The following is a 243,793-nucleotide window of genomic DNA, read 5'->3' on the forward strand; positions in this document are numbered from 1 at the left end:
AAAGGGTGAGTGGGTCTTACTGATGACTCCTTGGCTCCTCAGTTGGTGAATGAGCTCGTGAATGGGAATCATAAATTCTCGGTTGGTGTGATATTGCTCCCGGTGCACTGTTGTGGTGGCGATCGGCACCTGTTGTTCTTCGACCTTCAGCAACCCCACAACAGAAGGATCCTTCAGGAGAATGGGCAAGGTAGACAACTCTCTCATTTCCTCTGTCTCTAAAGCAGCTACACCAAAATCCCACTGGTACCCTTTTGGGTCCTTGAAATATTCTCTCCTGAGATAGTCTATCCCGAGGATGCACGGAGCCTCTGGGTCAGTCACAATGGGTGCTTTTGCCACTCATTCCCAGTTAGGCTCACTTGGGCCTCCAATACAGTTAGCTCTTGGGATCCCCCTGTCACTCCAGCAATACTGATGGGTTCTGCCCCTATATAGTTTGATGGCATTAAGGTGCACTGTGCGCCGGTGTTCACTAAAGCTTTATACTCCTGTGGGTCAGATGTGCCAGACCATCTAATCCACACAGTCCAGTTACCCGGCTGTCCCTTCCCTTCACCCATCTGGAGGAAGGGCCGCAATTGTAGTATTCGCAACTCACTTCCTGTGAATGTGAATCAAGAGTTTCTCTGTTAAGCTCAGAAATAAAACAGCACTTTTACTCCTCTGTCTGGGGACCTGCTCACTGGAAACTGGAGCAGCAGCTTTCCTGGAAGAACCTCCCTGAGTGATTGTTCTTCCTTGCAGCTCACTTACCCATGCCTCTAGGGTCGAGGTAGGCTTGCCATTCCGTCTCCTCATGTCCTCTCCGTGGTCATGCAGGTAGAACCATAGGGTGGCCAATGCGTTTGCGTACGAGGATGGTGCGCTCCGTATAAACTTCCGCCACATTGGTCATGTGCACTTGGCTTCATCTGGATCTTTGGATGACCTTTGATTGTCCAGGTCACTATAAATCACCTCAAGCACAGCTAATTCCCTTAGATACTGGATGCCTTTCTCCATAGTTGTCCATTTTCCTGGGCGATATGTAACATCTTCTTTAAAGGGATACCTTTTCTTCACTCTGGACAGGAGTTGCCTCCAGAGGCTGAGGGCTTGTGTTTTTTCCCCAATTGCTTTGTCAACGCCCCCTTCCCCAGAAAGGGATCCCCGTTGTTTAGCTTCTTTTCCCTCTAGTTCCAGGCTACTGTCCTCATTATCCCAGCTTCGGGGCAGCCAGGTGGCAATTTGCTCCCTTAGACAATGGCTGAAATCTTTTCACATATCTCGCAACTCACTCAGGGACTGGTATTGGGTGGTCTCCGTTTTGTTTTTAACTTCTTCCTCCTGTTCTCCTCATGATGACCCTGCTTCTTCATCATCCCTTTCTAAACGAGTTGACTTCCGCTTCCAAGTTTTCTTCTTGAGCATGGGGGCGACTGATACTGTCAGGGGTTGATGCTCTGATTGAGCCCCAGTGCCTGCCGTTGGCGTTGGAGTGGCCCCAGTGTCTGCCACTTTGCCTTTCAATCCAGAGACCTTCTCTTTCCCTGGGAAGCAGTGAACAATGTTGGACAGGGCTCAGTACGCATGGGCCAGGCCCCAGCATATTGCAGTGATCTCTGCGTCTCTGGAGTTCCCAGGGTAACAACATACTTTCTCCAAATATTCTACTAGTTTTTCAGGATTCTGCACTTGTTCAGGGGTGAAACTCCAAAACACTGGGGGTGCCCACTGCCCTAGGTATTTGCCCATGCTATCCCACTTGCCCTGCCACTCCGAAATATCAAGCCTTGGGGCAGATTTCTGGGTCACATTCTTAAGTTGCTTTCTAACCTTAGTCAAAACCAAAACAACATGCTGAAAAACTAACAGTAAGTACATCTTTCTTACCCAAGGATGTAAGAGATACAAGAAGGTTGTTGCAATAATGGCAGAGACATCATAGAAAAAAGTTGTAAAGATACCATTCTGTATTTCCTCCATATGTTGTTGCTGCAACAACAGCAGCAGCAGCAACAGCGGCAGCAGAAGCAACAGCGGCAGCAGCAGCAACAACAATGCAATGAAAAGGAAAACAATGATAGAGGTGCAAAACCCAAGGTGGGGGTAGGGGGAATGAACAACCAAAACAAACAGCACATGACACAGCCACTCACCACCCACTGACCCAACACCAGCAGTCCCCAAGCCACAGCTGCCCACCATATACCAACTGCCCCGGTTAATATACTGGTCATGGCGTCACATGGTATGAAATGAATATCTCATTGGCCAGTTTGGGTCAGCTGTCTTGGCTGTGGTCCTGCCCCTCCTGGCCTCTTGCCCACGTGGCAGAGCATGGGAAGCTGGAAAGGTCCCTGACTACTACAGGCACTACTGTGAAGACAATTAACCTTTTCTCAGCCAAAACCAGCACAGGCACTTTACCAGCTACAGTGAAGAGAATTAACTCTATCCCAGCCAACACCAGCACAACTAGCTACTACAAAGAAAATTAACTCTATCCTAACTGAAACCAGGACACCCACGATCAGAAATATATGGGATGATAACTAGTTGTAAGGGACCTTTAAGCAAGACTAAGGTAAGCATTGTTGGTGCTACAGGGAAAAGAACTTTGAGGCCATTTTTACAGCCTATGGAGCTCAGTACTGGGGATACTAAATTAACGCATGAATTCCTCTATATGCCAGAATGTCCTTTACCATTACTTGGATGATATTTACTCTGTAAATTAAATGCGCAATTAACTTTCTCAGAAGATTCTGTCCAGCTACATATTCCCCCAGAGAATGCATGGAGAGCCCAGGTATGTCTGCTAACTGAGAAGGATCCTGTGGAAGAAGGAAATATTGCAGACGAAGTAGTAGATGTGGTAATACCCATGGTGTGGTCATCAGGAACACTGGGATGAGCCAAGAATGTGACTCTGATAAAGATCGAACTAAAACCAGAAGCTCAGATGGTAGGAAAGAAACAATACTCTATTAAATTGGAAGCCCAGAAGGGATTAGAATCAGTAATAAATTCCTTTTTAGGGCATGGACAATTAAGGGAATGTCCGTTGGAATATAATACTCCTATTTTACCTGTGAAGAAGCCTCACTCTCAGGAATATAGGTTATTACAAGATTTACAAGAAATTAACATGAGAACTATAGGCGTACACCCTGTGGTCCCAAATCATATATTATCCTCGCCTCAATTCCTGACAGTAACACTTATTTTAAAGTGTTGGACTTGAAAGATGCTTTCTTTTGCATACCTATGGATGAATAGAGTCAAACCATTTTTGCCTTTGAATGGGAAAACCCAAATACAGGACAGAAGATGCAACTCTATTGGGCTGTTCTTCCCCAAGGGTTCAAAAATAGCTCCACATTGTTTGGTAATGCATTGGTGAGGGAATTAGAGCAATGGCACAATGAGTATAATGCCATAACACTGTTACAGCATGCAGATGACTTAATCCTTCCACCTTACTCCCAATCTCTGAATCTGATGAATTGCAACATGATTGTCTAACCACCATTGAACAAGTGTATTCCAGCAGACCAGATTTATGGGACAGCTTTTCCAGGCATGGAAGTGAAGCTTTTTACCAATGACAGCAGCTACCTGCTGGAAGGAAAACGCAGAACTGGATACGCAGTGGTAACAAATACCTTAACATTGGAAACCAGAGCACTGCCTAGTAATACATTTGCCTTTTGGCAATGTTGATAGCACTGACTTGAGCCTTAGAACTGAGTAATGGGAAAAGAGTTAACATATATACACTGATTCCAAATATACATTTGGAGTGGTACATGCACATGAGGCAATTTGGAAAGAAAGAGGACTATTAAACTCACAAGGGTCTCCAATAAAATATGGAACAGTGTCATGGTTTAGCCTCAGTTGGCAACTAAACACCACACAGCCGTTTGCTCATTCCCCCCTGGTGGGACGGGGGAGAGAATCGGAAGAGTAAAAGTAAAGAAACTCATGGTTTGAGATAAAGACAGTTTAATAGGTAAAGCAAAAGCTGCACATGCAAGCAAAGCAAAACAAGGAATTCATTCACTACTTCCCATGGGCAGGCAGGTGTTCAGCCATCTCCAGGAAAGCAGGGCTCCATCACGTGTAACAGTTACTTGGGAAGACAAACGCCATTACTCCAAACGTCCCCCCCTTCCTTCTTCTTCCCCCAACTTTATATACTGAGCATGACATCATATGGTATGGAATATCCCATTGGTCAGTTTGGGTCAGCTGTCCTGGCTGTGTCCCCTCCCAGTTTCTTGTGCACCCATGTGCTGGTTTTGGCTGAGAAGGGGTTAATTCTCCTCACCGTGGGGGGTTGGCTACCTTTCCAGCTTCCCACGCTCTGCTGCTTGGCGGTGGGCTGGGAGGGGCAGAGCCATGGTGGGGGTGGCTGACTCCGACTGGCCGATGGCATGTTCATTCCATACCATGTGATGCCATGACCAGTATATTAAGGGGGGGGCAGTTTGCAGCTCAGGAGCGGCGCGGCGTCGGGTCGGCGAGCGGCTGCGTCGCGTGTGGCTTGTTTCGGCGATTTGTTCCCCTCCCTTCTCCCCCCTCCCCTGGGGTTTTGCGCCTCTCGTTGTTCTCCTTTACATTGCATTTCTGTTGTTGTTTCTTTTAATTTTCATTATTAAACTGTTCTTAACCCAACCCACGAGCGTTACCCTTCTGATTCTCTTCCCCGTCTACCGGTGGGGGAGTGAGCAAGCGACTGTGTGGGGCTGAGCTGCCGGCTAAACCACAACAACCCGTCAGAGCATGGGGAGCTGCAAAAGTCCTTGACCAGTGTAAGTGCTACTTAGCAACAACTAAAACATCTCCACATTATCACTGCTGTTTCCAGCAAAAATCCAACACATAGCCCAATAGTAGCTACTGTGAAGAAATTTAACTCTATCCCAGCTGAAACCAAGACAAACAGAAATTATGAGACTTCTGCAAGCAGTTCTTCAACCAAAGGAGGTTGCAATAATACATTGTGAAGCTCACCAAAAGGGAAATAATGAAGTTGTGAAAGGCAATCAAAAAGTGGATTGGTTAGCTAAAGAGGTAGCCCTGAAGGAGCCAAAATTTGAAGGAGCCTTAATTCCAGGATCTCATTTAGAACTATCACCACCAAAATATGTTGAGAAAGAAAACCAGTTAGCAGAACAATTGGATTGCTTCAAAAATGATCAAGGTTGGTGGGTGATGTCACTGAAACAATTATTGGTTCCTGAGAAAATGATGGAAAATTTACTTAAAAGTCTACACCAAGAAATGCATACAGGAGCAGATACACTGGTATTAACTGCTAAGAGAAGCGTCTTTAGGCCCAAGATGCAGAATATAGCGAATATTGTCATGAAATATATACTGTCTGTTGCGCTAATAACCCAAAAATCAGGAAGAAGAATATGGGAGGACTTGTAAGACAAGGAATAACTCCCAGACAATACTGGCAGATAGACTTTTCAGAATTGCCTAGATGTAATCAGTACAAATATCTGTTGGTATTAGTAGATACCTTCTCTGGTTGGCCAGAGGATTTCCCTTGTTATACCAAGAAATCTAGAGAAGTGATTAGGATTTTATTGAAAGAAATTATACCTAGATTTGGTATTCCAGGAGTTATCTCCTCTGACAATGGGCCTCATTTTATTGCAGTACTAGTACAGGGAATTTTCAAGTTTTTACAGATTAAGTGGGAACTACAAACCCCCTGGAGGCCTCAATCTAGTGGGAAGGTAGAAAGGCTGAATCAGATCCTCAAGAGGCAAGTTTCTAAACTTTGCCAGGAAGACTCTTGATGAACTGTGCTTAGGAAACAGGACTTGCCTATGCAGAGATTAAGTGCTTATTTTCCCCACGAGGATATAGAACCCCCTTGGAAAGTGTTGTTAATCTAACTATGCCAAGATGAAAACTGTAAATATTATAGTTGCATATTCAGTATTTATTGTCCATAAAGGAAATTTAATCTTACAACTCATCCAATCATTCAGGAGAATCCATAATAGCAGCTGTTTGACTGCATGTCTTCCACTACCAAAATCTGCTGCAAACCCTCTAGATTGGGGAATCTTAGTTCTAGATTTAAATCGAACCTTTGAAAACTTAATAGCTAATAATTCAGCAACAGGAGGTAAAGTAATCGCGTTTGGGTGTTACTACATGGTCATGGGGTTTGTGGATATATACATTTAAATGCTAAGGATTGTTGTGTTTACATCCCAAACATTACTGAAAATCTAGATGATCAATTAGACTAAATAAAACAAGTGGCAAAGTCAAGCCACGACCTGAGGGCTTTAATGGAAATGGGATGGTTAAGCAAAATACTGCATAAACATGGATTCTCCCTTACTGGATGGTTGCAAAGCTTGTTGCAATGTTGTAATTATGATTGTGATTGCTTGTATATTATCTGGGTGTATTAAGAGTATGATAGCAAGACAAGTTACAGGAAATTATATACTGTTTATGAAAAGGAGTGAAACTTATGAGACTCAAAAAAGGTCTCATAGTCTCAAAGGGGGGAAAAATTATATCCCACAGAAAAGGGAATTGTCCACTAAATAATAACAACGAACCATGTGAGCCTTGCAAAACAGAAGTAAGATCCTTGAAGAACTGAGAGACTGATAAAAGGGAACATCCCGCCTCAGAAGATGCCAAAAGCTGGATGAAAGCGTGAAGTCAGTCAAAATTGCGGTAACTAGGGGAAAGTTAAAGGCAGCAGGGGGAGATCACAACCACCAATTCAATTGAAGACTGAGAAGACTTTCCCCCCAACTCCTGTAAGGAGCATGCATGCTAATTTACATAGCTACCAAGGCTAATTAAAATATAGCTAACCAATAGCAGATGAGATGGTAATTACTAACCAATGACTATGAATTTAGGTGAGTTTTCACTAATCGTGTAACAAGATAAATACATTGTGGTTTCTTTGTATGGTGTGCTAGCTTTGTGGAGTTACTACCTAGCACCCATCTTTGCACAAATATGAAATGAATAAAATACCTCTGCTCTGTGTGTATTTTGGTGTTTTGCACCAAAATCCTGCTTTTAGGAGAACACACTCACCAGTCCCCTGAATAAGCCAGTCTGCTCTCCTAAAATGCAACATCTGTGCTCTGCTACTTTCCTTCCTCAGTCCTCTCAGGATCTTGAGCTCCACTGTTTCTTGGTTGCTGTAGTCAAGGCTTTCATTGGTTGTCACATATCTGACTAGTTCATCCTTGTTTGAGTAGCAGATACAGGAGACTGTCACCCCTAGTTGGCCCATCTAGCATCTGTGTTAAGAAGTTATGTCATGGGATCCTTTATTGCCGACTGAGGAAAGATGTGGACACCCCTAAGTGTAGAATTACAAAGGCAAATTCTTTACTGTGATGTACATGCAGTGCCCCAAAGTAGTTCTGAGGGACCCTAATCGTAAGTAACACACAGGTTATATAGAATGTACAGGTAGGCTATTGCCCAATTACAGTTTTAGGCTTATCTATAGTTGGCCAATCAGTCCTTAATGTTCATGTTCACAGTGGGGTTTCCTTTGCGTGGCTGTGTGATCAACGACAGTTGTATGAGCTGGTTTTTGTCCTTTGTCTTCTGCATGCTCAGAACAGGTTTCCATAGGTTTCTTATCAGGCAAGGTCATCTAACTAGATGAGCTTTCACGCTTCAATGTCTTCCTTCCTTGAATTCATTGAAACTTCACTGAAACTAGGGAAAAGTTCATCCTATTGAGTGGCCTAAGTTTGTACTTTTCTTCACAGTCCACCCTTTTCTTTTGACCATAAGGGTCAGGTTTGATTAAGTCACTGTCGTGGTTTAGCTGGCAACTCAGCCCCACACAGTCGCTCGCTCACTCCCCCACTGGTAGATGGGGGAGAGAATCAGAAGGGTAACGCTCGTGGCTTGGGATAAGAACAGTTTAATAATTAAAATTTAAAAAACCAACAACAGAAATGCAATGTAAAGGAGAACAACGAGAGGCACAAAACCCGGGGGGGAGGGGGAAGGGAATGAACTGCCTAAACAAACTGTACATGATGCAGCCACTCACCACCCACTGACCCACCTCCCTGAGCCACAAACTGCCCCCCCCAATATACTGGTCATGGTGTCACATGGTATGGAATGAACATGCCATTGGCCAGTCGGGGTCAGCCACCCCGGCTGTGGCCCTACCCCTCCCAGCCTCCCGCCAACACGCAGAGCGCAGGAAGCTGGAAAGGTAGCCAACTCCCACAGTGAAGAGAATTAACCCCTTCTCAGCCAAAACCAGCACAGTCACTCAGTAGATGATCTTTGAGGACAATCTAGAACACAGAAGACGGCAGCAATGCAGAAGGACATAAATTACAGCAAAAGCAGGTAGAATTACAATTGATATAGGTAAGAGCTTTTGGACCCAGAGGGAAAGGTTGGGAAACTATGAGGTTACCCACTCAAACATACTGAGGGGTGCTTCTCTTCCAATATCATGTAATATTTTCATATGAGTGTTTATCTCTTCCACATCTGTTTCAATCCTTTCATCTTGTTTAACATAAAAAGAACAGCTAGCATTAACTAAAGCACAAACTCCTCCTTGTGTGGCTAACACATAATCTAAAGCAAATCAGTTTTTAATTACCATTTGTTATCTCTTCAGCAAACTTCACTCCCTTACAAGGAGTTGTTCTTTCTCTCGCATTTGTGCTTCCAACCAGTTTAACCTCTTCTGCAATTAAGCCTTCTTGCCCTCCATGCCAGCTCATTCCTTAGTCACAAACTACCACTGCTGAGCAATTACAATTAGAATTACTCCTTCGTTCCCCCCTTTCATAGTAGTATGCACACACATTCATCACTGCAAGTCTTTCAAATTCCTCCTTATGTTTCTTGTTATCTATTTCTGTTTCCAAAAACTTTTTTTGCCTTACTTCAGATTATTTCCTTTTCTCCCTTCTTCATTTGTTAACAGACCTTTTTCAGGTATCTTTAGTGCCTCCTTATCTGGACAGCACATTCTCTTACAAATAAGTAAATTGTGCTGACTGGCAAGGCCATTAGCTACAAATACTTTTTTTAAAAAAACAAACTACTGAGGCCTGCAAAGGCTTATGAGAGTTTTTGAGATGTATAGTCCCACACCATTTTTCTCTTAAAGATCTAGAGTATGGTAGGAGGGCCGCAGACACGCTGCTCACAACTCCTGGGAGCCCAAGATCAATCACCACATGGACCATGCTGTCCCATTGTTGTCCAAAAAACAGATTCATGCCCTGGGATGTCCTTGGCTAAAGGATATAGACTTCGTACTTTATCACCCAGATGAGGCAGGAGTTTTCCCTTTTATCAGTCTCTCAGACCTTCTCCAAGGATACTGAATGTCTGTTCTTCTAATTAAAGATTGTTTAGGGTCCTTTAGTTTTAACATATACAAAGAACATCTTGACCTAGTACAGTGTTAGCTAAGTTTCTTCAACAATTCCCCCCTTTGAGACTTATTCAAGGATAACGATGTATCCTTCAATGAGTCTCATACAATTTTCTCATACACTTGCTTTCCCATTGCAGTACATACATTGAATCATTACATAAATGCACACAAAAATCAATACTACTACAGCTATTGCGCAATTAGTTTCTTGATCCACAAATTCAGATCTGGGAACCAGGAAGTCAGCCATTTTCATGTTTCTTCAAATCCAAGAGAGGTATCATCCTTTTGGGTCTCATGTAATATTCTGGTTTGTTCCCAAATTTCATATTAACTATTTTTATAGATTTCTCAATCACTCCCAAGTGAGAATTGTAATCCCATGGATTATCACCTGCTTCCTATTTCCCTTGACTCATCTGAGTCTTGTAAGCAAGTAAAAACAACTGCCAAATTCCTCTCATTGTGAGATCTTAGAAAAGCAGTGTGCTTATACAAATACCAGAGAAATAATACTAATACTATTCCTACCAAACAATATAAAAAGCTTTCTCCTTGTCTACAATTTAAATGTAGAATTGATTCAACATTAGTCCAAGTACAGTTCATTTATCTCTGCAAATTTTTAGCTTCAAAGGTTGAACTTGTTAAACTTTCCATGTCACTGGAAGGGCCACCTTTACTTGGGTGTAGTGAATCCAGAAATCAATTCCCTGAAGTTTCACAGCAGTGTTTGTTTTCAGTAGTACAAGATAAGGTCCCTTCCATTTTTCCGTCAGTGGCTCCTCTTTCCAGGTTCCATAGATATGCCCAATCTTCTGGTTTAAATGAATGTACAGGTGAGTCCAAAGGCACAGGAACTCTCAGTTGGACATACCTATGGAGAGAAGTGAGAACTCTTGCCAAAGACAAGAGATGATCACTCAAAATCTGATTTCCCTTAAGATACATTTGGGTTTCTTTCCCTGTTAAATTTACAGTGTAGGGTTTCCCATGCAAAATTTAAAATGGACTAACTCCTTCCCTGACCCTAGGGGTTACTCTAATTCTTAATAATGCTAGAAGCAAAACCTCTATCCACTTCATTTGGGTTTCTTGACACAATTTTCCAATTTGCCTCTTAATTTTCTGATTCAGCCTTTCTTCTTTTCCACTAGGCTGCAACCTCCATGGAGTAGTTTTTCCTAACCATCCTTCCATGTCTGGGAGCCATTCCCAACAGTCAATAAGGGTGTTGTTTATTTTTTCCTCCAGGTATTGCATGCAATATCTGAAATTTACCTTGAATTTTATGTATGTCCATTTTTATTCTCTGATCTTGGTCTGCATATGTACAGCAAGTGGTGCTAACTAATATACACGTATCTTCTCTGAGCGGCAAGCACATAATCTAATGCCATTATGTTTTGCAGGATTACCTGAGATGCTTGTTTTACCTCTAATTGTAAAGCTGAAATAGTGTTAACCATCTCTTCTATTACAGCAGATATATTTGCAATAGCCCTTTCTATTTCTGATACTCCTAGCCAGGGGAGGAATGTTTGTCCAAACTGGTAGGATCCAGTTTATCAAATAACAACTGGATCTTGTGCAGAACATTTTGTACTTTGTTTGGTATATTGGGGTAAGTTGTGCCCATCTTCCCAGTCTGGAACTGAGATGCCAGGAAAAAACCCACCCTAATGTACAAGTGCCAGTCCAATTAACAGGCATTACATTTTGGGCCTTAGCACCACATACCCCTCATAATCCTTCATTCCCTAAGGTCTTATCATATAACAATTCTTATAGGTTACTATATGACCAGCAATAATATAAACCCAAATGCAAAATCCCAGAGCAAACAAAGCTACAATTTCTAAAAACAGTCAGCAGGTTCTGGTGCTATCAGTAGGGTCGTCAAAGACTATTTGCAGGGTTGTAGGTTGTTCTGTTGACATTTGATCAAAGGAAGCTCATCCAGATCATTCAGCTCTGCTATGACAGGTAATAAACTCTGCATTGCATCTGAAGGAGGTGTGACCCTTTCACACTGGGAAGCACAGATACAGTTGAGCAGGCCCTTACACTTTACTGCAGTATTAGTAATTACCAGTACCTGATAAGGTCCCATCCAGCACAGCTGAAGTGTATATTTTCATTGGTATACCTTAATGCAGACCCAGTCTCCTGGTTTCAAAGGGTGACAGACTGCAGTGGCAGATTCTGTCAAAGCTTCTTTCAGCTGTGTGTGTAGTCCTTAAATATTTCATTAACACATTTAAAGTTCTTGAATTTTGCTTTCTCAGTATTAGGTGTATCTTCAGATATACCAACATTTTTATGATGTAGTCATTAGCTCAGTTATTTCGCTAAAGCACTCCATTGCTCTCATCCCATTCCAAAATAATGTTGAAAATAGACAAATAACTGAAAGATACATGCATAAGAAAATTTTGGAGCAAACTAATCCTGCTGTATAGCTGGAATCATCCCTCTTTTGCTGGTGTGGGCTACTGAATGGGCCACATGAGCAAGGGCATATATATCTTTTAATCTTCCTGCTGTACAACTGTCGTGGTTTAGCCGGCAGCTCAGCCCCACACAGTCGCTCACTCACTCCCCCACCAGTGTGATGGGGGAGGGAATCAGAAGGGTAACGCTCATGGGTAGGGATAAGAACAGTTTAATAATTAAAAGAAACAACAGAAATGCAATGTAAAGGAGAACAATGAGAGGCACAAACCCCAGCAGAGAAAGGAACAAACAACACAGCCCCCCAACACCACACCTCCCCCAAGCCACAAACTGCCCCCCCCTTAATATACTGGTCATGGCATCACATGGTATGGAATGAACATGCCATCGGCCAGCCGGAGTCAGCCACCCCCACCATGGCCCTGCCCCTCCCAGCCCACCGCCAAGCAGCAGAGCGTGGGAAGCTGGAAAGGTAGCCAACCCCCCACGGTGAGGAGAATTAACCCCTTCTCAGCCAAAACCAGCACAACTCCAAAAGCCATTTTGCCTGCAATTGGCAGGGAGCTGAGTAAATAACTCTGGACATGTTCACTGCAGGGTATTTCCTACTTCTCGGGTAGTTGTACTATAATCAGTGTAAAGTGGTCAAGTGAACTATAGTCTGGAAAACTGGGGTGAGAGAGAAGATTTTTGAGCAATAGTGTTACTTGATGCTGGCTTCAAAAGAACATATGGCCTCCTCTAATTGGAGCAATATAGCTAAGTTTTGAAATACTTGGAATACTTTACAAATAAGATAGTCTTAGAACTTGCTATATGTAATTAGATAGAAGGGAGTCTGGAGACACTGTGTCCTTGAGTAGCATAAAAAAGGAAGATGTGCTAGAATAAGCTAGTTGAGTATCAGTAAGAATCATGTAACTAAGCCAAAAAATGAACTGAGCATGCCCAGAGACTGAGTTCAACCAGCAGACATGGTGAGGAAGACTATCGACGACCACCAGAGGACCCTGGAAGACCACCAATGAACATGAATGCACATGCGTTAAGGACATTCGCATATATTAATAAGTTCCAAGAATAGTATGAATATGGCAATTATTTCCTAGAAAATTAATGAATATGTATATTTTGATTGCATATAACCCCTGTAGTAGAGCAACTCGGTGCACACACTAGGTGGAGCGATCCCCTGTGCACCTGGCGCCACAATAAAGAATGCCTGCTTTCTAAAACTACAAATTGAGTTTTAGAGGGTTCTTATATTTGCCGACTTACAGTATCAATAGGAGAGTCTCCCTGTCTCTCCTTTACTATATTCTCAGCAATACCTCCTAGGGAAAAATCCCTGTGCACATCACAGGAATTTGAGCAACCCCACCTTCCCAGCAGCTGTATGGGGTTAGGGGGTGTCTCTGTTTCAACTGATTAACCCCACCTTCTTCATCCTTACATAGCTAATAAGTTATAAAATATCAAATACCTATGGTGGCTGAGTAATTAATTTAGAGCATATTTGGTATGAATTGAAATATTAAAAGCAAAGTTTCTGCTGCTTTGCTGAATGAGCTCTGGCTCCCTGGTGGAAGGATTTGAATGTTAATTCAGCCCCTTCCCCTGCACTGAATCCCCTTCATCACTGAGTGCAGCCACTGCAACTGCCTTTAGCGCTACATTCAAGGTATGTGGGTGTGGGTGTCCTGCAGGACAGCAATGAAACTATCACCTGTGCCTGAACTGTTGTCACTCTGTGGTGGGTTAACCTTGGCTGGCCACCAGGTACCCACCAAGCCACTATATCACTCACCTCCTCAGCAGGACAGGGGGAGAAAATCAGATTAAAACCTTGTGGATCAAGGTAAAGGCAGTTTAATAAAGAAAAGCAAAGGCCATGCATGGAAGCAAAGGAAACCAAAAAGATTTATTCTCTACTTCCCATCAGGAGGTGATGTCCAGCCACTTCCTGGGATGGGCAGTAGGGCCTCAGTACGCATAGCGGTTGCTTCAGAAGACAAGCGCCTTAATTACAAATGCTCCCCGCCCCTTTCTCTTAGCTTTTATTGCTGAGCATGCTATCATATGGTATGGAATATCTCTTTGGTCAGTTTGGGTCAGCTGTCCTGGCTATGTCTACTCCAAACGCCCAGCCTACTGGCCTTTGGGGGGTTGGAGAGACTGTCTCGATTCTGTGTGAGCATAGCTCAGCAGTAGCCAAAACATTGGTGTGTTATCGATACCTTTCTAGCTACAAATGCAAAGCACAGCACTATATGGGCTGCCACAGGGAAAGTTAACTCCATCCCAGCCAGACCCAATACATGCTCTTAAGGGTAAGAACTTTTAAGGACCCCTAGAAGGGTTCTAGCTCCTTAGGGGAAGAAAAAAATCATATATCCCCTTTGTGACTGTTACAAATCTGTAAGAGGAAAAACTAATCTACACAGAGTAGGAGAGCAGGCACTTCTTTATTTCAGTGCTGGGGACACAGGGGATAGCTCTGCCAAACATGTGTCCACCTTTGCATTAAAATTCACCAGTTTTTATACACTTTTTCTGTCAAGTCACTATTACATAAATTGTTTAACATAAAAATGCATACTATGTTCGCTATTAAATTTAACCTTTACATTGATTGGTTTCTTTGATTAGATCACTTCATTAATATTCATATCCAGAAATAATCATTGGTCACCTCTACTAACGTCCACTAATTCTTGATATTCAAATCAGGTTGGGAAGGGTAAGGGGATTTCCAAGCAGCATCACTGGTGCATAACAGGTTTCTATAGCAAGTTTCCTTGGTTTCACAAGACTTAACAAATGTAATAACTAACAAATATGGTTCCTAGAGTTACAGGATTCAAACAAAACTCCTCTATTCAATTCTTCATTGTTTCACCCAGTTTCTATTAGTTTCTTAATACAAAACAGTACCTACCTAGTGAGGCTTCTATGGTTATGAGTTTCAAAACACATACAATATTCTAATATTCTATTTCTACTATAATCAAATCTGGTGATTTTTGCAACATTTCCCCCCTTTGAAATGATAGAGTTTGAGCTGTTGTGACTAAAACTTGTTGCTTTGGGAGAGTCAGAAAGGCTTCAAGACAAGAAGCTCCTAAACAAATTTATGATGATGACATTTGACCTTAGAAAAGCAGATGTACAGAACCATAAAGATAAGGAACTGCAGAGCAAACACTAAACCAGAACAGACCATCCCTCAAGGATAGTACATACGTAATCGCAGAACTGAGTTTGCGCGAAAGCAAAGGTTAACTAGCGGACACAGTGAGGAAGAGCATATCCTTCATCCAGAGACCCCTGACGACCACCCGGAGACACCAACAGGCATACGCAAAGGACATTTGCATATGATAATGAGTTCTCAGAAAATTAATGAATATGTATATCTTTTCTCAGAAAACTAATGGATATGTATGTAAAGCTTGTATAAGTTATGCAACTAACCTTGTGCGGGCACGCACATTAGGAGGAGTGATCCCCTGTGTGTCCAGCGCTGCAATAAAGAATACCTGCTTAATAGTCATTCAGACTACTGAGTCCTGATTTTGGCTTTTCACGGCATCAGAAAGTTTTTATAGTTATTTCAGTACTTTCATTCCAACAAAATTTTGTGTGTCATCCATTATTTACTGGATGATGATGAGAGACTTGTGCTTGAATAGCTTGGATCTTGTTGTTTAGCTACTGCCTGAATAATCATTTGATTAAAAGCAGTTTTGTTGGTAATTTCTTTCTTTAAACAGTAATAAATGAGTAATATCATCAAAAATACTACTAATATGAGTAATTAATAACTTTATCCAGGAACTCAGATTCCATCCTAATCTGTTGAAAATTTTTTCAAGCCAGTTCTCTTGCATATCTCATTGAACCTCTTGGGTGTCCTTTTCTATTTGTCCTGATAAATCCAAATCGTGCTCGACATCCTGAGTCACATTTGGGATATGTATGCAGCAATCGTCTATCCTATCCTTCAGATATCCACAAACTCCATGTTCTTTCAACAAAAGCATATCTAAGGCCATCCTATTCTGCAGAGTCATTCTTGAGGTTCCTTGTAACTGCAAATTCAGTTCTTTGAATCCTTTCTTTGTTACATTAGCCAATCTTTCTACCTGATCCGTCAACCTATATATCCAGGCCCTATTCCTATACGTTGACAAGGGAGTCAATAAAGATTCCAAGGCCCATACAACTTTTACTCCTGTTGAAAGTTCATTCCATTCTACATTAGCATCAATTAGTGATCTTTTTATTTGTTCTAAATTCAATTTTTCCACTTTCCCTTTAAAAGGAGCCTCTTTCCAAATTGGCCATAATGTCGGAATTCCCAAAGTAATTTGTTTCACTTTCCCATCCATTGGTAAATGGGTGGTCCAAGTTCCATCATTCATTGCCCAAACTAGGTGTCCTGGGCTTCAAATTGCAGATTTCCTACAACTAAATATTGTCCCTCTCTTGGGCTTATATGTGTCAAACAATTGTAGGTCACTTCTAAGTCCTCTACACCAACATCCATATTTCAGTGCAGCTTCTAGAGAGGGAACATCCTGAACTGCTTTGCTACCTGTGTCACCGAAATCGGGAATAAACCTCGTAACACCAATGTAGTGTTAAAAGGCAGGCATTCTTTATTCACAGCGCCAGATGCACGGGGGATCGCTCCTCCTAATGTGCATACAGTCAGATCTAATTGTGCCGGTTAAGTACATGCTCTAGGTACATATTCATTAGTTTTCCGATAAAAGATATACATATTCAACATATGCAAATGTAATTTGCGCATGCCTGTTGGTGTCTCCGGGTGGTCGTCAGGGGTCTCTGGATGAAGGATATGCTCTTCCTCACTGTGTCCGCTAGTTAACCTTTGCTTTCGCGCAAACTCAGTTCTGAGATTACGTATGTACTATCCTTGAGGGATGGTCTGTTCTGGTTTAGTGTTTGCTCTGCAGTTCCTTATCTTTATGGTTCTGTACATCTGCTTTTCTTAAGGTCAAATGTCATCATAGCTTTGTTTAGGCACTTCTTATCTTGAGGCCTTTCTGACTCCCCCAAAGCAACAAGTTTTAGTCATCATGCAGGATGTTCCTGTTAAGGCTACCTCATTATCCTGACTAAGTTTTGGCTCCAGGCCCCAGCATTTGTTGAGCTACACTAGATTGCATTAGTAACACCCAACCATTTATTCCCTGAATCATTGCTACCTAAAAAATGAGTCTTTAATCCTTAAACCAGAGGTTTGGACCCTAAAAGTGAGGGTTTGGGACCTAAAAATTAGGCTTTGAGCCTTAAAAGAGGGGTTCTGACAGAAACACATTGTCTATTGTTTCATTTGCATTAATGATTAACTAATGACTAAAATACAGATCAAAGAATACACTGATTGTCCCCAGATGTAATGTTGGATAATTGGATAATTGTTGGATAAAGTTGGATAAAGTTGGATAATAATTGTTGGATAAAGTTGGATAGTACAGCAGCATCCATGGTTGGTTAACTTCATCACCCTGGTTACAGTGGAAGTGCCTGAGGCCACTTTAAATTTGTCTCCTGGCAGATTTTTCTAATTTGTCTTTTTAGTGTTTGATTCATCCTTTCTACTTTTCCACTAGATTGTGGCCTCCAAGGCGTATGTAAGTCCCAGGTGATTCCCAAAATTCTACTAATATTCTGCACTATTTCTGCAACAAAATGTGGGCCTCTATCAGAAGATATTCCAATAGGTACTCCAAATCTCAGGATTTTTTCCTGTAATAACTATTTAATGACTTCTTTTGCCTGATTGGTTTGACAAGAAAAGGCTTCAGGCCACTCTGTAAAGGTATCAACCCCAACCAGAATGTATCGATACCACTGTTCACTCAACTCCTGCTTAGTTTTTGGCTAACACAGCTCATGCTAAGGCCTGATGTATGCTGGGAGCAGCGCCATTAGGTCAAAGCCAGAGCACCACATAGGCAGGACAGGTGGCCAGAAAGAGCTAAAGGGCCATTATGCAGCCATTATCACCTGAAAACTGGTGTCTCCTGTAGCCATTATCTTCTGTCTGCCAGTTTCCTCAGAATCCACTAATTTATGAAAATGGTATAGACTAAACCTCCAAGCTGGAAGGTATAAAACATCAGTTCACCAAAAAAGCTTTTGAAGCAGATCCAACAGCAGCTGGACTGCTGAGGCTTTCATGCTTTCTGGTGTGATACAGGGGACATGTGCACCGTGATGGAGGAGGAAGGATGAGCACACTCATTGTTGGCTAGGTAACTTTTTTTTCCTCATAGGTGCACAATATTAAGAGTTATGGGTTATAAGTTATGAAACCTTAGTACTTGAATGTTGAATAAGTGAATTCACATGCTAGACTAGTCTGGGCAAAAGGGGATTAAGCCCTTGTTTGCCTTGGTTTTTTTGTCATATTTCTCAATGAGCTCATGAAACAAAGTTTAAATCACAGAGGACATTGTCCTGTAAATTTGAGACATCCAAATAGACTGTGACACCCCTTGGATCAGGGACTTATCTGAGCATCCTTGGAGACAAGGGCCTCTTGTGCCACTGGTAATCATGATACCCCAAAGAAAATGGAATCTTTGGAATTTTCCATTAAGGCATAACAATGAACTGTGTGGGCTTGGCAAAACAGAATTTGACTGCCAGAGACAGAAACTGAGAGATAGGGAAGCACTTGTTTTATGACTCTATCCTTGAGGAAAGCTGAGAGACTGATCAAAGCAAACATCCCGCCTCAGAAGACACTGAGAAGGGGGTGATAAAGTGTATAGTCAAGGAGAACAACTAATTGGGATGTAGATAAGAACTAAAACAAAATGCCCTTTAGCTGAACTATCCTCATTATAACACTAAAAATCATGCCCATAGGCCAGGAACCGCCCCCGCTCTAGTAAGTCCCTTAACCTATGAGCATGCCTGGTAAATTAAAAGTGAGCTGTACCTTTAAGTTGAAGGGAGAAAGAAATTAATCAATTATTAGCTGAGGTGTGTGAATATTAGCTGTGACTGACACATTTAACTCTATAAATACCTTGTAGTTTCTCAGTGTGGTGTGCTAGCTTTGTGGAGTTACCACCTAGCATCCATCTTTGCACAAAAATGAATTAAATCAAGTACCTCCGCTCTGTGTGTAGTTTGGCATTTTGCACACTGGGCAAAAGAACCTGCTTTTCAGGATAACAAATCCCAGTCACTAGGCCTGCAGTTTGAGCCATTTACACCTCCCATTGTCCTTCTAATGTTCTGTAAACATCTTTTCAATCCAGTTGTTCCATTTAACCCAAGGATTTAGTAGCACAGGTCCGGTTTGGGGGTCCGCATACAGCTCTAGAAGGTTGTTTACAAATTTATATTTTCTATTTGCACATTAGCAAAGGATCGGTTCCCCCCCTCACATAAGAATTATATATGTGTAATCTTGGGAGTACTCACAACTTGAGCAGATCCTGCTGGCTATGGAACTGAAGAGAAGGAATCAAGAAGAAGGAGCCAAAGTCTTATCAGTAGTTCCCAGTGATAGGACAAGATGCAATGGTCACAAACAAAAACAGATTAAAATTCATCTGAATGTAAGAAAACACTTTTACTGTGAGGGTGATCAAACACTGGCACAGGTTGCCCAGAGAGGTTGTGAAATCTTCATCTGTGGAGATTTTCAAAACCCAACTGGACGCAGTCCTAGGCAGCCTGTTCTAGCTGTTCTTGCTTGAGCAGGGGTGCTGGACTAGATGATCTCAAGACCAACCCCTTCCAACCTCTATGATTCTGCGTTAGTGGTTGGAATAACACCAAGTGGTTGCTCGTCCATGTGGGTATCAATGAAACTCCTAAGGAAGACCTTGAACATGCCAACTGTGACTACAGGGCTCAGGAAAAGTAGATGAAGGGCACTGGAGTTCAGGTGGTAGTCTCCTCAAATGTGCTGGCTCAGTGTTGTGGTTTAACCCCAGCTGGCAACTAAGCACCATGCAGCCTCTCACTCATTCCCCTCCACGGTGGGATGGGGGAGAGAACTGAAAGACTAAAAGTGAGAAAACTCCTGGATTGAGATAAAGGCAGTTTAATAAGTAAAGGAAAAGCTGCATACACAAGCAAAGCAAAACAAGGAGTTCATTCACTACTTGCCATCGGCATGCAGGTGTTCAGCCATCTCCAGGAAAGCAGGGCCCCATCACGCGTAAGGGTTACTTGGTGTTGTGGTTCAGCTTCAATAACCACTACTCGCCTTCCCATCCTTTAACAGAATACACAGATATCATTTATCATTCCCTTAGTCTATAGAAAACCCCCGTAAAATGTCTGTAAAATATCCACAAATGTCCATTTAGTCCATGACTTGGGCTCCATCTATTGTACGAGTCTTTCAGGGCCAGAGAGATGGTCTGTGCGGTGTTGGATTGTTGCATACTGAAGTCAGTCCTTGTTCCATCACCGCTGCACTGTTATTCCTTGTTCTATCACTGCTGCACTTACCTTGGTTCACTGAAAGTTCATTTTCTTAAGAATTTGAGAGATTCCAGCATGATACCATTCATATGACATATAGCAACCATAGTAGTGATGACATAAAACATTATATAGCAATTAACAACATACCATTCAGTTCGTTGCCTGTTTTCACCCAAAATCAAATCCCCTTGGGGTACAGATCGAACTCTTCCATCCTCCTGCACCACCCACCCAGGTCCTCGAGCAAACGCATTCCCATGAACCAGTTTGCCTTTGCCTGAGGCAGGAAGAACCCAGACTGTTTTTCCCCAGCATATTTTTTACATGCACTACAAAGTCTTTATCCCCTTCCACAGTACGTAAGGGTTCTGATTGGGCAGGGCCAGCTTGATTGGCAGATCCCCTTGTGTTGACTAACCAGGTGGCTTTTGCTAAATGTGTATCCCAGTGCTTGAATGTTCCACCCCACATTGCGCTCAGTGTAGTCTTTAACAGTCCATTGTACCGTTCATTTTTTACAGAGGCTGGTGCATGATATAGGATGTGATACACCAACTCAATGCTGCGCTCCTTGGCCCAGGCATGTATGAGGCTATTTCGGAAGTGAGTCCCATTCTCTGACTCAATTCTCTCTGGGGTGCCATGTTGCCACTGGAGTTGTTTTTCAAGACCCAGGATAGTGTTCCAGGCAGTGGCATGGGGCACGGCATATGTTTCCAGCCAGCTGGTCATTGTTTCTACCATTGTAAGCACATGGCGCTTGCCTTGATGGGTTTCTGGGAGTGTGATATAGTCAATTTGCCAGGCCTCCCCATATTTATACTTCAGCCATCGTCCCCTATACCACAGAGGCTTTACCCGCTTCACTTGCTTGATTGCAGCACGTTTCACATACCTGGACAACCTGTGCAATTACATCCATGGTCAAGTCCACCCCTCGATCACGACCCCACCTGCATGTTGCATCTCTCCCTTGATGGCCTGAGGTGTCATGGGCCCACCGAGCTAGAAATAGTTCACCCTTATGCTGCCAGTCCAGATCCACCTCAGCCACTTCAATCTTGACAGCCTGATCCACCTGCTGGTTGTTCCGATGTTCTTCACTGGCCCGACTCTTGGGGACATGAGCATCCACATGACCTACTTTCACAACCAGGTTCTCTACCCGGAGAGCAATATCTTGCCACAGTGTGGCAGCCCAGATGGCTTTGCCTCTACGCTGCCAGTTGCTTTGCTTCCACTGCTGCAGCCAGCCCCACACTGTATTTGCCACCATTCATGAGTCAATACAAAGATAGAGCACAGGCCACTTTTCCCGTTCAGCAATGTCTAAGGCCAGCTGGATGGCCTTTACCTCTGCAAACTGGCTCGATTCACATTCTCCTTCAGCAGTTTCTGCTACTTGTCGTGTAGGACTCCATACAGCAGCCTTCCATCTCCGATGCTTTCCCACAAGGCGACAGGATCCATCAGTGAACAGGGCATATTGCTTCTCATCTTCTGGCAGTTTGTTATACAGTGGGGCTTCTTCAGCACGTGTCACCTCCTCCTCTGGTGATAATCCAAAATCTTGGCCTTCTGGCCAGTCCATAATCACTTCCAAGATTCCTGGGCGACTGGGGTTTCCTACTCAAGCCCGCTGGGTGATCAGTGCAACCCATTTACTCCACGTAGCATCAATTGCATGGTGTGTAGAGGGGATGTTTCCTTTGAACATCCAGCCCAGCACTGGCAGTCAGGGTGCCAGGAGCAGCTGTGCTTCAGTACCAACCACTTCTGAAGCAGCTTGGACCCCTTCATATGCTGCCAATATCTCTTTTTCAGTTGGAGTAGAGCGGGCTTCAGACCCTCTGTATCCCCGACTCCAAAACCCTAGGGGTCGACCTCGGGTCTCCCCATGTGCTTTCTGCCAGAGGCTCCACGTAGGGTCATTCTCCCCGGCTGCAGTGTAGAGCACATTCTTTACATCTTGTCCTGCCCAGACTGGCCCAGGAGCTACTGCATGAACTATCTCCTGTTTAATCTGTTCAAAGGCTTAACGTTGCTCAGGGCCCCATTTGAACTCATTCTTTTCCCGGGTCACTTGATAGAGAGAGCTTACAATGAGACTATAATCTGGAATATGCATTTTCCAAAATCCCACAACGCCCAAAAAATTTGTTTCCTTCTGCTAGCTGGTGGAGAGATGGCTGTTATTTTGTTGATCACATCCATTGGGATCTGACGACGTCCATCTTGCCATTTGATTTCCAAGAACTCAATCTCTTTCGTGGGTCCCTTGACCTTACTTTGTTTTATGGCAAAACCAGTTTTCAGAAGGATTTGGACTATTTTCTTTCCTGTCTCAAAAACAACTTCTACTGTATTGCCCTACACGATGATGCCCATTAATGTATTGTAGGTGTTAGGGAGCTCTACCTTGTTCCAATGCATTATGGTAGGACTGTGTTTCCACCCCTGGGGCAGTTGATTCCAGGTGTACTGGACGCCCCTCCATGGGAAAGCAAACTGTGGCCTGCACTCTGCTGCCAGAGGGATGGAGAAAAAAGCATTAGCAATATCAGTTGTGGCACACCACTTGGCTGCCTTTGACTCCAGTTCATATTGAAGTTCTAGCATGCCTGGCACAGAAACACTCAGAGGTGGAGTGACTTCATTCAGGCCACGATACTCTACTGTTAGCCTCCACTCTCCATTAGACCTCCCCACAGGCCTCATGGGACTGTTAAAGGGTGAGCGGGTCTCACTGATGACTCCTTGGCTCTCCAGTCAACAAATGAGCTCATGGATGGAAATCAGGGAGTATCGGTTGGTGCGATATTGCCGCCGGTGCACTGTTGTCGTGGCGATCGGCACCTGTTGTTCTTTGACCTTCAGCAACCCCACAACAGAAGGATCCGTCAGGTGAATGGGCAAGGTAGACAACTCTCTCATTTCCTCCGTCTCCAAGGCAGCTACTCCAAAAGCCCACTTGTACCCTTTTGGGTCCTTGAAATACCCTCTCCTCAGGTAGTCTATGCCAAGGATGCACGGAGCCTCTGGTCCAGTCACAATGGGGTGCTTTTGCCACTCATTCCCGGTTAGGCTCACTTCGGCCTCCAATACAGTTAGCTCTTGCGACCCCCCTGTCACTCCAGAAATGCTGATGGGTTCTGCCCCTATATAGTGTGATGGCATTAGGGTGCGCTGTGCGCCAGTGTCCACTAAAGCTTTATACTCCTGTGGGTCTGATGTGCCAGCCCATCGGATCCAAATAGTCCAGTAAGCCCGGTTATCCCTTTCCTCCACCCGGCTGTAGGCAGGGCCCCTCTAGTCCTGATCATAGTGTTCATCATTCCCTTCCTGTAAATATGAATCACAAGTGTCTCTATTAAGATCAGACAGAAAATCATCGCTTTTGCTCCTCTGTCTGGGGAATTGCTTACTGGAAACTGGAGCAGCAGCTCTCCTGGAGAAACTCCCCTGAATGTTTGTTTTCCCTTGCAGCTCACATACCTGTGCCTCTAGGGTCAAGGTAGGTTTTCCATCCCACTTCCTTATGTCCTCTCCGTGGTCACGCAGGTAAAACCATAGGGTGCCCCATCATGTGTATCCCTTCTTTTGAGCAAAGGGACGCTTACTCCTAATGGCTGAGATACTTGTCCATACTGGTGGGGAGTAGGACATATCTTCTTTGAGTTGCTGGACCTCTCGGGACAGTTTCTCCACAGCAGAGACGAGCGAGGAAGAGAGATTTGCTTCATACTTCCGGAGTCTATCAATCACCTCCACCACCGTTGGTGTCTTGTCATCTTTCCAGGACATTACTGCCAATAAGTTTGCATGCGAAGATGGTGCGCTCCATACAAACTTCCGCCACATGGGTCATGTGCACTCAGCTTCATCTGGATCTTTGGATGACCGTTGATCGTCCAGGTCGCCATAAATCACCTCAAGCACGGCTAGTTCCCTCAGGTACTGGATACCTTTCTCCATGGTCATCCATTTTCCTAGGCGAAATACAGTATCTTCTTTGAAGGGGTACCTTTCTCTCACTCTGGAGAGAAGTCGCCTCCAGAGGCTGAGGACTTGTGTTCCTTTTCCAGTTGCTTTATCAATGCCCCCTTCCCCAGAGAGGGATCCCAGTTGTTTGGCTTCCTTCCCCTCTAATTCCAGACTACTGGCCCCATTATCCCAGCATCGGAGCAGGCAGGTGATAATGTGCTCACCTGAACGATGCCCGAAATCTTTCCGTATATCCCACAACTCACTCAAGCATAGGGATCGGGTAGTTTCTGTTTCCTGTACGAGTTCTTCCTCTTCCTTCTCCTCTCCTCGTGATGGCCCTGCTTTTTCATCAGCTCTTTCTAAACGAGTTGACTTTCTTTTCCAAGATTTCTTCTTGTGTATAGGGGCGACTGATACTGGCACGGGTTGGTCCTCTGATTCAGCTGCAATGTTTGTCACCAGGGTTTGAGCAGCTGCAGTGTCTGTCGTGGGGGTTTGAGTGGCCACAGTGCTTCTCACCTTCCTTGTCTTTGTCTTTTTAGATCCAGAGGCCTTCTCTTCCCCTTGGGGGTACTGAATAGTGTTAAACAGGGCTCGATAAGCATCGCCAGGCCCCAGCACATTGCAGTGATTTGTAACTCTCTGGGATTGCCAGGATGACAACATACTTTCTCCAAATATTCTACTAGCTTTTCAGGATTCTGCACTTGTTCAGGGGTGAAGTCCCACAACACTGGGGGTGCCCACTGTCTTAGGCATTTGCCCATACTATCCCACATACCCTGCCACGCATAGCTATCGAGCCTTGGGGCAGATCTCTGGATGAAATTCTTAAATTGCTTATTAACCTCAGACAGAAGTGACACTGTCTGCCACAGCAATACCAACAGATGTATCTTAACTACCCAAGTGTGTTCAGGATATTGAAAAGTTGTAATGAAGGAGGAGACATTATATAAGATGGTAGCTAAGGTGCCGTTCTGTATTTCCTCCATAAAATCCTCTCAGAGGAGGAGGTATAATTGTTAATTGTCTCCATGAGGTGGTACCCGACATACAGTAACGGCTTCAATATATACTTCAAATACCAAATAAAACTCAAGGCCAATGTTTTAAAAAGAACTCTGCCAGGCAAAACATCACCAATCACTGCAGAGCACAGCAGACCACAAAAACCAACACCAATCTTTAACAGACACAGCATATACAAGAGCATGGTGCAGGTCAGATAAACAGTCAATGAGAACAGAGTCTGTGCTGTGACCAGCAACTATTATTATCTCAACTCTTTGAGCCCCACGTTGGGTGTCAAAAAGGCATGGTGCAGCCTCAGTAGGCAACTAAACACCATGCAGCTGCTCGCTCACTCCCCCCATCAGCGGGATGGGGGAGAGAATCGGAAGAGCAAAAGCAAAAAAAACAAACTTGTGGGTTGAGATAAGAACAGTTTAATAATTAAAATAAAATAATAATAATAATGATAATATAATAAAAAGGAAAAGGCAAAAAGGGGAAAAAACAGAAAACACAAACAATACAACCACTTACCATCTGCCAACTGATGCTGCTGGTCCCCAAGCCACGGTTGTTGCCTGCCTCAACTGGCCAGCTCCTCCCAGTTAACATACTGGGCATGACATTACATGATATGGAATATCTCTTTGGCCAGTTTGAATCCACTCTCTTAGCTGTGCCCCCTCCCCTCCCGGCTTCTTGTGCACCTGGCAGAGCATGGGAAGCTAGAGAAGTCCTTGACTAGCATAAGTACTACCTAGCAACAACTAAAACATCAGTGTGTTATCAACATTATTTTCATACTAAGTCCAAAGCATGGCACTATGCCAGCTAGAGTGAAGAAAATTAATTCTATCCCAGCTAAAACCATGACACTTGGGCAGGTAGATGCCATTGCTCCAAATGTCCCTCCTTCCTTCTTCCCCCAGCTTTATATGCTAAGCATGATGTCATATGGTATGGAATATCCCTTTGGTCAGTTGGGGTCACTGTCCCAGTTTTGTCTTGTCATGGTTTTAGCTGCCATAGAGATCCCAGTGATCTAGGCTTAACACAGTAGACCTTACAAGCCATGTAGGCTGCTGCACATGAAGGCGGTGTTTGCAGTACAGGCACTTCTGGGTCTATTTCTGCAGGAAAGGTTTCGGTAGGGTGGAGTGTGGGGGATCATGGTACACAGGCAGCAGTGAAATCATTTAAGGTGATTTTTTAAATTTTAGTTTAGGTTCAGGACATACCTGCTAGCATTTAGTCCATCTACAGCAAGATGTCCTGCTTTCAGAGCTGTGCTGACACAGGTTCTAATCAAGTCAGTTTTGAACATCCATGAGGCTCTGTCATTACTAAAACTGGGCAGCCTAGCACCTTAGCTTGTACAAATATAAGTACTAGTGGCAATACTGTCCACTTTCCAGTTGATAGCTAATTTTTATTGTGTAAAGGGTAAACTAGTTATCAGTCAGGATTATAAAACCAAAAGATAGTTAAGTGGATCCTCCCATAAAGAGTAACTTTAGGAAAACTCCACTAGATCTTCAAATATTATGTACTTTGAGCACAAAAATAATTTCAGCAGCAGGAAATGGTCAGCTGCACTGTGTGGATTAAATCCTTTAAACAGATTACATCTGAAGACTCAGTTTACATCATCCCACCAGCAAAAAACCAACCAAACAAAACCCTACCCACAGAATGGACTCTCTCTATTTTACCACTGGTTTCTGTCTGTGACCCTGAACTAACCAAACTCTATACTTCAGATTTATCTCCTAATTCAGCGATATATTTTTACCTCACACAAGAGCACTGCAAGACATAATGCATCTTCACCTAACATACAATGCAAATTATATTTCCAAAACAACCCACCTTCCTTATCATTCATTTCAGTTAAATAACATTTGTAGAAAGCTGCACAAAGCTTTAAAAAATGTTATAATTCAAGAAATTAAATTGTAAAATAACTATTAAAGACATGACACTGCATTTTTTTAAATTGCATCTTCCTAGGATCTCTATAAATAAACTGGTTAATTAAAACAAATCTACTTGACAGAGTTAGCAAAGCAGGACCCCCCCAACCCAACTCTCATACTGGGGTGGAACTATAAGAAAAATCTTTAATGTTGGAAGGAATCTCTGGAGATCACCTAGTCCACTCCCCTGCTCAAAGCAGATCCACTAGATGAGGATGCTCAGGGCCTTGTTAAGTATGGACTCTCCATCTTTAGAAATACTCAAAACCCACTTTGTGCTCACGTTTCAATACTTGACCACACTCATGGAAAAAAAAATTCCTTGCATATAATCAGAATTTTCCAAATAGCAGCTTGGGCCCATTGCCTCTTGTCTTTTAACTGTGCCTTTCCCCATGTCAGCTCATCAGTCACCTGCACCAAGAAACTGTCATGAACATGCTCCAGAAATCTCCTGGATTGCTTGTGCCCAACCATATTACCCTTCCATCTAGACTTGCATAAAGCAGCACTGAAATATGGAGAGTACTCAAGGCAAGGACTGCATCCCTTTCTAGGAAGAAGGAACAGGCCAAAATTGTGCAAGTATACATCATATCTTTATTTTTATTATTGAACAACTCTGTCCAAAATTGGGCACAGAGTTTAAAAATAGAAATTAATTGCACTATTTCATAAAGCTTTAGTAATAACTCACTAAAAAGTATGTTTTGTTAAAAATTTCTCAAGCTTGCAAACTATTTCATTACAGATATTTATAATACATTTAAAATATGCTAATTGATACAATAAAGTGTGATTTTAAAGAAAACACTTGACAAAATATGATTCTAACAAAACCCATAAGCTTTGATAATCATTAACAAACCAAACAAATAGCAAAATGAGGTAACTATGTACTAAAGGAAAGGAAAAAAAACCCACAAAACCCACATAGATCATTTATAGGAGTCTAAATATAATTCAGTCAAAAATGTGTTTTCCAAAAGTAAAACAAAGGTTGGTAAATGCCATTCCAAATATTTCTCAGCTGTTAACACATCTTGTTATCATGTTCAAGAACATTTACAGAAGCCATACACAACAAAAAGGTTTACTTTGCACAGTAAGATTTCTGGAAATAAAATGATAAAATGAGACCTTGGAGATATCTGCAAACCTTTAAGCCTCTCTCTCTCTTAGGTCAAAGTTATATTGAAAGCTCTTGCTAAAAGAACCCCCCAACAAACTAAAAAGAAACAACCCAAAACCAACAAATGTGCCAATATGGTAAACCATAACAGTAACATGCCCCCACCCCCCACCCCCATTGGGTAAGTGTGGCAGAAGGCAATGAACATTTATTTAAGTGTCTTGCTGGATTCTGGTACCATCAGGCACCACAACAGGCTGTGACATTAGACACAAATGTGCACAGCACATGGCAGTTAATAGCTGAGCATAAATCCCCTTCCCCATCTCTTTTGACAGCCACAGTAGAAAAGACTTGGTTGTAGTTGGTCTGATCTGATTCGGAACACATGCATGTGCACTGTTTATATACACTAACCACAGGAAACAAGTCTGCACGCATCTGCAAGAGTCCCATGCAAACAGAAGTAACATTCAGGAACTGATCAGCCACAGGAGTGCAACAATTAAATTCAATATTTTACCAAATTAGATACTCCATCTCCTAAATGTTCAGCTGCCTCACACTGTTTTACTGGCAAAAAAGGGACATTACACACCAAGATTTCTCCAGTTAGAGAAAGAAGAGTACTTTCCCCTTGATATTCATGAAGTGTGCCTTGTTCATTATGCATTTTCATCTATCTTAAAACAAGTGCCTTCTTTCCATGCTTCAAACAAAGTGAATACTGAGTGTAGTAGTGTTTGTTATGGTTAAACCTGTACAGCTAAGGTTGGGGTTCTTTTAGATATATTAGAGACCTTAAGTATTATAAGACATATACAGCACACACTTTTTAAAATAACCACATGATTTCATTTGCTAAAAATTAAAGTTTACTATAGGTGATTTAACTTTTTTGATGTTATTGTGAAGAGTCCATTCTTTAGTGCCTGGGAGAGGGGAAACTAATATTTTGAAATTGATATAACTCTATTTTTATTTAGCATTCTTAATTATTGACAAATATGGACAGACTAAAGTTTTGAGTACTACTTGTGTAACTAAAAGACAAGAGCATCTGAAACAAGCAAAAACAGTAGCTGTAATTAATTGGTTTGTAGAACCTTCAAAGAAGGGCAAGAGCATAGAAAACAAAATTGTCTGAAAATATAACTGATATTCAAGCACAGCAGCATACAAAAGTATCAGAAATTACAAATAACAAACAAAGCTCAGACTGGCACCAAGTTATAGCAATATTGGTAGTTGTGTCACTTGTACTATTGTAACCAAGGTATTGACACTAAATTTAAGAACAAACATTTTGATGCCAAAAATCACATCCTTTGATTAACTATGGTATGTTTAGATCCAGTTATTTCACTGAAACATCTTCAAGTTCTTAACACTCTGAAGTGTTAAAGAAGTCAATAATTTCAACCACACAACGAAAAATATTTTTTGAAAGGCAGTCAAATGAAAGTTACCTCCCATTTCACAGCATTATTTTTTTGGATGGTGTACCAATTTACTCTTCTACAGTGGAACACTATGGAGACTTGATGGAAAAATAAATAAGGGAAATTTTTTCATGCCAAACATCAGAAAATACAGAAGGCTAAGAAGCAGCACCCTAAGACAACTGCATTCTAGCAGTGAATGACCACCACCAACCCTTTTTGAAGCACAAAAATCAAAAGTTCTACTTCTCTGAAAAAAAAAGTTAAAAATTTTTTGTTCATTAAGTCACAGGAATAAAATCATACCCTCTTACAAGTTTTTTTAATTGTATACAATGTCTCTTGTGAACAAAGAGCATAAGTGATTAAAGCCAATGTTTATATACTAAAGGAGTACATACTTAGCAAGTATAATGGTCAAAGTGAAGAAACTTTGCACACAACCCTCAGCATCTTTTCAGCTTCCTTTTGGAGGAGGAGCACAAAGTGCACTATCTTCAAAACTCAAGTCTAATCTGAAATCAACTGAACATAAATAAAACCCAGGTAGAATAACTGAAAAAGAGAACAGAAAAGCTTCAGCACTGAAGTAATCAATTGGAAGTGTTAATATTGTTAACTGAGTTATGCAATGTTGCAACTTTATATCGATAAAATAAGCAGTAAACCTGTCATACTGAAATTTGGATTTCCTATTGTGTGTAAAAACCCAAGGTTAGTCACTCATATACTGAGTAATGAACACACTCTTCAGAGGTACACTTAAAAGCCTCCAATAAAGGGGAAACATAACATCTGTTTGAATAGCAAGTAAAAAAGTCTTTTTATATGATTAAGTATATTGGGGAGCAAATATTAAATGTCTATAATTGCAGCATCCTCTGCATTCAGTGTGTGACTCCAAACATAAGGAAAGAAACCAGTGTACAGTACTAGTACTGTTTAAATAACATAAGATTATACATTGCAGCATAATTAATAATACATACATACATTCTTAGTGCATGTTGGTATATATGTTCTCAAACACATACACACACCCAGTCACAAGTGCTCTTCACGCATCCTCTCAACCCCTTCCCTCATTCATGCCTACTCACAGTATCTGAAGGTAGATTGCTATGTTGTTCGGAGCTACCACTTTTTATAAAAGCACATGCTAAAAGATCATGTCCACTGTAATCTCTCAGCAACACTTGGAATGATCACACAAAAACCAGGAAAAGTTAGTGCACACACAAAATTAAGCTAAAAAACATCTTTGGAGTTCCAATCACACAGTTAGTATAGGAATCTCACAATTGTGAAGACTAATTATAAGCTTTATAATCTATTAAGTTGCACAGTGCAAAGAAATGTCCATTGACCCTTTTGTGTAAAGGGAATGCTGGAAGCCACATGGGTAAGTTCAATGGATAGTTCATATATACACGTGACCAAGAACACCCAAACCAGATTTGTGCTCTTAGATTAGTCATTCTGAATCACGATGCACTTCTGAAGCATCAGCTCTGCAAATTGGGCAGGTACGATTTGCCTGTAAAACCAGAAATAAAAGAAAGTTTAATGCACTGACAAATACACTCATTAAGGTAACAGTGTCTGCAACCCAGAAACAAAATGAAACTGCCACTTGCAGCGATCAAGAGTACCCAAAAGGGACAAAAAAAAAAAAAAAGATAAACCCAGTGCGCACCCATTTTATGTTACTTCAGAGTATGTTAAAATTACCTAAAAGTTTTGTAAACTCTAAAGAAAAATACAGTGGGCAGAGAAACCCACCATCACTAGAGAAGCAAGACAGAGATCGAAAAAAGCTCCCTATATCAGGGCATCCTAGTCTTACTAGCTCTTTGTCATGAATCACAGCTTTTTAGGCTCTTGCTACCCCATTATCCCAGCAGAAGAGGAGTCGTCTATCATGTAGGCTTGGCCAAAGCTTGAAAGCTGAGCGGGGGTGGGGGGTGGGGAAGAGAAGGGATTTTTGTAACAGACACAACACACAATCTGACTAAACAGCTCCAAAGGTGAACATGCATAAAAGATTTAAGTTTAGCCCTTCACTGAAAAGCCTGTTGAGAACACACCGATTCCTAAAATAATTCATGTTGGAAAGATCCTCATGAGGTCTCTAGTCCAGCCTCCTGCTCAAAGCAGAGTCAGCTGTAAGGTCAGACCAGGTTACTCAGGGTCCTGAAAATATCCAGGACGGAGGCTGCACAGAATCACTGGACCCTTGTTCGACTACTTGTTCTTGTGTATTTCATTAAATTAATTCCCCTTCGTATCTTAACATAACTGGTGTAAAGATGAATTAGGTACACATGATGTATCATAGGCTGCAATGTGTATCCTCTCTTAACTTGCTATTCCTTCAGGCAAACTAACTTTCTGTAACATAAGAGCTGCACAATGAACTGAAATTATCATAAGAAACATTAAATAGAAATTTTCTAACTGAAGTGAACCACATTTAGAAGAAAAGGATTTATAACCTGAGCCTTTAGGGTGAACACAGGTCATGTTTTCAAGTTTTTCTTTGGAACTATGACTAAATCCTGCTTTTAAAAAAAAAAAATAATTTTTCATGTATTCCTTTGACTCAATGAGTTAGGATATAAATAAACAATCAGATATTGTGAAACATGATAAAACTGAGAGTTGAAAAGACTGACAAACAAAAAGGATAATCTCTCTGTTGTTAATCTTGTCCCATTCACTGTTTAACCTCTTTCATGAGTCTTCAGCCTTATTTAACATGGATTTTTTCTCTTGTTGTAGTCTAATATATAGACACATAATCCAGTATAAAATAGTTTTTCCCCTGGCTATCTCATATTCACAGAATCACAGAATCACAGGTTGGAAGGGACCTCAGGGATCATCTAGTCCAACCTTTCTAGGAAGAGCACAGTCTAAACAAGATAGTCCAGCACCCTGTTCAGACGACTCTTGAAGGTGTCCAATGTGGCTGAGTCAACCACTTCCCTGGGGAGATTATTCCAATGGTTGACTGCCTGAAAAAGCATTTCTATGTAGGGTTTTATAACTATAGGACAGACAAAAACCCAAATTTCATATGTAGACAAGTCAATGTTTGCTTTGATGCCTTCTATTGTTGCATCACCAGCTTGTAATGGAATAGTAATTTTAACTAAAATTTACCAATGATAATGTGTACCCTTGCACAGTTTATCAACATGGGATGTGAATATAAAGTGCAAAAGTTATTTTACCTCACTCCCTAAACACAGTTAAAAATTTTGTGTTGACATAGTATAACTGTACTCCCTTTAGGCTCAGATTACAGAAATCTTTCACTTAAAGAGAAACCTGCCTAGTTGACACCATTAGGCTGATGTGTTTTTTCTAAAGTCAGTCATCCTCTAGCCAACACTAGTATTAGACGTCAGCAATTTCTAAGCTTGATTAGAAGCATCAGCACAGAATTGCCTCACAAATACTATAGTTCACTTCAGATTACTAAAAAAAAAGAATGCCCCAAAACTGGGTTTTTTTCCCCATTTTACTGATCTCTAAGGGCTGTCTTCACTACCCTTTGACTGCCAATTGAAAGTGCTTAATGTAACATAAGAACTGCCATACTGAGTCAAACCAAAGCTTCATTTAGTCAAATATGCTGAACTGAACAGTGACCAACAGCAGGTGCATAAGAAAGAGCATGTGTGATATTTCCCTGATACATTCCCCTACCTGCCATCAGTCTGTGGGTCAAGTGCTTTTTGAGCCAGATGCAATGTCTTTGCATCAACAACCCTGGGAGTAATTATTTTTTCAAAAACTTATCAACCTTCACATAATTTCAACATCTCCCATGTCGTGGGGTGCATGACACCCAATGGTCCTAATTCTCATTTCAGAAGAGGGAGCAAGCTATTGTTGCTTGTTTACCTTCTCTCCATGACACACACAGAATGATAGAATCATAGAATATCTCAAGTTGGAAGGGACCCCATAAGGATCCTTGAGTCCAACTCCCTGCTCCTTGCAGGACTACCTAAAACTAAACCATATGACTAAGAGCATTGTCCAGATGCTCCTTGAACTCGGACAGGCTTGGTGCCATGACCACTTCCCTGGGGAGCCTGTTCCAGTGACCGACCAACCTCAGTGAAGAACCTTTTCCTAAGGTCCAATCTGAACTTCCCCTGACACAGCTTCATTCTATTTCCTCGTGTCTTATCACTGGTCACCAGAGAGAGGAGATCAGCACCTCCCCCTCTGCTGTCCCCCTCAAGAAAGCTTTAGACTGCAATGAGGTCAACCCTCGACCTTCTCTTCTCCAAGCTTGTTGCTGTACGCTTCTATGGGAGAACTTATCTTGGGCCGCATATCTCCGGGACACAGGGCTCTACCCACCCTGGGGACAGTGATGCACAGACATCAATATGATGGATACAAAATGTCCATTTATTTAGCTGCGTCACATGCTTATATAGCTCTTGCGCTTCCTGTTCCTGCCACTCCTATGGGGAGGAGTCTATCTTTCCGTCACATCCCGTGATCTTCCGGTCGCTGATCCCTGTCTATTCCCCTACACAAGCTGAACAAACCAAGTGACCTCAGCTGCTCCTGGTCTTTCTTTTGAGACATTTCACCATCTTGGTCGCCCTCCTCTGGACACACTCTAATAGTTTGATCTCATTCTTAAATTGAGGCACCCAAAAGTGCACACAGTACTCGAGGTGGGGCTGCGCCAGTGCAGTGCAGAGTGGGACAATCACCTCCCTCGACCGGCTAGCTATGCTGTGCTTGATGCACCCCAGGATGCAGTTGACCCTTGTGGCTTCCAGGGCACACTGTTGACTCATGTTCAAACTTGCCAGTCACCCAAACCCCCAGATCTCTTTCCGCAGGCTGCTCGCCATCATCTCATCCCCCAGTTTGTACATATAACCAGGATTACCGTGTCCCAGGTGCAGAATCTGGCACTTACTGCTCTTAACATGACTAAGCTTTATGCAATTATACGGTTTAACAATTCCAGTGTGGCAGCATGCTTCAGCCTTTCCCCAGACCACAGACATGAATAGCATGGGACTGGAAAATATTCTGTACTGACACTTGCATATATGTTAATTTAACCTAGTTGACAATCACTGTATAAAACAATCTAAATAAATATCTATGAACATTAACATGCTTTAAAAATATATTTCAAGCTGAAACAACTAGATATTTACAGTCATCTTGTTGATTCTCAGACATGTTCTACAGTATTCTGAACCCAAGCACATATTTCATTCAAATGAGTTCTACTGAAAAAAAAAAAAAAAAAGCAGTGTTGTGGAAGCATTTATACCAGTCCTAGATTCTGTAAAAGCTTTAGAATATATTGGGTACTCTAACCCAAAGATGTTTTCATATTTATTTTTTTAAAAAATCCTATCATTATTCATTAGCTAAACAACTACTGCCAATATCAAATCCAATATTTCACTTTATGCACAGCATATTCTACTGTATGCACGAGGCAGTAATTTTTTTGACTTTATAAAGCCTAGAAATTATAGGACTTTATTCAGGTCAAAAATGTATATTCTTGTGCTGGTTTTGGCTGGGATAGAGTTAATTTTCTTCACTGTAGCTGGTATAGTGTGTTTTGGATTTGGTATGAGAATAGTGCTGATGGCACATTGATGTTTAGTTGTTAAGTAGTGGCTAAGTGTCCCTAAGTAGTGCCTATACTAGTCAGGGACTTTTCCAGCTTCCCATGCTCTGCTAGGGGCACAAGAAGCCGGGAGGGGAGGGAGCACAACCAAGGCAGCTGACCCAAACTGACCAAAAGGATATTCCATACCATATGACGTCATGCTCAGGATATAAAGCTGGGAGAAGAAGAAGGAAGGGGGGGACATTCAGAGTTATGGCGTTTGTCTTCCCAAGTAACCGTTACACATGATGGAGCCCTGCCTTCCTGGATATGGCTGAACACCTGCCTGCTGATGGGAAGTAGTGAAAGAACTCCTTGTTTTGCTTTGCTTGCACACACAGCTTTTGCTTTTTCCTTTTCTTTTTTTTTTTTTGTTATTCTTACTATTACTGTTTTGCTTTACCTATTAAACTGTCTTTATCTCAACCCACGAGTTTTCTCGCTTTTACCCTTCTGATTCTCTCCCCCATCCCACTGGTGGGGGGGAAGTGAGCGAGCGGCTGTGTGGTGCTTAGTTGCCAACTGGGGCTAAACCACAACAATTCTTTATAGGAATACATTTGTCAGCAAAGCATGAGAACTTATTTATTTTTAAAATATATCTTAAAATGATGTAACATAAGATTACATTTATAGTTCTCTAGGGAATGTTTGACATGCTTCTTTCACATAGGACTGTGGCATATTTGATATTGCAACACAGGCTACAGACAGATTAAAGTAAATGAATAGAATTTTTTAAAAAGTGAGACAAGAAAGGAATGAACACCTTATTAGCAGTAGGTCTGGATAACACAGCTTGTACAGATGTCTCCCTATACGTCATCTTCTAAACTGTATTCCTATCCTCCTCACGTTCTGTACCACTGCTATTCTATCTGTCAACTTATTGTGCTGTCCTGCTTCTAGGTCTTCCCCCCAACTTGTTTTGAAAGAATATCTCATGGCATGCATAAAGCCATAATTTCATGTTGTCTATTTTTTTAAAAAATATCTCTCAGTCATGCCTTATACTTATAGATACTTTTTTATTTGCCCCAAGTACTCAAATTCATAGTGATAGCGGGGGTTCTTATAGGAGTGCTTTCTACCAGCGAAGATCATTCTCCTCATATTCCTTTTAAAATGACCCTATTCCAATTATTATTATAAAGAAATAGCTTTTGTTAATCACTAAAAAAGAATATTTCTATACCGTAAGGAGACAAAAAAAAAAAGACGACAAATTCAGCTTGTGCCCTTTTTTGTTACTTCAGAGCCCAAATATTAAATATGACAAACGAGATGAAATGCAGTAGGAAACTAAAGACAAAATGAAACCACAAACTAGGACATTATAAATTGCATCCAACACAGATTTTATTTACCTTAAGCCATTTATCAACACACTTGGCATGAAACTCGTGGTTACAGGGTAAGACTCTAAGTAGCTGCCTTGCCTCAAAGTCACACATACACACTACACACCTAAAAAAAAGACAGCAAATATCTATAAAATTTCCCATTTAATAATAATTTATATTCTATAGGCAAATTATAAGGTGTTTCTGCAAAAAAAATTTTTAAAACCACTGGAGTATCTACAGTGATCAAACTTTTGTGGGTATAGATCTTTAGTGGACCAGTGTAAAATGAGAATTGCTTTTGTTTTGTGCACCATAGTTTCAAATCCCAAAGCAGACAAGGGCTCAAACTCATACCCATGGGAGTTCACTGGCCCAAGCAGTAAATAGTAAATACTGGAGTTCATGCCTGCTGATATAAACAGGTAGTGCACATCCTATAGCATATTTCTTTCAGTTTTAACTTTAATTTTAGCTATATTAAAATAAAAAACAGAAAACTTGCTTTGAGTATTTCTCAAAGCCATAACTGATTAAAGATCACACACATTTTTAGTACGAAAAATTTCTCATTAAATTGCATCTATATTATGTTGTACATGTTTTATAAACACATTTCTTCCCCAGGGACATCATCAACTTAAGTTCTCTGGTATTTTTATTTTTCTTATTCCCTACTATGTTAAAAATAACATTGAAGATTGCTCTAAGTGTAAGATCAGAGAAAAAAGCCTCTTCTGTTCAGTTTCAAACATTTGACAGCACTGTATATCACTTTCACTGCCTTTCACTTATAGGTCATTTCTCTGTTATGTAGAACTTTCAAACAGAATTAGTCTTAAAAAATAAGAAAAATATGACTGTAAAACTCGAAGACTGTCAAAAGCTCTTCCAGGAGCACTTGAAATTTTAGTAATTGGAAAATATTTCAATATAGGCTGAATTCCAAGTTGATGATGACCATTTAATATCTAGTATGCCAAACAAAAATTTGGAAAACTTTTTTAAAATACTGAATTTGAACATCTAACTGAAGTGAGACCCTACAGAATTTTAAAGCCAAGATAAATGATATCTGATTCTAAAAATGGTTTAAGAAAATTTATCTTTTTTATTTGAGTGCTTTTAGAGCACTTGTGTTACAGTATTTGCCTAGTTGAGGCTGCAGCCTAAAGGAATGTAAATGCAGTATGTAAATTTGAGATAGATGTACTTACAATGTCTGTTCTGACTGATGATTGCTTGGGTTGAACCTGTAAGATGGAAGTTGTTCAATGTCTGCCTTTGTCAGTCCTCGAGGTTTGGCTTCTCCTAGACGTTCTGCCAAATTCAGCAGTGCCTACGAAACAAGGAATTTGGACTTTTTGATGTTCATTGCTCAAACAAACTCCAGCTGTACCAGAAGTGATTTCTTCTGCCATGTCACTATCCTACCAGGTAGCACAACCCACATGTCCAAGGCATGTTTAGTCTTGCTTCTCTCTCTCTACAACTGCAAGTGCTATGGAAAGATGTCTTTCAATGTTTGATCATTGATCTAACTGTTATTCACAGCTTGATATGTGTTTTGCTTTGTAAGTGAACCCCCTTCCCCCATTCCCCACACAGTAGTGTGAGTAACCAGAAGAAATTGTTGGCAAACTTGCTTTCTAGGAATAGGCAATGAGCCTAGCTCTATGTGGCCAAGAGTTTAAGGGGACAACTTTTGACTCCCATTCCACTTCTTGAGATAGCTGAATTGAGACATGGAGATTTTATGCTGAACCTTTGGAAACAGAGGCATGACATCAAACTGAATAGAGACACTTTCTGATTAAAATTTGTACTCGTTCATACAGGTAGAACACTGTACCTAAGTGCTCCTCATGTAAATAATTTCTGCTCCCTCATGAGGGGCTCCAGAAAAACATCAGTATCAACTTGATAGAGAACCAAAGCACAGAAGTTAAGAGATTTGATGAAAGATGCAAAGAGTACAGATATTCAAATAGCTCAAAATCTGGAGCCCAACATATCAGCTACAATATGATGCTTCTTTTAACTAGCACAAGAAGTGTTATAGAAGAGCTTGTCATTACACTGTAAATGCTGTGCAACTGCATAAATGCACAGCTCTGAACAGAAGCAAGGAGAAATAGATACATGAGGAGGGGTAGGAGGCAGCTGAGGTTTTCTGAACAGAATCTGATGGGAATCCAACAGCCTGAGAAGCAGCAAGGACAAGAGTTGGGATCGGCCCTCAATTATGTAAGACACCACTGACAATTTATTTCAAAATATGCGACTTGCTGTACTTTCTTTATTGGCAAGAGAAAAATATACATTAAGACATTCTTGCCAACATCACATTTTCCTGAATTCACCCTAAAATGCTAACACTAACCTGTAAAGTTAGCAAGGTACATAAAAAGCACTAAGTTGTAACATATTCAAAAGAAAAGGATATTTATGCTCGCTATTTAAAAATCAAGCAAAATGCAAAAAGAAGAGTCATATCTAGAATGGAAAGTTGAGGAATTTAACCATCGCTAATCTGAAAGGATAGATTCTGAGGAAAGGCAATAGATACAAAATAAGAGTGTTTCTAACATCCAGTTTTAGCAACTAGTATGAAAAAAATGTTTCTAGATTCTGTCTTCATAAACATTGCATTTATTTAATCCCATTTTTTGTCTTTGAAAAGCAAAAGACCATTTAAGTTCATGTATTGAGTTAACCTCTGCTCCACGTGAATTTGTACTTCATACACCAACCTCGTAGTTTTCCACCTCTCCATCTTCCACGTCCAACTCAAAACCGAAAGCTGGTCCAACCGCAGGTGGCACTGGAAGCACTGATCTGCCAGAAGAACAAACAATGATAAGACTCAAGATCTTCCTGAAGGAAAGCATGCAAACATATGGCAGAGGTAGAGTTATGTTACTGATCCTTCTTAAATCAAAAAAGGATTGACATAGATGAATCTATTCTTCTCAAAGAACCAGGGATATAGACAAGGCAGAGACATTTAATGTTTTCTTCACCTCAGTCTTCAACACTGATGGTGGTGCTGGTCTTTTCTCTCTGGTGACCAATGATAGGACCCAAGGGAATGGCAGGAAGATGTGCCAGGGGAGGTTTAGGTTGGATATTAGGAAAAGGTTCTTCACCTGCTGGAGCACTGGAACAAGCTCCCCAGGGAGGTAGTCATGGCACCAAGCCTGACACTATTATTCAAGAAGCACTTGGACAATGCCTTCAGAGCTATATTGTGAATTTTTGGGGTTGTCCTATGCAGGGACAGGAGTTGGACTCAATGATCCTTGTGGGTCCCTTCCAAGTCAGGACATTCTATGATTCTATGAAATTCTAATAATCAGTCAAAAGGTTACATTTGAAATTAAGAATTAAAATTCAAAGTAAAGGTGTCAAAGGAAAGCTAATTGCACCACTTTTTGATACTTGCTGTATTGCATTTTCAAATTGCATGTATATTGTTATAACAACTCATACTTACAGTAATGTTCAGTGCTATTACAGAAATTAATCTCTTGATAGCCTTCATCACAGAGTTAATATTAGTATTGAACAGGGTTTCTGGTTTTAAATTTGACTTATTTAAATAGATAGAATAACAGCTAAGATAAATAACCCAAGTTCACTTAGCTCCCCAATAAAAAAAGCATTCAAGCACTAGAATAGAATAGAATAGAATAGAATAGAATAGAATAGAATAGAATAGAATAGAATAGAATAGAATAGTTTGGTTGGAAGGGACCTACAACAGTCATCTAGTCCAACTGCCTGACCACTTCAGGGCTGACCAAAAGGTAAAGCATATTATTAAGGGCATTGTCCAAATGCCTCTTAAGCACTGACAGGCATGGGGCATTGACCACCTCTCTAGGAAGCCTGTTCCTGTGTTTGACTACCGTCTTTGTAAAGCAATGCTTCCTGATGTCTAGTCTGAACCTCCCCTGAGGCAGCTTTGAGCCATTCCCACATGTCCTGTCACTGGATACCAGGGAGAAGAGATCAGTGCCTCCCTCTCCACTTCCCCTCCTCAGGAAGCCGTAGAGAGCAATGAGGTCACCCCTCAGTCTCCTTTTCAATAATACACATAACAAAGACAATTACAATATAGTATTGGGCCAACTTTCACATTGACAGCAGACCCAACTATGCATTCCCATATAACATGGATTTGGCCAGAGAAGAACCTCTTCAGATATAAAGGCAAGAGTGTGCCATTTTTCTGTATTTTAAGTTAAATGATCCTCGTTCCAAGATAGTAATATGGGTCAAAGTTTAATGCACAGCCATAGAAATAAAAAATCCACAGCACTATAAATGTCACCTGATTAAATTCATCAGGAATGATTGTGACACACTGTCCCTGAGTAGACAGGCAAGCGACTATAACATCAGAGCAGACTTTGTCAGAATGCACAATGAAAAGTTTGACGCCTTCACTGAATCATATATCTTGGTGCTATTTTGATGCAAGTCAAACTGCGGAGTCAGAAACTACAAATGACAAAGTTGGATTATCTCCCTGTCAATGACACCTTTAAAATAAATCCTCATTTTCTAAGCATTTTGTATTCATTTCAAAAACAGAACCTACAAAGAACAATAAATTCTGTGTCACACATCTAAACTACAGCAGACAGGATCTACTTTAAAAGGTTACTGATAATCCCTTAATGTTACTTCTCTTCCAGAAGTGGTTAATCAGGTACAGAAGTTCAAAAGCTGTAACAGATTATCAGTTCAGAAGAAAGAAAACCACCCAAACCAAAAAACACACACACATATATTATGTTTCAGTAATTAAGAGTAAATTGATTTGCCTGGTTGGTTGTGGTTTGTTGTTTTGGTTTTTTTTTTGGTAAGGGCTGTTAGATCTTTATCCTACTTAAGTATACTTTAGGATGTAACCATGGGTATAACTCATAACTGTTATCCAAGAATCAAGTGTAACCATTCTACATCGAACATCTTTAAGGAGATTTCAACAGAAAGAAGAGGCATAGAAGATCCCAAAACTACATTATCATCAAACTGTTCACTTGTACTTGTTTTTTCCTTGCTCAGGTATATATGCTGTTCAAATAGACTGGAAACTTTAAATATAACTACAAGCTCCCTTATTCCTTGAGATTGTCTGAACTGTTTGTACCCTGTGGTAGAGCCCAAACATAAAAAAAAACATTGAGGGGATCAACTAGCTTACAGAGTTATTTAGTAGCCTATGAGTACAATGAGCTTTGGACTTACAGCACATATGGTAATAGGTTGGGATGGTACGAGTGTGGTGGTATTGGTTGCTGTGATCGGTATCTACTGCGCCCTGTGAGTCTTCGAGGCATAAAAGGTGGGTAAGGCTGTAAAAAGGAAGAAAAAATTTACTATTTTCTTGTCTTATTTAATAAAGAAATTAAATGAAAAGTGAATGTTGAAATACATTTTAAATAAGGCAGCATCCAAAAAAAAAATCCAGCCCTGTCCAAGCCAAAAAATACCAGCCTTTTCAAACAATTGTTTTGACCAACAAATCTCATCAGTAATATATAATTATACTATCCTGCAGGAAAAAAGTAACAATGCTAACCAGAAACCCTTGCAAGCTAGCTAATAAGCATTTTGTAAAGCTTAGCCTATATATGGGCTTGTTTGGACAGGCAGGACTTGAATTGGTGAACATGCTGCAAAACAAAAGCTGAGGGCTTTAGACCTGGAGCAATGTGCTGGCTTGCGTGGCTTGTTGGGTAGGAATAAGAGTTTTAAACAACATATATACAGGAATTCTTTCGCTGATATAAGCCAAATATCCATTAGGGAGCACTGCCAGGATGCTCCACAGCAAAACCACTTTAAATAAAGAGCAAGGTTTAAAATTAATAAATAAAGAAATCACATTCAGAGTCGGGCTCAATTACATTCACTTTTGGGAGGAGGGGCTGTAGCCTTTCAACTGCATACAGATATAGTGCCTAAAGAGACATTCAAGTTTACAGCTTCAACACATTATTTCCATAGGAGAAAAAGACTATTTTCCCATTTCAATTTGCATGCAAAGCTCTTTAGTTTACTTACATAAGTCCTCAGTATGACTGTTTAAAACATCTTGCACTGTCTACTAAAATGGGAGCAGGTAAAGAATTGTAACTGAGACATAAATTGTTTTTTCCTAAAAATACTTAATAGTGAAAAAAAATGTTAGCAGATTTTTAGAACCAAAATTCACACACCACTACTGAAATGATATTCAGAGGCCTTGAGACATTTGCTTTTATGAAAAAGATCGCTCAAAGACTTTGTTAGCATGTTTTCATTCTTCCAAGTTTGAGCCCTCAGACTATATGAAGTCAGTCTAACCGTAAAAACCAACCACCCTGACTTTCCACAGCTGCACCCACTAATGAAATTCAATTGCAAAAATGCCATTTTTCAATGAAATGGTTATAACTTAGAGCAAAGATCAAGAACTTGAACTCCTCATACATGAGGATGTAGTACAAAAAGCAATACTTACAACTCCAAATGAAACCTCTTGGTGTAAAGGATCATGGGTTAAGAACTGGATAGGAGCTGGGGAAGTCAGTGTTGGTGGATGAGTTGATGGAGGGTAGGTAAAGCTTCCTATAGGAAGATGTTCTCCAAGCAGTTCTACTTCATTCTCTATCCTTTGAAGTGGCTAAAAGAAATACAGGGTTTGTTGTATTAATAGAAAACCAGTTTTTAAAATTTATTTTTTAATACCAAAAATCCACAACTCCAATTATACATTCTGAGGAATTGTGGAAATTTTATGGAGTTGTATTGGGTATATGTGGCAAGGGTTGTTTGGTTGTTTGTTGTTTTTTTTGTTTGTTTGTTTTTGTTTTTTTTGGGGGGGGGCTGCAGGGGTGGCCTCTGTGGGAAGAGGTAAGGGGCTGCCTTGTGCCAGACACAGCTGGTTCCAGCTAGCTCAGCGATGGACCCACCGCAGGCCAAAGCTGAGACGATCAGCAGTGTTGGTGGTGCCTCTGTGAAAAACTATTTAAGAAAGGACAAAAAAAAACCTGGATGGAGAGTAGGAGGGAACAAAAAAGAGTGAGAAACAGCAGAGGGAATGCCAAGGTCAGAGAAGGAGAAGGATGAGGAGGAGGTGCTCCATGGCACCAGAGCAGATATTCCCTGCAGCCCATGGAGGACCCACTCTGGAACAGAATGATATTTTCCAAAGGAACTGTGGCCCATTGAGAACCCATGCCAGAGCTGATTTTCCTGACAGACTGCAGCCCATGAAGAACCCATGCCAGAGCAGAGGAAAGGTGTGAAAAGAAAGGTGCAGCAGAGAATGACTGCTATATACTGACCATAACCCCCCACCCCTCCTCCCTCTTGTGCCACTTGGGCACGGAGACGAATCTGGAGAAGAACTACTAGCAGTGGATGAGGATTGAGTCAGGGATTGATTACTTGAGAGAACTTGACCCATACAAGTCCATGGGACCAGAAGGACTACATCCAAGGGTACTGAGAGAACTGGCCGATGTCCTTGCAAGGCTGCTCTCTATCATCTTTAAAAGGTTGTGGAGATCGGGGGAGATCCCTGACAACTGGAGAAAGGCAAACATTGCATTCATCAACAAAAAAGGCCAAAAGGACAATCTGGGAAACTACAGGCCAGTCGACCTTACTTCAGTCCCTGGGAAAATCATGAAGCGAGTCCTCTTGGAACATATTTCTGGGCACATGGAAGAGGGAACAGTCAGCACGGCTATACCAAGGGAAAATCATGCTGGATCAAACAGATTGTCTAGTATGATAAGGTGACTAGATTTGTGGATGAGGGGAGAGCAGTGGATGTCATTTACCTCAACTTTAGCAAAGCTTTTGACACTATCTCCCACAATATTCTTGTAACCAAGTTCGGATGTTACGGTCTGGATGGGTGGACAAACAGATGGATAAAAAAATGTTTGGATGATCAGGCTTAGATCATAGTGGTTAATGGGTCATACTCTACCAAGATGCTGGTAACAAGTGGTATACCACAGGGACCCATCCTGTTTAACAACATTATCAATCACTTGGAAGAGACAGAGTACTTGCTCATGAAGTCTACAGCTGATATCAAATTGTGGAGGATGGTCCATACACTGGAAGGTAGGGCTGCCATACAGCAGGACGTGGACAGGCTGGAGAAATGGGCCAACAGGAACCTTATGATATTCAACAAGGACAAATGCCAAGTCCTGCACCTGGGAAGGAAGAACCCCTGGCAACAATACAGGCTGGGGAATGACTGGCTGTGAAGCAGCTCTGCTGAAAAGGCCCTGGTGCCCTCGGTAGACAGCAAGCTGAACATGAGCCAAAAGTGTGCCCTGGCAGCAAAGAAGGCTAGCAGTATCTTGGGCTGTATTAACAAGATAGCATAGCCAGTAGATTGAGCAAAGTGATTATCCACCTTCTACTCAACACTTTTTAGACCTCATGTGGAATACTACATCCAGTTTGGGGCACCCAAATACAAAAAAGAAAAAAAAAAAAAAAAAGACATTGATAAAGTAGAACAAGCTCAAAGGAGGGCCACCGAGATGGTCAGGGGACTGAAGCATTTGTCCTATTAGAAGAGCTTGAGGGAACCGGGCTTTTTCTGCCAGGAGAAGAAAAGGCTTGGGGGAGGGGGGAAGGACAACTAACAGCAGCCTTCCAATACCTGCAGAGATTTGATCAAGAAGATGGAGCCAAGCTCTTTACAGTGGTGCATGGTGGAAGGACAAGAGACAACGGGCGTAAGTCAAAATTCCAGCTAAATACAAAGAGAAGCTTTTTCACCATGAGGACATTCAAGCAGTGGAACAGGATCCTAGAGAGTTTGTGTAGTCTCCATCCTTGGAGCTTTTCAAGACCTAACTGGAAAAAGCCCTGAGCACCCTCACCTGACCTCATAGCTGATGCTGTTTTGAACAGAAGGTTAAGCTAGAGACCTCCTGAGGTGTCTTCCAACCTGAATTATCCTCTGATCCTGTGAGCCTATGATCCCTTTCATCAGACTGTATATATAAGGCAGCAACTGATTTCCTTAATAGAGATATGTTCTCAAACTGAAGAAAATACTTCTACTTCACTACCATAATGAATAATTGAAGTTACACTGATGTATGAAGAATTAAGAAGTTTCTTTACAAAAACAACTCAGCATTTCCCTGTGAAGCAAAAAACTTCATTATGAACACCATGATTTATACTTATAAATAGTCTATTGTGCCAATAGATTATTTACAGTGCCAACACCTGACATTTAACACAGCAGTATTTGTTACTGGTCAAAACAGTCTGAACAGTATTTGTTAGTAATACCGAAATTATTTTGTATTTCTGTATTAATGAAATATTGGTAGAGCTCCAAAGAAACAGGCAAAAGGTGCCTGGCAGAAGACTAGTAAGTGGAAATTACTAACCTCTGGCAGAAGATTAGTAAGTAGAAATTACAAAATGCAATTTTTTTCCCTCGCGTCCAAAATAGCATCTTCTCTCATGTTTGCATAAGCCCTATTATGAAGGCATTAACTTTTCAGCCAAGTTTGTTTAAGTGAAAAGAGTCAATGATTTCCATAAGCAGGGGAGAAAAGAGGTTCCAGTAGGCCATAGAAGGTTTAAGTAATACTTTTCACACTAGTGTTCAGGGGAGATACAGTGGTTCACTCTAAACAAATCGTGAATTAATGTGGTAGAAGCATGCAATAGGAATAATGCTTTGTGCTTTCTAGTCTCTCTACAAAGTTTTATCTCTGAGACCACTGCTGCACTACACTTGGGTCTCTATATTCTCTTTTACTTTCTGGAAGAACACCACCTGCAGAAGCAGTACATGAAGCAAATTTATGTCAGACTGACAGGAGCACAGGCCTCCAGGGAAAAAGAGTGGGCAACAGCTGAGGAAATCTTAAGAGAATCAAAATTAATTTCAAAACAATAATTTTTTTTTCTTCAGACTAAGTCTTGCTCAGATAGCACTACTACAAAACCCTATTACTTACTCTAAATCAGATCCATTTGTTCTCTCAACCAGAACGTTATTAGAAGGACAAGAGCATTATTTGCTGATCAACCTCCAAATATTTTAGGAGAGGGGATAAGAAGCATTACTTACTGAACGTGACTGCTGTGCTTGGAAGGGAACAAATTGCCCTGGAGGTGGCAGGTGAGGCGGGTGATGCGGAGAGAGGTGAGGAGGATGCAAAAGGAAAGGGTCGTTAGAAATCAGAGGTGGGAACGCTGCATATGGTACTGGTAGATGTTGGACTGAGCACGCCTGAAGCATCTGAAAGAAAATGAACATTTTTACATCTAGAGCGAAAGGAGATTATTAAAAGAAAGCAGTCCACTTACCCTTAGCTTAAAAACACAACCCACACAATAAGTCATTCAGAAACTCAGTGAACAGTGATTCTAGTACAGAACAGGGTCTAAAAGTGTGATGCTACCAGCTACACTTGCGAGGTGCAAAGGGCCTTTTACTTCAGATTAAGTCAACAGGAGTTGGGGGTGTTCACTCTGCATTATCAGGCACAGACTCCGAAGGGGGGAGCAGGCGTTCTTACCATAGTAGTTTCTATTCTCCCCATATATTGCATTTACAGGCACATGCCAAGAAAACAAGCGCTAGTTGGAACTGAAGGAGTCCTAAATGTCAGATTGTGCCCTAAACAACTCTGTTGCCTGAAGTTGGGCCCCTTCTCTTCCTTCCCCTCTTGCTGGTACCTGCTGTCCCTTTCTCCTCTGTCCTGGGACTTCGAGGTGATCTGCTGAAAGAAAATGGCATCCATCTGCCGCAACTGCAAGGCTGTGGCTGTAACCCAGACAGAAGCACTACAGCCTACCTGTGCTAACATCTCCCCCCAAACAGGCCTCCCAAAGATCGATATAGCTCTCCAGACCTCAGGCTGCATGGAGCTCCAGTATCTAGAAGTCCCCCTAGCACCTGAAGGCAGCGGTGGATGTCATAGCTGCACAAGTGTGCCCAGCTGGAAGAACTCTTCAGACAAGTAGCTATGTAACAAGAGCAGCTCAACAGGCAGCGCAGTATCTGGAATGCGAGCAGGAGGTTGATGCGTGGTATTGTGCGCTGTCCCAGGCTGAGCGACAGCCATGCCTTAAGGCTGTGCAAGGGGAAGGTAAGTGGAGTGACTGCATCAGTGGACAAGGGAAGAGCTATGGATGCCATCTTCCTGGACTTCTGTAAGGCCTTTGATATGGTCCCCCACAACATTCTGGACTATAAATTGGAGAGAGATGGGTTTGACGGATGGACTATTAGGTGGATAAGGAATTGGCTGGATGGCTGCGTCCAAAGACTTATAGTCAGTGGCTCAATGTCCAAGGGGAAACCAGTAACGAGTGGCGTCCCTCAAAGCTCCATACAGAGACCTTTATTATTTAATATCTTCATCAGTGACATCATAGACAGTGGGATAGAGTGCGCCCTCCGCAAGTTTGCAGATGACTCCAGGCTGAGTGGTGCGGTTGACACGCCTGAGGGATGGGATGCTGTTCAGAGAGACCTGGACAAGCTCGAGAAGCAGGCCCATGTGAACCTCAGGCCATGATAGTCTACCATTAGTCTCCACTCTCCATAAGACTTCCGCACTGGCCATATGGGACTTTTAAAGGGTGAGCGAGTCTTGCTGATCACTCCTTGGCTCTCCAGTCAGTGAATGAGCTCATGGATGGGAATTAGGGAGCCTCGGTGGGATATTGCCACTGATGCACCGCCGTGGTAGTGATCGGCACCTGTTTTTCTTTGACCTTCAGCAACCCCGCAACAGAAGGGTCCTCCGAGAGACCGGGCAAGGTAGACAGCTGTTTAATTCCCTCCGTCTCCAAGGCAGCTATACCAAAAGCCCACCTGTACCCTTTTGGGTCCTTGAAATACCCTCTCCTGAGGTAGTCTATGCCAAGGACGCACGGAGCCTCTGGGCCAGTCACGATGGGGTGCTTTTGCCACTCATTCCCGGTTAGGCTCACTTCGGCCTCCAATGCAGTTAGCTCTTGGGATCCCCCTGTCACTCCAGCAATACAGGTGGGTTCTGCCCCTATACACCTTGTGGCATTAGGGTACACTGTGCACCGGTGTCCACTAGAGCCTTATACTCCTGTGTGTCTGATGTGCCAGGCCATCGAATCCATACAGTCCAGTAAACCCGGTTGTCCCCTTCCTCCACCTGGCTGGAGGCATTGACCCCTCTAGTCCTTGACAGAGTATCCGTTACTCACTTCTTGTAAATGCAAATTGGAAGTCTCTTCATTACGATCAGGAGTAAGATCAGCCCTTCTGCTCTGTCTGGGGAACTGCCCACTGGAGACTGGAGCTGCAATGTTCCTGGAAGAATGTTCCTGAGTGCTTGTTTTTCCTTGCAACTCACATACCCGTGCCTCTAGGGTCGAGGTAGATTTCTCCATCCCACTTCCTCATGTCCTCTCCGTGGTCATGTAGTTAAAACCACAGGGCGGCCCGTGGTGTGTATCCCCTGTATCCTCCCTCTTGAGCAGAGGGACGCTTACTCCTAATGGCTGAATTACTGGTCCGTACAGGTGGGGAGTAGAGCATGTCCACTTTGAATTGCTGGAACTCCCAAGGCAGTTTTTTTGGAGAGTTTCTCCACAGCCGAGACACAGGTCCATAGGGAGGAAGAGAGACTTTCCTCGTATTGCCGGAGTTGACCAGCCAATTCATCCACCTTTGGTTCCTCTCCGTCTGTCCAGGTCAGTACTGCCAATGAGTTGGCATACGACGATGGTGTGCACCGTACCAACTTCTGCCACATGGGTCGCATGCCCTTGACTTCCTCTGCATCTTTGGATAACTGCTCATTGTCCAGGTCATCACGACTAATTCCTTCAGGTACTGGATACCTCTCTCCATGGTGGTCCACTTCAGAGTGCTTCGATTGCATAGAGCTTAGCGATTGTGATGATAAGGTCGAGTGACAAGGCAGATAGCCTGCTGAGGGTCTGTTATAGACCACCCAACCAGGATGAAGAGGTAGATGAGGCGTTCTACAAGCAGCTGGTGGAAGTATCACTATCGGTTGCCCTTGTTCTCGTGGGGGACTCCAATTTACCAGATGTCTGCTGGAAATGCAACACAGCAGAGAAGAAAGTCTAGAAGGTTCCTGGAGCGTGTGGAAGACGCAGCTGGTAAGTGAGCCTACCAGGGGAGGTGCCTCGCTTGACCTGCTGTTCACAGAGAAGGTCTGGTGGGAGATGTGGCGGTCAGAGGCTGTCTTGGACTTAGCGACCGTGATGTGATTGAGTTCTCGATTCTTGGCAAAGTAAGTAGGGGGGGTCAGCAGAACCACTACCATGGACTTAGAGAGGGCAGACTTTGGCCTGTTCAGGGCACTGGTTGGGAGAGTCCCTTGGGAGAAAGTCCCAAAGGGCAAAAGGAGTCCAGGAAGGCTGGGCACTCCTCAGGAAGGAAGTCTTGCAGGTGCAGGAGCAGACTGTCCCCAAGTGTCGCAAGACAAACCAGCAGGGAAGATGACTGGCCTGGCTGAACAGAGATCTTTTGCTGGCACTCAGGAAAAAAAAAGGAGAGTCTACCACTTTTGGAAGAAGGGGCAGGTGACTCAGGAAGAGTACAGAGACCTCGTTAGGTCTTGCAGAGAGAAAATTAGGCAAGCAAAAGCCCAGCTAGAACTCAACCTGGCCACTGCCGTAAGGCATAACAAAAAATGGTTTTTACAAATACATTAATTACAAAAAGAGAACAAAAGACAATCTCCATCCTCTATTGGACGCGGAGGGGAACATCGCCACCAAGGATGAGGAAAAGGCTGAGGTGCTAAATTCCTTCTTTGCCTCGGTCTTTAACTGTCAGACCAGTTATCCCCAGGGTATTCAGTCTCCTGAGCTGGAAGGCATGGACGGGGAGTGGAATAAACCCCCCATAATCCAGGAGGAAGCAGTTTATGACCTGCTGAGCCACCTGGACACTTACAAGTCGTATGGGGCCGGATGGGATCCACCCGAGAGTACTGAGCGAGCTGGCAGAGGAGCTCGCCAAGCCACTCTCCATCATTTATCAGCAGCCCTGGTTACACCGGGGAGGTCCCAGATGACTGGAGGCTTGCCAATGTGGCGCCCATCTACAAGAAGGGCTAGAAGGAAGATCCGGGGAAGTACAGGCCGATCAGTCTGACCTCAGTACCAGGGAAGACTATGGAGTGATACATCCTGAGTGAGCTCACCAGGCAAGTGCAAGACAACCAGGGGATCAGGCCCAGCCAGCAGGGGTTCATGAAAGGCAGGTCCTGCCTGACCAACCCGATCTCCTTCTATGACCAGGTGACTCACCTAGTGGATGAGGGAAAGGCTGTGGATATTACCTACCTGGACTTTAGCAAAGCCTTTGACACTGTCTCCCGCAGCATCCTCCTAGAGAAGCTGGCAGCTCATGGCTTGGATGGGTGTACTCTTCTCTGCGCTGGGTTAAAAACTGGCTGGATGGCCGAGCCCAGAGAGTTGTGGTGAATGGAGCTAAATCCAGTTGGCGGCCGTTCACGAGCAGGGTTCCCCAGGTCTTGGTTTTGGGGCCAGTCTTGTTTAATATCTTTATCAATGATCTGGATGAGGGGATCAAGTGCGCCCTCAGTAAGTTTGCAGACAACACCAAAGTTGGGCAGGAGTGTTGATCTGCTTGAGGGTAGAAAGGCTCTACAGAGGGACCTGGACAGGCTGGATCGATGGGCCAAGGCCGATTCTATGAGGTTCAACAAGGCCAAGTACCAGGTCCTGCACTTGGGTCACAACAACCCCATGCAACTCTACAGGCTTGGGGAAGAGTAGCTGGAAAGCTGCCCGGCAGAGAAGTGTGTTGGTTGACAGCCAGCTGAATATGAGCCAGCAGTACGCCCAGGTGGCCAAGAAGGCCAACAGCATCCTGGCTTGTATCAAGAATAGTGTGGCCAGCAGGAGCAGGGAAGTGATCGTGCCCCTGTACTCGGCACTGGTGAGGCCCCACCTTGAATATTGTGTTCAGTTTTGGGCCCCGCACTAACAAGAGGGACATTGGGTTGCTGGAGTGTGTCCAGAGAAGGGCAACGAAGCTGGTGAAGGGCCTAGAGAGCAGGTCTTATGAGGAGAAGTTGAGTGAGCGGGGGTTGTTTAGTCTGGAGAAGAGGAGGCTGAGGGGAGACCTTATCACTATCTAGTGATAGAACGAGAGGAACTGGCTTCAAGCTGTGTCAGGGGAGGTTTAGACTGGATAGTAGGAAAAAATTCTTCACTGATAGAGTGGTCAGTCATTGGAACAGGCTGCTCAGAGAGGTGGTGGAGTCACCATCCCTGGAGGTGTTCAAAAGACCCGTAGACGTGGCACTTCAGGGCATGGTTTAGGTGACATGGTAGTGTTGGGTTGACGGTTAGACTTGGTGATCCTAGAGGCCCTTCCAACCTTAATGATTCTATGATTCTATGATTCTATGATTCTATGATTCTATTCTATGACCGAGTGCACCTCCAGAAAGTTTGTTGACAACACCAACCACCAGCAGTTGACACGCTGGAGGGATGGGATGCCATCCAGAGGGACCTTGACAGTCTTGAGAGGTGAGCCCATGCGAACATCATGAAGTTCAACAAGGCCAAGTGCACATGGGTCCTGCACATGGGTCAGGGCAATCCCAAGCACAAATACAGGCTGGGCACAGAATGGATCGAGAGCGGCCCTGAAGAGAAGGACTTGGGGGTACTGGTGGATGAAAAGCTCAACATGACCTGGCAGTGTGTGCTTGCAGCCCAGAAGGCCAACTGTATCCTGGGCTGCATCAAAAGAAGCATGGCCAGCAGGTCGAGGGAGGTGATTCTGCCCCTCTACTCCGCTCTGGTGAGACCCCACCTGGAGTACTTGATTCAGCTCTAGGGCCCCCAACATACAAAGGACATGGAACTGTTGGAATGAGTCCGGAGGATGGCCATGAAAATGATCCGAGGGCTTGAGCACCTCTCCTATGAGGAGAATTGGGGTTGTTCAGCCTGGAGAAGAGAATGCTCCAGAAAGACCTTATTGCAGCCTTCCAGTACCTGAAGGGAGCCTACGAGAAAGCTGGAGAGGGACTTTTTACAAGGGCATGCAGTGATAGGACAAGGGGTAATGGCTTTAATTTCAAAGAGGGTAGATTTAGATTAGATATAAGGAAGAAATTCTTCACTGTGAGGGTGGTGAGGCACTGGAACAGGTTGCTCAGAGAAGTTGTGGATGCCCCATCCCTGGAAGTATTCAGAGACAGATTGGATGGGGCTTTAAGCAGCCTGGTCTAGTGGAAGGTGTCCCTGCCCATGGCAGGGGGGTTGGAACTAGATGATCTTTAAGGTCCCTTCCAACCCAAACCATTCTATGATTCTATATAACACCTTCCTTGAAGGGATACCTGTCCTTCATGCCTGACAGGAGTCGGCGCCAGAGGCTGAGGACTTGTGGCACTTTTCCTTGTGGCTTTGTCAATGACCCTTTCTCTAGAAAGGGAACCCAGCTGCTTGGCTTCCCTACCCTCTAATTCCAGGCTACTGGCCCTGTTATCCCAGCATCGGAGCAGCCAGATGACAATGTGCTTGCCTGGACAACAGCTGAAATCTTTTTGCATATCTCGCAGCTCACTCAGGGATATGGATCGGGTGGTTGCTGCCTCGTTTATGAGTTCAGACTCTTCCTCTTCCTCTTCTCGTGATGGTGTAAGGGACTAGAAACTTGTCTCAACATTGTCGGCAGAATGGCTTGACTGCCAAGGCTTTACTACAATGGCAACTGAGGAAGTTCTACCCAACAGGAACCTATATTTATCTTTATCTTGTTGTCTCGGAGCACATAGGCCCCGTCCTCTGCACATGTGCCTGGCCCCAGGGTCATCTTACAACATATGGGGGTGGGGCTTGGACCCTCTGGAGCCCTCTGAAACCGTCGAGCACCCTCTAGTGACGATACTGCGCATGCACCCCACTGCCAAGTGGGATGTGTGGCTATGAAAACCAGCTCATTGACTATGCAACGGGACAATGCTATAAAAGGCAGAACCTGCAGAGACCAGTTGGAACGTTCCCCCACCGGACTGAAGATACATCGGACTGATGGGACGCCACAGATCCATGGTGGTAGCTATTGTAACTCTCTCTCTTTTCTTTTTTTTTTTCTTTTTCTCTCCTTTTCTCTTGCATAATTATTGTTGGCCAAATAAAGTGACTTGGCACTTGACTCCGTTTTGAGTCTTAATTCTGTTCCTGAGAATATAACAAACCTGGTCATGATAAAACATCCAATTTAACATCACTCAGAAGTTAAGCCCAGCCGCCCCTAGCCACCCAGAATTATCTGAGGTTGGTTAGAAAGCAAGGGGGTTTAACTTCTGCCAAATTGTGCGACCCAACAGTGGATTGTGACATTTTTAAATTGGTGTCATGGACAGGATTCTTGGAGAACAGAAAGTGCACAATTAAGTTGTGGCCTCCTGAGGGTGAAAAGGGGAAAAGTGGATAGCAGCATTAAGGTGTGATCCTCTCAGGACGATACAGCCCCTTTGTGTTAGGTAAAATGGCCACTCAGGAGGCAGTTAACACCCACGATTATGTCTCTTCACTGGCCGAAGGGATGGATAAGCTACATGATCTTTTGGAGGCGCACCGATCTCACCCCTCACCTCAGAGACAAGATTGGGCGAAAAAAACATTGGTTTCAACCGCAGAGTGTAGTAGACAGGATAAGGGTACTGCAGAAGGAAGCTAGGGTTAGACTGGGGAAAGGAAAAGCTGTAATTTGCACAGTACTGGGAGCAAGTCTGGCAGCAGCGGTGGAAGACAGGAAACAGAGGCTTTGTCAAGCTGATGTCACAACAGACTCACTGCAGATGGTCATAAAGTCACTGCAGGAATGATTGGAGGAAAACAAACAATTATTGCAGGAGGAGAGAAATCAAAATGCCATACTGAAGGAAGAATTGAGGGATCAACTTTTGAGGGAAGCAGATACACTGGCGGAGGTAGAGGTGAAACTTTCAGAGAAAGGGATATGGCAAGTTTACCCTCAGGGAGACTTGCAGAAGGCAAGGGAAACTGTAGAAAGCCTCCCTCACATGTATCCACTGGTTAAAACAGAGTACTCATATGAGGATAACAACGATGACCATCCTCAAGTTCTCACCAAAGAAGTCCCATTTACAGCAACTGAACTAGCAAAGTTGAAGAAAGGCTTTGCAAGAACTCCAAAGGAATCGGAGACAGAATATGTGTGGAGAGTGTCCCTGTCAGGGGGGGATGGAATTTTGTTGTCGGAGAAAGAAGCAGAAGGATACTGGGGTCCGGGTGTGTTCTTAACTACAGGTAATCGCTGAGCCCCATGGTCATTAACCGAGGGCTGCGTATTGGGCCGGAGGGCTGAACCCTTTGGAGAGGGGAGATCCCCTTGCCATAACAGGTACGGTGGATCAATTAGTGGAAAGTGTGCAGAAAGCGGCCTGTCTCCAAATGATGTATGATTGGGAGCTCAAGCCAAACCAGAGTTCCCCGATGATGATGCCTGTAGACCCAGAGAGGACGACTCCCCTGATCCAGGGACTCCCTGAAACCCATTGGGATCCAATTACAGGGGAAAATTCAAAATACTTCCGAAGGAGAAAGAACTACGGCCACTCTGGAAGGGATAATAACCCCTGACCATTGGCGGTTGGGAAGGAAAGTGTGGACGTGGGGGGAGGTAGTGCAGGAATTAATTAATTTTGGGAGAAAATATGGCCCTGTTGGTGGATCATTCCAAAAAAACGAAACAAGGGTTGTACGGTCTGCAGAGCAAGTTAACAATCGGCAGCTGTCAATCGGGAAGGGTCAGGATTTGAGGCCACTCCACAACAATCATCCCGGGAGAGAGAGACCCCTAAGTCGACAGGGGTTATGGCATCTAGGGCTTCAGAAGGGCATTCCTTGAGACCTGATGGATGGAGTCCCAACCCAAAAATTGGAAAAACTTGTACAGAAATGGTCAGGGAAGACGGCCACTCTCAGATTAGATCCCAATGCTCCACCCCGATAGATCTTGAGGGGGAGCTGACTAGGGAAAAGGCAGAAAACTAGACCCTCTGTTCCCCGAAGGTGAGGAGGCGAGCAGAGGATGGATGTTTGTAAGACAACTCACCTTGAATGTAAGAAGGGATTTATTAATCACAGTAGCTGTAGGACCAAGGAAAAGACCGGTAATTTTTTCTAATTGATACTGGGGCACAAATCACCGTACTGATGCAGACCGAAGCAGAACGGTGCAGGATCTCTATCCCATCTAGAAATCTAATTATCTTAAATGCTCTGGGAAAAACACAGTCGATGCCTATGACTTCAGTGACGCTATGGTTCCCAGGAGGGGAAGCCCCCATCAATACCATGGTAGCCATAAGACCTTTTCAGACGAACCTTTTAGGCATAGATGTGTTGAAGGGAAGGCAGTGGCATGTCACCCAGGGGAACTCGTGGTCTTTTGGCATCCCCCGGATCAGGCAATTAACTGAAACATCTTGGGCGGAGGTGTGCCTATTGCAAATGGAACCTGCCCTTCCCCCCTCCAAGATTACCAATGTAAAACCCTATCCATTACCGCTAGGAGCCAGGGAAGGGATAGCCCCAGTAATTGAGGATCTCAAACAGCGGGGAATTTTAGTGTTTACCCACTCCCCGTACAATTCACCAGTGTGGCCAGTACGCAAACCTAATGGAAAATGGCGATTGGCCATTGGCTATCGGCGACTGAATGCAAACACTGGCCCCCTGACCGCGGCTGTACCCAACATAGCCGAATTAATTGCAACCATTCAAGAACAGGCCCACCCTATCTTAGCAACCATTGATGTGAAGGACATACTTTTTATGGCTCCACTCCAGGAGTGTGATTGAGATCAATTTGCTTTTATCTGGGAAGGACAACAGTATACTTTTACCCATTTGCCTCAGGGATATAAACACTCGCCTACCTTGGCCCACCATGCCCTAGCACAGGAATTGGCAATAATCCCATCAGAAAGAGAGGTCAAAGTCTATCAGTATATTGATGACACACTAATAGGGGGACATACCATAGCTTCGGTGCAGACTATGCAGGACAGAATTATTGATCATCTGGAAGGAATAGGCCTTCAAATACCCAAAGAAAAAAATACAAGCCCCTGCCAGTGAAGTTAAGTTTCTGGGCATCTGGTAAAAAGCAGGGTCAGTCTGTATTCCTCAGGACACCCTCTCAGCGTTAGATCAGGTAAAAATTCCGGAAAGTAAAAAGGAGCTGCAACACGCCTTGGGATAATTGGTCTTCTGGAGAAAGCATATCCCGAACTTTCCAATAATTGCATGTCCCTTATATGACCTGTTGCGAAAGAGGGTGATTTGGAAATGGACTCCAGCTCACGATGAGGCATTGCAGCTTTTGGTGTTTGAAGCAAGCACCCATCAAACTTTGGGCTCTATCCACCCCACTGACCCAGTTAAAATTGAATGGGGGTTCGCACACTCAGGATTGTCAATTCATTTTTGGCAGAAAGGACCAGAAGGTCCCATTCGACCGACTGGGTTTTATTCTAGGAGTTTTAAGGATGCTGAAAAGCAGTACTCCAGTTGGGAAAAGGGTTTGTTTGTAGTGAGCTTAGCTCCTAGATAAGCGGAGCATACCATATGCCAAAAACCTATAGTTTTAAGGGGACCCTTTAAGCCTGTGTTAGCAGGGACCCATCCCCCTGACAGGGTGGCCCAAAGGTATACTGTGAGGAAATGGTATGCTAAAATCGAACATTACTGTAGTGCTTTTACAGTCACTGAAGGTGCCCCAAAGGTGTTAAACATACAGGAAGAAGTGACAAATCTTCTGGAGGAGGATACCCCTCCTCCTTCTCTAGTTAAGATTGCCCCACCATTTTCAGAGGAGCTGCGAAACGTACGGTTCACAGACGCCTCCGCCAAACGAGAGGGCAAACAGTGGAAGTATCGGGCTGTAGCTATTAATGTGGATACTAAGAGGGAAACAATTACTGAAGGCGAGGGCAGTGCCCAAGTGGGAGAGTTAGTGGCAGTATGGAGTGTGATAAATAGCGAGGGAAAAGCAGGGACTCCAGTGTATATATACACTGACTCACTTGCAGTATTCAAAGGGTGCACAGAATGGCTCCCTTTTTAAGAACAGAGCAACTGGGAGGTAAATCAGGTTCCAGTGCGGCAAAAGGAGAGGTGGCAAGAAATCTTAAATGCTGTCAAACACGGGGATTTTGCAATAGGATGGGTGCCCTCCCACCAGGAAGGGGGTACTCCAGTAAGTGCACACGACCCATGTGGCGGAAGTTTGTACGGAGCGCACCATCTTCGCATGCAAACTCACTGGCAGAAATTTCCTGGAAAGATGACGAGACACCAATGGTGGCGGAGGTGATTGATAGACTCTGGGCTTATGAAACAAATATCTCTTCCTCGCTCATCTCTGTTGTGGAGAAACTACCCCGAGAGGTCCAGCAACTCAAAGAAGATATGTCCTGCTCCCCACCTCGACAGAGTAGTGTCTCAGCTGTTAGGAATAAGCGTCCTTTGGCTCAAAGGAGAGGATACACACCACGGGCCACCCTATGGTTCTACCTGCATGACCACGGAGAGGGCATGATGAGGTGGGATGGCAAGCCTACCTCGACCCTAGAGGCACGAGTATGTAAACTGCAAGGAAGAACCATCACTCAGGGAGGCTCTTCCAGAAAAGATACTGCTCCAATTTCCAGTGAGCAGGTCCCCAGACAGAGGAGTAGAAGTGCTGATTTTATTTCTAAGCGTAATAGAGGGACTCTCTTGATTCACATTTACAGGAAGTGAGTTGTGAATGCCATGATCAAGACTAGAGGGGCCCTGCCTCCAGCCGGGTGGAGGAAAGGGATAACCGGGCTTACTGGACTGTGTGGATCCGATGGCCTGGCACGTCCAACCCACAGGAGTATAAAGCTTTAGTGGACACTGGTGCACAGTGCACCTTAATGCCGTCAAACTATAAAAGGGCAGAACCCATCTGTATTGCTGGAGTGACAGGGGGATCCCAAGAGCTAACTGTATTGGAGGCCGAAGTGAGCCTAACTGGGAATGAGTGGCAAAAGCACCCCATTGTGACTGGCCCAGAGGCTCCGTGCATCCTTGGCATAGACTACCTCAGGAGAGGGTATTTCAAGGACCCAAAAGGTTACAAGGGGGCTTTTGGTGTAGCTGCCTTGGAGATGGAGGAAACTGAACAGCTGTCTACCTTGCCTGACCTCTCGAAGGACCCTTCTGTTGTGGGGTTGCTGAAGGTCAAAGGACAACAGTTGGCGATTGCCACCACAACAGAGCACCGGTGGCAATATCACACCAACCGATACTCCCTGATTCCCATCCATGAGCTCATTTGTCGACCGGAGAGCCAAGGAGTGATCAGGAAGACTTGCTCACTCTTTAACACTCCAATAAGGCCAGTGCAGATGTCTAATGGAGAGTGGAGGCTAACATTAGACTATCGTGGCCTGAATGAAGTCACTCCACCATTGAGTGCTGCTGTGCCAGACATGCTAGAACTTCAATACGAACTGGAGTCAAAGGCAGCCAAGTGGTATGCCACAATTGATATTGCTAATGCATTCTTCTCAATCCCTCTGGCAGCAGAGTGCAGGCCACAATTTGCTTTCCCATGGAGGGGCGTCCAGTACACCTGGAATCGACTGCCCTGGTGGGGAAACACAGTCCTACCGTTTGCCATGGACTGATTCAGACTGTACTGGAACAGGGAGAATCTCCAGAACACCTTCAATACATTGATGACATCATTGTGTGGGGCAACACAGCGGAAGAAGTTTTTAAGAAAGGAGAGAAAATAGTCCGAATCCTTCTGAAAGCTGGTTTTGCTATAAAACAAAGTAAGGTCAAGGGGTCCGCACAAGAGATCCAGTTCTTAGGAATCAAATGGCAAGATGGACGTCGTCAGATCCCAATGGATGTGATCAACAAAATAGCAGCCATGTCTCCACCAACTAGCAAAAAGGAAACACAAGCTTTCTTGGGCGTTGTGGGTTTTTGGAGAATGCATATTCCAAATTGCAATATGATCGTAAGCCCTCTCTATCAAGTGACTTGGAAAAAGAATTATTTGAAATGGGGCCCTGAGCAACGTTAAGCCTTTCAACAGATTAAATGAGAAATAGTTCATGCAGTAGCTCTTGGGCTGGTCCAGGCAGGACAAGATGTGAAGAATAGTCTCTACATTGCAGACGGGGAGACTGGCCCTACCTGGAGCCCCTGGCAGAAAGTGCCAGGGGAGACCCAAGGTCGACCCCTAGGGTTTTGGAGTGGTGGACACAGAGGGTCCAAAGCCTGCTATACTCCAATTGAAAAAGAGATATTGGCAGCATATGAAGGGGTTCGAGCTGCTTCAGAAGTGGTTGGTACTGAGGCACAGTTGCTCCTGGCACCTCAACTGCCAGTGCTGGGCTGGATGTTCAAAGGAAACGTCCCCTCTACACACCATGCAGCTGATGCTACGTGGAGTAAATGGGTTGCACTGATCACCCAGCGGGCTTGAGTAGGAAACCCCAGTCGCCCAGGAATCTTGGAAGTGATCATGGACTGGCCAGAAGGCCAAGATTTTGGATTATCACCAGAGGAGGAGGTGACATGTGCTGAAGAAGCCCCACTGTATAACAAACTGCCAGAAGATGAGAAGCAGTATGCCCTGTTCAATGATGGGTCCTGTTGCCTTGTGGGAAAGCATCGGAGATGGAAGGCTGCTGTATGGAGTCCTATACGACAAGTAGCAGAAACTGCTGACGGAGAATGTGAATTGAGCCAGTTTGCAGAGGTAAAGGCCATCCAGCTGGCCTTAGACATTGCTGAATGGGAAAAGTGGCCAGTGCTCTATCTCTGTACTGATTCATGAATGGTGGCAAATACAGTGTGAGGCTGGTTACAGCAATGGAAGCAGAGCAACTGGCAGCGCAGAGGCAAACCCATCTGGGCTGCCACATTGTGGCAAGATATTGCTGCCTGGGTAGAGAACCTGGTTGTAAAGGCACGTCATGTGGATTCTCACGTCCCCAAGAGTCGGGCCAGTGAAGAACATCGGAACAACCAGCAGGTGGATCAGGCTGCCAAGACTGAAATGGCTGAGGTGGATCTGGAGTGTCAGCCTAAGGCTGAATTATTTATAGCTTGGTGGGCCCATGACACTTCAGGCCATCAAGGGAGAGATGCAACATACAGATTGTCTTGCGATCAAGAGGTGGACTTGACCATGGACAGTATTGCACAGGTCATCCATGAATATGAAACATGTGCTGTAATCAAGCAAGCGAAGCAAGTAAAGCCTATGTGGTATGGAGGATGATGGATGAAATATAAATGTGAGCAGGCTTGGCAGATTGATTATATCACACTCCCACAAACCCGCCAAGGCAATCGCCATGTGGTTACAGTGGTAGAAGCATCTACCGGCTGGTTAGAAATATATGCCGTGCCCCATGCCACAGTCCGGAACACTATCCTGGGTCTTAAAAAACAAGTCCTGTGGTGACGTGGCACCCCAGAGAGAACTGAGTCAGATATTGGGACTCATTTGTGAAATATCCTTATAGACACCTGCGCCAAAGAGCATGGCATTGAGTGGGTGTATCACATTCCCTGTCATGCACCAGCCTCCGGGAAAATTGAAAGATACAATGGATTGTTAAAGACTACACTGAGAGCAATGGGTGGTGGGACATTCAAGCGCTGGGATACACATTTAGCAAAAGCTACCTAGTTAGTCAACACGAGGGGATCTGCCAACCGAGCTGGCCCTGCCCAGTCAGAACCCTTACATACTGTGGAAGGGGATAGAGTCCCTGTAGTGCATGCAAAAAATATGCTGAGGAAAACAGTCTGGGTTCTTCCTGCCTCAGGCAAAGGCAAACCCATTTGTGGGATTGCTTTTGCTGAAGGACCTGGGTGCACTTGGTGGGTGATGCGGGAGGATGGAGAAATCCGATGTGCGCCTCAAGGGGATTTGATTTTGGGTGAAAACAGTCAATGAACTGAATGGCACAATGCAAACTGCTATATAATATTGTGTGTCGTCTCTGTGTTGTATCAATGATATCATAGTACAAACCTCCCAACCCATGGAAGATAAACTGTGAAACAAGCAAAGTGCAGCAGGGGTGGTACGATAAATGACTTGGTATGCAGCAACCCAATACCACACACACCATGTCTCCCACCCTGACAGACTGATACGACAGATGGAGCCCAGAGTCATGGACTGGGTGAACTCAATGGACATTTTAATGGACATTTTACAGGGAAGGTCCATGAACTAAGGGAATGATGCCTGTGTATTATGTTAAAGGATGGGAAGGGGAGGGGTGGTGTTTGGTATGGTTGTATTGGATGATATGGGACCTGGGCATGGTGTAAATGGTATGGAATAAGGGGCGGAGAATGTGCTGGTTTTGGCTGAGAAGGGATTAATTCTCCTCACTTGGGGAGGAGGGGGTCAGCTACCTTTGCAGCTTCTCGCTCTCTGCTGTGTGGGCGGGTGGCTGGGAGGGGCATGGCCACGGCGCGGGCAGCTGACCCCGACTGGCCAATGGGATGTTCGTTCCATACCATGTGACACCATGACTAGTATATTAAGGGGGGGGCAGTTTTCAGCTCAGAGGAGGTGGGGTGTCGCGTCGGCGGCTGCGTCGTGGCTGCGTAGCAGCTGCGTGCGTGCAGTTTGTTTCGGCGGTAATTCCACTCCCCCCTCCCCCCCCCGGGGTTTTGCACCTCTCGTTCTCCTTCACATTGCATTTCTGTTGTTGTTTCTTTTAATTTTAATTATTAAACTGTTCTTATCCCAACCCACGAGCGTTACCCTTCTGATTCTCTCCCCCATCTACTGGTGGGGGAGTGAGCGAGCGACTGTGTGGGGCTGAGCTGCCGGCTAAACCACAACAATGAGCTTTTTAAAAATAAGCATCATTTCACTTATATTTACAAGGGTATTTATTAGATATGGTTTTGAAACATTAAACTTCACTGCTCCTCTTCCAAAGTGAATCATGTTTTTTCAAAAAAAGAATAGTAGAGGCCTCAGCTGTACTGTCTCTTACCCAAAGCTTACTGTTGTCATTAGAAAGCACAAAACAGATTATGGACAGTACGTATAATGACTGCAAAGATGGTAAGGAGATATAGTTTATGATCAGATTCCAATAGCAAAAGTACAGTCACAACCTCATTTACTGTGGCAATGACCCCAAATTGAGCCTTACACCAAGCTAACACAGTTCAAGTTTATCTGATCTGAATAATAATTTTCCTCAAATGATCCCCTGAAATAAATACTAAATGTGCAGGTACAACATAACAGAGTATTCTAAAACACATATAAGAAGTACTTTTGGAAATATTAAAAAACAGTTCATCAGTTTATTAATAGCCAGGAATAAATAAAGGTTATAGTTTTAACATATGTTAAGGGTATTACATAAAGATTATCGAGCAAAATTCTGTGATGTGTGTTATGCAGGAGGTTAGGGTATATTTTAAATGTCCTTCAGGCTTTCAAATCTATTGCCTTAATCCAGTTGTTCAATACTGAAGAAACAGAATGTATTCCTCACCCAATATTACAATAAGAGGGCATGTCAACCAGGTCTCCACTTTACAGTGTTATATTATAAAATAATTTATAATTTCATTGTTTTTAAGTAGAGCAAGAATGTGCAATGATCTCTGGTACTAAAAATAAGCAACCATTACAATTCTAGAAAGTCTTTTCAGAAGTTTATTGAAAAGTTTTCATTTTACAGGCTGACTTTTCCAGACCACAGAGATAGAGAGAAAATGAGAGAAGGGCTGGGCGGAGCAAAGGAGAAAGCAAAAGATATATAGTTAGAATGAGAGAGAGAGAGAGGGAAAGGAAGTGCAAGAGAGAGATAAAGACAACGGGAGAGGGGAAGAGACAGTAAGAAAGAGAAAAAGAAGCAGTGGGGGAGAGAGAAGAGCGTGAACGTGAGAGAGCAAGAAAGGAAGAAGCGAGGAAGAAAGGGAAAAATAAGGATAAAGGAAGAAAAAGAGAACAGAAAGTAAGAGAAAGAGTGGGGGAGAAATGGCAAGAGAGGATGACACCAAGAGTGCAATCAAGAGAGAATGACACAGGCAGTGTGAGAAAGTGAGTGCACACAAAAGTGCGAGAGAGTGGAAGACAGCGGAGAAGAGAGCAAGCATGCAAAAGAGTCTGAGAGAGAGAAAGAGCATCAGAGAAAGACAGCAACAGAGAGGGATGGAGACAGACAGAGGGAGGCACATGCAGACAGATGCAGGGGAGGCCAGACAGACACATGCACACAAAGATGCAGAGGAAGAGAGACACATGTGCACAGAGGTGCAAAGGAAGAGAGGTGCACAGGCACACAAATGCAGAGTGACAGAGAGAGAGACAAACAGGTGCTTACACAGATGCAGAGAGAGACAAAGAAGCAGGTGCACAGACACAGAGGAAGGGAGAGAGAAACATGCATGCACACAGATGCAGAAAGACACGGGGAGGGGGAAGACATCTGTGCACACGGATGAGGAGAGGTATGCATGAACACCAACATGGAAAAAGAGAGACAGAGAGGCACCTACACACAGGTGTGGAGAGCAACACACAGAAAGACAGATGCGCATGCACGCACATGCACACACATGCAGGGAAAGAGACATGTGCGCACACATGCAGGGAAAGAGACGTGTGCACAAAGGTGGAGAGGGAGAGAGAGAGAGACACATGAGCATACACAGATGCAAATGAAGAGTGACAAATAGATAAGCACACTCACATAGTGGAAGAGAGGCAGAGGGATGCACACAGATGCAGAGAGAGAGAGAGTGCCATGTACACACAGATGCAGAGACATGTGCCTGCACACAGACAAGGAGGAAGACACATGCACACAAAAACACATGTGCGCAGAGGCAGAGGAAGAGAGACAGAGACCCACATGCACACAGAGGCACGGGGGGGAGACGTGCATGCGCACACAGATGCAGAGGACAAGAGACCAACAGATGGTTGTGCAGACAAACGCAGAAGGGAGATGCAGTTGCAGGCACACACAGACAGGCAGAGAGAGAGAGTGAGGTATGCATGTGTACACATGTAGAGGACTGAAGCACACAGACGCAAAGAGAAACATGGAGGTGCACATGCAGAGGAATAGAGACAGAGAGATGCACATGCACACAGATGTGGAGATGTGCGCTCATTCAAATGCAGAGACAGAAAGAGAGAGCGAGAGAGAGACTCATGCACACACAGAGGACGAGATGTGGGCATGCACAGGCACAGAGAGAGACAGGCAGGCAGAGAGAGAGAGACAGAGATGCCCACAGACACAGAGGAAAAGAGACAGAGATGCAAATAGAGACAGAGTCATACATACACACACAGAGACACAGATGGGAGCACACATGGAAGCAGAAGAGAAACAGAGACACAGGCTCACACACAGATGCAGAGAGCGAGACAGAGAGCGACAGAGGCAGATGCGTGTACACAGGCAAATGCAGAGGAAGAGAGACAGAGAGTCATGGGCATGCACAGACACAGAGCCAGGCAGGCCACAGTTTGCTTTCATGTGGAGGGGTGTCCAATACACCTGGACTCAACTGCCCCAGGGGTGGAGGCACAGTCCTACCATTTGTCATGGACTGATCCAGAGTGCAGTGGAACAGGGTGATGCCCCTGAACATCTACATCTACAGATGCAGAGAGATACACAGACATGCATACATACATGCATAGAGAGACATGACTACACAAAGATGTGGAGAAATACAGATGCATTCACACAGCCACAGAGGCAGAGGAGGCAAGGTCAGTCCATGTGCGCACAGAAACATGCACAGACACACAGAAAGACAGAGATAGAGAGAGAGATGTGCGCACACAGATGCAGAGGACGAGACAGACAGACAGAGGCGCATGCACGTAGATGCAGAGTGTTGTGGTTTAACCCTGGCAGGCAGCTAAGCACTGCACAGCCACTTGCTCACTCTCCCCACAGTGGGATGAAGGAGATAATCGGAAAGATAAAAGTGTGAAAATTCATGGGTTGAGATAAAGACAGTTTAATAAGAAAAAAAAAGAGACAAAAGCAACAAAGAAAAACAAAATCCAGAAACAGAAGTGATGAAAAAAACCACAGCTGCTCACCACCATCCAACTGATGTCCAGCCAGTTCCCGAGTAATGGCAGCCCCAGCAAACTTCCCCTTCCTGCCTAGTTTTTATTGTTAAGCATGATATCATATGGTATGGAATATCCCTTAGGTCAGTTGGAGTCAGCCTACTCACTGGCAGGGCATTCAGAGAAGCAGAAAAGGCCTTGACACTGTGCAAGCACTGTTCAGCAATAACTAAAACATGGGTTTCTTATCAACACTGTTTTCAGCACAAATCCAAAACATAGCCCTATACCACCTACTATGAAGACAATTAACCCCTTCTCAGCCAAAAGCAGCACATTCTACACCCTTATTCCATACCATTTACATCATGCTCAAGTCCCACAATATCCAATACATCCTCATTACCCACCACCCACCTTCCCATCCTTTGATATAATACACAGATATCATTCCCCTGGTCTATGGACCACCCCTGTAAAAAGTCTTTAAAATGTCCACAAAATGTCTACTGAGTTCATTTAGTCCATGTCTTTGGGCTCCATCTTTTATGGTGGTCACTCAGGACAGGAGAGGCAGTGTGTTTTGTGGAGTTATTGGCCACCAAAGCCAGCTCAGGTTGGTTCACTGCTGCACTTGCACTGCTTCTTGTAAGGCTTGTCCTCTGTTGGTTCATGTGGTTCCTGCTATAGTACTTCCTATAACATGAAACTCAAATCCTGTGTTACAAAAATTTAAAGGTAGAACCATTACAGTCTCCACCTCTGGTCCCTTTGGATCAGGTTATAGGGTTTAACATTGCAATGAACTCTTCCCCTTGCTCCTAGCCTGGCTAGCAACAAAAGGTTCCTGTTATAATATCTTTGACGTATAGCAGCCACAGCAGTAGCAACATACAGCACCATATAACACTGACATCGTACAGCAATGGCACCATACAACTCAAAACATGGGTTATTTTCACCCAAGATTAAAACTCCTTGAGGTGCACATCGGACTTGCCCATCCTTCCGCATTACCCACCAAGTACACCCAGGTCCTTGAGCAAAAGCAATCCCACAAATGATTCTGCCTTTTCTGGAGGAAGGACTAACCCAGACTGTCTTTCCCAGCCAGTTCCTTATGTGTACTATGGGGCTTTTATCTCCTTCCACAGTACGTAGGTGTTTTGACTGTACAGGGCCAGGTCAACTGGCAGATTCTCTAGTATTAACTAGCCAAGTGGCTTCTGCTAAATTTGTATCCCAATGCCTGCATGTCCCAGCACCCATTGCTCTCAGTGTGGTTTTTAATAGTCCATTGTATTGTTTGATTTTCCTGGAGGCTGGTGCATGAGAAGGGATGTGATATACCCAGTCAATGCCATGCTCCTTGGCCCAGGTGTCTATGTGGTTGCTGATCACCTCCACCATGGCTAATTCCCTCAGATACTGGATACCTCCCACAATGGTAGTCTGATTGCATCGGTAATTTACAAGAGCTTCCTTGAAGGGATACCTTTCCTTCACACTCAACAGGAGGCACCTCCAAAGGCTGAGCCCCTTTTCCAATCCCTTTGTCAATGGCCTTATCCCTAGCAAGAGATCCCAGCTGCCAGGCTTCCTTATCCTCTATTTCCTGACTATTGGCCCCAATCAGAGCATCCAGCTGATAATTTGCTCACCCGGATGACAGCTAAAATATTTTCTCATATCTCACAGCTCACTCAGGGACAGAGATCAGGTGGTTTCTGACTCGTTTATGATGTCAGTCTCTTCCCTTTCCTGTTCTTGTGATTTCCCTACTGTAGAAGAGGCTGCCTCTTCTGATTCTCCCTCCTGCTCCCTCTCAGGAGAAGCTTCTTTCTCCCTTACTAAACAAATTGACCTCCACTTCCATTGTTTCTTCTTGACTGTCCCAGAGCAACTGATATAGGATTGGGTCTCTGGTTCAGCCACAGTGTCTGTTTATATGTCTTCACATCCAGAGACCCTCTCTTCTCCTTGAGGGTGCTGAATAGTGCTGAATAGTGCTCAGTAGGCATAGGCCAGGCCCCAGCACAGTGAAAGAAGTTGTATCTCTTTGGCATAGCCAGGGCCAGGGCATCCTGTTTTCAAACATTCTATCACTTCATCAGGATCTCGCACTTGTTTGGGGGTGAAGTTTCAGACCATCAGTGACAACCATTCTAGGAACCTGCCCATATTCTCCCACACGCCTTGCCACCCATAACCACACTGCTTCGGGGCATATCCCTGGGTGATGTTCCTAAATAGTTGGTTAACCTTAGAAAAAGCCAAAAAATATTCTTGAGAAGTACCTATAGGAGTATTTTGGTTACCCAAGGATGTTGAAGATACTGAGGAGTTATTGTAACAAGGGAGAAAACATCTACCCCACAGAAGGGGAAGGTCCCAATCTGTGTTTCCTCCACCGAATGCCTCTCAGAGGAGAAAAGGGAAAAAAGTGCAACTGCTAATTGTCTCCATGAGATGGTTCCTGAAGTACAGGGAAGGCATCAATGCAAGGCCCAAATACCAGATTAGGCTCAAGGCCAGTGGTTTTATCATAATTCTCCCAGGCAAAACACCACCAAGTGCACAGCAAATTGCAAAAGCTAAAACCAACCTTTAACAAGCTCTCAAATTTGATGTACAGTTAAAAAAAGGGAGCATCGCATGGATCAGATAAACCAGTGTCGAGAACAGATAAGTCAACATCATGACCAGTAACTGTTAAACAGAAATCATAATTATAAGTTCCCTCCAATACACTCCGGTCAAATCTGTCATTATCTCAAACCCTTTGAGTCTCATGTTGGGCACCAAAAAGGCCTGTTGTGGTTTAACCCCAGTAGGCATCTAAACACCAAACAGCCACTCGCTCACTCCCCTCCCCCCAGTGGTACAGGGAAGGGAATCAGAAGGGTAAAAGCGTGAAAACTCATGGGTTGAGATAAATACAGTTTAATAGGTAAAACAAAAGCTGCATGCACAATGGTCTGAAATGCACCATCTGTACTCTGCTTCTTGCCTTCCTCACTCCCCTCAAGATCTTGAGCTCCACTCAAGTCAAGGCTATCACTGATTGCCACATCCTCAATTAGTTCTTCCTTGTTCATGAGCAGCAGATCCAGCTGTGGATCCCCAGTTGGCCCATCCAACATCTGTATTAAGAAGTTTTCATCATCATTCACCCCCTGCAACACCCTCCAGAAGCCTCCTGGACTGTTTCTGTCCCACTATTACCCTTCTAGCAGATGTCAGGGAGTTTCAAGTGCCCCATAAAAACCGGGGTCTGTAATCTGGAGACTTCCTCAGGTTGATTGAAGAAGGTCTTTTCCTTCTTCACACTGATCAGGTGGTCTGTAAGAAGCTCACATCATTATATCACCCCTTACTAGTCTTTTCTCTGTTCCTGACCCACAAGCTCTCAAACAGCCTGTCACCCATTCCATAGAAGAGCTCTATATGATTGAGCTGCTCCTTCATGTAAGGGGCAATTCCCTCTGCTTCCTTGCCTGTCTTTCATAAAGAGCTTCTAGCTGTAGCTGTACCATTTTATAACAATTCTAGATAAAAGCTCTAGGTGAGATTCCTAATAGTAATTGATGAACTTTGAAAGTCTTTTCCTGTAAGCACCTGAATGTATATAGAATAGCTGCTAATGGATAGGGTAAGAGACCAGATAATAAACCAACATCCATTTCGAGTCAAAGATACATAAGAATATGGTATAATTCTATGATGGGAGGAGGGAAGCACAGTACGTTTACTAGCTCTAAATCTTGCACTATTATTTATACCATATTATATTGTCATGGTTTAACCCCAGTCAATAACTAAGCACCAAATAGCCGCTCGCTCACTCCCCCCACCCCAATGGGATGGGGGAGAGAATTAGAAGGGCCAAAGTAAGAAAACTCATGGGTTGAGATAAAAACAGTTTAATAATTGAACTAAAACAATAATAATAACAACAACAATAATATAATGAAAAGGAAGATAATGAGAAAGAGAGAGAGGCAAAATGGGGGGAAGAACAAACAACAAGTGATGCAACTGCTCACCACCTGTCAACCCGATGCCAGCAGTCCCTGAGCCGCGATCGCTCCCCAACTATGGCCAACTCTCCCAGTTAATGTACTGGTCATGACACCATATGATAGGGAATAGCCCATTGGTCAGTTTGGGTCACCTGACTTGGCTGTGGCCCCTCCCCTCCCAGCTTCTTGTGCACCTGGCAGAGCATGGGAAGATGGAAAAGTCCCTGACTAGTATAGGCACTACTTAGCGACACTTAGCCACTCCTTAACAACAAATAAAACATCAATGTGCCATCAACACTATACCAGCTACTAGAAAGAAAATTAAACTATCCCAGCCAAAACCAGCACATTCTCCACCCCTTATTACATACCATTTAAGTCACGCTTAAATCCCATACTATCCAATACAACCTCACCAAAAACCATTCCACCCTTCCCATCGTTTGACATAATACACAGATAACATTCCCTTAGTCTATGGACCACCCCATAAAATGCCCATAAAATATCCACAGATGTCCACTGAGTTCATTCAGTCCATGACTTTGGGCTTTATCTATCATAACAGTCTTTCAGGGCAGGAAAGATGGTCTGCATGGTGGTGCATAGTTGCATACTGAAGTCAGTGCTGCATTTTGCTTGGTTTCATCAAAGTTCATTTTCCATGTACTGGGAGATTTGTACTGTGATATCACTGATATGGAATATAGCAACCATAGGAGTGATGACATGCAACGTTATATAGCAATTAAGCAGTTAGCATCATCCCATTAAGTTCATTGGCTGTTTTCACACAAAATCAAATCCCCTTGAGGTACACAATCAGATTTCTCCATCCTCCCGCATCGCCCACCAAGTGCACCCAGGTCCTCGAGGAAACGCAACTCCACAAATGGGTTTGCCTTTGCCTGAGGCAGGAATAATCCAGACTGTTTTCCCCAGCATAGTTTTTACGTGCACTACAGGGACTCTATCCCCTTCTACAGTATATAAGAGTTCTGATTGGGCAGGGCCATCTCTATTGGCAGATCCCCTCGTGTTGACTAACCAGGTGGCTTTTGCTGAATGTGCATCCCAGTGTTTAAATGTTCCACCCCCCATTGCTCTCGGTGTAGTCTTTAACAGTCCACTGTATCTTTCAATTTTCCTGGAGGCTGGTGCATGATAGGGAATGTGATACACGCAGTCAATGCTGTGCTCTTTGGCCCAGGTGTCTATGAGGTTGTTTTGGAAATGAGACCCATTGTCTGAGTCAATTCTCTCTGGGGTGCCATGTCACCACAGGACTTGTTTTTCAAGACCCAGGATAGTGTTCCGGGCGGTGGCATAGGGCACGGCATATATTTCCAGCCATCCAGTGTTTGCTTACACCATGGTAAGCACATGGTGCTTGCCTTGGTGGGTTTGTGGGAGCATGATATAATCAGTCTCCCAGGCCTCCCCATATTTATATTTCAGCCATCACCCTCCATACCACAGAGGCTTTACCCACTTGGCTTGCTTGACTGCAGCGCATGTTTCACATTCATGGATAACCTGTGCAATAGTGCCCATGGTCAAGTCCACCCCTTGATCGTGAGCCCATCTGTATGTTGCATGTCACCGACACAACTTTCAGTTTTTTGACAATGGGATGGCCTACATGGCACCAGGACTGCTGGCATCAAATAGGAGACAACTTTTTCAAAGGGGAAAGAGGGTCTTTGCTCAGGAGCTTGCAGGGCTCATTGACAGGGCTTTAAACTAGATGTGAAGGGGGAGTGGGAACATATCAGGCTTGCCTGTGACAAGCTGTGGGATGATACACAATCATCATAGAGGGACGGTCTGGTAGTATGAGCCCTCAACCTGTTGCCCAGCACAGTTGAAGTCTTGCTGAGAGGAGCTGGGGGTTCCTGAGGTAGTAGGAGCCAACAAGGCAACTCCTGTGAAACACCTCAAGGTATCAAGGGGTGCTCCACTAAAAAGGAGAAATGCCTGGATGAAATGCCTCTACACCAATGCACGCAGCATGGGAAACAAACAGGAGGAGTTGGAAACTACCGTGCTGCTAGAAAGCTATGACCTACTTGCCATTACTGAAACTTGGTGGGACGAAACCCATGACTGGAATGTGGCTATCAATGGCTACAGGCTGTTCAGAAGGGACAGGTGAGGAAGGAGTGGTGGAGGCATTGCTCTCTACATCAAGAAATGGATACAGTGTGAAGAGCTGTCCCTGAAGAATAACCACGAGCAGGTTGAATGCTTATGGGTAAGAATCAGAGACAGAGGCAACAAAGGGAACCTTGTGGTTGGTGTCTACCACAGGCCGCCTGACCAAGGTGAGCCTACTGATCAAGTCTTCTTCCTCCAACTCCAGTAGGCTTCGCACTTGCAGGCTCTGGTCCTACTGGGGGACTTCAACCACCCCAACATCTGCTGGAAAAGTAGCACGGCGAGCTGTAGGCAATCCAGGAGATTTCTAGAATGCATTGAGGATAATTTCTTGATGTCATACCCAAGGGGATGCAATACTAGACCTGATGGTCACCAATGCAAGTGAGCTCATCGGTGACGTCAAAACTGGAGGCAGCCTGGGCTGCAGTGATCATGCATTGGCGGAGTTCAGACTCCTGAAGGATATAGGAAAAGCTAGGAGTATAGTCAGGACCCTAAATTTTAGGAAACCAGACTTCCAGCTCTTCAAGGAGTTAGCCAGAAGGACCCCCTGGGAAATGGTCCTCAGGGAGAAGGGAACAGAAGAGAGCTGGCAGATGTTTAAGGTCGTGTTCCATAGAGTGCAAGAGCTCTCCGTTCCCAGGTGTAAGAAATCAGGCAAGGAAGGGAAGAGACCAGCATGGCTGAATCGAGACATGCTGGTCAAACTAAAGAGCAAGAGGGAACTGCACAGGCAGTGGAAGTAGGGACAGGTATCCTGGAAAGAGTATAGGGATGCTGTCCGGTTGTGTAGGAATGGGGTCAGGAGGGCCAAGGCGTGTCTGGAGCTGAATGTGGCAAGGGATACAAAGAATAACAAGAAAAGCTTCTACAGGTACGTCAACCAGAAAAGGAAAGTCAAAGAAAGTGTACCCCCACTGATGAACAGGAATGGTGGCCTAGTATCAACAGATGAGGAAGGAGAAGGCTGAGGTACCCAATAAATTTTTTGCCTCAGTGTTCACTGGTAACCTCTCTCCTCACCCCTCCCAAGCCGATAGACTGCAGAATGGAGACCAGGGGGATAAAGCCCCTCCCACTGCAAGGGAAGATCAGGTTCATGACCACCTGAGGAACCTGGATATACACAAGTCTATGGGACCTGATGAAATGCATCCCAGAGTCCTGAGGGAACCGGCTGATGTAGTTGCTAAACCACCCTCCGTGATATTTGAAAAGTCATGGCAGTCAGGTGAAGCCCCTGGGGACTGGAAAAAGGGAAACATTGTGACCATCTTTAAAAAGGGTAGAAAGGAGGACCAGGGAAACTACCGACCTGTCAGCCTCGCCTCTGTGCCTGGGAAGATCATGGAACAGATCCTCCTAGAAGCTATGCTAAGGCACATGGAAGACAGGGAAGTGATCTGAGGCAGCCAGCATGGCTTCACCAAGGGCAAGTCCTGCCTGACCAACCTCGTGGACATCTATGATGGAGTGACTACATCAGTGGATAAGGGAAGGACTACGGATGTCATCTATCTGGACTTCTGTAAGGCCTTTGACATGGTCCCCCCACAACATCCTTCTCTAAACTGGGGAGGTACGGATTTGATGGGTGGACTGTTTGGTGGATAAGGAACTGGCTGGATGGTCGCATCCAGAGGGTAGTGGTCAATGGCTCGATGTCCAGATGGAGACTGGTGATGAGTGGTGTCCCTCAGGTGTCCGTACTGGGACCAGTACTATTTAATATCTTCATCAATGACATAGACAGTGGGATTGAGTGCACCCTCAGCAAGTTTGCAGATGACACCAAGCTGAGTGTTGCAGTTGGTACGCCAGAAGAGCAGGATGTCATCCGAAGAGACCTGGACAATCTGGAGAGGTGGGCCTGTGAAAACCTCATGAGGTTCAAAAAGGCCAAGTGCAAGGTCCTGCACCTGGGTCGGGGCAACCCCTGATATCAGTACAGGCTGGGGGATGAAGGGATTGAGAGCAGCCCTGCAGAGAAGGACTTGGGGGTACTGGTGGATGAAAAGCTGGACATAGCCAACAATGTGCGCTCGCAGCCCAGACGGCGAACTGTATCCTGGGCTGCATCAAAAGAAGCGTGGCCAGAAGTTTGAGGGAAGTAATTCTGCCCCTCTACTCTGCTCTGGTGAGACCCCACCTGGAGTACTGCATCCAGCTCTGGAGCCCTCAACACAGGAAGGACATGGACCTGTTGGAGCGGGTCTAGAGGAGGGCCACAGAAATGATCGGACGGCTGGAGCACCTCTTCTATGAAGACAGGCTGAGTGAGTTGGGGTTGTTCAGCCTGCAGAAGAGAAGTCTGTGGGGACACCTTCTTGCATCCATTCAGCACTTAAAAAGGGACTATAGGAAAGATGGGAGCAATCTCTTTCGCAAGGCCGGTTGTGACAGAAAAAGGGGTAATTGTTTTAAACTAAAGGAGGCTAGATTTAGACTGGATTTAATGAAGAAATTTTTTACAATGAGGGATGGTGAAACACTGGAACAGGTTGCCCAGAGAGGTGGTAGATGCCCCATCCCTGCAAACATTCAAAGTCAGGTTGGCTGGGGCTCTGCGCAACCTGACCTACCTGAAGATGTCCTTGCTCACTCCAGGGGGGTTGAACTAGATGACATCTAAAGGTCCCTTCCAACCTAAACCATTTTATGATTCTATTATTCTATGATCTCTTCCTTGATGGCCTGAAGTGTCATGGGCCCACCGAGCTAGAAATACTTCAGCCTTATGCTGCCAGTCCAGATCCACCTCAGCCACTTCAATCTTAGCAGCCTGATCCACCTGCTGGTTGTTCCAATGTTCTTCAGTGGCCCGACTCTTGGGGACCTGAGCATCCACATGACGTACTTTCACAACCAGTTTCTCTACCCGGGCAGCAATATCTTGCCAGAAAGTGGCAGCCCTGATGGGTTTGCCTCTGCGCTGCCAGTTGCTTTGCTTCCACTGCTGCAGCCAGCCCCACAGGGCATTTGCCACCATTCATGAATCAGTATAGAGATAGAGCACTGGCCACTTTTCACATTCAGCAATATTCAAAGCCAGCTGGGTGGCTTTCCTCTGTGCGAAATAGCTCAATTCACCTTCTCCTTCAGCAGTTTCTGCGACTTGTCGTATAGGATTCCATATAGCAGCCTTCCATCTCCGGTGCTTTCCCACAAGGCGACAGGACCCATCAGTGAACAGGGCATATTGCTTCTCATCTTCTGGCAGTTTGTTATACAGTGGGGCTTCTTCAGCACGTGTCACCTCCTCCTCTGGTGATAATCCAAAATCTTGACCTTCTGGCCAGTCCATAATCACTTCCAAGACTCCTGGGCGACTGGGGTTTCCTACTCGAGCCCGCTGGGTGATCAGTGCAACCCATTTACTCCATGTAGCATCAGTTGCATGGTGTGTAGAGGGGATGTTTCCTTTGAACATCCAGCCCAGCACTGGCAGTCGGGGTGCCAGGAGCAGCTGTGCTTCAGTACCAACCACTTCTGAAGCAGCTCGAACCCCTTCATATGCTGCCAATATCTCTTTTTCAGTTGGAGTATAGCGGGCTTCGGCCCCGCTGTACCCCCGACTCCAAAACCCTAGGAGTTAGCACCAAGTCCCCCCTGTTGCTTTTTGCCAGAGGCTCCAGGTAGGGCCATTCTCCGTGGCTGCTGTTCAGAGCACATTATTTACATCTTGTCCTACCCGGACTGGCCCAAGAGCTACTGGCCCCATTATCCCAGAATTGGAGCAGCCAGGTGACAATGTGCTCACCTAGACAACAGTCGAAATCTTTTCACATATCTTGCAACTCACTCAAGGACGGGGATCAGGTGGTTTCCATTTGATTTATGACTTCTTCCTCTACTTCTCGTGATGACTCTGCTTTTTCATAATCTCTTTCTAAAGAAGTTGAATTTCACTTCCAAGATTTCTTCTTGTGTATGGGGGTGACTGATACCAACATGGGTTGATTCTCTGCTTCAGCTGCAGTGCCTGTTGCGGGGGTTTGAGCGGCTGCAGTGCTTGTCACCGGGGTTGGAGTAGCTGCAGTGCCTGTCGCTTTGTCTTCAGATCCAGAGGCCTTCTCTTCCCCTTGCGGGTACTGAATACTGTTGAATAGGGCTTGGTAGGCATGGGCCAGACCCTAGCACATTGCAGTTATCTGTGCCTCTCTGCAGTTGCCAGGGTGACAACATACTTCCTCCAAATATTCTACTAGTTTTTCAGGATTCTGCACTTGTTTGGGGTAAAGTTCCAAAACACTGGGGTTGCCCATTGTCCTAGGTATTTGCCCATACTATCCCACATACCCTACCACTCATAAATATTGAGCCTTGGGGCAGATCTCTGGATGATAGTCTTAAGTTGCTTTCTAACCTCAGACAAAACTGAAACAATATGCCCAAGAACTACCAATAAGAATATTTTAACTACCCAAGGATGTTCAAGATACAAAAAAGTTTTTGTAATGAAGGAGGAGACATCATAGAAGAAGGTAGCAAAGATGCCATTCTGTATTTCCTGCATATAAAATCTCTCAGAAGAGGAGGTATAATTGCTAATTGTCTCCAGGAGGTGGTACCCGAAGTACAGTAACGTCTCCAATACAAAACCCAAATACCAGATAAAGCTGAAGACCAGTGTTTGAATAACAAATCTCCTAGGCGAAACATCGCTGATCACTGCAGAGCACAGCAGACTACACAAACCAACACCAATCTTTAACATGTACTGCAAAAATGAGAGCATGTTGTATATCAGATAATATTCTCAACTAATATTGAGAACAGATGAGTCAATGCTGTTACCAGCAACTGGTATTATCTCAAACTCTTCATGCCCCACCTTGGGCGCCAAAAGAGACTGTTCTGCTTTAGCTGCACCTGGCAACTAAGCCCCACACAGCCACTTGCTCACTCCCCCACGGGCGGGATGGGGGAGAGAATCACAAGGGTAAAAGTAAGAAAACTCATTGTTTCAGATAAGAACATCTTAATAATTAGACTATAACCATAATAATAACAACAATAATATAATGAAAAAGAAAATAGCAAGAAAGAGAGAGAGGTGAAATGGCGGGGGGAGGGGGAGTAAAGAACCAAAAGAAACAACAAGTGATGCCACCGCTCACCACCCGCCACCAGTCCCCAAGCCACAACTGCTCCCCCCACAGCCAACTCCCCACTTAATATACTGGTCATGGCGTCATATGGTATGGAATATCCCATTGGTCAGTTTTGGGTCAGCTGACTTGGCTGTGGCCCCTCCCCTCCCAGCTTCTTGTGCACCTGGCAGAGCATGGGAAGCTGGAAAAGTCCCTAACTAGTATAAGGGCACTACTTAGCAACACTTAGCCACTACTTAACAACTAAAACATCAATGTGCCATTAGCACTATGCCCGCTACAGTGAAGAAAATGAAGTCTATCCCAGCCAAAACCAGCACCTATATATACCATTACAATTTACCCCAGGAAATACTAGGTTTTATTTTACATCAGGGAAAGCTGTATGGTCAGTGAAACTCCTGGCTTTCCACCTCCTAAGTCTAAGTCCAGAATCAATAAAACTAGAGAACCATACTTACTGGAGGAGGCACACTACAGATAGGAAGGTGCTGTCCACTGAATACGACAGAACAACCTGGGACCTGCTGTGTGCTGCAGGGTGGTATGTGCTGGGCTGTACAAAGCGGAATTCCATGTGGTGCCACCGTTGTTACTGTGTATGAGACGGGGACTGCGCCCTGATGGATCTGCAGCAAAACCACAAGTATATGAAGTAAGCTGTTACAAGGGCTTTGAACAGTTATGGCATGGCATAGAAAACAAGCTTTCACCTGACATAACAAAAAAGTATTTCTTACTCTGAAGATTTTAAAGAAGGCAAATACATGTAACTCCTGTCCTTTAAAAAAAAAAAATCTCCTCATTGGAGTATCACTCTTCAGGACAAGGCCAGGAGGGAGCTCTGAAGATGTTAAGTCCTCCAAGATACCATTAGAGTCACTCAGAAACATCTCAAATTCAGCAAAGCTGCCCCTCCCACACACTAAGGTTAGGTCTTAGAGAAAATAGGCAGCAGTAACTCCCATGTAAAAAACAGTCAGAAAAAGTGGGGGGACCCTACAAGTAGCTAAAGAATCTCTTCAACTTGTCCTTGCAGAGTGATTAAATGTTAACCCAGAGAGTTATATCTTTGAAGAAAAAGAACTTCAGACAGATTTTCTTTCCTGTAAAGAAGCCAATCTCTGAATGCCTACTCAGTGCAACACTCCAGGTATGTGTCTTAACATGACTAACAACAGTAGCTGAAAACAAAGATTAATTTAAAAGCTTAAAAAGAGAAAAAGACAAGGTTACATATTCATAAACATGCATCTGAGACAACATCCACTAAATATCTACAAACATAGTAGAGAACATGATGGCTTAGAGTTTTTTTTAGTTAGCAATATTCACTTAGAACTCGGTCATCAATCCAAGGGCAGAAGGTACTCTGGACCCAGACACTGCTCAGTTCCTTGTATTACAGTGGGAATCTAGCAAAAACTGCAAAAAAATGGTAGGTAGGGAATGTGAATAGACAGAAAGCAATTATTTTGAAGAACCTTCCTTCACACCTGCTAAAATGGAATCCACCCTTGGAAAATGAACAGGCAAGAACAGCTCATTACAAAGGTGAGAATAAGTAAATTGAAGAGAGCTAACTTATTGAACTGGCCATGAGGTGCAGAGGCCAAAACAGGAACATCACACAGATGACTGAATAAAACTTCAAATCTCAAAAATGCACATATTTGGGAAAAAAGCCACTCAGCAGAAACAGTGACTTTGACCTAGTTCCAGTTCAGGTACCAATGCAAATATTTTCTATGTGAACTATCAGAGAGTTTTTAATGCCATAACTGTTGGATATCTGAGGGCAGTGCCAGATGTGACTCAGGAGAGGTTACTACTGCTCTCAGTGCAGAAAGAAATTTTAAAAAATCAAAACAAGAGAAAGCAGTTCCCTCTCTAGAGTAGTCTGTGCAAAGCACCACCATGGAAAATACATAGTAACTCAGAAAACACTGACACCTGGTTGTGGATGGTGCTTGGAAGGTAGTGACAGCATCATAGATCATTTCTCAAGACGACACTGTAAGTCTGGTGACCCAAGGAAAAACACAAATTGTATTTTTATTTTCATAGAAATCATATCATAGATCATAGATCATAGAATCATAGAATCATTGAGGTTGGAAAAGAACTCTAGGATCATCAAGTCCAATTGTCAAATCAATAATACCATGTTTCCTAAACCATGCTCTGAAGTGCTATGTCTACATGTTTTCTGAACACCTTCAGGGGTGATGATTGTACCACCTCTCTGGGCAGCCTGTTCCAATGCCTGACCGCTCTTTCAGTGAAGAAATTTTTCCTAATATCCAATCTAAACCTCCCCTGATGCAGCTTGAAGCCATTTCCTCTTGTCCTATCACTAGTTACTTGGGAGAAGAGACCAACACCCACCTCACTACAACCACCTTTCAGGTAGTTGGAGCGAGCGATAAGGTCTCCCCTCAGCCTCCTCTTCTCCAGACTAAACAACCCCAGTTCCCTCAACCTCTCCTCATAAGGCCTGCTCTCCAGACCCTTCACCAGGTTTTTTGCCCTTCTCTGGACAAGCTCCAGCACCTCAATGTCCTTCTTGTACTGAGGGTCCCAAACCTGAACACAATATTCAAGGTACGGCCTCACCAGCACCAAGTACAGGGGCAGGATAAATTTCCTACACCTGCTGGCCACACTATTCCTGATACAAGCCAGGATACTGTTGGCCTTCTTGGCCACCTGGGCACACTGCTGGCTCATATTCAGTTGGCTGTCAGCCAGCAACCCCAGGTCCTTCTCCGCTAGGCAGCTTCCCAGCCACTCTTCCCCAAGCCTGTAGCATTGCATGGGGTTGTTGTGACCCAAGTGCAGGACCTGGTACTTGGCCTTGTTGAACCTCATAGAATCGGCCTTAGCCCATCGATCCAGCCTGTCTAGATCCCTCTGCAGAGCCTTTCTTCCCTTAAGCAGATCAATACTCCTGCCCAACTTGGTGTTGTCTGCAAACTTACTGAGGGTGCACTTGATCCCCTCAACCAGATCATTGATAAAGATATTGAACAGTACTGAGCCCTGGGAAACACCACTTGTGACTGTCCGCCAACTGGATTTAACTCCATTCACAACTCTTTGGGCTCGGCCATCCAGCCAGTTTTTACCCAGAGAAGAGTACACCCATCCAAGCCATGAGCCGCCAGCTTCTCTAGGAGGGTGCTGCGGGAGACAGTGTCAAAGGCTTTGCTAAAGTCCAGGTAGGTAATATCCACAGCCTTTCCCTTGTCCACTAAGTGGGTCACCTGGTCATAGAAGGAGATCAGGTTAGTTAAGCAGGACCTGCCTTTCATAAACCCATGCTGGCTGGGCCTGATCAACTGGTTGTCCTGCACTTGCCTGGTGAGCGCAATCAGGATGATCTCCTCCATAACATTCCCTGGCACCGAGGTCAGACTGACAGGCCTGTAGTTCCCCAGATCCTCCTTCCAGCTCTTCTTGTAGATGGGCGTCACATTTGCTAACCTCCAGTCAACTGGGACCTCCCCAGTTAGCCAGGACTGCTGATAAATGATTGGAAGTGGCTTGGTGAGCACTTCCGCCAGCTCCCTCAGTACCCTTGGGTGGATCCCATCTGGCCCCGTAGACTTGTGTGTGTCTAAGTGGTGTAGCTGGTTGCTAACCATTTCCCCTTGGATTATGGGGGCTCCATTCTGCTCCCCGTCCTTGTCTTCCAGCTCAGGGGGCTGGGTACCCAGAGAACAACTGGTCTTACTATTAAAGACTGAGGCAAAGAAGGAATTTAGCACCTCAGCCTTTTCCTCATCCTTTGTCACTACGTTCCCCCCCACGTCCAATAAAGGATGGAGATTCCCCTTAGCCCTACTTTTGTTGTGAATGGTTTTATAGAAACATTTTTTCTTGTCTTTTATAGCAGTAGTCAGATTTAATTCTAGTTAGGCTTTGGCCCTTCTAATTTTCTCCCTGCATAACCTCACAACATCCTTTTAGTCCTCCTGAGTTGCCTGCCCCTTTTTCCAAAGGTCATAAACTCTCTTTTTTTCCTGAGTTCCAGCCAAAGCTCTCTGTTCAGCCAGGCCCGTCTTCTTCCCAGCCATCCTGTCAGCCGCTGTCACATGATCTACAGGCTCCTGTCAGGTCTCTCAGCTCCCCCTGAGGTTTCCCTGGTTCAGGAAACGCCTCTGCACACCGCACTAGAATGACCAGCTGTGTCACGAGTTAATGAATGTAACTGCACAGCAATGAACACACTTCCACTGCAGTCTACTGATTTGAACAAGAAAAGGCTATATCAAGAGGACAATTTCCTTTAGAGTCTCTATTATGGAATCCTACTCCTCTTCCTGTGTCAGGGAAGACCTAACTTATTTTTCTGGACTAACTGCAAATCTCATTTTCTCATGCCATTTAAGGGGCTCGTTGAGGCTAAAATGAATAATTTAGTGATGAGATGACATTATCATGAGTTTTGCTGTTATGTGGACAATTGCATGCGTTGTGAATTCTATTGTTAACATACATATCTAAACTATGTAAAGCACTTTAAGCTAAGGAGAGGTACTTCATGCAATGAAGTAAAATACATTATTGCCATATCATATCTTAAACTAAATTAACTTTAGCAGCAGAAGAGTCACATTTCAAAGGTGGGATGCAGAGATCGTTAGAACTGTGCCAATACACACTGACAGACTGTTGACTTTCAGTCTTCTCTATTAGAGTCTAGATTTTTTTTTTCTGAAGTAACGAATGTTTCTATTTTTTTTCTGAATGCTGTAGCTCTCTATACACTGATACTACTCAGAAGAAAAAAAATGAAAAAAATGCTCTACAAGAGGACTAATAAGAGTTAGTGTTATGTGACCTCTGTTGCCAACTAATTTGTCAAGGAGCGTTCACTCATTTGCTCTCTTTGGAGAGGAATACACAGAGTTTAAGACATTTGCATCCACATTCTCAACACACCTGATCATGAATGTCAACCATCACTGTGTTCTGCTGTGGCGGGTGAGCAGCTGGGTGCAACATACGATGGGATATATTTGGAGGGTTAAAGGCTTGGGGGTCTTCTATTGCTTGCTGCTGTCCATAGGAGAGATGGTGATAGTTTTCATCTTGGTTAACAGAATTGTGTCGAGATAGACGATCCCATCTTGCTCTCTGACGGCGAACAGGAGGACTAAAAACACATAAAGAAAAAGATGAAAGATCACATTAAGAAATGTTTGTGGCACTTATAACTAGAAGCACAAAGAACTCAATAGTAAGGATATTTTTACACTGGAAATTTTTGCTAGGCCAGATATGTTAGCTTGTCATGCAGTCTCTCACTGAGAAAATTTCTGAAAACCCTAGCATAAATGCTTATTTTAGCATGAGTGCTTGAGCATAGCTTAATACAAGAGAGGAAACCAGAAGTAGCATTTTTTATAGAAATACTACCTTCACAAAACTTGTTAAAAAGACATTTGAGCACTTGATTCACAGAATCACACAATGGTTGAGGTTGAAAGGGTTCTCTGGAGGTCATCTAGTCAAACCCTCCTGTTCAAGCAGGGCCACCAAGAGCCGGTTGCCCAGGACCATGTCCAGATGGCTTTTGGATATCTCCAGGCAGGGAGATTCCACAGTCTCTCTGGGCAACCTGTTCCAGTGCTCAGTCACCCTCACAATAAAAAAGTGTTTCCTACTGTTCAGATGGAACCTCCTGTGTTTCACTTTGTGCTCATTGCCTCTTGTCTTCTCACTGGACACACCACTGAAAAGACCCTAGCTCCATCCTCCTTTCAGCCTCCCTTCAGATATTTATATACACTGATAAGATGCCCCCCAAGCCTTCTTTTCTCCAGGCTAAACAGTTCCAGTTCTCTCAGCCTTTCCTCATAGGAGAGATGCTCCACTCCCTTAAAACCATCCTTGTGGCCCTTCTTTGAACTCTCTCCAGTATGTCCATGTCTCTCTTGTACTGGGGAGCCCAGAACTGGGCACAGGACTCCAGGTGTGGCCTCACCAGTGCTGAGAAGAGGGGAAGGATACCTCCATCAACTTGTGACACCCTGCCAGTTGACTGTTATTGTAGGCATAGACAGACTGCTGACATCCTGCCCTCTGACACCTCGACCCTTGACCTTGGAAGCGTAGGCAGGGTCCTGCCCACATTCCATATAAAGTTTGAATCGCTCAAATCATACTACCATTGGTGGAGCCAAGGGCTGGTGTGACTCTCACCCCCATTCAAAAGGCTATTGTCCAGATGACTGGGACACCAAATGTTCCTGGCAGTCTACCAGAGCCATGGCATCACTTATAATCATGTGTTTGCTATCAGTGAACCAGTGAGTCACCATATGGGTGCATCATTGTATTGGGTCTGGCTGGGATGGAGTTAACTTTCCCCACAGCAGCCCTCATTTGTAGCTAGAAAGGTGTTGATGACACACCAGTGTTTTGGCTACTGCTGAGCAGTGCTCATGCAGCACCAAGGCTGTGTCTCCAACCCCAACGCCCCACCAAAGGCCAATAGGCTGGGGGTGGGCAGGATAGCTGACCCAAACTGACCAAAGAGATATTCCATACCATATGATGTTGTACTCAGCAATAAAAGATGGGGGGGGCATTCACTATTATTTACTATTAAGGCATTTGTCTTCCAAAGCAACTGCTATGCATACTGAGGCCCTACTGCCTTTGCTTCCATGCATGGCCTTTGCATTTCTTTATTAAACTGCCTTTATCTTGACTCATGAGTTTTTAATCTGATTTTCTCCTGTCCCTGTCCTGCTGAGGAGGTGAGTGATAGAGTGGCTTGGTGGGCACCTGGTGGCCAGTCAAGGTTAACTCACCACAGTCATTGCTCATCTTTCCTAGTGCCTCAATAAAGCTTTGTTTGATAACGTTGTCAGATTCCATTACTGTTCATACCACTACCTGCTGGCAACACTCTTCCTAACGCAGCCCAGGTTAGCATTGGTCTTTTTTACCACAAGGGTGCATTGCTGGCTCATGTTCAACTTGGTGCCCACCAGGACCCGCAGGTCCTTTTCTGCCAAGCTGCTTTCCAGCCATTCAGCCCACAGCATGTACTGGTGCATGGGTTTATTCCTCCCCAGGTGCAAGACTTAGTACTTCCCCTTGTTGAACTAAAGGTTCAGTAACCCTAAAACCTCTTGTTTTAGGGTTCAGAAGTCCTAAAAACAAGAATGAAAATTTCAGTAGACTTCCACATATTTGCATTATTTGTGTACTTCACAAAATTATCTTTAGAGGCTCCTGAAGAGTTGCAACTGTGGAAATATTTTTATTTTACAGTGAGTAACTAACATTTAAACCAACTGAAGCTAGCACATCTACTTACTTTGAGTAAGCAATTTAAAGACTTGGGATTTGACAATGTACTCACGAGGCGCACAATAACTTGTCCATAAAAAAAAAAGTTTGGATGATGTGACTTACATGGCATGTCTCATAAATTTTGCAGTGGAACGAACTAAGTAGAAACCATCCCACAGTGCCCTGCTTGATTCCACAACATGCCTTCCGGTCTCTACAAATAAATAAATTATGTAGAATCATTCAAGTTATATGGGATTTAGTGCTACCCTGGGTACAGGCTCAATGAGCCAAGCTGCAGGAAAGAAACAGAAAGGTCTGTGAACACTAGAGCACATCCTTTCCAACACAGCCTGGAACAGAATGCAAGATTCTCAGCTTTCATCACTCCTTTTGCTATCATCAAACAACCCTGAAACCTATTGACAACTTACTACATAACCCTGACATTTCTCAAGCTGCACCCAGTTTCACTACTGAAAGTGGGGAGGGGAGAAGAAGGATACTACCACAGTTGTTCAGATGCTATTGTAACTGTATCATAGTCTGTCTTAGATTACTCATAGTCATAGATTGTATCATTGTCCCTCTCTGCATTATTAGTATGAACTACCTGTTCAGTGTTTTGCATTAGGACAATTTTCCTTCCTCTGTGTGATTCTAATCCTAGAGCAGATAATACTTAAGGCAGTCAGTAGATGTTCTTTTTTCCTTGGAATATTCTAAGTATAGATTTAAAACTGCTATTTCCTATTTAAAAAAATAAAATTCATATTGCTGTCCAAAAAGCAGATTCATTGCCCGGTGTACAATGAGCCAATAATCACACACCCAGGAGAGACATTGCTAATTTATTTCAGGGTTGCGCAAGCCTGGGTGCTCAGTGGTTTTCCACAAATCAAGCACACCGAAGCCGGCTACATCATTATATTTATACAATAAGTCCATACATATTCTGCCTATCTAATACATATTCATTCTAATCTACACAGGTTGCGTAATGGCATTAAGTCACTCCTCTTGGCTCCACTTCAGATCCTTCTGTGCATGTCTTCCTCTCTTCGGGGGTCTTTGGTGGTCTTCACAGATGAAGTACCCTAACCCTTTTTATCCATATAAGGTCGCATGTCACCTAAGGACAATTCAAGGCTATTTTCTCTTGCCAACTCTCCTTTATTTTTTTCCAAAAGAAATGTTTGTCCTTGATTAAATGGATTACGCTGATGGCCAAGGTATCCTGTCTTTAAGCTTATGTTAAATATTAAAACATCAAACGCTACATAAGCAATGCTTGATCAAAAAGGAATTTAGATTCATGCTAATTAAACATATACAATACCTCTTCTTTCCAAGGGGGGGTGTTCCCTCAGTCAGCGAGGCACGCGGCGGCAGCAATGGTAAGTCCTGCGACTGGGAGCTAGATTGGGATAGAAAAGGGGGTTTCCTGTGCCAGGGAACCCGATAAAGAGCCCAGTGGGGCCCTCACGCCAAAAACAACCGGCTGCTCTTGTGAGCGAGGCAGGTGGGGCTTGGGCATTGCTGGGGCAATGGCAGGAGATTTAAACAGGCCCCTAGGGAGTGCTGTGAACAGGATGGGCAGAGCGTAGCGCATCAGGAAGAGCATGGCGCGGCAGTTTGCACGACAGTTTGTGCAGGCAGGGGGAGCAGGCAGCTGTCAAGCTCTCCTCGTGGTCTACGCTCTCCTGGAAAAAACTTAGCCATGGTCTCCGCTTGGACAAGAGCTATCGCCAGGAGGCATGTGGCAACGCAGACAGACCTCCCACCAAAACATGCAGCCACCTAGGTCTCTGGCTGCAGGGAGTGCCAGAGCCTTGCTCCAGTCATGGAGGGCTCCCGAGACAGGACCTGTGTGAGGTGTGAGCAGGTGGAGGATCTGCTCAGCATGGTGGCAGAGCTGAAAGTTGTTGTTGCAAGACTGCGGATAAACAGGGAATGTGAGAAGGAGATAGACTGGTGGAGCTGCTCCCTACCATCCCTGAGACAAGCACACCAGATAGAAGCATCAAGAGAAGGAGTGGCCCCCCTGCCCTCGTGCCGCCAGGCAGAGGGAGGGGACCCAAGAGACGGAAGATGGATGCAGATCCCTGCTCGGTGCAGTAGGCAAATCCTCTCCAGGCCGACTTTGCCCCACCAGGTGACCTTACACAATAGGTATGAGGCTCTGGAACCCGAGGGCCAGGAGGACGAAGATACAGACAGTGATCCACGCAAGGGGTTGACTAGAGGGAACCAGTCAGCCCCACTCTGCCACATGGGCAAGAGGCTTGGAGGGGCGGGGCCACAGCCAAGACAGCTGACCCAAACTGTTCAATGGGATATTCCATACCATGTGATGCCATGACCAGTATATTAACTGGGGGAGTTGGTGCGCGGCGGAGGCGGTTGCAGCTCGGAGACTGGTGGCGTCAGGTCAGCGGGTGGTGAGCGGCTGCATCATGTGCTGTTTGTTTTGGTTGTTCGTTCCCCCTACCCTGCCTTGGGATTCGCCTCTTCTCTCATTACTTTCCATTTCATCGCATTATTATTGTTGTTGTTGTTGTTATTATCGTTTGGTTTTAATTATTAAACTGTTCTTATCTCAACCCACAAGCTTCACCCTTCTGATTCTCTCCCCCATCCCGCTGGTGGGGGGGTGAGCGAGCGGCTGTGTGGGGCTGAGCTGCCGGCTAAACCACGACACTGAGTAAGGACTGCCTGGTGAAACTAAAGTGTAAGCAGGAAATGCATAGGCAGTGGAAAAAAGGACATGTATCCTGGGAAGAATATAGGGATGCTGCCAGGGTATGTAGAGATGGGATCAGGAAAGCTAAGGCACAGCTGGAGCTGAATTTGGCAAGAGATGCAAAGAATAAGGAGGGCTTCTACAGACAGAAGAAAACGTCCCCCCCATGAGAAATAAGAAAGAAGAACTAGTGACAACCGGTATGGAGAAGGCTGAGATGCCCAACATTATTTTTGCCTCAGTTTTCAATGGTAATCTTTCTTCCCACATCACTTGAGTCCCTAAACCTCAAGGCAGGGACTGGGGAAATGAAGTCCTTCCCCTCAGAAGAGAAGATCGGGTTTGAGACCACCTGAGGAACTCGAACATACACAAGTCCATTGGACCTGACAAGATGCATCTCAGGGTCCTGAGGAAATTGCCAAGCCTCTCTCCACCATATTTCAAAAGTTGTGGCAGTCAGGCAAAGTCCCCAGTGACTGGAAAAAGGGAAATGTCATGCCCATTTTTACAAAGGGTAATAAGGAAGACCCTGGGAACTACTGGCCAGTCAGCCTCACCTCCATGCCTGGTAGGATCATGGAACAGATCCTCCTGGAAGACATGTCGATACATGTGGAAGACAGAGAGGTGATTAGAGATAGCCAACATGGCTTCACCAAGGGCAAGTCGTGCCTGACTAATCTGGTAGCCTTCTACAATGGAGTGAACGCATTGGTGGATAAAGGAAGAGCTATGGATGTCATCTACCCGGACTTCTGTAAGGCCTTTGATATGGTCCCCCACAACATTCTGGACTATAAATTGGAGAGAGATGGGTTTGACAGATGGACTGTTAGATGGATAAGAAAGTTGCTGAATGGCTATGTCATAAGGGTTATAAACAATGGCTCAAATAATGTCCAAGTGGAAACCAGTGACGAGTAGTTTCCCTCAGGGGTCCGTACTGGGACCAGTACTGTTTAATATCTCCATCAATGACATAGTGGGATTGCGTGCACCCTCCACAAGTCTGCAGATGACTCCAAGCTGAGTGGTGCAGTTGATTTGCTAGAGGGAAGGGATGCCATCCAGAGGGACCTTGACAGGCCTGGAAACGAGTCAGCAATGCACGCTTGTAGCCCAGAGAGCCAGTCATATCCTGGACTACTTAAAAAGAACTGTGGCCAGCAGGTTGGGGGGGGGGGTCATTCTCCCCCTCTACTCTGCTATCATAAGACCCCACCTGGAGTACTGGATCTGGCTCTGGGGCCACAAGTACAACAAAGACATGGACCTGTTGGAGCAGGTCCAGAGGAGGGCCATGAAAATTACTAGAGGGCTGGAATACCTTTCCTATGAAGAAAGAATGATACAGTTCGAGTTGTTGAGCCTGGAGAAGAGAAGGCTCCAGGGAAGACCCAATTGCTGTCTTTCAATATATAAAGGGGGCTTATAAGAAAGAAAGAGAGACTTTTTTTTGCCAGGGACTATAGTGACAGGAGGAGAGGCAACAGTTTTAAACTGAAAGAGGGTAGATTTATATTTGACATAAGGAAGAAATTTTGTTACGATGAGGTTGGTGAGGCACTGGAACAGGTTGCCCAGAGAAGTTGTGGATGCCCCATCATTGGCAGTGTTCAAGGTCAGGTTGGACAGGGCTTTGAGCAACCTGATCTAGTGAAAGATGTCCCTGCCCATGGCAGGGGGAGTTGGACTGAATGATCTCTGAAGGTCCTTTCCAACTAAAACTATTCTATGGTTCTATGGCTCCAAATCAATGTTTTGTATTTTTTTATATACATACACTTCTATATATATATATATTTATTTATATACACGTATAAAGTATATGTATAAATAAACATATCTTTATACATATTAGTACACCCCTTCATATATAATTATTTCTCACCCTCTTTTTATATATACATATAAATGTATATATATTTGTATTTGAGATCTTCCTGGTTGAGAGGAAATAGGCAACCAATCAGGGAGCATACTGAGATCACACTGGGGATGATATTTTCAAAATGGTGCCCCCATGGCATGAACAAAATTGCAACTGCAACAAAATGTCAGCTGCCCCACAGGGGTAGTGGGATGAGGGCTCCTGGACTTAATATCCTTCCAGGGTAAACAGGAAGGGGTAACCTGACTTGCCAGCAGATCATAGGGCAGTATCCAAACATATAGGGCATTATGGTGTCAAAAATGGCAGTCAGCCAATCACAAGGCAGTATGTAAACATGCAGAGACTGTTGAGATTGTAAGAAATGGCAGCTCTCGGCCATAAAATGGTGGCTGAAAGAAAATGGTAATGTCCCTGTATGTAGTGGGAGGGCTTATTTCTGGACAAACAGGAAGGGGTGGCACACCCTGCTGTCCAATCATATGGCACTCTCAGAATATGTGTGGGTTTGTTGCTTTAAAAAAATAGCAGCCCTCGGGGCAAAAAGACATGGGGTAAACTGACTGTGTGACTGGAACCGGGGTGGGATTCCTGAGGCAAGTGCGACATGTAACTGTATGTGGGGGCAGGGTTTCCATGGAAGTGGGTTGTATCGATTCTGCTACTTCTTGGATAAAGGTTGTACTTATACTACTGATAGTTGCCTATGATGCTGATAGCAAAAGGCTAGCAATGTTTCTATTGCTCCAAGCTGAGTGGTGCATTTGACATGCCTGAGGGATGCCGTTCAGAGGGACCTGGACAAGAAGCGGGCCCATATGAAACTCATGAGGGTCAACACGGCCAAGTGCGTGGTCCTGGACCTGGGTCAGGGCAGTCCCCAGTATCAGTACAGACTGGAGGTACTACATACAGGGACATTACCTCTGTAGATCTTGTGAAAGCTGTCCCTGCCCATGGCAGGGGGGTTGGACTAGATGGGGCTTTAAAGGTCCTTTTCAATTGAAACCATTCTTTGAGTCTATGACTCACAACAATTTTAAAGAATCAAGCTCTGATCCATTAGGGTTTATTAGCTCAGGTTTAGCATCAGTGCTATAAAACTTAATCATATTCCTGCAGAACATGTACATATGTGTATAAACGGTGCTCCCCCAGTGATCCTATTCTGGGAAGGTAAATTAGCTCAAGCACACATCAGCAAGAGATGGTAATGGAAGGATGAAAGGAAATGTGTGCGGACTGGTCAGATGACAAGCAAAAATGCCAAATGAGTCATATTCTGAACAGCCAAATTCATAGCCTTTCTAAATAAAACCATCTTGTGGACTAGATTTATGAGTCACTACTGCACAGAACTGTATAAAGGTCATGCAGCAGTTATTCTGAAAAGAGAAGCTTGAGTCAACAAACCAGTTTCTTTCTTAGGTCTGATAGCTGTACAAACACCCATACCATGTTCATGCTTTGGACTGAAAGCTTCTAGATTTGTGGATTTGAAGAAGAAACAAAACCCAGCATGTTTAAGTCTATTCGTGCTAACACTATGTTATCATGGTTGACAAATTTTATCTATGAAGTCAGAAGAGAAGCAATTATGTTTTTTCAACCTCACCTAACATTTTAGTCATGAAAATGCACAGATACTTCCATTTCAGTAGAAATATAACATATTTCTATATGTTTCTATAGCGTTTCTGCAATGTAAAGAGTTCAGTGAGCTTTAAACTTTTATTAGATGACTTGGAAACATTTCTGAGACATTGCAGAGCAGGGAGGGAGGGGAACTGAAAGCTTTTGCTTTGGATAACTAAACAGAAGAATAAAGGTAATCTTTATTTTTATGCTTTCCTATATACTCTTATGCAGACATCTAAAACACCTCTCTTCCATGACTACGGAAGCTTATTCCACAAGTTCTGCCTCAGAGAATCTTATGAGCTGCACACTAAAAAAACCAGAACAAAAATGTAATCTTTGTACTATGTGTGCTGGTTTTTGCTGAGAAGGGGTTAATTCTCTTCACTGTGGGGGGTCGGCTACCTTTCCAGCTTCCCATCGGTGAGAGTCTGGGAGGGGCAGGGCCATGGCCGGGGCGGCTGACCCCGACTGGCCAATGGCATGTTCATTCCATACCATGTGACACCATGACCAGTATATTGGGGTGGGGTGGGGGGGGGGGTGGGGAGTTTGCGGCTCGGGGGAGGTGCGGTGTCGGGTCGGTGGGCGGTGAGCAGCTGCATCGCGTGCGGTTTGTTTTGGCGGTTCATTCCCCTTCCCCCTCCCCCCCGGGGTTTCGCACCTCTCGTTGTTCTCCTTTACATTGCGTTGTTGTTGTTTCTTTTAATTTTAATTATTAAACTGTTCTTATCTCAACCCACGAGCGTTACCCTTCTGATTCTTTCCCCCATCTACCGGTGGGGGAGTGAGTGAGCGACTGTGTGGGGCTGAGCTGCCGGCTAAACCATGACATATGCAAACCAATCACCTCAGCAACATGAAGTTGATCCTGGGAAGAACAGAGAGGTGGGGGAGGATATTTTCAGATTTGTTCTTATTTCTCATTTTCCTACTCTGTTTAATTGGCAAAAAATTAAATTCATTCCACAAGTCAAGTTTGTTTTGTCTGTGACTGTAATTGCTGAGTGATCTTCCTTCCCTCATCTTGACCCATGAGCTTTTAGTCATATTTTTTCTCCCCCTGTCCTGTTGAGGAGGTGGAGTGATAGAGCAGCTTGGTGGGCACCTGGCAGCTAGCCAAGGTCAGCCCACCACAATTCCCTCCTTCCCATTTTTTAAAACGCTTATTTCTCCAGTACAGAATGAGAGAAAGAAGCCAGCTCATAACAAAAAATGTTAATAAGCATTGTATTTTCCAATTTCTCTCTACTCTTACAAATTATTTGAAAATGCAAGAACTTAAATTACTTTCAATACAGAGTTTTCTGTTGTACTTATTATAATTTAGTATAAAAAAGTCAAAAGAAGCATTAGAAATTTTTTAATATAATAAACACTGTTCCACATTGCCTGAAATAGGCTTCCCCTGAGTTGACAATAGAGAGAATAAGAAACTGGTCCCTAACCTAAATAGCTTACTTACCTCCTCCTACTTCGTGCAGGTGTGCTGCAGCGTTCCCCGGAGAAGTGATGTTGGTTGGTCCGAGCCAAAGGAGGCTGCCTATTTGATGCCATCTCCCACGGTCGCATTGGTGGTGATGCAGTTGGTGATGCCGCTGTATAGTCAATGACTGAATGAGAAAGGCGTTGTCTCTTGGGACTTGAGCTATCTTCACTCTGTGCCAATGTAGACAAAAAAAAAAACTTGGCTGAGTGATTTTTTTTTTCCATATTTTAGCAACATCAAGATATTTTAAATAATAATGCTAAGGCAACCACGGAAGTTATATCAGAAAAAGGAGTAAATGTTTACTTCAGGAGAAAGAGGTAGGTCCTATTTTTTTGTAATATTCAACACAGGCACTACCCCTCCCCCAATACAGATTTAGGATATAAACACACAAATGAGTGATCCAAAGACCTTTTTGGAAAAGATAAGCACAGATTTCACACAATGGGATCCATATTTGCCAGTAAATAGATGTCATACAGAGCTCTAGTTCAGTATATGCACCCCACTCCTACCAGGTGCATGCTTACATAGCTGAAAAAACATTACAAAATGTCTGGAGTACAAATCAGCTCTGCTATCCCAGCACAGAGGTGCCTCACCTTTTAACTTGTTAGTGCAGTAATAGTAATTCACAGGTAAAGGCAATGTGATCAAAAATAACCACCATGAAAAACTTGGTTTAAGTTTCTTTATTTTACTGAAGTTCTACTAGGACTAGGTAGCTCCTAGAGTTGTCAGCGTTAGTGATATGAAAGCCATTCACCTCCAAGTTTACATATGGTCCTGAACAGAAATAGTTACCTCTCCTTTTCACTGCTTGTCCCTGCTTAAAATGGTTAGCTATACCTCTCTTCTTCACCATAATAATTTCAGTTGAGATATGATGTGATGAACTTAAGAAACCAAATATTTGCAGTCATTTGCAGATGACCAATACAGAGAAAACTGAGCTTCTTTACAATAACCATCTTCCTGAACTGCCCCCTCTAATCCTATTAGAAGCCTTTTGCTTCACATACATTTAAAGACTTTCATGTTTTAAAGCCTCTCTACACTTATTCATTCCTCACAATTTTCCTCAGTCTACTGAATACTCTTTTTCTTCCAATTTTATTTGTCCTCTTATGGTTTTTAGCTTTAAGGGAGTTTGATTTCCGCTTTCTGAATACTACTGGTTCACTAGAACATTTCATAGAATCATAGAACAGCCAAGGTTGGAAAAGACCTTGAAAGATCATCTGGTCAAACCTTTCATGGGAAAGGGAGCCTAGATGAGATTATCTAGCACCCTGTCCAATCACATCTTGAAAACCTCCCATGATGGGGGATTCTACCACATCCCTGGGGAGGTTGTTTCAGTGAATGATTGTTCTCACTGTAAAAAAATTTCTTTCCTAAATGGAAATGAAACCTCTCCCAGTACAACTTGAACCCATTGTCCCTTGTCTTCTCCATGTGGCTCCTTGTGAAGAGAAAGCGTCTGTCCACTTTGTAGTGCCCTTTAAGTACTGTAACACTGTGATGAGGTCCCCTCTGAGCCTTCTCTTCTCGAGGGAGAAAAGTCCTAACTCCTTCAGTCTTTCCTCATAGGGCAGATTCTCTAGCCCTTTGATAATTTTCATGGCCCTCCTTTGGACCTACTCCAGTTTCTCCACATCTTTCTTGAATTGTGAGTACCAGAACTAGACACAGTACTCCAGGTGTGGCCTGACAAGCACTGAGTAAAGTGGGATGATCACATCTCTATCTCTGCTAGTAATGCCCCTTCAGATGCAGCACAGGATCTGATTTTCATTTGTTGCTGCAGAGGCACGCTGCTGACTCATATTCAGCTTCTTGCCCACCAGGACCCTTTCAGCAAGGGTGCTCCCCAGCCACGCAGATCCTAGCCTGTACTGGTGTCAAGGTTTAACCCCATTCGGTGACTGAGCAACACACAGCTGCTCACTCACTCCCCCCACCCAGTGAGATGGGGGAGAGAATCGGAAGAGTAAAAGTGAGGAAACTCGTGGGTAGGTAAAGCAAAAGCTGCACATGCAAGCAAAGCAAAACAAGGAGTTCATTCACTACTTCCCATTGGCAGGCAGGTGTTCAGCCATCTTCAGGAAAGCAGGGCTCCATGATGCATAACAGTTACTTGGGAAGACAAACGCCATTACTCCAAACGTCCCCCGCTTCCTTCTTTTTCCCACAGCTTTATATGCTGAGCATGACATCATATGGTATGGAATATCCCTTTGGTCAGCTGTCTTGGCTGTGTCCCCTCCCAACTTCTTGCGCACCCCCAGGCTACTCGCTGGGAGGATGGTGTGAGAAGCCTTGACTCCATGTAAGCACTGCTCAACAATAACTAAAACATCCCTCTATTATCAACATTATTTTCAGCACAAATCCAAAACATAGACTCATACTAGCTTCTATGAAGAAAATTAACTCTATCCCACCAAAAGCCATCACATTCTCCACCCCTTATTCCATACCATTTACATCATGCTCAGGTCCCACACTATCCAATACGCTCTCATTACCCACCACCCCCCTTCCCATCCTTTGATATAATACACAGATATCATTCCCCTAGTCTATGGACCACCCCTGCAACATATCTGTAAAATGTCCACAAGCATGTAGCCTTGGCTGTGGTGACCATGAAATAGCAGAGTTCAAGATCCTGAGGGAAATGAGGAAGCCAAGCCACAAAGTACAGATCCTGGCCTGGTGGGATCCCATGGAAGGCAGCTCTGAAGGGCAAAAGAATTCTAGAGAACTGGCAGGTTGTTAACACTATCGATATTCAGAATTACACCCTACCCTCTCTCCCAGAGTCAAGCCTCAATTTCAGATTTGACAGATAAGTCTTGGAAATCTGGCTGTCTGGGCACAGAAACAGGATTTCTCAGTGAAGGAACATGAAGACAGTTTGAACTTAGGCTACTGAAAATTTGACATATAAAAAATTAATGTCTCCAACTCTGAGAGCTGCCTTAAACTCTGGATACCTGTAAGGAAGGTCAAAACAAGCCAATCGTTACTGCAGGCAGAAAGGGATTGTGAGATAGCACAAATGAAGCTTGCAAATAAGTCTTCTCTGCATGTAAAGTAATAAGTTTCTAGGAGCATTTGCCTGTGAAAGACCTTAAAGGTTTGGAGCAGAGAGCAACTTGGAGTATTTTTGCATAGAATTCTAGCAGTTACTCTTAAGATGGTGAGTACTGCTCTGAGCAGTTGTTTCTCCCCACTAAATGCTAGGTATGTCTTAGAAGACACAGTACAGAAGAACAGATACCACTCCTGAAACTGCCAGGTATTACTGAAAGTAACATGTACCTTCAAACTAGGATGTATATTTCAGGAAGACAAACAAAAAAAAATCCTAGAATGGCACTGCCCATTTCTACTACTTGAGTGAAAATACTATTTCAGAGGAAAACCTGATGTGGTGGGTTAACCTTGGCTGGCTGCCAGGCACCCACCCAGCCACTCTCTCACTCCTCTTCCTCAACAGGACATGGGAAGAAATTAAAAACCTCACAGGTCGAGATAAAGACAGGGAGATCACTTATCAGTTACTGTCACAAGCAAAACAGACTTGACTTGGGGATGTTCAAGTTAATGTATTGCCAATTAAAATAGATTTGGATAGTGAGAAACAAAGACAAAATTAAAGCAACATCTTCCCCCTGCCCCCTTCCCAGGCTCAACTTCACTCCTTCATTCCAGACAGCTCTGTCTCCTCCCCCACAACCTGAGTGGCATATGGTAGGGATGGGGAATGGGGGCGTGCAGTCAGTTCATAGCAGTTCCTCTCTGTCACTCCTTCCTCCTCACACCCCTGCTCCAGCACTGGTTCCCCCCGCATGGGACACAGTCCTCTGCAAACAGCTCCAGCATGGAGCTACAGTGGGCGTATCTGCTTCACCATGGTCTCTTCCATGGGCTGCAGGGGAATCTCTGCTCCGGCACCTGGAGCACCTCTTCCCCCTCCTTCTTCACTGACCTTGGTGTTCAAACTGCTCTGTTTATCTCATATTTTTCCTCACTCCTTTCTCTCGCAGCTGCTGCGCAGCATTTTTTTCCCTTTATTAAATATGTTTTCACTGAGACGCCACCAGCCTCACTGATTGGCTCAGCTTTGGCCAGTAGCAGGTCCATTTTGGAGCTGACTAGAACTGGCTCTGTCTGACCCCAGCCTCTTCTCACAGAAGCCACCCCTGCAGTCCCCCCACTACCAAAACCTTGCTACATAAACCAAATACATCTGCACTCTTGACCTCTCTTCTTTGTGTAAGCAAAACAAACAAACAAAAAAAACAAACCAAAAAACTCAAACACCAAAACACACGCACCAAACCACAAACCCACACAACCCACAACATGAACACTCTGCATTTCTATCGTATGAGAGGCAGAACAGTCAAGTCTGTTAGAATGCTTCCAAAACAATGGAGTTTGGGAAAGATGGGAGAAAAGGGAGGGGGAGAATGACACCAACTTAAAAAATGGAAGCTAACCCACAACAACAACTTCATTTTAACAATATTAAATTTTTTGACATTCCATAGCCAATTTACATGCATCATACTGCTTCAGATGTGTTGGGTTACTTATTCATTTCTATGAATTAAATAGTAAAAAATGAACATTTGAATACTTATTAAAAGAAACATAACCTATGATGTAAAATAAGATGTACCCTATGAAGTGTGGTATATGTGTGTGCCCATTGCTTCTTGTCCTACAACTGGGTACCACCGAGAAGATTCTGGCTCCATCCTTTTTACTCCCTCCCATCAGGTATTTATACATATTGATAAGATCCTCCCTGAGTCCCCTCTTTTATAGGCTAAACAGTTCCAGCTCTCTCAGCTTTTCCTCATATGAAAGATGTTCTGGTCCCCTAATCATCTTTGTGGTCCTTTGCTGGACTCTCTCCAATATGTCCATATCTCTCTCGTACTGGGAAGCCCAGAACTGGACACAACACTCCAGGTGTGGCATCACCAGTACTGAGTAGAGGGGAAGTATACAACTAGCAACTGGCTTCCAACTGGATTTTGTGCCATTGATCTTAACCCTTTGAACCTGGCAGTTCAGCCAGATTTCAGTCCACCTCTCTGTCCATATATCTAGCCTGTACTTCATCTGTTTGTCTATGAGGATGTTATCAAAGACAAAGTCAAAAGCCTTGCTAAAGCCAATAAACAACATCCACTGCTCGACACATGCACCCCACACACACATAACAATTTAAAGTGCACAAGATACTCATAGATTTGTGCTTTGCAGTGCCCAAGACTGTTCTATTCTGGTTAGACTAACCCTCTTCTGATGACCCCAGAAAAAAAAAAGTTGTTTACATTAATTACAGCTATTACAGTTCAATTATTTGTTTTTAACCACACACAGATCCATTAGTTATTGAAAATGGAGATAAAGAAAAACATTGGTACCTGAATTCTGTGTTTGAGTCTTGAGAAGAGCATTTTTTGGTAGTTCTTAGACACAATAAGGACGCAGAGGATAAAGAAGGAGAAGCTTCCCAGGTAAGCTCCATCCTTGGCTTGGTAGACAGTTGAGAATGATACACACACACCCCCCAACCACACTCCACAGATCAAATGTATAGCAGTCTTGCCAGGTTCTCCATGTCCACATCTATGGATTTTTCTCATATCTACATACTCAAACACTTGAAAATGCCACTTGTCTTGTGTCGTGGTTTAACCCTAGCCAGCAACTAAGCACCACACATCCGCTCGCTCACTCCCCCACCTCAGTGGGATGGGGGAGAGAATTGGAAGACTAAAAGCAAGAAAACTCATGGGTTGAGTGAAATCCAGGGAAAAAATAAGTGATGCAACTGCTCACCACCTGCCAACCAATGCCCCGCCAGTCCCTGAGTTGCAATCGCTTCCCGCCCTGGCCAACCCCCCCCCCCCCGTTAATATACTGAGCATGACGTCATATGGTATGGAATATAACTTTGGCCAGTTTGACTCTGCTCTCTTAGCTGTGCCCCCTCCCCTCCCGGCTTCCTGTGCACCTGGCAGAGCATGGGAAGCTGGAAAAGTCCTTGACTTAGTATAAGAACTGCTTAGCAGCAACTAAAACATCCGTGTGTTATCAACATTATTCTCATACTAAATACTAGAAAGAAAATTAACTCTATCCCAGCCAAAACCAGGACATCTTGGTAAGTTCCTTCCACGGGACCATTTAAATCAAATTGCTGCTTTTGCTCTTTTACCACTGCAACTGCTCTACTTCCCTAGACATATGGAACATCCCACAGAAAGACACCTCAAACTCTAAAACATATCTTTATTTTACACAAAGGCTATCTATCAAGCATATTTTGTGTCAATTAGACTTTTAGTTCATTTTTGAAAAAAAAAGTATACCCTTCAGTAATAACTGAACATTTTAATTTCAAAGTGCAATGCACACTAGTTTAAAACAATCACACAGTCATATAGTAAAGCTTCATAACCTATTCTTTTAACCAACAAGTTTTTACACGCAGAGCATAGCAAACTAAAAACCTACTAGAGTACTTAACGTCCAAATTGCTGTCAGTCTGTCCTTGCGACAGACCGACCAATTTTTGAAGGAATAAGAAGCGCTGAAATGGAACCAGCTGTATTGGGAGTCTTGAAGAAGATACTATAATCAAGAAGCTAGTGATCTTGAGCAGACCATGCCTGCTCTATTGGCCCTTGTATTTAGGGCTTGAGAAGCCCGTATGTTGGCATGAGTAGCTGCTGTAAGGGAATCTGCTGGGATGTCCCATGCCGGCCTGTGCTGCATAATGGTGGATGTTATGGCAGAGAAAACATTCCAACCTATCAGAAGATATGATTCTGCTTGTTACATAAAATAAAAGGCACCATGGTATGAGAGGGAGGAATACCCTCTCCATAGATGGGATCTATGCAGCATTCAATGGGAAAAACCCATCCTTGGTCCATCCGATGATGCACAAAAGCTAGGTTCCCAGCATCTGAAGGGACATAAGATTTACTTGCTATCTATATTAATCTTCTTCTTCTAGAATATTTAAACAGTTATTTTATGTCATTTATTGTTAGGCCTTCCTTAGGGATCCAGAGAACCCTACACCATCCTTTCTCCCCCCACTCTGATGCAGAACACCAGCTCATCAAAAACATTCAGCACACAGCAGCCTTCATTCAGAACAATCCAAACATAGTTGAAGCCTCTGAAGAAATAACCAGTGAGGAAGAAAATAAAGTTGTTATTTTTCTTTATTTGCTTAGAGAGACAACCATCTCAAAGCTTTACTGAAGTCTCCTAGATATTTTCTCTTTTCAACAGCATTACAAATTGTGTTATTTGTACTTTCATTGCCTCTTGTATAATATAGTTCATTCTTACTGCAGCATGAAAGAACATGGAGAGGGTTCTATCAAAAACTCAAGGAGCTGACCAAGCCAGACATTGTGTTAAGATGAAAGGCTCTGGAGAGAGGACAGGGCTGAAATCACATAATTATTAAGTTGGCCTACTACTACTGGAAAACCAGTGATTACAAGAATGGAGACAGAATTGCAAGACTGACAGGAAATGATTCAGTTACAGCTGTGAAGGTTAGAGGACTCCCTAAGGAACAAAACTAAAGGATGCATGCATAGTGGTATTCAGGCAAAAAAAGCACAGCACTTTTTGACAAGAGCTGAGGCAGTGGGGAGGAATAGGAGCAACAAAGTTACTACAAGTGAACTAGAGGTGGAACTACTAGGAAACAAAGTTTGAAAAGCATTAAGTTAAAACAAAGAACTGTAGAAGATGAGGGACATCAGAGAAACAAGAGAGAGAAAGCCCCCACTTCAAGAAAAGCTTTTTAATGGTTCAAAGGAATCAAGATTAAAGACATAACCAAGGCAAGCTTTCAGCAGCTAAAAACCCTCAAGTCTGTGTGAGAGTCCAGGTAAGGCACCTGCAGGTTAACTGCTCTTCTGCCAAGTGAGAGGCAGTTCCATTTCAATCCAGACAACATGATCCTGCAATAATTGATATCAAGCTGGAGATAAATAGGTGTTGCCCCACTCTTCCCCATCCACTGTCTTCAGTCAATCATGAATGTTTTTAAAGACATGCTGCTGTTAGCATTTCACTGCTGCAAAAAGAAGAAAATAAATCCTAGTTTTAGACATTTTAGTGAGCAGCAATCAGCTGAGAGCACCAAATAAAGTTATCTTCCTTTTATTTTTCAAGAAACTTAGGAAGGGAGAAACCTACAAATTTTAAGTGGAGCAAAATGCAGAAAGTAGAAAATTCATCCTGCTGAACATAGAGCTGGGTAGGCCATCATGGTAACTTATGGATGAAGCTCAGCCCTTAGCTGAGTAGAATTCAAATACTCCCTCTTAGACTAATTAACTTCTGCTCTCCTAGTCTGTGTAAGGTTTTAGATCATTGTACTTCAGCATGCATTTTGTCAATCCTACACCTTGGCTTCAAGGCCAATATTATAGGACTATATTATTTCATGTTCAAATTCAGAGGGTTATTTTAGGATTATAAGTGAAAAGCTTTCGTCTTCCTAATAATTCACATTATTGTCATACTGTTTTCTGTAGAATGCATTTAATTCTTGAAAGGCTTTCTTAGAGCAGAGGAAAGATTAAATTGATTTTGTCAACAATGCCATTTTAAATCTTATAAATCATCTTCTGACATTATAATTTAAAAACAATTATTTAGATCATCTCATCCACAAACTTTATAAATCATAAAGGTACTCGCACCAATGCCAGTTATCCCGCTCAGGTCCATATCTTCCAAAGAAGAGAACTACAAACACAGCATCTCCTACCTTACCACAGGTGAGGAACAAGGACCATTAAGCTTGCAACTTTAATTCATTATTTATTACATGTTGTTGTGGTTTAGCCCCAGTAAGCAACTAAATACCACAGAGCCACTCGCTCACTCCTCCCACTGCTGTGGGATGGGGGAGAGAATTGGAAAGGCCAAAGTAAGAAAACTCACGGGTTGAGATGAGAACAGTTTGGTTGTGGTTGGTGAGATATTGCTGCCGGTGCACTGTTGTGGTGGCAATCAGCACCTGTTGTTCCTTGACCTTCAGCAACCCCACAACAGAAGGGTCCTCTGAGAGACCGGGCAAGGTAGACAGCTGTTTAATTCCCTCCGTCTCCAAGGCAGCTATACCAAAAGCCCACCTGTACCCTTTTGGGTTCTTGAAATACCCTCTCCTGAGGTAGTCTATGCCAAGGATGCACGGAGCCTCTGGGCCAGTCACAATGGGGTGCTTCTGCCACTCATTCCCGGTTAGGCTCACTTCGGCCTCCAATACAGTTAGCTCTTGGGATCCCCCTGTCACTCCAGCAATGCTGATGGGTTCTGCCCCTATATATTTTGATGGCATTAAGGTGCACTGTGCGCCAGTGTCCACTAAAGCTTTATACTCCTGTGGGTCTGATGTGTCAGGCCATCGGATCCACACAGTCCAGTAAGCCCAGTTGTCCCTTTCCTCCACCTGGCTGGAGGCAGGGCCCCCCAAGTCTTGATCATGGCATTCACAACTCACTTCCTGTAAATGTGAATCAAGAGTCCCTCTATTACGCTTAGAAATAAAATCACCACTTATACTCCTCTGTCTGGGGACCTGCTTACTGGAAACTGGAGCAGAAATATTCCTGGAAGAATGTTCCTGAGTGACTGTTTTTCCTTGCAACTCACATACCTGTGCCTCTAGGGTTGAGGTAGATTTTTCCATCCCACTTCCTCGTGTCCTCTCCGTGGTCACGTAGTTAAAACCATAGGGTGGCCCATGGTGTGTATCCTCCCTCCTGAGCAAAGGGACACTTACTCCTGATGGCTGAGTTACTGGTCTGTACAGGTGGGGAGTAGAACATATCCTCTTTGAGCTGCTGGACCTCCTGGGATAGTTTCTCCACAGCCAAGACATAGGAGGAAGATATATTTTTTTCGTAATCCCGGAGTCTATCAATCACCTCTGCCACTGTTGGTGCCTCGTCATCTTTCCAGGACGTTACCACCAATGAGTTTGTATATGAGGATGGTGTGCTCCGTACAAACTTCCACCACATGGGTCGTGTGCACTTGGCTTCATATAGATCTTTGGATGACTGCTAATTATCCAGGTCACCATAAATCACATCAAGCATGGCTAATTCCCTCAGATACTGGATACCTTTCTCTATGGTCATCCATTTTCCTAGGCGAAATACAATATCTTCCTTGAAAGGATACCTTTCTCTCACACTGGTCAGGAGTTGCCTCCAGAGGCTGAGGGCTTGTTTCCCTTTTCCAATTGCTTTGTCAATGCTCCCTTCCCTAGAGAGGGATTCCAGTTGTTTGGCTTCCATCCCCTCTAATTCCAGACTACTGGCCCCATTATCCCAGCATCGGAGCAGCCAGGTGATAACATGCTCATCTGAACGACGCCCGAAATCTTTCCGTATATCCCGTAACTCACTCAAGGATAGGCATCGGGTAGTTTCTGTTTTCTGTATGAGTTCTTTCTCTTCCTCCTCCTCTCCTCGTGATGGCCCTGCTTTTCCATCATCTCTTCCTAAATGAGTTGACTGTCTCTTCCAAGATTTCTTTATGTATATAGGGGCGACTGATAGTGGCACTGATACTGATTCAGCTGCAACTCTTGTCATGGGGGTTTGAGTGGCTGCAGTGATTGCCACCGGGGTTGGAGTAGCCGCAGTGTCTGTCGTGGGGTTTTGAGTGGCCGCAGTGCTTCTCACTTTCCTTGTCTTTGTCTTTTTAGATCCAGAGGCCTTCTCTTCCCCTTGCGGGTACTGAATAGTGTTAAATAGGGCTCGATAGGCATGGGCCAGGCTCCAGCACATTGCAGCAATTTGTATCTCTCTGGGATTGCCAGGGTGACAACATAATTCCTCCAAATACTCTACTAATTTTTCAGGATTCTGCACTTGTTCAGGGGTGAAGTCCCAAGACACTGGGGGTGCCCACTGTCTTAGGCATTGGCCCATACTATCCCACATACCCTGCCACGCATAGCTAGCGAGCCTTGGGGCAGATCTTTGGATGATATTCTTATATTGCTTATTAACCTTATACGGAACCAAAAGGGTCTGCCAAAGTAATACCAACAGATGTATCTTAACTACCCAAGGATGTTCAAGATACTGAAAAGTTGTTGTAATGAAGGAGGAGACATTATATAAGATGGTAGCTACGGTGCCATTCTGTATTTCCTCCATAAAAAACTTCTCAGAGGAGGAGGTATAATTGCTAATTGTATCCATGAGGTGGTACCTGATATACAGTAACAGCTTCCATGCAAGACCCAAACATCCGATAAAGCTCAAGGCCAGTGTTTTAATAACAAATCTACTAGGCAAAACATTGCTAATCAGTGCAGATCACAGCAAACTACAAAAGCCAACACCAATCTTAACTTGTACTTCAGAATCAGGATGGTGTAGATTGGACAAACTAATACTGAGAACAGATGAGTCAATGCTGTGACCAGCAACTGTTATTATCTCCATCCCTTTGTACCCCATGTTGGGCGCCAAAAAGGACTGTTGTGGTTTAGCCCCAGTCAGCAACTAAATACCACACAGCTGCTCGCTCGCTCACTCCCCCCACCCCTGTGGGATGGGGGAGAGAATCAGAAGGGCCAAAGTAAGAAAACTTGTGGGTTCAGATAAGAACAGCTTAATAATTAAAACAGTAATAACAATAATAATAACAATAGTAATATAATGAAAAGAAAAATAACGAGAGAGATATGAACCCTCGGGAGGAGGGTTCAAAAACAACAACAAAAAAAAAAAAAAGAAACAAGGGATGCAACTGCTCACCACCCGCCGACTGACGCCATGGGTCTCCGAGCCGCAACTGCTCTTCCCCCGGCCAGCTCCCCCCAATTAATATACTGGGCATGATGTCACATGATATGGAATATCTCTTTGGCCAGTTTGAATCCACTCTCTTAGCTGTGCCCCCTCCCCTCCCAGCTTCTTGTGCACCTGGCAGAGCATGGGAAGCTAGAAAAGTCCTTGACTAGTGTAAGCATTACCTAGCAACAACTAAAACATTAGTGTTTTATCAACATTATTTTCATACTAAGTCCAAAGCACAGCACTATACCAGGTAGAGCTAAGAAAAATAACTCTATCCCAGCTAAAACCATGACATATGTTCATTAAAGCAAAGAAAAGTTTTGGGAACTATGGGTAACAAAGTAGACGCAGATGCAGTTTAACCTGTTCTATACGTCAGAGAGATAGAAAAGTTTAATCAAGTAAGAGCTTGAGAATCCAAACTTATGAACTCTTACGTAAACTTTTGTTTACATACCAACTCTCTTCTCACAGTCACCATTGCTTAGCATATGCTATTTTAATGACGGCAACTGTTCAAGTCTTCTCAATGCTTTTTTTTTTCACATACACATTTTTAATTTTTCTTAATCAAAGCAAATACATGGTTTGTGATCAGAGAAGATTAGCAACATCAACTTCCTAGAATCACCTCATTTCCCACTTGACTTATTCTTCCCCCTTGCTATTACATTTCTCACAGAATCACACAATCACAGAATCACAGAATGGTAGGGGTTAGAAGGGACCTCTGGAGACCATCTTGTCCAACCCCCCTGCTTGAGCAGGCACACCTAGAGCAAGGAGCACAGGACCATGTCAAGGTGGGTTTTGAATGTCTCCAGGGAAGGAGACTCCACAAACTCCCTGGGCAGCCTGTTCCACTGCTCTGTCACCCTCACAGTAAAGAAGATCTTTCTCATGTTTAAGTGGAACTTCCTATGTTCCAAGTTGAGCCCATTGCCCCTTGTCCTGTCATTGGGCACTATTGAAAAGAGCCTAGTCCCATCATCCTGACACCCACCCTTTAGATATTTATAGGTATTTATGAGATCCCCCCTCAGTCTTCTCCAGGCTAAACAAACCCAAGTCTCTCAGCCTTTCCTCATAAGGGAGATGCTCCAGTCCCCTGATCATCTTTGTAGCTCTCCGCTGGACTTGCTCAAGCAGTTCCGCATACTTCTTAAGCTGGGGGTCCCAAAACTGGACACAGTACTCCAAATGTGGTCTCACTAAGGCAGAGTAGAGGGGGAGGATAACCTCTCTCGATCTGCTGGCCACGCTCCTTTTAATGCAGCCCAGGATATTGTTGGCCTTCTTGGCCACAAGGGTACATTGCTGGCTCAGGGTCAACTTGTCCACCAGCACTCCCAGGTCCTTCTCAACAGAGCTGCTTTCCAGTAGGTCAGCCCCCAGCCTGTACTGGTGCATGGGGTTGTTCCTCCCCAGGTGTAGGACCTTGCACTTGCTCTTGTTGAATTTCATCGGGTTCCCCTCGGCCCAGCTCTCCAGCCTGTCCAGGTCTCGCTGGATGGCAGCACAGCCTTCTGGTGTATCAGCCACTCCTCCCAGCTTGGTATCATCAGCAAACTTGCTGAGGTTACACTCTATCCCATCATCCAGGTCATTGATGAATATATTGAACAGGACTGAACCCAGCACAGACCCCCAGGGAACACCACTAGTGACAGGCCTCCATCCAGACTCTGCTCCATTGATCAAGACCCTCTGAGTTCTGTTGTTCAGCCAGTTCTCTATCTACCTCACTGTCCACTCATCCAACCCACACTTCCTTAGCTTGCCTATGAGGATGCTATGGGAGACAGTGTTGAATGCCTTGCTGAGGTTGAGATAGACAACATCCACTGCTCTCCCTTCATCGACCCAGCCAGTCACGTCATCATAGAAGGCTATCAGGTTGGTGAAGCATGATCTTCCCTTGGTGAATCCATGTTGACTGCTTCTGATAATTTATTTCTAATAAGTAATAGGACCAAGACAGATCACCCTAGTTAACATGCATAGTCCTTTGCTGTCAGACATGATACCTTCCAAGAACTTATTGTGAGATATCTCAAGTAACCAGTGTTTGCTCCAAAAACAACCACTGAAAGGTTGTTGCAGAGATGAAATGCTAAATGCTCCGGTCAGGTGCCCTCTCATGATTTCCAACCAAATTACTACTGGTCAAGTTAAGGCAATTGCCATAAGGGATAATGTTAAAAATTAGCATTTCCTGAAAATATCTCAACATAAAAATCAGTTTTAAGACACAACTATACTTAATTTCTCTAATAGGACTTAAAGAGGAATTTTAGAGTTTGCAATGAAATGAAATATGCTGACAAACATTAACAGAAGTCCAGAAACTTATCCTTGTAAACGTACATACTGGGAAAGAAAAAGCATTCAAGAAAACACGTATGTACTTTTACTTCTATTAAAAGAAGAAAGCAAGCAATTAAACAATATTTTTAAAATAGATACAACACTACTGTCTCCTCATAGTTAGCACTTTAAAAATAAAAATTAACTGAATTTCCATAAGTTATTTGTACAATAGGAATATCTAAAATACTAAAATAGTATCTCTTACTAAAGCAGATATTGTAAGACATACAATAATTAAACAAAAAAACATTTGGATACTTATAACTACCAAATTAACATTTTGCAGAATGTGACAGTAGGCTTCAAATACCAGGACATGGATCCAAGACTTTATAACTTAGAGGTGCAACTTCTACATAGATACAATACAGAGAAGCTTCAGGACCATTGGTTGCTTGTGCTACACAGAAGAAAGCTTAAAGATCTTATATCTGGGTCTCAATTACATTTTGTTTTACTCCACACCATTTCTTTTCTCCTCTCTTACAGAAAAAATGCATACATTATACTGAAAAATACACCTACTAAGCAGCAGCACAGACTAAAAGCTACACTGCACTGGGACAATATTTTTTTCCTGAAGCAAAAGCACTATGAGCAACAAAAGCCACTACACAGAACCAGCAGCCCAGATCTTGCTACACCACAGGCAGGAATCCCAACAAAGGAGGACCTAACTATTACTCAGTAAGACTACAATGATACCCAGGCCAAGATGAGAGCAACACACACAACTAGCAGAGCCACACCTGAGACAACGCCACACTCAGCAGATTTATACCCAACAAGTTAGTGAAGGGACCAAAGCAGCCACCATGAAACCCCACCCACCACACAAGGGAGGCACACTCAGAGGAGGCCCAGGACAGGGCTCACTTGCATCTGCTGTGCTAATCACAGTACCTAAAGCCACAGGATGCCACATCCTCCCCTGCTTCACTGTGTGCACCCATGATCACTGCCATAGGCGCCTGCACAACCTCCTGTGGTGATGGCCAAAGTTCACCACCTCCACCTACTCACGCATGATTGCTTCCAAGAGTCCCGGTTGCCTCCACCCATCACAAAGTGAATCCTGCATGTGCAACGAACCCGCTCGGTGCTGTGCTGTGCTGTGCCGGCCCTACCTGCTCCTTCCACCTCTCTCCATGTTGTACAGCAACTCCAGATGCTTCATTCCATCAGCCCAAGACCAGTGATGCCACAGCATAAACTAGCCCAGCCCCAAATCAAAGAGTGGTGAGAAGACATCAAAACCCACCCAATTTCTCTCGCACAAGATATAGAACGTAGGATGGAGGAACAGGACGTCATACCAAGACTCACAGAACGTTATCACAGTCTGTCCAGTTATGTGATGGAAAACACACACACTCAGTTGAAAGCCAACCTCCACAGAAACCCCACACACATGCCCACTCAAATGGAGGTGAAACACTCTCCTCTGCTCACAGGGGGAGGGGACTCACAGACACCCCCAAGCAATGGGACAGAGCCTTAAGAACCATTTGCGCACAGATGCAGTATTCACCCTTGTTTAGTTTTGCTTTGTCCCTTCCACTTCCATTGAGTCTCAACACCTCCATGCTAGGGGTCTGCATCCCCTGCCTTCCTTGCAATGGAAGATGTGATCAAAACCAACTTTTCCCTTGTGGCACAAGGATATTGCAGACAAGATTTATGCATCTCAGATTTTAAAGGCAATGAGAGTTTACTCCTCCCAACAAGGGCAGCTGGGGGGGGAACCCCAGACTCCTCTGACGCGGGAACAGAGTAACTGCTGCTGCAGGATGGCAGGGACTGGCTCCACGGGGACTGTTTCAAGGGGGAAAAAGCACTGGCAACATGGTGTCTTCTTCCCAGGACACAACACACAGGGGTAGGGGTAACAGCCCCTAGGGCAACTAGCAGAAAGGTGAGCACCCTTGTAGTTTGAAACACATGGGCACCCTGTCCTGATGTTGAGGTAGATCTGAGTGGTAAAAAAACCAGCTGGTTGGAGGAAGACCCACTTCAAAGGTGGTTATGGTCTTGGGAAAGGTGCCCTACCCTGCCACTTTAAGTGAGGTTTTCCTGTTTGTTTTTGAGTCAGTACCAGTAACTGTCCTTAAACAAGAAGGGCTGATTGCAAAACCACACTAAACCTCAGGCACTTACTCCATGGGAGGGATGCCTTATCTCCATATGTCCTTGAGTGCTGTGAGAAAATGAAAAAAATCAGAATTCAGGCTTCTGCAACAGTCAGTCTCAAGTGATGAACCAAGTTGATCTGGTGCTTGGGTGTAGGAAAGAGTTGCAATTCTCTTCTAGATCTGCCTCTGCATCCTAGGTAATATTTTATCCATTGCCTACCATCTAAGTATTGCAAGAAGAACTGGTCTAACATCAACTAAAAGTTCTACGCCAGGTGGGATCAGAACATCTGTAATGTAAGTACTTCTTTTTTAGCCCAAGTGTCAATCATTACAGACTTGATCTTTATTGGGAACCAATTTGGAACTGTAGGGTCTCAGTAGGAGCTGCTGGAGATACCCAGGACATCTACTGATAACAAATATATTGAGTATATTTCCATCTGATGGAAAAGCCTGCAATTTTCACTAGCTCTGTAAAATCAATTCCTATGCTCCCCACTTTAAGGAAGCATTACTAAACAATACTTTTACAGCTTCATCAAGTTCCAAAGCACAAATCAATGAAATCTGGCTCCTTGACATAGGTAAATTATTTCATTCAGAATGATGCAAAAATCAGCCTTATCATTTACAGCCCTAGGTCTTTTTTATGGTACAATAATAGTTAAGCTCTACATTGTATTGAAGTGTCAGAACACTTAATAAAACAGTTACTTCTGGCACCTTATGCCTTCACTGTTACAGACAGAGCCTACAAATCTTCCATAATTTCTTTCCAGGCAGTCATGTTTTCTTCCGTCAAGGTTTTTAAACATTGGTAAATGTTACTCCTCAATCACCACATTCTTATCCATGCAGTTCCATGAAAAATCAGTTTAGATATGGTACAGAGGGAAATAAATATCCTACATAGTTAGTAGGAGCTAAGGCATTTTGCAGGGTTTTTCCTAAATCATTCCCAAGCTGTGCTTTTTTTTTTTTTTAATGCAACTGTGAGATACTCTATTTGGATGTTCTAGCTAAGGACTGAACCTGCATTCTACATACTTATATAATCAGTTTGTGATATTAAGATCTGTAGAACTGAGGCACAGAATTTGAGCTTAAAAATAAACTTTCTGTTATTGCTCTATTTTCTTTAAATAAAAGATAACGACCTCTAGGTGAACTGAGGTAAATCTTCAAAAACTCACTGGCAAGCCCCAAGTCAGCCTAAAAGTAACAAAAACGAAAGCCACAGACAACTGAATCTATAAGAGCTGGGAACCTCTATCTCCAACAGCAACTCATTTTTGCCACTACAGGATCTTATGTTATATGTGAAATACATGCGCTGAAAAAATTTTCATAACATGAATGACTACTTCTGCAGAAGTTAGGAAGAGTCATACAACATTATCCCTCTGCCCACCATTACAAAATTTGTGATTAGTTTTCACTAAGGAAAAGCTCAATACCAAACCATCATGAAAGCCAAACTCTTCTCCCCATACCCCATGATTACCTTCCCTTTGTTATCTGTTCAGCTCATACCCCTGGTCTCTGTAGAATCCCATTCACTCCCCTAATATATAAGAGGTAGTGAGAAAAAAGTCAACAAAAGTCAACAAAAATCAAAAAAAAGTCAACAAAATCCAAAACTACATTTTCCACAATCACATGCTAATGACCAGCCATCAGAGAAACATTGCTAGCCTTTTGCTATCAGCATCATAGGCAACTATCAGTAGTATAAGTACAACCTTTATCCAAGAAGTAGCAGAATCGATACAACCCACTTCCATGGAAACCCTGCCCCCACATACAGTTACATGTCGCACTTGCCTCAGGAATCCCACCCCGGTTCCAGTCACACAGTCAGTTTACCCCATGTCTTTTTGCCCCGAGGGCTGCTATTTTTTTAAAGCAACAAACCCACACATATTCTGAGAGTGCCATATGATTGGACAGCAGGGTGTGCCACCCCTTCCTGTTTGTCCAGAAATAAGCCCTCCCACTACATACAGGGACATTACCATTTTCTTTCAGCCACCATTTTATGGCCGAGAGCTGCCATTTCTTACAATCTCAACAGTCTCTGCATGTTTACATACTGCCTTGTGATTGGCTGACTGCCATTTTTGACACCATAATGCCCTATATGTTTGGATACTGCCCTATGATCTGCTGGCAAGTCAGGTTACCCCTTCCTGTTTACCCTGGAAGGATATTAAGTCCAGGAGCCCTCATCCCACTACCCCTGTGGGGCAGCTGACATTTTGTTGCAGTTGCAATTTTGTTCATGCCATGGGGGCACCATTTTGAAAATATCATCCCCAGTGTGATCTCAGTATGCTCCCTGATTGGTTGCCTATTTCCTCTCAACCAGGAAGATCTCAAATACAAATATATATACATTTATATGTATATATAAAAAGAGGGTGAGAAATAATTATATATGAAGGGGTGTACTAATATGTATAAAGATATGTTTATTTATACATATACTTTATACGTGTATATAAATAAATATATATATATATAGAAGTGTATGTATATAAAAAAATACAAAACATTGATTTGGAGCCATAGAACCATAGAATAGTTTTAGTTGGAAAGGACCTTCAGAGATCATTCAGTCCAACTCCCCCTGCCATGGGCAGGGACATCTTTCACTAGATCAGGTTGCTCAAAGCCCTGTCCAACCTGACCTTGAACACTGCCAATGATGGGGCATCCACAACTTCTCTGGGCAACCTGTTCCAGTGCCTCACCAACCTCATCGTAACAAAATTTCTTCCTTATGTCAAATATAAATCTACCCTCTTTCAGTTTAAAACTGTTGCCTCTCCTCCTGTCACTATAGTCCCTGGCAAAAAAAAGTCTCTCTTTCTTTCTTATAAGCCCCCTTTATATATTGAAAGACAGCAATTGGGTCTTCCCCGGAGCCTTCTCTTCTCCAGGCTCAACAACTCGAACTGTATCATTCTTTCTTCATAGGAAAGGTATTCCAGCCCTCTAGTAATTTTCATGGCCCTCCTCTGGACCTGCTCCAACAGGTCCATGTCTTTGTTGTACTTGTGGCCCCAGAGCCAGATCCAGTACTCCAGGTGGGGTCTTATGATAGCAGAGTAGAGGGGGAGAATGACCCCCCCCCCCCAACCTGCTGGCCACAGTTCTTTTTAAGTAGTCCAGGATATGACTGGCTCTCTGGGCTACAAGCGTGCATTGTTGACTCGTTTCCAGGCCTGTCAAGGTCCCTCTGGATGGCATCCCTTCCCTCTAGCAAATCAACTGCACCACTCAGCTTGGAGTCATCTGCAGACTTGTGGAGGGTGCACGCAATCCCACTATGTCATTGATGGAGATATTAAACAGTACTGGTCCCAGTACGGACCCCTGAGGGAAACTACTCGTCACTGGTTTCCACTTGGACATTATTTGAGCCATTGTTTATAACCCTTATGACATAGCCATTCAGCAACTTTCTTATCCATCTAACAGTCCATCTGTCAAACCCATCTCTCTCCAATTTATAGTCCAGAATGTTGTGGGGGACCATATCAAAGGCCTTACAGAAGTCCGGGTAGATGACATCCATAGCTCTTCCTTTATCCACCAATGCGTTCACTCCATTGTAGAAGGCTACCAGATTAGTCAGGCACGACTTGCCCTTGGTGAAGCCATGTTGGCTATCTCTAATCACCTCTCTGTCTTCCACATGTATCGACATGTCTTCCAGGAGGATCTGTTCCATGATCCTACCAGGCATGGAGGTGAGGCTGACTGGCCAGTAGTTCCCAGGGTCTTCCTTATTACCCTTTGTAAAAATGGGCATGACATTTCCCTTTTTCCAGTCACTGGGGACTTTGCCTGACTGCCACAACTTTTGAAATATGGTGGAGAGAGGCTTGGCAATTTCCTCAGGACCCTGAGATGCATCTTGTCAGGTCCAATGGACTTGTGTATGTTCGAGTTCCTCAGGTGGTCTCAAACCCGATCTTCTCTTCTGAGGGGAAGGACTTCATTTCCCCAGTCCCTGCCTTGAGGTTTAGGGACTCAAGTGATGTGGGAAGAAAGATTACCATTGAAAACTGAGGCAAAAATAATGTTGGGCATCTCAGCCTTCTCCATACCGGTTGTCACTAGTTCTTCTTTCTTATTTCTCATGGGGGGGACGTTTTCTTCTGTCTGTAGAAGCCCTCCTTATTCTTTGCATCTCTTGCCAAATTCAGCTCCAGCTGTGCCTTAGCTTTCCTGATCCCATCTCTACATACCCTGGCAGCATCCCTATATTCTTCCCAGGATACATGTCCTTTTTTCCACTGCCTATGCATTTCCTGCTTACACTTTAGTTTCACCAGGCAGTCCTTACTCAGTGTCGTGGTTTAGCCGGCAGCTCAGCCCCACACAGCCGCTCGCTCACCCCCCCACCAGCGGGATGGGGGAGAGAATCAGAAGGGTGAAGCTTGTGGGTTGAGATAAGAACAGTTTAATAATTAAAACCAAACAATAATAACAACAACAACAACAATAATAATGCGATGAAATGGAAAGTAATGAGAGAAGAGGCGAATCCCAAGGCAGGGTAGGGGGAACGAACAACCAAAACAAACAGCACATGATGCAGCCGCTCACCACCCGCTGACCTGACGCCACCAGTCTCCGAGCTGCAACCGCCTCCGCCGCGCACCAACTCCCCCAGTTAATATACTGGTCATGGCATCACATGGTATGGAATATCCCATTGAACAGTTTGGGTCAGCTGTCTTGGCTGTGGCCCCGCCCCTCCAAGCCTCTTGCCCATGTGGCAGAGCATGGGAAGCTGGAAAGGTCCCTAACTAGTATAGGCACTACTTGGCAACACTTAGCCACTACTTAACAGCAACTAAAGAATCAATGTGCCATCGGCACTTTACCAGCTACAGTGAAGAGAATTAACTCTATCCCAGCCAAAAACAGCACATTAGCCATGCTGGTCTTCTACCTTCCTTGCCTGATTTCTTGCACATGGGAATTGAGAGCTCTTGCGCTCTAAGAAAAATGTCCTTAAAGACCTGCCACTTCTGTTCAGCTTCTTTGTACCTGAGGGTAGTTTCCCAGGGAGTCCCATCCACTAATTCCTTAAACAACTGAAAGTTTGCTTTCCTAAAATTCAGGGGCTTGACTTTACTCTTCAGCTGGCCCATATCCCTCAGGACTGTGAATTCCACCAGGGCATCATCACTGCAGCTGAGGCTGCTACCAATCTTGACCTCTCCAATAAGTGCCTTTGCTTTGGTGAGCAACAGGTCTAGTAACACTTCTCTGGTGGTTGGGCTGTCTATTACCTGGATTAAGAAATTCTCCTCAGTGCACTCCAATAGCTTGCTGTGCTACTTTTCTGGGAGGTGTCAGGGTGATTGAAGTCCCCATGCTGGATCAGAGCCTGCAAGCATTATGCTTTCCATAGTTCAAGTAAGAATGCTTCTTCAACAGGCTCCCCTTGATCGGGCAGCCTGTAGTAAACACCAGCAACGAGGTTTCCTTTGTTGGCTTGGTCTCTAATTTTTACCCAGAAGCTCTCAACCTGTTCATCTCTGTTTTTCAGACACAGCTGCCTGCAGTCAATCCATTTTTTTTACATAGAGGACAACCCCACCCCACCCCCCCTTCCTTCCCTGTCCCTTCTGAACAGTCTATATCTGTTGTTTGCAGTGCTCCAGTTGGGTGATTCATCCCACCAAGTTTCACTGACTGTGATTATATTATAGCTTTCTAGCTGCACAATGGCTTCCAACTCCTCCTGCTTGTTACCTATGCTGCATGCATTGGTATAGAGGCACTTTTAGTTGGGCTGTTGACTGTGTCCTCTTTTTGGAGGAACAAGCCTTAATTCCTTTAGGACATTTCTTGGGCATTTCCCTGTTTGTTCCTAATGCATCAGCAGCCCTTGGATCTTCTCTGTTATTCAAAACTCCATCCCCTTCCCCCAATATATCTATTTTAAAGCTCTCCTTATAAGTCTAGTCAGCTTGTTGTCGAAGACCTTCTTGCCCCACTTGGTCAGGTGAATCCCATCAGCTCCCAGCAGACCCAGCTTCTCAAAAGTAGATCCATGATCATAGAAGCCAAAATCTCAAGTATGACACCAGCCACACAGCCAGGCATTCACCTCTTCAATTCATCTCCTCCTTCCTGAACCCCTTCCTCTGACTGGGAGGATAGAGAACACTGCTTGTGCTTCTGATCCTTTTAACATTGCTCCAAGGGTCATATAGTCTCTTTTGATGGTTCTAAGTTGCCTCATTGCAGTATCATTAGACCCTATGTGGAATAGTAGGAGTGGATGATAAGCTGTAGGGATCACCAGGCTCAGCAGCATCTCAGGGATGTCACGAATGCAAGCTCCTGGTACTCAGCAAACTTTGCTAGAGAAGCTGTCTGGATGGCAAATGGGTGCTTCATCATTGAGGAATCTTAAATTACTAATACTTTACGTACTTTTCTGGTGGCACTGGTTCTAAGGTGGGTGGGTGGTTGGATCAACTTTGCATGGTTGGATTTTCCTGGATCCTGTCCGCTACTCATGTGCTCTTCAAACTCCAACCCTAGAGCGTTGTGTCTCTTACGCAGGGGCGCTTCAGAGGATTGGGGAAGGTTGTTCCTTCTACCACAAGCAGAGACAAATGTCCAGTCTCCTTCATCTTGTGAGTTACTTGTGTCAGTCAGCTTAAGGTTGAATTCAGGTTTAACTTCATAGAATCATAGAATGGTTTGGGTTGGAAGGGACCTTTCAAGGTCATCAAGTCCAATGCCCCCTGCAATGAGCAGGGTAATATTCAACTGGATCAGGTTGCTCAGAACCCCTTTCAACTGGACCTTGAATGTTTCCAGGGATGGGGCATTTACCACCTCCCTGGGCAACCTGTCCCAGTGATTCACCACCATCACTGTAAAAAATTTCTTCCTTATATCTAGTCTGAATCTATCCTCCTTTAGTTTAAAACCATTACCCCTTGTCCTATAGCTACAGGCCCTAGCAAAAAGTCTCTGTCTGACTTTCTTATAAGCCCCCTTTATATGTGGAAAGGCCACATAAGGTGTCCCCAGAGCCTTCCCTTCTCCAGGCTGAACAACCCCAACTCTCTCAACCTTTCTTCATAGCAGAGCTGTTCCATCCCTCTGACCATTTTTGTAGCCCTCCTCTGGACTGCTCCCACAGGTCCATGTCCTTCCTGTGTTGAGGGCTCCAGAGCTGGATGCAGTACTCCAGGTGGAGTCTCACCAGAGCAGAGCAGAGGGGCAGAATCACCTCCCTCGACATGCTGGCCACACTTCCCTTTATGAAGCCAGGATACAGTTGGCTTTTTGGACTGTAAGTGCATGTTTCCAGCTCACGTCCAGTTTTTCATCCACCAGTACCCCCAAGTCCTTCTCCTCAGTGCTACTTTCAATCCATTCTCTGCCCAGCCTGTATTTGTGCTTGGGAATTGCCTGAATGTGTTTCAGGTCTTGTTTAAGGTTAAACAACTATTTAAGAATACCACCCAGAGATCTGCCCCAAGGCTCGATAGTTATGGGTGGCAGGGTATGTGGGATAGTATGGGCAAATACCTAGGGCAGTGGGCACCTCCAGTGTTTTGGAACCTCACCCATGAACAAGTGCAGAATCCTGAAAAATTAGTAGTATATTTGGATAAAGTATGTGGTCACCCTGGCAATTCCAGAGAGACAGAAATCACTGCAATGTGCTGGGGCCTGGCCCATGCCTACCGGGCCCTGTTCAACAGTATTCAGCACCCTCAAGGGGAAGAGAAGGCCTCTGGATCTGACGAAAAAGTGACAGGCATTGCGGCTACTCCAACTCCAGCAAAAGATACTAAAGCTACTCCAAACCCCATGACAGGCATTGTGGCTACTCCAACCCGCACGAGGGGCACTGCTGCTACTCAAACTCTCGCGACAGGCACTACAGCTGAACCAGAGAACAAACCCATGCTGGTATCAGTCGTCCCTATACACAAGAAGAAATGTTTGGATGCAAAAGTCAGCTTGTTTAGTAAGGGACAAAGAAGCTCATTCTAAGAGGGAGCAGGAGGAAGGAGTGGACAAGGCAGGCTACTCCAAAGCAGGGCCATCACGAGAAGAGGAGGAGGAAGAGTCTGAACTCATAAACGAGGCAGCAACCACCCGATCCATATCCCTGAGTGAGCTGCGAGATATGCGAAAAGATTTCAGCTGTCGTCCAGGCAAGCACGTTGTCATCTGGCTGCTCCGATGCTGGGATAATGGGGCCAGTAGCCTGGAATTAGAGGGTAGGGAAGCCAAGCAGCTGGGTTCCCTTTCTAGAGAAAGGGTCATTGACAAAGCCACAAGGAAAAGTGCCACAAGTCCTCAGCCTCTGGCGCCGACTCCTGTCAGGCATGAAGGACAGGTATGCCTTCAAGGAAGGTGTTATATAGAATCATAGAATGCTTTGGGTTGGAAGGGACCTTAAAGATCATCTAGTTCCAACCCCCCTGCCATGGGCAGGGACACCTTCCACTAGACCAGGCTGCTTAAAGCCCCATCCAACCTGTCCCTGAATACTTCCAGGGATGGGGCATCCACAACTTCTCTGAGCAACCTGTTCCAGTGCCTCACCACCCTCACAGTGAAGAATTTCTTCCTTATATCTAATCTAAATCTACCCTCTTTGAGATTAAAGCAATTACCCCTTGTCCTATCACTGCATGCCTGTGCAGGTTTTGGCTGAGAAGGGGTTAACTCTCCTCACTGTGGGGGTCCGCTGCCTTTTCCAGCATCCTGCCCTCTGCCACGTGGTGGGGGGGCTGGGAGGGGCAGGGCCATGGTGGGGGCGGCTGACCCCGACTGGCCAATGGCAGGTTCATTCCATACCATGTGACACCATGACCAGTATATTGAGGGGGGCCAGTTTGTGGCTCGGGAGTGGCGCGGCGTCGGGTCGGCGGGCGGTGAGCGGCTGTGACGCATGCGGTTTGTTTTGGTGGTTCGTTCCCCCCCTCCCCTCCCTTCCCCCCTACCTCGGGGCTTTGCGCCTTTCGTTGTTCTCCTTTCCATTGCATTTCTGTTGTTGTTTCTTTTAATTTTAATTATTAAACTGTTCTTCTCCCAACCCACGAGCGTTACCCTTGTGATTCTCTCCCCCATCTACCAGTGGGGGAGTGAGCGAGCGACTGTGTGGGGCTGAGCTGCCGGCTAAACCACGACAGTCTTTTTGTGCCCAACGTGGGACTCAAGGGTTGGAGATAATAACAGCTGCTAGTCACAGCACCATGTTGTCCTTTTTGCAGTTGGTGTTGAAGATTGGTGTTGGTTTGTTTAGTGTGCTGTGTTCTGCTGTGATTAGTAACGTTTTGCCTACGAGATTTGTTATACAAACATTCGTTTTCAGCTTTATCTGGTATTTGGGGTTTTTTTTGAAACCGTTACTGTACTCTGGATACCACCTTGTTGAGGCAATTAGCAATTATACCTCCTCCTCTGAGAGATTTTATATGGAGGAAATACAGAATAGTACCTTTGCAACTTTGTTCTATGATGTCTCTGCCTCTGTTACAACAACCTTTTTGTATCTTGAACATCCTTGGGTGGTTAAGGTGCACTTATTGTTAGTTTTTGGGCATGTTGTATTGGTTTTGACTAAGCAACTTAAGAATATAACCCAGAAATCTGCCCCAAGGCTTGATAGTTACGAGTGGCAGGGCTTGTGGGATAGCATGGGGAAATACCTAGGGCAGTGGGCACCCCCAGTGTTTTGGAGTTTCACCCCCGAACAAGTGCAGAATCCTAAAAAACTAGTAGAATATTTGGAGAAAGTATGTCGTTATGCTGGGAACTCCAGAGAGACACAGATAACTGCAACATGCTGGGGCCTGGCCCATGCATACTGAGCCCTACTCAACAGTATTCAATGCTCCCAAGGGGAAGAGAATGTCTCTGGATTGAAATGCAAAGTGACTGGCACTGTAGTCACTCCAGCCCTGACCACAGGCACTGCAGCCACTCAAACCCCCAAGACAAGTACTGGAGCTGGCTCATAGAATATACCCGTACCAGTATCATTTGTCCCCATACACAAGACAAAATATTGGAAGTGGATGTCAACTCGTTTAGAACGAAATGATGAAAAAGCAGGGCCATCACGGGGAGAGGAGGAAGAAGTCATAAATGAAACGGAGACCACCCAATCCCAGTCCTTGAGTGAGTTGCGAGATATGCAAAAAGATTTCAGCCGTCGTTCAGGTGAGCACATTGTCACCTGGCTGCTCCGATGCTGGGATAACGGGGCCAGTAGCCTGGAATTAGAGGGAAAAGAAGCCAAACAACTGGGATCCCTTTCTGGGGAAGGGGGTGTTGACAAAGCAATTGGGAAAAAAACACAAGCCCTCAGCCTCTGGAGGCGACTCCTGTCTGGAGTGAAGGAAAGGTATCCCTTTAAAGAAGATGTTACATATCACCTAGAAAAATGGACAACTATGGAGAAAGGCATCCAGTATCTAAGGGAATTAGCTGTGCTTGAGGTGATTTATGGTGACCTGGACGATCAACGGTCATCCAAAGATCCAGATGAAGCTGAGTGCACATGACCCATGCGGCAGAAGTTTGTACGGAGCGCACCATCTTCGCATGCAAACTCACTGGCAGAAATTTCCTGGAAAGATGACGAGACACCAACGGTGGCGGAGGTGATAGACAGACTCCGGGATTACGACACAAATATCTCTTCCTCGTTCGTCTCTGCTGTGGAGAAACTATCCCAAGAGGTCCATCAACTCAAAGAAGATATGTCCTGCTCCCCACCTCTACAGAGTAGTGTCTCAGCTGTTAGGAATAAGCGTCCTTTGGCTCAAAGGAGGGGATACACACCACGGGCCACCCTATGGTTCTACCTTCGTGACCACGGAGAGGACATGATGAGGTGGGATGGCAAGCCTACCTCGACCCTACAGGCACGAGTGCATGAACTGCAAGGAAGAAGAGTCACTCAGGGAGGCTCTTCCAGGAAAGCTGCTGCTCCAGTTTCCAGTAAGCAAGTCCCCAGACAGAGGAGTAGAAGCGCTGATTTTATTTCTAAGTGTAATAGAGGGACTCCTGATTCACGTTTACAGGAAGTGAGTTGTGAATGCCATGAACAAGACTAGAGGGGCCCTGCCTCCAGCCAGGTGGAGGAAAGGTATAACCGGGCTTACTGGACTGTGTGGATCCGATGGCCTGGCACGTCTGACCCACAGGAGTATAAAGCTTTAGTGGACACCAGTACACCTTAATGCCATCAAACTATATAGGGGCAGAACCCATCTGTATTGCTGGAGTGACAGGGGGATCCCAAGAGCTAACTGTATTGGAGGCAAAAGTGAGTCTAACTAGGAATGAGTGGCAAAAGCACCCCATTGTGACTGGCCCAGAGGCTCCGTGCGTCCTTGGCATAGACTACCTCAGGAGAGGGTATTTCAAGGACCCAAAAGGGTACAGGTGGGCTTTTGGTGTAGCTGCCTTGGAGACGGAGGAAACTAAACAGCTGTCTACCTTGCCTGGCCTCTCGAAGGATCCTTCTGTTGTGGGGTTGCTGAAGGTCGAAAAACAACAAGTGCCCATTGCCACCACAACAGTGAACCGGCGGCAATATTGCACGAACCAAGACTCCCTGATTCCCATCCATGGGCTCATTCATCGACTGGAGAGCCAAGGAGTCATCAGTAAGACCCACTCACCCTTTAACAGTCCTATATGGGCCATTGCGGAAGGCTAATGGAGAGTGGAGGCTAACAGTAGACTATCGTGGCCTGAACGAAGTCACTCCGCCACTGAGTGCTGCTGTGCCAGACATGCTAGAACTTCAATATGAACTGGAGTCAAAGGCAGCCAAGTGGTATGTCACAACTGATATCGCTAATGCATTCTTCTCAATCCCTCTGGCAGCAGAGTGCAGGCCACAGTTTGCTTTCCCATGGAGAGGCGTCCAGTACACCTGGAATCGACTGCCCCAGGGGTGGAAACACAGTCCTACCATTTGCCATGGACTGATTCAGACTGTACTGGAACAGGGAGAAGCTCCAGAACACCTTCAATACATTGATGACATCATTGTGTGGGGCAACACAGCAGAAGAAGTTTTTGAGAAAGGAGAGAAAATAGTCCAAATCCTTCTGAAAGATGGTTTTGCCATAAAACAAAGTAAGGTGAAGGGACCCGCACAAGAGATCCAGTTCTTAGGAATCAAATGGCAAGATGGACGTCGTCAGATCCCAATGGATGTGATCAACAAAATAGCAGCCATGTCTCCACCAACTAGCAAAAAGGAAACACAAGCTTTCTTGGGCGTTGTGGGTTTTTGGAGAATGCCTATTCCAAATTACAATACGATCGTAAGCCCTCACTATCAAGTGACCCAGAAGAAGAAAGATTTCAAATGGGGCCCTGAGCAACGACAAGCCTTTGAACAGATTAAATGAGAAATAGTTCATGCAGTAGCTCTTGGGCTGGTCCTAGCAGGAAAAGATGTAAAAAATGTGCTCTACACGGCAACCAGGGAGAATGGCCCTACGTGGAGCCTCTGGCAGAAAGCACCAGGGGAGACTCGAGGTCAACGCCTAGGGTTTTGGAGTCGGGGATACAGAGGATCCGAAGCCTGCTATACTCCAACTGAAAAAGAGACATTGGCAGCATATGAAGGGGTTCGAGCTGCTTCAGAAGTGGTTGGTACTGAAGCACAGTTGCTCCTGGCACCCCGACTGCCAGTGCTGGGCTGGATGTTCAAAGGAAATGTCCCCTCTACACACCATGCAGCTGATGCTATGTGGAGTAAATGGGTTGCACTGATCACCCAGCGGGCTCGAGTAGGAAACCCCAGTCACCCAGGAATCTTGGAAGTGATTATGGACTGGCCAGAAGGCAAAGATTTTGGATTATCACCAGAAAAGGAGGTGACATATACTGAAGAAGCTCCACTGTATAACAAACTGCCAGAAGATGAGAAGCAGTATGCCCTGTTCACTGATGGGTCCTGTTGTCTTGTGGGAAAGCATCAGAGATGGAAGGCTGCTGTATGGAGTCCTACAATACAAGTAGCAGAAACTGCTGAAGGAGAAGGTGAATTGAGCCAGTTTGCAGAGGTAAAGGCCATCCAGCTGGCCTTAGACATTGCTGAATGGGAAAAGTGGCCAGTGCTCTATCTCTATACTGACTCCTGGATGGTGGCAAATGCCCTGTGGGGCTGGTTACAGCAGTGAAAGCAAAGCAATTGGCAGCGCATAGGCAAACCCATCAGGGCTGCCACTTTCTGGCAAGATATTGCTGCCTGGGTAGAGAACCTGGTTGTGAAAGTACGTCGTGGATGCTCACGTCCCCAAGAGTCGGGCCACTGAAGAACATTGGAACAACCAGCAGGTAGATCAGGCTGCCAAGATAAGTGGCTGAGGTGGATCTGGACTGGCAGCATAAGGCTGAAGTATTTCTAGCTCGGTGGGCCCATGACACCTCAGGCCATCAAGGGAGAGATATAACATACAGGCGGGGTCGTGATCGAGGGGTGGACTTGACCATGGCTGTTACTGCACAGGCTATCCACGAAAGTGAAACATGCGCTGTAGTCAAGCAAGTGAAGCGGGTAAAGCCTCTGTGGTATGGGGGACGATGGCTGAAGTATAAATATGGGGAGGCCTGGCAAACTGACTATATCACACTCCCACAAATCCGTCAAGGCCAGTGCTATGTGCTTACAATGGTAGAAACAACGACTGGCTGGCTGGAAACATATCCTGTCCCCCACGCCACTGCCCGGAACACTATCCTGGGTCTTGAAAAACAAGTTCTGTGGCGACATGGCACCCCAGAGAGAACTGAGACAGACAATGGGACTCATTTCCGAAATAATCTCATAGACAGCTGGGCCAAAGAGCATGGTACTGAGTGGGTGTATCACATCCCCTATCACGCACCAGCCTCTGGGAAAATTGAACGGTACAATGGACTGTTAAAAACTACACTGAGAGCAATGGGGGGTGGAACATTCAAGCACTGGGATACACATTTAGCAAAAGCCACCTGGTTAATCAACATGAGGGGATCTGCCAGCCGAGCTGGCCCTGCCCAGTTAGAAATCCTACATACTGTGGAAGGGGGTAGAGTCCCTGTGCTGCATGCAAAAAGTATGCTGGGCAAAACAGTCTGGGTTCTTCCTGCCTCGGGCAAAGGCAAACCCATTCATGGGATTGCTTTTGCTCGAGGACCTGGGTGCACTTGGTGGGTGATGCCGGAGGATGGAGAAATCCGATGTGCGCCTCAAGGGGATTTGATTTTGGGTGAAAACAGTCAATGAACTGAATGGCACAATGCAAACTGCTATATAATATTGTGTGTTGTCTCTGTGTTGTATCAATGATATCAGAGTACGAGCCTCCCTACCCATGGAAGATAAATTGTGAAACAAGCCATGCAGCAGTGATGGAACAATGACTGACTCGGTATGCAGCAACCCAACACAACACACACCATCTCTCCCACCCTGAAAGCCTGATACGACAGATGCAGCCCAGAGTCACGGACTGGGTGAACTCAATGGACATTTTAATGGACATTTTACAGGGAAGGTCCATGAACTAAGGGAATGATGCCTGCGTATTATGTTAAAGATGGGAAGGGGAGGGGTGGTGGTTGGCAGGGTTGTATTGCATCGTATGGGACCTGGGCATGGTGTATATGGTATGGAATAAGGGGTGGAGAATGTGCGCTGGTTTTGGCTGAGAAGGGGTTAATTCTCCTCACTGTGGGGGTCGGCTGCCTTTTCCAGCTTCCCGCGATCTGCCGCGTGGCGGGGGGGGGCTGGGAGGGGCAGGGCCATGGTGGGGGCGGCTGACCCCAACTGGCCAATGGCATGTTCATTCCATACCATGTGACACCATGACCAGTATATTGAGGGGGGGCAGTTTGTGGCTCGGGAGTGGCACGGCGTCGGGTCGGCGGGCGGTGAGCGGCTGCGTCGCGTGCGGTTTGTTTCGGTGGTTCGTTCCCCCTCTCCCCTCCCTTCCCCCCTCCCCCGGGGCTTTGCGTCTCTCATTGTTCTCCTTTACATTGCATTTCTGTTGTTGTTTCTTTTAATTTTAATTATTAAACTGTTCTTCTCCCAACCCACGAGCGTTACCCTTCTGATTCTCTCCCCCATCTACCGGAGGGGGTGGGAGGGAGCGACTGTGTGGGGCTGAGCTGCCGGCTAAACCACGACAATGCCCTTGTAAAAAGTCCCTCTCCAGCTTTCTCGTAGGCTCCCTTCAGGTACTGGAAGGCTGCAATAAGGTCTTTCTGGAGCATTCTCTTCTCCAGGCTGAACAACCCCAATTCTCCTCATAGGAGAGGTGCTCAAGCCCTCGGATCATTTTCATGGCCATCCTCCGGACTCATTCCAACAGTTCCATGTCCTTTGTATGTTGGGGGCCCTAGAGCTGAATCAAGTACTCCAGGTGGGGTCTCACCAGAGCGGAGTAGAGGGGCAGAATCACCTCCCTCGACCTGCTGGCCATGCTTCTTTTGATGCAGCCCAGGATACAGTTGGCCTTCTGGGCTGCAAGCACACACTGCCAGGTCATGTTGAGCTTTTCATCCACCAGTACCCCCAAGTCCTTCTCTTCAGGGCCGCTCTCGATCCATTCTGTGCCCAGCCTGTATTTGTGCTTGGGATTGCCCTGACCCATGTGCAGGACCCATGTGCACTTGGCCTTGTTGAACTTCATGATGTTCGCATGGGCTCACCTCTCAAGACTGTCAAGGTCCCTCTGGATGGCATCCCATCCCTCCAGCGTGTCAACTGCTGGTGGTTGGTGTTGTCAACAAACTTTCTGGAGGTGCACTCGGTCATAGAATAGAATCATAGAATCATAGAATCATAGAATCATAGAATCATTAAGGTTGGAAGGGCCTCTAGGATCACCAAGTCTAACCGTCAACCCAACACTACCATGTCACCTAAACCATGCCCTGAAGTGCCACGTCTACGGGTCTTTTGAACACCTCCAGGGATGGTGACTCCACCACCTCTCTGAGCAGCCTGTTCCAATGACTGACCACTCTATCAGTGAAGAATTTTTTCCTACTATCCAGTCTAAACCTCCCCTGACACAGCTTGAAGCCAGTTCCTCTCGTTCTATCACTAGATAGTGATAAGGTCTCCCCTCAGCCTCCTCTTCTCCAGACTAAACAACCCCCGCTCACTCAACTTCTCCTCATAAGACCTGCTCTCTAGGCCCTTCACCAGCTTCGTTGCCCTTCTCTGGACACACTCCAGCAACCCAATGTCCCTCTTGTTAGTGCGGGGCCCAAAACTGAACACAATATTCAAGGTGGGGCCTCACCAGTGCCGAGTACAGGGGCACGATCACTTCCCTGCTCCTGCTGGCCACACTATTCTTGATACAAGCCAGGATGCTGTTGGCCTTCTTGGCCACCTGGGCGTACTGCTGGCTCATATTCAGCTGGCTGTCAACCAACACACTTCTCTGCCGGGCAGCTTTCCAGCTACTCTTCCCCAAGCCTGTAGAGTTGCATGGGGTTGTTGTGACCCAAGTGCAGGACCTGGTACTTGGCCTTGTTGAACCTCATAGAATTGGCCTTGGCCCATCGATCCAGCCTGTCCAGGTCCCTCTGTAGAGCCTTTCTACCCTCAAGCAGATCAACACTCCTGCCCAACTTTGGTGTTGTCTGCAAACTTACTGAGGGCGCACTTGATCCCCTCATCCAGATCATTGATAAAGATATTAAACAAGACTGGCCCCAAAACCAAGACCTGGGGAACCCTGCTCGTGAACGGCCGCCAACTGGATTTAGCTCCATTCACCACAACTCTCTGGGCTCGGCCATCCAGCCAGTTTTTAACCCAGCGCAGAGAAGAGTACACCCATCCAAGCCATGAGCTGCCAGCTTCTCTAGGAGGATGCTGCGGGAGACAGTGTCAAAGGCTTTGCTAAAGTCCAGGTAGGTAATATCCACAGCCTTTCCCTCATCCACTAGGTGAGTCACCTGGTCATAGAAGGAGATCGGGTTGGTCAGGCAGGACCTGCCTTTCATGAACCCCTGCTGGCTGGGCCTGATCCCCTGGTTGTCTTGCACTTGCCTGGTGAGCTCACTCAGGATGTATCACTCCATAGTCTTCCCTGGTACTGAGGTCAGACTGATCGGCCTGTACTTCCCCGGATCTTCCTTCTAGCCCTTCTTGTAGATGGGCGCCACATTGGCAAGCCTCCAGTCATCTGGGACCTCCCCGGTGTAACCAGGGCTGCTGATAAATGATGGAGAGTGGCTTGGCGAGCTCCTCTGCCAGCTCGCTCAGTACTCTCGGGTGGATCCCATCCGGCCCCATACGACTTGTAAGTGTCCAGGTGGCTCAGCAGGTCATAAACTGCTTCCTCCTGGATTATGGGGGGTTTATTCCACTCCCCGTCCATGCCTTCCAGCTCAGGAGACTGAATACCCTGGGGATAACTGGTCTGACAGTTAAAGACCGAGGCAAAGAAGGAATTTAGCACCTCAGCCTTTTCCTCATCCTCGGTGGCGATGTTCCCCTCCGCGTCCAATAGAGGATGGAGATTGTCTTTTGTTCTCTTTTTGTAATTAATGTATTTGTAAAAACCATTTTTTGTTATGCCTTACGGCAGTGGCCAGGTTGAGTTCTAGCTGGGCTTTTGCTTGCCTAATTTTCTCTCTGCAAGACCTAACGAGGTCTCTGTACTCTTCCTGAGTCACCTGCCCCTTCTTCCAAAAGTGGTAGACTCTCCTTTTTTTTTCCTGAGTGCCAGCAAAAGATCTCTGTTCAGCCAGGCCAGTCATCTTCCCTGCTGGTTTGTCTTGCGACACTTGGGGACAGTCTGCTCCTGCACCTGCAAGACTTCCTTCCTGAGGAGTGCCCAGCCTTCCTGGACTCCTTTTGCCCTTTGGGACTTTCTCCCAAGGGACTCTCCCAACCAGTGCCCTGAACAGGCCAAAGTCTGCCCTCTCTAAGTCCATGGTAGTGGTTCTGCTGACCCCCCCTACTTACTTTGCCAAGAATCGAGAACTCAATCACATCACGGTCGCTAAGTCCAAGACAGCCTCTGACCGCCACATCTCCCACCAGACCTTCTCTGTGAACAGCAGGTCAAGCGAGGCACCTCCCCTGGTAGGCTCACTTACCAGCTGCGTCTTCCACACGCTCCAGGAACCTTCTAGACTTTCTTCTCTGCTGTGTTGCATTTCCAGCAGACATCTGGTAAATTGGAGTCCCCCACGAGAACAAGGGCAACCGATAGTGATACTTCCACCAGCTGCTTGTAGAACGCCTCATCTACCTCTTCATCCTGGTTGGGTGGTCTATAACAGACCCTCAGCAGGCTATCTGCCTTGTCACTCGACCTTATCATCACAATCGCTAAGCTCTATGCAATCGAAGCACTCTGAAGTGGACCACCATGGAGAGAGGTATCCAGTACCTGAAGGAATTAGTCGTGATGACCTGGACAATGAGCAGTTATCCAAAGATGCAGAGGAAGTCAAGGGCATGCGACCCATGTGGCAGAAGTTGGTACGGTGCACACCATCGTCGTATGCCAACTCATTGGCAGTACTGACCTGGACAGACGGAGAGGAACCAAAGGTGGATGAATTGGCTGGTCAACTCCGGCAATACGAGGAAAGTCTCTCTTCCTCCCTATGGACCTGTGTCTCGGCTGTGGAGAAACTCTCCAAAAAAACTGCCTTGGGAGTTCCAGCAATTCAAAGTGGACATGCTCTACTCCCCACCTGTACGGACCAGTAATTCAGCCATTAGGAGTAAGCGTCCCTCTGCTCAAGAGGGAGGATACAGGGGATACACACCACGGGCCGCCCTGTGGTTTTAACTACATGACCACGGAGAGGACATGAGGAAGTGGGATGGAGAAATCTACCTCGACCCTAGAGGCACGGGTACGTGAGTTGCAAGGAAAAACAAGCACTCAGGAACATTCTTCCAGGAACATTGCAGCTCCAGTCTCCAGTGGGCAGTTCCCCAGACAGAGCAGAAGGGCTGATCTTACTCCTGATCGTAATGAAGAGACTTCCAATTTGCATTTACAAGAAGTGAGTAACGGATACTCTGTCAAGGACTAGAGGGGTCAATGCCTCCAGCCAGGTGGAGGAAGGGGACAACCGGGTTTACTGGACTGTATGGATTCGATGGCCTGGCACATCAGACACACAGGAGTATAAGGCTCTAGTGGACACCGGTGCACAGTGTACCCTAATGCCACAAGGTGTATAGGGGCAGAACCCACCTGTATTGCTGGAGTGACAGGGGGATCCCAAGAGCTAACTGCATTGGAGGCCGAAGTGAGCCTAACCGGGAATGAGTGGCAAAAGCACCCCATCGTGACTGGCCCAGAGGCTCCGTGCGTCCTTGGCATAGACTACCTCAGGAGAGGGTATTTCAAGGACCCAAAAGGGTACAGGTGGGCTTTTGGTATAGCTGCCTTGGAGACGGAGGGAATTAAACAGCTGTCTACCTTGCCCGGTCTCTTGGAGGACCCTTCTGTTGCGGGGTTGCTGAAGGTCAAAGAAAAACAGGTGCCGATCACTACCACGGCGGTGCATCAGTGGCAATATCCCACCGAGGCTCCCTAATTCCCATCCATGAGCTCATTCACTGACTGGAGAGCCAAGGAGTGATCAGCAAGACTCGCTCACCCTTTAAAAGTCCCATATGGCCAGTGCGGAAGTCTTATGGAGAGTGGAGACTAATGGTAGACTATCATGGCCTGAGGTTCACATGGGCCTGCTTCTCGAGCTTGTCCAGGTCTCTCTGAACAGCATCCCATCCCTCAGGCGTGTCAACCGCACCACTCAGCCTGGAGTCATCTGCAAACTTGCGGAGGGCGCACTCTATCCCACTGTCTATGATGTCACTGATGAAGATATTAAATAATAATGGTCTCTGTATGGAGCTTTGAGGGACGCCACTCGTTACTGGTTTCCCCTTGGACATTGAGCCACTGACTATAAGTCTTTGGACGCAGCCATCCAGCCAATTCCTTATCCACCTAATAGTCCATCCGTCAAACCCATCTCTCTCCAATTTATAGTCCAGAATGTTGTGGGGGACCATATCAAAGGCCTTACAGAAGTCCAGGAAGATGGCATCCATAGCTCTTCCCTTGTCCACTGATGCAGTCACTCCACTTACCTTCCCCTTGCACAGCCTTAAGGCATGGCTGTCGCTCAGCCTGGGACAGCGCACAATACCACGCATCAACCTCCTGCTCGCATTCCAGATACTGCGCTGCCTGTTGAGCTGCTCTTGTTACATAGCTACTTGTCTGAAGAGTTCTTCCAGCTGGGCACACTTGTGCAGCTATGACATCCACCGCTGCCTTCAGGTGCTAGGGGGACTTCTAGATACTGGAGCTCCATGCAGCCTGAGGTCTGGAGAGCTATATCAATCTTTGGGAGGCCTGTTTGGGGGGAGATGTTAGCACAGGTAGGCTGTAGTGCTTCTGTCTGGGTTACAGCCACAGCCTTGCAGTTGCGGCAGATGGATGCCATTTTCTTTCAGCAGATCACCTCGAAGTCCCAGGACAGAGGAGAAAGGGACAGCAGGTACCAGCAAGAGGGGAAGGAAGAGAAGGGGCCCAACTTCAGGCAACAGAGTTGTTTAGGGCACAATCTGACATTTAGGACTCCTTCAGTTCCAACTAGCGCTTGTTTTCTTGGCATGTGCCTGTAAATGCAATATATGGGGAGAATAGAAACTACTATGGTAAGAACGCCTGCTCCCCCCTTCGGAGTCTGTGCCTGATAATGCAGAGTGAACACCCCCAACTCCTGTTGACTTAATCTGAAGTAAAAGGCCCTTTGCACCTCGCAAGTGTAGCTGGTAGCATCACACTTTTAGACCCTGTTCTGTACTAGAATCACTGTTCACTGAGTTTCTGAATGACTTATTGTGTGGGTTGTGTTTTTAAGCTAAGGGTAAGTGGACTGCTTTCTTTTAATAATCTCCTTTCGCTCTAGATGTAAAAATGTTCATTTTCTTTCAGATGCTTCAGGCGTGCTCAGTCCAACATCTACCAGTACCATATGCAGCGTTCCCACCTCTGATTTCTAACGACCCTTTCCTTTTGCATCCTCCTCACCTCTCTCCGCATCACCCGCCTCACCTGCCACCTCCAGGGCAATTTGTTCCCTTCCAAGCACAGCAGTCACGTTCAGTAAGTAATGCTTCTTATCCCCTCTCCTAAAATATTTGGAGGTTGATCAGCAAATAATGCTCTTGTCCTTCTAATAACGTTCTGGTTGAGAGAACAAATGGATCTGATTTAGAGTAAGTAATAGGGTTTTGTAGTAGTGCTATCTGAGCAAGACTTAGTCTGAAGAAAAAAAAATTATTGTTTTGAAATTAATTTTGATTCTCTTAAGATTTCCTCAGCTGTTGCCCACTCTTTTTCCCTGGAGGCCTGTGCTCCTGTCAGTCTGACATAAATTTGCTTCATGTACTGCTTCTGCAGGTGGTGTTCTTCCAGAAAGTAAAAGAGAATATAGAGACCCAAGTGTAGTGCAGCAGTGGTCTCAGAGATAAAACTTTGTAGAGAGACTAGAAAGCACAAAGCATTATTCCTATTGCATGCTTCTACCACATTAATTCACGATTTGTTTAGAGTGAACCACTGTATCTCCCCTGAACACTAGTGTGAAAAGTATTACTTAAACCTTCTATGGCCTACTGGAACCTCTTTTCTCCCCTGCTTATGGAAATCATTGACTCTTTTCACTTAAACAAACTTGGCTGAAAAGTTAATGCCTTCATAATAGGGCTTATGCAAACATGAGAGAAGATGCTATTTTGGACGCGAGGGAAAAAAATTGCATTTTGTAATTTCTACTTACTAATCTTCTGCCAGAGGTTAGTAATTTCCACTTACTAGTCTTCTGCCAGGCACCTTTTGCCTGTTTCTTTGGAGCTCTACCAATATTTCATTAATACAGAAATACAAAATAATTTCGGTATTACTAACAAATACTGTTCAGACTGTTTTGACCAGTAACAAATACTGCTGTGTTAAATGTCAGGTGTTGGCACTGTAAATAATCTATTGGCACAATAGACTATTTATAAGTATAAATCATGGTGTTCATAATGAAGTTTTTTGTTTCACAGGGAAATGCTGAGTTGTTTTTGTAAAGAAACTTCTTAATTCTTCATACATCAGTGTAACTTCAATTATTCATTATGGTAGTGAAGTAGAAGTATTTTCTTCAGTTTGAGAACATATCTCTATTAAGGAAATCAGTTGCTGCCTTATATATACAGTCTGATGAAAGGGATCATAGGCTCACAGGATCAGAGGATAATTCAGGTTGGAAGACACCTCAGGAGGTCTCTAGCTTAACCTTCTGTTCAAAACAGCATCAGCTATGAGGTCAGGTGAGGGTGCTCAGGGCTTTTTCCAGTTAGGTCTTGAAAAGCTCCAAGGATGGAGACTACACAAACTCTCTAGGATCCTGTTCCACTGCTTGAATGTCCTCATGGTGAAAAAGCTTCTCTTTGTATTTAGCTGGAATTTTGACTTACGCCCGTTGTCTCTTGTCCTTCCACCATGCACCACTGTAAAGAGCTTGGCTCCATCTTCTTGATCAAATCTCTGCAGGTATTGGAAGGCTGCTGTTAGTTGTCCTTCCCCCCTCCCCCAAGCCTTTTCTTCTCCTGGCAGAAAAAGCCCGGTTCCCTCAAGCTCTTCTAATAGGACAAATGCTTCAGTCCCCTGACCATCTCGGTGGCCCTCCTTTGAGCTTGTTCTACTTTATCAATGTCTTTTTTTTTTTTTTTTTCTTTTTTGTATTTGGGTGCCCCAAACTGGATGTAGTATTCCACATGAGGTCTAAAAAGTGTTGAGTAGAAGGTGGATAATCACTTTGCTCAATCTACTGGCTATGCTATCTTGTTAATACAGCCCAAGATACTGCTAGCCTTCTTTGCTGCCAGGGCACACTTTTGGCTCATGTTCAGCTTGCTGTCTACCGAGGGCACCAGGGCCTTTTCAGCAGAGCTGCTTCACAGCCAGTCATTCCCCAGCCTGTATTGTTGCCAGGGGTTCTTCCTTCCCAGGTGCAGGACTTGGCATTTGTCCTTGTTGAATATCATAAGGTTCCTGTTGGCCCATTTCTCCAGCCTGTCCACGTCCTGCTGTATGGCAGCCCTACCTTCCAGTGTATGGACCATCCTCCACAATTTGATATCAGCTGTAGACTTCATGAGCAAGTACTCTGTCTCTTCCAAGTGATTGATAATGTTGTTAAACAGGATGGGTCCCTGTGGTATACCACTTGTTACCAGCATCTTGGTAGAGTATGACCCATTAACCACTATGATCTAAGCCTGATCATCCAAACATTTTTTTATCCATCTGTTTGTCCACCCATCCAGACCGTAACATCCGAACTTGGTTACAAGAATATTGTGGGAGATAGTGTCAAAAGCTTTGCTAAAGTTGAGGTAAATGACATCCACTGCTCTCCCCTCATCCACAAATCTAGTCACCTTATCATACTAGACAATCTGTTTGATCCAGCATGATTTTCCCTTGGTATAGCCGTGCTGACTGTTCCCTCTTCCATGTGCCCAGAAATATGTTCCAAGAGGACTCGCTTCATGATTTTCCCAGGGACTGAAGTAAGGTCGACTGGCCTGTAGTTTCCCAGATTGTCCTTTTGGCCTTTTTTGTTGATGAATGCAATGTTTGCCTTTCTCCAGTTGTCAGGGATCTCCCCCGATCTCCACAACCTTTTAAAGATGATAGAGAGCAGCCTTGCAAGGACATCGGCCAGTTCTCTCAGTACCCTTGGATGTAGTCCTTCTGGTCCCATGGACTTGTATGGGTCAAGTTCTCTCAAGTAATCAATCCCTGACTCAATCCTCATCCACTGCTAGTAGTTCTTCTCCAGATTCGTCTCCGTGCCCAAGTGGCACAAGAGGGAGGAGGGGTGGGGGGTTATGGTCAGTATATAGCAGTCATTCTCTGCTGCACCTTTCTTTTCACACCTTTCCTCTGCTCTGGCATGGGTTCTTCATGGGCTGCAGTCTGTCAGGAAAATCAGCTCTGGCATGGGTTCTCAATGGGCCACAGTTCCTTTGGGAAATATCATTCTGTTCCAGAGTGGGTCCTCCATGGGCTGCAGGGAATATCTGCTCTGGTGCCATGGAGCACCTCCTCCTCATCCTTCTCCTTCTCTGACCTTGGCATTCCCTCTGCTGTTTCTCACTCTTTTTTGTTCCCTCCTACTCTCCATCCAGGTTTTTTTTTGTCCTTTCTTAAATAGTTTTTCACAGAGGCACCACCAACACTGCTGATTGTCTCAGCTTTGGCCTGCGGTGGGTCCATCGCTGAGCTAGCTGGAACCAGCTGTGTCTGGCACAAGGCAGCCCCTTACCTCTTCCCACAGAGGCCACCCCTGCAGCCCCCCCCCAAAAAAAACAAAAACAAACAAACAAAAAAAACAACAAACAACCAAACAACCCTTGCCACATATACCCAATACAACTCCATAAAATTTCCACAATTCCTCAGAATGTATAATTGGAGTTGTGGATTTTTGGTATTAAAAAATAAATTTTAAAAACTGGTTTTCTATTAATACAACAAACCCTGTATTTCTTTTAGCCACTTCAAAGGATAGAGAATGAAGTAGAACTGCTTGGAGAACATCTTCCTATAGGAAGCTTTACCTACCCTCCATCAACTCATCCACCAACACTGACTTCCCCAGCTCCTATCCAGTTCTTAACCCATGATCCTTTACACCAAGAGGTTTCATTTGGAGTTGTAAGTATTGCTTTTTGTACTACATCCTCATGTATGAGGAGTTCAAGTTCTTGATCTTTGCTCTAAGTTATAACCATTTCATTGAAAAATGGCATTTTTGCAATTGAATTTCATTAGTGGGTGCAGCTGTGGAAAGTCAGGGTGGTTGGTTTTTACGGTTAGACTGACTTCATATAGTCTGAGGGCTCAAACTTGGAAGAATGAAAACATGCTAACAAAGTCTTTGAGCGATCTTTTTCATAAAAGCAAATGTCTCAAGGCCTCTGAATATCATTTCAGTAGTGGTGTGTGAATTTTGGTTCTAAAAATCTGCTAACATTTTTTTTCACTATTAAGTATTTTTAGGAAAAAACAATTTATGTCTCAGTTACAATTCTTTACCTGCTCCCATTTTAGTAGACAGTGCAAGATGTTTTAAACAGTCATACTGAGGACTTATGTAAGTAAACTAAAGAGCTTTGCATGCAAATTGAAATGGGAAAATAGTCTTTTTCTCCTATGGAAATAATGTGTTGAAGCTGTAAACTTGAATGTCTCTTTAGGCACTATATCTGTATGCAGTTGAAAGGCTACAGCCCCTCCTCCCAAAAGTGAATGTAATTGAGCCCGACTCTGAATGTGATTTCTTTATTTATTAATTTTAAACCTTGCTCTTTATTTAAAGTGGTTTTGCTGTGGAGCATCCTGGCAGTGCTCCCTAATGGATATTTGGCTTATATCAGCGAAAGAATTCCTGTATATATGTTGTTTAAAACTCTTATTCCTACCCAACAAGCCACGCAAGCCAGCGCATTGCTCCAGGTCTAAAGCCCTCAGCTTTTGTTTTGCAGCATGTTCACCAATTCAAGTCCTGCCTGTCCAAACAAGCCCATATATAGGCTAAGCTTTACAAAATGCTTATTAGCTAGCTTGCAAGGGTTTCTGGTTAGCATTGTTACTTTTTTCCTGCAGGATAGTATAATTATATATTACTGATGAGATTTGTTGGTCAAAACAATTGTTTGAAAAGGCTGGTATTTTTTGGCTTGGACAGGGCTGGATTTTTTTTTTGGATGCTGCCTTATTTAAAATGTATTTCAACATTCACTTTTCATTTAATTTCTTTATTAAATAAGACAAGAAAATAGTAAATTTTTTCTTCCTTTTTACAGCCTTACCCACCTTTTATGCCTCGAAGACTCACAGGGCGCAGTAGATACCGATCACAGCAACCAATACCACCACACTCGTACCATCCCAACCTATTACCATATGTGCTGTAAGTCCAAAGCTCATTGTACTCATAGGCTACTAAATAACTCTGTAAGCTAGTTGATCCCCTCAATGTTTTTTTTTATGTTTGGGCTCTACCACAGGGTACAAACAGTTCAGACAATCTCAAGGAATAAGGGAGCTTGTAGTTATATTTAAAGTTTCCAGTCTATTTGAACAGCATATATACCTGAGCAAGGAAAAAACAAGTACAAGTGAACAGTTTGATGATAATGTAGTTTTGGGATCTTCTATGCCTCTTCTTTCTGTTGAAATCTCCTTAAAGATGTTCGATGTAGAATGGTTACACTTGATTCTTGGATAACAGTTATGAGTTATACCCATGGTTACATCCTAAAGTATACTTAAGTAGGATAAAGATCTAACAGCCCTTACCAAAAAAAAAACCAAAACAACAAACCACAACCAACCAGGCAAATCAATTTACTCTTAATTACTGAAACATAATATATGTGTGTGTGTTTTTTGGTTTGGGTGGTTTTCTTTCTTCTGAACTGATAATCTGTTACAGCTTTTGAACTTCTGTACCTGATTAACCACTTCTGGAAGAGAAGTAACATTAAGGGATTATCAGTAACCTTTTAAAGTAGATCCTGTCTGCTGTAGTTTAGATGTGTGACACAGAATTTATTGTTCTTTGTAGGTTCTGTTTTTGAAATGAATACAAAATGCTTAGAAAATGAGGATTTATTTTAAAGGTGTCATTGACAGGGAGATAATCCAACTTTGTCATTTGTAGTTTCTGACTCCGCAGTTTGACTTGCATCAAAATAGCACCAAGATATATGATTCAGTGAAGGCGTCAAACTTTTCATTGTGCATTCTGACAAAGTCTGCTCTGATGTTATAGTCGCTTGCCTGTCTACTCAGGGACAGTGTGTCACAATCATTCCTGATGAATTTAATCAGGTGACATTTATAGTGCTGTGGATTTTTTATTTCTATGGCTGTGCATTAAACTTTGACCCATATTACTATCTTGGAACGAGGATCATTTAACTTAAAATACAGAAAAATGGCACACTCTTGCCTTTATATCTGAAGAGGTTCTTCTCTGGCCAAATCCATGTTATATGGGAATGCATAGTTGGGTCTGCTGTCAATGTGAAAGTTGGCCCAATACTATATTGTAATTGTCTTTGTTATGTGTATTATTGAAAAGGAGACTGAGGGGTGACCTCATTGCTCTCTACGGCTTCCTGAGGAGGGGAAGTGGAGAGGGAGGCACTGATCTCTTCTCCCTGGTATCCAGTGACAGGACATGTGGGAATGGCTCAAAGCTGCCTCAGGGGAGGTTCAGACTAGACATCAGGAAGCATTGCTTTACAAAGACGGTAGTCAAACACAGGAACAGGCTTCCTAGAGAGGTGGTCAATGCCCCATGCCTGTCAGTGCTTAAGAGGCATTTGGACAATGCCCTTAATAATATGCTTTACCTTTTGGTCAGCCCTGAAGTGGTCAGGCAGTTGGACTAGATGACTGTTGTAGGTCCCTTCCAACCAAACTATTCTATTCTATTCTATTCTATTCTATTCTATTCTATTCTATTCTATTCTATTCTATTCTATTCTAGTGCTTGAATGCTTTTTTTATTGGGGAGCTAAGTGAACTTGGGTTATTTATCTTAGCTGTTATTCTATCTATTTAAATAAGTCAAATTTAAAACCAGAAACCCTGTTCAATACTAATATTAACTCTGTGATGAAGGCTATCAAGAGATTAATTTCTGTAATAGCACTGAACATTACTGTAAGTATGAGTTGTTATAACAATATACATGCAATTTGAAAATGCAATACAGCAAGTATCAAAAAGTGGTGCAATTAGCTTTCCTTTGACACCTTTACTTTGAATTTTAATTCTTAATTTCAAATGTAACCTTTTGACTGATTATTAGAATTTCATAGAATCATAGAATGTCCTGACTTGGAAGGGACCCACAAGGATCATTGAGTCCAACTCCTGTCCCTGCATAGGACAACCCCAAAAATTCACAATATAGCTCTGAAGGCATTGTCCAAGTGCTTCTTGAATAATAGTGTCAGGCTTGGTGCCATGACTACCTCCCTGGGGAGCTTGTTCCAGTGCTCCAGCAGGTGAAGAACCTTTTCCTAATATCCAACCTAAACCTCCCCTGGCACATCTTCCTGCCATTCCCTTGGGTCCTATCATTGGTCACCAGAGAGAAAAGACCAGCACCACCATCAGTGTTGAAGACTGAGGTGAAGAAAACATTAAATGTCTCTGCCTTGTCTATATCCCTGGTTCTTTGAGAAGAATAGATTCATCTATGTCAATCCTTTTTTGATTTAAGAAGGATCAGTAACATAACTCTACCTCTGCCATATGTTTGCATGCTTTCCTTCAGGAAGATCTTGAGTCTTATCATTGTTTGTTCTTCTGGCAGATCAGTGCTTCCAGTGCCACCTGCGGTTGGACCAGCTTTCGGTTTTGAGTTGGACGTGGAAGATGGAGAGGTGGAAAACTACGAGGTTGGTGTATGAAGTACAAATTCACGTGGAGCAGAGGTTAACTCAATACATGAACTTAAATGGTCTTTTGCTTTTCAAAGACAAAAAATGGGATTAAATAAATGCAATGTTTATGAAGACAGAATCTAGAAACATTTTTTTCATACTAGTTGCTAAAACTGGATGTTAGAAACACTCTTATTTTGTATCTATTGCCTTTCCCCAGAATCTATCCTTTCAGATTAGCGATGGTTAAATTCCTCAACTTTCCATTCTAGATATGACTCTTCTTTTTGCATTTTGCTTGATTTTTAAATAGCGAGCATAAATATCCTTTTCTTTTGAATATGTTACAACTTAGTGCTTTTTATGTACCTTGCTAACTTTACAGGTTAGTGTTAGCATTTTAGGGTGAATTCAGGAAAATGTGATGTTGGCAAGAATGTCTTAATGTATATTTTTCTCTTGCCAATAAAGAAAGTACAGCAAGTCGCATATTTTGAAATAAATTGTCAGTGGTGTCTTACATAATTGAGGGCCGATCCCAACTCTTGTCCTTGCTGCTTCTCAGGCTGTTGGATTCCCATCAGATTCTGTTCAGAAAACCTCAGCTGCCTCCTACCCCTCCTCATGTATCTATTTCTCCTTGCTTCTGTTCAGAGCTGTGCATTTATGCAGTTGCACAGCATTTACAGTGTAATGACAAGCTCTTCTATAACACTTCTTGTGCTAGTTAAAAGAAGCATCATATTGTAGCTGATATGTTGGGCTCCAGATTTTGAGCTATTTGAATATCTGTACTCTTTGCATCTTTCATCAAATCTCTTAACTTCTGTGCTTTGGTTCTCTATCAAGTTGATACTGATGTTTTTCTGGAGCCCCTCATGAGGGAGCAGAAATTATTTACATGAGGAGCACTTAGGTACAGTGTTCTACCTGTATGAACGAGTACAAATTTTAATCAGAAAGTGTCTCTATTCAGTTTGATGTCATGCCTCTGTTTCCAAAGGTTCAGCATAAAATCTCCATGTCTCAATTCAGCTATCTCAAGAAGTGGAATGGGAGTCAAAAGTTGTCCCCTTAAACTCTTGGCCACATAGAGCTAGGCTCATTGCCTATTCCTAGAAAGCAAGTTTGCCAACAATTTCTTCTGGTTACTCACACTACTGTGTGGGGAATGGGGGAAGGGGGTTCACTTACAAAGCAAAACACATATCAAGCTGTGAATAACAGTTAGATCAATGATCAAACATTGAAAGACATCTTTCCATAGCACTTGCAGTTGTAGAGAGAGAGAAGCAAGACTAAACATGCCTTGGACATGTGGGTTGTGCTACCTGGTAGGATAGTGACATGGCAGAAGAAATCACTTCTGGTACAGCTGGAGTTTGTTTGAGCAATGAACATCAAAAAGTCCAAATTCCTTGTTTCGTAGGCACTGCTGAATTTGGCAGAACGTCTAGGAGAAGCCAAACCTCGAGGACTGACAAAGGCAGACATTGAACAACTTCCATCTTACAGGTTCAACCCAAGCAATCATCAGTCAGAACAGACATTGTAAGTACATCTATCTCAAATTTACATACTGCATTTACATTCCTTTAGGCTGCAGCCTCAACTAGGCAAATACTGTAACACAAGTGCTCTAAAAGCACTCAAATAAAAAAGATAAATTTTCTTAAACCATTTTTAGAATCAGATATCATTTATCTTGGCTTTAAAATTCTGTAGGGTCTCACTTCAGTTAGATGTTCAAATTCAGTATTTTAAAAAAGTTTTCCAAATTTTTGTTTGGCATACTAGATATTAAATGGTCATCATCAACTTGGAATTCAGCCTATATTGAAATATTTTCCAATTACTAAAATTTCAAGTGCTCCTGGAAGAGCTTTTGACAGTCTTCGAGTTTTACAGTCATATTTTTCTTATTTTTTAAGACTAATTCTGTTTGAAAGTTCTACATAACAGAGAAATGACCTATAAGTGAAAGGCAGTGAAAGTGATATACAGTGCTGTCAAATGTTTGAAACTGAACAGAAGAGGCTTTTTTCTCTGATCTTACACTTAGAGCAATCTTCAATGTTATTTTTAACATAGTAGGGAATAAGAAAAATAAAAATACCAGAGAACTTAAGTTGATGATGTCCCTGGGGAAGAAATGTGTTTATAAAACATGTACAACATAATATAGATGCAATTTAATGAGAAATTTTTCATACTAAAAATGTGTGTGATCTTTAATCAGTTATGGCTTTGAGAAATACTCAAAGCAAGTTTTCTGTTTTTTATTTTAATATAGCTAAAATTAAAGTTAAAACTGAAAGAAATATGCTATAGGATGTGCACTACCTGTTTATATCAGCAGGCATGAACTCCAGTATTTACTATTTACTGCTTGGGCCAGTGAACTCCCATGGGTATGAGTTTGAGCCCTTGTCTGCTTTGGGATTTGAAACTATGGTGCACAAAACAAAAGCAATTCTCATTTTACACTGGTCCACTAAAGATCTATACCCACAAAAGTTTGATCACTGTAGATACTCCAGTGGTTTTAAAAATTTTTTTTGCAGAAACACCTTATAATTTGCCTATAGAATATAAATTATTATTAAATGGGAAATTTTATAGATATTTGCTGTCTTTTTTTTAGGTGTGTAGTGTGTATGTGTGACTTTGAGGCAAGGCAGCTACTTAGAGTCTTACCCTGTAACCACGAGTTTCATGCCAAGTGTGTTGATAAATGGCTTAAGGTAAATAAAATCTGTGTTGGATGCAATTTATAATGTCCTAGTTTGTGGTTTCATTTTGTCTTTAGTTTCCTACTGCATTTCATCTCGTTTGTCATATTTAATATTTGGGCTCTGAAGTAACAAAAAAGGGCACAAGCTGAATTTGTCGTCTTTTTTTTTTTGTCTCCTTACGGTATAGAAATATTCTTTTTTAGTGATTAACAAAAGCTATTTCTTTATAATAATAATTGGAATAGGGTCATTTTAAAAGGAATATGAGGAGAATGATCTTCGCTGGTAGAAAGCACTCCTATAAGAACCCCCGCTATCACTATGAATTTGAGTACTTGGGGCAAATAAAAAAGTATCTATAAGTATAAGGCATGACTGAGAGATATTTTTTAAAAAAATAGACAACATGAAATTATGGCTTTATGCATGCCATGAGATATTCTTTCAAAACAAGTTGGGGGGAAGACCTAGAAGCAGGACAGCACAATAAGTTGACAGATAGAATAGCAGTGGTACAGAACGTGAGGAGGATAGGAATACAGTTTAGAAGATGACGTATAGGGAGACATCTGTACAAGCTGTGTTATCCAGACCTACTGCTAATAAGGTGTTCATTCCTTTCTTGTCTCACTTTTTAAAAAATTCTATTCATTTACTTTAATCTGTCTGTAGCCTGTGTTGCAATATCAAATATGCCACAGTCCTATGTGAAAGAAGCATGTCAAACATTCCCTAGAGAACTATAAATGTAATCTTATGTTACATCATTTTAAGATATATTTTAAAAATAAATAAGTTCTCATGCTTTGCTGACAAATGTATTCCTATAAAGAATTGTTGTGGTTTAGCCCCAGTTGGCAACTAAGCACCACACAGCCGCTCGCTCACTTCCCCCCCACCAGTGGGATGGGGGAGAGAATCAGAAGGGTAAAAGCGAGAAAACTCGTGGGTTGAGATAAAGACAGTTTAATAGGTAAAGCAAAACAGTAATAGTAAGAATAACAAAAAAAAAAAAAGAAAAGGAAAAAGCAAAAGCTGTGTGTGCAAGCAAAGCAAAACAAGGAGTTCTTTCACTACTTCCCATCAGCAGGCAGGTGTTCAGCCATATCCAGGAAGGCAGGGCTCCATCATGTGTAACGGTTACTTGGGAAGACAAACGCCATAACTCTGAATGTCCCCCCCTTCCTTCTTCTTCTCCCAGCTTTATATCCTGAGCATGACGTCATATGGTATGGAATATCCCTTTGGTCAGTTTGGGTCAGCTGCCTTGGTTGTGCTCCCTCCCCTCCCGGCTTCTTGTGCCCCTAGCAGAGCATGGGAAGCTGGAAAAGTCCCTGACTAGTATAGGCACTACTTAGGGACACTTAGCCACTACTTAACAACTAAACATCAATGTGCCATCAGCACTATTCTCATACCAAATCCAAAACACACTATACCAGCTACAGTGAAGAAAATTAACTCTATCCCAGCCAAAACCAGCACAAGAATATACATTTTTGACCTGAATAAAGTCCTATAATTTCTAGGCTTTATAAAGTCAAAAAAATTACTGCCTCGTGCATACAGTAGAATATGCTGTGCATAAAGTGAAATATTGGATTTGATATTGGCAGTAGTTGTTTAGCTAATGAATAATGATAGGATTTTTTAAAAAAATAAATATGAAAACAACTTTGGGTTAGAGTACCCAAAGAAGTGAACCACCATGGAGATAGCTATACCAGTACCTGAAGGAATTAGTCGTGATGACCTGGAAAATGAGCAGTTATCCAAAGATCCAGAGGAAGTCAAGGGCATGCGACCCATGTGGCAGAAGTTGGTACGGTGCACACCATCGTCGTATGCCAACTCATTGGCAGTACTGACCTGGACAGACGGAGAGGAACCAAAGGTGGATGAATTGGCTGGTCAACTCCAGCAATACGAGGAAAGTCTCTCTTCCTCCCTATGGACCTGTGTCTCGGCTGTGGAGAAACTCTCCAAAAAAACTGCCTTGGGAGTTCCAGCAATTCAAAGTGGACATGCTCTACTCCCCACCTGTACGGACCAGTAATTCAGCCATTAGGAGTAAGCGTCCCTCTGCTCAAGAGGGAGGATACAGGGGATACACACCACGGGCCGCCCTGTGGTTTTAACTACATGACCACGGAGAGGACATGAGGAAGTGGGATGGAGAAATCTACCTCGACCCTAGAGGCACGGGTACGTGAGTTGCAAGGAAAAACAAGCACTCAGGAACATTCTTCCAGGAACATTGCAGCTCCAGTCTCCAGTGGGCAGTTCCCCAGACAGAGCAGAAGGGCTGATCTTACTCCTGATCGTAATGAAGAGACTTCCAATTTGCATTTACAAGAAGTGAGTAACGGATACTCTGTCAAGGACTAGAGGGGTCAATGCCTCCAGCCAGGTGGAGGAAGGGGACAACCGGGTTTACTGGACTGTATGGATTCGATGGCCTGGCACATCAGACACACAGGAGTATAAGGCTCTAGTGGACACCGGTGCACAGTGTACCCTAATGCCACAAGGTGTATAGGGGCAGAACCCACCTGTATTGCTGGAGTGACAGGGGGATCCCAAGAGCTAACTGCATTGGAGGCCAAAGTGAGCCTAACCGGGAATGAGTGGCAAAAGCACCCCATCGTGACTGGCCCAGAGGCTCCGTGCGTCCTTGGCATAGACTACCTCAGGAGAGGGTATTTCAAGGACCCAAAAGGGTACAGGTGGGCTTTTGGTATAGCTGCCTTGGAGACGGAGGGAATTAAACAGCTGTCTACCTTGCCCGGTCTCTCGGAGGACACTTCTGTTGCGGGGTTGCCAAAACCAGCACATTCTCCACCCCTTATTCCATACCATTTACACCATGCCCAGGTCCCACACGATGCAATACAACCGTACCAACCGCCATCCCTCCCCTTCACATCCTTTAACATAATACACAGGCATCATTCCCTTAGTTCATGGACCTTCCCTGTAAAATGTCCATTAAAATGTCCATTGAGTTCACCCAGTCCGTGACTCTGGGCTCCATCTGCCATATCAGGCTTTCAGGGTGGGAGAGATGGTGTGTGTTGTGTTGGGTTGCTGCATACCGAGGCAGTCATTGTTCCATCACTGCTGCACGGCTTGTTTCACAATTTATCTTCCATGGGTTAGGAGGCTCGTACTCTGATATCATTGATACAACACAGAGACGACACACAATATTATATAGCAGTTTGCATTGTGCCATTCAGTTCATTCACTGTTTTCACCCAAAATCAAATCCCCTTGAGGCGCACATCGGATTTGTCCATCCTCCCGCATCACCCACCAAGTGCACCCAGGTCCTCAAGCAAAAGCGATCCCACGAATGGGTTGAACCCAGACTGTTTTGCCCAGCATACTTTTTGCATGCAGCACAGGGACTCTACCCCCTTCCACAGTATGTAGGATTTCTGACTGGGCAGGGCCAGCTTGATTGGCAGATCCCCTCGTGTTGACTAACCAGGTGGCTTTTGCTAAATGCGTATCCCAGTGCTTGAATGTCCCACCCCCCATTGCTCTCAGTGTAGTTTTTAACAGACCATTGTACTGTTCAATTTTCCCAGAGGCTGGTGCATGACAGGGGATGTGATACACACACTCAATACCATGCTCTTTGGCCCAGCTGTCTATGAGATTATTTCGGAAATGAGTCCCGTTCTCTAACTGGATTCCCTCTGGGGTGCCATGTCGCCACAAGACTTGTTTTTCGAGACCCAGGATAGAGTTCCAGGCAGTGGTGTGAGGACAGGATATGTTTCCAGCCAGCCAATTGTTATTTCTACCATTGTAAGCCCATGGCGCTTGCCTTGATGGGTTTGTGGGAGTGTGATACAGTCAATTTGCCAGGCCTCCCCATATTTATATTTCAGCCATCGTCCCCCATACCGCAGAGGCTTTACCCGCTTCGCTTGCTTGATTGCAGCGCACATTTCACATTTGTGGATAGCCTGTGCAATAACATCCATGGTCAAGTCCACCCCTCGATCATGACCTCGCCTGTATGTTGCATCTCTCCCTTGATGGCCTGAGGTATCATGAGCTCACTGAGCTAGAAACAGTTCACCCTTATGTTGCCAGTCCAGATCCACCTCAGCCACATCAGTCTTGGCAGCCTGATCCACCTGCTGGTTGTTCCGATGCTCTTCAGAGGCCCGACTCTTGGGGACGTGAGCATCCACGGGACGTGAGCATCCACATGACGTGACTTCACAAGTAGTTTCTCTACCCGGGCAGCAATATCTTGCCACAATGTGGCAGCCCAGATGGGTTTGCATCTGCGCTGCCAGTTGCTCTGCTTCCACTGCTGTAACCAGCCCCACAGGGCATTTGCCACCATCCAGGAGTCAGTATAGAGATAGAGCACTGGCCACTTTTCCCATTCAGCAATGTCTAAGGCCAGCTGGATGGCCTTTACCTCTGCAAACCGGCTCAATTCACCTTCTCCTTCAGCAGTTTCTGCTACTTGTCGCATAGGATTCCATACAGCAGCCTTCCATCTCTGATGCTTTCCCACAAGACAACAGGACCCATCAGTGAACAGGGCATACTGCTTCTCATCTTCTGGCAGTTTGTTATACAGTGGAGCTTCTTCAGTATATGTCACCTCCTTTTCTGGTGATAATCCAAAATCTTTGCCTTCTGGCCAGTCCATAATCACTTCCAAGATTCCTGGGTGACTGGGGTTTTCTACTCGAGCCCGCTGGGTGATCAGTGCAACCCATTTACTCCACATAGCATCAGTTGCATGGTGTGTAGAGGGGATGTTTCCTTTGAACATCCAGCCCAGCACTGGCAGTCGGGGTGCCAGGAGCAACTGTGCTTCAGTACCAACCACTTCTGAAGCAGCTCGAACCCCTTCATATGCTGCCAATGTCTCTTTTTCAGTTGGAGTATAGTGGGCCTCAGACCCTCTGTATCTCCAACTCCAAAACCCTAGGGGTCGACCTCGAGTCTCCCCTGGTGCTTTCTGCCAGAGGCCCCAGGTAGGGCCAGTCTCCCCGGCTGCAGTGTAGAGCATATCTTTTAAATCTTGTCCTGCCCGGACCAGCCCAAGAGCTACTGCATGAACTATCTCCTGTTTAATCTGTTCAAAGGCTTGTCGTTGCTCAGGGCCCCATTTGAAATCATTCTTCTTCTGGGTCACTTGATAGAGAGGGCTTACGATCAGACTATAATCTGGAATAGGCATTCTCCAAAAATCCACAACACCCAAGAAAGCTTGTGTTTCCTTTTTGCTGGTTGGTGGAGACATGGCTGCTCTTTTGTTGATCACATCCATTGGGATCTGATGACAACCATCTTGCCATTTGATTCCTAAGAACTGGATCTCTTGTGCGGGTCCCTTCACCTTACTTTGTTTTATGGCAAAACCAGCTTTCAGAAGGATTTGGACTATTTTCTCTCCTTTCTCAAAAACTTCCTCCGCTGTGTTGCCCCACATGATGATGTCATCAACGTACTGAAGGTGTTCTGGAGCTTCTCCCTGTTCCAGTACAGTCTGAATCAGTCCATGGCAAATGGTAGGACTGTGTTTCCCCACCAGGGCAGTCGATTCCAGGTGTACTGGACGCCCCTCCATGTGAAAGCAAACTGTGGCCTGCGCTCTGCTGCCAGAGGGATTGAGAAGAATGCATTGTGGCATACCACTTGGCTGCCTTTGACTCCAGTTCGTATTGGAGTTCTAGCATGTCTGGCACAGCAGCACTCAGTGGCGGACTGACTTCGTTCAGGCCACGATACTCTACTGTTAGCCTCCACTCTCCATTAGCCTTCCGCACTGGCCATATGGGATTGTTAAAGGGCGAGTGGGTCTTACTGATGACTCCTTGGCTCTCCAGTCGATGAGTGAGCCCATGGATGGGAATCAGGGAGTCTTGGTTGGTGTGATATTGCTGCCGGTGCACTGTTGTGGTGGCAATCGGCACCAGTTGTTATTTGACCTTGAGCAACCCCACAACAGAAGTGTCCTTCGAGAGGCCAGGCAAGGTGGACAGCCTTTTAATTTCCTCCGTCTCCAAGGCAGCTACACCAAAAGCCCACCTGTACCCTCTTTGATCCTTGAAATACCCTCTCCTGAGGTAGTCTATGCCAAGGATGCACGGAGCCTCTGGGCCAGTGTAAAATAGGGTGCTTTTGCCACTCATTCCTGGTTAGTCTCACTTCGGCCTCCAATACAGTTAGCTCGTGGGACCCCCCTCTCACTCTATTAATACAGATGGGTTCTGGCGCTATACACCTTGTGGCATTAAGGTGCACTGTGCACTGGTGTCCACTAAAGCTTTATACTCCTGTGGGTCGGACGTGCCAGGCCATCGGATCCACACAGTCCAGTAAGCCCGGTTATACCTTTCCTCCACCTGGCTGGAGGCAGGGCCCCTCTAGTCTTGTTCATGGCATTCACAACTCACTTCCTGTAAACGTGAATCAGGAGTCCCTCTATTACACTTAGAAATAAAATCAACGCTTCTACTCCTCTGTCTGGGGACTTGCTTACTGGAAACTGGAGCAGCAGCTTTCCTGGAAGAGCCTCCCTGAGTGACTCTTCTTCCTTGCAGTTCATGCACTCGTGCCTGTAGGGTCGAGGTAGGCTTGCCATCCCACCTCATCATGTCCTCTCCGTGGTCACGAAGGTAGAACCATAGGGTGGCCCGTGGTGTGTATCCTCTCCTTTGAGCCAAAGGACGCTTAATCCTAACAGCTGAGACACTACTCTGTAGAGGTGGGGAGCAGGACATATCTTCTTTGAGTTGCTGGACCTCTTGGGATAGTTTCTCCACAGCAGACACGAGCGAGAAAGAGATATATGTTTCATAATCCCGGAGTCTATCAATCAGCTCCGCCACCGTTGGTGTCTCGTCATCTTTCCAGGACATTACTGCCAATGAGTTTGCATGCGAAGATGGTGCGCTCCGTACAAACTTCCGCCACATGGGTCGTGTGCACTCGGCTTCATCTGGATCTTTGGATGACCGTTGATCGTCCTGGTCACCATAAATCACCTCAAGCACAGCTAATTCCCTTAGAGACTGGATGCCTTTCTCCATAGTTGTCCATTTTCCTGGGCAATATGTAACATCTTCTTTAAAGGGATACCTTTCCTTCACTCTGCAGAGGAGTCGCCCCCAGAGGCTGAGGGCTTGCATTCATTTTCCAATTGCTTTGTCAATGACCCATTCCCCAGAAAGGGATCCCAGTTGTTTGGCTTCTTTTCCCTCTAATTCCAGGCTACTGGCCCCGTTATCCCAGCATTGGAGCAGCCAGGTGACAATGTGCTCACCTGAACGACGGCTGAAATCTTTTTGCATATCTCGCAACTCACTCAAGGACAGGGATCGGGTGGTCTCTATTTCATTTATGACTTCTTCCTCTTCTCCTCGTGATGGCCCTGCTTCTTCATCATCCCGTTCTAAACAAGGTGATGCCCGCTTCCAAAATTTTGTCTTGTATATGGGGGTGACGGGTACTGGCATGGGTTGATTCTCTGAGTCAGCTCCAGTACTTGTCATGGGGGTTTGAGTAGCCACAGTGCTTGTCATGGGGGTTTGAGTGGCTGCAGTGCCAGTCACTTTGCCTTTCAAGCCAGAGACATTCTCTTCCCCTTGGGAGCACTGAATACTGTTGAGCAGGGCTCGGTACATGTGGGGCAGGCCCCAGCACGTTGCAGTTATCTGTGTCCCTCTTGAGGTCCCAGCATAACAACATACTTTCTCCAAATATTCTACTAGGTTTTCAGGATTCTGCACTTGTTCGGGGATGAAGCTCCAAAACACTGGGGGTGCCCACTGCCCTAGGTATTTCCCCATGCTATCCCACATGCCCTGCCACTCCTAACTATCAAGTCTTGGGGAAGATTTCTGGGTAATATTCTTAAGTTGCTTAATCAAAACAACATGCCCAAAAACTAACAATAAGTGCACCTTAACCACCCAAGGATGTTCAAGATACGAAAAGGTTCTTGTAATAGAGGCAGAGACATCATAGAAAAAAGTTGCAAAGATACCATTCTGTATTTATTTCCTCCATATAAAATCTCTCAGAGGAGGAGGTATATTTGCTAATTGCCTCAACAAGGTGGTATCCAAAATACAGTACCAGGTCCAGCAAAAACCCCAATTACCAGACAAAGCTGAGAACAAGTGTTTGCATAACAAATCTCATAGGCAAAACATTACTAATGCCAGAAGAACACAGCACACTAAACAAACCAACACCAATCTTCAACACCAACTGCAAAAAGGACAACATGGTGCTGTGACTAGCAGCTGTTATTATCTCCAACCCTTGAGCCCCACGTTGGGCACAAAAAGACTGTCGTGGTTTAGCCGGCAGCTCAGCCCCACACAGTCGCTCGCTCACTCCCCCACCGGTGGGATGGGGTATAGAATCAGAAGGGTAACGCTCGTGGGTTGAGATAAGAACAGTTTAATAATTAAAATTAAAAAAAACAGAACAACAACAAAAATGCAATGGAAAGGAAAACAGCGAGAGGCAGAAACCCCGGGCGAGGGGGGCGGAGGGGGGAATGAACCACGGAAACAAACTGCATGCGACACAGCCCGTCACCGCCCACCAACCCGACACTGCGCCTCCTCCGAGCTGCCACTGCCCCCCCTTAATATACTGGTCATGGTGTTAGATGGTATGGAATGAATATCCCATTGGCCAGTTGGGGTCAACTGCCCCAGCCGTGGCCCCGCCCCTCTCAGCCTCCCACCAACACTGCAGAGCTCGGGAATCTGGAAAGGACCCTGACCACCACAGGCACCACAGTGAAGAGATTTAACCCCTTCTCAGCCAAAACCAGCACATGAGGCCATTGCCTCTGTCTGCCTTGCTGTCACCCTCAGCTCCCAGCTTGCCTGCTCTTTTGGAGCAGCCACTCTTGCTGCTCCCTGACAATGACCACCAAATGAACTGGAAACTTTAAATATATTTTTTTACCAAGTTGTAACTAGCATATTCGTCCAATATTTGACATAGAATTAGATTCTAAGTCTGGACATACTTTTATATTATGAAAAAATTTTGAGTCATTCTGAAAAGAAACTTGGTTTCTGAATGAGCTGAAAATACTATAAACAGAATCTTAAGTTCAAAACACCAATTCAAAATACAAGGATTTGTGCGGTTATCAGAGCACTGACAGGCAGCTAGCATTCCAACTTTCAAGAAAGATTAATTAAATTTGACTAATACATGCCCTTTCCCAGGTTTCTCAAGTCAGCAAGAAAGCTTATTATACAGTGTCAAACTTGAAAATAATGCAACACATTACATATTGGAGTAATGTTAATAAATTTGTGTAATTAAGGACAGGAACTGTTAAGGAAAAAAATCCAACAAGAACAGAAACATGAAAGCAAGTCTTGACGGTAATTCAACCCAAAAACTTTTTCCTTCTGTATTCCACACATATATTACTGATATATATTACTGATATATCATGTAGCCCACATATACATTACTGATATATCATTGAAAACAACAATCTCTACAGACATGTACAGACACCTCTACAGACTGAAAGCAATCCAGTGTGCGAGCACGATCCCTTGCTAAAGATTATGAAAACACTTGGATGGTGCTAGATAGGATGATATTTTAAAGGTATGGTAATGAACAATATGTTCCTGTCTGTAAAACCTGCAGTTGCCATCTCCAAATATAGAAAAGAAAGCCATTGCAAAAAAACCCTCAGCACTGTTAACTAGCTCAAACCTCAGAAGACACAAGCGATAGGAGTAAGACACGTTACTGTGCCTAACGTATTAACAATGACATTCCCTGCTCACTGCAGGGGGGATTGGACTAGATGGCCTTTAAAGGTCCCTTCCAACCCAAACTATTCTATGAATCTATGATACTACCAGAAGTATTTAGTATATATTTAAAATAGCAAGGGAATGCAAGCAAGAAGAAAAAATATGCAAGACAAATATCTCTTTAATCAACTAAAAAGATTGTCTTGAGTGAAGTAAGTTGTCATGGTTTAGCCCCAGTCAGCAACTAAACACCACACAGCTGCTCGCCCACTCCCCAACACCCCTGTGGGATGGAGGAGAGAATCGGAAGGGCCAAAGTAAGAAAACTCGTGGGTTGAGATAAGAACAGTTTAATAATTAAAAAAAATAGTAATAATAGTAATCATCGTCATCATCATCATAATAAAATGAAAAGGAAAATAATGAGAGAGAGAGAGGTGAAACCTCAGGAGGAGGGGAAAAGCCCCAAACAACAAGTGATGCAACTGCTTGCCACCCGCCGACCGATGCTGCCGGTCCCCGAGCCACGATCACTGCTTCCCCCGGCCAACTCCCCCCCAGTTAATATACTGGGCATGATGTCATATGATATGGAATATCCCTTTGGCCAGTTTGGATCAGCTATCTTGGCTGTGTCCCCTCCCCTCCTGGCTTCTTGTGCACCCGGCAGAGCATGGGAAGCCTGGTCTAGTCCTTGACTAGTATAAGCACTACTTAGCAACAACTAAAACATCAGTGTGTCATCAACATTATTCTCATACTAAGTCGAAAACACAGCCCTATATCAGCTACAGTGAAGAAAATTAACTCTATCCCAGCTAAAACCATGCCATAAGTACATATACTTCTTAAAAAGCCAGAGATTTCAAAGTATAACACTGAAAGTTAGCTACTGGGCCTGGAAAATGAACACTATTAGTACAGTAAAATCTATGTGATTCATAAAAAAAAGAACCTTGTAAATGGAACATTTATGCAGACCTCACCTTGTCACTTTCATTGCTGCAAATGTGATCTTGATGGATTGACTGGCATTGAAATGAAGTGCCAATGCTACCTACAAGAGAAGCAGGGGAGGGGAAAGAAAAGAAATGCATGAAAATGTAAACCCAATTCCTGTGTACGCTAAAAATAAATATAGACAACTGTACCAGCCAGAAGCTATTTTTACACGGCAGAGATATTTACTTACCAAACATCTGTATCTGACAGCTCTTATATTCAGGACAATAAACAGCTGAGAAACATTTTTCAGTGTGCCAGCAATAACTTCACCCAGATTTTTTTTAAAAAAAATGCTTACAGATAACAAAAATAGCACTGGTTCATCAGTCCAAAACATATGCAGTAAGATACATATGCACAAACTTAAGTAAGAACTAAGCTGTACTGAACCAAAATAATTAGAAGCTGGGAACAGCTTTTGGCTAACGTGCAAATGAATCCATATACTGAGCCTGTACACTATGGAAAAAAGTCTCCCTCTTCCCCTTGAGCAAAGACACTTAAAAAAAAAAAAAGTAAAAAAACCAGTCTCATTTGTAAAGCTGCATTATTACATGGTTTCCTTGTGGAAGATGTACCTAAAGCTTTTCCCTAACAATTTCTCACTGGTTTTGAAGTTTTGAAATGTGGATAGTTTTACTTTGTAATTTCACATACAGCATTTTTATACATCTTTGTGGCTCACATTGCTTTGGACCATAAGAGGACTGTTCAAAGATCTTGTAAGAATGCTTGACAAAATACAGACCAGGCACAGGCAGAAATCATTGCTAGTGCAGGGTCTCCTTAGACACTTCTCCCAACACAGTTATTTGGAAAAAAATTTGTAATGTGTCATTGCTTATTGCCATCACTAGTTAAACAAAAATTTATCAGACATTAAAATTGCTTTCAATATTTTTTTTCTTGCTTTTAAAGTAGAAAGCCAAAAATCATATGTGAGCTTCAGTTAATTGGCGAGTACATTCACTTTGCCATAAACTTATTTTGTTCAAGGACATGATCTTCCAAGTTAATTTTTTAGAAAAGTTTTAATCCCTCCATTTTCAAATGGAAAGAATGCTTAAGAGCATGTCCTTTGGTTATGCACTCCCTCCTCAAGTAACCCCTTAACTGTATTTTAGAAAAGAAAAAAATAGTCCAAAAAATTGGTAGAATCCCCCTGTTACCTGAACACCCCTCACACATGATTTCACTACACTGAACCCATTAAATTGTTACAGACTACTTAAGTAGTACATAAATGTAATAAATGGCCATTAAACCTAGATTTTTGGCTTGAACCTAAAAAATTGATACTAGTTGCAAACTACAAAAATTGTTCCAGCTGTCACACTTGTTTAAAACTGTGAGCATACGTGCTCACAAGCAGGCTTTGAAGTGAATCTGGATTTCTGTGGCAGGTTAACATTGGCTGCCAGGTGCCCACCGAGCAGCTCTCTCACTCCCTTTCCTCAGCAAGACGGGGAAGCTCATGGGTCAAGATGAGAACAGGGAGATCGCTCACCAATTACCGTCATGGGCAAAACAGACTCTACTTGGGGAAGTTTAATTTATTTTATTGCCAAATAAAAATAGAGTAGGATAGTAAAAAAAATAAAACCAAACAAAACGTAAAAGCACCTTCCCCCCACCCCCCTTCTTCCCAGGCTCAACTTCACTCCTGACTCCTCTACTTCCTCCCACCACCCTGAGAGGCACAGGGGAACAGGGAATGAGGGGTTGTGATCGGTTCATTACAATTCTTCTCTGCCACTCTATCCTCCTTATGTATCCTGTGCTCCACCGTGGGGTCCCTCCCACAGGAGACAGTTCTTCACAACCTTCTCCAATGTCAGTCCTTCCCACAGACTGCAGTTCTTCATTAATTGCTCCAGTGTGAGCCCCCTGTGAGGTCATAGGTCCTGCCAGAAAACCTGCTCTGGCGTGAGCTCTCGACAGACTGCAGCTTCCTTCAGGACATACCTGCCTGCTGTGGCATGGGGTCCTCCACAGGCTGCAGGGTGGATATCTGCTCCACCATGGACCTCCACAGGCTGCAGAGGAATCTTTGCTCCAGCACTTAGAGCACCTCCTCCCGCTCCTTCTTCACTGACCTTGGTGTCTGCAAGGTGGTTTCTCTCACATTTTCTCACTCCTCTCTCCCAGCTGCTGCTGCTGCATGACATTTTTTACCCTTTCTTGAATATTTTATCACAGAGGCACCACCAGCATAATTCACTGGTTCAGCTTTGGCCAGCGGTGGGTTCGTCTTGGAGCTGGCTGGCTCTGTCCAATATGGGGGCAGCTCCTGATCTCTTCTCACAGAAGCCCCCCCTGCAGCCCCCCCACTCTGCTATCAAAACCTTGCCACGTAAACCCAATACAATTTCACAGGGTTTTTTTATTGCTATTAGTTTGGTCTATGTGGTAAGGATGAAATAAGAGTATTTTTATTTAGGACAACACCTTTTTTCATGTAAATGTGGTTTTAAATCCTGAAAGCTTCACTGTTAATTCAAACATCAGTCATTATTTAGCTTCATATTCTTTCTGGTATTATTTACATGGGAACATGCTCAGGGTACTAAAAATAGCAGAAGGGTTTTTCACCTTTGGGTACAGTAATTTCTATCAAGACTAGCTTGACAGACACCCAAATAATATCAGTCATGTGTGGCCAGTACAAAATGAAAGCTTAGTTATAATTGTAGTGTAGCTGGGTATCAGGGCTGTGCTTCTGTGTATACCCAGCGGCCAGAAGCTCCCCAGCTAGTCTCGGCTACATGAGACAATGGACTGACTTGAGAGAAGGTGATTGACAACTCCTGGCCCCTTCACAGCAAAACATTTGACTAATTGTTACAGGACCTCTCCCAGTGGGAAGTTCAGACAGTCCAGGTGATTCCCACAGGCAGCCCCTGCTGTGCATAGGCCAATTGATAGGCACTACTTATATGCTTCAATATGTTAAGATCCTCGGTGGAGAATCTGGCAGTCCAAGTGACTCCCCCAAGCAGTTCCTGCTGTAGAATTGACCTAACCGTACATAGATAAGATATTTGTAAATAGTCAGTAGAACCTGTTCCTGCAGATGCAGAAATGGTCACATAGGACAGTCTTTTGTACATAGTTAAGAGGCGATAATCAATAGCAATGGCTCATGCATGCATTGGAGTGGTCACGTAGGAGGAGCCATCTGGATTATAAGAATTCACTAGAAAAAGAGTTCAGGGAGTCTCAACTGATCCAACTGAAGATATCGTTACAAGGAGCCTTACAGTGGAGGATCCTGTTGCCATCCAGACAGCAATGGATCAGCCTGTTAGAGAGATTTGATTCATGTGGTGGGTTAACCTTGGCCAGCAGCCAGGTGCCCACCCAATCACACTCCACTCCTCCTCTACAACACAGGGGATGAAAAACCTCATGGGTCAAGGTAAAGACAGGGAGATTGCTTATTAATTACTGTCATGGGCAAAAAAAGACTTGACTTGGGGAAAATTATTTTATTTCCAATTAAAAGAGATTTGGGCACTGAGAAATAAAGACAAAAATTAAAATAACACCACACCCCACTCTTTTCCCAGGCTCAACTACATTCCATTGTTCCAGGCTCTTCTGCCTGCCCACCCCCACCCCCCCAGCAGCACTGGGAGGATGTGGGGGGTGGGGGGTTTACAGCTAGTACATAACAGTTCCTCTCTGCTGCTCACTCCTCCTCACATTTTTCCCCTGTTCCAGCGTGGGTCCCCTCCATAGGCTGCAGTCCTTCAGGAAAAATATTGCTCCAGCATGGGTTCTCCACAGGCCAAAATTCCTATCAGGAGGAATCTGTTCCAGCATGGACTTTTCACAGGCTGCAGCTCCTTCAGGAAATATCCAGCTGCTCTGGTGTGGGGCACTCCATGGGCTGCAGTGAATATCTATCTGTTCCAGCATGGTCTCTTCCACAGCCTTCAGGGGAATATCTGCTCTAGCACCTGGAATACCTCCTCCCCCTCCTTCTTCTCTGAACTTGGTGTTCCCTCTGATGTTTCTCACTCTTTTTTCTCTCCTCCTCTGCCTGTCTGGTGTTTTGCCCTTTCTTAAATACATTTTCACAGAGGTACAACCAACTTTGCTGATTGTCTCAGCTTTGGCCTGTGGTGGGTCCATTGCAGAGCTGGCTGGAACTGGCTGTGTCTGGCACAGGATAGCCTTTGACCTGTTCTCACAGAGGCCACTCCTGCAGCACCCCTCCCACCAAAACCTTGCCACATACACCCAATAGAATTCATCACGTGAACATTTTCCTATGCAAAATGTCCCACTAAATTAGCTGGTTTTTTTAAACAAGCACTCTGTCCATGAGTGTTTGTGCAACACATCTTTATTGTCAAGAATGATTAGCATGGACCACAGCAGAAAGAGGCAGCCAACAGATGCAGCAGTTTCTGGGTTCTGCTTCTCTGAGGTCTTCTTGACACCTCCTTGAATTTCTGGGCACTTTGGGATTGGAAATTCTTGGGAACCCTCAGAGAAACTTGAGGATGCCTGCTGCTGTCCATTAAGGCTAAGGATAAGGTAAGGACAGCTCTAGCAGCTTTTAAGTCAGCTGTCCTGATCAAAAGGTGCCTACAACTTTTGTCCTAGTTCATCCCTGATTAGGAAAGGTGAAGCACCCTTTTAGCTGGTGCTAGGAAGAGGCCTATATAACAGCCAAATCACAGCTCCCAGACTTTAGTGAAGAAAGACAGAAGTGTGGCAGTTTGCATAGCTGGACATCTAAAAACACGCAACTAGAACAGAAACAGTGCAAAGCATATATTATTAAGAGACATAGATTCTTAGAAGAAGAGAAAACAATAAATAACTAAAAAAATTGAGAAATATCAGATGTAATGTAGACTAAAACAGTAGTTCTCATCCCAGAGAGAATCTAATACTGGCATCTAAACAAAAAGTAATGAACAGTAGAAAAAACACTCTTCAGGTTGTTTTTTATTATTTATTTGAAAATTATAACTATTTATTCATTTCACAATGCGTGCTGGTTTTGGCTGAGATAGAGTTAATTTTCTTTATAGTAGCTAGTATAGGGCTATGTTTGGGATTTGTCCTGAAAACAGTGCTGAAAATACAGGGGTGTTTTAGTTCCTGCTGAGCAGTGCTTACACAGAGTCAAGGCCTTTTCTGCTTCTCAGACCAACCAGCAGCCAGTAGGCTGGGGGTGCTCAAAAAGCTGGGAGGGGACACAGTAGGGACAGTTGACCCCAAGTGACCAAAGGGATATTCCATACCCTGTGATGTCATACTCAGCAAGAAAAAGCTGGGGGAAGTAGAAGGAAAGGGGGACGTTCAGAGTTATGGTGTGTCATGGTTTAGCCCCAGTCAGCAACTAAGCACCACACAGCTGCTTGCGCGCTCCCCCCACCCCAGTGGGATGGGGGAGAGAATTGGAAGAGCAAAAGTAAGAAAACTCATGGGTTGAGATAAGAACAGTTTAATGATTAAAACCATAATAGTAAAAGTAGAATCACAGACTGTCCCAAGTTGGAAGGGACCTGCAAGCATCATCGAGTCCAACTCCTGTCCCTGCATAGGACAAACCCAAAATTCATACCATGTGTCTGAGGGCGTTGTCCAAGTGCTTCTTGAATAGCGTCAGGCTTGGCACTGTGACTACCTCCCTCCCTAGGGAGCCTGTTCCAGTACTCCACCACCCTCTGGGTGAAGAACCTTTTCCTAATATCCAACCTAAACCTCCCTGGCATGTCTTCCTGCCATTCCCTCAGGTCCTATCACTGGTCACCAGAGAGACGAGATGAGCGCCTGCCTCTCCTGCTCCTCCCCCCCTTGTCAGGAAGCTGTAGACCACGATGAGGTCTTCCCTCAGTCTCCTCTTCCCCAGGCTGAACAAACCAAGTGACTTTAGCTGCTCCTCATACAGCTTCCCCTCTAAAATCTTCACCAATTTCATGGCCCTTCTCTTGATACTCTCTAATAGCTTTATATCCTTAATATACTGTGGCGCCCCAAACTGCACACATTACTCAAGGTGAGGCTGCACCAGTGCAGAGTAGAGTGTGACAATCCCCTCCCTTGACTGGCTAGCAATACAGTCCTTGATGCACACCAGGACATGTGTGCTGGTTTTGGCTGAGAAGGGGTTAATTCTCCTCACCGTGGGGGGGCGGCTACCCGTCCAGGTTCCCCCGTGTGACGGGGAGCTGGGAGGGGCAGGGCCACGGTGGGGGCGGCTGACCCCAAATGGCCAATGGCATGTTCATTCCATACCAAGTGACACCATGACCAGTATATTAAGGGGGGGCAGTTTGCAGCTCGGGGGAGGCATGGCATCGGGTCGGCGGGTGGTGAGCGGGGAGCGGCTGCGTCGCATATGGTTTGTTTCGGCTGTTCATTCCCCTCCCCTGGGGTTTTGCGCCTCTCGTTGTTCTCCTTTACATTGCATTTCTGTTGTTGTTTCTTTTAATTTTAATTATTAAACTGTTCTTATCTCAACCGACGAGCGTTACCCATCTAATTCTCTCCCCCATCTACAGGTGGGGGAGTGAGCGAGCGACTGCCACGTCGGCAGAGCGCATTGCTGCATATCGAGTCAGTCATCGTTCCATCACTGCCGCACATTGCTTGTTTCATCAAAGTTTATCTTCCATGGATCGGGAGGCTTGTACTATGATATCACTGATACAACACAGAGTTGACACAAAATATTCTATAGCAGTTATCTGTGTCTCTCTGGAGTTCCCAGGGTAACAACATACTTTCTCCAAATATTCTACTAGGTTTTTAGGATTCTAGACTTTTTCGGGGGTGAAACTCCAAAACACTGGGGGTGCCCACTGCCCTAGGTATTTCCCCATGCTATCCCACATGCCCTGCCACTCGTAACTATCAAGCCTTGGGGCAGATTTCTGGGTCATATTCTTAAGTTGCTTAGTCAAAACCAAAACAACATGCCCAAAAACTAACAATAAGTGCACCTTAACCACCCAAGGATGTTCAAGATCCAGAAGGTTGTTGTAACAGAGGCAGAGACATCATCGAAAAAAGTTGCAAAGATACCATTCTGTATTTATTTCCTCCATATAAAATCTCTCAGAGGAGGAGGTATATTTGCTAATTGCCTCAACAAGGTGGTATCCAAAATACAGTACCAGGTCCAGCAAAAACCCCAATTACCAGATAAAGCTGAGAACGAGTGTTTGCATAACAAATCTCATAGGCAAAACGTTACTAATGCCAGCAGAACAAAGCACACTAAACAAACCAACACCAATCTTTAACACCAACTGCAAAAAGGACAACATGGTGCTGTGACCAGCAGCAGTTATTATCTCCAACCCTTGAGCCCCAAGTTGGGCGCGAAAAAGACTGTTGTGGTCTAGCCGGCAGCTCAGCCCCACACAGTCGCTCGCTCACTCCCCCACCGGTGGGATGGGGTATAGAATCAGAAGGGTAACGCTCGTGGGTTGAGATAAGAACAGTTTAATAATTAAAATTAAAAGAAACAATAACAGAAATGCAGTGTAAAGGAGAACAACGAGAGGCGCGACACCTGGCGGGGGGGGGGGGGAGGGGAATGAACCGCCGAAATAAACCGCATGAGACGCAGCAGCTCCCCGCTCACCACATGTTTACAAGAAGTGAGTTGTGAATGCCATGATCAAGACTAGAGGGGCCCTGCTTCCAGCCAGGTGGAGGAAAGGGTTAACCGGGCTTACTGGACTGTGTGGATCCGATGGCCTGGCACATCAGACCCACAGGAGTATAAAGCTTTAGTGGACACCGGTGCACAGTGCACCTTAATGCCATCAAACTATATAGGGGCAGAACCCATCAGTATTGCTGGAGTGACGGGGGGATCCCAAGAGCTAACTGTATTGGAGGCCCAAGTGAGCCTAACCGGGAATGAGTGGCAGAAGCACCCCATTGTGACTGGACCAGAGGCTCCGTGCATCCTTGGCATAGACTACCTCAGGAGATGGTATTTCAAGGACCCAAAAGGGTACAGGTGGGCATTTGGTGTAGCTGCCTTGGAGACGGAGGAAATGAAACAGCTGTCTACCTTGCCCAGTCTCTCAAAGGGCCCTTCTGTTGCGGTCTTGCTGAAGGTCAAAGAACAACAGGTGCCAATCGCCACCACAACAGTGAACCGGTGGCAATATCCCACCAACAGAGACTCTCTGATCCCCATCCATGAGCTCATTCACCAACTGAAGAGCCAAGGAGTCATCAGTAAGACCCACTCGCCCTTTAACAGTCCCACATGGGCCATTGCGGAAGGCTAATGGAGAGTGGAGGCTAACAGTAGAGTATCGTGGCCTGAACGAAGTCAGTCCGCCACTGAGTGCTGCTGTGCCAGACATGCTAGAACTCCAATACGAACTGGAGTCAAAGGCAGCCAAGTGGTATGCCACAATTGATATTGCTAATGCATTCTTCTCAATCCCTCTGGCAGCAGAGCGCAGGCCACAGTTTGCTTTTCCTTGGAGGATGTCCAGTACACCTGGAATTAACTGCCCCAGGGGTGGAAACACAGTCCTACCATTTGCCATGGACTGATTCAGACTGTACCGGAACAGGGAGAAGCTCCAGAACACCTTCAATAGATTGATGACATCATTGTGCAGGGCAACACAGTGGGAGAAGTTTTTGAGAAAGGAGAGAAAAGAGTCCAAATCCTTCTGAAAGCTGGTTTTGCTATAAAACAAAGTAAGGTCAAGGGACCCGCACAAGAGATTCAGTTCTTAGGAATCAAATGGCAAGATGGTCGTCGTCAGATCCCAATGGATGTGATCAACAAAAGAGCAGCCATGTCTCCACCAACTAGCAAAAAGGAAGCACAAGCTTTTTTGGGTATTGTGGGATTTTGGAGAATGCCTATTCCAAATTACAGTCTGATCGTAAGCCCTCTCTATCAAGTGACCCAGAAGAAGTATGATTTCAAATGGGGCTCCAAGCAACGACAAGCCTTTGAACACATTAAACATAAATATGGGGAGGCCTGGCAAATTGACTATATCACACTCCCACAAACCCATCAATGCAAGCACCATGTGCTTACAATGGTAGAAACAACGACGGGCTGGCTGGAAACATATCCTGTCCCCCACGCCACTGCCCGGAACACTATCCTGGGTCTCGAAAAACAAGTCTTGTGGCGACATGGCACCCCAGAGAGAACTGAGACAGACAACGGGACTCATTTCCGAAATAACCTCATAGACAGCTGGGCCAAAGAGCGTGGTACTGAGTGGGTGTATCACATTCCCTGTCATGCACCAGCCTCTGGGAAAACTGAACGGTACAATGGACCGTTAAAAACTACACTGAGAGCAATGGTGGGTGGAACATTCAAGCACTGGGATGCACATTTAGCAAAAGCCACCTGGTTAGTCAACACGAGGGGATCTGCCAATCAAGCTGGCCCTGCCCAGTCAGAAATCCTACATACTATGGAAGGGGGTAGAGTCCCTGTAGTGCATGCAAAAAGTATGCTGGGCAAAACAGTCTGGGTTCTTCCTGCCTCCAGCAAAGGCAAACCCATTTGTGGGATCGCTTTTGCTCGAGGACCTGGGTGCACTTGGTGGGTGATGCGGGAGGATGGACAAATCCGATGTGTGCCTCAAGGGGATTTGATTTTGGGCAAAAACAGTGAATGAACTGAATGGCACAATGCAAACTGCTATATAATATTGTGTGTTACCTCTGTGTTGTATCAATGATATCAGAGTACGAGCCTCCCAATCCACTGAAGATAAACTGTGAAATAAGCAAAGTGCAGCAGTGATGGAACGATGACTGACTCGGTATGCAGCAACCCAACACCACACACACCATCTCTCCCACCCTGGAAGACTGATATGACAGATGGAGCCCAGAGTCGTGGACCGGGTGAACTCAATGGACATTTTTATGGACATTTTACAGGGAAGGTCCATAGACTAAGGGAATGATGCCTGTGTATTATGTTAAAGGATGGGAAGGGGAGGGGTGGTGGTGGGTGAGGTTGTATTGGATGGAATGGGACCTGGGCATGGTGTAAATGGTATGGAATAAGGGGTGGAGAATGTGCTGGTTTTAGCTGAGAAGGGGTTAATTCTCTTCACTGTGGGAGTCGGCTACCTTTCCAGATTCCCGCGCTCTTCGGCTCTTCGGCGGGAGGCTGGGAGGGGCAGGGCCATGGTGGGGGCGGCTGACCCCAACTGGCCAATGGCATGTTCATTCCATACCATGTGACACCATGACCAGTATATTAAGGGGAGGCATTTGCGGCTCGGGAGCGGCGTGGTGTTGGGTTGGTGGACGCCGAGCGGCTGCATCACGTGTGGTTTGTTTTGGCGGTTCATTCCCCTTCTCCCCCCCAGGTTTTGCGCCTCTCCTTGTTGTCCATTCAATTGCATTGTTTTTTTCAGTTTTAACTATTAAACTGTTCTTATCCCAACCCACAGGCGTTACCTTTCTGATTCTCTCCCCCATCACACTGGTGGGGGTGTGAGCGAGCGACTGTGTCGGGCTGAGCTGCCGGCTGAACCACGACACAGAGTGATTCTCCCAGGGTGATCAACAGACAAAGATACGGTTCAGAAATGTTTCCAAGTAAATGTATGCGAGCATATTCATAAAAGCAACCTAGGGAGGGTATCAAACAAGGAAGGAAAGAAAAGGAGGTTTGAAATAAAAGAACGAGTACTTAAGAGTTGAGTGGTGGGTTAAGCATGCATATGTGAAGGTTTGAGAGGATAATGAATAATAAAATACTGTTATTTAATTGGGATAAACTTGCAAAAACAAACAAAAGTTAACCCCATAATGCTTGACTGTAACTGATGTGTTAAAACCAGCATTTCTTTCAAGAGTAAGGGGGAAAAATATAATAGTAAAAATCAATGCATAAATGCAATGACTGTTAATTTAACTTTAAAAATAAAGTTTATTTATTATAAAGAAGAAATGGAAGCAGTGGATAACAGCTATGGAAGGAAGAGTAGTGAACAGCTGCTTAAAAATATTAGCTAATAAAGTTGATAAATTAAGGAAACAAAGAAATGCAGTTAATTAGACACTTAGCGTCACCAGAAACACCTACAGAGGGAGATGTGCTAGCTTGGATAACTTAAATGACTTTTAATAACCAACTTTGCTATTTTTGACAGAGGAGTAAGTCATCCATTTCAACCCTATGGCTATTTTTAATTGTTGCTTGGCTTCAGTACAGTTGTTTTGATTTTATCATCATATGCGCATGTATGAAAAAGAAGGTATAGGTACCTTTCTTTAGAGATTAATTGCCATGGCTAAGGGCTGAACTTCAAAACATGAGAAAATTACGGACAAACTGAGGGAAGAAAAACTGATCCAATTTCAAGGCACCTCGTTTTCCAAACAAGAGAAACCCTGATCATGAAAATAAGTGTCTCTGTTTCCACTATTGAGGTATATAAGAAATTATTACAATAAACTAGTAACACCGTGTTTTAAGATGCTAAGATTAATGCTGTCTTGCTAACAAGTTTCTGATTTCAAGGAAATATATTATTTGTGGATTGAAAATGATAGTAGTGTTGTAAGGGGCCTCAGGCAAGAATGCACTCAAGGAAATAATCTTTGCAAGCGTGATGGGGAACATCCTGGAGGTTTGCAAACAACCTAGCTGCAGGTGCCAGTCAAAACCAGGACAAAAGGGACTAAGGACATCTCCATCAAGATAAGAGTCAGAACACCAGTTCAGACCAACACACCTTGCAACACACTATGACAAGACTGCTGGATGGGCCAACTGACAACCATATTGTCGTGGTTTAGCTGGCAGCTCAGCCCCACACAGTCGCTCGCTCACTCCCCCACCGGTAGATGGGGGAGAGAATCAGAAGGGTAACGCTCATGGGTTGGGATAAGAACAGTTTAATAATAAAAATTAAAAGAAACAACAACAGAAATGCAATGGAAAGGAGAACAAGGAGAGGCACAAAACCCCGGGGAGGGGGAAGGGGAATGAACCACTGAAACAAACCGCACGCGATGCAGCTGCTCACCGCCCGCCGACCTGACGCCACGCCACTCCTGAGCTGCAAACTGCCCCCCCCTTAATATACTGGTCATGGTGTCACTTGGTATGGAATGAACATGCCATTGGCCATGTCGGGGTCAGCCGCCCCCACCATGGCCCTGCCCCTCCCAGCCCCCCACCATGCAGCAGAGCGGGGGAAGCTGGAAAGGTAGCCGACCCCCCACGGTGAGGAGAATTAATCCCTTCTCAGCCAAAACCAGCACAATTACATCATTGGAATAAACTTCTTAGTGAATCACAAGAAATAGAACAAGAAGATAAAAACATTAATAAAGAGACACCAAGAGGGGAAACTTCAGATTATGTTAGAAAACCAACAGCTATTGTGCTTTGGAAGAAATGGTAATAGCAATGCCCGTGATATTGTGATATTCTCTACACTGCTTTGCATGCTTTCATGCTATGGATAATTTGACTGAAGGTCATAAATTGATTAAGAAAAAAAAAATACTTTGGCATGCCCAGATGACCAATATACTGAGATGAATCACAATGAATCCATATACTAATATCATTCATTCCAACATTGGCCTTTCTCTGAGCAAAGAGGGGGGCTGTACTTATTTGAAACAAAAATTTGAACATTCATAGAAATGAAATATGAATGCAAATGTATGTGAGTGTGATAAAACATCATAAGAAGCAGCAGAACATGGGTTAAAAGAATACCCTGTATGGATAATGAAGAACATGGTTCCCAGGGCACTGTTCTCAGATGTGCAACTCAGGAATGTGTTTCTGTCACAACCAGGCGGCCTGCACTCTGGTCAGATCACAGCACAGATGACTTGTCAGCAGAAGACCCTGCACTCTAAAAACAAGAAGATGACAAGAAGCTTGCATTTCTTTTCCTGTTAGCCCAACAGGAAAACAGACAATGAGCAGGTACCTTGCCTAAGACTGATGGAGACTGAAGTCCACACAATTCTGAAGTAAAGGACCACTCCATAACAACTGTTGACTACTATAGGGTATAAACGGTCTGGCCAAAAATAGCACATTGTCACCAATCGAGAGGAACCCTAGATAAGTAGTGAGGGCTTGACAGCTAGTGTCCCTTTTCCTCAATGTAGCACACAAGTGATCCTGGCCAGACTACTTAGACATACATTTTTGTGGCCATGAGTGCGTGGGTGTGAGAAAGTGAGCGGGTAAAATCAACTTGGAAATTTAGTAAATAAATATCACTTTCCCTTTCCATAAGATCCTGCACTGAATTTTGTTACAGAAATTTCCCTACATGTATACTGTCCCATTAGGTAGTTGTAGGCAGCAGTAAGATCTCCCCATAGCTTTCTGTTCTTAAGGCAGAAAAAAACCTACAGCAAAAACAATTCTCTCAGCCTCTCCTCATATGTCATGTGTTCCAGCCCCCTAACCATCTTGGTGGCCTCTGCTGGACTCATTCCAGTATGTCAATGTCTTTCTTATACCGGGGAGCCCCAAACTGTACACAGTACTCCAGATGTGGTCTCACCAGTGCTGAGTAGAGGGGAATATAATCGCCTCCCTCAACCTGCTGGCTACTCTCAGCTTTCTAGCTAGTGGGGCTCCAGCCTGTCCTGTTGCATGGGATTATTCCATCCCAGATGCAGGACCTTGCATTTGCCTTAGTTAATGTTCATGAGGTTCCTGTCAGCTCACATAGCCACCTTATCAAGATCCTGTGAATAGTAGCCATTTCCTCCAGCATATCAACCATTCCTCCCAATTTCGTGTCATCCACAAACTTGCCAAGGGTACATTCTGTCCCATTGTCCAGGTCCTTAATAAAGATATTAAATAGTAAAGGCCCCAGTATCAACAACTGAGGAATATCAGTAACAGGCTACCAGTAGGACTTTGTAAACTTGGTCACAAAGCTTTGAGCCCAGCAGTTCAGGCAATTGTCCATCCACCTTATAGCCCACCTATCTAAACCATCTCTCTCCAGCTTGGCTGTATGGATACTATGGGAGACAGTGTCAAAGGCTTTCCTTAAGTCAAGGTAAACTACATTCACTCTTCTCCCTGTGTCCACAGAGAGAGTCACCCCATCATAGAAAGCTATTGGGTTGGTCAAACACCAGGTTGCCCAGAGAGATGGTAGATGCCCCATCCCTGGAAACATTCAAGGTCAGGTTGGACGGGGCTCTGAGCAACCTGATCTAGTTGAAGATGTCCCTGCTCATTGCAGTGGGGTTAGACTGGATGACCTTTAAAGGTCCCTCCCAACCCAAACTATTCTATGATTCTGTGATTCTATGATTTGTTCCATAACCCTCCTGGCAAAAGAGGTAAGGCCCCATAGACTTATGTGCATTCACTTGCAGCAGCAAATTCCATACAAGTTCAAAGTTGGCTGGAAGCTTATCACTCCCCCAGTTGCAGCCCTCCAACCCAGGGCTCCAGGGGTCCCAGGGCCCATCATTGGCGTTAAAGGTGGAGGCAAAGAAGGCATTAAATGTCTCTGCTTTATCTCCATCCCTATCGGTGAGGCGACCAACATCGTCAAGTAACGGACCAATGTTTTCTTTAGTCCTCCTTTTGCCGTTAACATACTTTAGAAAGCCTTTCCTGTTATCCACCGCAGTACTGGCCAGCTTCAACTCCCATTGAGCTTTGGTCGTATGAATTTTCTCCCTGCAGTGGCAAACAGCATCTCTGTAGTCCTCCTGTGTAGCCTGACCTTGCTTCCAAAGTCCATACACTTTCTTTTTCTGCCTAAGTTCCAGAAGGGGATCCCTGTTCAGACAAGTTGGCTTTCTGCCCCGCTTGCTTGACTTCCAACACATTGGAATTGCCTTCCTCTCTTAAAAGATGCCTCTTAAAAAGTGACCAGCATTTATGGAATCCAGTACGCTCAAAAGCAGATCCTCAGGGGACCTTACTAACTAGATCCTTGAACAGCCTGAAGTCTGCTCTCCCAAAATCCAGAGTAGCAGCTGTCCTGGTTTCAGCTGGGATAGAGTTAATTTTCCTCCTAGTAGCTGGTATAGTGCTGTGTTTTGTATTTAGTATGAGAATAATGTTGATAACACACTGATGTTTTAGTTGTTACTAAGTAGCGCTTATACTAGTCAAGGACTTTTCAGCTTCCCATGCTCTGCCAGTGAGGAGGTGCACAAGAAGCTGGGAGGGGGCACAGCCAGGACAGCTGACCGAAACTGGCCAAAGGGGTATTCCATACCATATGACGTTGTGCTCAGTATATAAGCTGGGGGGAGTTGGCCGGGGGGCAGCGATCGCTGCTCGGGGACGGGCTAGGCATCGGCCAGCGGGTGGCGAGCAATTGTATCGTGCATCACTTGCTTTGTATATTATTATTATTATTATCATCATTATCATCATCATCATCATCACCACCACTACTAGTACTACTAGTGCTGCTACTATTTCACTTTCTTTATTTCAGTTACTAAACTGTCCTTATCTCAACCCATGAGTTTTCTCACTTTTACTCTTCTGATTCTCTCCCCCATCCCACCGGTGGGGGAGCGGGGGAGCAAGCGAGCAGCTGTGTGGTGCTTCAGTTGATCATCCAGAGATCTGCCCCAAGGCTGGATAGCTGGAATGGCAGGGTGTGTGGGATAGCATGAGCAAGTACCTAGGACGGTGGGCACCTCCAGTGTTTTGGAACCTCACCCCTGAACAAGTGCAGAATCCTGAAAAACTAGTAGAGTATTTGGAAAAAGTATGTTGTCACCCTGGCAATTCCAGAGAGACACAGATCACTGCAATGTGCTGGGGCCTGGCGCATGCCTACCGAGCCCTGTTCAACACTATTCAGTACCCTCAAGGGGAAGAGGAGGCCTCTGGATCTGACGACAAAGCGACAGGCACTGTGGCTTCTCCAACCCCCATGACAAGAAATGCCTTTACTCCAACCCTGGCGACAGGCATTGCGGCTCTGTGGGGTCATTGACCTAAGGATAAGGAAACACATATAGCAGAAGCCTGCAGAAAGGAAGCCATGTATGTGTTCTTCTCATACACGTGTGTGTGAGCAAGTGTGTGATTGCTAGCAAATAGCAAGTCAAACTACCCAGTGAGTAGGTGAAGTGATCGCCGAGCCAGGTGTGTATATGTGTGTGTCTCTAAGGGTGAGACCGCAGGGGATGGGATTGGCTATTAGAGAGACTGGGGAAGTCCCATACTGCTGGGGTTGGGGGTAGTGTGTTTTGTGTGTGCGTGTGCACACGTGCACCTGTGAGTGAAGCAGGCTGTACCAGCAACTGGAGTGGTGGCGTGGGCATCAGGGGCTCACATGTCCAGGTGCCAGCAACTGGGGAGACCAGGATCCAGGGGCCAGCTCCTGGGACAGACCAGGTGACTGAGCCAAGCTACTGGAGGGATACACATTGTACGTGCATGTGTGTATATTTACCATTAATGGACCTTCACCCTGATCAGCTAGAGAGGGGTCCAGGATAAGGCCATTGGTGCTGTTTGTGTTTTTGTGAGCACTGAGTGTGTCCGTCTGTGTTGACCTGCGTGGCTGGCCATGCATCTATGTGTATATTTGTGGGTATATGTGTGTGTGCCTATTGGGAATACATTCTTAGCTTTGCTACTGGTTAGACCCATGGGGCATGGAGCTGCGGCAGCCTCGCCTCTGTCAATGTCGGCCAATCACAGGGGAGTCTGAGAACACACGGGGTATGGTGGAATCAGAACTGTTGGCTCCCTGCCATAAAATGGTGGCTGAAACAAAATGGCATTCCCTCTGCACGTAGTGGGAGGGGTTGCTGGTTCTGACATTTTTCCAGGTAAACTGGAAGGGGTGACTTGCTCTGCTGCCCAATCACAGGGCAGCCTGAGAACACATGGGTTATGACATTTTAAAAAATGCCAGCCTCCAGGGCAAAAAGGGGTGGGGTAAACTCATCTTGTGACTGGAACAGAGAAGGGACCTACTAGGGCAAGTGGGACATGCAGCTGTAAATAGGGGCAGGGCTTCTACAGGTATTGGCAGGTGTGGCACCTGTCACCTCTTGACTTTGATAAGAGTTGTACTTACATTACTGTCATGGGAATCTCTTGGCCTTGACCCAGCAACACCTACTATTTCACTTTATTTTATTTCAATTACTAAACTGTTCTTATCTCAACCCATGAGTTTTCTCACTTTTACTCTTCCGATTCTCTCCCCCATCCCACCGGCGGGGGAGCGAGCGGCTGTGTGGTGCTTCAGTTGATGGCTGGGGTTAAACCATGACAGCAGCTCTGCTTACAGTTTTTTCTCATATCACCAAAGACATTAAACTCAACCATCCAACGTGAGTCAGCAGTGTGCCCTTGCAGCAAAGGCAGCCCACCGCATCCTGGGCTGTATTAGAAATAGTGTAGCCAGCAGATCCAGGGAAGTGGTCCTTCCTCTATTTTCAGCACTTGTGAGACTGCATCTGGAATGCTGTGTCCACTTTTGGTATCCCCATTACAAAAATTACACTGACCTACTAGAGGTGTTGGTAGCGGGTGGGGGCTGCAGGGGTGGCCTCTGTGAGAAGAGACCCCATGGTGGACAGAGCTAGTTCCAGCTGGCTCCATAATGGACTTGCTGCTGGCCAAAGCTGAGCCAGTCAGCAAAGCTGGTGGCGTCTCTGTGATAACATATTTAAGAAAGGGTAAAAAATGCTGTGCAACAGCTGTGAGAGGGACAAGTGAGGAAAAAATGTGAGAGAAACAATCCTGCAGACACCAAGGTCAGTGAAGAAGGAGAGGGAAGAAGTCCTCCAGGCACAGGAGCAGACATTCCCCTGCAACTTGTGGTCAAGACCCAGGTTTTCCCCCTGCAGCCCATGGAGGACCCCACAGTGCAGCAGGTAGATATGCCCTGAATGAAGCTCCAGCCTGTGGAGAGGAGCCCATGCTAGAGCAGTCTGTCCCTGAAGGACTGTACTCTGTGAAGAGGACCTATGCTGGAGGAGTTCTTGAACAGCTGCAGCCTGTGGGAAGGACCCATGTTGGAGCAGTTCGTGAAGGACCGTATCCCTTGGATGGGGCCCTATGCTAGGACTTTTTCCAATGCAATCTCTTTATATTTAAGCACAAACGTGTGTTTAATTCACCTCAAAGAGTACAATAAAAATTCCCCAACACAGCTCAGGCCTGGGCTTTCAGTCCGTACCTCAGCTATGTTGTAGGTGTGTTTGTCTGCAGCTCCATCATAGTAATGCCTGTGCTTGGCGATGGACCTCAGTGATCCAGACCCTGATCCATGGACTTACTTCCCAGCTTGGTTTTCAATGTGTCTCATCACTGTGAGCCTGCCTGGTGATCCCTGGAGTGTGTCCCACCCTGGTTACCCTCAGCGGACCTGACCCTGACTTGACTTCCAAGCTTGACCTCAGAACTGCCTCATCACCATGCACTTGCCTGAGGAGCTGGACTCGTGGTTGACCCTTGCTGCCATCCCCAGGCCTACCCCCTTGCTTGGGGGCTGTGGGACAGACCTCTGGCTGGCAAGGCTCTTGCCCTGCCACCTGTGTTATCACACTTGACTCCCAGCTTCCCATCCCTTACAGAGAAGCTGGCCCTTGCTACTCCCTGACAGACATCTAAGCCACAGTAGGCTGAGGAAGACCTCACACCTTTTTTGGGGGAGAAGCCCTACTTCCTATGTGACTGTTCTCAGGCGCTTCCATGGTTTCTGACACATCAGTAGCCCTTGTATCTTTGCTGCCGCATGGATGTCCATCCCCTACCCCCACTGAGATGGCAGACCAAAGGACCTCGCTAGCACACTGTCCCTGAAATGTTGGCGTGCCGCCCCCAGGCTTATCTCTAGCGAGCCTGGTTTTATCCCCTTCCCCCTTCAAACCTAGTTTAAAGCTCTTTCAATGAGCTCTGCTAACTCCTGTGCAAAGATCCTTTTCCCCCTTTGAGAAAGGTGTACCCCATTTGTCACCAGCAGGCCTGGTGTCATGTGGACCAACCCATGAAATAGTTTCAACAATTCCAGTAAAGCCAAAGTAGAACAACGTACTGGCCTTAGCAAATCCTTTTGCTGCCGAAGAACAGCAACTTGAAAAGAAACAACCAAACCCAGTGATAAAATTGTTTAGTGATTGATTGATTAGTGATTTGTAACCACTAATTAGAACGGGAGTCTTTGTGTAATCTGTAGCTCTACCAGTAGAGTGGGAAGACGAAACTTGGATGTGGTGACCCCCATTATAGAACAGGCAATATTACTGTCAGCATTGCGATAAGAGCATTTGCCCACCAACATTGTTACCAGGATATGGTGACACCCATTATGGAACAGGGAAGCGTAACAGCACATGAGATTTTGCCTATAAAATAAAGCGGCTACAAGTGGGACTTAGACTGGATGGCAAAACCCATGGTCCCCTGGTGGTCAGAGACACCTCCATTGTTGTCGTCTTCCTCCGATGACTGAGTGAATGACTCATGTTCTTTCAGGTAAAGTCTATGATTATTGTATCGTGCAATGATTATTAAGAATTTGACCTGATTTGCAGAGGAACTAAAAAGTCTAGGTAACTAAAAGTTCTACATAATAAGAAAGCTATGCTAATTACTAGAAATTCTGTTTAACTGTAAACTATGCTAATTGCTAAAAATTCTGTGTAACGATAAGCTATGCTAGCTGCTAAAAATTGTAGACAACAATAAGCTATGCTTATTGTTAAAATTTCTATGTAATAATAAAGCTCTAATTATAACCACAACCCTGTGTCCAGTCCTCATTCTACCAAGGCTCCCTAAAGAACCTGCCTGTCTCCATAGCGCCAGGTGACAATGGGAATATACTTAAGAGTAGTTACGCCGATGTCAGAGGCCCACAGTTTGACCTTCAGTATGTTACTGTGTAGTTGTTAGGGATGTAACTTTGTTAGATAAAGCACAATTAAGCATGTGTTATGGGGGGGAAAAAAAAAAAAAAGTATAATTGGCAGAAATAGCAGAACCAAACTTATACAACAATATTTGCTTGGTGATTTGCTACACCAATCAACAAGTAACAGTTCAGAATGATCCAGCGACCAGTAAAGATCAAACAACCTGGAAGATGCCCTCCACCTCATAAAACTCATCCATCTCAGCCCAAAGGGGAACCGCATATCTCTACCTTTAAGGACACATGATCGTGGAGGACCCCAGGGATGCCTGGAACCATCACACTCAAGACCCTACTTCTCCTGACTACTGAACAACTGCCACTCCTGTCAGCAAGGAAGAGGGAAGTAGAGATAACCAGTTTTCTGTAAATTTGTAGTGTTCTTCACATCATTAATCATTCTTTTACAGAGGCAATAAATAGCCAAACTCCTTCACATGGATCCAATTACTATGCTGTAATTAAAGTGTGCCTTTAGTCTATCCTGACCTAAACTGTGACAGTGTCCAATTGGCTTAAGTGCTCTTTAACTTGATCTTCCTCTACTCTGGGTAGCATTTCACTCTTCCAGACTCTGACACTAGGCTCAGGGACCTGAAAGGCCCGAGGGCAGAGCTTACCAGTGAAAACAGAGACAAAAAAGGCATTGAACACCTCAGCCTTTTCCATGTCCTTGGTCACTAGGTCCCCTGACCCATTGAACTGTGGGCCCACATTTTCCTTAGCTTCCATTTTGGTGCCCACATACCTGAAGAAGCCCTTCTTGTTGCCCTTCACATCCCTCACTAGTTCCAGTTCCAGCTGAGCTTTGGCTTTTTCCAAATTCTGTCCCTGCACACTTGGGCAATGTCTCTATATTCCGACTAGGTAGTCCATTCCCATCTTCTGCATACTTCCCATTTTATGCTTGACCTCAGTCAGGAGTTCCCTGCTCATCCATGCTGTCCTCCTTCTTTCAAGGTTGCTCAATTTTACACACAGTGGAACGGGCTGTTTTTGTGCATTGAAGAGGTAGTCCTTGAAGATCACCCAGTTCTCCTGGGCCCCTTTGTACTTCAGGGCAGTCTCCCATGGGATCCTGTAACACAGATCCCTGAAAAAGCCTAAACGTGCTTGCCCAAAGTCCAAGGGTTTAAGTCTACTATTAATTTTGCTCGCTTTTCTCAGGATCTTAAACTCCACCATCTCATGGGCACTGCAACCAAGGCTTTTTGACCTTTACATCGTCAGCTAATTCTTCCTTGTTTTCAAGTAACAGGTCCAGCTCAGCATCTACCGTAGTCAGCTCATCAATCACCGGCATCAAGAAATTGTCATTAACACCCTCCAGCAATCTCCTAACTTGCTTGCACCCAGCCACGTTGCGTGCCCAGCGTATATCAGGTGTCCCCCCTGTGGTGGGTTAACTTTGGCTGGATGCCAGGTGCCCACCAAGCCGCTCTGTCACTCCTCCTCCTCAGCTGGACAGAGGAGAGAAAAAATAATGAAAGGCTCGTGGGTCGAGATAAGGACAGGGAGATCACTCACCAATTACAGTCATGGGCAAAGCAGGCTTGACTTGGGGAAATTAATTTAATGTATTACCAATCAAATCAGAGCAGGATAATGAGAAAGAAAATCTTAAAACACCTTCTCCCCACCCCTCCCTCCATCCCAGGCTCAACTTCACCCCTGAATTCTCTACCTCCTCTACCCGAGTGGCACAGGGGGACAGGGAATGGGTTCAGGTTTTTCAATACTTGCTTTTAATGGTTGTCACAGCTGAAAAAGTTACCTCAGAAAGAGATGCAGATCGAAATGGAAGAAGTGCATAGCTGGCTGTGCTTACTAAATCATGATACTCATTTTTCAAACCCATTGTTGTGGTTTAGCCGGCAACTCAATCCCACACAGTCGCTCGCTCACTCCCCCACCGGTGGGATGGGGGAGAGAATCAGAAGGGTAACGCTCGTGGGTTGAGATAAGAACAGTTTAATAATTAAAATTAAAAGAAACAACAACGAAAATGCAATGGAAAGGAAAACAATGAGAGGCACGAAACCCAGGGAAGGGAAATGAACCACCAAAACAAACCACACGCGACACAGCTGCTTACCACCCGCCGACCCGACACCACGCCTCCCCTAGCTGCAACTGCCCCCCTTAATATACTGGTCATGGTGTCACATGGTATGGGATGAACACGCCATTGGCCACTCGGGGTCAGCTGCCCCTGCCGTGGCCCGCACCCCCCAGCCTCCCACCGACACGGCACCACCCCTCCCCTTCCCATCCTTTAACATAATACACAGGCATCATTCCCTTAGTTCATGGACCTTCCCTGTAAAATGTCCATTAAAATGTCCATTGAGTTCACCCAGTCTGTGACTCTGGGCTCAATTTGTCGTATCAGGCTTTCAGGGTGGGAGAGATGGTGTGTGTGGTGTTGGGTTGCTGCATACCGAGGCAGTCATTGTTCCATCACTGCTGCACTTTGCTTTTTCATCACAGTTTATCTTCAGTGGATTGGGAGGTTTGTACTATGATGTCATTGATACAACACAGAGGTGACACACAATATTATATAGCAGTTCGCATTGTGCCATTCAGTTCATTGACTGTTTTGTCCCAAAATCAAATCCCCTTGTGGTACACATCGGACTTCTCCATCCTCCCGCATCACCCACCAAGTGCACCCAGGTCCTCGAGCAAAAGCAATCCCACAAACGGGTTTGCCTTTGCCTGAGGCAGGAAGAACCCAGACTGTTTTGCCCAGGATATTTTTTACGTGCACTACAGGGACTCTATCCCCTTCCACAGTATGTAGGATTTCTGACTGGGCAGGGCCAGCTCGATTGGCAGATGCCCTCATGTTGACGAACCAGGTGGCTTTTGCTAAAAGTGTATCCCAATGCCTGAATGTTCCACCCCCCATTGCTCTTAGCGTAGTTCTTCACAGTCCATTGTACCGTTCAATTTTCCCAGAGGCTGGTGCATGACAGGGGATGTGATACACCCACTCAATGCCATGCTCTTTGGCCCAGATGTCTATGAGGTTATTTCAGAAATGAGTCCCGTTGTCTGTCTCAGTTCTCTCTGGGGTGCCATGTCGCCACAGGACTTGTTCTTCGAGACCCAGGATAGCGTTCTGGGCAGTGGTGTGGGGGACGGGATATGTTTCCAGCCAGCCAGTCATTGTTTTTACCATTGTAAGGACATGGTGCTTGCCTTGACGCGTTTGTGGGAGTGTAATATAGTCAGTTTGCCAGGCCTCCCCACGTTTATATTTCAGCCATCGTCCCCCATACCACAGAGGCTCTACCCGCGTCGCTTGCTTCATTGCAGCGCATGTTTCACATTCACGGATAGCCTGTGCAATAACAGCCATGGTCAAGTCCACCCCTCGATCACGAGCCCACCTGTATTTTGCATCTCTCCCTTGATGGCCTGAGGTGTCACGGGCCCACCAAGCTAGAAATAGTTCACCCTTATGTTGCCAGTCCAGATCCACCTCAGCCATTTCAATCTTGGCAGCCTGATCTACCTGCTGGTTGTTCCAATGTTCTTCAGTGGCCCGACTCTTGGGGACGTGAGCATCCACATGACATACTTTCACAACCAGGTTCTCTACACGGGGAGCAATATCTTGCCACAATGTGGCAGCCCAGATGGGTTTGCCTCTATGCTGCCAGTTGCTCTGCTTCCACTTCTGTAACCAGCCCCACAGGGCATTTGCCACCATCCAGGAGTCAGTATAGAGATAGAGCACTGGCCACTTTTCCCATTCAGCAGTGTCTAAGGCCAGCTGGATGGCCTTTACCTCTGCAAACTGGCTCGATTGACCATCTCCTTCAGCAGTTTCTGCGACTTGTCATATAGGACTCCATACAGCAGCCTTCCATCTCCGGTGCTTTCCCACAAGACAACAGGACCCATTAGTGAACAGGGCATACTGCTTCTCATCTTCTGGCAGTTTGTTATACAGTGGGGCTTCTTCAGCACGTGTCACCTCCTCCTCTGGTGATAATCCAAAATCTTTGCCTTCTGGCCAGTCCATGATCACTTCCAAGATTCCTGGGCAACGGGGGTTTCCTACTTGAGCCCGCTGGGTGATCAGTGCAGCCCATTTGCTCCACGTAGCATCAGTTGCATGGTGTGTAGAGGGGACATTTCCTTTGAACATCCAGCCTAGCACTGGCAGTCGGGGTGCCAGGAGCAACTGTGCCTCAGTACCAACCACTTCTGAAGCAGCTCAAACCCCGTCATATGCTGCCAATATCTCTTTTTCAGTTGGAGTATAGCGGGCTTCAGACCCTCTGTATCCCCGACTCCAAAACCCTAGGGGTCAACCTCGGGTCTCCCCTGGTGCTTTCTGCCAGAGTCTCCAGGTAGGGCCATTCTCCCCGGCTGCCGTGTAGAGCACATTTTTTTTATCTTGTCTTTCCCTGACAGGCCCAAGGGCTACTGCATGAACTAATTCCTGTTTAATCTGTTCAAAGGCTTGTTGTTGCTCAGGGCCCCATTTGAAATCATACTTCTTCTGGGTCACTTGATAGAGAGGGCTTACGATCATACTGTAATTTGGAATAGGCATTCTCCAAAAACCCACAACACCCAAGAAAGCTTGTGTTTCCTTTTTGCTGGTTGGTGGAGACATGGCTGTTATTTTGTTTATCACATCCATTGGGATCTGACGACGTCCATCTTGCCATTTGATTCCTAAGAACTGGATCTCTTGTGCGGGTCCCTTCACCTTACTTTGTTTTATAGCAAAACCAGCTTTCAGAAGGATTTGGACTCTTTTCTCTCCTTTCTCAAAAACTTCTTCCGCTGTGTTGCCCCACACGATGATGTCATCAATGTATTGAAGGTGTTCTGGAGCTTCTCCCTGTTCCAGTACAGTCTGAATCAGTCCATGGCAAATGGTAGGACTGTGTTTCCCCACCAGGGCAGTCGATTCCAGGTGTACTGGACACCCCTCCATGTGAAAGCAAACTGTGGCCTGCGCTCTGCTGCCAGAGGGATTGAGAGGAATGCATTAGCGATATCAATTGTGGCATACCACTTGGCTGCCTTTGACTCCAGTTCGTATTGAAGTTCTAGCATGTCTGGCACAGCAGCACTCAATGGTGGAGTGACTTCATTCAGGCCACGATAGTCTACTGTTAGCCTCCACTCTCCATTAGACGGCTGAAATCTTTTTGCATATCTCGCAACTCGCTCAAGGACAGGGATCGGGTGGTCTCTATTTCATTTATGACTTCTTCATCATCTCCTCGTGATGGCCCTGCTTCTTCATCATCCCGTTCTAAACGGGGTGACGCCCGCTTCCAGTATTTCTCCTTGTGTATGTTGGCGACTGATACTGGTACGGGTTTGATTCTCTGAGCCAGCTCCAGTACTTGTCGTGGGGGTTTGAGTAGCCACAGTGCTTGTCATGGGGGTTTGAGTGGCTGCAGTGCCAGTCACTTTGCCTTTCAAGCCAGAGACATTCTCTTCCCCTTGGGAGCATTGAATACTGTTGAGCAGGGCTCAGTATGCATGGGCCAGGCCTCAGCACATTGCCGTTATCTGTGTCTCTCTGGAGTTCCCAGCATAACGACATACTTCCTCCAAATATTCTACTAGTTTTTTAGGATTCTGCACTTGTTCAGGGGTGAAGCTCCAAAACACTGGGGGTGCCCACTGCCCTAGGTATTTCCCCATGCTATCCCAAATGCCCTGCCACTCGTAACTATCAAGCCTTGAGGCAGATTTCTGGGTCATATTCTTAAGTTGCTTAGTCAAAACCAAAACAGCATGCCCAAAAACTAACAATAAGTGCACCTTAACCACCCAAGGATGTTCAAGATACGAAAAGGTTGTTGTAATAGAGGCAGAGACATCATAGAAAAAAGTTGCAAAGGTACTATTCTGTATTTCCTCCAGATAAAATCTCTCTGAGGAGGAGGTATAATTGCTAATTGCCTCAACAAGGTGGTATCCAAAATACAGTACCAGGTCCAGCAAAAACCCCAATTACCAGATAAAGCTGAGAATGAGTGTTTGCATAACAAATCTCATAGGCAAAACATTACTAATGCCAGCAGAACACAGCACACTAAACAAACCAACACCAATCTTCAACACCAACTGCAACAAGGACAACATGGTGCTGTGACCAGCAGCTGTTATTGTCTCCAACCCTTGAGCCCCACATTGGGCACCAAAAAAGACTGTTGTGTTTTAGCCAGCAGCTCAGCCCCACACAGTCACTCGCTTACTCCCCCACCGGTGTGATGGAGGAGAGAATCAGAAGGGTAATGCTCGTGGGTTGAGATAAGAACAGTTTAATAATTAAAATAAAAAAACAACAACAACAGAAACACAATGGAAAGGAGAACAAGGAGAGGCACAAAACCCAGGGGGAAGGGAATGAACCACCAAACCAACCACACCAAACCAACCACACCCAACACAAGCACTCACCACCCAGCATCACCAGCCCCTAAGCTGCAACTGCCCCCCCTTAATATACTGGTCATGGTGTCACATGGTATGGAATGAACATCCCATTGGCCAGTTGGGGTCAGCTGCCCCAGATGTGGCCCCGCCCCTCCCAGTCTCCTGCCGACGTGGCAGAGCACGGGAAGCTGGAAAGGTCCCTGACCACCACAGGCACTACAGTGAAGAGAATTAACCCCTTCTCATCCAAAACCAGCACACCCATCCATCAATTATGCAAAAGTTTTTCTTGAAATTGTGAAAGACAAGGTGCTAACCGCAATGCGACTTGCCTAGAATAATGAACACTACCTGAGACTATGAGCTTTTACCTCAGGGTCGATGTGACCTGAAGACCCAACCTACGCCAGCTCTTACTAGCTGAGAGCGCCCCATACCATCAATAAAACAATAGAAGATTTACCTTTCAAAAGAACCAGGCATATAACCACAGCCAGAACAGCAATTGACCAGAATCCAGCATAACCCCACACACACACCTGCACGGGACATTGGTTTAGAACAATGAAGATTAACACACCACCGACCATACGTCCACACCACCTGCATGGGACAAGCATGTACTGATCCTGCACCGGACAAGTACATACCAGTTACGCGAGCAATAGTAACTGATTAGCCCACCCCTTAACATGAGTAATTTGATTGGTCTACACAACTGTACTGTAACATATATAAACCCTGCTTTCCTCTGTATCGGGGTCCTCCATGTATTGGGCTGGGGCACCGCTATGCACATAGCTAAAATAGCTAAAATATAAGAATAAATTCCCTGGGTAATTCGGTGCTAAGCGTCCTTGCCTCCTTCCTTGGCCAGCGAAGAATGGACTTTTGCAAGATTTGACTGGTAAATTTTCATCTTCCCTGATGATGTCAGTCAGTTGTTTTTTCAAACTAGTCAGGAGGTGTTGCATTTTTATATTTTTGACAAATGGGTTCAAAACTCACTGACACTCTTCATTGGGAAGATTTTTTAATGGGCTACAAAATTCTGTTTCCAGGTTTTGTAGGTGTACAGATACGAGAGTTTTTATAGGTGACACGTGATAGAGTTAGAACTGTTGTGACTAAAACTTGTTGCTTTGGGGGAGTCAGAAAGGCTTCAAGACAAGAAGCGCCTAAACAAAAATTTACGACGACAACATTTGACCTTAGAAAAGCAGATGTACAGAACCATAAAGATAAGGAACTGCAGAGCAAAACGCTAAACCAGAACAGACTGTCCCTCAAGGACAGTATATACGTGATCTCAGAACTGAGTCTGCGCGAAAGCAAAAGTTAAGTAGCGGACACAGTGAGGAAGAGTATATCCTTCATCCAGAGACCCCTGACGACCACCCAGAGACACCAACAGGCATGCGCAAAGCACATTTGCATATGATAATGAGTTCTCGGAAAAGTAGCGAATATGTATATCTTTTCTCGGAAAACTAATGGATATGTATGTAAAGCTTGTGTAAGTTATGCAACTAACCTTGTGCGGGCACGCACATTAGGAGGAGTGATCCCCTCTGTGTCCAGCGCTGCAATAAAGAATACCTGCTTAATAGTCGTTCAGACTATTGAGTCCTGATTTCGGCTTTTCATGGCATCACACGCATCGTTTTCAGCATCAAAGTCACATAATTTCCAAACAGCTGTTTTCCAAATGCTCTCTCCATAGCATGAGTTTCTTTTGAAAAGCAGTTACTTTCTCTCTCTTTATTAAAATGTCACCTTCACCTTGAAGGGACAGCATACTACTGGCAGCCACTTGTCATCACAGAAAAGGTCAGCAAACTTGGAACACGTGTCTTTTTGTAAAAGAAAAATGTGCAACTCAGTTTTAAGTTTGACAACTCTTTTAAGCACTTTGCCATGAGATAACCAGCGAACCTCTGTGCGGTACAAAAGATTTCCATTGTCACTCCCCATCTCATTACAAAGTATTGCAAAGATTCTACTATTTACAGGTCTTGTTTCTATAAAATTAACCATACCGATGACATTGTGTAGCACTTTGTGCAGTTCTGGCTCCAACATCTTTGCTGCAATAGCTTGCCTATGAATGAGGCAGTGGATGAGTCTCATGCGTGGTGCTATCTCTGTAACCTTACCCCAGAATCCAAATACCATAAGCTGAGACATGTTAGAAACATCTGTAGTTTCATCCAACTGTATAGAAAACCTCCCACACTGTGTAATTGGTTCTAATACTTGTTTCTTCAAATCTTCAGCAATGTTTTCTATGCGTCTTCCAATGGCATTTCCTGACAAAGGAAAGTTTGTCGCCATATTGTTTTTTATGCATTATTTAATCCATTTTTACCACGGCAGGAAGAACAAGTGTTTCCCCAATGGCACGTGCCTTTTTGTCTTTCGCTCTTGAGTAAGAAACCTCAACAGAGGCTTCTAAACAGTTATCGTTAAGTTTAGTGAAATTTTGTAAAGTACTGGACTGAGTATCACATGACTTGGAACATTACTGAAAAAACTGTAGAGGTTTGTCTTCATGTTCTGGATGCTTAGTTTTTAAATGCCTTGCTAATCGCGATGGGTTCATACTATCATTAGCTAATATCTCAAGGCACAGTATACTCTTAGGGCGAGGTTCATCACTGATGATAAGTGTATGTAAAACCATATTTCAAATAGTCTTCTTGATAATTTTGATTTTTTTTTTCTGACTTCTTGTCAGATCTGATTAGATCATAATTGTTTTTACCTCATAATGTGGCTGACGAAGAGTACTCCTACCAGGAGTAGAAGGTAGAAGTGTCAGCTCTAACATTTTATTGTTGTTTGCTTGTGCTTGCATTGTTAGCATTGTCTTCAATCCATGGTTTCTTTGCAGGAATCTTTTTAAGCCACTTGTCCATTCTGTGAGGGTTAGTTTAGCTCAAACTATATAATATAATCCATAAAGCCACTTAACCCAGCACACGCAAACTGCGATACCTTGCAATATGCTGAAAGCAAGCGAATGAGCGAGGGCACCACTGTCAACCTCTTTGTGTTGTGGAACACCCACTCTTCCCTCAGGATACCTCACCTACCATATGTGACATGAGACTGACATACGGACCGAGTGAGGGCACCAGCGTCAATCCACATATTAAATATTACTAAAGCTTAACTTCTTTATTTTTTTTAGATAAAAAATAAATAGAAATAGAAATTCCAATATTTTCTTCCCACACCCCAACAGATCATCTTGTGCACCCCCTGGGGTGCGCACACCCCACTTTGGAGACCACTGGTCTAAAGGACTCGTCTACTTTCTCTCCTTGATCCAGCAGTCTGCAGCAGATGCCCACCACGATGTCACCCATGTTGGTCTGTCCTCTGACCCTTACCCATAAGCTTTCAACTGGCTTGTCACTTGTTCCAAGGCAAAGCTCCATGCATTCAAACCACTCCTCTGAATAGAGCACAACCACTCCTTTGAATAGAGCACAACCCCTCCTTTCTTGCCTTCCCAGTCTGTCCACTCTAAAGAGCCTGTTTCCATCCATTGCAGCACTCTAGTCATGTGAGCTATGCCATCACATCTTTGTAATCCCAGTGAGATCAGAGCTCTGCAACTGCAGTCAGACTTGGAATTCCTCCTGTTTGTTTCCCATACTGCATGCTGTTAGGGGAAAATATATCCTGATAGATCACAGAATCATAGAATCATAGAATAGTTTGGGTTGGAAGGGACCTTTAGAGGTCATCTAGTCTAACCCCCCTGCAGTGAGCAGGGACAGCTTCATCTAGATCAGGTTGCTCAGAGCCCCGTCCAACATGACCTTGAATGTTTCCAGGGATGGGGCATCTACAGCCTCTCTGGGCAACCTATTCCAGCGTCTCACCACCCTCATCGTAAATAATTTCTTCCTTATATCTAGTCTGAATCTACCCTCTTTTAGTTTAAAACCGTTACCCCTTGTCCTATTGCTACAGGCCCTGCTAAAAAGTCTGTCCCCATCTTTTTTATAAGCCCTCTTTAAGTACTGAAAGGCCACAATAAGGTCTCCCCGGAGCCGCCTTTTCTGCAGGCTGAACAACCCCAACTCTCTCAGCCTGTCCTCGTAGGACAGGTGCTCCAGCCCTCTGATCGTTTTTGTGGCCCTCCTCTGGACCCACTCCAACAGGTCCATGTCTTTCCTGTACTGGGGACTCCAGAGCTGGACACAGGTGGGGTCTCACCAGAGCAGAGTAGAGGGGCAGAAGCACCTCCTTCAACCTGCTAGCCACGCTTCTTTTGATGCAGCCCAGGATGCGGTTGGCCTTCTGGGCTGCGAGCGCACATTGTTGGCTCATGCCCAGTTTTTCATCCACCAGTACCCCCAAGTCCTTCTCTGCAGGGCTGCTCTCAATGCCTTCATCCCCCAGCCTGTATTGGTATCGGGGGTTGCCCCGACCTGGGTGCAGGACCTTGCACTTGGCCCTGTTGAACCTCATGAGGTTCACATGGGCCCACTTCTCAAGCTTGTCCAGGTCCCTCTGAATGGCATCCTGTCCCTCAGGCATGTCAACCGCACCACTCAGCTTGGTGTCGTCTGCAAATTTGCTGAGGGTGCACTCGATCCCACTGTCTATGTCATTGATGAAGATATTAAACAGTACTGGTCCCAATATGGACCCCTGAGGGACACCACTCGCCACTGATCTCCATCTGAACACTGAGCCATCGACCACTACTCTCTGGATGTGAGCATCCAGCCAATTCCTTATCCACCAAACAGTCCACCCATCAAATCCGTATCTCTCCAATTTATAGTCCAGAATGTTGTGGGGGACTGTGTCAAAGGCCTTACGAATCCAGAAAGATGACATCCATAGCTCTTCCCTTGTCCACTGATGTAGTCATTCCATCATAGAAGGCCACTAGGTTGGTCAGGCAGGACTTGCCCTTGGTAAAGCCATGCTGGCTGTCTCGAATCACCTCCCTGTCCTCCATGTGCCTTAGCATAGCTTCTAGGAGGATCTGTTCCATAATCAGACAGGATCTGACAGACCAAGGAGAGGCGAGGCTGCCGCAGCTCCATGTCCCCAGGTCCAACCAGTAGCAAGGCTGAAAATGTAGGCACATGCACACAGAGCACGTGTATATACAACATATATATCTATATATACGCACACACAAATATATATTATACATGGCCAGCCACACAGATCATAGGCACACAGAGCGCTCATGCAAACACAGACAGCCCCAATGGCCTCATCCCACTCCCCTCTCTGGCTGAGCAGGATGGAGGTCCGCTAGTGAGGATATATATACACGTTATGTACAGTGGGGATCCCTCCAGCAGCTGAGCTCAGATGCTCAGTCCGCCCAGTAGCTGGCATCTGGACATAAGAGCCCACAGCCCCACTCCAGCTGCTGGTACAGTCACACACGCACAGTTGGCCAGGACTCCCCTGGTCCCAAGTAGGCAACCCCACCCCCCAGTGGTCTTGCCCTTAGACGCACAGACACACACACGGGTCTTGCCCCTAGAGACACCCAGGCCCTATGGTCTCTCTGGCAGCTGGCTGGGATTCTCCTGGTCCCCAGTAGCCAACCCCCTTCAGAGAGGTCACCCTTAGAGATGCACCTGGTGCTCAAGCAACTTCACCTTGATCTTTGCTAGCGCTCACACACTCACATACATGCCCACACTTGCTCCAGTTGCTGGCACCATGGATGCACGGGCCTCTGACCCCTGGTCTCTCCAGTCGCTGGCACCCAGGCACACGGGCCCTAGGTCCCACGGTTCCAGTGCAGTTGCTGGCACTCGGTCCCCCATACACACACACGTATGCACACATAATAGAGAGTCCCTCACCCAGGAAAAAGAGTTAGAAATGGAATTTAATAAGAAGATAGGACAGACGGCACTCATCAGGCACAGGGCAAAGGCTAGTTTAAAGGCCTCCTCACTAGTTTAGGAAGCCTGTTGGTAAAGATGCTCTTGCCCCACTTTGTCAGATAGATCCCATCTCTCCCCAGCACTCCTCATTCCTCGAAGAGGGCTCTGTGGTCATAACATCCAAAGCCCTGGCTGTGATCCCAGCCACACAGCCAGGTCTTAACCTGCTGGAGGGTCAAGAGGCAATGGGCACAAAGCGGCACACAGGACCTTCTGTCTGAACATAAGGAAACACTTTTTACTGTGAGGGTGACTGAGCACTGGAATAGGTTGCCCGGGGAGGTTATGGTGGAGTCTCCATCCTTGGAGATATTCAAAAGCCGTTTGGACATGGTCCTGGGCAACCGTTTCTAGGTGGCCCTCCAGAGGTCCCTTCCAACCTCAACCATTCTTTGTGATTCTGTGATTCTGTGGATGTGTTCATTCCTTTCCCTTTCACCTGTAATACTGAGGAGGAATACCACCTGAGCTCCCATGCCCTTCAACTTGATCCTCAGAGCCCCATAATCACTCGATATGCTCACGGTCACCCCTTTGGCTTCACTTTCAGCTGTCTCACTCCTTTCCACAGAGCCTCCACACAGTTGGTTAACAAGAGACATATATATGATATGTTGCAGTTAATTCACGTTAAACATGCATATAAATCTGTGCAACCCTTTTGCTTTGAAAATTCTCTTTTATCATAATATGACATCTCATCACTACAAGTAGTCACATGAGCAGCAGAATTAATGAATCCTGTTTACCATGGATTTTTGTTCTATATTGTTGTGTTTCTTTCCCACAATAACCCAGTCGCTGTGTGTCGTCCCGCACCCCCACCCCCACCCCAATCCCTACAGTCCCCATTCTTTGCAATTTCATTGTTTTCCCTACCCCTTGATACCCTCCATTCCTTTCCATGCCCAGAAAGAGGGAGCATACACTGCAGCTACTTCCAAGCAGCGTGTGTGCTGACTGTCCAGCAGATACGTACAGGCCAGCAAGCCAAATGAAACAGCATCAGCTCACATCATAGTGTTCCCTTCAGGCAGAACACTAATTTATCTGCTGTCCTTCCCAAAGGGCTCAGAAGTTGCTGACAGAGGAATAGGGTCAAAAGAGCAAGGATGCCAGCTTTAAATTTAATTCAAAAGCCAAACTGAAGAGGTCACATGCAGCAGTTCTTTGCTTCTCTCTGACATACAAGACAGGCCTACTTTCTATCTTGCTTATATTTTACATTCGCAACTCAGGTCTTGTTTGCACCAATTTTCCTTAAAAAACTCTATAATGATTCATGATGTGGTAAACCTACTAGAATGTAAGTATTGATTAGGTAAAAGCTAACCGATACAGAGGAAACTTTTATTGAACAGCTCCTAATGTTTTTGTTTATTTGTACATTAGTGTCGTGGTTCAGCCCCAGTCGGCAACTAAACACCACGCAGCCGCTCGCTCGCTCCCCCCACCCCGTGGGATGGGGGAGAGAATTGGAAGAGCAAAAGCAAAAGGAAAAAAACTTGTGGGTTGAGATAAGAACAGTATAATAATTAAAATAAAACAATAATGATAATAATAATGATTGTGATAATAATAATAATAATAGTGATAATATAATAAAAAGGAAAAGGGAAAAAGGGAAAAAACAAAAAACACAAGCGATACAACCGCTCACCACCCACCGACCGACGCTGCCGATCCCCGAGCCACAATTGCTGCCTGCCTCCCCCGTCCAGCTTCTCCCAGTTAACATACTGGGCATGACGTTACATGATATGGAATATCCCTTTGGTCAGTTTGAATCCACTCTCTTAGCTGTGCCCCCTTCCCTCCCAGCTTCTTGTGTACCCGGCAGAGCATGGGAAGCTAGAAAAGTACTTGACTAGTATAAGCACTACCCAGCAACAACCAGAACATCGGTGTGTTATCAACATTGTTTTCATACTAAGTCCAAAGCACAGCACTATGCCAGCTGCAGTGAAGAAAATTAACTCTATCCCAGCTAAAACCATGACAATTAGTCACACACCTGACAAACGTAGAAGAACTACTGTTACTGGACAACAGAACTCTCAATTGATTTCTCCGGATACCTCTTGAAAGAGCCCTCCATGTACATAAGACAGCGCAGATTGGACTCAATATTGCCTATACCTCTAAGGTTAAAAAGAGTCCACACTTCCCTCTGCAAGAAGGAAACATTGCCTGCACTTCATAAATAAAAAAAAACAGAGAAGTTGGGAAGTAGGGGGCAGAGGAGAGGCAGGAATGCAACTCTGCTTTCAGCACGCCTTTAAAAACAAACAACTTTTTATGCTTTCTTAAAAAGTATATGTAAACTAAATTCTTTGCATCTCAAAGTTTTGGTTTGTTGCTTGGTTTTTTAAATAATTGGTGCCAAAAATTCAAGGCAAAAAAAAAAAAAGAAAAAAAAAAGGAAATAAAAAAGAAAGATAGAAGTCACACTTGCGTGTCTAAGCAAATGAGTTCCCACCATTGCTTCTGATCATGTGCAACTAAAGCAACCCCAAATTTTAGTTAGTTCTTCTCCATTTACAGTGGCCGAAGCAGGAATCCCCAAGGCCAAGAGTAATATACCCATTCTTCTGCCGTTGTAGCATTCATCCATACATCTTCCCTAATCCCTTATATTCACTATTCCTTTTTCAGTAAAAGCAAGGAAAATACAGGAAATACTTTAAGCAATTTTTCCTTATTGTTCAGACCCTTAATTATTACTACTTTTTAATCAAGCTGCATACAAGCAGGACCATTAGGATGTGTGTCAAAAAAACAAGGGTATCTATTTTGTCAGACTAGTATAATGAACCAGCATATTACAAATGCACAGACTGGCTAAATAGTACTGTATGAGAACTCCAGTGAAGCTCACAGAATTTAACTGACCAGAGCACCAAATTCAAGGAGACCATGCGTCTAGCTCTGGAGCCCTCAACACAAGAAGGACATGGAACTGTTGGAGCGGGTCCAGAGGAGGGCCACAAAAATGATCCGAGGGCTGGAGCACCTCTCCTACGAGGACAGGCTGAGAGAGTTGGGGTTGTTCATCCTGGAGAAGAGAAGGCTGCGGGGAGACCTTATTGCGGCCTTTCAGTACTTAAAGGGGGACTGCAGGAAAGATGGGGACAATCTTTTTAGCAAGGCCTGTTGTGACAGGACAAGGGGTAACGGTTTTAAACTAAAGGAGGGTAGATTTAGACTGGATATAAGGAAGACATTTTTTACGATGAGGGTGGTGAAGCGCTGGAATGGGTTGCCCAGAGAAATAGTGGAGGCCCCATCCCTAGAAACATTCAAGGTCAGGTTGGATGGGGCTCTGAGCAACCTGATCTAGTTAAAGCTGTCCCTGCTCACTGCAGGGGGGTTGGGCTAGATGACCTCTAAAGGTCCCTTCCAACCCAAACCATTCTATGATTCTACGATTGTCCCCTCCTTAGAAAAACCTAAATTTAGAGAAAGAAAGATTCTTTTTCGCCTCTCACTGATCGTCTTTCAGCTTTATACGTCATCGGGAAAAGCAGTATTTCTCTTGGAATTTTTCAGTAATTTCATTTGAAGAAATGAGTTGCTTGCCAAAAAATGACAGTACAAACAATATTGTCTAGTATGTGTGCTTGCAATCAGTCTGTATTTCATACTGTGAAGTTCTCCCAGTCCTTCTACCAATCCTATATTTGAATTTCTAAACATCACCACCTTGTTTGAAACAAAACTAGGAATATAATAGGGAGTCACCAAAGATTTTCTTGCTTAGCCTAAGGAACAGTCAGTTGCCATGTTATTGTTACAAGTGTTATTTGATAAACAGGGACAATATCTGAACGTCAAAATCAGTTTATGTAAATCAACTGGAATAACTTTAAGCTCTATTTTGCAAGAAAAAAACAATTGCAGTTTTGAAAAACAGGAAACAAAACCCACCCCCAGAATACCATACATGAATATCCACGACTCTCAGGAGGGAAAAAAAAAAGACTAAAATATAGTTATATAGCTTTTTACCATCAATACCATATCCCAAACCCTCCCCTTAACCATACTAGCCAAATATCTCACAATCATAAATGTGTTAATCATCACAACAGCCCTTGTTATGGAATGGCAAGACTGAGTCCAGCATACAGGATGAGAACCGAGATACACACTGGTCACATGATTTGCCCAACAACCACAGTGGAACATGAGACTTGAAACCAATAGGGAAGCTATCTACTTGATCTTCAGTGAGGATCTACCTCATTTTCAGATGTTCAGTGTTCTTTTTAGCTCTATGAACAGCAGACATGAGAGAGAGAGAAAGATATTTTAAAAGATCATAAATTTTTGTGGCTCACTGATGTTCAAAAAGAGAAACTTATTTCCCAAAATGCGCTTCTACCTCATTGATATTATTTAGAATTACTGAATGTGTTAGGAAAAAAAAAGCTTAAATTGTGAATGCAGACAGGTATGCTGCAGATAATTGCGTGTACGTGTGCGGGCGGGGGTGAATGTGTAAAACTGAACTTCTGAATTCTCAAGCAGAAGCCTGCTAATTGCTAGCTACAGGCTGGTTGTAAATTTTCATAACACCAGTACGAAACAAAAGTGACATGTCCTGAATCCTTCAATTAATGGAGACGTGAGACAAAAATCACCAATTAGGAGGCTGATCAGGCGCCGTGCTTCTGCACATGGACTGTTTAGAATGGGAAAACCAGAAAGAAGATGGTGAACGTCCTAGCTGGAGGAAATATCAGAAGCATCCTGGAAGTGGGGGAAGAGCCTGGAGATGGGAGAGATGTGGGAAGACAAATGCCAGGGGATGCCAAGGGGCCTTGGCTGGTAATGTCCCAAACTGGTAACTGAGCAGCTGCATGGCACAGAACTGACATGACTTTCTGCCTGACCTTCCTGAACCATCAGCAACCTCTTCGATGGAAAGGGAAGTCAAGACCAAATGAACATGACACTTTTGGGGGGAGTGAATGTGTGAGTGTGTGAAATGATCAAGCAGAGTAAAAGCTCTCATCCCTTTGGTTCTTAAATAAACCCCAGTATCCAGAGCCATTACAGGCTATTGCTTACTCTGTCTTTCCCATGACACTGAAGCAGCTTTTATTTGTAATAAGACTTACTTTAGCTATTTGGAATAGTACAGACATCAAGTGGATCAAGACACCTGCCTAATGCTTTCAGTAGTACATATGAACAGACGATGAGCAGGTATTCCTTCAGTAGCAGGCCAGATTCCTAACTATGGCTGTTATTCAAGAGGCCTTTCTCTGGCCATGGCATCAACATCAACTTGGGTTCATGCAGGTGCTCTACCAACACAGCTGCTCCAAGAACAAAGAGACACTGCCTGGGAGAAGGCTGCTCATTGAACCAAGAAGAGGGTATAAACCCTGAGTCATAGAATGTCTGTATTACATTTTCATCTGAGAACAAGAGGTAGTTTCTACTCAGAAAAGGGATATAACTAGTTGACCCAACATTTTTATACTTCACCAACTTACATACCAATAGGACTCCAGCATGCTTACAGTGTTTTGTGTTAGAGGAAAATATATCATGCCAGATCCAACGGCCCAAGAGACGTGCGGCTGCTGCCACTCCATGTCCCCAGGTCCAGCCAGTAGCGAGGCTGAAGATATATTCCCAGCAGGCACACACACAAAAGCACACATATACACTACATATGTATATGTATATCCACGTATACATATATACATGGCCGGCCACACAGATCACAGACAGACACTAAGAGAGCATGCACACAAACATAGACAGCACCAACAGCCTCGACCTGCTCCCCTCTCTGGCTGGACAGGATGGAAGTCCACTAGTGAGAATATATATACACATATGTACAAGGTGGAGCCCTCCAGCAGCTGGGCTCAGCCACTCAGCCTGCCCAGTAGCTGGCCCCTTGTACTCCAGTCTCCCTAGTTGCTGGCAACTGGACATACAAGCCCCCGAGGCCACATCCCTACTCCAGCTGGTGGTACAGTCACACGCACACAGCCGGCCAGGTCCCCCTCCTGTGCTCTTGCCCTTAGAGATACACAGGCGCTCCCGCACCCAGAGATGGCCCTTAGAGACCCACTCACCCTCTTGCTCCCAGGCCACTTCACCTATTCACTGGCTAGTCTGGCTTGATCTTCGCTAGCAATTGCACGCTCACTCACATGCCCACACTCACTCCAGTCACTGGCACTGTGGACACATGGGCCCTCCAACCCGTGGCCCGACTCCAGCTGCTGCACTCACACCCCCATACACACACATGCACACAGAACAGGGAGTCCCTTACCCAGGAAAGAGTTAGAAAGGAACTGAATGAGAAGATAGGACAGACTGCGCTGATCAGGCCCAGAGTGTAGCCAGACAAGCATCCTGACCAGCCAACTACACGTGACTAGCCCTTTTTATCCCCTTATCCCTCTATTTTCCCACTCTTGTTCCTTACCAAATCACCTAAACCCCTCCCTTGTCCCGCCTTTGGTTCCTCCCCTAAACATCCCATAATAAATCCTGTGTGATCCCAAACCGGTTTACTCCTGCATCCCATAATGTGTCTCATCCCTAGGCAGCAACCCTCCTTGGTCAAAAAGGTGATCTGGAGAGCTGCTCCCGATGACTCAGTGTGATAGGTTTCACGCACCACAGTTCTGATCCTGCAGATACTTAAACATGTTTTTTATGAAAGCAGAATTACACACATGCTTAGAAGACCAGTAAGAAGTGGCATTCCTCAAAGGTCTGTCCTGGAACCTATCCTGTTTAATATCTTCACCAGTGACCTGGAGGAGGAGACGGAATCCACCTCATTGAGTTTGTGGACAACACCAGACTGGGGGAATGTAGCTGATATACTCAAGGATGGAGCTGCCATTCAGAGGTATCTAGAAAGGCTGGAGGAATGGGCTGGCAGGAACCTTATGAAACTCAACGAGGACAAATGCCAAATCTTGTACCTGGGATGGACTAACCCCTTGCAAGCAGTACAGGTTGGGGACTGACTAGCTGGAGAGCAGATCTGCTGAAAAGGACCTGGGGGTCCTGGGGGACAGAAGGCTAAACAGGAGCCAGCAGTGTGCTCTAGCGCATGCGCGCACACACCCACACCCCCCCACACCCCAGTACAAGAAAGATGTCAATAAACTTGAGCAAGTCCAACAGAGGCCACCAAGATGGTCAGGCGGCTGGAGCACATGCCCTATGAGGAGAGGCTGAGGTCTACAGGGTATTTAAAGACCTAGTTTTCCTTCTTCAAAGATAAAAGCTGTCAGGCAGCAAGGGCTGGCTGATCCACAAGGGAAGGTGAGCCAGGAGCCAAGCGTGATAACAAGGCCAGCAGAGGCAGTGGCCTCACCAGTAAGGCCCCAGTCCCACAGTACCCAAGCAAGATGAGCAGGGTAGGTCCAGTGACGGTAACCAGGGTCAGACAGTCCAGTGATCTCCAGGCAAGTCCATGGTGACAAGGCAGGTCCAAAGTCAGGGCAAGAAGTCAGTTTGTGAGTCAGGGTCTGGGTCCTGATCAATGGGTCCCATGGCCAGGCACGGGCTTGGCTGCAACACAGTGGGAGCTGTAGCTCAGGCAGGGGCAAAATGGTGGAGGCTCAGTTTAAAAGCAACTCCCTTGCTGAGGCCTCCCCGCAGAGCTGTCTGGGAGCGTTCTCCCCAAGGTCACCAGAGGGAAGGGGGGCAACCCTCATCTGCACTGTCTCTAAGTTGGCCCTGAGCCCAGGCAGCCAAACCTCTGGGGGGGGTGGGGGGGGTGGGGGTGTGTGCGCGTGCGCTCTCAGGGTCCTTACAGAAGTAACTGTTACCCTACCTCACTCTCCTGAACAGAACAGTGCTGAATGATGTCCAGTGCTAAACTCCTTGATAGCTTACATCAAACAGATCTAAGGAAAAGTTATATCCAGTGAGGATTTTTCTGCTGTTATGGGCTTTGTTTTGTTTTAGAGTTTACAAACTCAAAATATTGCAGTGATCAGAAAGCCGCTGCGTTCAGTATTGCAGATTTCCCTTCACTTCAGGTGAGTTCAAAGCTCACTGCTTTAAGTAAGAATAACCACTAAGACAAGGTCTCCCAGGCCTTTGTGCCTAGAGACAGAGTTCAAGGAGTAGAGGAACTGCCAATAGTGGAAGATCAAGTCAGGCATCAGGGATCTTTTGAGAAATCTCAACCCACGCAAGTCCACGGGACCAGATGTGATGTAGCCAAGGGGGCTGAGAGAGCTGGCTGATTTAATTATGAGGCTGCTCTCAATCCTCTTTGAAAGGGCTTGGAGATCAGGGAAGATCCCCAGTGACTGGAGAAAGGCAAACACTGCACCTGTCTTCAGAAAGGACAAGAAGGATGATCCAGGGAACTACAGGCTGGTCAACCTCACTTCAGTCCTGGGAAAATCATGGAGCAAGTCCTCTTGGAACACATTTCTGGGAACATGAAGGAAGAGGTGATTGGGAAGAGCCAGCACAGATTTATCAAGAGTAAAACATGCTTGAACAACCTGATGCCTTATATGATGAGACGACTGGCTCTGGGGACAAGGGGAGAGCAGTGAATGTTGCCTACCTTGACTTTAGCAAGGCTTTTGACACTGTCTCCCACAGCATCCTCATATCCAAGTTGGGATGTTGTGGACTACTAGATGGGTGAGAAAGTGGCTGGATCATTGGGCTCAAAGGTTAATGGTTCATGCTCTACCTGGAGGTTGGTTACAAGTGGAATTTCTCAGGAGTCTATTCTGGAACAGCTCCTGCTTAATATCTTTATCAGTGTCCTGGAGGAGGAGACGTAATGCATCTCATCGACTTTGTGGACAACACCAAACTGCAGGGCGCAGTTTCAAGACCCGACCGGATAAAGCCCTGAGCAACCTGGTCTGAATTCAGTGCTGACCCTGCTTTGAGCTGGGGGTTGGACTAGGGACCTCTCAACCTGAATGGTTCTAGGAGTCTACAAATCAAATCTTCACAGGGACAGGCCTGAGCAGAGAGTAAATGTAAACCTCAAAAGTTTCCCTTTTCAACCTAAATAATATCCCAGGTACATAGTGCAGAAACATAAAGAGGGATAAGTTTTATCTATGCTTAAAACACGCAGCAAACATTTTCAATTTCTGTGTTGCAACTTCTTGGTGCAGGTGCATCATACAGCATTCATGTGATGTTCCTTGTTTTCTCCAACACAGACTCAACACTTTCATCTTTTCAGTGAATGTTACTAGCCAGACTTAGTTGCATAATCATTCCCCAGCCTCTCATACAAATACATAACACGCAAACACATACTCTCTCTATGGCATTTACCATTTTTTAGAATATTGTAGGGTAGTCCTTTAAGAGGGAACTTTCAAATTATGCAGATTATGAGGTTATATTTTAATAAAATCTACAGAATTCTGATTTAAACTTTTCTTCTACATATGTATTGGCAGGGAATGATCTTATATATCTTGTAAGAAACATTTCACTCTCATGCAAACTCTGTTACCTATTTGGAGCACTCAGAGCACTAACCGACTTGTTAAAAATCCCTTATGCTGCTCACAATTTTGAATGTATTAATTTAATTTTAAATGCATTTTAAATTAAAAGTAATGATTTAGCATTTATGTCATGACATTAAATAAAAAAATATTCAAATTCTCTGTGAGAATCTTGCATGCAGTATAGTTATTAGGGTTCTTAATGTGATCTAGCTTTTTAATTCATGTTATTGGAAACTTCATTTTATTGAGAAATAAACTCGACCAAGCCTGCTCAATGCCCAAGGAATCTCTTAAATCCCATGATAACAGCTGAAGTACCGCTTAAGGCCTCGTGAAAGCTAGACTGCAATGGGATGAATTTCACCCTGAATACTTTGTTGTCTCTGTTTTATCCTCCTTGGTGCTGTTGAAAGGCTTCTCATTGCCTGGATGAGAGTGGGATATGTAGGAAAGGTTCAGTCCAAATAAGACTGAAGTGATGCTGGCAAATTAAAGGAAACGATTACCAGAAGGTCTTATTGTTTACCAAAAAAACTCACAAAAAAGCAAAAAAAAAAAAAGTGTTCATTAGCCATCCCCTCTCAACAGAAAGCTGAAATACATGCTTTAAATATGCTTTCCTAACTTCACAGGCAAATAAGTATGCTCATCTGCAAATTCCTTGTAGGGTAAATGCGCGTCCAGCTTCCTGTCACCAGTAATTTCACATTTAAATAGTTAAGACATATGAAATCAGAAAGAGTTAAAAACAGCAGCTCTGATTTATATTGTTAAATGCGAGGCATACAGCTGTCGCCTCCCCTACAAGATACAGCGGAGCTAACCCCGTGTTCCATCCCTGCAGATATCTCTTGCTTTCTGCAGGGGCAGCCTGAGCTGTCGTTGATCAGACTCGGGTCCCACTGGGTGCTGTGTTTGAGAATCACATTCAACTCCAGGTCAAAGAGCAATGAATTTACTAAGCAAGCAGCAGTATTAGACCTACAGGGGTGTGTGTGGATGAGTCCTCTAGGCCTCCACTGGAGTATTGCTAGCCTTGGTGCAAAATGAGAAATGCAAAAGGCAGAAGACGAAACCTCTCCCAGGAAAAAAAAAAAATCAATATCTGTAATGCACGGAAGTGTATTCAGATTTTGGATTCCTCCAATTAGATGGCATTTCCCTAATGTGGCTTAACAGAAATCTTTGAACTTTCAGATGGGCCCTCCCATTTCCTTCCACAGATGCACACTCCGTCCCTGAGTTTAATTACTTGGAAGCTGTGATGTAACTGTGCTCAGTGTTAACAAAAATAATTTCTTTGCAAACAGGAGCAAGGAACATAGGTGTCTGTCTGTTAGCCCTGTAAAGAAGCTTGCATTCCTGAAGGAACTATAATCATTCAGAGAGAGACTACCAATAAGAACAGGAAATGTAGGGGTCGATTTGACCTGGGTGTACTGGGCATAACTTGCAAGGTTTTGGTAGCTGTGGGGGGAGGTCCAAAGCTGCAGGGGTGACCTGTGTGGCAGGAGGTCACAGACTGCCCTGTGCCAGTCACAGCCTGTTCCAGCCAGCTTGGCAATGGACAAAACCAACCTACCACATGCCAAAACTGGAATCAGTCAGAGGAACACATGGCGCCTCTGCTAAAACATATTTAAGAAGGCAATAGCTGCTGAATCAGAGAAGGAGGCACAAAAGGAGATACTGGAGGAGACATGTGAGGACACACAAAAGACGACACAGGAGGAGGTATGCCTCTGAGAGGACTGCGGACTGGCCTGTGGAGGACCCCACGCCAGAGCAGTTGAAAAGAGTAAGAAACAAGGAGCAGCAAAAAAGGAAACCACTATGCACTGACCCCAATCTCTTGCACCGCCCGTCATGTCACTGAAGGGACCGAATGTAACATGTGGCAAAGGGATTGGAGACTAGGAAGAGGGGGAGGAGAAAATTTCTGGAGTGAAGTTGAGACCAGCAAAGAGGGAGGAAAGGTGTCTTCCCTGAGTGTTTGCTTGACTGTCTTACTTGCTTCTCAGTACCCAAATCCATAATTAAAAGTTGATGATGTAACTGGCAATCAATTAAATGCAGTGAAATTCTCTGATTCAAGACTGGTTTGCCCACAGCAGTAATTGGTGGAGAATGAAGGCACCTCCCGGACCTGGCATAGCCTGGGATTTAAATAATGGTAGTGACTTTGAAACTCCAAAGGGAGCCTTGGTTTTGGTATTGGAAATTTGTGTTGTTGTGTTGTGGTGGTAGTGGTGCACCCACTGCCTATGGAGCGGGTAGGTGCAAACAATGTGCAAACAGGGGAGAAACAGGGGAGAGTCAAGGAGAGGACCAGAGAGAGAGCTCCTGCCAGATGGGAAGGCAACTGGGAAGTACTGGGACAGGGCCCTCTCCAAGCCCGTGTCCCAGTGGCCTGGAACCTGGGCCGTCACCCATGTGCAGGATCCCAAAGCATTAGCCCGAGAGCTGCAGAGGGGCTGTGCTGAATGTGAGACACCTGGAGAATAGTGTGCTGCTCTGCTGTGGGGCTGCAGAGGGGCTTGCCGTGTGCTCCGAAATGGAAGCCCTTGGTCAGAAGTTAGCAACTACTAGCACTGAAATAACCACATGGAAAGCTATGCACAGAACTGCCCAGGCTGCTGCAGGAACAGTCAGAGAGCTTAAAGTGACTGCCCCAGAGTGGGACCCCAACACCTGGGATGGGGAAACTGAGGACATTGATGGTGACTTAAAAACCAATCCCTTTCAGCCCGCCCCAGTTACAGTGAGTAAGCAGATCTATGGAAATGGGAGCACTTTTCCCCGGAGTGTGACCATTCAGCGGTCCTTTACTCAGAGCACCTACAGCTCCCACCCCTGGAAGATGTTCCTGCAGTGGCTATGGTGTTGCTGGGAAACTGGAGATGCTGGGATACAGCTGATGGCTCAAAAGAGCATTACTTTGGGGATTTGGGGGCCATGCCAATTGTAAATCATAGAAACATAGAATCGTTAAGGTTGGAAAAGACCCTTAAGATCATTGAGTCCAACCGCTAACCTATCGCTGCCAAGCCCACCACTAAACCATATCCTCAAGCACCACGTCTACCCTTCTTTTAAATACCTCCAGGGATGGAGACTCAAGCACCTCCCTGGGCAGCCTGTTCCAATGTATGACAACCCTTTCGGTGAAGAGGTTTTTCCTAATATCCAACCTAAACTTCCCCTGGCGCAGCTTGAGGCCATTTCCTCTCGTCCTATCGCTTGTTACTAGGGGAAGAGTCCGACCACCGCCTCGCTGCAACCTCCTTTCAGGTAGTTGTAGAGAGCGATAAGGTCTCCCCTCAGCCTCCTCTCCTCCAGACTAAACAACCCCAGCTCCCTCAGCTGCTCCTCATAAGACTTGTTCTCTAGACCCTTCACCAGCTTCGTTGCCCTTCTCTGGACACGCTCCAGCACCTCAATGTCCCTCTTGTAGTGAGGGGCCCAAACCTGAACACAGTACTCGAGGTGCAGCCTCACCAGTGCTGAGCACAGGGGCACGATCACTTCCCTGCTCCTGCTGGCCACACTATGCCTGATACAAGCCAGGATGCCATTGGCCTTCTTGGCCGCCTGAGCACACTGCTGGCTCGTGTTCAGCCGGCTGTCAACCAACACCCCCAGGTCTTTTTCCTCCAGGCAGCTCTCCAGCCACTCCTCCCCAAGCCTGTAGTGTTGCATGGGGTTGTTGTGACCCAAGTGCAGGACCCGGCACTTAGCCTTGTTGAATCTCATACCGTTGGCTCCGGCCCAACGATCCAGCCTGTCCAGGTCCCTCTGTAGGGCCTTCCTGCCCTCCAGCAGATCGACGCTTCCACCCAGCTTGGTGTCATCTGCAAACTTACTGAGGGTGCACTCAATCCCCTCATCCAGATCATCAATGAAGATATTGAACAGGACTGGCCCCAACACTGAGACCTGGGGAACACCACTCGTGACTGGCCGCCAGCTGGATTTGACTCCATTCACCACCACTCTCTGGGCTCGGCCATCCAGCCAGTTTTTAACCCAGCACAGAGTGCACTTGTCCAAGCCGTGAGCGGCCAGCTTCTCCAGGAGAATGCTGTGGGAGACCGTGTCAAAGGCCTTACTAAAGTCCAAGTAGATAACGTCCACAGCCTTCCCCTCATGCGCTAAGCGGGTCACCTTATCATAGAAGGAGACCAGGTTAGTGAGGCAGGACCTCCCTTTCATAAACCCATGCTGGCTGAGCCCGATCCTCTGGGTGTCCCGCACATGCCATGTAATGGCATTCAAGATGATCTGCTCCATGACCTTTCCCGGCACCGAGGTCAGGCTGACAGGCCTGTAGCTCCCTGGATCCTCCTTCCGACCCTTCTTGTAGAGGGGCATCACATTCGCTAGTTTCCAGTCATCTGGGACATCCCCGGTTGACCGGGACTGCTGATAAATGATGGAGAGTGGCTTGGCGAGCTCCTCTGCCAGCTCGCTCAGTATCCTCGGGTGGATCCCATCCGGCCCCATGGACTTGTGAACATCCAGGTGAAAGAGCAGGTCGGTGACTGCCCCCTCTTCAACAGCTGGGACTTCATTCTGCATACTATCTCCATTTCCCAGCACAGGGGCCTGACAACCCTGAGGATGACCAGTCCGACTATTAAAAGACTGAGGCAAAGAAAGCATTAAGTACCTCAGCCTTCTCCTCATCTTTCCTGGCAAGGTTACCTTCTGCCTCCAACAAAGGAGGGAGATTCTCCCTGGCCCTCCTTTTGTCACTGATGTATTTATAAAAACATTTTTTGTTATCTTTAACGGTGGCGGCCAGTTTAAGTTCCAGCTGGGCCTTCGCCTTCCTAATCTTTTCCCTGCATAACCTCACAACATCCTTGTAGTCCTCCTGAGTCACCTGCCCCTTCTTCCAAAGGCGGTAAGCTCTCCTTTTTTTCTTGAGTTCCAGCCAAAGCTCCCTATTCAGCCAAGCCAGTCTTCTCCCCCGCCTGCTCAACTTATGACACGTGGGGACGGCCTGCTCCTGCACCTTTGAGACTTCCTTCTTTAATAACATCCAGCCTTCCTGGACTCCTTTGCCCTTCAGGACTGCCTCCCAAGGGACTCTGTTAACCAGACTCCTTAACAATCCAAAGTCTGCCCTTCTGAAGTCCAGGGTAGCGGTTTTGCTGACCCTCTTCCTTACTTCTCCAAGAATTGAGAGCTCTATCATGTCATGGTCGCTGAGACCAAGACAGCCTCCAACCACCACCTCACCCACCAGGCCTTCTCTGTTCGTAAACAGCAGGTCCAGCGGGGCACCTCCCCTGGTTGGCTCGTTTACCAGCTGCGTCAGGAAGTTATCTCCCACACACTCCAGGAACCTCCGAGACTGCTTCCTCTCTGCTGTGTTGTATTTCCAGCAGATATCTGGCACGTTGAGGTCTCCCATGAGAACTAGGGCTAGAGATTGTGAGACTTCAGCCAACTGCTTGTAGAGTACTTCATCTGTCTCCTCATCCTGGTTGGGTGGTCTATAACAGGCTCCCACCGGGATGTCTGCCTTATTGGCCTTCCCCCTGATCCTTACCCATAAGCACTCAACCTTATCATTACCGTCATTGAGTTCTAGACAGTCAAAACACTCTCTAACATACAAGGCTACCCCTCCACCTCTCCTTCCTTGCCTGTCCCTTCTAAAGAGCTTGTAGCCATCCATTGCAGCGCTCCAGTTGTGTGAGTCATCCCACCATGTTTCTGTGATGGCGACCACATCATAGTTTCCCTGGCACGCAATGGCTTCCAGCTCCTCCTGTTTATTGCCCATGCTGCGTGCATTGGTATAAATGCACTTCAGTTGATCTATGGATCTCATCTCCAACACAGGCATGAATGCTGCTCTGCGCAAGAAAGAAAGGCTTTGGGATCAGCTGATGGAGGGATATGTGGAACAATGGCCCAATCCTGCAAACGAGAGACCTCCATGGAAGGACTGGGAAGAAGGAGGCAATCGACTGCAATTGCTTGGACTGCTGGAGTGTGTTTACAGGCAAGAGGGAAGGGACCCCCTGAAAAAGGCAGTGATCACTGATGCCATGGCCCAAAAGCTCTGACAGCTAGGCACGGTTACTAATGCTCACGTGGCATCGTCTGATGAGACTGTGGGACATCCTATTGATCAACGAGTGACCTATATGTGCTCTACTGGGGGGAACATGCTGGAAAGCAGGTGTAAGACTAGTAGCGTAGCCAAAGATGATGCAGAGAGTCTAGTAGCATGGGCAAACTCAAAAAAGGCGCCAAAAAGGGTTGAAAATTTTCCACGTCCCCACCCTACACACTGGGACTTATGGATGTTCCTGAAGGAAAAGGGGAAGTCTGTGATGAAGTGGGGCAGAAAGCCCTTCAGAGATCTCAAGTTGTGAGTTAGAAATTAGAAGTGCAGAGGAAAGGTCAGAGCTCAGTTAATGCTGTTAGAGGATGTGGAGCATGCTCTAGGAGATCAAAGCCATTTGGTGCATCATCTTACTCCCCAAAGAAGGAAATGCTCCTACTGCCATCAAGTGAAGACTGATCACCACCCATTTTGGGTCTGGATGGAGCTCTACAGCAATCGAAGCCATGAAGCTATTGGTACCTCTAATGGTGGTGTTACCCATTGCTCATAGTATCTTAATAATTTGCTTGTAGGCTAAAGTACAGTGAATATTCAAAGGGCTATAATGTTCTTGGATGTGTGCTTTGCAGAGACAAGGCCTGAAGTTTGTAATAAGAGCTCAGATTATTATGAGGTTAAACCCAATAATCTAGTCTGTAGAGACAAGGGGTGGAGTTTGCAATGGATATATGTTCAAAGTGTTGTAACCTTCTAGGTTTTTGTGTTTTGCAGGGGCAAGGGGCGGAGTTTTACTGAATGTACATACTGTGGTGGGTTAGCCTTGGCTAACAGCCAAGCTCCCACCCAGCTGCACGCTCACTCCCCCTCCTCGGCAGAACAGGGGAAGAAAATAGGAAAACACAGGAATGAGAAAGCTTGTCGGTCAAGATAAAGACAGGGAGACCTCTTACCAATTGCTGTCACAGGCAACACAGGCTCGACCTGGGGAAAATTAATTTAATTTATTACCAATTAAAATAATTTGGATAGTGAGAAACAAAGACAAAAAAGTTAAAACAAGACTCCACGCACACCTTTTCCCAATCTCAAACTTCACTCCTTCACTCTTGAGTCCTCTACCCACCCCCAGAGTGGTGCAGGGGCAATGGGATATGGGGGGGTTCTGATCAGTTCCTCTGTGCCTCTCCTTCCTCCTCACGCTTATCCCCTGCTCCAGCATTGGTCCTCTCCACAGGCTGTAGTCCTTTGGGAAAAAAATCTGCTCCAGCATTGGGTCCTCTCCATGGGCTGCAGTCCTGTCAGGAACAATCTGCTTCAGTGTGGGTTCTCCACGGGCCACAATTCCTTCAAGAAACATCCAACTGCTCTGGCGTGGGTCCTCCATGGGCTGCAGTGTGAATACCTGCTCCAGCATGGTCTCTTCCACGGGCTGCGGGGCAACATCTGCTCTGACACCTAGAGCACCTCTTTCTCCTCCTCCTTCTCTGACCTTGGTGTTTACACTGCTGTTTCTCACACTTTTCTTTCTCTCCTCCTCTGCCTGTCTGGTGGTTTTGCCCTTTCTTAAATATGTTTTCACAGAGGTGCCACCAGCTTCAACGATTGGCTTAGCATTGGCCTGCACTGGGTCCACTGGTGAGCTGGCTGGAACCAGCTGTGTCCGGCACAGGGCAGCCCCTGACTACTCACAGAGGCCACCCCTGCAGCCTTCCTCTCTTCCCTTCCCCTCCACCCCCACTACAGAAAACCTACTACTACAGTACACCCAATACACTCCTTCACTGCAGACTCCCATCACAGCAGCGTGGGGGGCTGGGGTCTATGGTCAGTACATAGCAATTTCTCTCTGCTGCTCCTTCCTTCTCAATCTTTTCCTCTGCTCTGGTGTATTGGGTTTGTGTGGCAAGGTTTCGGTAGCGGGGGTGCTACAGGGGTGGCTTCTGTGAGAAGATGCCAGAAGCTTCCCCCATGTCGGACACAGCCAGTTCCAGCCAGCTCCAAGACAGACCCACCACTGGCCAAGGCTGAGCCAATCAGCAATGGTGGTAGCACCTCTGTGATAACATATTTAAGAAGGGGAAAAAAAACCCTGCTGCACAACAGCAGCCAAGAAACAGGAGTGAGAATATGTGAGAGAAGCAACTATGCAGACACCAAGGTCAGTGAAGAAGGGGCGGGGGAGGCACTCCAGGAGCTGGAGCAGAGATTCCCTTGCAGCCCATGGAGGCCCACAGTGGAGCAGATATCCACTCTGCAGCCCGTGGAGGGCTCCACACCAGTGCAGGTGGATGTGCCCGAAGGAGGCTCTGACCTTGTGGAGGACCCATGCTGGAGCAGTCTGTTCCTGAAGGACTGCACCCTGTGTAAAGGGCCCATGCTGGAGCAGTTCGTGAAGAACTGCAGCTCGTGGGGAGGACACTGGAGCAGGGGAAGAGCGTGAGAGGGAAGGAGCGGCAGAGACAACGTGTGATGAACCGACTGCAACCCCCATTCCCCATCCCCCTGTGCTGCTCAGGGGGAGGACGTAGAGAAGCCAGGAGTGAAGCTGAGCCAGGGAAGAAGGGAGGGGTGGGGGGAAGGTGTTTTAAGATTTGGTTTTATTTCTCATTATCCTACTTTGATTGCGTTTTGATTGGCAACACATTAAATAAATTTCCCCCAGTCAAGTCTGGTTTGCCCATGACGGTAATTGGTAAGTAATCTCTCTGTCCTTATCTCGACCCCCAAGCCTTTCGTTATATTTTCTCTCCCCTGTCCAGTTGAGGAGGGAGAGCGTAGAGCAGCTTGGTGGGCACCTGGCGTCCAGCCTAGGTCAACCCACCACATCTGGCATGGGTTCTCCACAGGCTTCAGTCCTGTCAGGAAAATTTGCTCCGACGTGGGCTCTCCACAGGCAGCAGTTCCTTTGGGAACATACATCTGCTCCCACACGGGTCCTCCACGGGCTGCAGGGAATATCCGCTCCACCGTGGAGCAACTCTTCCTCCTCCTTTCTCTGGCCTTGGTGTTCTCTCTGTTGTTTCTCACTCTTTTTGTTCCCTCCTCCTCTTGCCGCCCAGTGTTTTTTTGCCCTTTCTTAAATATGTTTTTGCAGAGGCACCACCAAATTTGCTGATTGTCTCAGCTTTGGCCTGTGGTGGGTCCATTGCTGAGCTGGCTGAAACCAGCTGTGTCTGGCACAGGGCAGCTCTTTACCTCTTCCCACAGAGGCCACCCCTGCAGCCACATGTACCCAGTGCACGTACACATTGTTACCATGGCAATCCCTATTGTCTGGGAAGAAGGGTAGAGTTTTTAATGCATGTATATTAAGGTGTTTCGAAAAGGCAAGGGGTGGAGTGTATTGGGCATAACTGGCAAGGTACTGGGGGCGGGGCTGCAGGGATGATGTGTGTGGGAGGAGGACACGGACTGCCCTCTGCCGGTCACAGGTGGTTCCAGGCTAGCTCAGCAACAGATGACACCAACCCATTGGTGCCAAAACTGGAACCAACCAGAGGAGCACATGGCACCTCTGCTAAAACATATTTAAGAACGGGTGATAGCTGCTGGGGGCAAGAGATGCTGGAGCAGAGAAGGAGATGCTGGCGGAGACACAGGCAGAGGCACAAAGGGGACTGCAGCCTGTGGAGAAATCCCCATTGGAGCAGTTTAAAAGAGCAATAAACAAGGGCTGAAAAAAAAGAAAACCCCTCCACACTGACCCCCAACCTCCTGTGCACGCCTGCCACCTCACTGAAGGGACTGAGTGTAACATGCAGCAGAAGCAAGGGCATTGGACACTAGGAAGGAGGGAGGAGAGGTGCCTGGAACAAAGTTGAGACAGGCGAAGGAGAAAGGGTGTAACTGGGTTGATTTGGTCAGCTATGGTGAAAGGCCCCAAATAACGATGGTCTAGCTTGACAGATGGTCAGGCAGTCTGGTTGTGCTTGCTGGAAAGCCAAACCCAGTGACCGGTAGAGAAGGCTGTGGCCAGGCAACACCTTTTGACTGCTTGCCTCTTGTAGGCACTTTTAGCTTTGTTTAGCTGGGTTGTGAGTAGGATGTGAATTTGCTGGAATTGTACAAGCAGGTCACAAGGAGGCTCTGACCTGGAGCTCTGGCAAGGGAATCAGTCAGACACTAACTATACAATTCAATTCAATTCAATTCAATTCAATTCAATTCAATTCATGTAGTTGGCCATGGAAACCGGGTGGGAGGAACCAAGCCCTTATGGCCTCTTACAGATCAGGGCTGACTGAGGCTCTCAAAGATGATCTGGCCAGGGCTGACCTACCCCAGAGCCTGGTGCAGCTGTCAGACCTGGCTGCCACTCTGGAGAAATGCCTGATAGCACACCAGGGGGAGTGTACCTCCACATTTTGTTCCACCTCCTTTACTGTCCCCGGAGGAGGAGTCAGTAGAGATAGGCAAAAGCCAACCTCACCTCAAGAGTGAGAACACACATGAAAGGAAAGGGTATGTTTCTACTGTGGTGAGAAAGGCCATTGTGTTGCCACTTGCCCCAACAAATCCTCTACCCTAACCACTGTGAAGAGACTGTGGTCAGGGGCATCTGCACAAGGTGAGGGGTATTGTGAGTTCAGGATGATCACCCTCCCAGGTAAGCACACCATCTAAACTACTGCTGTGGTAGACTCAGGACCTCCCATTGGTTTATGGCCTCTGAGTCTGAAGAGTGCCCAGCCCTGACCCACTCCAAGCACAGTCATCGCTATAAGATGGGAGAAGAACCAGAGATTGTGGGGGACATCACTCATGAGACTTTTCCCCTTTGGATAACCATGGCACCTGGACACTGAGATTTTGCCCTTCCTCATCCTGCACACACCCCTCTTTCTAGTCATCCTCAGGCTGCCCTGGTTATGGAAGCAGAACCTATCATTAACTGACAATTTATCTTCTTGGGCTTTCCTGTGGGAAGGGGATATTCAGAGCCACAGGACAAGGTCTGGCCCTGGGATCCTCTTGGGGCTGTCTCCCCCACCACAGCACCCTCTGTGACTTGACCCAGAGACTCCCATGTTCCTGACTCTACATCATGTGAGCAGTTGTCCAGGTTGAACATACCTCTGCCTCAGTCACTGGATCCCTTGCTCCCAACAGTGTTCCTAGATGAGTACAGTGACTTTGAAGATGTCTTTGAGAAGAAGCGGGTAGAAACACTACTGCCCTATTGCCCATATGATTGTCCCATTGACCTGATCCTAGGAAAGGAGGAGCATTTCAGATGCATCTATGCCTGGAATTAGCAGCTCTTGAGGACAATCTGACATGCAGATTCATCTGTCCTCTCCACCTCCCCCACCAGAGCCCCCATATTTTTCAGCAAAAAGAATGATGGAAGTTTCTGCCCCTGCACAGAATACAGGGGGATGAATGATACAATGGTTAAAAACCATCACCCTCTTCCTCTCATCCTGAAGCGCTTGGTATATCTGCAGGAGGCTCGTTGGTTTGCAACCTGGGCCTGAGAGGGTCCTACAACTTGCTTAAAATCCAGCAAGGGGACAAGTGGAAAACTTCTTTCCACACCAGATACAGCTGATATCCCGAAGAAAATAGAATTTTCTTCTAAGTAATAACAATAAACCATGTGAGCCTGGCAAAATAGAATTTGGTGGCCAGAGAAGGGAGCTGAGAGATAGGGAAGCATTTGTTTTACGACGGTATTCCTGAAGAGAGCTGAGAGACTGATAGAAGGGAACATCACACCTCAGAAGACACTGAAAGCTGGGTGATAAAGTATATAGTCAAGGAGGACAACTAATTGGGATGTTGATAAGAATGAAAACTAAGTGTCCTTTAGCTGAACTATCCTCATGATAATACTAAAAATCACGCCCATAGGCCAGAAAACCCCCTACTCAAATAAGCCCCTTACTCTCTGAGCAGATGTGGTAAATTTAAAGGGAGCTGTACCTTTAAGTTGAAAGGAGAAAGAAATTAACCAATTATTAGCTGAGGGGTATGAATATTAGCTGTTATTGACACATTTAACTGTATAAATGCCTTGTAGTTTCTTGGTGTGGTATGCTAGCTTTGTGGAGTTACCACCTAGCACTCATCTTTGCACAAAAATGAATTAAATAAAACACCTCCGCCCTGTGTGTAGTTTGGCATTTTGAACACCAGGTGAACGAACCTGCTTTTCAGGATAACACAGCCACTACAAATATCTTTTGATGCCATTTGGTCTCTGCAGAGTTCCAACCACCTTCCAACATTTTATAAATGATGTCCTGAGGGACTTGCTTGATAACTCTGTCGTGGCATACCTGGATGACATCTTGACTCTTTCAACCACTCAAGAGGCTTATGTAGACTACATGCAGGAAGTCTCAAGTGACTTGCAACAGAAGCATCTCTATGCCAAACTCAAGAAATGCTCCTTCAAGAAACTGAAACAGGCATTCACTACAGCTCCATTCCTAGACTACGTAGATGGCCTTTCATTGTAGAAGCGGATGCCTTAGAGACACAGGGGTCATCCTCGCTCAGAATGTCAGCCCTAAGCAGGAGCTCCACTCCTGTGCCTTTTTCTGTCAGCAGCTCACTCCCACTGAGACAAATGACATCTGGGACAAGTTGCTCCTGGCAATCAAAATTGCCTTTCACCTCCTCAAGGGGGCAAAAGACCCAACAGTGTTGCTGACCAACCACCATAGCCTGGAATACTACTGAGGGATGATGTGTCTCTCTCCCAGCCTTGCTCTCTAGGCCTCTTTCTTTTTGCACTTTCACTTCATTTTCACTTAATGTCCGGGACAGCATAATGACTAGGCCAATGCCTTGTCATGGAAGGGGGACTCAGACACTCCGTCACCACCACAGCAGAGGATGAGCTCACTGCAGTAGTTAGAGAAACCACTGTAAATGGCGCACTTCTAGCAAAGCATTGTGCTGGCACAGCATAACTTAACTTAGCCTGCCAAAACAGGACAGCTGCCTGTATTGGGGGAAGAAGCTGTACATCCTGCAGAGACTGCTGCAAGCACATCAATGCCACCATGTACCTGCAGCCAGATGCATGGGCTGATAGAAGATACAACACCTGATTACCTGGACCTACTGGTAGCCTACAGTACAGGCCACAGTCCATGGACTTCATAGTAGACCTGCCCCCCTCACAGGGCAACACAACTGTCCTAGCAACCATGGACCTCTTCACTAAGATGCCTCACTTTGTCCCCCTCAGGAAATTGCCCACAGACTGCCTGGCCTCCTACAGCATATTTTCTGACAGCATTATTACCGACCAGGGGAAGGGGCGGCAGAGGCAGTAGTTTACAGCCAGATTTTGGAAGGAGCTTGTGGGGCACTTCCCTATACAAACTTGCTCTCGCCCTCTCACCACCCCCAGACCAATAAGCAGAGAGAGAGAGAGAGAATAAGATCCTGGAACAATATCTCTGGTGTTACAATAATTTTCTCCAAGATGACTGGGTCACCCTCCTCCCATTGGCAGAGTTTGCTTACAATAACATCCTTGCATCTGCAGAGCAGACCCCATTCTTTGCTAACTTTGATTTCCACCCCCCGAGTCATCCAACCACAGCAGCTGCTTCACACACACCTGTAACTGGTGACCTGCTTGTACAATTCTAGCAAATTCACATCCTACTCATAACCCAGCTGGACAAAGCCAAAAGTGCCTACAAGAGGCAAGCAGGCAGATGGTGTTGCCTGGACACAGCCTTCTCTACCAGTCACTGGGTTTGGCTTTCCAGCAAGCACAACCAGACTGCCTGACCATCTGTCAAGCTAGACCATCGTTATTTGGGGCCTTTCACCATAGCTGACCAAATCAACCCAGTTACCTACTGCCTGGAGCTCACATGATCCCAGAAGATTCACCCAGTTTTTCATGTCTCCCTCCTGAAGCCTCATCATACAGACCCTTTCCACTGCCAGCCTGTGATAGAACCTGTTGCTATCTCCACTCCTGCTGTGCTCACCCTCCTCATATACTGTGGGGATGTATCCTGGTTGGTTAGGTCATTGCCCCTGCCTTTTCTGCAATTGCCCTTTGTTTTTAACTCTTTTTTTCCCTTATAGAGCAGTTCTGCTCTTGCTTCACCTCATCAATAATAGTGTGACAAGTTACAGGTTTGTCACATCCCCGTGAGGGATGGCTGGATTTCATCTGGGGTTAAGGAGGAGACACCTAAGGGGAGCATCAGGGGCCTTTTAGGGAGTGGAATCTTGCAAGGCCAGTAGTGCTTGGGTAACTGTATCAGTAACAACATATATGACCATGAATGTCTTGGAACTGGTATCAGAAATAACAAATTTGGGTATAGATGTAGTAAAACTGGGGCCAACGGGGAAAACGGTGATTGTTTATATGGGACAAGAGGGGCATTAAGTGGGGGAATCTACACAGCCATCTCTTGGCAAAACGGCTTGGATACCAACAGCTGATAAGAGAGGAATGTGAGTGCAAATAGTGTGCATGAATATAATACCCAAAACTGTTTGAGAGAGTGTTTTCTCAAAAGCTGATGAGGCTGAAGAGGAAGTTTGCTTAAGATGACCATGAGCCAAATTAAGCAGTAACCAGTGAATTAGCAAGAGACTTTCAAAAAAAAGAGGTGTCAGCTCAAAAAGTAGTATAAAAAAAACATGAAAATTTGTAACAGTGGGGAGAAAGAAGTGGGAACAAAGCAGGAATCAAAACCTGGTTTGACACTGCCAAAAGTCACCCTGCAGACATCATGACCTCTGCCTAGGCCCAACAGAGCAGCCTCCCTGTGGGACACTATGAGTAGCCTGCATTCTAGCTAGTGCACCGATGGTACAGAGTACATGCGGCAAATAAGGACCCACACCTTCAGTATGTGTATGTGACCTCATGGGGTGCTCTCTCACCAGGAATGTAGGGAGAAGCATGGCTTCACATAAAGCTGGGTCACCCACATCTCCCACAGGAAGAGTGTGCAAGTAGGGGTACCCGCACTCCCAGGAGAGGGTGCGGATATAACTGTGAGCGGGGGGGGGATTAGAACTTCTTGGGGCTAGTTACAGAAGGGTGTTTAAAATTTTTAAGTGTTTATTAATATTTTGTAAGTGTGTAGTATTGTGCTTTATCTGTTGAATTCCTGATATTGATCCTGAATGTATATTTCACTGATTGCTGGCTAATTATGTCATTAATAAATCAATAAACCATTTGGATCCTGATTTGATTTAAACTACATGGGTTCACCAGATTTTTTTCCTGCAACAGGAGTACAAGGGCAGTGAAAAGGAGGGTGAAGACATGGGAAAAGGAGTAATTTATGCAAATCATGGGATCAGGGCTGTCTGGAGGCACCTGCTGGACATCCCTGCACTAGATCACTGCAGCTTAAATCAAGATGTTAAACAAAGCCTGTTGTTCTGACCATGACATGCAAATCAAACCTTCTTCTGTGGTCAGGAGGATAGGAGGGAAGGGGGGGGCTGCTTTCCCTAGTTAGCAGGAGAACACCCTGACAGGATGGGTCAAGCATCCTGGTATCGCCATATCAGTGCCTGTTCTAGTCATGATGGCATTTTGCTAATCAGTGCCTAACATCTGACACAGGGGGAAGCAGATAGGTGCTTGGAATGGGTAGGGAAATTGATGGAAAGGTACATGTGGGAAGGAGGGGCAGCATGAACAACAGATCCTGAGCCACAATCCTCCTGGATGAAATGGAGAAATTGGATGGGAAACATAGTCACTAACTACTCTAAGAATGAGAAATTATGTAAGGCCACCCCAGGATTTCCACATCACTGCAGCCCCCCCCCCCCCCCCGGTCCCACAGCCTGCAGCTCTGACTCCCTGGATTACTGATAGGACCTGTTGCTGTCACCACACTGTTTATAGTGCTGTGGGACTGTGCCCTATTGGTGAGGTCATTGCTTGGCCTGTGTTGTGGCTGCCTTCAGCTTCTGGCTCGCCTTCTTTGAGGGAGCAGCCCTGCTCTTGCTGCTCCCTGACAGGTGTTTCAGTACCTAAGGCTTAGGTTAAACCCTAAAGGTTAAAAAGTGACCCCACTTGATGAGTAGGTAGTCTAAATGATCACTTTAAAGTAGGCAGGGCTTTAGCAATTATAAAGAATGCCCATTCATGTCATCATGCCATTACACACTAGCTTACATACATGACCAGTTCTGCTCCCTCTCATTTGTTAACCGAGAGAAGCTATGAAATTCTCAGGGAAAAGTAAGAGTGACTGCTTTGTGACGGAGGGCAAGCTGGGAGACAAGGGTGACAGCAAGACAGGCCAGGGCAGTGATCTTACTTACAAGGTGTGCAGCCCCACTCTCAGGGTGCAGTGAGGGCTGGCTGCTCCCTAAGGGAAGAGAAGCCAGGAGCATGATAACAAGGCCAGCAGAAGCAGTGACCTTGCCAGCAAGGTCCCAGTCTCACAGTACCCGAGTGAGGCAAGCAGGGCAGGCCCAGGGATGGTAGTGGATTCAACAGAGTCCCAATTGCCAGGCAAGTCTGTGGTGATGAGGCAGGTCTGAGGCCAGGCTGGGAAGTGTGTCCCCAGGTCAGGGTCTGCATCGGTGGGGTCTATGGCCACATACAGGCATTGCTGTGGTATAGTTGTAGCTCAGGTGGGGGACAGCTGCTAGAGCCTCAGCTTAAAAGCAGCTTCCAAGAGAAGTGGGGGTGGGTCTGGCTGAGGGTTTCCAGCAGAGCTACCTGGGAGTGATCTCCCCAAAGTCACCAGAGGGAAGGGAGGGGGGCTGCCCTCAGCTGTGCTATATCTAAGTTGGCCCTGAGCCCAGGCAGCCAAACCTCCAGGAGGAGAGGCTGATCTCAGGGCCCTTAAACCCACAGTACCTATCTGGGTGAGGAGAGCAGAGCAGGTCCAGTGACAGTAACCAGGGTCAGATAACAGTCCAGATGGCCAGACAAGTTCATAGTGAAGGACTGGCTCATTTTTGAAGTCTGAAATATTGCAGTGCTTTACTGAAGGCTGATTGTTAAGAAAAATTTCCAAACTATAAAAGCCAAAGCATATCATCTCTCTATGTACAGAGGAAAGATTCCCAACAAAACCATACAAGGTGCTGGACAATGCTGCAATGAACACAGGTTGTCTGTGTAGATGTGCAAGATTAGCCATTTGTCATGGTTTTAGCTGGGATAGAGTTAATTTTCTTCACTGCAGCTGGCATAGTGCTGTGTTTTGGACTTAGTATGAAAATAATGTTGATAACACACTGATGATGTAGTTGTTGCTGGGTAGCGCTTATACTAGTCAAGGACTTTTCTAGCTTCCCATGCTCTGCCAGGTACACAAGAAGCCAGGAGGGGAGGGGGCACGGTCAAGATAGCTGATCCAAACTGGCCAAAGGGATATTCCATATCATATCATGCCCAGTATATTAACTGGGGGGAGTTGGCCGGGGGAAGCAGCGATCATGGCTCGGGGAGTGGTTTTGCAGCATCATCCTTCTCTCCTCTCTTCCAAGTAAGACATTCCAAATCATCTCCGTAGAGTCACACTGAAAACATTCCTAATCCTTCCCCAGTCAGGCTTCTGACCAGCATGTGGTTGGTGATGGGAACAGCCCAACTGGGGTTTCTCTCTGAGAGCTCCTCCTGTGAGAACTTCTCTACATGAAACCTCCTGGACAGGCTGGACCTTCGCTGGTGATGCCTGGTTGACTCCAGAATCCATGACACAGATAATCTTTGAAGTGAAACTTTGTCTGTCATCGATTGGCCCTGCTCCTGGGGGCAGTTTGGTGACTGCTGTACTGGTAATGCTGTGAATAATATATACAGGCATGCATATAAGTAATTAATCATAAGTATGCTCGCTTTACTAGTGATAATTTGTAGTAATTTGCTTTACTAGTACGTCCTGGTTTCGGCTGTGATAGAGTTCATTTTCTTCGTAGTATCTAGTATGGGGCTATGTTTTGGATTTGTGCTGGAAACAGTGGTGATAATGTGGAGATGTTTTAGTTGTTGCTAAGTAGTGCTTACACTGGTCAAGGACTTTTTCAGCTCCCCATGCTCTGCCGGGTGCACAAGAAGCTGGGAGGGGACACAGACAGGACAGCTGACACAAAGTGACCAAAGGGATATATCCCACACCATATGACATCATGCTCAGTATATAAAGCTGGGGGAAGAAGAAGGAAGGGGGACATTCAGAGTGATGGAGTTTGTCTTCCCAAGTAACGTGATGGAGCCCTGCTTTCCTGGAGATGGCCGAACACCTGCCTGCTGATGGGAAGTAGTGAATGAATTCCTTGTTTTGCTTTGCTTGCGTGTGCAGCTTTTGCTTTACCTATTAAACTCTCACTTTTACTCTTCTGATTCTCTCCCCCATCCCACCGAGGGGGAGTGAGCGAGAGGCTATGTGGTGCTTAGTTGCTGACTGGGGCTAAACCACGACAGTAGCAATTTGCAGTAATTTAGAATAAAGAAATTTAAGAAACAAAGCCCTCTGTGTCCTTGTGTATTATGGAATCCTACTACAAGCCCACTGTCATGATCTTTACCTGAGGGGCAGGTACCCTTGCAGGTCCTGACAGCTTGATGTCCCATTGGCTATAATTGCATCAGGCATCACCTTCCAAAATGGACATAAAATACCATGTATTGTGTGAGTACTAAGAGCGAGGGGCACCAAGTAGATACTATTTCAACATGCAGCAGCAATGAAAAGTCAAGCACTGAAACAAAGATGGTGTAGTTACCTTCTGAGGCACGATAGTGCCTGTACACAAATGCACAGTCTGGGAAACAGGAGGAACTAGAGCTCTGCATGTGGGTGCAGAACTACGACAACATTGCAATAATTGAAATGTGGTGGGATAGCTCTTATGACTAGAGTTCTGTGATGGATAGATGGATGTAAGGGTATGTGAAAGGAGAGTGTCTGCTTCTGATCGAGGACCTTTTCAATGCAAAACCAGGTAAGAAAAGGAGGAAGCCATAAACAGGAACACACAGGGATACAAACCTGACCCATAAATGATCATAGAATGGTTTGGGTCAGAAGGGACCTTCAAAGATCATCTAGTCCAAGCCCCCTGCCATGGGCAGGGACATCTTTCACTTCATCAGGTTGCTCAAAGCCCCATCTAACCTGACCTTGAACACTTCCAATGATGGGGCATCCACAGCTTCTCTGGGCAACCTGTTCCAGTGTCTTACCATCCTCATTGTAAAAAAAATTTCTTCCTTATGTCCAATCTAAACCAGCCCTCTTTCAGTTAAAAACCATTGCCCTTTGTCCTGTCACTACAGGCCTTGGTAAGAAGTCTCTCTCTGTCTTTCTCATAAGCCCCCTTTAAGTATTGGAAGGCCACAATAAGGTCTCCCCGGAGCCTTCTCTTCTCCAGGCTGAACAACCCCAACTCTCTAAGCCTTTCTTCATAGAGGAGGTGTTCCAGCCCTCTGATCATTTTTGTGGCCCTCCTCTGGACCTGCTCTAACAGGTCCATGTCTTTCTTGTACTGATGGCCCCAGAGCTGGATGCAGTACTCCAGGTGGGGTCTTATGAGAGCAGAGGGGGAGAATCACCTCCCTCCACCTGCTGGCCACACTTCTTAAAGGAGACAGTAAGGAGAACCAAACCTGGTCAGTTGCACTAATCAATGAGGGTATGTGAAAGTGTGAGAATGTTTATTCTAGCAAGGTTTTCTGTTCCAGGACCTCCTAAAATGGGATGATAAGAAAAGGGGAAGACAAAAACCGAACATACAGAGGCACAGACCTGACAAAACAACCGTGGTGACAATGACAAGAAACAAACCTTGCCAGTCATACTATTTGATGGGCTATCAAGAAACTACAGGCACCACTTCCAGGAAGACCCACCTGGACTTTGCAATTGATAAGATTGCAAACCAGGGGAGACCCAGACTGGGAGGATTGAGGGAATCAATAGAACTATACAAACCCATGAAGGAATGTGCAGGGGAAAGAGGGACTGGGGAGGAACATAACGGAGCGGTTAGACAAAAAAGAGGTATAAAAGGGGCCAGTTACGTACAAAACGGGGCTAGTCAGTACACTTGTCTGACTAAGCCCTGTGCCTGATCACCAGTCTGTCCTATCTTCTCATTAAATCTTTTCTTAACTATCTCTCTGGGTAATCTCACTCTCTATCCTGTGTGTATACGTGCTGCAAGGGCTAGGTGCCAGCTACTGGGGAGACCTGTGTGAGTGGAATTGCTGTAGCTAGTGGAATCAGACCAGGGGTGTAGGTGCCCCAGGCCTGTGTTGTCAGCTACTCGAGCAAGTAGGGGTCTCAGCATCGGCAGTTGGATGCTCCATAGCTTTCTGGATCTAGGGAGGGTCTTACAGACTTTGTTCTCAGAATGCCAGCTACTGGGGGAGGGGGGCGGCTGGCATGAGCAGATACTGAGCCAGCAACTAGAGTCAGACTAGGGATGTAGGCACCCCTGGCCTGTGGCATCAGCAGCTGGAGTGAGTAGGAGACTCAGGGCTAGCTACTGGAGTGAGTGAGGGTCCCGGCTGCCAGACACTGAGGTGGGAACAGTGTGTGTCCCAAAAAAACAGCTACTGGGAGGGACCGGTGTGAGGCAAGTGAGGGGCTCAGTGCCGGTGACTGGAACAGAATTGCAGGTGTGCTTGGTGCCAGCTACTGTAGGGAGGGGTGGGGAAAGTGTCTTTATCTTCCCCAAACCTGGGGGGGGTGGGTGTGTGTGTGCGCACACATGTAATTCTCTAGCAAACTTCAAGCTGGACTAGCTAGTGAGTACGAGGCCCTGGGTCCAGACAGGGGTATCAGGTGGGCAAGGGTCTGTGCTGGTATTCAGAGGGACCCATGAGTGTGGAGTGACTGTGGGCCAAGTATGTGAATGCGTGCATGTTTGCTAGCAAGCATCAAACTGGACTAGCCATCAAGTAAGGGACCCATGAAATGGGTAAGAGGGCCTGGTATCAGATAGACAGAGGAGCCATGCCGGTACTCAAGGGATCTGCGAATGTGTGTGTGTACTTGTGAATCTAGAGTGTTATGTGTTCACTTTCACTAAGTGAACTTCTATCTCTACCAGCCAAAGAGGAGGAAGGGGACTTGGCTGTCTATACTTATGTTTCATGTGAGTCCTATATGTAGGTGCTGTTGAAGGCAGCACCTTGTCTGTGGCAGTCTGTGTAACCGGCCTTGTCAGTGTCCTCTGTGTGTGTGCATGTGTGTCTCTGGGACGTATGCTCAGCTTCACTACTGGTTGAACCTGCAAACAGAAAAGTGGCAGCTGCATCCCTCAGCCTGGGCCAGAGAGCTCTGGGTCCCTAGGTGCATTGGACTGGGTTCCAGCAGCCAGGCAGGAGGAAGTCCTGGGCCCAAAGCTGCAGAAGGTGACAGCTGCTTTTATACAAGCCATTCAGGAAAGAAAGGCAGGCAAAAAGCTGGGGGCCTTTACATGAAAAAGCAGCTTGAATGTATGGAACTCTTCTATGGAATGAGTGACAGGCTAGCTCAGAGCTTGTGGGTCAGGAAGAAAGGAGAGGCCTTTAAGGGTGATATCGTGGTGGGAATTTGTTACATACCACCTGATCAGTGTGAAGAAGTAGACAAAGCCTTTTCAAACAAACTGAAGAAGTCTCCAGATTACAGACCCTGGTCCTTATGGAAGACGTTAACACTCCTGACATCTGCTAGAAGGGCAACACAGTGGGACAGAAGCAATCCAGGAGGTTTCTGGAGGGCATTGGGGGGATAACTTGTTAACACAGGTGCTGGATGGGCCAACTGGGATGATGCTGAGCTGGATCTACCCCTCATGAACAAGGAAGAACTAACTGAAGATGTGGTAACCAGTGGCAACCTTGACTGTAGTGGCCATGGAACAGTGGAGCTCAAGATCCTGAGGGGAGTAGCGAAGGCAAATAGTGGAGTACCTTGCATTTCAGGAGAGCAGACTTGGGCTTATTCAGGAAACAGGTAGGTGGGATCCTGTGGGAGTCAGATCTGAAGGGCAAAGGAGCTCTAGAGAGCTGGCAGGTCTTTAAGGACATCATCTTCCAAGCACAAGAAACAGGACTTCCTGATACTCAGGAAAATGAGAAGACATATCAGAAGACTGGCTTCCCTAAGCAGGGAACTCATGACAGAGCTTCAGTGCAAAAAGGCAGCATATAGGAGGTGGAAGTGAGGACAAGCTACAAAAGAGGAATACAGAAATATTGCCATACCACTGAAAGGATGGTGTTTGAAAAGCAAATATCAACTAGAGTTGAAACTGGCAAAGGATGTCAAGGGCAAAGAAAGAGTTACTATTGCTATGCTAGCAGTAAAAAGATGAAAAAGGAAAATGTGGGCCCACTGCTGAAAGGGGCAGGTGATTTAGTGACAGCAGATGCAAATAAGGCTGAGGTACTTAATACCTTTTCTACCTTTTCTTCACTAACAATGTTGCGCAGGCCTTCGTGCCTAAGGGCAGAGTTTAAGAAGGAAAGGAACTGCCAGAAGTAGAAAATCAAGTCAGGGATCTCTTGAGAAATCTCAGTCTATTGTCCATGGGACCCAATGGGATACATCCAGGGGTGCTGAGAAAACTGGCTGATGTCAATATTAAACTGTTCTCAATCATTCTTTAAAGGTCATGGAGATCAGGGGAGGTTCCTGACAACTAGAGAAATGTAAATGTTCATCCATCTTCAAAAAGGGCAAGAAGGACAATCTGAGAAACTACAGGCTGGTCAGCTTCACTTCAGTCCCTGGGAAAATCATGGAGCAAGTCCTCTTGGAACACATTTCTGGGCACATGAAGGAGGTGATTAGGAATAGCAAACATGGATTTACCAAGGGTAAATTATGCTTCACCAACCTGATTACCTTCTGTAATGAAATAACTGGCATTGTAGTCAAGGGGATAGCCACAGATGTTGTCTGTGCTGACTTTGTAACCAAACTGATGAAATTAATCAACCAGGGATGTTGTTATATTATGGGAACATGGAGTGTACGAATCAGTGTATCTGTTGATCTTTATTTTAGTCCCTAGGTTATTATTAATGTGAACAAAACAATAGACAATGTGCTTCTGTCAGAAAAGGATGACAAAATGTGGTTTTGTGTAGTGGACTGAGAAAACTGGCCAGGATTGCCAAGATTAAGAACCAAGTAGGTAAAAGGTAATTTCAGCAGGGGGAGATCGCGACCACCGACTCACGGACCACCGACCCAAGTAATACCACCTACTCAAAAGAGAACAATGGAAGAGGACAACTGAGCCTGCACAGTAATTTACATATGGAATGAGCAAGTTTGTACCAATCAGTAGAAAGGACAATAATGAATATGTATGAACATGTAAATTTTTGATCTATAAATTGTATGGGAAAGGTGTATAAGGTATGCATGTTAGGAGGAGCAATCCCCCGTGCATCCGGCGCCGTGAATAAAGAATGCCTGCTCTTTAATACTAAATTGGTGTTAAAGAGTTGTTTCTGGTTTTACCGCGTTTTTCGGTAACAACTTTAGCAAGACTTTTGACACGGTCTCCCACAGCATCCACTTATCCAAGTTGGGATGTTGTGATCTAGGTGAGTGGACTACTAGATGGGTGAGAAAGTTGCTGGATTGTCAAGCTCAAAGAGTAATGGTTAATAGTACATACTCTACCTAGAGGTCGGTTATAAGCAGAGTTCCTCAGGGGTCTATCATGGGACCTATCCTTATTTAATATCTTTCTCTGCAACCTGGATGAGGAGATATAATGCATCTGTAGTGATCCTAACCAGAAGACCACTGTACATTGAGGAGTTAGTGATCCACATAACAGTTAACCTGAGTAGGCCCAGGACTGTGTTGTGCTGCAAATATACCTTAGTCGCAGGATAAACTTAGCTGACTGATCGTATCAGAGGAGCCTGCAGGCAGCTCTAACAACCAAATATATATTTACTGCACTTTACACAGAGAAAAACCCGCTACTGCAGAACAAGCATAAGAGAGTTCATCCAAAAGCCATCTAAAGAAAAAAGTAACACATAAACAAAAGTGGGAGGAAAGCAGCACCTCGACATCAGCATGTTCATATGAAAGGAGATTCACTAGAAAATTTTTAAGACACTCCCTGACATTCTGCATTCTTGTTTGAAGAGGAAGGAGTGTAGTCAGGGTATCCCTCCATGGTTTTGCAGCATCATCCTTCTCTCCTCTCTTCCAAGTAAGACATTCTAAATCATCTCCTCCGAGTCACGCTAAAAACATTCCTAATCCTTCCCCAGTCAGGCTTCTGACCAGTATGTGGTTTAGGATTGTTGCTGCCAGTAACTATTGCCAGATGACCACTGTGCTGAGGGATAGGGCAGGATGTCCAGACTCAGATCTCTGGCTCCCCCATACATCTTGCATCTCATTCAGGTTTTCAACTCTAGGTTTAGCTGACATCATTCTATCTGAACTTCTGATATGAAGTAGAAACCATAAAAGAAGACCTGATGAGTGGTTTTCAAGTGCAAGAATCTTGAGGAAAAATAAAGATTTAAAACCTTTTTCCCAGACAACATAGGTTAAAAAGATTATGTGTGCATGCAGGTTTCATTTTGACAAGGTGTCGTAGTTTAGCCGTCAGCTCAGCCCCACACAGTCACTCGCTTACTCCCCCACCAGTAGATGGGGGAGAGAATCAGAAGGGTAACACTTGTGAGTTGGGATAAGAACAGTTTAATAATTAAAATTAAAAGAAACAACAACAAAAATGCAATGTAAAGGAGAACAACGAGAGGTGCTAAACGGGGGGGGGGGGGGGGGGGGAGGGGGAAGGGGAATTAACCGCAGAAACAAACCACACACAACACAGGCACTCACCACCCACTGACCCAACACCACACCTCAGCCGAGCTGCAAACTGCCCCCCCTTAATATACCGGTCATGGTGTCACATGGTATGGAATGAACATGCCATTGGCCAGTCGGGGTCAGCCACCCCCACCATCACCCTGCCCCTCCCAGCCCCACACCAACCAGCAGAGCACAGAAAGCTGGAAAGGTAGCTGACCCCCCACGGTGAGGAGAATTAACCCCTTCTCAGCCAAAAAGAGCACATTCTCCACCCCTTATTCCATACCATTTACACCATGCCCAGGTCCCATACCATCCAATACAACCATACCAACCACCACCCCTCCCCTTCCCATCCTTTAACATAATACACAGACATCATTCCCTTAGTCTATGGACCTTCCCTGTAAAATGTCCATTAAAATGTCCATTGAGTTCACCTAGTCCGTGACTCTGGGCTCCATCTGCCGTATCAGGCTTTCAGGGTGGGAGAGATGGTGTGTGTGGTGTTGGGTTGCTGCATACCGAGTCAGTCATCGTTCCATCACTGCTGCACTTTGCTTATTTCACAGTTTATCTTCAGTGGATTGGGAGGCTTGTACTCTGATATCATTGATACAACACAGAGGTGACATACAATATTATATAGCAGTTCGCATTGTGCCATTCAGTTCATTGACTGTTTTCGCCCAAAATCAAATCCCCTTGAGGCACACATCGGATTTGTCCATCCTCCCGCATCACCCAACAAGTGCACCCAGGTCCTCGAGCAAAAGCAATCCCACGAATGGGTTTGCCTTTGCCGGAGGCAGGAAGAACCCAGACTGTTTTGCCCAGCATACTTTTTACATGCACTAGAGAGACTCTATCCCCTTTCACAGTATGTAGGATTTCTGACTGGGCAGGGCCAGCTTGATTGGCAGATGCCCTCATGTTGACGAACCAGGTGGCTTTTGTTAAATGTGTAACCCAGTGCTTGAATGTTCCACCCCGCATTGCTCTCAGTGTAGTTTTTAACAGTCCATTGTACCGTTCAATTTTCCCAGAGGCTGGTGCATGACAGGGAATGTGATACACCCACTCAGTACCATGCTCTTTGGCCCAGCTGTCTATGAGGTTATTTCAGAAATGAGTCCCGTTGTCTGTCTCAGTTCTCTCTGGGGTGCCATGTCGCCACAGGACTTGTTTTTCGAGACCCAGGATAGTGTTCCGGGCAGTGGCGTGGGGGACAGGATATGTTTCCAGCCAGCCAGTCATTGTTTCTACCATTGTAAGCACATGGTGCTTGCATTGATGGGTTTGTGGGAGTGTAATATAGTCAGTTTGCCAGGCCTCCCCATATTTATATTTCAGCCATTGTCCCCCATACCACAGAGGCTCTACCCGCTTCACTTGCTTCATTGCAGCGCATGTTTCACATTCGTGGATAGCATCCATGGTCAAGTCCACCCCTCAATCACAACCCCACCTGCATGTTGCATCTCTCCCTTGATGGCCTGAGGTGTCACGGGCCCACCAAGCTAGAAATAGTTCACCCTTATGTTGCCAGTCCAGATCCACCTCAGCCATTTCAATCTTGGCAGCCTGATCTACCTGCTGGCTGTTCCGATGTTCTTCACTGGCCCGACTCTTGGGGACGTGAGCATCCACATGACGTACTTTTACAACCAGGTTCTCTACACGGGCAGCAATATATTGCCACAATGTGGCAACCCAGATGGGTTTACCTCTATGCTGCCAGTTGCTCTGCTTCCACTGCTGTAACCAGCCCCACAGGGCATTTGCCACCATCCAGGAGTCAGCATAGAGATAGAGCACTGGCCACTTTTCCCATTCAGCAGTGTCTAAGGCCAGCTGGATGGCCTTTACCTCTGCAAACTGGCTCGATTGACCATCTCCTTCAACAGTTTCTGCTACTTGTCTTGTAGGACTCCATACAGCAGCCTTCCATCTCCGGTGCTTTCCCACAAGACAACAGGACCCATCAGTGAACAGGGCATACTGCTTTTCATCTTCTGACAGTTTGTTATAGAGTGGGGCTTCTTCAGCACGTGTCACCTCCTCCTCTGGTGGTAATCCAAAATCTTTGCCTTCTGGCCAGTCCATAATGACTTCCAAGATTCCTGGGCGACTGGGGTTTCCTACTCGAGCCCGCTGGGTGATCAGTGCAACCCATTTACTCCACATAGCATCAGTTGAATGAAATGGAATAGCGCGGGAGTTAGTAGTTAAGAAAGGATCACAGTTAGGCTTGGAAACTAACACCTGAGAATTTTAACAAGGTAGTTAAAATGCTCTAGGCCAGATAGGAGGGTATCAGCAATGAATGCCTCATTAACAAGAACCTCCTCAAAACAATACAGATCAGTAGAACTTCAAGGGCTGACAGTGGAAACATCCTGCCACAAAGAAGATTGTGAAGATAAGGGAAGGCCACAAATCAGCCAGCAGTGATAAAAGGGATCATCTTGGCCCAGAAGGTGCTGAAGCACGAAACTGGGGGAAAGGTAATTCCTGCAGGAGATTTCAACCACCCACTCAATTGAGGGACGAAAGGACTACCCCCCTCACTCCTCTCGAGCGTGTGCAGTGAATTAAAATCACACTGTAGCTTTAAACTTAAGCGAAGAAGATACAGGCCAGTGGAAGAAGAGGATGCTCATTCAGGTCAATAGTTATGTATTAGATAGGCATGGTGTGTTAACTTTCATGTATAAATGTCAAAAATGAACTCCAGTAGGTGTACACATTTGGTGGAGGGACCCCCATGCATCCAGCGCTGCAATGAAGTGAATGCCTGCTTCTTAATGCTACATTGGTGTTAAGAGGTTTATTCCCGATTTCAGTGACACTATTGCACATACATTTGCTCAGTGGATATGGGGAGAGCAGTGGATATCATCTACCTCGAATTTAGCAAGGTCTTTCACATGGCCTCCCACCCCATCATTGTCAGCAAGTTGGTAAGATGGTAGATGTTGGCAAGTTGGTAGATGGACCACAAGATGGGTAGAAAACCAGCTAAAATGCTGAGCTGGAAATAGTCAGGACAGCTTGACAGGGTCCTGGATAACCTAATCTAAGACCCTGTTTTTAACAGCAGGTCGGACCAGATGATCTCCAGAAGCCCCTTCCAACTGATAGAGTTAGAAGTGTTGTGACTACAACTTGTTGCTTTGGGGGAGTCAGAAAGGCTTCAAGACAAGAAGCGCCTAAACAAAAATTTACGACGACAACATTTGACCTTAGAAAAGCAGATGTACAGAACCATAAAGATAAGGAACTGCAGAGCAAAACGCTAAACCAGAACAGACTGTCCCTCAAGGACAGTATATACGTGATCTCAGAACTGAGTCTGCGCGAAAGCAAAAGTTAACTAGCGGACACAGTGAGGAGGAGTATATCCTTCATCCAGAGACCCCTGACGACCACCCGGAGACACCAACAGGCATGCGCAAAGCACATTTGCATATGATAATGAGTTCTCGGAAAAGTAGCGAATATGTATATCTTTTCTCGGAAAACTAATGGATATGTATGTAAAGCTTGTGTAAGTTATGCAACTAACCCTGTGCGGGCACGCACATTAGGAGGAGTGATCCCCTCTGTGTCCAGCGCTGCAATAAAGAATACCTGCTTAATAGTCTTTCAGACTACTGAGTCCTGATTTCGGCTTTTCACAGCATCACAACCTAGACTTTTTTATGAGAGGGAGACACACATGCACCTATGTGTGCAGAAACATTCATGCATACATGCTCACTTGCTACAAACATACCTATAGAAGCCGTTCTTGTTATTCTTGACATCTCTTGCCAGTTTGAGCTCCAGCTGAGCTCTTGTCTTCCTACCTGCATCTCTGCATGCCCAAGCAATATTTCTATATTCTTTGGGAGTTTGTCCCTTTTCCATCTCTCATATGCTTCCTCTTTTGCATTTGAGCTCTCTCAGTAGCTCACTTCAACAAGGCTGCTTTCTTGTTATGTCTACTCCTTTTCCTGCTTAGGAGGATGGACTACTCTTGTGCTTTGAGGAGGCTGTCTCTGAAAATCTCCCAGAACTCCTGAGCTCCTTTGCCCTCCAAAGCAGACTTGCATGGGATCCCTCATAACAGTTCCCTAAACAAGCTGAAATCAGCTCTTCTGAAGTCCAAGGTCTTTATTCTGCTACTTGTCTTCCTTATACCCCTTAGGATCTCAAACTCTGTGATCTTATGGTCACTGCAGCCAAGGCTGCCATTGACAGTCACATCTCCAAACAAATCTTCCTTATTTGTAAGTAGTAGGTCCAGAAGAGCACCACTCCTAGTTGGCATGTGTCGTGGTTTAGCCAGCAGCTCAGCCCCACACAGTCGCTCGCTCACTCCCCCACCAGTAGATGGGGGAGAGAATCAGAAGGGTAACGCTCGTGGGTTGGGATAAGAACAGTTTAATAATTAAAATTAAAAGAAACAACAACAAAAATGCAATGTAAAGGAGAACAACGAGAGGCACGAAACCCCGGGGGGGGAATTAACAGCCAAAACAAACCGCATGCGATGCAGCCGCTCACCGCCTGCCAACCCGACGCCGCGCCTCCCCCAAGCCCCAAAATGCCCCCCCTTAATATACTGGTCATGGTGTCACATGGTATGGAATGAACATGCCATTGGCCAGTCGGGGTCAGCCGCCCCTGTCGTGGCCCTGCCCCTCCCAGCCTCCCGCTGAGGCAGCAGAGCAAGGGAAGCTGGAAAGGTAGCCGACCCTCCACAGGGAGAATTAACCCCTTCTCAGTCAAAACCAGCACAGCATGTCCAGCAACTGCATTAGGAAGTTGTCCTCAATGCATTCAAGAAAACTCTTAGAATGCTTGTTCACCACTGTGTTGCTTTCCCAACAAATATCAGGGTAGCTTAAGTCCCCCATAATAACCAGGGCCTGCAGACCTGAGGCTTAAGTTACCTGAAGTTGTTATTCTGTTTGCATGTATCTCCCTGTATGCACATACGTCTCCTGTGTGCATGTGCAACTCTCCCTGTATTTGTGTGCACAAGTGTCCCCCTGTGTGAGCACATGAGCATTTCCCTCCATGTGTACATGTGCATGAGTGTCCTCCTCTATATGTGTGCATCTCCATCTGTCTGTGTCTGTATACATCTCCATCTGTGTGTTGGTGTGCACAAGTGTCCTCCTCTGTGTGCATGTACAAGAGTCTCTCTGTGTGTGTCCACAACTACCTGATCGGAGGATACAGAGAAGATGGAGTCAGTCTCTTCTTGGAGGTGCACACCAATAGGAAGACAGGCAATGGACACAAGTTGGAACATGGGAAGTTCCAGTTAGGGAAAAAAAAATGTTTACCATGAAGGTGGTCAAATACTGGAACAGGTTGCCCAAAAAGGTTGTAGTATCTCCATTCTTGGAGGTGTTCAAGACCCTGAGCAACCTGATCTAATTAAACTTGTTCTGAGCAGAAGGTTGGACTAGATGACCTCTGGAGGTCCCTTTCAACCTAAATTATTCTATGATTCTATGAGCATGCATGTGTCTGCATGTGTGTGTCTCTGTCTATCTCTGTGGACACTGCCTGTAAAATATGCTTAGCTGTTCCTGTTACTGTTTAGTTACTCCCTAAATTTGAAGAGGGTTTAATAATATAGTCTTGATCTTGATATTTTACCTTTTGGCAAAAATGGAAAACTTGTTTTCAATAATATGACTAACAGGATTTTCAGCAACATCAAAAAATTCAACTTCCTGATTCCACAAATAGGTGCAGGACTCATTCTGTGGTAGCAAATATTTAAATGCACTAAATAGATTTTCACAGATCCAAAATGGTCTTTTCCCAGGGTAGGGGGTGGGATAGGAATAATTTCTTCTTCCCCATCTACACACCACCTGATTTGGTCTGTAAAATATCTACATTTTCTTAACACTAGAAGATTAATTGCAGATCATAATACACGTACACTTTATATAAGTTTGAAATTATAACTAACAATGAATGTTCATCTGCTATAAGGATCTGAACACATTGTAAAACTTAAACATTTAATTTTGGTACACAAAGGAGCTAAACTCTTTGAACAAACTGGTCCTAACTGTTCCAAGTGCCATAGCTGCAAACAAGCTTTTCTGACTGCAACATCATCTCTAACAGAGAATGCTCAAAAACTGAATGTTTAGCACAGGATCTGCATTAATGAAGACCAAAACTTTTGAACAATCCCCCAAAGCTCCATCCCTTTTCAGACAAAAGACAAGAAAGAAAGTGAACTCCCCCTAATCCAACGGCAAGATCTTGGTACACAGTTACCAGGACTGTGATGAACTGAACAAGTGATAAAGGTTCCATTTCTTTACTATACCTAGGAGTTTCCAAGTCACAGGCAATGTAAAACCTTTTATTTCACAGTCATACACTAAGTCAATTTTATTATGACATTATCAGAAGTGTGGGAGAGCTAGGAGAGCATTTGGGATCAGACTTCAACCTGAGATGTTGAACTACACCAAGAATGTCTAATTTCTAAACAGCAGAAGGGAAATTAACTTTTGTCAAGTAAAACTTCCCTTCACGAGATCACTTATATCTGGAGATTTTTTTTTCTGTTAAATATCATCTTTTGTGAAAGGTCCACATAACTGGGCAGGAGAGATAGCTATATAAGAAGTGATCTCCAGTACACATAAACAGATATTTCTGCAATATATAAACCAATTAAAATGTAAAAATTAAAATTCTTTCCAATTTTTAACATGATATTCATTTAAAACATTTCCAAACACAAATTTCAAGGGAAAGTGGTGAACTCTCTTGTGTATAAAATATATCTAATTTTAGAGTAAGATTTCTCACAGTGTAAACATCCTTACTACGGACTTCCATAAATCATCTAAGTAACTCCTCAAGTCATAAGCACAGTTACAAATATATTCTAGGAAAGGACTAATTAGTCTGTTTCTCCACGCTCCAATCCCAAAGAATGATCTCTCATTGTTTGCTGTGCTCCCTGCACCAATGCATAGTTACTGACTTCATATATATAAAACCTAAGTTATAGATATGGTTATTATATGTAGTTATATAGTTACAGGTTTTTAATATATTTTATATATAATAGTTTTTATTGCCATATACAAACAATGGTAAAAAAAGGTAAAAAAAAATATCTAAGATCCCAATCCTGAAAGCACAGTTGTGTTTAAAATTTAATCATGTGGGAAATCCCAATGCAGTCTAGAAGAGAACTCCCACATTTAAAAATAAACACATAAGCTTAAGTGTTAGGGACTCAGTCTTGAAAACATCATAGCTCCAAAATAAAAGTGAATTGAGTGGTCAAAAGCTGTTCTTCAGAGGGATATCATCATGTAACCATTTTTAACAGGAAATGGACCTGACACTTAAAAAGTCAGGTGTCAAACGGCCAATATACAGAGATTATTGGGAGGAAAGACAGAGTTTCCGTAAGATGATGTTTTCCCAGCATTTTGAAGTTACCAACATATACAAGAATTTAAGAAGCCATATCAGTCTTAATAATAGTTTCAAAAGATGCTGACAGTAAAAGAAAAAAGTAGTCAACCAGCTAGGGGCTGATTTGGATTTATATATGCATGTCATTTTGGAACTGAATGCCACTCCTGAAGGACTGCAAATTTCCCCACAAAATAAATATTCTAAAAATCAAACACTTGATGCTTACAAAAGTGTGTCAGTTCACTTTCCAATACCAATAAAGCCAAAGGACAGTAATAAGGCAAGCAGCCAGCTACTCATTAAGGAAATTAAGTAAGAGTACATCACCCATACACTTATGCTATCTACTACATTTATCAACAGATTAGCTGTATTAGGGGGCTGTTTCTTTACCAAAGAGATCAGTGCTAACCATAGACAGTCACTGAATCTCACATAATATTTTGGAAGATCAGCTAAACAGAGTAACTACAATCAAAGTTACACAGCCTTGGTATTATTCAGAATACAACAAAAGCTTATATGATAGTACAGGCATATTTAAAGGCACAGTAAAAAAACAGTAATCTCAAATTAGAAAAAACCATACCAACAGGCTAGAAAATACAAAGACAGCACAGATACTATATTAACAATTATTATACTAAGAACAAATGTGCCCTCTCAAATTTAATTACAGCATTTCTTCTCCAATAGCATAATTTATAATGCCACATCTGATGCTAAGAAAAAAAAAAACCCCATATATCTGAAAGGTCTCAAAGGATGGAATAACTTTAAATGTTTCTATCCTAACACCCAACTCGGTCTCTGTGGCAAGACCCATGCACCCCTTTGAGCCACACGGAGTAAGAGAGTTGAGAAACTTTCTCCAGCAGTCAAGTCCACACAACGATTCCAACACCAGAAATACAAGGAGAAAATATGCAGAGAAGGAAATGGCTTCTCAACACAGTCCTGAAGGCTCCACAAACCCCCGGTCTTGGTGAGTCTGTTTCTCTTTACCCCCGATACACTCCAAAGTTTCAGCTGTTCGCCAGGAGGTACAAAACTTGAACAAGAGCCCCAACAAGTTTATTTGTTTTGGTATAACCCTAGCAGAGTTTTTGCTCAGTCCCTTTTCCGGGAGCCCCGACGTTTCCCTCGTGTGTGCTGCTGCTCTCATGTCACCCCCGGGGACTCAGCACCCTCAAGGAGGTCACAAGAGCTGAGGGCAGAGACGCCCCAAAGGAGATGGAGGGCGATACCACAACTCTGGTCTCTCCCCCATCCCCGCGTGTTTTACCGCCTGGCGTCCAGATACCCGTCGTGTCTCCCGTGGGGACACATACCCAGCGGGGCGGGCATAACTCCACTGAAGTGTTGCGGAGGGTATCAACTTCTGAGACCTTTGGGGGTAAAAGATGAACAAAGGAGTAGTCCGGGGGGGGGGGGGGGAATAGCCTTCCCCGCCCCAAAATACTTCCCCGCCTCACACGCACCACTTACCTGACACAGGGGCTCTGGTGCCCGGGGCGGCGATGTGTCTGCCTCTGCCCTGGCTCTGAGTTCCTTGCTCCGGGAGGCTCGGCCTGTGTAGGGGTGGCGGCGGCTGCTGGAAATGAGCGGCGCCCCCGTTCATAGCGAAGCTGAGGAAGCTGGAGTGGATTCGGGGGGGCTCCAGGAGGAGGAAGGGAGCTGGCGGGGAGGCGACGGCTGCAGCAGCGATGGGGGAGGAGGAGAAGGAGAAAAAGGCGGGGGGCGACAGCGCAGGAGGGGGGGGAGACGGCGGAAGGAGCCACCAATCTGCTGGTGAGCCCAACTCCCCTACCCGCTTCTCCCACCTGGCGAAGGGGATCCGATAGATCTTCAACGCCGTCCTCCCCGGACTTTGCGGATTCCCGGTCGTGGTTCCGCAGGCAGGCGGAAGGAAAGAGGCGGGAGTTGGGCTGCACAGCGCAAGGTTGCGAGTTGGCGGCGATCAGCATCACTTCCCCCCGCCCGCCCCCAAGCAGTTGGCAGCAGATGGGGTCCCAACTGCCCAGACAGCGCACGAGGGGTGGCGGGCACGGCAACAAACTTCCTTTCGGTCTCCCCTCCCCTGCGAAGTAGCAGCGGTGGCGCAAGGGGGCTGCCACCGCTCGTTGTCCCCCGGTACGGGCTCAGGAGCATTGGGCGGGAGCTGAGCCTGCTAGCTCGTCATGAGAGGCGATTAACTGTGCCTCGCGACTCAAAGGGCTCAGTGCAAGAGAGTAAACAAAAGCAGCATAGAAGGCTATTATACCTCTCCCTCCCCCGCCTCCGCCCCGAAAACAATAACAGTACTACGCCAGGGGAGCGAAAGAAAAGGGTATCGGAATCAGTGAAGTCCGTCCCCCCTCGCCCTTCCGTCTCGGGGACTTCCTCTGCCGTCTTAGGCCCCCTCGTACAAGATGGCAAGGTCCACTTCTCAATCCCGGCCCTGACCGGAAGAGGGGGGGGATTCCCCGCGGGTGCCTGTTCATATATTGGATCTGCCTTTGTGTGTGTGTGCGCGCTTTCCCCTCTCCCTATGTAGGGAAGGAGCAAGTCCTCTATCCCCTAACGCTGGTCTGGCTGCTCACAGGGAGAAAGTTACTTCCTTCCTCCTCTGCCATCGGCCTCACCAGCCCAGCATAAATTATACACGGTGAGAAAGAAGAGTGCTCAGCTCGCAGCCAGCCCTGCTTCCATACCGACTCTGTCCACTCGGATCCCAAGGCAGCAGAGGGGGCCAGTACCTTTCTGGAACACCAGCTCCTGCACAGGACAGAATGTGACAATCCCCACCAGACACACAAACCTTTTCCCCCTTGTTTTGTTCTCTTCTCTCCTTCCTTTTTCTACTTCTTTTCCTTCCATCCCACTCCCATTGCCAGCATTTAGCTGTACCAGCAGGCCTCAGCCCAACCACCTTGGGTATACCTTGGCCATGCTGGAAGGGGAAAGCTGTCCTGCATCATACAGCACTTGAGATGCTAGGGCACATCCCTCTCCCAGGCCTTGCTCCCTTCTTTCCCCGGACTGTACTTGCCCTCACTCCCAGCAGTGGCAGTGACAGATGTCTGATCAGTCAAGAGCCTGGCACTGAGCTCAGGCAGAGCTCTGCTCATCTTTATCTTTTTTTTCCTTCTCCTTTAAAAAGCTTATGAGCAAAGCAAACAAGCAACAGAGGGATGGCAGCCCCACATGGATTGCCACACATGCACACAGAAAACAGAAAGCCACTGACTAGCAGTACTATCTGTACTGCTCGGCATATACTGGAGCATCTCAATGAGGAAAGGCCAAGAGAGCTGGGGCTGTTCAGCCTAGAGAAGAGAAAACTCGGGGGGATCTCATCAGTTTATACAAATATCAAAAGGGAGGGAGGGTACAAAGAAGACAGAGCCAGGTTCTCTTCAGTGGTGTCCAGTGACAGGACAAGAGGCAGTGGGCACAAAGTGAAACACAGGAGGTTCCACCTGAACATCAGGAAACACTTCTTTACTGTGAGGGTGACCGAGCAATGGGACAGATTGCCCAGGGAGCTTGTGGAGTCTCCCTCCTTGAGGTAATGCAAAAGCCATCTGGACATGGTCCTAGTGTCACCGAAATCGGGAATAAACCTTGTAACACAAATGTAGTGTTAAAAGGCAGGCATTCTTTATTCATGGTGCCGGATGCACAGGGGATCGCTCCTCCTAACGTGCATACCTTACACACCTTTCTCATGTGATTTATATAGACCAAAAATATACATATTCATCTTATCCATACATATTCAATATTATTCTCTTTGGTGATTGGTACAAACTTGCTCGCTTCACATGTAAATTATTGCACAGGCTCAGTTGTCCTTTCCCATTGTTCTCTTTTGAGTAGGTGGTATTACTTGGGTAGGTGGTCCATGAGTCGGTGGTCACAATCTCCCCCTGCCGGAATTACCTTTTACCTATTTGGTTCTTAATCTTGGCAGTCCTGGCCAGTTTTCTCAGTCCACTACACAAAACCACATTTTGTCATCCTCTTCTGACAGAAGCATATTGTCTATTGTTTCGTTCACATTAATGATTACCTAGAGACTAAAATACAGCTCAAGGAATACACTGATTTGTATACTCCATGTCCCCAGACTTAATGTCCAGTTGGATAGGGCTGTACAAGGAGTATAGCAACATCCATGTTTGGTTAATTCCATCACCCTGGTTACACTGGGCAACCAGCTCTCCATGGCCTTGCTTGAGCAGGGGGGTTGGACCGGAAGACCTCCAGAAGTCCCTTCCAGCCTCAACCATTCTGTGTATGTGTGTGCGCACACGTGGCTATAAACTCAACAGGGAAGGCTTGAAAAGGTTTGGTAGACTTTTCCAGCCCTGGCTCCTTGCCATCCATACACTTTCAATTAAATGAGCTTTTGTCTCTCCAGGGTGGCCCTGGTTCCTGGGAGATCCGCACAAAGCCAGGGATTCTCTGCCTGCAGTAAATATGCAGCAGTCAATTGTGTTGGAAAGCCCTGAGCAGACCAGATGCACAGAACCTGCAATCATTGTCCCCTTTGCACTGCTTCATTGATTAGGACTTATGCATGTCCTTTATGCTCCAGCTACCCCTAGCTTCTCCAATTGCTCCAGTTCAGAAGCACCTACAAGCATCCCCCCACACTTCCCACCCTCCCACCCCCACCCTCCCGCATGCAGAGAGTTAGCAGGAAGCTGCAGGGAATGCCTGTAATTGCGAAGGCCTCTCCAGCAACAGGGCTGCCTTTGTAGTGACGTATTTCCCTTTCAGCCAAATGCTTTGCGGGCGGGGTGAAGAGTGGGGTGGGAGAGGGAGAAGGAGGAGAAGAGGGAACTGTTTCGATCGTTCAATTGGGCAGCTGGGCTGTTGCATAGGGCTGTGTACCAGTTGCAGGTCCAGCTCTTCATCTATTACATGCAAGTGCTTGCTGCTGTTTGGAGAGAAGAGCAGTCGGAAAGAGCAGGGCGTGGTAGCAGGGACAAAAGTAAATTATTTACAGAAAACAAAGGCACCTTGGGGTCGTGGCAAGGTTTTGGTAGCGGGGGGTGGGGGCGCTGCAGAGGTGGCTCCTGTGAGAAGAGACCAGAAGGTGCCCCCATGTCAACCTGAGCCAGTTTCAGCTGGCTCCAAGACAGACATACCACTGGCCAAAGCTGAGACAATAAGCAACGTTGGGAGCGCCTCTGTGATGACATATTTAAGAAAGGGTAAAAAATGCTGCGCAACAGCATCTGGGAGAGAGGAGTCAGAATATGTGAGAGAAACAACTGCAGACACCAAGGTCAGTGAAGAGGGAGAGGGAGGAGGTGCTCCAGGCGCTGGAGCAGAGATTCCCCTGCAGCCCATGGTGAAGACCATGGTGACGACGCAGGTTGTGCTCCTGCAGCCCATGGACAACCCCATGCCAGAGCAGGTGGATATACCCTGAAGGAAGCTGCAGCCCATGGAGAGGAGCCCATGCAGGAACAAGTTTTCTGGCAGGACCTGTGGCACTTGGGGGACCCACGCTGGAGCAGTCCGTTCCTGAAGGACTGCACCCTGTGGAAAGGACCTATGCTGGAGCATTTCGTGAAGGACTGTCTCCCATGGGTGGAACCCCACACAGGAGCAGGGGAAGAGTGTGAGAAAGAAGGAATGGCACAGACAACACGTTATGAACTGTTTGCAACCCCCATTCCCTATCCCTCTGTGCCACTCGGCGGGAGGAGATAGAAGAGTTGGAAGTGAAGTTGAGTCTAGAGAAGAAGGGAGGGGTGGGGGAAGGCGTTTTTAGGGTTTTTTTATTTCTCACTATCCTACTCTGTTGCAATTAATTGACAATAAATTAATTTCCCCGAGTCAAGTCTGTTTTGCCCGTGACAGTAATTGGTAAGTAATCTCCCTGTCCTTATCTCAACCCACGAGCTTTTCATCACATTTTCTCCCCCTGTCCTGTTGACTGAGGAGGAGTGATAGAGTAGCTTGGTGGGCAGCTGGTGGACAGCCAAGGTCAACCCACCACATCACCTTTTGTCAGGCATGTGCTTTTTCACCTCCTGCAGCTCCACCATCCTCGCTCTCGCTCTAATACAACCCTTGCGTGCACACATTTCTTTCCCCAGGGCTCAATTCCCGCTTCACTTTCCTTCCACCCTTTTTCCTCCAACAGGAGAATGACAACCACCTTGCAGCATATCAGATATGCCGTTCCTTTTACTGATTTTAGTTATCGGCACCAACAACAATCAAATTATTTGCCCATAATAATTTTGTTTCTTCATAAACATCCCACAACCCAATAGTTTAGCAAGTGCATATAAAGATCAGATCAGCCTTTGAAGAAGTTTTATTCATCAATCTGACTTCAAGCTTTATAAAAGTGAACCACAAACATCGTAACCAAATAATTGGGAAAATCTTTACATTTTACTTTGCAGAATGTGCTGGTTTTGGCTGAAAAGAGGTTAATTCTCTTAACTGTGGGGTTCGGCTACCTTTTCAGCTTCCCGCACTCTGCCGCATCAGCACAAGGCTGGGATGGGCAGGGCCACGGCGGGGGCGGCTGACCCCAACTGGCCAATGGCATGTTCATTCCATACCATGTGAAACGATGATTAGTATATTAAGGGGGGGCAGGTTGGGGCTTGGAAAGGCGCTGCATTGGGTCAGTGGGCGGTGAGCAGCGGCGTCGCATGCTGTTCGTTTCAGCAATTCATTCCCCTCCCATTCCCCCCTCCCTTCCGGGTTTTGCGCCTCTTGTTGTTTTTCATTCTATTGCATTTTTGTTGTGGAGTGTTTTTTTTTTAGTTATTAAACTGTTCTTATCTCAACCCACGAGTGTTACCCTTCTGATTCTCTTCCCCATCTACCTGTGGGGGAGTGAGCGAGTGACTGTGTGGGGCTGAGCTGCTGGCTAAATCATGACACCTGCTCACTGGAAATTGGAGCAGCAGCTTTCCTGGAAGAGCCTCCCTGAGTGATTGTTCTTCCTTGCAGTTCACACATTCGTGCCTGTAGGGTCGAGGTAGGCTTCCCATCCCACGTCCTCATGTCCTCTCCGTGGTCACGCAGGTAGAACCATAGGGTGGCCCGTGCTGTGTATCCCCTCCTTTGAGCCAAAGGACGCTTAATCCTAACAGCTGAGACACTACTCTGTAGAGGTGGGGAGCAGGACATATCTTCTTTGAGTTGCTGGACCTCTCGGGATAGTTTCTCCACAGCAGAGATGAGCGAGGAAGAGATATTTGTTTCGTAATCCCAGAGTCTATCAATCACCTCCGCCACCGTTGGTGTCTCGTCCCCTTTCCAGGACATTACTGCCAATGAGTTTGCATGCGAAGATGGTGCGCTCCGTACAAACTTCCGCCACATGGGACGTGTGCGCTCGGCTTCATCTGGATCTTTGGATGACCGTTGATCGTCCAGGTCACCATAAATCACCTCAAGCACAGCTAATTCCCTTAGATACTGGATGCCTTTCTCCATAGTTGTCCATTTTCCTGGGCAATATGTAACATCTTTAAAGGGATACCTTTCCTTCACTCCGGACAGGAGTCGCCTCCAGAGGCTGAGGGCTTGTGTTTTTTTCCCAATTGCTTTGTCAACACCCCCTTCCCCAGAAAGGGATCCCAGTTGTTTGGCTTCTTTTCCCTCTAATTCCAGGCCCGATTATCGGAGCAGCCAGGTGACAATGTGCTCACCTGAACGATGGCTGAAATCTTTTTGCATATCTCGCAACTCGCTCAAGGACAGGGATCGGGTGGTTTGTTTCATTTATGACTTCTTCCTCCTCTCCCCGTGATGGCCCTGCTTTTTCATCATCCCGTTCTAAACAAGTTGATGTCCGCTTCCAATATTTCGTCTTGTGTATGGGGGCAACTGATACTGGTACGGGTTTGATTCTCTGAGCCAGCTCCAGTACTTGTCATGGGGGTTTGAGTGGCTGCAGTGCCTGTGGTCAGGGCTGGAGTGACTACAGTGCCAGTCACTTTGCATTTCAATCCAGAGACATTCTCTTCCCCTTGGGAGCATTGAATACTGTTGAGCAGGGCTCAGTATGCATGGGCCAGGCCCCAGCATGTTGCAGTTATCTGTGTCTCTCTGGAGTTCCCAGCATAACAACATACTTTCTCCAAATATTCTACTAGTTTTTTAGGATTCTGCACTTGTTCGGGGGTGAAACTCCAAAACACTGGGGTGCCCACTGCCCTAGGTATTTGCCCATGCCCTGCCACTCCTAACTATCAAGCCTTGGGGCAGATTTCTGGGTGATATTCTTAAGTTGCTTAGTCAAAACCAAAACAACATGCCCAAAACCTAACAATAAGGGCACCTTAACCACCCAAGGATGTTCAAGATACAAAAAGGTTGTTATAATAGAGGCAGAGACATCATCGAAAAAAGTTGCAAAGGTACTATTCTGTATTTCCTCCAGATAAAATCTCTCTGAGGAGGAGGTATAATTGCTAATTGCCTCAACAAGGTGGCATCCCAAGTACAGTAATGGTTTCAAAAAAAACCCCAATTACCAGATAAAGCTGAGAACGAGTGTTTGCATAACAAATCTCATAGGCAAAATGTTACTAATGATAGCAGAACACAGCACACTAAACAAACCAACACCAATCTTCAACACCAACTGCAACAAGGACAACATGGTGCTGTGACCAGCAGCTGTTATTGTCTCCAACCCTTGAGCCCCACGTTGGGTGCCAAAAAGACTGTCGTGGTTTAGCCGGCAGCTCAGCCCCACACAGTCGCTCGCTCACTCCCCCACCGGTGGGATGGGGGAGGGAATCAGAAGGGTAACGCTCGTGGGTTGAGATAAGAATAATTTAATAATTAAAATTAAAAGAAACAACAACAGAAATGCAATGGAAAGGAGAACAAGGAGAGGCACAAAACCCGGGGGGGAAAGGGGGGGGAAAAGGGGGGGAACCTCCAAAACAAACCGCACGCGACCCGACACCGTGCCGCTCACCGAGCCGCAAACTGCCCCCCCCCCCTTAATATACTGGTCATGGTGTCACTTGGTATGGAATGAACATGCCATTGGCCATGTCGGGGTCAGCCGCCCCCACCATGGCCCTGCCCCTCCCAGCCCCCCACCATGCGGCAGAGCAGGGAAGCTGGAAAGGTAGCCGACCCCCCACGGTGAGGAGAATTAACCCCTTCTCAGCCAAAACCAGCACACATATGTGGAAGAAGGACTCAGAGTTCATGGAAAAGACCAAAAAACACCTGTTCAACAAACCACTAGGGACCACCGGAGACCACCTGATACCTCTTCTGGAGCTCCTAAGGGACTTAAAATGCACGGGTAATTAAGATACAAGTATTATAATTAGTTCAAAGAAACAGAATTAATATGTATGACTATTCTGGGAAATCCTATGCATTAATATATAACTGAGCAATGTAAGCTCTGTCTATCGCGACTTGCAGTATTCACGTTAGGAAGAATTATCCCCCATGCATCCGGCGCTGTAATAAAGAATGCCTGCTTATTAATACTGCATTGGTGTTAAGGTGTTTTATTCCCGATTTCAGTGACACTAGCCTGAAATGAACAGCTGATTGAAAGTCACTCTGTTATCAAGAGAGCAATTGAGAGGAAATATCAAATTGTGAAATTCTTTCAAATCAAGCTTTAATCATATTTTGGGAGCCAAATGTGAACAAAAGCAATGAAAATATTTAACATAAGTAAAGGAAAAGTACTAAGACTGGAGAAATGTTACTAGCATTGATAGAGCTTGTACCCAAGTGCAACTTTTAGTGGTTGAGACTAACAAGATAGCAAATGTTTTTTTGCTATAAAAATATCAATCACCTGAACACATAGAGCATGAAGATCAATGTCCAGATTGGTTTAAATTCCAGTTGTGGAAATGGAATGGAATAATGAGGCAATAATTACTTGCACATGGTACCAGTTAATGATTCTCACATATATGCTACTGGAAATGGAATGTGTTGTTCCCTTGTATCCAGTTGTGCTGATGTTGGCTGGGATAGAGTTAACTTTCTCCCCACCCCTCCATTTTCACCTCTCTCTCGTTATTTTCCTTTTCATTATATGATGATTATTGTTGTTGTTATTGTTTTATTTTAATGATTAAACTGTTCTTATCTCAACCTGTGAGTTTTCTTACTTTCACCCTTCTGATTCTCTCCCCCATCCCACCGGTGGGGGAGTGAGTGAGCGGCTCTGTGGTTCTTAGTTGCTGGCTGGGACTAAACCACAATACCGGTTTGGTAGGGATTGTATCGGAAAACTGAAACCCTTGTGGAAGAATGTATGTGCAAATGTATGCGTATAGATACGGGGGGGGTGTGTGTGTGTGTGAAACATCTGCAATGCCCACACATGTCATGCATCAACTATAGTATAATCAGAGTAATATAAAATACAAAAATACCATACTGCGATTAAGTCTGGGATCACTTGTAGTGATCCTAACCAGGAGACTACTGTACATTGAACAGTTAGCGATCTACATAACAGTTAACCCAAGTAGACCCAGGCCCAGGCCTGTGCTGTGCTGCACTTATAGCTTAGTATGCTGTACTTTAAGCATACACTTATAGCTTAGCGTAGCCTGTGTTGTGCTGTACATAGTCCTTGGCCACAGGATAAACTTAGCCAGCTAATTGTAATGGAGAAGCTTGTAGGCAGCTTCCACTTGGTACTAGATTACAGCACCTGCATGTCCTTGTCTTTATATTAAAGTAAAGCAGCATGTTCTTATGTGAACATCTTTTTGCTTGATAGTAGAAATGACTAATAGATTTGGTTTCTTGTAAGAAAAGCCCAAAACGATGGGGAACCCATCCATAGACAGGATCTATGCAACATGCCATGCCCTGACTGGAGATCCATCCTATGCTCCACAACTCAAGGTTCCCACTGTCTGAAAGGACATATTCTCCTTATTCTCTTTTTCCTTCTAATGTTAGCTCCAATAAATATTTTAATCAATACCTTACAGAGTCTGAGTGCCTTTCTTTCTGTGGTCATAATGAACACTAGCACTGGTGCATTACTGTCGTGGTTTAGCCGGCAGCTCAGCCCCACACAGTCACTCACTTGCTCACTCCCCCACCGGTAGATGGGGAAGAGAATCAGAAGGGTAACACTCGTGGGTTGGGATAAGAACAGTTTAATAATTAAAATCAAAAGAAACAACAACAGAAATGCAATGGAAAGGAGAACAACGAGACGTGCGAAACGCCGGGGGAGGGGGGGGACGATGGACGAACCGCAAAAAAAAACTGCACGCAACGCAGCCGCTCGCCGACCCGACGCCACGCTGCTCCTGAGCCGCAAACTGCCCCCCCTTAATATATTGGTCATGGTGTCACATGGTATGGAATGAACATGCCATTGGCCAGTTGGAAAGGTAGCCGACCCCCCACGGTGAGGAGAATTAACCCCTTCTCAGCCAAAACCAGCACAATTACATCATTGGAATAAACTTCTTAGTGATTCACAAGAAATAGAACAAGAAGATAAAAATATTAATAAAGAGACACCAAGAGGGGAAACTTCAGATTATGTTAGAAAACCAACAGCTATTGTGCTTTGGAAGAAATGGTAATAGCAATGCCCGTGATATTGTGATATTCTCTACACTGCTTTGCATGCTTCCATGCAAAAACTTCAAATCCTTCTGAAAGCTGGTTTTGCCATAAAACAAAGTAAGGAGAAGGGACCCGCACAAGAGATCCAGTTCTTAGGAATCAAATGGCAAGATGGACGTCGTCAGATCCCAATGGATGTGATCAACAAAATAGCAGCCATGTCTCCACCAACTAGCAAAAAGGAAGCACAAGCTTTTTTGGGTATTGTGGGATTTTGGAGAATGCCTATTCCAAATTACAGTCTGATCGTAAGCCCTCTCTATCAAGTGACCCAGAAGAAGTATGATTTCAAATGGGGCTCCAAGCAACGACAAGCCTTTGAACAGATTAAACATAAATATGGGGAGGCCTGGCAAATTGACTATATTACACTCCCACAAACCCATCAATGCAAGCACCATGTGCTTACAATGGTAGAAACAACGACGGGCTGGCTGGAAACATATCCTGTCCCCCACGCCACTGCCCGGAACACTATCCTGGGTCTCGAAAAACAAGTCTTGTGGCGACATGGCACCCCAGAGAGAACTGAGACAGACAACGGGACTCATTTCCGAAATAACCTCATAGACAGCTGGGCCAAAGAGCGTGGTACTGAGTGGGTGTATCACATTCCCTGTCATGCACCAGCCTCTGGGAAAACTGAACGGTACAATGGACCGTTAAAAACTACACTGAGAGCAATGGTGGGTGGAACATTCAAGCACTGGGATGCACATTTAGCAAAAGCCACCTGGTTAGTCAACACGAGGGGATCTGCCAATCAAGCTGGCCCTGCCCAGTCAGAAATCCTACATACTATGGAAGGGGGTAGAGTCCCTGTAGTGCATGCAAAAAGTATGCTGGGCAAAACAGTCTGGGTTCTTCCTGCCTCCAGCAAAGGCAAACCCATTTGTGGGATCGCTTTTGCTCGAGGACCTGGGTGCACTTGGTGGGTGATGCGGGAGGATGGACAAATCCGATGTGTGCCTCAAGGGGATTTGATTTTGGGCAAAAACAGTGAATGAACTGAATGGCACAATGCAAACTGCTATATAATATTGTGTGTTACCTCTGTGTTGTATCAATGATATCAGAGTACGAGCCTCCCAATCCACTGAAGATAAACTGTGAAATAAGCAAAGTGCAGCAGTGATGGAACGATGACTGACTCGGTATGCAGCAACCCAACACCACACACACCATCTCTCCCACCCTGGAAGACTGATACGACAGATGGAGCCCAGAGTCGTGGACCGGGTGAACTCAATGGACATTTTTATGGACATTTTACAGGGAAGGTCCATAGACTAAGGGAATGATGCCTGTGTATTATGTTAAAGGATGGGAAGGGGAGGGGTGGTGGTGGGTGAGGTTGTATTGGATGGAATGGGACCTGGGCATGGTGTAAATGGTATGGAATAAGGGGTGGAGAATGTGCTGGTTTTAGCTGAGAAGGGGTTAATTCTCTTCACTGTGGGAGTCGGCTACCTTTCCAGATTCCCGCGCTCTTCGGCTCTTCGGCGGGAGGCTGGGAGGGGCAGGGCCATGGTGGGGGCGGCTGACCCCAACTGGCCAATGGCATGTTCATTCCATACCATGTGACACCATGACCAGTATATTAAGGGGAGGCATTTGCGGCTCGGGAGCGGCGTGGTGTTGGGTTGGTGGGCGCCGAGCGGCTGCATCACGTGTGGTTTGTTTTGGCGGTTCATTCCCCTTCTCCCCCCCAGGTTTTGCGCCTCTCCTTGTTGTCCATTCAATTGCATTGTTTTTTTCAGTTTTAACTATTAAACTGTTCTTATCCCAACCCACAGGCGTTACCTTTCTGATTCTCTCCCCCATCACACTGGTGGGGGTGTGAGCGAGCGACTGTGTCGGGCTGAGCTGCCGGCTGAACCACGACACAGAGTGATTCTCCCAGGGTGATCAACAGACAAAGATACGGTTCAGAAATGTTTCCAAGTAAATGTATGCGAGCATATTCATAAAAGCAACCTAGGGAGGGTATCAAACAAGGAAGGAAAGAAAAGGAGGTTTGAAATAAAAGAACGAGTACTTAAGAGTTGAGTGGTGGGTTAAGCATGCATATGTGAAGGTTTGAGAGGATAATGAATAATAAAATACTGTTATTTAATTGGGATAAACTTGCAAAAACAAACAAAAGTTAACCCCATAATGCTTGACTGTAACTGATGTGTTAAAACCAGCATTTCTTTCAAGAGTAAGGGGGAAAAATATAATAGTAAAAATCAATGCATAAATGCAATGACTGTTAATTTAACTTTAAAAATAAAGTTTATTTATTATAAAGAAGAAATGGAAGCAGTGGATAACAGCTATGGAAGGAAGAGTAGTGAACAGCTGCTTAAAAATATTAGCTAATAAAGTTGATAAATTAAGGAAACAAAGAAATGCAGTTAATTAGACACTTAGCGTCACCAGAAACACCTACAGAGGGAGATGTGCTAGCTTGGATAACTTAAATGACTTTTAATAACCAACTTTGCTATTTTTGACAGAGGAGTAAGTCATCCATTTCAACCCTATGGCTATTTTTAATTGTTGCTTGGCTTCAGTACAGTTGTTTTGATTTTATCATCATATGCGCATGTATGAAAAAGAAGGTATAGGTACCTTTCTTTAGAGATTAATTGCCATGGCTAAGGGCTGAACTTCAAAACATGAGAAAATTACGGACAAACTGAGGGAAGAAAAACTGATCCAATTTCAAGGCACCTCGTTTTCCAAACAAGAGAAACCCTGATCATGAAAATAAGTGTCTCTGTTTCCACTATTGAGGTATATAAGAAATTATTACAATAAACTAGTAACACCGTGTTTTAAGATGCTAAGATTAATGCTGTCTTGCTAACAAGTTTCTGATTTCAAGGAAATATATTATTTGTGGATTGAAAATGATAGTAGTGTTGTAAGGGGCCTCAGGCAAGAATGCACTCAAGGAAATAATCTTTGCAAGCGTGATGGGGAACATCCTGGAGGTTTGCAAACAACCTAGCTGCAGGTGCCAGTCAAAACCAGGACAAAAGGGACTAAGGACATCTCCATCAAGATAAGAGTCAGAACACCAGTTCAGACCAACACACCTTGCAACACACTATGACAAGACTGCTGGATGGGCCAACTGACAACCATATTGTCGTGGTTTAGCTGGCAGCTCAGCCCCACACAGTCGCTCGCTCACTCCCCCACCGGTAGATGGGGGAGAGAATCAGAAGGGTAACGCTCATGGGTTGGGATAAGAACAGTTTAATAATAAAAATTAAAAGAAACAACAACAGAAATGCAATGGAAAGGAGAACAAGGAGAGGCACAAAACCCCGGGGAGGGGGAAGGGGAATGAACCACTGAAACAAACCGCACGCGATGCAGCTGCTCACCGCCCGCCGACCTGACGCCACGCCACTCCTGAGCTGCAAACTGCCCCCCCCTTAATATACTGGTCATGGTGTCACTTGGTATGGAATGAACATGCCATTGGCCATGTCGGGGTCAGCCGCCCCCACCATGGCCCTGCCCCTCCCAGCCCCCCACCATGCAGCAGAGCGGGGGAAGCTGGAAAGGTAGCCGACCCCCCACGGTGAGGAGAATTAATCCCTTCTCAGCCAAAACCAGCACAATTACATCATTGGAATAAACTTCTTAGTGAATCACAAGAAATAGAACAAGAAGATAAAAACATTAATAAAGAGACACCAAGAGGGGAAACTTCAGATTATGTTAGAAAACCAACAGCTATTGTGCTTTGGAAGAAATGGTAATAGCAATGCCCGTGATATTGTGATATTCTCTACACTGCTTTGCATGCTTTCATGCTATGGATAATTTGACTGAAGGTCATAAATTGATTAAGAAAAAAAAAATACTTTGGCATGCCCAGATGACCAATATACTGAGATGAATCACAATGAATCCATATACTAATATCATTCATTCCAACATTGGCCTTTCTCTGAGCAAAGAGGGGGGCTGTACTTATTTGAAACAAAAATTTGAACATTCATAGAAATGAAATATGAATGCAAATGTATGTGAGTGTGATAAAACATCATAAGAAGCAGCAGAACATGGGTTAAAAGAATACCCTGTATGGATAATGAAGAACATGGTTCCCAGGGCACTGTTCTCAGATGTGCAACTCAGGAATGTGTTTCTGTCACAACCAGGCGGCCTGCACTCTGGTCAGATCACAGCACAGATGACTTGTCAGCAGAAGACCCTGCACTCTAAAAACAAGAAGATGACAAGAAGCTTGCATTTCTTTTCCTGTTAGCCCAACAGGAAAACAGACAATGAGCAGGTACCTTGCCTAAGACTGATGGAGACTGAAGTCCACACAATTCTGAAGTAAAGGACCACTCCATAACAACTGTTGACTACTATAGGGTATAAACGGTCTGGCCAAAAATAGCACATTGTCACCAATCGAGAGGAACCCTAGATAAGTAGTGAGGGCTTGACAGCTAGTGTCCCTTTTCCTCAATGTAGCACACAAGTGATCCTGGCCAGACTACTTAGACATACATTTTTGTGGCCATGAGTGCGTGGGTGTGAGAAAGTGAGCGGGTAAAATCAACTTGGAAATTTAGTAAATAAATATCACTTTCCCTTTCCATAAGATCCTGCACTGAATTTTGTTACAGAAATTTCCCTACATGTATACTGTCCCATTAGGTAGTTGTAGGCAGCAGTAAGATCTCCCCATAGCTTTCTGTTCTTAAGGCAGAAAAAAACCTACAGCAAAAACAATTCTCTCAGCCTCTCCTCATATGTCATGTGTTCCAGCCCCCTAACCATCTTGGTGGCCTCTGCTGGACTCATTCCAGTATGTCAATGTCTTTCTTATACCGGGGAGCCCCAAACTGTACACAGTACTCCAGATGTGGTCTCACCAGTGCTGAGTAGAGGGGAATATAATCGCCTCCCTCAACCTGCTGGCTACTCTCAGCTTTCTAGCTAGTGGGGCTCCAGCCTGTCCTGTTGCATGGGATTATTCCATCCCAGATGCAGGACCTTGCATTTGCCTTAGTTAATGTTCATGAGGTTCCTGTCAGCTCACATAGCCACCTTATCAAGATCCTGTGAATAGTAGCCATTTCCTCCAGCATATCAACCATTCCTCCCAATTTCGTGTCATCCACAAACTTGCCAAGGGTACATTCTGTCCCATTGTCCAGGTCCTTAATAAAGATATTAAATAGTAAAGGCCCCAGTATCAACAACTGAGGAATATCAGTAACAGGCTACCAGTAGGACTTTGTAAACTTGGTCACAAAGCTTTGAGCCCAGCAGTTCAGGCAATTGTCCATCCACCTTATAGCCCACCTATCTAAACCATCTCTCTCCAGCTTGGCTGTATGGATACTATGGGAGACAGTGTCAAAGGCTTTCCTTAAGTCAAGGTAAACTACATTCACTCTTCTCCCTGTGTCCACAGAGAGAGTCACCCCATCATAGAAAGCTATTGGGTTGGTCAAACACCAGGTTGCCCAGAGAGATGGTAGATGCCCCATCCCTGGAAACATTCAAGGTCAGGTTGGACGGGGCTCTGAGCAACCTGATCTAGTTGAAGATGTCCCTGCTCATTGCAGTGGGGTTAGACTGGATGACCTTTAAAGGTCCCTCCCAACCCAAACTATTCTATGATTCTGTGATTCTATGATTTGTTCCATAACCCTCCTGGCAAAAGAGGTAAGGCCCCATAGACTTATGTGCATTCACTTGCAGCAGCAAATTCCATACAAGTTCAAAGTTGGCTGGAAGCTTATCACTCCCCCAGTTGCAGCCCTCCAACCCAGGGCTCCAGGGGTCCCAGGGCCCATCATTGGCGTTAAAGGTGGAGGCAAAGAAGGCATTAAATGTCTCTGCTTTATCTCCATCCCTATCGGTGAGGCGACCAACATCGTCAAGTAACGGACCAATGTTTTCTTTAGTCCTCCTTTTGCCGTTAACATACTTTAGAAAGCCTTTCCTGTTATCCACCGCAGTACTGGCCAGCTTCAACTCCCATTGAGCTTTGGTCGTATGAATTTTCTCCCTGCAGTGGCAAACAGCATCTCTGTAGTCCTCCTGTGTAGCCTGACCTTGCTTCCAAAGTCCATACACTTTCTTTTTCTGCCTAAGTTCCAGAAGGGGATCCCTGTTCAGACAAGTTGGCTTTCTGCCCCGCTTGCTTGACTTCCAACACATTGGAATTGCCTTCCTCTCTTAAAAGATGCCTCTTAAAAAGTGACCAGCATTTATGGAATCCAGTACGCTCAAAAGCAGATCCTCAGGGGACCTTACTAACTAGATCCTTGAACAGCCTGAAGTCTGCTCTCCCAAAATCCAGAGTAGCAGCTGTCCTGGTTTCAGCTGGGATAGAGTTAATTTTCCTCCTAGTAGCTGGTATAGTGCTGTGTTTTGTATTTAGTATGAGAATAATGTTGATAACACACTGATGTTTTAGTTGTTACTAAGTAGCGCTTATACTAGTCAAGGACTTTTCAGCTTCCCATGCTCTGCCAGTGAGGAGGTGCACAAGAAGCTGGGAGGGGGCACAGCCAGGACAGCTGACCGAAACTGGCCAAAGGGGTATTCCATACCATATGACGTTGTGCTCAGTATATAAGCTGGGGGGAGTTGGCCGGGGGGCAGCGATCGCTGCTCGGGGACGGGCTAGGCATCGGCCAGCGGGTGGCGAGCAATTGTATCGTGCATCACTTGCTTTGTATATTATTATTATTATTATCATCATTATCATCATCATCATCATCACCACCACTACTAGTACTACTAGTGCTGCTACTATTTCACTTTCTTTATTTCAGTTACTAAACTGTCCTTATCTCAACCCATGAGTTTTCTCACTTTTACTCTTCTGATTCTCTCCCCCATCCTACCGGTGGGGGAGCGGGGGAGCAAGCGAGCAGCTGTGTGGTGCTTCAGTTGATCATCCAGAGATCTGCCCCAAGGCTGGATAGCTGGAATGGCAGGGTGTGTGGGATAGCATGAGCAAGTACCTAGGACGGTGGGCACCTCCAGTGTTTTGGAACCTCACCCCTGAACAAGTGCAGAATCCTGAAAAACTAGTAGAGTATTTGGAAAAAGTATGTTGTCACCCTGGCAATTCCAGAGAGACACAG

The 243,793-nt window shown here is 45.3% G+C and overlaps 2 protein-coding genes and 1 pseudogene across 2 annotated transcripts; 2 read left to right on the forward strand and 1 right to left on the reverse strand.

Moving 5' to 3' along the window:
• Positions 1–27,936: 27,936 nt before the first annotated feature.
• LOC142049380 (E3 ubiquitin-protein ligase RNF38-like) lies at positions 27,937–227,483 on the reverse strand. Its single transcript, XM_075077047.1, is given in 13 exon segments — positions 27,937–31,459; positions 36,964–37,063; positions 38,157–38,278; positions 39,693–39,777; positions 42,199–42,305; positions 43,457–43,618; positions 47,066–47,236; positions 77,885–78,052; positions 82,371–82,584; positions 92,475–92,668; positions 150,959–151,029; positions 226,539–226,810; positions 226,812–227,483. Coding segments are annotated over 13 exon segments (1,935 nt in total). The 5' UTR covers positions 227,018–227,483; the 3' UTR covers positions 27,937–31,396.
• Positions 54,500–55,990, forward strand: LOC142049677 (uncharacterized; annotated as a pseudogene).
• Positions 129,831–141,609, forward strand: LOC142049381 (E3 ubiquitin-protein ligase RNF38-like). The gene is made up of 6 exons (XM_075077048.1): positions 129,831–130,088; positions 133,536–133,697; positions 134,849–134,955; positions 137,377–137,461; positions 138,876–138,997; positions 140,091–141,609. Exons 1-6 carry the CDS (start codon positions 129,900–129,902, stop codon positions 140,221–140,223), a joined length of 798 nt encoding a protein of 265 aa, XP_074933149.1. The 5' UTR covers positions 129,831–129,899; the 3' UTR covers positions 140,224–141,609.
• Positions 227,484–243,793: the final 16,310 nt, after the last annotated feature.

Source organism: Phalacrocorax aristotelis, chromosome W (assembly GCF_949628215.1).
Source record: "Phalacrocorax aristotelis chromosome W, bGulAri2.1, whole genome shotgun sequence".
NCBI lineage: Eukaryota > Metazoa > Chordata > Aves > Suliformes > Phalacrocoracidae > Phalacrocorax > Phalacrocorax aristotelis.

Coding starts and splice junctions, on each gene's coding strand:
- LOC142049381 (XM_075077048.1), top strand. CDS start 129,900: ATGTTCATTTTCTTTCAGATGCTTCAGGCGTGCTCAGTCCAACATCTA. Junction 134,956..137,376: donor AACCTATTACCATATGTGCT/GTAAGTCCAAAG, acceptor TTCTTCTGGCAG/ATCAGTGCTTCCAGTGCCAC. Junction 138,998..140,090: donor CATCAGTCAGAACAGACATT/GTAAGTACATCT, acceptor TCTTTTTTTTAG/GTGTGTAGTGTGTATGTGTG.